Source organism: Lissotriton helveticus, chromosome 2_1, assembly GCF_964261635.1.
Source record: "Lissotriton helveticus chromosome 2_1, aLisHel1.1, whole genome shotgun sequence".
Lineage (NCBI taxonomy): Eukaryota > Metazoa > Chordata > Amphibia > Caudata > Salamandridae > Lissotriton > Lissotriton helveticus.
In genome coordinates this window covers 9211781-9490396 of record NC_136059.1, presented here as the reverse complement: position 1 = coordinate 9490396, position 278616 = coordinate 9211781, and the positions used below count along the sequence as shown (strand labels likewise).

At 48.2% G+C, this 278616-nt stretch overlaps 2 protein-coding genes across 2 annotated transcripts; both read left to right on the top strand.

The window, feature by feature from the left end:
• Nucleotides 1–35859: 35859 nt before the first annotated feature.
• LOC144817667 (uncharacterized) lies at nucleotides 35860–212202 on the top strand. The gene is made up of 9 exons (XM_078674397.1): nucleotides 35860–36009; nucleotides 46320–46560; nucleotides 50797–51158; nucleotides 119994–125458; nucleotides 182036–182255; nucleotides 185886–186157; nucleotides 205775–206011; nucleotides 211077–211183; nucleotides 211823–212202. Exons 1-9 carry the CDS (start codon nucleotides 35920–35922, stop codon nucleotides 212050–212052), a joined length of 7224 nt encoding a protein of 2407 aa, XP_078530523.1. The 5' UTR covers nucleotides 35860–35919; the 3' UTR covers nucleotides 212053–212202.
• A 27135-nt stretch (nucleotides 212203–239337) lies between these two features.
• LOC144819177 (endonuclease domain-containing 1 protein-like) lies at nucleotides 239338–271078 on the top strand. The gene is made up of 2 exons (XM_078677149.1): nucleotides 239338–239670; nucleotides 269908–271078. The coding sequence occupies exons 1-2, from the start codon at nucleotides 239359–239361 to the stop codon at nucleotides 270460–270462; spliced, it is 867 nt and encodes a 288-aa protein (XP_078533275.1). The 5' UTR covers nucleotides 239338–239358; the 3' UTR covers nucleotides 270463–271078.
• The last annotated feature ends 7538 nt before the right edge of the window (nucleotides 271079–278616 follow it).

Genomic DNA, 278616 nt, shown 5'->3' with positions numbered 1-278616 from the left:
CTTTGAGCCTCTCGGGGCTCTAAGAACAAATGGCGCCTTAGTAGGTGGAGTCACCCCCTCTGGGGACTCGAGAACAGCGGACTGCCCTGAAGCCCTCGTGGGCTTAGCAACACTGCGGAAGGAGGGGGGCGGGCACCGGCAATGTGCCCCAACGCCCCCCTTCTCTCTAGGACAGCCCTGGGCCCCCACTCACCGGTACTTGGCGCGGGGGCTTTCTGTCTCCGGGCGCCAGTAGCGCTCAGCAGGGCTCCCTCTCCTCATGGGAGCCCCGCCTTTCTCATGCGCCCGCTTCGCCAGGTCTTCACCCGATCCCCCATATCGGGACCGGGACTTAGGGTGGAGCCGCAAGGCTCCCGGGCAAAACAGTATCCGGGGCTCCCTCCTGGTCACGGGAGCCCCGCAATGCTCGCGCCACTTCCTGGATCCGTCTCGCTCCGCGGCGGGGGCAGGACTTTGGGATCTCCTTGGGCCGGCAGCCAATCCCAGCGCGGCCCGGGTAGAAGGTTACGAGGGGTCCCGGGCCAGCGGCGGCAACCTCGGTGATATCACAAGGGGTAGGCTCCCTCGAAATAAGTAAATAAGCAATAAAGCGAGGTGGGCACTCGCTGGGGGCCCAGAAACCTTCCAATAAATGGGGCAAATGCCGGGTGGGCACCGGCTGAGATCAACAGCACTCCCAAGCGCTAGGCAGAAGAAAAGCGCTCTCTAGCGCTAGGGGCCAAAGGAAAGCGCTCCCAGACGCTAGGGCAAACAGAAAGCAACAAAGTCCTTCAGGAGTCCAGGACCTCAGCAGTCCAGGGGTTGGGCAGGGCCCAGGGAGGCAAGCCTTCCCCTGGGCTCAAGCAGCAGCACGCCCCTTGTAGATTCGAGTTGGGAACAAGAAAATTTTGTAAGGAGACACAGCCCCTTTTTATACAGTGAATTCCTTTGTCTAAAGGTACAGGGTGGGGGTAAAACCAGGCGCAGCTGGTTTGGGAGCACTCTTGATGGGCTCAGCCCCTCTCTCTATTCATAGGATGGGTCAGGGACATCAGACTCACCACAGGGGGCGGAGCCAGCATTGTGTGGGGAAAGCCCAGCCCTATTCAGGTCCCAGGTGCACCACTCCCTCACATCACACATGCTAATCTCCCACTCACCACCGGGGCAGACCCATCCAGACTCCTGGGGCCAGGCTCACCAGCCAGCTCCAGCCAATCACACGCCAGCACACTCACTGCACAGACAGGCACACTTCTAGAAGTGGCACTTCCATATTAGACACATGAACACCGCACACATCATTGCGCAGTATTCAATCACACGAGTCCACACATACCAGACTCGAGCCTGCACACCCCACAGATCAGGAACTACCAGGGACACATACAATCCCCATGCATTCCTATGGGAGGGCAGGCCTATCTCACCACACACACTCAGAGTGCGCACGCACTTTCCACTGGGACACAGTGAAAGTGCGCAGAAACCAAGAATCACCATCCCCAGGACACATATAAAAAGCAAAAAGTTCAGGGGTGAACCTGCCAGAAGGGCCAAGTCCAACACTCTCTCATTCTCTCTTTCTCTGTCTCTCAATCTATCCTTCTCTGTCTCTCAATCTCTCAATCTCTCCTTCTCTCTCTCTCTCTCTCTCTCTGTCTCTCCTTCTCTCTCTCCTTCTCTCTCCCTCTCTCCCCTTCTCTCTCTTTACCTCTCTCTCTCTCCTTCTCTCTCTTTCCCTCTCTCTCTCTATCTCTCTTCTTCTCTCTCTCTCCTTCTCTCTCTCTCCTTCTCTGTGTCTCTCTCTCCTTCCCTCTCTCTATCTCTCTCCTTCTCTCTCTCTCTCCTTCTCTCTCTCTCCTTCTCTCTCTCTCCTTCTCTGTGTCTCTCTCTCCTTCCCTCTCTCTCTCTCTCTGTCTCTCTCTGTCTCTCTCTCTCTCTCTCTCTCTCTCCTTCTCTGTCTATCTCTCGCTCGGTCGCGGCTGGCATGAGTCATGGGTGGAGGTGTGAGGGAGATGCGTGGGAAGGGATGGTCATGAGGTGAGAGGGGGAGGTTTCATTATAGCCTTATAGCCTGCCGTAGAGGGCTATACCGGCTATTAAAGGCCCTCTCCAGCGTTAAAAGCCCGAGCCGAAAGCGAGGGAGAGGGACTTTAATAGCGGTATAGCCCAGCTAGGAAGGGCTATAAGGCTATTAGAACATTCTGCCACTAGACGGTAGAATGTTCTAACAAATAAAACAAAGCCTTTTGGGAGCGCGAGGGGATTGGAATCCCTCAGGCTCCCTGAAGCCTTTATTCACAGCCAGAGCTGTGAACAAAGAAACAGTGGAATGTTGGAGCTCCGGGCTTATACCAGCCATTATAAGCCCAGAGCACTCCATTGTTTTCAATGGAGCTCCCAACATTCCAATGTTCTAATTAAAATTAAAATACATTTTTTTAAAAGTTCACTTACCTTCGTCGGCCCTGTCCCGCGGCGTGCTTACTCCTCTCCTGGAAGAAGGAAGCCCCGCTCCCCTTCCCCAAGCCAATAACAACGATGCAATGGCAGCATTGTGATTGGTCGGGACGCCGAACAGCCAGGCACCTATGGGGAGGCCATTTTCTCCATGTATGCTGGAGAAAGGGCAGAGTGCGCATGACTAGTTTGGTCGGCTCCGGAGGGCTGACCAAACAGTCAGTGCCTTCAACAGTGGGCAGGCCACTCCTCCCCTGCTCTAGAAGAGGCACGCCCACCCGCCCGCACCCAACACAACAATTCTGCTTTCTCGCAGTACAAGAAGCAGAAACATAAAATGGTTTTTATAATACCATTTTATGTTTCTGCTTCTCGCACTGTGAGAAAGCAGTGGGGCGACGCTCCTCTGCCCACATGGAGGAGCCGCTCCAGCTCTCTCTCACCTCTCCTTCCCCTCTCCCTCCCTCTCTCCCTTTCTCTCACCCGCTCTCTCTCTCTCTCCATCTTTCTCTTTCTCTCTGTCTCTTTCTTTCTCTCTCTCTCTTTCTGTCTCTCTCTCTCTGTCTCCCCCTCCTCCCCGAGTGGTGAGAGCACCTCCCTCTCTCTCTCCCCACCAGTGGTCATTACGGCCGCAGTCCGCCCGCGTGCGGTGAATTCCTCGCCTCTGCGGAAGAATTAATCAGTGGGCAGAGTTGTGAGTCATGATGAGCTGGGCTTGTCACGAGCACAGCGGCGCCGCGGACCCCCCCCTGCACCATGGTGGAATTACCCCTGCAGCGAAAGGGTTAATTGAAATCATTGTTTACGTCCTCAGGGAAAATGTCAAAATGGTATTCTTTTCCTTCAAACCGCCTACTGAAAGGTTCCGCAGCAAAACACATAGAAAATTACCTGTCGATGAGACCCTCCCCTGTCCTTCCTCGTATTGTATTGTATTAAACACTTGTGAAGGGCACTGTCACCCAAAGGGTATCCTCGTCCATCCTTAGGGTTTGGAGATCTTTTCCTAATAATTACCTGTCTGTGAGACCCTCAATCACCCTTTGATGAGGCCCGCCATCTTCTTTCCACGTACATTCCTGTGGTATAGGGATCCTTTCCTGATAATTACCTGTCTGTGAGACCCTGCATTACATTTCTTCTACATTCCTGCTATTCTGCCTGTGATTCTATTCCTACAACCACATGCAGGAGACACCACACTTGGTCCCTGTAGGAAGGGGGAGTCTCTAGTTGGCGCAGTGCAGCACTGGCGACAAGCAGGGACTCTCTCTTCCCCGTCAGGGCTGAGGGCTACCTTCAAGACAACCTCTGCTTACCCTCTAGGTAGTGTGGCTTAAGCAGTCTTAGGCTAATCTCTGGGGCATGTAGGGTTAAACATTTGCAACATTACACCAGCACCACCAACCCACCACACAATGACACCAAACTGTATTTGTAAAAATATATGTTCTTTATATAATTTCAAGCAGGCTTGTAAATACAGTCTTGGTTACTTTAAAAGCAGGTTCCAGTTACTCTTTATAAATGTCACAGTTCTTTCTCAGCTTGTCTTTCTCATTCCTCACATACGATATTGGGTGAGGCTTTCCTGTTCAAGTTTAGCAAAAACAAAGGTGGAGTTGCCTGCTGGGGGCCTTGGTGCACCTCCGATGACTGACTGGGCCCGACCGGCCCGGACTCACGCGTCTAGCGGGAGCGGCGGCAGGTTGGGTCGAGTCCGCCTCTCTGTGCGAGCCGCACGGCTGTGCGCGACTGGCGGGGGAGAGGGCGGGGGCCCTGGGAGCGCTCTCCACGCGGCTCCGAGGACTTGGCTGATCAGAGGGCGGTGCGAGCGGGCAGGCCAGATGCTCGCACCGCGGGGGCAACAACAGTACCTTTGTCTTTCTTGAGCAGGATCGAGGCAATCCGAGCGCAGGTCAGCGCGGTGATCCGCGTCGCGGTGTCTTCCTCCCGGGGTTGGAGCGAGCGGCGGCTCGGTTCGAGCTCGGAGGTTGGCGTTGCGGCGCGGGCCGGGCCACAGGGACAGAGAGCCTCGGTGTTTTCACAGAGGGGCACCCGCAGGGGGGCGGCAATCCACAGAGCACACCACCAACAATCCAGGTGGCGTTCCTGTACCCCACGCAGCAGCTGTTTCTCGGACAGCGGCGGCGCGTTCAGGGGCACAAGTCGCGGAGGGGTGCAAGCAGGCACCGGGCACAACCTTTCTTTACGTTGCGAGCTGCGGCTCGGGGTCAGTCACGGTGCTCAGATCAGCTGGGCTAATCTTTGCGATGCTTCTGGGCCTGGCAGGCAGCAGTCACGGTGTTCAGAACGGGGGCACACCCAGAGCGCTGCTGAAGAGCGTGATGGTCACAGCGCGCTCCGCTTTTCCTGGATAGGCGTGCAGAGGGAAAGCAGCGGTCCACAGTGGTTCCTCTGTCAGGGGGTAGCGCTCACTGTTCCTGGAGCGCTGGTCAGGGGGCAAGTTCACAGCAAGCCCTTGGAGATCTTTTCAGCAGAGTTTGGCACAAAGTAAAAATAAAAAGTCTTTTGTAGTCTTTTCTCTTCCTCTCCTTTGGCAGCAAGGCACCAGACACAGGCCAGAGTCAGCACTCCTCCTTGTAGTCCTTCCAGGTCCTTCTCTTCGGGCAGAGTTTCTCTTGTAGCACAAACAGGATCTAATTTACAAGGAGCAGGGCTCCTTCTTTTATACCCAGTTTCTTTTGTTCTAGCAAGCCAGGGGGGCCTCTGCATAACTGCTCCAGTCTCTGAGCACTTGTTGTGGGTACTTATGACTTCTGTATTCAGTGTGAGGGCAGGCACATCAGCCGCTCCCCAGGGGGGCGGAGCCGGCTTTGTGGGGGCAGGAGTGGCCTGAGCACTTTGTTGACAAGCTTCGGTCCTTCCTGGGCCAGGTGCAGGCTGAGTCATCAGTCGCTCCCCAGGAGGGCGGAGCCAGCATTGTGGAGGCAGGGGCACAGCCTGATGCATCATTCAGGGGAAACTCCCACCACCCACTAAGGGGTCATCCTGCTAATCACTACCTGTCAACTCCCAGCCCTGTCACTCACACACACCAGACAGTCAGGTCCACATCCAAGCAGAGGCGGGCTGAAATGGTTAGGCCAGCAAATGCTAACTTTCTAAAAGTAGCATTTGCAAACACAGGATATTAAAATAAACTTTACTAAAAGAAGTATCTTATTATTCTGAGTTCAGGCATACTAAACATTAATTTCTACCATGTTCCCTGAGCCTGCTGGGATTATAGAGTGTAATAATTCCAGCAGCCCAACTGGCCTAAAGGGAACTGGTAGCCTTTCAATAGTGAAAAACGAATTTGGCAGTAATTCACTATTAGGACATGCCACACACATCAGGGCATGTCCTACCTTATACTTACAATGCACCCTGCCCTCAGGCCTACCATAGGGGTGACTAATATGAAGTTAAGGGAAGGTTTTAGGGGCTGGCAAGTGGGTGCACTTGCCCAGCCAGTGTGACAGTACCAGACTGCACGTAGGTTCTGCAATGGCAGACCCTAGACACATTTTAAGGCTGCTTCTGTGGGTGGCGCAACCAGCGCTGCAGGCCCACTAGCAGTGTTGGCATTCACAAGCCCTGGCACTCCTGGTGCACTTTACTAGGGACTAACAGTAAATCCAATGAACCAATCATGGACATCAATCACAGGTACACTTTACAGTAGGGAGCACTTGCACTGCGGCACGGGTTGGCCGTGGCGCAGTGCCCTGAGTAGCGGATACCAGCAAAACATTTGAGGCACAACAGCAAAAAGTGGAAGGGAAACTCACGCCAAGGTGCCAGGTCTAACACGTGTCCCCTCCAGCTGAAATGTGGGGAGAACTACCCTTCCCCAGGGAGTTCCTCATCACTAAGGCGGAAAAATCTGGACAGACCATCAGCGTTGGCGTGATCTGTGCCAGGGCGGTGTTCCACCGTGAAGTCCATACCCTGTAGGGAGATGGACCACCTCAACAGTTTTGGGTTCTCACCCCTCATTTGCATCAACCATCTGAGGGGCCTGTGGTCTGTCTGAACCCGGAAGTGAGACCCAAACAAGTAGGGTCTTAGCTTCTTCAGTGCCCAGACCACAGCAAATGCTTCTCGCTCTATTGCACTCCACCTACTTTCCCGTGGAAGTAACCTCCTACTGATGAAGGCTACGGGTTGGTCCCAGCCCTCCTCAGTCATCTGTGAGAGAACAGCCCCTACACCATGCTCTGAAGCGTCTGTTTGCACTATGAATTCCTTGGAGAAATCAGGAGCCAGGAGCATGGGCGCCGTGCACATGGCAGTCTTCAGGGTGTCAAAAGCCTTCTGACAGGTGTCAGTCCAAATCACATTCCTGGGCTGCTTCTTAGAAGTCAGCTCTGTAAAGGGGGTCACAATAGTGCCATAGCCCTTGACAAACCTCCTGTAATACCCAGTGAGCCCCAGGAAGGCTCTCACTGCAGTCTGGGTCTTGGGGGGTTCCCAAGCCAGGATGGTCTCAATTTTGGGTTGCAAGGGTGCCACCTTGCCACTTCCCACTTGGTGTCCCAAGTACACCACTGAACCCTGCCCAATCTGGCACTTGCTTGCCTTGATTGTGAGGCCTGCCTTGCGCAGCGCCATCAACACTTCCCAGAGGTGTCGCAGGTGTTCTGGCCAGGTGCCACTGAACACGGCGATGTCATCCAGGTAGGCGGCACTGAACTCATCCAGCCCGACCAACACCTGGTTGACCAACCTCTGAAAGGTGGCAGGGGCATTCTTCATCCCAAATGGCATAACCCGGAACTGGAAATGCCCATCTGGTGTGGAGAATGCGGACCTCTCCTTTGCCTCATCGGTCAAGGCGATCTGCCAGTACCCAGACGTTAAATCAAACGTGCTGAGGAACCGAGCAGCCCCTAGCCGATCAATGAGCTCATCAGCTCTGGGGATAGGGTGCACGTCAGTCTTGGTGACTGAATTGAGTCCTCTGTAGTCCACACAGAACCGGAGTTCAGGTGTGGCTCCCGGCGCAGCAGCCTTTGGGACCAAGACCACGGGGCTGGACCAAGGACTGCTGGAAGACTCAACCACCCTAAGAGCAAGCATCTTGGAGACCTCCTCCTTGATGCAGGCCCTGACCCTGTCAGTTACCCTGTAAGCCTTATGCTTCACAGGTAAGCTGTCTCCTGTGTCCACATCATGGACGCACCAATCTGTGACACTAGGAACCAGGGAGAACAGATCTGGAAACTGCCCCAGCAATTGGCGGCAGTCTTCCTGTTGCTCAGGGGTCAGGGTGGGTGAGAGGTTAACTCCATCCACTGACCCATCTTTCTCACAGGCCACTAAGAGGTCAGGAAGAGGCTCAGACTCCTCTTCCATTCCATCATCAGTGGCCAACAGCATGCCCACTTCGGACCTTTTCAAGTGGGGCTTGAGGCGGTTGACATGTAAGACCCTTAAAGGATTCCTGGGCGTCTTCATGTCCACCAAGTATGTCACTGAGCTCTTGTGCTCCACAACCTCAAATGGGCCTGTCCACTTATCCTGAAGTGCACAGGGTTCCACTGGGGCCAAGACATACACCTCTTGACCAGGCTGAAGCTCTACCAGAGTGGCATTCTGGTCGTACCACCGCTTCATCTCCTCCTGGCTAGCTTCCAGATTTGCCTCAGCAAGTTGTCTGAAGCGCCTGGTTTGGTTTCTGAAGGCCAGCATGTAGCTATATACATTCTGGGGAGGTTTCCTGGGAGATTGCTCCCAGCCTTCCTTTACCAAACTCAGTGGTCCTCTCACGGGGTGACCATACAGCAGCTCAAAGGGGCTGAACCCTAGAGACTTCTGTGGCACCTCGCGGTATGCAAAGAGCAGGCATGGTAAGAGGACGTCCCACTTACGCCTTATTGGACCTTCCAGGCCCATGATCATGCCCTTCAGGGTTCGGTTGAATCTTTCAACCAACCCATTTCCTTGGGGATGGTAAGGTGTGGTGAACTTGTAGGTTACACCACACTCTTGCCACAGGGACTTCATATACTTGGATATAAAGTTGGTCCCCCTGTCGCTCACCACCTCTAGAGGGAATCCCACTCTGGAGAAAATTCCCATCAGTGCACGCCCCACCACGGGGGCCGTCACTGTCCTCAGAGGGATGGCTTCAGGGTACCGGGTGGCATGATCCACCAAGACCAGGATGAACCTGTTGCCCATGGCTGTCTTGGGGTCCAGAGGCCCAACAATGTCAATACCCACTCGTTGGAATGGCGTACTGACCACAGGGAAGGGTTGGAGGGGAGCCTTGTTCTTCCCTCCGCTCTTCCCACTTGCCTGGCAAGTTGGACAGGTCCTACAATGAGCATCTGAGCTCTTGTGCATTTGGGGCCAGTAAAAGTGGGTGACAAGCCTGTCATAGGTCTTGTCCATCCCCAAATGTCCTGCTAAAGGCACATCATGAGCCAGTCCCAGTAGGAAGGCTCTGAACTTCTGGGGTACCACCAGCACACGGGCTGACCCAGGTTCAGCAGCCTTAGGCTCTGAGTACAGGAGGTCATTCCCCCAGTACACATAATGTGTTTTGGCCTGAACACCATTGGCCTGGTCTGCAGCCTGCTGCCGCATACCCACGAGAGAAGGGCATTCTTTCTGCTCCCTGCAGAATTCCTCCCTGGAGGGGCCTCCTTCTTGCTGCCAATGGGTCAGCTCAGGCAGGTCCCCCAGTTCGGCAATCTGTTCCCCAGTAGGCTCCAGGGCATCCCCCTCAAGGTCTGCTTCCTCCTGGACCGTGGGAACTTCAGGGGCCGGTTTCCCGCGCACCCTGCGCCTTCTCCCTAAGGCCGGTTCCTGGGCCTCTCCTTCAGGCCCCAGGACCTCTTGATCACCCCTACTGGCTGCCATTGACCGGGTGGTCACGCACGCCCAGTCAGGTAGACCCACCATCTTCAGGTGAGTCGTTTTCTCCACCTTTTCCCAAGGGGAGTCCTCCAAGTCATTCCCTAGCAAACAGTCAACAGGCATGGCTTTCCTCACACAGACCTGCAGAGTACCAGAGACCCCCCCCCACTCGAAGGGAACTTGAGCCATCGGACACTGACTCTCTGAATTGTCAGCGTTGACAACCCTACAGTAGGCATGGGGTACAACCTGCTCTTGAGACACCAGGTGATGCCTCACTGCAGTCACACTGGCTCCTGTGTCTCTAAGAGCCTCAGTTTTCTTACCATTGATGGTAACCACCTGCCCATATTTTTTAGTGTTAGAGGGCAGGTAGCTTGTAGGGACCATCTCACTGTCTCCTAGTGAGACTAGGGTCATCTGAACAGGATCTCCACCCCCCGGGACCATCACTTCTTCTCCTAAGTGAACACTGGTCACTTGTCGGGGCGGAGCACCAGTGGGTGCTGGTTTTCCAAACAGGCGACACTTGGGGTCACTGGCTATGTGCCCCGGGTCACCACATTTGTAACAATTGAAGGGCCCCTTTGGAACAGGTCTACCTGTCGGGGCCCCATTCTGCTTTGGGGGTGGGGGAGGCTGAGAACCTTTCTGTTGGTCCCCTTGGGGATTACTTTGGGGGCCTTTTTGGAACCCTTTCTGTTTTCCCTTGTCCCCCCCACTCTTCTGCTGGGGACCCTGCCCACCCTTGGCGGAGTCTCCCACTGGACCCTTGTGGACCCTGGTGCTGAGCCAGCGGTCTGCCTCCTCAGCAAGCTTCCTCGGGTTGGACAACTTGCTATCAATCAGGTGCTGGCGTAACTCAGGAAAACATTGTTCAGACAAGTGCTCCCATGCAATTAAATCAAAGAGACCCTGAAAATCATTCACTTTGTTACCCTTCACCCAACCATCCAGTGCTCTGCAAAAAAAAGTCACAAACTCCACATACGTATTCCCAGGCCGCTTATTACACCCCCTAAACTTCTGCCTATACATTTCAGGGGTAAGCCCATACCTGGTCATTAAAGCTTCTTTCATATGGGGATAGGATCTCTGGTCTTCAGTGGGCAAATCTAGCAGGGTGTCCCGCCCTTCGCTAAGGAACCTTCCCCATAACCCCGCTCCCCAATCCCTCTCAGGGACCCGGTGGGAAAGCATGGCTACCTCATTTGCCCTAAACCACTGTCCTATGTCATCCCCCTTAAAGAACTCTTTAACTACATCTTTGGGGATGTGCACTCTTGACTCTACCTGCACCGGCATTGCGCTGCCACCAGAGGGAGGATGATCCAAGGTTTTCTCTTTTAGACTCATCTCCCTCATCTTCACATCATACTCCAACTGGAGTTTTCGCTCTTCCAGAGCCATCCTTTTGCTTTCAAGCTCCATTTGGCCCTTTAAATTCAATTCTGCCAGCTTTATCTCATGATCCCTGGTTGCCTGTCTGTCTGCCAGCTCCTCTGGCGACAGGCCTCTGCCAAAGCTAATGACGCTGTCTGGTTTTTCCAGACCCACAGGATCCACAGGTGCACCCTGATCCTCAGGTGCCTTCCTAGATTCAATCCAGGCTCTCATGGCCTTGTAGAACTCGGGTTTGTTCTTGCATCCTGCGTGTGGAACCTTGAGTTTCCTGCAAAAATAACTCAACTGCTTCTTTGTGTAGTCATCCAGCTTTGATGCATCCCATTCTAGCTCCTGCGCACCAGAGGCTATGGACTCTCCTCCATCAATGCTGTTTGTGCCTGTCATGCTTTCAACACTAGGGATCTTCTTCTTTTAGCAAAATTAAAAATCAAAAAGTCTGTGGCTAAGTTACTGGACTGTAATCACTATGCAATGGTCAGTAGCTAAGGTAAAACACTGCAAATGTAAATTCGTGAATCCTCACCGCTGCGTCCAATGTAGGAAGGGGGAGTCTCTAGTTGGCGCAGTGCAGCACTGGCGACAAGCAGGGACTCTCTCTTCCCCGTCAGGGCTGAGGGCTACCTTCAAGACAACCTCTGCTTACCCTCTAGGTAGTGTGGCTTAAGCAGTCTTAGGCTAATCTCTGGGGCATGTAGGGTTAAACATTTGCAACATTACACCAGCACCACCAACCCACCACACAATGACACCAAACTGTATTTGTAAAAATATATGTTCTTTATATAATTTCAAGCAGGCTTGTAAATACAGTCTTGGTTACTTTAAAAGCAGGTTCCAGTTACTCTTTATAAATGTCACAGTTCTTTCTCAGCTTGTCTTTCTCATTCCTCACATACGATATTGGGTGAGGCTTTCCTGTTCAAGTTTAGCAAAAACAAAGGTGGAGTTGCCTGCTGGGGGCCTTGGTGCACCTCCGATGACTGACTGGGCCCGACCGGCCCGGACTCACGCGTCTAGCGGGAGCGGCGGCAGGTTGGGTCGAGTCCGCCTCTCTGTGCGAGCCGCACGGCTGTGCGCGACTGGCGGGGGAGAGGGCGGGGGCCCTGGGAGCGCTCTCCACGCGGCTCCGAGGACTTGGCTGATCAGAGGGCGGTGCGAGCGGGCAGGCCAGATGCTCGCACCGCGGGGGCAACAACAGTACCTTTGTCTTTCTTGAGCAGGATCGAGGCAATCCGAGCGCAGGTCAGCGCGGTGATCCGCGTCGCGGTGTCTTCCTCCCGGGGTTGGAGCGAGCGGCGGCTCGGCTCGAGCTCGGAGGTTGGCGTTGCGGCGCGGGCCGGGCCACAGGGACAGAGAGCCTCGGTGTTTTCACAGAGGGGCACCCGCAGGGGGGCGGCAATCCACAGAGCACACCACCAACAATCCAGGTGGCGTTCCTGTACCCCACGCAGCAGCTGTTTCTCGGACAGCGGCGGCGCGTTCAGGGGCACAAGTCACGGAGGGGTGCAAGCAGGCACCGGGCACAACCTTTCTTTACGTTGCGAGCTGCGGCTCGGGGTCAGTCACGGTGCTCAGATCAGCTGGGCTAATCTTTGCGATGCTTCTGGGCCTGGCAGGCAGCAGTCACGGTGTTCAGAACGGGGGCACACCCAGAGCGCTGCTGAAGAGCGCGATGGTCACAGCGCGCTCCGCTTTTCCTGGATAGGCGTGCAGAGGGAAAGCAGCGGTCCACAGTGGTTCCTCTGTCAGGGGGTAGCGCTCACTGTTCCTGGAGCGCTGGTCAGGGGGCAAGTTCACAGCAAGCCCTTGGAGATCTTTTCAGCAGAGTTTGGCACAAAGTAAAAATAAAAAGTCTTTTGTAGTCTTTTCTCTTCCTCTCCTTTGGCAGCAAGGCACCAGACACAGGCCAGAGTCAGCACTCCTCCTTGTAGTCCTTCCAGGTCCTTCTCTTCGGGCAGAGTTTCTCTTGTAGCACAAACAGGATCTAATTTACAAGGAGCAGGGCTCCTTCTTTTATACCCAGTTTCTTTTGTTCTAGCAAGCCAGGGGGGCCTCTGCATAACTGCTCCAGTCTCTGAGCACTTGTTGTGGGTACTTATGACTTCTGTATTCAGTGTGAGGGCAGGCACATCAGCCGCTCCCCAGGGGGGCGGAGCCGGCTTTGTGGGGGCAGGAGTGGCCTGAGCACTTTGTTGACAAGCTTCGGTCCTTCCTGGGCCAGGTGCAGGCTGAGTCATCAGTCGCTCCCCAGGAGGGCGGAGCCAGCATTGTGGAGGCAGGGGCACAGCCTGATGCATCATTCAGGGGAAACTCCCACCACCCACTAAGGGGTCATCCTGCTAATCACTACCTGTCAACTCCCAGCCCTGTCACTCACACACACCAGACAGTCAGGTCCACATCCAAGCAGAGGCGGGCTGAAATGGTTAGGCCAGCAAATGCTAACTTTCTAAAAGTAGCATTTGCAAACACAGGATATTAAAATAAACTTTACTAAAAGAAGTATCTTATTATTCTGAGTTCAGGCATACTAAACATTAATTTCTACCATGTTCCCTGAGCCTGCTGGGATTATAGAGTGTAATAATTCCAGCAGCCCAACTGGCCTAAAGGGAACTGGTAGCCTTTCAATAGTGAAAAACGAATTTGGCAGTAATTCACTATTAGGACATGCCACACACATCAGGGCATGTCCTACCTTATACTTACAATGCACCCTGCCCTCAGGCCTACCATAGGGGTGACTAATATGAAGTTAAGGGAAGGTTTTAGGGGCTGGCAAGTGGGTGCACTTGCCCAGCCAGTGTGACAGTACCAGACTGCACGTAGGTTCTGCAATGGCAGACCCTAGACACATTTTAAGGCTGCTTCTGTGGGTGGCGCAACCAGCGCTGCAGGCCCACTAGCAGTGTTGGCATTCACAAGCCCTGGCACTCCTGGTGCACTTTACTAGGGACTAACAGTAAATCCAATGAACCAATCATGGACATCAATCACAGGTACACTTTACAGTAGGGAGCACTTGCACTGCGGCACGGGTTGGCCGTGGCGCAGTGCCCTGAGTAGCGGATACCAGCAAAACATTTGAGGCACAACAGCAAAAAGTGGAAGGGAAACTCACGCCAAGGTGCCAGGTCTAACAGTCCCTGCTCCACAGAGAGGAATGAAAGCTATAAAGAATTGTGCCACGCAAGCCAACACATGGTATTCAATGGGCAGGCTCCAAGCCCTGATTGTTAGGTCGAGCCTGCGTGGCTGCGCACATGCTTAGTCTCGCTCACGAGATTTAATGTTTTTGAGAAGCTTACACTAGCGGGCTTTAAGCCCCGCCCTTCTTTCCCATTGGCCGGCGTCACTGTTTATGCTAAACAGTGGCCAGCCATTGGGAAAGAGCTTGTGGTGACGTACACTTTTCTCTATTTCTGCCGTTCCACTTGGACGGACTGGCCTGCCTTCCTTCTGGCGTAAAAGCTTTCTTATCTTTATGAGGTCAAACAGATGGCCCCATGAAGATAATAAACTTTTTACGCCAGAAGGAAAGCAGCCCTAGGCCGTTCAAGTGGGACAGCAGAAAAAGAGAAAATGACTACGTCATGGCGTGTGCTTGTTTTTTAGGTCTCGTTCCTAGCGATGCACTGAGCAGCAGTGCTCGCGCAGCGAGAGTTCTTTTGTCTCGGGTACAGAAATGGAGGTGCTCAGCCTCCCCCAGGCTTTGTTTTGGGTGGTGCGCCGCCTCCCCCAGGCTTTGTTTCGGGGGGGGCGCCGCCTCCTCCAGGCTTTTTTTCAGGGGTGCTCTGCCTCCCCCAGGCTTTGTTTCGGGGGGTGCTCGGCCTCCCCAGGCTTCGTTTTGGGGGTGCTTGGCCTCCCCCAGGCTTTGTTTCGGAGGGTGTGCCGCCTTCCCTAGGCTTTGTTTCGGGAGGTGCTCTGCATCCCCCAGACTTTGTTTCGGGGGTGCGCCGCCTCCCCCAGGCTTTGTTTCGGGGGTGCTCGGCACCCCCAGGCTTTGTTTGTGGGGGTGCTCAGCCTCCCCCAGGGTTTGTTTGTGAGGGTGCTCGGCCTCCCTCAGGCTTTGTTTCGGGGGGTGCTCGGCCTCCCCCAGGCTTTGTTTTTCGAGGTGCGCCGCCTCCTCCAGGCTCTGTTTCGCGGGGGCACCGCCTCCTCCAGGCTTTTTTTCGGGGGTGCTCAGCCTCCCCCAGGCTTTGTTGTGGGGAGCTTGGCCTCCCCCAGGCTTTGTTTCGGGGGTGCTCGGCCTCCCCCAGGCTTTGTTTTTGGGGGTGTGCCGCCTCCCCCAGGCTTTGTTTCGCGGGGGGCACCGCCTACTCCGGCCTTTTTTTCGGGGGTGCTCAGCCTCCCCCAGGCTTTGTTTTGGGTGCTTGGCCTCCCCCAGGCTTTGTTTCGGGGGGTGCTCTGCCTCCCCCAGGCTTTGTTTTGGGGGTGCTCGGCCTCCCCCAGGCTTTGTTTCGGGGGGCGCCGCCTCCTCCAGGCTTTTTTTCAGGAGTGCACTGCCTCCCCCAGGCTTTGTTTCAGGGGGGTGCTCGGCCTCCCCAGGCTTTGTTTTGGGGGTGCTTGGCCTCCCCCAGGCTTTGTTTTGGGGGGTGCTCAGCCTCCCCCAGGCTTTGTTTTGGGGGTGCTTGGCCTCCCCCTTTCTTTGTTTCGGGGGGTACGCCGCCTCTCCTAGGCTTTGTTTCGGGGGTGCTCGGCCTCCCCCAGGCTTTGTTTCAGGGGGTGCTCCGCCTCCCCCAGGATTTGTTTCGGGGGGGGGTGCGCTGCCTCCCCCAGGCTTTGTTTCGGAGGTGCGTCGCCTCCCCAGGCTTTGTTTCGGGGGAAGCGCCGACGTCCACATGCTTTATTTTGGGGGGTGCGCCGCCTCTCCCAGGCTTTGTTTCGGGGGGTGCTCTACCTCCCCCAGGCTTTGTTTCGGTAGGTGCTCGGCCTCCCCCAGGCTTGGTTTCGGGGGTGCGCCGGCTCCCCCAGGCTTTGCTTCGGGGGTGCACTGCCTCCCCCAGGCTTTGTTTTGGGGGTGCGCCGCCTCCCGAGGCTTTGTTTGCTTGCACACAGTGTATGCTCATGCACAGTGTATGCTTGTGCACAGTGTTTTCTCGTGCACAGTGTATGCTCGTTGTTTGCTCATGCACAGTGTTTGCTCGTGCACAGTGTTTGCTCGTGCACAGTGTATGCTCGTGCACAGTGTATGCTCGTTGTTTGCTCATGCACAGTGTTTGCTCGTGCACAGTGTATGCTCGTGCACAGTATATGCTCGTACACAGTGTATGCTCCTGCACAGTGTATGTTCGTGCACAGTGTATGCTTGTGCACAGTGTATGCTCGTTGTTTGCTCGTGCACAGTGTTTGCTCGTGCACAGTGTATACTCGTGCACAGTATATGCTCGTAAACAGTGTATGCTCGTGCACAGTGTTTGCTCATGCACAGTGTATGCTCATGCACAGTGTTTGCTTGTGCACAGTGTATGCTTGCACTATATTACAGAGCCTCGTGGTAACTCCTTGTGTCATGATTGACCGGGCACCGTGGGATGGCTTGGCAACGACTGGTGCCTCACGGGAAGAAATCACCAAACTGTATCTTTGTGCCCAGCAAGCGTGTGAGTTGTAGGTGTCACTGTGGCATGCATGTGCTGCACCTTGGGGTGCCTCGGAAGTGGTTATCCTTTACCGCAGCTTGTTCATGTGGCATGGGGCAGTCGTGCCCAGGGAGTGTTCACTCCTCAAAGGCTTTAATATAGTGACGCCCTGCAGACACATCCCACGGTGGGCCCGGCGCCCGGTCAATCATGACACAAGGAGTTACCCTAAGGCACTTTAATATAGTGACAGTCCTGCAGACACATCCCACGGTGGGCCCGGGGCCCGGTCAATCATGACACAAGGAGTTACCCTAAGGTGCTTTAATATAGTGACGCCCTGCAGACACATCCCACGGTGGGCCCCCGGCTCCGTCAATGACACAAGGAGTTACCTCAAGGCGCTTTAATATAGTGACGGTCCTGCAGACACATCCCACGGTGGGCCCAGGGCTCGGTCAATGACACAAGGAGTTACCTCAAGGCGCTTTAATATAGTGACGCCCTGCAGACACATCCCACGGTGAGCCCGGGGCTCGGTCAATGACACAAGGAGTTACCTCGAGGCGCTTTAATATAGTGACGCCCTGCAGACACATCCCACGGTGGGCCCGGGGCCCGGTCAATCATGACACAAGGAGTTACCCCGAGGCACTTTAATATAGTGATGCCCTGCAGACAAACCCCACTGTGGGCCTGGGACCTGGTCAATCATGACACAAATAGTTACCTTGAGGCACTTTTGTTAGAAGGGGCGATCCCAGAGGCCAGGTTATGTCTACCCAACTACTCCGGGACCCACCTCTCCCTCCAATAATGTCGAGCCTAAACGAGAGATCCCCACCGGGGAGGACTTCAAGTATTGAATCGTACACCCGAAGACCACACCACACTTACTAATGGACACCACACTGTAGATTTTCAGTATCAGGTTCTTTATGAACAGATAAAAGAATCAGCACTGTTATGTACAAGCGATCGAGGGATCGTAAAGTCTCAAGGCTCTTGGGAAGGGGTAGCGGGACAGTCTTAATCTTTAGGCCAGTACAATGCGTACCCTGCGCACAGCTCTCAATCCTCGAGCCGGGGGATACGGATGATGCTAGTTGCACTGGATGTCCTACTCACATGAGGTCGACTCAGTTCGTGATGGTGCGTCGATGGTCCAGCCGGACCAGGGTACTCCTCGAGTCGCGACGAGGTCAGCAGGGCTCTGGTGTTTCAATTCCGTAGTTCCAAGGAGGAGCCGCGTCAGCGTCAGCAGGGCTCGAAGAGTTCCAAAGTTCAGTTTTCCCCAAGGGTCAGCCGCGATCAGTTCAGCAGGGCTTTCTTGTCCAGGATACAACTGCCCGCTAGTTCTGGGGCGGTCCTTGATATAGTCCAGGGGCACCTTGATGTCCGGACCCTCGCAGGCGGAGGTCTTAGGCCTTGGGGGCTGGCCATTGGTGAGGTCTGGCGGTTGGCCCCTTGATCTCTTTGAGAATGAGTCCGGGAATTCCCAGACGCCCAGCAGGGTCTGGAGCCAGCACTCGGGGAGGCCAGAGGTGCGATCGAAACTGGCCCGAGGGGAAGGCCAGAGGTGTGACAGAACCCAGTCTCTCAGGAGAGGCCGGAGGGGCAATCGAAACTCCCTGTCTTAACTCGCTAGGAGAGCCCTCACCCTAATAACGGGGGCTGGCGCGTCTGGAGCCTAAGTTTCGCTGGGGCTGGGGTCAGGCTAGGCCCAGGGAGCAGGGATCTCGGGAAGGGAAAATGGCTGCCGGTGGGCTATGGGGCCTTGCGGGTTCGGGGCGCGCGGGGCTGGGAAGGAGGACGGGGACAGGCCGGGGCTGGTCGTTGGTGTTGGGGCGGACATGGACAGGACGACCAGGGGCTTCTGGGTGCAGGGCTGCTCTAACAGGTTGCTGAGGAACGGGGGGAAACCACGCCACGAGGCCAAGTCCAACACGCTTCCCCCCCAGCTGAAAGGCAGAGAGAACTACCCATCCCCTTGGGGGTTCACTTCACTGAGGCGGAAGAATCGGGACAGGCCGTCTGCGTTGGCGTGGTCAACACCAGGCCGGTGCTCTACAGTGAAATCCATCCCTTGGAGGGAGATGGACCATTGCAACAGTTTGGGGTTCTCCCCTCTCATTTGCATTAGCCACCGGAGAGGTCGGTGGTCGGTTTGGACCCGGAAGTGAGTACCGAACAGGTAGGGCCTCAGCTTCTTCAGGGCCCAAACCACTGAGAAGGCCTCCCGCTCGATGGTGCTCCACCTTTGTTCTCAAGGGAGTAACCTCCGGCTAATGAAGGCCACTGGCTGATCCAGGCCTTTCTCGTTCATCTGGGACAGGACGGCTCCGATGCCATGTTCGGACGCGTCTGTTTGGACCACGAACTCTCGGGAGTAGTCCGGGGCCTGTAGCACAGGGGCAGTACACATGGTGTCCTTCAACGCTTCGAACGCCTCTTGGCAGGCAGGGGTCCAGCTGACTTTCTTGGGCTGGTTTTTGGAGGTTAACTCCGTGAGGGGAACTACGATGCTGCCATACCCATTTATGAATCTCCTGTAATATCCCGTGAGCCCTAGGAATGCTCGCACCTCCGTCTGGGTGGTGGGAGCCTCCCAGGCCACGATTGATTCGATCTTGGGCTGGAGGGGTGCCACGAGGCCGCTGCCGACCAGGTGCCCCAGGTAGACCACGGACCCTTGACCGATTTGACATTTGCTGGCTTTTATGGTGAGACCCGCCCTCTGCAGAGCTACCAAGACCTCCCGGAGGTGGAGGAGATGCTCGGTCCAGTGGGAGCTGAATACCGCTATATCATCCAGATAGACGGCACTGAACTCCTCCAACCCGCCTAGTACCTGGTTAACCAGACTCTGGAAGGTGGCGGGGGCGTTTTTCATTCCGAAGGGCATCACCCGGAAATGGTAGTGACCATCCGGGGTGGAGAAAGCGGATCTCTCTCTGGCTCCTTCGGTAAGGGTGATCTGGCAGTATCCGCTGGTCAAGTCGAAGGTGCTGAGATAGCGAGCAGACCCCAGGCGGTCAATGAGCTCGTCTGCTCGGGGAATGGGGTGGGCGTTGGTTCTGGCAACTGCGTTGAGCCCACGGTAGTCCATGCAGAACTTCAGCTCGGGAACAGCGCCGGGGGCGGCTGCCTTCGGAACCATGACCACGGGGCTGGCCCATGGGCTGTCGGAGGCTTTGACCACCCCCAGGGCTAGCATTTTAGAGACTTCGGCCTTGATGCATGCCCGAACTTTATCAGGGACACGGTAGGCTCTGTGCCGTACCGGAGGACTGTCCCCGGTGTCCACATCGTGGACGCACCAGCTGGTGATGCCGGGGACGGGAGAGAAAAGGTCAGAGAACTGTCCCAGTAACTGGCGACAGTCCTCACGCTTCTCGGGGGTGAGGGAGGAGGAGAGTCTCACTCCCTCTACGGAGCCATCTTTTTCTTTTACACACAGGAGATCGGGCAGAGGCTCTGTGTCCTCCTCCGCTCCGTCGTCGGTGGCGAGGAGTAGGCTCAACTCGGACCGCACGATGTGGGGTTTCAGGCGGTTCACATGCAAGGGGCTCCTTGGGGACTGCACATCGATGAGGTAGGTAACCTGGCTTTTTCGTTCGACCACCTTGAAGGACCCTGTCCACTTGTCCTGCAGGGCACAAGGTTCCACAGGGGCGATCACCCAGACCTGTTGTCCGGGCTGTAACTCGACCAGAGTGGCATTCCGGTCATACCACCTTTTCATTTCTTCTTGGCTGGCTTCGAGTTTTGCCTCGGCCAGTTCTCGGAATGTCCGAGTCTGGTTTCGGAGGGCCAGGATGTATCGAAACACATCTAGTGGGGGGTTCAGAGACGCCGTCTCCCATCCTTCCTTGACCAGGCTGAGGGGTCCCCAGACGGGGTGCCCGTATAGCAGCTCGAAGGGGCTAAACCCCAGGGACTTCTGGGGAACTTCTCAGTACGCGAACAGGAGGCAGGGGAGGAGGACGTCCCACTTGCACCTCAGGGACTCCTTGAGACCCATGATCATTCCCTTGAGGGTGCGGTTGAACTGCTCAACCAGGCCGTTGCCTTGGGGATGGTACGGGGTGGTGAACTTGTATGTCACCCCACACTGTTGCCAGAGGGACTTCATGTACTTCGAGATGAAGTTCGTTCCCTTGGTCGCTCACTACTTCTCGCGGGAATCCCACCCGGGAGAAGATCCCCATGAGGGCCCGCCCCACTACGGGGGCCGTCACCGTTCGGAGGGGAATGGCCTCGGGATATCGGGTGGCATGGTCCACCAGGACAAGGATGAACCGGTGGCCTAAGGAGGTTCGGGGGTCAAGGGGCCCCACAATATCGATTCCCACCCGTTCAAAGGGGGTACTGACCAAGGGGAATGGTTGGAGGGGAGCCTTGTGCCTCCCTCCGCTCTTTCCGCTGGCCTGACACGTGGGGCAGGATCAGCAGTGGGCCTCCACATCGGAGCGCATGTGGGGCCAGTAGAAATGAGTGACCAGACGGTGGTACATTTTGTCTTGACCCAGGTGTCCCGCCAAGGGCACATCATGGGCCAGGTTCAGGAGGAAGCCCCGGAAACATAGGGGTACTCCCAGCACCCGGGCTGACCCTAGTTCCGCGGACTTTTGTTCACTATATAGTAGGCCATTTTCCCAATAGACGTGGTGGGAGCCGGACTGGTCACCGGCAGCCTGGGCGGCGGCCTGCTGCCGCGGGCCCACTCGGGATGGACAGGAGGTATGTTCCAGGCAGAACTCTTTTCGGGAGGGTCCCCCCTCCTGGCGCCACTGGGCTAACTCGGGGAGATCGTCCGGGTTTGGGGCTGGTTGCCAGCCGGTTCCAGGGGACCCGGGTCGGGGTCACTGCTTTCGCCGGGAAAAAGGTCGAGGCCTTCTGTCTGCCCGCTGCCCTCCGGCTCGACGGAGATGGGGTGAGGGTTCTCGGGTTCCACCCCTTCGGGGGCGGACACTCGGGCTGCCATGGATCGGGTGGTCACGCAGGCCCATTCGGGTAGGCCTACCATCTCGAGGTGAGTCCTTCGCTCCACTTGCTTCCACGGGGAGCTCTCTTGGTCGTTACCTAGTAGACAGTCCACGGGCATGTCGGTGCGGACTGCTACTCGTAATTCCCCAGAGACGCCCTCCCACTCGAATGGGACCTGAGTTATCCAGCAGGTGCGGACGGAGTTGTCAGCGGAGATCACCCTGCAGGAGGCGTGGGGTACGATTTGGTCCTCTGTCACTAGGTGCCCCCTTACAGCGGTGATACTGGCCCCTGTGTCTCGGAGAGCCCCTATGCGGTGCCCGTTGTCGGTCACCTGCTGTCGGTATTTTTCAGTGTTGTCTGGTAGGAGAGCTCCGGGAACCATTTCTCTATCTCCCAGGGAGACTAAGGTCATAGCTGCTGGTGCCCACCCCTCTGGGTCCTCTATCTCTTCCTCTTCTAAGGCTACGTTGGTGAGGTGGCGCGCAGGGGGACTCACCGCAGTAGATTTCTTGGGCATGGGGCAGTTGGGGTCGCTGGCATAATGCCCTGTCTGTTTACACCAATAGCAGGCGGTGCTTATTCTGGGTCCTTGTCTAGCTGGAGGGAACCCGGCCCTTGCGGCAGGCGGGGAGGCCCCAGGCTGGGTTCCAGGGGGGCTGCGGGGAGGCCCTGTCTGGGGACCCCTCTCTCTACCCTGACCCCCTGTGCCCCTCTGTCGTGGAGATCCTTGCACGTTTCGCCATAGTCTCCTACGGGACCTCGTGGGACTCTTGTGCTCACCCATCTTTCAGCCTCGACAGCTAGCTTCCGGGGGTCTGCCGACTTGCTGTCCAGAAGGTGCTGCCTTAGTTCTACAAAGCAGTTGGTGGATAGGTGTTCATAGGCTATGAGGTCAATGAGTCCTTCAAAGGTGGTCACCTTGCTGCCCTTGATCCACCCTTCCAAGGCCCGGCTGTAGAAATTCACGCATTCTACCCACGTGGTGCCGGGGATCTTCTTGCAGTCTCTAAACCGTTGCCGGTACATCTCCGGGGTTAGCCCATATCGAGCCAGTAGGGCGTCCTTCATATGGGGGTAGGAGGTCATGACAGAGAAGGGCAGGTCCAGCATAGTGTCTCTCCCCTCGCTGAGGAAGCGGCCCCATAATCCGGCCCCCCAATCCTTCTCAGGTACTCGGTGGGCGGTCATGGCGACCTCGAACGCCTTGAACCATTGCTGGATGTCGTCGTTCTTATAATATTCCTTCACCACATCCTTGGGGATGTGGACTTTTGGTTCTACCGGGGGACCAGTGTCTTGGTTCCCCAGGGGTCGGGTTTCTTCGCTTCTGGCTTTGAGTTCCAGTTCTTTTAAGCTGCGCTCATGTTCGAGCTGGAGTTTCTTTCCTTCATGCTCCCTCTGGAGCTTCTTTTCTTCCAGTTCTCCTTCCTCTACGGCTAGTTTCTTCTCAGCTAGCTTGATTTCTCCTTCGATTTTAAGGCATGCCAGTTCTAGCTCGTTGTTTCGGTTGCGTTCTCGGTCTGTCATTTCCTCTATCGATAGGCCTCTCTCCATGCCAGTATTCCGCGTTAGGGAGTCGGGTCCCTCTTCTTCTTGGCTGTCGGTTTCGATCGGGGTCTCTACGTGTACGCCGTTTCCTTCTGTTGCGGGGAGGTGGGCCCCGGCATCTACCCAGACTGTCAGGGCTTTCTGGTAATCGTCTTTGGTGCTTAACCAAGTGGTAGCAATGTGGAAGTCTTTGCAGAATTGTTTTAGTTCTCGGTGGGTATATTCTTCCTGGAGGTCCTTTTGGAATGTGGTCTTTTCGCTAGTTCCGATGAGACTCATGGTTGTTCTTGTTCAGGTGGTGTGTCAGTCGTTTTACTGTACGATTCCCAGGCGTAGGCTCTTATCCCGTCGCTTGCCACCAATGTTGGAAGGGGCGATCTCAGAGGCCAGGTTATGTCTACCCGACTACTCCGGGACCCACCTCTCCCTCCAATAAAGTCGAGCCTAAACGAGAGATCCCCACCGGGGAGGACTTCAAGTATTGAATCGTACACCCGAAGACCACACCACACTTACGAACGGACACCACACTGTAGATTTTCAGTATCAGGTTCTTTATGAACAGATAAAAGAATCAGCACTCTTATGTACAAGCGATCGAGGGATCGTAAAGTCTCAAGGCTCTTGGGAAGGGGTAGCGGGACAGTCTTAATCTTTAGGCAAGTACGATGCGTACCCTGCGCACAGCTCTCAATCCTCGAGCCGGGGGATACGAATGATGGTAGTCGCACTGGATGTCCTACTCACTTGAGGTCGACTCAGTTCGTGATGGTGCGTCGATGGTCCAGCCGGACCAGGGTACTCCTCGAGCCGCGACGAAGTTAGCAGGGCTCGATCCGGATGATAGTTTGTGAGGAGCCGCGACCACGTCAGCAGGGCTCAAGAGGGTTGATGCAGGTCTTTGAGTTCAGGCTTGAGCCGCGACAAGGTCAGCAGGGCTCTGGTGTTTCAATTCCGTAGTTCCAAGGAGGAGCCGCGACAGCGTCAGCAGGGCTCGAAGAGTTCCAAAGTTCAGTATTCCCCAAGGGTCAGCCGCGATCAGATCAGCAGGGCTTTCTTGTACAGGATACAACTGCCCGCTACTTCTGGTGCGGTCCTTGATTTAGTCCAGGGGCCCTTTGATGTCCGGACCCTCGCAGGCGGAGGTCTTAGGCCTTGGGGGCTGGCCGTTGGTGAGGTCCGGTGGTTGGCCCCTTGATCTCTCTGAGAATGCATCCGGGAATTCCCAGACGCTCAGCAGGGTCTGGAGCCAGCACTCGGGGAGGCCAGAGGTGTGATCGAAACTGGCCCCCAGGGGAAGGCCAGAGGTGTGACAGAACCCAGTCTCTCAGGGGAGGCCGGAGGGGCAATCGAAACTCCCTGTCTTAACTCGCTAGGAGAGCCCTCACCCTCCCAACCGGGGCTGGCGCGTCTGGAGCCTAAGTTTCGCTGGGGCTGGGGTCAGGCTAGGCCCAGGGAGCAGGGATCTCGGGAAGGGAAAATGGCTGCCGGTGGGCCTATGGGGCCTTGCGGGTTCGGGCGTGCGGGGCTGGGAAGAAGGACGGGGACAGGCCGGGGCTGGTCGTTGGGGTTGGGGCGGACATGGACAGGACGACCAGGGGCTTCTGGGTGCAGGGCTGCTCTAACAGGTTGCTGAGGAACGAGGGGGGGAAACAAGCCACGAGGCCAGGTCCAACACGCGTCCCACCCCAGCTGAAAGGCGGAGAGAACTACCCATCTCCTTGGGGGTTCTCTTCACTGAGGCGGAAGAATCGGGACAGGCCGTCTGCGTTGGCGTGGTCAACACCAGGCCGGTGCTCTACAGTGAAATCCATCCCTTGGAGGGAGATGGACCATCGCAACAGTTTGGGGTTCTCCCCCCTCATTTGCATTAGCCACCGGAGAGGTCGGTGGTCTGTTTGGACCCGGAAGTGAGTACCGAACAGGTAGGGCCTCAGCTTCTTCAGGGCCCAAACCACCGCAAAGGCCTCCCGCTCGATGGTGCTCCACTATTGTTCTCGAGGGAGTAACCTCCGGCTAATGAAGGCCACTGGCTGATCCAGGCCTTTCTCGTTCATCTGGGACAGGACGACTCCGATGCCATGTTTGGACGCGTCCGTTTGGACCACGAACTCTCGGGAGTAGTCCGGCCCCTGTAGCACAGGGGCAGTACACATGGCGTCCTTCAACGCATCGAACGCCTCTTGGCAGGCAGGGGTCCAGCTGACTTTCTTGGGCTGGTTTTTGGAGGTTAACTCTGAGGGGAACTACGATGCTGCCATACCCTTTTATGAATCTCCTGTAATATCCTGTGAGCCCTAGGAATGCTAGCTCCACCGTCTGGGTGGTGGGAGCCTCCCAGGCTACGATTGCATCGATCTTGGGCTGGAGGGGTGCCAAGGGGCCGCTGCCGACCTGGTGCCCCAGGTAGACCACGGACCCTTGACCGATTTGACATTTGCTGCCTTTTATGGTGAGACCCGCCCTCTGCAGAGCTACCAAGACCTCCCGGAGGTGGAGGAGATGCTCGGTCCAGTGGGAGCTGAATACCGCTATATCATCCAGATAGACGGCACTGAACTCCTCCAACCCGGCCAGTACCTGGTTAACCAGCCTCTGGAAGGTGGCGGGGGCGTTTTTCATTCCGAAGGGCATCACCCGGAAATGGTAGTGACCATCTGGGGTGGAGAAAGCGGATCTCTCTCTGGCTCCTTTGGTAAGGGCGATCTGCCAGTATCCGCTGGTCAAGTCGAAGGTGCTGAGATAGCGAGCAGACCCCAGGCGGTCAATGAGCTCGTCTGCTGGGGAATGGGGTGGGCGTTGGTTCTGGTGACTGCGTTGAGCCCACGGTAGTCCACCGAGAACTTCAGCTCGGGGACAGCGCCAGGGGCGGCTGCCTTCGGAACCAGGACCACGGGGCTGGCCCATGGGCTGTCGGAGGCTTCGGACACCCCCAGGGCTAGCATTTTAGAGACTTCGGCCTTGATGCAGGCCCGAACTTGATCAGGGACACGGTAGGCTCTGTGCCGTACCGGAGGGCTGTCCCCGGTGTCCACATCGTGGACGCATCAGCTGGTGACGCCGGGGACGAGAGAGAAAAGGTCAGAGAACTGTCCCAGTAACTGGCGACAGTCCTCGCGCTGCTCGGGGGTGAGGGAGGAGGAGAGTCTCACTCCCTCTACGGAGCCATCTTTTTCTTTTACACACAGGAGATCGGGGAGAGGCTTTGTGTCCTCCTCCGCTCCGTCGTCGGTGGCGAGGAGTAGACTCAACTCGGACCACACGATGTGGGGTTTCAGGCGGTTCACATGCAAGGGGTTCCTTGGGGACTGCACATCGATGAGGTAGGTAACCTGGCTTTTTCGTTCGACCACCTTGAAGGGCCCTGTCCACTTGTGCTGCAGGGCACAAGGTTCCACAGGGGCCATCACCCAGACCTGTTGTCCAGGCTCAAACTCGACCAGAGTGGCATTCTGGTCATACCACCTTTTCATTTCTTCTTGGCTGGCTTCGAGTTTTGACTCGGCCAGTTCTCGGAACTTCCGAGTCTGGTTTCGGAGGGCCAGGATGTATCGAAACACATCTGGTGGGGGGTTCAGAGACGCCGTCTCCCATCCTTCCTTGACCAGGCTGAGGGGTCCCCGGACGGGGTGCCCGTATAGCAGCTCGAAGGGGCTAAACCCCAGGGACTTCTGGAGAACTTCGCGGTACGCGAACAGGAGGCAGGGGAGGAGGACGACCCACTTGCGCCTCAGGGACTCCTCGAGACCCATGATCATTCCCTTGAGGGTGCGGTTGAACTGCTCAACCAGGCCGTTGCCTTGGGGATGGTACGGGGTGGTGAACTTGTATGTCACCCCACACTGTTGCCAGAGGGACTTCATGTACTTCGAGATGAAGTTCGTTCCCTTGGTCGCTCACTACTTCTCGCGGGAATCCCACCCGGGAGAAGATCCCCATGAGGGCCCGCCCCACTACGGGGGCCGTCACCGTTCGGAGGGGAATGGCCTCAGGATATCGGGTGGCATGGTCCACCAGGACAAGGATGAACCATTGGCCTAAGGAGGTTTGGGGGTCAAGGGGCCCCACAATATCAATTCCCACCCGTTCAAAGGGGGTACTGTCCACGGGGAAGGGTTGGAGGGGAGCCTTGCGCCTCCCTCCGCTCTTTCCGCTGGCCTGACACGTGGGGCAGGATCGGCAGTGGGCCTCCACATCGGAGCGCATGTGGGGCCAGTAGAAATGAGTGACCAGACGGTGGTACGTTTTGTCTTGACCCAGGTGTCCCGCCAAGGGCACATCATGGGCCAGGTTCAGGAGGAAGCCCCGGAAACGTAGGGGTACCACCAGCACCTGGGCTGACCCTCGTTCCGCGGACTTTTGTTCACTATATAGTAGGCCATTTTCCCAAAAGACGTGGTGGGAGCCGGACTGGTCACCAGCGGCCTGGGCGGCGGCCTGCTGCCGCGGGCCCACTCGGGAGGGACAGGAGGTCTGTTCCAGGCAGAACTCTTCTCGGGAGGGTCCCCCCTCCTGGCACCACTGGGCTAACTCGGGGAAATCGTCCGGGTTTGGGGCTGGTTGCCAGCCGGGTCCAGGGGACCCGGGTCGGGGTCACTACTTTCGCCGGGAAAAAGGTCGAGGCCTTCTGTCTGCCCGCTGCCCTCTGGCTCAGCGGAGACGGGGCGAGGGTTTTCGGGTTTCACCCCTTCGGGGGCGGACACTCGGGCTGCCATGGATCGGGTGGTCACGCAGGCCCATTCGGGTAGTTCCACAATCTTGAGGTGAGTCCTTCGTTCCACTTGCTTCCAGGGGGAGCTCTCTAGGTCGTTACCTAGTAGACAGTCCACGGGCATGTCGGTGCGGACTGCTACTCGTAATTCCCCAGAGACGCCCTCCCACTCGAATGGGACCTGAGCTATCCGGCAGGTGCGGACGGAGTTGTCAGCGGAGATCACCCTGGAGGCGTGGGGAACGATTTGGTCCTCTGTCACTAGGTGCCCCCTTACAGCAGTGATACTGGCCCCTGTGTCTCGGAGAGCCCCTATGCGGTGCCCGTTGACGGTCACCTGCTGTCGGTATTTTTCAGTGTTGTCTGGTAGGAGAGCTACGAAAACGATTTCTCTATCTCCCAGGGAGACTAAGGTCATAGCTGCTGGTTCCCACCCCTCCGGGTCCTCTATCTCTTCCTCTTCTAAAACTACGTTGGCGAGGTGGCGCGCAGGGGGACTCTCCGCAGTGGGTTTCTTGGGCATGGGGCAGTTGGGGTCGCTGGCATAATGCCCTGTCTGTTGACACCGGTAGCAGGCGGTGCTTATTCTGGGTCCTTGTCTAGCTGGAGGGAACGCGGCCCTCGCGGCAGGCGGGGAGGCCCCAGGCTGGGTTATAAGGGGGGCTGTGGGGAGGCCCTGTCTGGGGACCCCTCTCTCTACCCTGACCCCCTGTGCCCCTCTGTCATGGAGATCCTTGCTCGTTTCGGCCATAGTCTCCCACGGGACCTCGTTGGACTCTTGTGCTCACCCATCGATCAGCCTCGACAGCTAGCTTCCGGGGGTCTGCCGACTTGCTGTCCAGAAGGTGCTGCCTTAGTTCTACAAAGCAGTTGGTGGATAGGTGTTCATAGGCGATGAGATCAATGAGTCCTACAAAGGTGGTCACCTTGCTGCCCTTGATCCACCCTTCCAAGGCCCGGCTGTAGAAATTCACGCATTCTACCCACGTGGTGCCTGGGATCTTCTTGCAGTCTCTAAACCATTGCCGGTACATCTCCGAGGTGAGCCTATATCGAGCCAGTAGTGCGTCCTTCATATGGGGGTAGGAGATCATGACGGAGGAGGGCAGGTCCAGCATAGTGTCTCTCCCCTCGCTGAGGAAGCGGCCCCATAATCCGGCCCCCCAATCCTTCTCAGGTACTCGGTGGGCGGTCATGGCGACCTCGAACGCCTTGAACCATTGCTGGATGTCGTCGTTCTTATAATATTCCTTCACCACATCCTTGGGGATGTGGACTTTTGGTTCTACCGGGGGACCAGTGTCTCGGTTCCCCAGGGGTCAGGTTTCTTCGCTTCTGGCTTTGAGTTCCAGTTCTTTTAAGCTGCGCTCATGTTCGAGCTGGAGTTTCTTTCCTTCATGCTCCCTCTGGAGCTTCTTTTCTTCCAGTTCTCCTTGCTCTACGGCTAGTTTCTTCTCAGCTAGCTTGATTTCTCCTTCGATTTTAAGATGTGCCAGTTCTAGCTCGTGGTTTTGGTTGCGTTCTCGGTCTGTCATTTCCTCTATCGATAGGCCTCTCTCCGTGCCAGTATTCCACGTTAGGGAGTCTGGTCCCTCTTCTTCTTGGCTGTCGGTTTCGATCGGGGTCTCTCCCTGTACGCCGTTTCCTTCTGTTGCAGGGAGGTGGGCCCCGGCCTCTACCCAGGCCGTCAGGGCTTTCTGGTAATCGTCTTTGGTGCTTAACCCAGTGGTAGCGTTGTGGAAGTCTTTGCAGAATTGTTTTATTTCTCGGTGGGTATATTCTTCCAGGAGGTCCTTTTGAAATGTGGTCTTTTCGCTTGTTCCGATGAGACTCATGGTTGTTCTTGTTCAGGTGGTGTGTCAGTCGCTTTACTGTACGATTCCCAGGCGTAGGCTCTTATCCCGTCGCTTGCCACCAATGTTAGAAGGGGCGATCCCAGAGGCCAGGTTATGTCTACCCGACTACTCCGGGACCCACCTCTCCCTCCAATAATGTCGAGCCTAAACGAGAGATCCCCACCGGGGAGGACTTCAAGTATTGAATCGTACACCCGAAGACCACACCACACTTACGAACGGACACCACCCTGTAGATTTTCAGTATCACGTTCTTTATGAACAGATAAAAGAATCAGCACTCTTATGTACAAGCGATCGAGGGATCGTAAAGTCTCAAGGCTCTTGCAAAGGGGTAGCGGGACAGTCTTAATCTTTAGGCCAGTACGATGCGTACCCTGCGCACCGCTCTCAATCCTCGAGCCGGGGGACACGGATGATGGTAGTCGCACTGGATGTCCTACTCACTTGAGGTCGACTCAGTTCGTGATGGTGCGTCGATGGTCCAGCCGGACCAGGGTACTCCTCGCGCCGCGACGAAGTCAGCAGGGCTCGATCCGGAGGATAGTTCGTGAGGAGCCGCGACCACGTCAGCAGGGCTCAAGAGGGTTGATGCAGGTCTTTGAGTTCAGGCTTGAGCCGCGACGAGGTCAGCAGGGCTCAGGTGTTTCAATTCCGTAGTTCCAAGTAGGAGCAGCGACAGCATCAGCAGGGCTTGAAGAGTTCCAAAGTTCAGTTTTCCCCAAGTGTCAGCCGCGATCAGTTCAGCAGGGCTTTCTTGTCCAGAATACAACTGCCCGCTAGTTCTGGGGCGGTCCTTGATATAGTCCAGGGGCCCTTTGATGTCCGGACCTTAGCAGGCGGAGGTCTTAGGCCTTGGGGGCTGGCCATTGGTGAGGTCCGGCGGTTGGCCCCTTGATCTCTTTGAGAATGCATCCGGGAATTCCCAGACGCCCAGCAGGGTCTGGAGCTAGCACTCGGGGAGGCCATAGGTGCGATCGAAACTGGCCCCGAGGGGAAGGCCAGAGGTGTGACAGAACCCAGTCTCTCAGGGGAGGCCGGAGTGGCAATCGAAACTCCCTGTCTTAACTCGCTAGGAGAGTCCTCATCCTCCCAACGGGGGCTGGCGCGTCTGGAGCCTAAGTTTCGCTGGGGCTGGGGTCAGGCTAGGCCCAGGGAGCAGGGATCTCGGGAAGGGAAAATGGCTGCCGGTGGGCCTATCGGACCTTGCGGGTTTGGGGCGTGCGGGGCTGGGAAGGAGGATGGGGACAGGCCAGGGCTGGTCGTTGGTGTTGGGGCGGACATGGACAGGACAACCTGGGGCTTCTGGGTGCAGGGCTGCTCTAACAGGGTGCTGTGGAACGGGGGGAAACCACGCCACAAGGCCAGGTCCAACAACTTTAATATAGTGACGCCCTGCAGACACATCCCACGGTGGGTCCGGGGCCCGGTCAATCATGGCACAAGGAGTTACCCTAAGGCACTTTAATATAGTGACAGTCCTGCAGACACATCCCACGGTGGGCCTGGGGCTCGGTCAATCATGACACAAGGAGTTACCCTAAGGCACTTTAATATAGTGACGCCCTGCAGACACATCCCACGGTGGGCCCGGGGCCCTGTCGATGACACAAGGAGTTACCCTAAGGTGCTTTAATATAGTGACGCCCTGCAGACACATCCCACTGTGGGCCCGGGGCTCGGTCAATGACACAAATAGTTACCTTGAGGCACTTTAATATAGTGATGCCCTGCAGACACATCCCACGGTGGGCCCGGGGCCCGGTCGATGACACAAGGAGTTACCTCGAGGTGCTTTAATATAGTGACGCCCTGCAGACACATCCCACGGTGGGCCCGGGGCTCCATCAATGACACAAGGGGTTACCTCAAGGCGCTTTAATATAGTGACGCCCTGCAGACACATCCCACGGTGGGCCCGGGGCCCGGTCAATGACACAAGGAGTTACCCTAAGGTGCTTTAATATAGTGACGCCCTGCAGACACATCCCACTGTGGGCCCAGGGCTCGGTCAATCATGGCACAAGGAGTTACCTCGAGGTACTTTAATATAGTGACGCCCTGCAGACACATCCCACGGTGGGCCCAGGGCTCGGTCAATCATGGCACAAGGAGTTACCCTAAGGCGCTTTAATATAGTGACGCCCTGCAGACACATCCCACTGTGGGCCCGGGGCTCGGTCAATGACACAAGGAGTTAACTAGAGGCGCTTTATTATAGTGACGCCCTGCAGACACATCCCACTGTGGGCCCGGGGCTCGGTCAATCATGACACAAGGAGTTACCTCGAGGCACTTTAATATAGTGACGCCCTGCAGACACATCCCACAGTGGGCCCGGGGCCCGGTCAATCATGACACAAGGAGTTACCTCGAGGCGCTTTAATATAGTGACGCCCTGCAGACACATCCCACGGTGGGCCCGGGGCTCGGTCAATCATGACACAAGGAGTTACCTCAAGGCGCTTTAATATAGTGACGCCCTGCAGACACATCCCACAGTGGGCCCGGGGCCCGGTCAATCATGACACAAGGAGTTACCTCGAGGCGCTTTAATATAGTGACGCCCTGCAGACACATCCCACGGTGGGCCCGGGGCTCGGTCAATCATGACACAAGGAGTTACCTCAAGGCGCTTTAATATAGTGACGCCCTGCAGACACATCCCACGGTGGGCCCGGGGCCCGGTCGATGACACAAGGAGTTACCTCGAGGTACTTTAATATAGTGACGCCCTGCAGACACATCCCACGGTGGGCCCGGGGCCCGGTCGATGACACAAGGAGTTACCTCGAGGCGCTTTAATATAGTGACGCCCTGCAGACACATCCCACTGTGGGCCTGGGGCCCGGTCAATGACACAAGGAGTTACCTCGAGGCGCTTTAATATAGTGACGCCCTGCAGACACATCCCACGGTGGGCCCGGGGCCCGGTCAATCATGACACAAGGAGTTACCTCGAGGTACTTTAATATAGTGACGCCCTGCAGACACATCCCACGGTGGGCCCGGGGCCCGGTCGATGACACAAGGAGTTACCCTAAGGTGCTTTAATATAGTGACGCCCTGCAGACACATCCCACGGTGGGCCCGGGGCCCGGTCGATGACACAAGGAGTTACCTCGAGGCGCTTTAATATAGTGACGCCCTGCAGACACATCCCACGGTGGGCCCGGGGCCCGGTCAATGACACAAGGAGTTACCTCGAGGCGCTTTAATATAGTGACGCCCTGCAGACACATCCCACGGTGGGCCCGGGGCCCGGTCGATGACACAAGGAGTTACCTCGAGGCGCTTTAATATAGTGACGCCCTGCAGACACATCCCACGGTGGGCCCGGGGCCCGGTCAATGACACAAGGAGTTACCTCGAGGTGCTTTAATATAGTGTTGGTCCTGCAGACACATCCCACGGTGGGCCCGGGGCTCCATCAATGACACAAGGGGTTACCTCAAGGCGCTTTAATATAGTGACGGCCCTGCACACACATCCCACGGTGGGCCCGGTCAATAATGACACAAGGAGTTACCTCGAGGCGCTTTAATATAGTGACGCCCTGCAGACACATCCCACGGTGGGCCCGGGGCTCGGTCAATCATGACACAAGGAGTTACCCCGAGGCGCTTTAATATAGTGACGCCCTGCAGACACATCCCACTGTGGGCCTGGGGCCCGGTCAATGACACAAGGAGTTACCTCGAGGCGCTTTAATATAGTGACGCCCTGCAGACACATCCCACGGTGGGCCCGGGGCCCGGTCGATGACACAAGGAGTTACCCTAAGGTGCTTTAATATAGTGTTGGTCCTGCAGACACATCCCACGGTGGGCCCGGGGCTCCATCAATGACACAAGGGGTTACCTCAAGGCGCTTTAATATAGTGACGGCCCTGCACACACATCCCACGGTGGGCCCGGTCAATAATGACACAAGGAGTTACCTCGAGGCGCTTTAATATAGTGACGGCCCTGCACACACATCCCACGGTGGGCCCGGTCAATAATGACACAAGGAGTTACCTCAAGGCGCTTTAATATAGTGACGGTCCTGCAGACACATCCCACTGTGGGCCCGGGGCTCGGTCAATCATGACACAAGGAGTTACCTTGACGCGCTTTAATATAGTGACGCCCTGCAGACACATCCCACGGTGGGCCCGAGGCCTGGTCAATGACACAAGGAGTTACCCCGAGGCGCTTTAATATAGTGACGCCCTGCAGACACATCCCACGGTGGGCCCGAGGCCTGGTCAATGACACAAGGAGTTACCTCGAGGCACTTTAATATAGTGACAGTCCTGCAGACACATCCCACGGTGAGCCTGGGGCCCGGTCAATGACACAAGGAGTTACCTTGAGGCGCTTTAATATAGTGACGCCCTGCAGACACATCCCACGGTGGGCCCGGGGCTCGGTCAATCATGACACAAGGAGTTACCTTGAAGCGCTTTAATATAGTGGCGTCTGGTGCTAACAGGATAGAGGTGCACAGTAAGAGCTCTGTGGGTGTCAGTCTTGGCTCAGTGGTGTGTGGTGCTGACAGGATAGAGGTGCATCGTGAGAACTCTGTGGGGGTCACAGTCTTGGCTCAGCTACGTGTGGTGCTGACAGGATCGAGGTGCATCGTGAGTGCGCTGTGGGTGTCACAGTCTTGGCTCATTGGCGTGTGGTGCTGATAGGATAGAGGTGCATCGGGAGAGCTCAGTGGGTGTCACAGTGTCTTGATTATAGCAAAAGTAAAGAAATAGAAACAAACATCTAGTTCTTTACTTTTGCTATAATTGAGGCTCCCACGCTTTACTTTTAATGTTAAAAGTAAAGCTCTGGTGCCGCGATTAGCTTTGCGCAAAAGTGAAAGAAAATAAGGGATACGCACGCAGCAGAGGCAGAGCGTGGCGCGCACGCTTGTGCACGTCACCGCAGCAGGTGGTCTCTTTGAAAGCACTTCCAAAAGCAGCTTACTAAATGTTTCTCCAGAGCAGCGCATGTGCTGGCTCAGGTGAGACCTAAAAACTATAAATGGCACCAGAGACACTATATAAAATCAAAATCTAATTGGAGTGGAAAAGCCTGGTAATGTCTGTAACATACAGAGAGACGATGGAGAGAGTAACCTTAATAGTAGCGTTCAGGAAGACTTGCCAGCAGCTCATTGCTGATAAATGCCTCCCAGAGTTTCTGAAGACTGCCCTGTCCATCCCCTCCCAGGCAATACACTTCCACTGTCCGGGGAGGCTGTCCTCATCCCCATCCTGCTAAACCAGAGGCAGTCAAACGGATCACACTTTGCTTTTGCAGTCACTACTTTGAGTCTAAGGTTAAGGCTGTAGAGACGTCCAGTCCAGCATTTGCAAAATCCCCTTTGATACTGGGGTGATTTACCACAGTCTTCCAGTCCCTGAGATGATCGGTTGTCTTGGATGAAGTGGGGGTCTAGCAGCAGAGGCACGGTTAGCCTGATCCCAGTGAATATCAAAAGTACCTCATCTAGCACCATCTCAGGAGCCAATTATGTTCTTTCTTTCTATAGTTTTAAATCCCCAGACTGTAAGTTACCACAAACAAACTTATTGTCCTGTACTCTCTGGACTTCATTTCACAAACCACAACCTCTCTTCTTCGAAACCCACACCCTGCCACAAGCACCTCACCACCTCCAGCTCATCTCTCAATGCCACCCAGCAGCTCCCTGAAATCACATTCCCTTTTACTGATCACACCTCATCCATTTAAGGTACCACAAAGAAACTGCAGAAAATGGTTTCCTTGAGAGCACAAGACCAATCCCAGTTCTAACCATAACCAATACCCACAGAATTCAGCACTAACCCTCAGCTCCGGAGCATCATGGTGCCTGGGGTAAAGCGCTTCAATGCCTCATCAGGAGTAGTAAGCGCTACATAAACGCCATTACAATACAGTGCAATGATGCAGGTTTCTGCTTCCGCTCATGGTGTTGTGTTGTGTTTTTTCAGTATTTGGACTCTTGAATAGGTATATCTCTGGTGCTGGGGCTGCTGGACATGTGTTTGATGCTGGGAGTGTTTACTGTATTCTTCTGTTGCCTTTGCTGCCATGTGAGGTTGTCTTACAGGTGTTTGGGTGATTTGTACTGTTGTTCCAATCACTGTCTTAGTTATTGGTGCTTTTGTGCAAGATATCTTGGTGCTGTTCAGCTCTCCTCCTGGACTGCGGCTCTTGCGTGCAAGCTGTTGCATGATTTCTTTTATTTTTCTCCTGTAATGGTCTCTTTGTAACTTTCACATCTGGGGGCACCTGCTTTAGTCCCTCCCATTCCTATCTATCATAGTTTTCATACAAGTGCATTTGTTGCTGCCCGGATTGTTATAGAGCGTTGTGCAGGTTGTGTTCTCAATTATTGTCTCTTCCTGATCTGCCCTTCTTCTTCCTTTGTGTCATGTGCACATGTCTTGATACCACAGGGATACCTGGCCTGTAGCAGCCACAGCATCCTCGGAGCACCAGAGGTGTGAAGCTGGGCGCCCACCATGGGGAATTACATCGTGACCGTGGTCAACGAGACCCCTTACCAGTTCAGCTACGGGCGCTCGTATCTGGGCAGCGAGTGGGACATCCGGGTGAGTATCAGCCTGCAGGTCACTGGCACGCTGGGCATGCAGTTCAGGAATCGATACAAGTGGAAGAAGAACCGTGTTAGGCTTGGAATGGGAGAGTGTGCAGTTGTGAGGCTTTCAACATGAGGGCCACTGGAGGGTGTGCTTCCAGGCATAGGGAGAAGGGAGACATGGAATACAAGAAGCTAACAATTTTTGAAGCACATGCAGATTATAACATCAGATCAGTACAATAATATAAAGGAACATGAATATAGTATGTTGGGCTTTGTCCATTCTTTTTATTTTACTGGGTCTGCCGCTCCCTTATGCCAACGCGTTTCGTCCTCTATGGGTATGAACTCTATGACTTCCTCAGGGCTGGAAGTAATTCAAATATCGAGGTTGTAATACATGTTAAACTCAACAATAATTGTCTTTACATAGGACAAGCCCAAAACACAAGCCCTGTGCAACAAGGGGCTGATTCAAAACACATTTGTTCCCAGAGAAAGTGTGGGACAATCATTATTAACAACCGTTTTAAACACAATTATACAATGTGTCTATACAGTTTGCATTAAACGATCATTCCTTCTAAATATCACAATCTATAGTTGAAGTCAACTCAAACATCCAGATCCATATTAACACTTTTGTGAAATATGAATCTTCACACTCAATAAAAATGACCGCTGAGCAATTTTAAATCCATGTACTCTTGTATATAACATGCTCTCCTCAGACACTAATACCCTGATAACATAAAGGGGCAGATTTACAAGCCACGTACGGCACATTTGCGCCACCATTGCGTCACTTTTGTGATGCAGCGGCGGCGCAAAGCCAGCGCCATGCAGCGGGGTATGTACAACGTGACGCATCTAGGGAGATGCATCACCTTGTAAAGCCCTGCGCCACATGTGGGCGTTCCGGCGCGGAGGGGCGTTCCGGCGCAGGAAGGTCTCCAAAAAGTGGCTGAGTGAAATCTACAAGATTTCACTCAGTCACTGTTAGGGCCATGCTGCGTCAAAACGCTGCGCCTGCTTGAAGCAGGCGTAAGGATTGACGCAGCATTTTAGGGATAGGGCACCCCAGAGCCTTACTGGTTGTGATGCGGCTCCAGCAATGCGCTGCATTTCCGCCGGGGGATGCGACACGCATCTGCCCATCCGTGCGCCACGGTGTGCTGCAAATGTGGTGCATCAGTGGTGGCGCACGGGTGGGCAGATGCATCGCAACTCTTCTGGCGCATCCCTGCTGATTAGCAGAGATGCCCCAGAAGTAGTAAATCTGCCCCAAAGTACCTTGATAGATTGATTCAGGTCAATATGTGTGAAAATGAAATAATCGCAAACTAATATCAGATATAGGCGCATGAGAAGTGAGGCACAAGTTGTTTATTACGTCTTTCAAAAATCCCAAACTGCAGTATTTCCAATGGGACAAAGCTTACCTCACTATTCGAGACTTCTTCCTCAAATGATGTCACCTCTCAGACATGAGACCCCACACATTTGACTCCTTTTAAAACTATCTCAAATAACGACCCTGTAAGGAACGCAAAGTATTCATAGAATGATTCTAGTATCCAATGCCAGTTGAAATAATAGAGTCCTTATATGTATGTATGTCCAATCTCAGTAATCGATCATTGTTCACTGTTTGCTCAATCTCTGATTGAATATTTGGGGAATCTCTTGAAATAATTCAGGACTATAGTTTGGTGTAAACCTACATGAGCGCCTTTGACCCTCTTCACCCAATGGAGTTATTGGAATACAAGAAGGCCAAGGTATGTATCTCAGTGGGTTCTGACTCGCCTGCTTACATGGGGAGCATGCTTCACCTTCCGGGGCGTGTGGTGGCAAGAGAGGGGTCATTATTTTGGATCCTATGTGAGAAGTGTTCCCATGTCGTGTGTTATGAGTTGGTATCCAAGCTATGTGCAGATGTGTAGCAGCGGTTCCATTGTGTAGAAGATGCTTTTCATGACCTTGTTGTCATGGTATGAAAGATAGTTCTAAGTCCATGTTTACCCCTAGGTTTCCATCTTCTTTTGATGTCGCTGGAGAGGCCTCATGCTCTGTGGGACATATGGCGGTGGACTGATATTTTTGACAGTGTTCCCCAGCCATGATCTGTTTTTGTGGTGTTGAGCTTTAAGTCTCTACCCATCATCTAAGTATTTTTGGTGCAGAGGTAGCCATTAGGTGTATCAGTTTGGGGAGTGGTGCCATCTTGGTTTGGGAGGAAGTGGATTGCCTTGTATTCAGATGCCACAATCTTGGACCAGGTTGAAGGCCAATCTATGCATAAGGTTACAGGGGATGTATGACATTACAATGCATGCTTTTACCACGCATGCCTTTACAACGCAGTTTTTACAACGCATGCCTTTACAACGCATAGCGCTTAGGGGTGCTGGATAGTGAATAGTTTAATTTACTATCCCAACTCCAGTTGCCGTGGATAGTAGGGAAGGTGTTGGATAGTAAATTAAATCTATTCCCTATCCTAGAGAGCCCCCCAGCGCTATGTGTTGTAATGACATGCGTTGTAATAGTTGCGTCGTAAAGGCACTGCGTGGTAAAAGTTGCGTTGTAAAGGATGTTTCCCAGATACAAGTGGGTCTGGAAGCAGCATCTTCATGCAGATGCTCAAACCTCTGACTTCTACTAGGGACCTCTACACCCCAGCCTTTCATTGGGTTTGGAGGCAGCACAAGGGATCGGCCTGGGCGACGATGACCCTCGCGATCGATGATATTGGGGTGAGTACCTTGATCAGCTCTGACACCCGTTTGTAATGACAGGTTTGTCGCATGTAGGAGACCACTTCCCAGGGTGGACCTCCCCAGTGTCTTCTTTGCTCTGCCTTTTTAATATAAACATTTTCGAATACTTCTCGTGCCGCATTCCACACATCTGGAAGGTTTTCCTGTGGTGGGCAGTCTGTGGGATGTGTCAATGTTTTCCTTGGAAGGAAAAGCTTGTGATATTTCGGACATTGTTATGGCTTCTCCCATATGTTGATAGAGGATGCTGTTGTTTCAGTGTCTTCTCAGGTTCATTGCATGTGTGTGTCCTCAGTCTTTCCTGGGCTGCCAAGTGTTAAACTTCATTCATTTTCCCTGAATACTTTGTAAAATTGACAACATAGAGACTCAACCTCATGTGAGCATTTTCCTTCTCACCTCACTCTGCTGTAATCAACACTGAGACAAAAGGTCTCTTGTGGTGGATTTTCGAACCCTGCAGTGGTCAAAAATGTAAACCCTTTTTGAAAGTAAGTTGTCCTTATCAGTGTGAACAGGCAAACACCAGAAACAGATTTCCCTGCATTCCCACAGACTACAATGCCACTGAGGGAACCGCAATGTACGCCAAGAGCGGCATAATGTGGGTTTTGGTTGCCTAGAGCAGCTAAACGATGGCTTTCTAATTACCTACAGTCTGATTATGAGTTTGGTGACCCAATGGACCGCCAAACCCACGGTGGCTGTGCGGGAACTGCCACAGCAGTGATCTGACCACCGTATTACGATTGCGTCAGTCGGACCACCATAGAACTGCCGCAACCACCAGGGATCCGCGATCCCTGGCGCGGCAGTCAGAGGCTCACAATATGCTTCCAGTACCCCTGCGGCACCGCCAAGCATATCACTAGATTTTTCACTGCCACATTTTTCATGGTAGTGAGCGAGCCATAAAAAGTGTTGAAGTACTGGGTTTTTCAGAACCGGCACTGAACCGGTAACCCAGCGGTGCCAGGGGTACACCCTAAGACTTCGAGTTCTTCCTGTTTCAGACCACAGAAACACAGAGTCTTCAAGTGAAGTCAAAGCTCGAATTTATTGGCTGCAGCTAGTAACAGTGTATCCTAGAAGTACAACACGGTGTATATTCTCAGGAGACTGCTCAATCTTACAAAGCCAGCCTTCTCTTTTTATACAAAATATTATGCTTCAGGCAAACATTCCTTATTTTACAGTTGACCATTCACATATTTTCACTACAAAGAAAAGGCAGAGTCATGATGACAAGCTTATTTTCAGTTTGTCCAGCCCACAGTAAATCACCCGGCAAGGCCCAACATTTTCATCAGATATCGACCGACCCTCAATAAAAACGGGCACCTCCATCTCGTAAAGCAAGTCATAAAGTAAGGAACAGAGACAGGTGTATGTAAGATTAGGCGAAGTTTGTGTGTGATGAAAGGTTTATGGCTAGTTGTGCCTTGATACTATCTCGATCGGCCACTGGGAGAGGAACTGACCAAACAGGTTTGGCCTTGGGTAGTGGAGTCAGCTTGCACAGGTCGTGCAGGAGTCAGCAAAGGTGTACGTGTCCTTCAGACTCGTTTTTGGCCTTAGTCACCGGCCTATGTGAGGGCAATCACAAAATGGCTGTCGTTCACAAAATGGAAACCGAGGGTCCAGGACGGAATCTCTGGTTTCAGGGTGAAATCGTCACTCGAATATGACGAAAATGCTTGTGCATAGTATACTAGCCATTCTCGGTCTGTTGATATCAAAATCGTCATGATACGACGATGTTTGTAACACAGGTCCAGACTTTTCAGTACCACAGTGTGACGGTGAAGAAACTAAGAGGGGAGCTTGGATTCATGCAGTGGGGCACATGGTGTGCCCCCCTGTGCACATGCACCCCCATTTCAGCATGGCATGGACTTTGCAGTCCGTGCCATACTGGATCTCGCAGTGGCGGTCCCATGGCGGTGCCTTTCAAAAGCTCTCCTATGAGCCTTTGAAAGGCAGCACCGTATGCCAGCCGACACAGGATCACACACAAAAAATTAAAACTTGTAATCCGGTCGGTTGTGGAGATTGGAGATGTGGGAGAGGAGCAGTGGTGTGCCGCCCCACTCCCTCACCACCAAAATCATTATCAGGGCGCTAGTCTCTTGAGAGACGGTGTCCACCAACCACATCAACTAAAGTAAACCACCTAAGCGGTTTCATGGATTCAAGCCTTCACGAAAGAGACTTGAGATGCATTTTACAAGAAGAGAAAGCTGGAATGTATCTTCCCTTACATGGGTATTCCTCATCTGTTGCAAGCATCAGTAGCTGAAGGGGTATCTGGTGTAAGCGAGAAGCTTTCACACACCTTTCACAGTACAGAAACAACACGCATCACCCCCACAGACTTCATCTGCACGATTCTTGACTGAGGAGACACAGCAGCCTTCATTCTCCTACATCTCCCTGCAGCATTTGACGGGGTCGCTCACCCCAGCGTCATCAGTCACTGGCACAAGATGGGCATCCGAGGGCCCACTTTCCACTGGATCTGCTCTTTCTTAATAGAGAGAACACAAGCTGCCAGCCTGGCACCTTACTCCTTGGAAGCCCGCAGACTCATCTCCTGAATACCACAAGGCTTGTCCTTCAGCCCCACTCTCTTCAACATGTCTATAATCCCTCTGGCCAATGTCACCCACGTACATGACATAACCATCCTCTCCTAGGCCAAATACAGGTAACTCATACTTTTTCCTTTCAGACAAGATCTCCAAAGCAAGAAACAAGTTCACAGCCCGTATGACCGAAGTCACTAACTGGATGAAAGCCACCTGTCTCAAGCGCAACACTGACAGGACAAAAGCAGTGATCTTCTGCAAGGAAACCTCTCCATGGGATTTCAACGGGCAGCTGACTGACTCGGCCCACACGCATGCCAGGAACTGTGAAATCATCAACAGCAAATTGGACATTATCACACAAGTCAAGGACTTCACTGCATCCTGCGTCCATACCCTGAAGCTGTTGAGAACAATCTTCAAATGGCTTCCAAGCAGCACAAGAAAAGCCACCTTGTACGCCCTAGTCACCAGCAACATGGACTGTGGGAACACCCCTACACCGTGATCTTTAAGCAACTCATGAGAAGTCTACAAACTACCCAGAACTCATCAGCCAGACTCATCCTCAACCTCCCAGACAGACCTCATGACGTACCACAGCCCAGGGAGATCCACTGGCTCCCAATCCTCAAACGTGCGCCATTCGAACTCCAAAAGCACAGGTTCAAGGCACTGCACAACTGAGACCTGCTATCCAGGACTCCCACTTGCACACGCACATACAACCAGGGCAAGAGGATGGACATTCTCCTGCATCATTCGATAAAGCATGGAACAGCCTCCCAGTACAACAGAGCCTCCCCCTCTCTTCTTGAATTCTGCAAATCGCTGAAGACCTGGCTTTACAGAGGGATGAATGAATGCGCTCCGTGTTTATGAAGCCAAATTGGTACTACAGCAGAGTACACGCCTAACAGAGTAACTCACAGTCTGAATTTGTAGTGCAACGGAGTAGAGAGCTGGTACGAGTGACTTAGGCTCCCACATGTCATTTTATAGAACGACACCAGTGTCCAATATTGGTGGTTGATGACCCTGCCCTGACAAAATTGCCTTAAAGGAATATTGGCAATGAAACATGTCGCCTGAGTAATGAAGTGGTCTTCGTAAATGCAGCCGATTTTAAATTCTGAATAAGTGCACAAGTGAAGAATAAAGTTGGGATTGTGTTACTTACTTCAGTTTTATTTTTACGGGGTCTCATCATTGTGGTAGTCGTGAGGATTATAATGGGATTATAATTTTTTGTATTTTTTTTAAAACATCTTTATTTCAAGGCAAGATGTTTACCAATGATGATAAAAGTGAGCATAGCTGGTGAGTACCAATCAGCAAGCTCGACTGGTGGTGCGCACGTGAGGTGCCATCTTGTCCTTTTACCTTTTTTTATAAAGATAACACATACATTGATTTAACCGGTGTTAGATACACCTTCAAAACCACACCCCTATATTCACAGTGTGGATGTGGGCAGTGACTGTCATTTGCAAAAACTTTTGTTTCATGAAATTTAGGCAGTAAAGTGGAAGGACACTACCTTTGATAAAAGTGAGGAGTGGCAGGGAAAGAGGGTGATGGAACCCCCGCCTCAAACTCAAGAAGAGGAGCCGTGGATGAACAGGTCTTTGTGTTACATTCTTACATTCAGAGGAGGGCGACCTGTTCATTATTCTTTCCTCTATAGCTCCCTATTGATAGTTTACAGTTCACCAACCTGCCCTAGGCAGGGCTAGGCACACACACCTGCTCAGCACCAGGATTCCCTCACGAGTGATAAACCAACGTACCATAGGCAGAGCTACGTACACACACCTGCTCAGCACCAGGATACCCTCGCGGGTGATTAACCAACCTACGGTAGGCAGAGCTAGGCACACACACCTGCTCAGCGCCAGGATACCCTCGCGGGTGATGAACTAACCTACCATAGGCAGGGCTACGCACACCTGCTGAACGCCAGCTACCCTCGCGGGTGATGAACTAACCTACCATAGCCAGGGCTACGCACACCTGCTGAGCGCCAGCTACCCTCGCGGGTGATGAACTAACCTACCATAGCCAGGGCTACGCACACCTGCTGAGCGCCAGCTACCGTCGCGGGTGATGAACTAACCTACCATAGCCAGGGCTATGCACACCTGCTGAGCATCAGCTACCCTCGCAGGAGATGAACTAACCTACCAGAGGCAGGGCTACGTGCACACCTGCTGAGCGCCAGCTACCCTCGCGGGTGATAAACCAACCTACCATAGGCAGGGCAACGCACACTCACCTGCTGAGCGCCAGCTACCCACGCGGGTGATGAAACAACCTACCATAGGCAGAGCTACGTGCACACCTGCTGAGCGCCAGCTACCCTCGCGGGTGATGAACCAACCTACCATAGGCAGGGCTACGTGCACACCTGCTGAGCGCCAGCTACCCTCGCGGGTGATGAGTCTACCTACCATAGACAGGGCTACGCACACTCACCTGCTGAGCGCCCACGCGGGTGATGAAACAACCTACCATTGGCAGAGCTACGTGCACACCTGCTGAGCGTCAGCAACCCTCGCGGGTGATGAGTCTACCTACCATAGGCAGGGCTAGGTACACCCCTGCTCAGCACCAGCTACCCTCGCGGGTGATGAGTCAACCTACCATAGGCAGGGCTACGCACACACACCTGCTCAGCGCCAGCTACCCTCACGGGTGATGAGTCAACCTACCATAGGCAGGGTTTAGCACACCCACCTGCTCAGCGCCAAGATTCCCTCACAAGTGAAGAACCAACATACCCTAGTCAGGGCTACGTGCACACCTGCTCAGCGCCAGGATACCCTCGCGGTTGATGAACCAACCTACCATAGGCAGGGCTACGTGAACACCTGCTCAGCGCCAGCTACCCTCGCGGGTGATGAACTAACCTACCATAGGCAGGGCTACGTGTACACCTGCTGAGCGCCAGCTACCCTCGCGGGTGATAAACCAACCTACCATAGACAGGGCTACGCACACTCACCTGCTGAGCGCCCACGCGGGTGATGAAACAACCTACCATAGGCAGAGCTACGTGCACACCTGCTGAGCGCCAGCTACCCTCGCGGGTGATGAACCAACCTACCATAGGCAGGGCTACGCACACACCTGCTGAGCGTCAGCAACCCTCGCGGGTGATGAGTCTACCTACCATAGGCAGGGCTAGGCACACCCCTGCTCAGCACCAGCTACCCTCGCGGGTGAAGAGTCAACCTACCATAGGCAGGGCTACGCACACACACCTGCTCAGCGCCAGCTACCCTCACGGGTGATGAGTCAACCTACCATAGGCAGGGTTTAGCACACCCACCTGCTCAGCGCCAAGATTCCCTCACAAGTGAAGAACCAACATACCCTAGTCAGGGCTACGTGCACACCTGCTCAGCGCCAGGATACCCTCGCAGGTGATGAACCAACCTACCATAGGCAGGGCTACGTGAACACCTGCTCAGCGCCAGCTACCCTCGCGGGTGATGAACCAACCTGCCATAGGCAGGGCTACGCACACACACCTGCTTAGCGCCAGCTACCCTCGCAGGTGATGAACCAACCTACCATAGGCAGGGCTACGCACACACACCTGCTGAGTGCCAGCTACCCTCGCGGGTGATGAACCAACCTACCATAGGCAGGGCTAGGCACACACACCTGCTTAGCACCAGCTACCCTCGCGGGTGATGAGTCAACCTACCATAGGCAGGGCTACGCACACACCTGCTGAGCTCCAGCTACCCTCGCGGGTGATGAGTCAACCTACCATAGGCAGGGCTACGCCTACACCTGCTCAGCAGCAGCTACCCTCGCGGGTGATGAACCAACCTACCATAGGCAGGGCTACGTACACACCTGCTGAGCTCCAGCTACCCTCGCGGGTGATGAACCAACCTACCATAGGCAGCGCTATGCGCTATGCACACCCCTGCTCAGCAGCAGCTACCCTCGCGGGTGATGAACCAAGCTACTATAGGCAGGGCTTAGCACACCCACCTGCTCAGCACCAGCTACCCTCGCGGGTGATAAACCAACCTACCATAGGCAGGGCTACGTACACACCTGCTCAGGGCCAGCTACCCTCGCGGGTGATGAACCAAGCTACTGTAGGAAGGGCTAAGCACACCCACCTGCTCAGCACCAGCTACCCTCGCGGGTGATAAACCAACCTACCATAGGCAGGGCTACGTACACACCTGCTCAGCACTAGCTACCCTCGCGGGTGATGAACCAACGTGCCATAGGCAGGGCTACGCACACATACCTGCTCAGCTCTCTTGCTGTCAGTATTTTGAACACCTAAGATGAGGAACACAGATGGTTACATTACACATAGATTGTACTTCACTTTGATTTGACTGTATTCCTAACTTTCTTTGAATGCCCTTGTTCTATCTATTAGTATCTGTTCCAATGGTGATACTAGGGTCATGACCTTTACAGTTTATACTCATGGTCTATACAGGCACCTACTTTGTATTTACAAATCAGGGAGATCAGCCCAGTTTCACTTAACATGCCCTCACACTCCCCAGGTTTGCAAGTCCCTCTCTTGTCTGGAGACATGCGTGACCCCTCTTTTATGACACGCGTGTTCCAGCTGACTCCTTGATGTCTCCTCTTGTCATGATCTAGTGTGAAGCTACGGAAGAGGCTGCATGAGCTCCTCGTTCCATTTTAAGCCATGATTTTTTAAGACACAGAGACAAAGCAGGGTTGGGTAGAAGTTAAAGTAATACTTACTGTGGCAATGACTTCAGTGAAGGGGAGGTGGTATTGTGGCAGAAATGATTCATGGTATGGATAGTGACTGCAGTGACAAGTGCTGAAGTAACAGATAAAAACTTTACTTCATGATTGAAGAGATGTGCTAACGATGTTGTCTACCAGTGATGAACATCAACATTCAGTACATGACCCTCCCATTTCTCTCCTAGGATCAAGCTGTCCTTGCACCCGGTCAGACCATCGTGTCCCAGCAGCGAGAGATTATAAGTCTCATGTATGTAAAATTTGGATGCCATGATGGAAGTACTTGTCGCGCGAAAGCAGATCTATGGCGCCAATACACCGGCATTGACAATCCAACATTCTATATCCGCGTGATCAACTCGGATCGGTCGCAGATACAACTGGTGTGTAATCGTGGAGGAGAGGCGCCCGTCTGCCCCAACTATGGTAAGTTTATACACAGTGTCTGTAGTAGAACAGAGCCACATGTCAGAGATGTAAAGCTTAACGCAATTGCCAGAATCCTCATGTCACAAATATGTAGACAGGATTGAAGGATTTTCCTTCAACATGAAATGCTTTTGGAAAACAAGAGGCATTTAGCAAAACAGGAACAGTTTTGTTTAATTAAACATTAAATAGAATTCACTCCCCAGCACACGTCTATTATGAGAACGGTCTCCCAATTTAGCAAAAACAAACAGTTAGCAGTGTATCACACAGTAAGACACCAATATAAGCATTGCTTTCTTCTTTTTGGTATTTTATTCACGTAGGTTTCCACAACAGCTTCCAACAGCCAACACGTGTTTCATTGCACAAAGGGATGTTTGCGCATTATAAGGAACAAGGTTATCAGCATAGTTACTATTCCATAAAATACAAAAGGGAGAAAGCATGTTAAAATGTTAAATGGAAACAGGCTAGAATACACCTATATCTCACCCTCCCTTGCTAGTAGGTTATTTTATATCTACAGAAGGTCTCTTGGGTTTACAAGGGCGGCCCCATACCTCTTAGTAGAAATGGATCACATCAATTTCTGCACCAGCTCTCTGCATGCGAATGTTCTCCAAGTGTGTGAGCATGCCTGCGTAGTGCATTATTAAACGCGCCAAAATCATAGGTGGCCACAGCTGCATATATGTTATGTCTAGAACATGCGCTGATCAGTCCGAACAACAACTACTGTGTTGAAATAACCTTGAAGGCCTCGGCACTCACTGTTCAGACAAAGCTTACCAAGCAAGGCTGCTACTATAGGAAAACATATTATTCTCGTGTGAAGCAAAACACTCTGCTAGACTGTAAACATTTATAATAATGTGTGCCATGTGCAAAGGCAGCAGAAAGGAAATATGGTGTTTAAACTTCTAATAAGCTCATGCCAACTTAACACAGAGTAAATGCAAGGCTCAGCCCCATGACAGTGTGCTGGGGAGTGAATTCTATTTCCTGCTAGCTTAGGCTTCTGTTTATGGAGGTTGGTGGTTCTCCACACCCTGCAGCACCGTGAAAGTAAATTGAGAGATTGAGATTGACTGTGTGATTCTTTCTAGTGGCACCATATACCTATACTTAATACCACTTTTCGGAGTGCTGAATAATTAAACATTGAAGTTGGGAGATCAGTTACAGGCATAGTGTCTAAGCACTGTCTCAATTTACAATTCATCTGAAAAGTTATTATATACACTTCATTATATGCCATAAAGAGTTTTAGATGATCCTCATCTGGTAAGACATTTGTGGCACAATAATGGCAGTGGGTAAGGTGTCCAGATGTCCAGCATGGGGAGTGCATGATCACTGCATGTGCTGTGTCAGCTGTGTCCTGATTGGCTATGTGTTCCTAACTTATGTGGTATCTGAATTTATGTTGTTTTAGGAGCACACGTACCCCTCCAGGCATGGGTGCTTTATTGGGGGCCAATCCCCCTGAACCATTATGGTGTTGCTATGTCTATCTGTGGATTGATCTGGCATTTTGTATTTGTGGGTTTGTCGGTTGGCTATGTACCACCCCACCTGTGACCTGTTAATCTATAACCTCAGGGCTAGGTCTCAGTGCTTGCCTGACTATGCATTTGCAAGTCTGGGTTTATGATGAGTGGCGAATTTGTTAATAAGGACACAATTTCATTCACATAAATGAATGTATTGTTTCTCATATCAGCGTCAACTGTTTCTACATAAACATTCCCCCTCTGGTTGATTTACTTTATTGGGGCCCTATTGGTTTTATGCTTGCTTTCAGCATCCACTACTTTCCTAGAAACCTCAATCTTTCTTAATATGAGGATTGTGTTTTACAGCAGAAAATCCTCAATTGTTTGGATTCACACAAAAACAAGAACACGATGAAAAATAGCAACAATGACATGCACAGACCAGAGATCCTCTGGGAAAGCCTGGAGAACCAATTCAAAAACCAAGCCCCCTTAGGGGCACCTTCCTCCTCATATATGTCTTGTTGTATATGGTGCAGTGCTTGGATGGCAAGAATCAGTGTTCCATTGTCCATATCGTTCCCTAGTATAAACGTGCAGCAGGAGGCACCAATGTTGGCACCCATCCCTCCCTCCATTGTGGTCTAACACATATCGGTTCTGCATCACCATGAGGCAGATTGCTCTCAGTTCTTCCTTGGTTGATATAAGGCCAAGCTGAGAGCTGCTGATCATTTTAAACATCTCTCACTTGCTTATCTGTAACAGGTTGGTGTTTGCCTTAGTCTGTACTATAAAGAAGGGTAAAGCCAATCCTGCTGATACCTGTGTGTCTATGGACAGTCTGAATTTTTCTGGAAGGTCCATGTACTGAGCCCAGCCAAAATAGTCCATAGTTCTTTTTTCACAAGCTTGATGCAGCAAAGTTGTCTTCTTCCTTAGTGGGTGCAGGTACAAGTCCAATAGTTCTTCTAAAGGAAATACTAGGGTGTGTATGGTGACCACGATGGGACTGATTCATAAGTTGGATAAAGGGTACTCCATCACAAAGGAGTACCCTTTCCATCAACTTGAAGGACTACTCACCTCATTTAGAGTCAGGCGGACATTCAGTGCATAGACAGCAGAAACACTCCATCTACGCTGCCTATGCACACCTCCAATGGCCCAACTGAGCAAGGGATGTTGGAGGTTTGGCCATTTGTCCGCCTGCTGTATTTAGATTGGGAGGACTCATGGCCAGTTTTCACTGCCCATCACCACCTTCAAAAATGTGAGGTTAAGGGGCAGTGAAAGGTTTTAAATGATCCTCCGACCATGGGATAATGCTTCCATGCAAGGAGGTCATTCTTTTTATTTTCAGAAAGAAATCCTGCTTTGGGATTTTTTTTTTTACAATAAAAAACATTATTAGGTTGATATATGGCTCCATCATGGTGACAGAGCCATGTGTCAGACTTACAATGCATTTCCAGGAACCGCCATGACGACAGCTCCTGGCAATGCCAGAGATGTCCTCAGAGGCAGCTGAGTATGGGCAGAGTACACTGCATGTGGCAGGAGTAAAGTGCTCCACCATAGCTCTGCCAAAGTACTCCACCAAAGTACTCTGCCAGTACTGCGTCATGGCTAGGGTAATAGCTTTGTATAACAATAATTCAATCGGCCCCTAAGAGCTGATTGCTCTCACAGTTTGTGCCATACAGACCGTATCCAGTCCTAAGCACATCTCTATAAAACGTTATTGTGCGTTAACCCATTTGGTTCAATGGCAGTAAAGAAAGGTGAAACGCCCAGGCCCTCACTATGCCATTTTGGCATGGGCCAGCGCAACAAGGAACCTCACTGCGCTGCCCTACGCAAAAGGGAAGGGGCAGGAATGCTCTGTATTTATGTGCATTCCTAGCGCCAACGCAGACACCCTTGCAACATGGTGCAAGGGTGCCTGTGCTGTAGGCTGGACTGATTTTGTGCAGGAAGTGGCACGCTCCGGCACAAAAGCAATCCTACGAGGCATTTTCCTCATTATATGTGAGCTGCAGAATGCAGCACACATGGAAAGAGTAAAAAAGAGGAGAAATAAGGATATTTCTCCCTATGACGCCTCATGCCAGGAGGTGCAGCATTTTGACGCGTTCCCAGGTTCACAGGCTCTCGTAACTCTGGGAAAGAGTCAGAATCCAAGGGTGCTACGTGGGAAACCCCACCGCAACGCCCAAGGAACACCTCTTAGCGCTGAGTTTGGCAACGCATCAATTTGCGCTGTGTCGTGTTACTCATGATTTATGAAGCCACGCAAGGCCTCTCTGCGTGGCTTCAAATCGAAACGAGAGCCCAGCGTCACACATGTACCAGTTTATGTGATGCAGAAGTGATACAGGCCTCTCATAAATAAGCCCCTCAGAATACAATGATTTCTTGAATAAATATCAAAAAATGTATAGATGTTGTTCCTCAGGGAAGCATAAATTAGGCAATGTTTACACAGCAGTCTACATGCATTCACTTTATAAGGCATGAACCTTTTATTCCTTAAGACGTGTAAGTGCAGTAGCCAGCATTGTGGTCCCCCTGCTAGCTTTACAGGAAAACTCACAATTCATGCAGTGATTGCAGCATCATTAAGTGGTAATACATGTCTCTGTTAGTAAATGCTACAGGATGGCCATTTTGTTTACCTGCTGACTGCAATAAGACTCTTGGCTTATCTGTTTTTATCTCACACCATTTTAAGTGAAACAGGAAGAAGACCGGGTGACAAAGGTACGCGAGGAGGCAGAGAGGCAGCATCGAGAAGAAGAGGAGAGAAGGCAGCGAGAAGAGCAACAGCAGAGAGAAGAAGAACAAAGGCGAAGAGCGGAGGCAGAGCGAAAGCAGCAGGAAGAAGAGAAGCGACAACATGAACGTCTGGAAAGGGAGAAAAGGATTGCTGAAGAGATGGAGAAAGAAAGCAAATCCCTGGAGGAAAAGTTGACAAAAACATCAGAAAAATTAAAACAAATGAGCCACCAGCGAGGACGAACCAATGCACAAGAGCGATCCCACATCATGCAGTACGCCGTGGAAGATGATGCTAGCGACATTGAAACGCATGAGGTACAGTGCACCCCACACATCATCCCAAACCTATCATTCTTTGTTTGAATATGTTCATTGTTTTTGGGTTTTTCTGCTCTACAGTTGTTGGCGAGAAGTCTGTGACTTTAAATGGTCCTTCAAATTTTGGGCTTTTTTCTGCCGATGGTTCTGTGTTCCGGGAGGGATGAGTAGGAGCACAGGATCGATGGGGCCCTTCTCCTTCCGCTTGGATACCTGAGCAGAAAGGAACTGCACAGTTCATGTTAACCCATACAGATACTTATTCATTTCTGCTTTAATAACTTCAGAAGAACTTTCTATATCAGTTTTAGGTCTAGTTGCTGGTTCTGATACATTTATTGATCGTCCAGTGACAAGTTGATTGGGCGTTAGGTGGTGGTTAGAACTTGAAGTATTTCTGAGTGAAAATAGGCAATATAGCCAGGAAACTGCTGTTAAACTGCTGTTAAAGCGGCGATAATGGGCTTGGTAATATGCTCTTGTGAATTGCCATAGAAGCCCAGGTTAACACCAGAACCTGGGCTTCTATGGGAATTCACAAGGGCATATTATCAAGCCCATTATCGCCGCTTTAGCAGCAGTTTTCTGCTCATAAAAGCGGCGATAATGTATCGCCCTTTCTTGATAATATGGCCCCTAGTTGTATTCCCCTCATTTTTGTTTTTTGTTTATGTTCACACCTGACCAACCCGTCATACCAAATGTATTGTCTACTCCTCACCCACCATTCTCTTTCTATGATCTGTGGCTAGTTGTGAAACAGTAGTTGTGCAAATATGCAGACACAATATTCAGAAAAAAAAAACATATATGCACTAGTGGAACTCCTAACCAGTCATGAGGAGGTGGAAACTTCTCAAAAACATGAATCCTGGAGCATGGCCAAGATGGCGACCGGGATGGACGTAGGGGTGTGAGGCTCCCGGCCTAGTCCCCAGGCCTGACCACTCATTAGCCCTTAATCCCCCAGAGCAACCCCCAGAACAAGAGCGATTGTTGCCCAGAGCTCCAGGGGTCATCCCTCGCTATCACCTGTGGCCGGCAAAGACTGAAAAGCAGCCCGAGCAGGATCCCCTCCTCCGCGGGACGAGACCCGCCATTTACTGCACGGAAGGGGCGGCCGTCACCGGAGAGCGATCATGGTTCCCTAACTGCGGGGGCTGTAGGACGCCAGAGGGCGGAAATACAGGAGAAGACAACGGGCAGTGGCAACGGACCCGGCCGCCAAGAACTCGCCCAGCACCAGGGAGGGTGATCGCGAGCGGCCGGCGTCACCGCCGGGCTAGCGCGAAAATCGAGCCCCCGGCTTTGGGGCCTGGTGCCGGGGCTCGTGCGCAGAAGGCGGCTCTCGTCCCCAGCAACACAACAGAGGCCCGGTGTGTGAGGCGGCTGGAGAGGCAGTAGGAAGCACGGCAGAGACTGGTGGCCCTGTGAGTGCGCACTGGAAAGGAGCTGGGGGCCGCTCCTGGCCGCATGATATGCGCGACTCGAGCCCCCGGCTTGTGGGCCTGACGTCGGGGCCCGAGGGCACGGGGCGGTGCACATCCCTCACTGTACAATGAGGGCAGGGTACACTCAGCATCTGGGACAGCAGGGATAGGAGAGCTGGTGCCCGATGCCCCTGGGGACAGCGGCTGAAGCCCGGTGAGCGCGCCCACGGACGGGGCGGGAGGACTCAGCCGGCAGTGAGGAGCGGGGATGCCGAGCCCCAGGTTTGGAGGGATTGCGCCGGGGCTCGGGAGCGAGAGGTGGCAGACACCCACAGCAACGCAGAGGGGACCGGGAGTCGACAACATCTGAGGTAACATCCCATGGTGAGGTGCAGAGCGGAGCGGACAGCGCCCGGTGCCCTGGGAGTGACCGGCTGAGGAAGCCCGTGTATAGGGCGGGAGGCCACGCTCAGCAACACGCTACAAGCCTTGGGCCAGGGCACCTTTGAGAGAGGTGTGGGGGGCGGCCTGCACCCATACTTGAATAAAGGCCAGAGAGCCGGGGCCCAACCACAGGTGCCACTGGGGCGCACCGCACGGGCTCTGCCTCCTCTAGAGCGGGGGCCGACCTGAGACTCTCTGCGGACGGTGAACACAGGTATCATGGCGACGGGGCAGCGCAGAGCGGGGCGCACAATAACAGACATGTTGGGGAAGGGCGCCCTGAAAGGGGAAAAGAGCCCTACAACCCCGGTGGTTCCAAAGAGTGCCACGGGACCTGAAGACGAGGGTGCCACCATCACTAAATCCTTCCTGGAGACTCTTTTGAATACATTGCGAGAGGACTTCCAGACATTGAAACAGGACATGGCCGGGGAGTTCAGGAAGCTGCGCAGAGATGTAGAGTGCCAGGGAGAGCGGGTGACCGCAGTTGAGGAGACCGACAAGTCTAGAAGTGAGGAGGTGGAGAAGCTGCAACAAGAAGTGGTGCGCCTCAAGGAACAGCAGGTCGACTTGCAAGGGCACGCGGAGGACCTTGAAAATCGATCCCGGAGAAATAACATAAGGGTCCGAGTCGTACCACTTAAAGCGGAGGGGACAGATGTTACTCTCTTCTTGCAGGGCCTCTTTAGGGACATTCCGGGGGAAGGAGAAAATTTCGACATACGCATCGACAGGGCGCACAGAGTAGGCCTGGCGCGACGAGCACCAGCTCCCCCCCCCGGACATCCTGGCGTTCCTTCCAGACTTTCCCTTAAAGGAGCGTATACTACAGGAGGCCCGTAAGAAGCAACCCCTCTGCTACCAAGACCACCCGGTGGCACTGTTTCAGGACCTTTCGGCCATCACTCTCCAGAAGAGGAAAGCTTTTAAACCAGCCACTACATTTTTGCGGGAAAAAGGCATTCCCTACTCGTGGGGCCATCCCTTTCGGATAATCTTCAAATGGAATGGAGCCCTGCAACAGCTCCGATCCCTGCAAGACACGTTCGCACTACTGGAAATAAACCTAGACGAAGATTCCAAGAGGGACGATCCCTCGGAGTGACCTTTGCTCAAGTCTTCGCCACGAACCTCTGACGACGGCTGGCAGCGAGTAGGGCGTCGGCGCTGGCCCAAGGGGTCTCTTAAACCGGACCCACAACTGATGGCGCAGGAACAGGCAGCGGCCCTCTAGGAGGTATCCAGAGACACAGCGGCATCGGAATAGCCGCACGGAACACGTACAGTGCCCTGGTGCAACAGCTCTTGCATAAATGTGTACAGGGGTCTATCTGCTTCAGGATCAGCAGGTCAGGAGGAACGGGGGGGCGACGGGGTTGCCGTTGCCACACACTCCTCCACGTGAAGACTCTGTGGGCCTGAACTGTGCTCGGATAGGCCCGGGACTATGATGAAGTTGGGTTTCCAGTTGGGGTTGGGGATGAGGGAGGCTGGGGGGCAGGGGGCGTAAGGGGGACCACAGTTGGGGTGAAGGGTTGGGTCTCCAGTGGGAGGGAGAGAGGGGGAGGGGGGCAGGTGGGGATTCAGGGGTGGGGGTTTGGGGCTGGCGTTGAGGGGGGAGGGCGCAGGTGGGTTCTACTTGACAGGGGAATGGGAGGGACCCTGAGAGGGGGCTCTTGCTCAGAATACAGAGAGACAAAACTTACACACACCCATGGCTGAGACGACGCTCCGGGTTATTACCTTGAACGTCAAGGGACTAAATAACCCCATCAAAAGAAGAGCGGTGCTATCTTACCTTGAGAACTCGGGGCAGCCATATGCTTGCTTCAGTAGACACATTTACTCCCCAAGGACTGGCACCCTATGAGATCCAGGGCCTTCCCACAACAACTCTACTCATCCACCAATGAGAAGAAGGCAGGGGTGGCTTTGTTATTCGCTCGACATTTCAATGGCAGGGTGGGAGATAAGGTCGCAGAAACCAAGGGTAGACTCCTAGCCTACAACGTCCTCATAGGGGATCTGTCGCTCGTCATAGGGTCAGTATATGCTCCCAATGCCAAACAGGAAGCCTTTATTAAAGGGGCAATTGCAGACATGGTGGTGACTAACCAACGATATACACTGGTGGGGGGGGACATCAACCTGGTGATGAGCACTGAGAAATACAGGTCAGGACAGCGTTTCGGTGACTCAGGGGCAATCTCCGCAGAGGGGGGGCAGTGGCTAGCCAGCAGAGGGTTTGTAGATCTTTGGATGGGGTCCCACCCTACCGCCCCGGGATACACCATTTTTATTCACATGTACACCGCACATACGCCAGAATCGATCACTTCTTCGGCTCCGCATACTTAGCCCCCTTGGTCCGCGATATCGAGGTCATCCCTACGGCCCTGTCGGACCACGACGCTGTTATGGTAAGTTTGTCGGTCCCACTCGTGCGGACGCACAGAGGCAAGTGGCGCCTTCGAGAGAACCTGCTCCAGAGCAAAGGGGTGGCACAACAGCTTTCCAAAAGCATTGCGGACTACCTAAGCATACATGACACGGGAGAGGTAGCTATGTCGGCCGTGTGGGGGGCATTGAAGGCGGTGGTACGAGGGGAGCTCATTGCGATTGCTGCGGCGGACAACCGGGAACGTACGGAGCGTCGCCAGGAGTTATCGGAGCAGGTGACGGAACCCGAAAGGGTTCACAGCCAGACGGGGGCCCCTAGGATCTGGCGCGAGCTAAAGGCGGCCAGGGCACAGCTGGCAAGCTTGGACCTCGACCGAGCAGAGTATGCGGCGTTGCGCCTCCGCCACACGTACTATGTGGGGGGGACAAAACTGGACGTCTGTTGGCCAGTAAGCTTAGAGCCAAAACCCTCCGCTCCACAATCCCTGTTATTCACGGTGGGGGGGTAGAGAGGCCAGAGAAGGCGATCAGATAGCAGAAGCATTCAGGGAGTTCTATGCCTCCCTATACACAGCTGACACGTCCCTGGACGCTGAGGCAGGGAACGCCTATCTCGAGGCCGCAGCTATTACGGTCCTCAATGAGACTAACGCCAGGTCTCTGGAGACCCGGATCCGCGTGAAAGAGGTAGTATCTGCGGTAGCATGCCTTAAACCGCTAAAAGCCCCTGGCCCGGATGGCTACTCCACGGGGTTTTATAAAACGTTCTGCCCCCTCATAGCCCCAATACTGACCAAACTTTTCAATTCCTTTCAGGGTCCAGGCTCCATACCACAAGACATGCTAGAGGCCGCCATAATCGTCCTGCCGAAACTGGGCAAAGACACAACCCAGTGCGCGGCCAACCGACCAATTTCACTGCTTAATCTGGACCTAAACTTTTCACCGGGATTCTGGCCGCTAGGCTCGGCCCATGCCTTCCAGTTATCATAGAGCCCGACCAGGCAGGTTTTATACCTAATCGTCAATGTGCTGATAATACCAAGCGCCTGAAACAGGTCATTGACAAAGCCCACTTCAATGACTCTGACGTGGCCCTCCTCTCGGTAGACGCGGAAAAAGCGTTCGACAGGGTAGATTGGAAACAACTAGGTAGAACGCTAGCGAGATTTGAAGTAGGAGAGAGATTCCGCTCTTGGGTGGCCAGCTGCTACGCATCACCGCAGGCAACCATCCGGGTCAACGGAATCAGTTCTCGGCCTTTCGACATCAGGCGGGGTACCCGGCAGGGGTGCCCACTGTCGCTTCTCCTGTTCGCCATGTACATAGATCCGTTCGCACAACGGGTTCGCGACAACCCGTCCATCACAGGCATCAACTTCGTAGGTCAGAGACAAACTATCAGCTTATACGCCGACGACATCCTGGTGGCCGTGGACAAACCCGAGTTATCGGTCCCTGCCTTCCTACACGAAATGGAGGCCTTCGAGAAAGTCTTGGGATTTAAAATGAACGTCGGGAAGTCGGTGATATTACCTCTAGGACGCAACATCCGCCAGGCAAACAGAGGCCAGCTGCACATCGGTGGACTATCCACCAGTACATCAGTACCTTACCTTGGGATTGTCCTGACACCCAACATGGCCCAAACGGTCGAACACAATTACACTAAGCTCCTCGCCACCATTCAGGGGGACATTCAGCGTTGGCGCCAGCAGCCGCTCTCCTGGCTCGGGCGCATGGCGGCGGTGAAAATGTCCCTGCTGCCCAAGGTGCTATACCTTTTTCAAACTATCCCGGTCACTCCCCCAATAGGGATGATTAAGAAATTACAGGACATCATACAACAATTTATTTGGGCGGGAAAATGCCCCCGGCTCCGACGGGACTTAACCGTGAGAACACCTGCGGAAGGTGGCCTAGGCGTCCCGGATCTACTGCTGTACTTTCGGGCAGCGCAGCTCCGATACCTCTTGGAATGGTCACGCCCTACTTCAGAGAAACACTGGTTGTTCCAAGATAGAGCGATGGCTGGCATGCACTTGTGGAAAGTCCCGTTCCTGGCTCGGCCGGACAGACCAGCGTACATCAAACGGTCTCCTGTCACCCGGACACTCCTTCAGGTGTGGGACGCGGTGGCGGTCGCCAAAAATCTCACTTCTTTTCCGTCGCCAATGACACCCCTGCTGGATAACCCGGCCTTCCTGCCAGGGATGGCCCCCGGCTCGTTCTCCCAATGGCAACGGTCGGACTGTAGGTCCGCCGGAAATCTGTTTGGCACGGAAGGTTTCATGCCGCTGGACACCATAAGGGATATGTATGGGATCGAGAAACCACAACGATCTCAATACTTTCAGCTCCGACACTGGCTCACGAGTACAGCCGTCGCCCCGCAGGTGGGCCGCCGCCTCACGGCGTACGAAAACTGGCTTGTTACGAAAACCAACGATGCTCGGGCTATATCAGAGCTATACAAACTATTGCCCCCCCCTCCCACCACACGTTCCGCAGGCCAACGACGCTGGGAACGCGAGAAAGGGCGCACCCTCACGGACAAGGAGTGGCAAGATATCTACTATAGGGTCCACCACACAACTAGCAACGTGGCCAGTCGGAAGCGGCAGTGAAAGTGGCATATTACTGGTGCCTGACTCCGGCGAGGCTTCACCAGGGTAACCCGCGCCGCAATCCCAACTGTTGGAGGGTTTGTGGCCAACCTGGGACGATGATACACCAACTATGGGAATGTGTTGAAGTGCAGGAATACTGGGAGGCGGTGCTTCGGGACGTGGACCAACACTTTGACACAGAATTCCCCCGCTTCCCAGCCTATGCGGTCCTAGGCCTACCAAACACCCTCACGTTCCCACTCAAATCACTCAGGGGGAGGCAGATGGGGTTGGCAGTTAGCACAGCAACACATCACATCCTCTCACTATGGGGTACCGCATAAAAAGCCCACACACACAGGGTGGCTCCATAGATTATAGTACATTATGGGTATGGAAAGGATACAGGCCTCCCTCCAACAAACATCTGACTCCTTCAGGGAGACTTGGCAGCCACTAGTCTCACTGCTCACTCAAGAATTTAACGATCTGACATGCCCGAAATATCTCAAGGTCCTCCGCCTGGTGGATGAATTCCACAAGAACCCAGAGACCAGGAGTTGAAGGTCCAATAGGGACGATACCACAGGGATACTCGGATAGGCAATAGAACACACCGAAGGGGGGGAAGGGGGAGGGGGGGACAGTTGGGGTGGAGGGAGGGGTCAGGGAAGAGGGTAGGGGGGGGTTCGGGCACGGAAATGTTACTTGCATGGTTTGGATTCATATCGTCCCGGCTGGCCTGCATGGACACAATACACCCATCCGGAGATGAAGGGTTTGGAGTAAGGGCTGGTTGGGGGGTACGAGTATTATCGAGATATTGGATTTGTATGTCTGATAATGTGTGCCATGTTTCTGAAACCAATAAAACAAAGTTGATCAAAACATGAATCCTAGTACACTGCTTAGGGACGAAAGGAAGAACCCAAAAATAATAGTGTCTGCAGTATGCAAAACCTCAAAACATCAATTAACTCCAAAAGCAAAAGAAGAAGCAAAGCATTATACTATCATTGCTCCCAACAGATATCTTAATATTCTCCATCACAGTAACACATTTGAGGGAAAAAAGTATAGTGGTTGAACTGCAAAATATTTGCAACCACTCTTAAATTCTGCACCTGTAGTCTAATAGACATTTTTTAACTTATTATTACACTACACACAACATGCAACCATCATCTTCATCAATATTCATACTTTGTAAAGTAGCCTGCCACCTGTAATAGCCATACTCCTAAAAGTTACATAACAGAAGTTTTCTCCACTACCAGATGTAACATGGTTGCATACGCTGTCCACAGCACAATGTAATGTAGTACGGCCCAGGGGCAGTATCATGCATAGATAATGATGAACACACGGACACAGATAGATAGTGGAAGTGGGTACGGGCACGTGCGCTCGACTCCTTTTTATTACCAGCGTCACATATCCAGTGACGTCTGTGCTGGATGTGTGTGGGGTGAGTATAAAGCCGCCCTCAGGGAATGGTTGCTGCTAGCATCAACTACAACAGTAATCATTGGATCACACACAGAGATTCAATAATAAAAGAATCAATAATTTGTGCTGCTGTAAAGTAGGGACAGTAGATGTGAAATAATACAGAAAAAACTCTATTGTAAAAGAACCACAACTTGTGGTATACTGAGACACAATCAATAGAACTGAAATAATACACAAAAATATTATATCATAAACGCTCCATCAGTTTTAATGCACTCACATAGCCACATCAAAAGCATTCAGCATGTGCACGGCCAGCAATGATGTGTGCTGCGGGCGGGCTGTACTCGGAGCAACATCTGTTCCCATCAACACTGCTTCATCTGCAATAGCGACTCGATCTGAATTGTGAACACTGCTGTCTGCAGTGTAAGCCAGACAGACCAGTCACCAAAGGCCCACAGCCACGTGGCATAGACTTGAGCTCCACAGTTTGCAGAACACAAAGCAACAAAAAAGCATGTGCGGACCCAGCCATGATGCGTATGAGTGGTGCAGACAGAGCGCACTGCAGCAATGTCTTTTCCTACAGGACTGCGTCATCTACAATACCGACTCAATTTCAAATGTGAACACTGCTGTCTGCAGTGTAGGCCAGATAGAGCATTCAGAAAGGGCCCACAGCCACGTGGCATTGACTTGAGCTGCCCAATTTCTCATTCGCAAAGCAAAAAAAAGCATGTGTGTATCCTGTAATGATACGTATGCATGGTGCAGATAGAGCGCACTGGAGCAATGTCTTTTCCTACAGGACTGCGTCATCCACAATACCGACTCAAATTGAACTGTGAACACTGCTGTCTACAGTGTTAATTAAAGGCAGTACTCACACAGACATCCATGAATACGTTTTCTCACTTCCTCTTCACAAAATACAACAACATAAATTACAGAAAACTCTGTGTTAGAAGGGGCGATCCCAGAGGCCCAGGTTATGCTCACCCGGCGACCCCTTGACCCACCTCTCCCACAAGTAATGCCGAGTCTTAACGTGAGGTCCTCACCGGGGAGGACTTCGAGTCTATGATCTTACACACTGAGTTCACACCACACTTATGAACGGACACCACACCGTGGAGTTCAATAAACAAGTTCTTTATGAACAGTAAAAAGGATTCAGCACTCGTATTTACAAGCGATCGAGGGATCGTGAAGTCTCAGTTATTCAGGAAGAGGGAAGAGGGACAGTCTCAGTCTTTAGGCCAATACGAGGCGTACCCTGCGCACAGCTCTCAATCCTTGAGCCGGGGGATACGGAAGATGATGACTGTACTGGCTGCTTCACTCACTTCAGGATGAACCGGGTCATGTTGGTAGCGTCGATGGTCCAGCCGGACCAGAGTACTCCTCGAGCCGTGACGAGGTCAGTAGGGCTTGATCCGGAGGTTAGTTCTTGAGGAGCCGCGACCACGTCAGCAGGGCTCAGGAGGTTTCTACGCAGGTACTTAGAGCTCACGATCGAACCGCGACAGCGTCAGCAGGGATCCGATGTTATAGTTCCGTCTTTACGAGGAGGGAGCCGTGACAGCGTCAGCAGGGCTCTGGTGTTCCAGTTCCGATTTCACGAGGATGAGCCGCGACCACGTCAGCAGGGCTCGAAGAGTTCGAAGCTTCAGTTTTGCCCAAGGGTAAGTCGCGATCAGATCAGCAGGGCTCTCTTGTCCAGGATACAACTGCCCGCTAGTTCTTGGGCGGGCCTTGATATAGTCCAGTGGCCCTTTGATGTCCGGACCCTCGCAGGCGGAGGTCTCATGTCTGGGGGGGCTGGTCCTTGGAGAGGTCCGTCGGTTGGCCCTTTGATCCCTTTGAAGATGTGTCCGGGAATTCCCAGACACCCAGCAGGGTCTGGAGCCAGCTCTCGGGGAGGCCAGAGGTGCGATCGAAACCGGCCCACAGGGGAAGGCCAGAGGTGTGAGAGAAACCAGTGTCTCAGGGGAGGCCGGAGGTGCAATCGAAACTCCCTGTCTTATCTCACTCGGGGAGTCCTTTACCCCCCAGCCGGAACTGGCCCGCCTGGAACCTAGGTTTTGTTGGGGCCGGGGTGATGCGGGTTCGGGGTGCCCAGGACCGGGAGGGAGGATGGGAAATGCAGGGCTGGTCGTTGGCTGGGGGGGTCATGTAGGGAGTTTGGGTGTACATGGGCAGGACGACCAGGGGTTTCTGGGTGCAGGGCTTCGCTAACCGGGTGCTGAGGAACGGGGGAACCACGCCACGAGGCCAGGTCCAACACTCTGCAATAAATAAATCAAAACAATTCAAATTCCGACTTCTGCTGTCCACAATGTAGACTATTCAGTGTTCCTTTCCACTTGCAAGATACATTTGGTCATTGTAGTAAACCTATAAGTCATCTAAAAAAAATTTCAAGCAAGTATACTAAAAGGATATTGTGTATATTTCAATAGATGTTCTAGTTACTTGACTACTGGATTCTGTAGATAAACAATCACCACTGGATCTAAATTGTGAGCCCTGCTGACCGCAGTGTAGGCCAGAGGCACTATTCATTAACGTCTCACAGCCACGTACCGTTGAATTTAAAATCAGGGAGTTTGTTGCACCAGATCGGAGGGGGTCAAGGTCTGGCACACTTTTTTAACACGATCTCCTCCGGCCTTCTCACACTCTTTCAAACAGTTTTTGGTATAATACCAGACTTCATTTATTCGATCATCTATGGAATTACAGGAACAGTGCGCATTATTCTCGCTCTCTTTACGGCCATCCTACTACTATTTTTGCTTATAAAGAATGGCTGTCCACCCTGTGCTAACAACAATTTCCGACAGAATACGCCTCTATGCGAAGCTACATCAATAATGTCAAAAAATGGAATAACTTTTTTGGCTGCCTGCCTCTATCTATTATCGGAACCAGCTACAACAGGACACTTATTTACATATTTGCAATTTGCGTACAACCATCTTTTTATTGCAAAACGTGCCCATTCGACTGGCGAATGGATCTATGCCTTGCCAACATCCCAACACTCGCTCTCGATATCCAGCAGGTAATGGAGTATCTTGAAAACCATGAACTTGATTGTTCAGGCAGTGGAGAAATGGCAGATGCAACGCAAAAAGGTATCGTGGCGGAATGGGATTTCTGCGCAGCCGCGAAAGATCACCTTTCACAACATCGCAGATTGCCTGACAATTCAAATTGCCGCTCCAACATTCGAGGAACATTACTGTCCCTTCGAGGCTATGAATTCAATTGCTTCGCTTTTCTCACACGATGGCAACAATGACCTCTTGGAACATTATGCATCTCAAGCTGCTGAAGAACTTCCGGACTGCAATCTCCAAGACTTGTAAGAAATTCACGCTATTCTTGGATTGATTTTTTCCAACTTTTTTTACTTTTTCCTTTACATTTTTTAATACTCTTAAATTGAATTATTTTCATATAATAACTTTCTAAGTATGCTCACACATTTGAACTCTTTTCATTATTGCCCCTTACGTCTCCACTCTAACCAGGGATCGGTGATGTATGGCCTAGGAAAATATGCTATTTAATTTGCTAAATTAGCCTAAACCCGACATCCATTTTGAAACCATGTCTATTCTCTGTGCATGCATCTCTCTCTGCCTGCCTGTTATCCACAAAGCCCTTTCACATAAATTTACTCTCTCTGCCTGTGCTCACAAGCTGGCGATCAAGATCAAAAAACACAACATTGTTTAGGAACTGGTTGGCACAGTGTGGTAATCATATCCTACCTTTATTTTCATTATACAATTAAGTCATTCATATCTAATAGCTATTGTTCATGCCACATGGAACTGTAACATGTAATGTGGAATTCACTGATGCAGGAGCTTCAGTTTCAATACAGCAGAAGCGGTTGAAGTTTGCATCAGCTTGATACCTTAGCTCTCTGCACAAGAATTTTGTTAAAGAGCTGAAGACAATAATGTATGGCTTGACTAGAAAGGTACCGAATGTGCTTCTCAGAAGCGCAATGTTTGTATGCCTCCTCAAAGTTCCAATGTGGGTAGAACTATTACCAATTCTGACACGCACCAGATAGAATCTACTGTACAACAGATTCCTGACTGTTCTACTGTTGATAATTTTTTGTTACAAAAAAACAGTACCAGGGTACCTAAAAAGTGTGATTACATTTTGCAAAATCATTTTTTTCCTAGTTTTCTTAAAGGATACATTTGTGATCGTATCCTACCTTTATTTTCCTTATAGAATTTAGAGTAATTCAACTCTAATAGGTATTGTTGATGTCCCATGGAACTGCAAGATGTAATGTGGAATTCACTGATACAGGAGCTTACGTTTGAATGTAGCAAAACAGCTTAGAGTTTGCCGCAGCTGGATGCCTTAGCTATTGCACCAGTGGGTCTATTCATGGCACTTAAATAAAGACACTTTTTATATAACTTTCAAACTCCATCGCTTTATTACACACAGCCACTCTCTTACACACACCTGATTTCACCATTTGTCTTCTGTGACAACGCAACATTCTGCATTATATTCTTCATGATTATTTCTTTATTCCTGCTTGCTAAAACACTGCATTTGAGTCTTCAGACCGGTAGGGGTGAGTAGTTCGATTCCCACTCCCTGTATAGTATAAACGCATACTAACACTACTTACACAGGTATGCTACAGCGGCCAGTATCCTACAGCGCCCACAGCACATCACTTTACAGCAACCAGCTCATGACTTACACTCACAGTTTCATCCCAGGGTCTTCAGAGTGGTAACAGTGAGTAGGTTGCTTCCCACTCCCGCTATAGTCTAAACGCACACTAACACCACCTGCAGAGCGATGCCACAGTGGTCAGCATGCTACAACGCACAGAGCACATCAGTTTACAGCACTCAGCTCACTGTTTAGGTTCATGCTTCCATCCCCGAGTGTACCAGCACCTCACCTCAGCACCATCTCACTGTGAGCAAAAGAACACTTTCACACCGTTACGGGTAAATACTTCACTTCGGCCAGTATGCTACAGCGTCCAGAGCACATCAGTTTACAGCACTCAGCTCACAGTTTAGGCGCATGCTTTCATCCCCGAGTTTACCAGCACCTCACCTCACCACCATCTCACTCTGGGCAAAACACTACTTTCACACCGGTAAGGTTAAATTCTTCGCTTCACACTACTCCCTCTATAGCACACTCTAACCACCCTATAGAGCTCACAGTGCTCCTACCCTCCTCTTTCCTACTTTGTTCACCCTTTTTCCCCCTACTCACTTCAACGGAATCACAAAATGGCAGCCAACACTTCCTAGTTGCAACCACTCGCACCGCTCGCTGTCAATAAGCAGCAAGCTTGTGCTCGTAACGCCTCAGCCAATCAGATGACAGAATTCTCAAATATCGATATATGTAAATTTCGATATTTCGCCAAAACTACTGAATGAATTTACACCAAATAAGCAAAAGCGTGCTTTCTAGACCAAGACCATTCTCCCTGCCAAATTTGGGGTAATTTCGTTCACCCGTTCGACCTGTCTAAAGTTTCCTCTGGAAAGTAAAATGGAGAAAACACGTTTAGGACCCCCCTTTTATCTAGACCCCCCTTGACCAATCACCCCCAAACTTTTAACAAAGGAGCTGATATGAACAAAGAATTAGTTTTGCAAATTTCATGAAGATTCATCATACGACGCCAAAGTCATAAGCAAAACAAAAAATGCCTTCCTATTGAAACTTGGTCCTAAGTATAACCACCTACTGGCGACCGCCAGTAGGTAACATATACATATATATCAAACATCAAAGTTTGCCCAGAATGAAGACTCCCTCACGGAGACAAACCTCTCTGCCAGTGAGGTCAGCAATCACCTCTGTACAGTGCTGCAGTCAGAGATACTTCGTGGCTTAACGCGTTTCGAATTTAAACATTCTTGTTCACAAGCCTCGCATAAACACAGGACAAGAGCTTTCTGTAGGAAAACCTGCAATTTATTATACATTACATTATATAGTCCTGCCCCAGTGGGCCGATACTCATGCCCCAATAGGTGCTTGCATTCTGGTATTTGCAGTCCTATCAGTTGTAAAATCCCAAGTGGGTGCTGCTAGTTAGTGAAACTCCATGTACATAACAATCCACAGTGGGTTTGACATCAACTTAGGATACAGGGTTTTGCCATACTAAAACACTCACTTCCAAGTGCCTCCATCCCACAGTCAGCGCCTATTTCATGGTGCCATGGGTCCGCCTTTTCGCGGCGGTTCTTCTTCGCGACTCGGGCACAGCCGCAGACTGTGGGACGAAGGCACTTGGAAGTGAGTGTTTTAGTATGTGCAGGCTTGTGAAAAAGAATGTTTAAATTCAAAACGCGTTAAGCCACGAAGTATCTCTGACTGCAGCACTGTACAGAGGTGATTGCTGACCTCTGCTACTTGTCTGGTTGTGTATGTTCACCAATTGTTACATGTACCAGCCTTTTTGTCTGAGCCTCACGTTACTTTTATATTGAATACATTTTGTATGGTTTTTTTTAACCATTGTTAGGATAAAACACTTATTGTCCATGGTTCAGGTGGTTAGGGCTGCCCCTGTGGTGGTTAATTACTAGTACATAATAGGGCAGGGGGATTAAACCTACCTCTAAGTCAGAGGTGCAGAAATATGCTACTTTAACTAGTAGTCGCGTTTGCAGAGTGGTGGAGAAAGGGTGCTGGGCGTCCATCCAACGCTCAGGAATTCCGCTGCGTAGGACTTACAGTAGGTAGCATGAGGAATTCTTGGCCTCCAAACTCCCTCAGGACTTAATTAGATTTAATCCCCCATCGAGTAGTCTGGCACGAGGCACGTTTGCAGAGTGGTAGAGAATGGGGGCCATGGACTCCGAAGACATCTTTGCAAAACCACTGTGTGGGACTTACTGGAGGTGACAAGAGGGGTAGATGGCCCCCAAGGACATCCTTGGGGGCCAACTTCCCAAACTATTACCTCCAGTCAGTCCCACACAGCAGCATTGGTAAGTACTCATACCAGGCCACGCCCACTTTGCCCACCACTCTACAAACGCGCTCCCTGGCACGCTCTTGGATGGTGATTGAAGTCCCTTTCACTGCTGGGGGTCCTTTAGGGGTCAACTAGCCTACCTTTTACCTGAAGTAAGCCCCACACAGTGGGATTGGTGGGAGGTAGACAAAGGCCATGCCCCCTTTCTCCACCACTCTGCAAACACGCCCGCTGGCGCATTGTAAGTAGGGGGATTAAGTCCCCTTGAATCCTGAGGGTCCCTGGGGTCAAACTAGCCCACCAGGTACCTCCAGTAAACACCACAGAGCTATGTTGCAGAGAGATGTAAAAAGGGGCGTGGCCTGGGCCACCTCTCTGCCTAGCAGACCTGTAGCGCTTACTGGAGGTACCTGGTGGGCTAGCTGGCCCCCAGGGGCCCTCAGGATTCAAGGGGAATTAATTCCCCAACTTAAAACGCACCACGGGGCGTGTTTGCACACATGTCACCTCAGGCCCCGCCCCTTCCCTTCACCACTGTGTAAACACGCCCTGTGGCACGTTTTATGTTGGGGGATTAAGTCCCCTTGAATCCTGAGGGTCCCTGGGGTCCAACTCACCCACCAGATACCTCCAGTAAGTGCCACAGAGCTGCATTGTAGAGAGGTATAAAAAGAGGTTTTGCCTGGGCCACCTCTCTGCAAGGCAGCGCAGTGGCGCTTACTGGAGGTACCTGGTGGACTAGTTGGCCCCCAGGGACCCTCAGGATTGAAGAGGAATTAATTCCCCAACTTAAAACGCGCTGCAGGGCGTGTTTGCACACATGTCACCTCTGGCCACGACCCCTCCCTTTACCACTTTGCAAACGGCCGCCTGTGGCGCATTTTAAATTGGGGTATTAAGTCCCCTTGAATCCTGAGTGTCCCTGGGGTCCAACTAGCCCACCGGGTACCTCCAGTATGCGCCAGGGTGCTGTGTTGCAGTGAGGTGTAAAAAGGGGCGTGGCCTCTGAACACATGTCTGCAGCGCAGCTCCCTGGCGCATACTGGAGGTATCTGGTGGGCTAGTTGGCCCCCAGGGACCCTCAATATTCAAGGGGAATTAATTCCCCAACTTACAAAGCACCAGCACCTTTTTTAAGAAGGAGGGCTGTGTGGCCCCCCTCCTCGTTCCTTTTTTTGGGCCCCGGGGACCCCATCCCCCAGGGCCTTGCCATAAATTATTTTTTAATTATTATTATAATTTAATACTAGGAGGGGGGCTGTGTGGTCCCCCTTCTGAGGCCTCTAATATTAGCCCCAGGGACCCCATCCCTAATGCAGATTGGCCACGTGTCCCTCCTCCTAGGCCACTTCTGGCCCTGGAGAACCCATCCCCGGGGGCCTGGCCTCTTCATTGGGGACCGTGGGGGAAGCCCCAATACCCCCACGGTCCCTGCCGACTCCCCGCTTCCTGCAGGAGCCGGCATTGCTTTTCCACATGGGTAGCTGCTGACATCAAGCTCCCCATGTGGAAAAGCAATGTGGTTTCATTTTTTAAACCGAGAGCAGGTTTCCTGCTCTCGCTTTCAAAATCCAAACCACAGTTTGCTATGACAGAGTGGGAGCTGCACAGCTCCTTCCCTACCATAGCAAACAGTAGTGTCCCAAGGGTGGGCACCCTGGGACACTGCAGGAGCTGGCCCTGGGGGGTGGTGGTCCCCAGGACCATCAAGGGCTCCAGGAGCCCCGGGGAGGTGGTGGTCCCCGGGGGTCCGTAACGGACCCCCGGATTGGAATATTAGTGCCCCGGGGAGGTGGCGGTCCCCAGGGCATGTGGGGTGGCTTGAGCTCCGCACACAGGTGTAGCTTTTTACAAAAGAAAGCCCCGGGGGTTTGCGGTCCCCGGGGCAGTGGGGGGCCATGTGCCCCCTGCAAATAAAACCCTGGGGTGGCAGTACCGGGGGCTTGGAGGCCCCCACACCCATTAAAAAAGAAGCCCCGGGGGTGGGTTACCCCGGTGCTGCAGGGGGGCTGTGTGCCCCCGCAACACTTTAATCAGAGAGAGAGAAAGAAATAAAGAGTAAGGGAGAGAGGAAGGCAGAGAAAGTGAGAGAGAGAAAGAGTGAGTGAGATACAAGGAAGACAGAAAGAAACAGTGTGAGAGGGAGAAAGAGTGAGAGAGGAAGAGAGAAAGAGAAAGAGTGAGAGAGAGGACGAGAGAAAGTGTGAGAGAGAGAAAGAATGAGAGAGAGAGAAAAGAGGCAAAGAAAGAGAGAAAGTGTGAGAAAGAGAAAGGAAGAGATGGAGAGGGAGTGTTGACGCTAGAGAAAATCTTTGCAGCTCACCTTTGTGCCACCAGTGTGTCTCCAACCACGTGCTGGGAGATCGTGCACCCTCAAGTTTAGTGATCTAAAATATAGTCTAGAATTAGTAATTGTAGAGTACATAACACTGCACTCGCGTAATTCTCCATTTCACCAATGCACAATCAGGCTGCTGCACCCTATCCACTCCTATTGCTCGGAGATGTCTGTGCGGTCTTGTGCTCACAGACTGCTGCACACTATCTCCTCCCACCGCCCAGAGGTGACTGCCCGCTGCTACGGAAAGAAGTCTATCTGCTCACCTTGCGCCACCGGCGTGTGTGTAAGAAGGTCCACCACGTTCCGAAGCAACTTTCTGAGGCATTGTCAGGATGGCCACACATCATCGCAGATTCTACACACACTCAGCTGTGGTGGTTTTTTTGGGGGGGGCGTTGATTTGTGAATTACTGCCTGTTAGATAAAAAGCAAGATAAGTTTGTGCATCATGGGTCCATCAAAGGAGAGAGAAAGAGAGAGAGAGAGAAATAAAGAATGAGAGGAAGACGGAGAGAAAAAGAAAGAAAGAGTGAGTGAGAGGAAGACAAAGAGAAAGAGAGAAAGAGTCAGAGGAAGAGAGAGAGAGAATAAGAAAGAAAGAGTGAGAGGAAGAGAAAGAGAAAGAGAGATACAGTGTGAGAGGAAGAGAGAGAGAAAGAGTGTTAAGGAAAGGAAGAGATGAAGAGGGACACTGAGTACCCACACTGTGCACAAAACCCTCACAGCTCACCTTTACGCCACCACTGTGTCTCCAACCACTTTCTGGGACCAGGTCTCACATTTGGTAGTGAGTCTTGATATCGTCATGGCAGAGGACATACTAGGGCACCTATCATCAACGCAGGTTGTACACCTGCTCAGTGCTTGCGGTGCTACTTACTCAGCGACAAATGAGGTCACGCACGTGGCGGTAGGCCCTCGCAGTTGGGCTCAGGCGTACACTGCGGTGCAGCAGAGCACACAAAATATGAGGTGTCCGGACCACCGGGATGGGCCATCACTGTGGCGGTGTAACTGTGCCGGCCACAGTGCATGCATTGCAAGCAACTCTAAAAAGGTGTAGAGCACGTGTGCCCGGTCTTTTATATTAGCAGGGTCACGTGTCCTGTGATGCCTGTGCTGGATGGGTGTGGTGTGGGTGTATACCAGCCATGAGGGAGTGGCTGTGGCATCAGTGTTGCCAGATTGGGCTAGATCACACACAATTGTGCTATATTTTTTCCAGTTGTGCGGTAAAACTATGGTTTGTGCTAGTTGCCAGATTATAAATATATATACAGCGCTCCAGCAAAGTAGTATGTTAAAGCGCTTTACTAGACAAAGATTTACTTGGCAGTCTGCTGCAACATCAATTCCAATGCATTCATCACCTGCTTGACGCTGTCCCTGCCCCTTCTTCCTTAAAGTAGCAATTTTGGGCTACTTCGGGCTACTTTTTGGCTAGCTTTGGGCGAGAGAATGCTTATAAAATCTGGCAACACTCTGTGGCATAGTAACAGCTAGACCTGTGACCAGCTGATCACTACAATGAAAATCTGGGCCATGTAGCATTGCTGTCCTTTTCCGTAAGCGGAGTGGACTGACCTGGCTTATGTCAGTCCAGCGTCAGGCTGTGGAGAATGACTGTGGTGCTATGGGCGTGGCTCCGTCGTGAGTTCTAAGAGGAATTAACTGATGCAGGCAGTGTTGCCATATTGGGCTAGATCACACACAATTGTGCTATATTTTTCCCAGTTGTGCGGTAAAACTATGGTTTGTTCTAGTTGCCAGATTATAAATATAAATACAGAGCTCCAGCAAAGTAGTATGTTAAAACGCTTTATTACAAAAATATTTACTTGACAGCCTGCTGCAACATCAATCCCAATGCATTCACCGCCCGCTTGACGCTATCCCTGACCCTCCTTCCTTAAAGTAGCAATATTGGGCTACTTTGAGCTACTTTTTGGTTGGCTTTGGTCTATAGAAAGCTTAACAAATCTGACAACACTGGATGCGGGTGTCCGTGTTGGAGTGCTGCCGTCACCTTGGTTGCAAAAGCCAAAGTGTTACTCTGTGAGCCAAGTCCCACAACATGGCCAACATGGAAGGTACGGGGAATCACTGACCCCACATTCATCCATATTTCCACACATGAAAGATGGTGGACGTGACACATCTGTGTGGATATGAAATGTCATTGCACATTCAGTGGAGTGTTGCAGCTGTAGCAATACAGAGCCATGGAAAGTTGAAGTTTCCGTTTTTGGCACATGCAGGGCAGCCAATTAGAGACAAGCTTGTTGTCGGAGTTAGGCTGCCCCAACCTATGTACTTATACAATCACTTCGAAAAATCCTCACGCACTTATAAATTCACTATACACTCTCCTTGCAATACTAACGATGCAGTCTCTACGTGCATACTTGTACAATGACAGAGACAAAGTTACATAACTAAAGTTTTCCACCACTGTCAAAGGTAAGATGGCTGCATACGCTGTCCAGAGCACTATGTAATGTGGTAGGGCCCAGGGGCAGCAGGTTGCATACATAATGAACACACGGACACAGATAGATTGTGGAACTGGGTACGGGCACGTGCGCTCGACTTCTTTTATTACCAGGGTCACAGGTCCAGTGACGTCTGTGCTGGATGCGTGTTAGTTGATTGTAAGCCAACCCTCCAGGAATTGTTGCTGCTGGCAACAAGTACAACAGTAATCATTGGATCACACACAGAGATTCAATCATAAAGGGTCAATGATTTGTGCAGCACTAATGTATGGGCACCAGATATGAAATAATACAGAAAAGATTCTATTGTAAAGGATTCGTGACTTGTGGTACACTGAGGTAGGACAGCAGATGTGAAATTATACACAAAATATTGTATCATCAAGGGTTGTAGTGACCACTCCACAGACGTATTTGTAATTTCAATGATAATTTATTGGTAACTTCATCCAGCTACAAAGAAAGGTGCAAATACGCTCTCTGCCACATCACATTTGGCATTGTAACGTTCTCCATCTCTCGGGTGCAGTAGTCAGCACAGACATCGAGGAATGTTTTTAGTCACTTCCTCTTGACAAAGTTCGAGGACATAGAGTACAATTCTCTCTGTAATAAATAAAACATGTCTCAATTTAAATTGGGAGCTCTTCTGTCCGCAGTGTAGGTGTATGGAACAAAAGATGAAACATTTATAAAGTACACTGTCGAAATATGTCGGTTTCAGGGACATTCGTAGGATCCAATTTCTTGATGTGAAAGCATCTTCAAGCTGAAGCTATACAATTTTTTGCTAAGTGTTTTCTCCTGTGAAATTTCCTCCCACATTTCTTTCAATTCTGTCTTCTCAGACTTGGTCATATATGACATGACATAGCGAGCAACAGCAATTGAGTTATCTGCAACATATCGTATGTCCAAATCTTCAAAATCACCAGATTGTAATCATTCATGTAATTCGATTCTTCTGTTCTTTTTATATTATAAATAGGCTGTCCGGAGTTCGGGTAAAACTGACTCTCCCCGACAGTACACCTCCGGATGAAAATCAGGTGACCCAGTTTAAACCGAGTGTCACTGATTTTCATAGCTGACGTGGGGGGAGAAGAGCTGTTGTGGTCTGCCGTCTGTTTTACAGAGGCCGCACCCGAGTACTTCACAGGTCTTTAAAAGACCATTCACTTAATGAGGCTTTGTTGTTCTGTCACCCCTTCTCAGAGTCCCTGAGGGGACTGAGCACAGAAACAGTCTTCATTGCTTGCGGTTTTGTCACATGCCTGGCAGCCGGCTCTGCACCAGGGAGCTTGGAAGCAGACACCTATTTGGGCTTCAGTGTTTTGATTTAGTACAAAGCATGTACATGGATGGTTACTAGTGTCCTCTATAAACTGCAGGTGGAATATTAGGATACAGATGGGATGGCACCACCTTCTGTTTTGTAGTATACCCTGGTGTCTTTTCTGTGAATGTGGTCAGTTGTTTTATTTTGTTTCTGGCGGGAGGGAGGGTTAAAGCCATAGGAAGAATCACAATGTGATGTATATGTTGAGTCTGTACTTTACCCACACCCTCTTTCCGTTTTTGCAAGAAGAATCAACTATTTTTGATAAAAAGAGTAAATGGTGGAAAATGCACACAAAAAAATGAAACCCATGAAACTTCACCTACTTGAAAAGAGCTGTATTTAATACACAGGCCCATAAAAAGAAAATAACTCCTCTTTGAAATGACAAGACTGTCTGCGATACACATACTAAACTAAAATGACCGTGACATTTCATTAAGAAATAAGACAGCATACTTTCTCCCTCTGCCGCCATTTTCTTTTGCCCACAGGTGCCTCTTCATGTAAAAAACACAGAGCCAAAAACGTCCGCGTAACTGTCAATAACACACTCAGTCAAATCCAAAAACTACAGTATATTCATCAACAACTTCCTTATGAAAATTGTTGTTTTGCTAAAAAACAAATAACAATTGTTTTGTTAAAACCAAACAAAAAAAGACAATATTTTGAGTGCCCAAGACCAGTTCGGATCGTGTACCTTCAAATAGCTGACCGCCTACTCTCTCTTTGATTGCATCTTTTCTTTGAGCCTTGTGTCTACATAACAAGTACAGGGGTACTACTTTTCCATCTTTCTTTACTACTTGAGCTAATTCACTTGTAACCATTCAAAGTATGTTGTTAGTTCAGGAAGGCATTCTCTCACGGCTCCAAAACCACAGGTCGATCTAGTTTAAAATTCAGTAATGGTGACTTGTTTGAATAAGTGTCTGGCATTTCCATAATTTCATTATTACGTACAGCATGCTAATTATTTGAAGTGTGCTTATTACTAAGGAGAAATCGCACACTAATAAAGATGAAATAGTCTTTCTCTGGCCTTATTGCAGAGCACCCGGCCATCCTTCACGCTGAGAGTGGTGCTGATGTCCAGCAGGCGGGGGCTGGGGTAGATGAGGGGAGCAGGAGTTTGATTTATAATAGTGCTTCTTTCTGCTCGCACTTTGCTGGTACTCTTCGGTTGTATTTAACTGATCATGTTGATAGGCACCTACGGCTGAAATAGCAAACCAGTTATCATTCTTTTACAAAACATGTTTTTGTAATCAATGCAATGGCAAGATTTCAACTTCACAAACTCAAACACTTAAAGCATAGACTCTTCCATAAAACTGAAAATAACAGTAGGAGAGGATGTAGTCTAATGGTTAGGGCGGTGGACCTCAAATCTGGCGAACGGGGTTCGAGTCTCGGAAATGACGCTCAACATCCTGTGATTCTGGGCAAATCATGTAATCTACCCATCCCTAACAAAAATGAATGTGCCCTTGTGTAACTCAACAGGTGCTCATGTGAAGCGCTTCAATACCTTTAGGTCGAGTTAGCACTATATAAATCTGAGGGGGAAAAAATAGCAGTGAAAACCAGCCTAGCTTTACTCAGAGCCGTGCCATCATGCTACGTGATTTGTGAGGAGTGCCCAAAACCATGAACATGTGACCCAGCTCTCACTTTCTTCAAATGACAACATATTGATTCTAAATGAACTATGAGAACTGCCTGCCTTGCTAACAATGCCCAACACCCCCAGAAATCTCTCATTTCCAAAAAGTTCTCTCTGTACCCCGCAGTTCAAGAGGTGTGCCTTGCACAGAGCCTCCCTTTTCAGGCAAATTTCTGAAAGTGCTGACTTAACCTTCGACTTGTAAAAATGTATTTGGACCTCATATACACTGTATATAGATAGTTTATATACCATGCATCAATGAAGAAAGCAAGCAATAATAAAAGCAAAGCGTTCCACAAACACCGGTAAAACACCGTTTCAGTTCTTTTTTATGGTGCAAAAATGAGTAACCACTGGAAAGCACTGTTTTTTTGATATATTGAAATCACTGAAAGACACTGAAAAAACACCACCAGAATTTACCAAAAATAGAAACTGAAAACAGGAAATCCTAATTATTAGTATTTTTGGGCGATTTTTGAGTGATAGTATGCCTCACTGCTGACATAAAACTGTTCACTTTTCCTTGCAATGACTTATGGTACACTGAGTTAGTAGTACCTTTGGCTCTGAGTGTGTACGTACCCTGCAATGATGCGTGGTCAGGGGTGGCCGCACTCGGAGCAATGTCTTTTGTCTATTGAATTCTGCCTCAATAAGGCTACGTGGCAATGACTTATGATGTACTGCGTTAGTAGTACCTTTGACGCTCAGCGTGTACGTACCCTGCGATGATGCGTGATCCGAGGGGGCCGCACTCGAAGCAATGTCTTTTGTCTATTGAATTCTGCCTCAATAAGGCCATGTGGAGATGACTTATGGTGCACTGAATTAGTAGTACCTTTGGAGCTCAGCGTGTACGTACCCTGCGATGATGCATGGTCCGTGGGGATCGCACTCGGAGCAATATCTTTTGTCTATTGAATTTTGCCTTAATAAGGCCACGTGACGATGACTTATGGTGCAGTGAGTTATCGGCATCTGAAGCACTCAGCAAGTGCGCAGCCTGCGATGATGCGTGGTCTGAGAGGGCGGCATTGGGAGCAATGTGTCTTGCGTACTAGACTGCGTCATCTGCAATTGCTACTCCATCTGAATTGTGAGGCCTGCTGTCTGCAGTGTAGATGGAAGGCAGTAGTCTGTACAGATATAAGTCTGCAGTGCTGCTGGGTTCGTAGGGGGCCTGTGTCGAGGAGGCCCACGGTCATGGCAGCAGCCACTTGACAGGGTGAGGCCCGCCTCTCTGGCAGACTCGTTGGCCTTCACAGTCACAAGTGAACCACGCCCAGAGCCCCGGCTTATTTATTCATACTCCTACGCTGGAGTGGCATACATTGGACCAGCCCACTGCGCTTCCGCTTCCAGGGGAGAACAACACAGCTACCTGTCCGAGATCTTTTCCACTGCCTGAGGTAACATGGTTGTGTCTATTGTCCATAACACTACAAGAACCAGCAGTATATGTCCACATGGAGAGGTCTGTGCTCTGCATAGTGAGGTCTGTCCAGCACATCACCGCTACACTTGGTATTGTGTGCATTATAATTGGTGGGTGACTTGCGTCCTTCACACATACTTGGTTGCCATATCTGCCAACATTCAAGTATTGTGTGGCTGAGAGACCATGCCATTTTTGGAAGGTCCACTGTCCTGTTCTGCGCTGCCTTAGTGGTAGTAGGGAGGGGGGTGGTCGGGGGGAGACGTCCTGAGGCTGGTGGCAGTGGGTGTTGTGGTCTTCATGGGTGTCTGAGCTGCATGATCAGTAACTCTATGACATGTGTTGATCTTCAGATGTGATTCTGGGTTGGGCTCCCTTTCACACTGTAGGTAGTCGTCCTGGTTTACACCAGTAAAAGGCAAATGTTACATTCCTACTGCTAACGAGGCTTATTGCCTGTTTTTGGATCGCACACCAGATTTGGCTGCTCATTGCAAATATCGGGAAGTGGTGTTTTTGTGGTATTTTTGCACGGGAACGTCTACTCTGCATATTTTTACTGTTAGTTGTTGCTCTCATTTGTGGCAAGTTTTTTTGGGTGGAAGCTATTTCTGGAAAACTGGGGATATCGGATGTTTTCACTAGGTTGAGAATAGAATGATAATTTAAAATCACTGAAAAAACCATATGTTTCATGAACATTATATTTAGATATTAGCACTTAAAAAACATTGAAATTCACTGAAAAAAACATAGGTTTCAGGGACATTATAGTTACAAATTAGCATTTAAAAAACCATTGAAATTCACTGAAAAAACCATACGTTTCATGAACATTATAATTAGTAATTAGCATTTAAAAAACTATTGAAATTCACTGAAAAAACCATAGGTTTCATTGAAGTTATATTTACAAATTAGCATTTAAAAAACTTTTGCAATTCACTGAAAAAACCATAGGGTTTATTGATGTTATAGTTAGCTGGACATTTCCATCATGCAAAACCATTGAAATTCCGTCGTTATAGTTAGTTGAACTAACTATTGTAGTGTAGTTCCTATATTCCCAATAGGCTCTGCGCACTGGAATAGTGTATCCTGTAGTTTAGACGTAGGACTGAGGTCGACTAGGTCTCTACGAATATACTAGACTTAATTGTGTGTGTGCCAGCTAGCTCAGAGGTCACTAGAAACTTTCTCGAATGAACAAGAAGGGATTAGTTTCTGACAACCGCTTAAAACATGACAACTTTGTTTCCCAAGAATAAGAAATACATCTCTAGAGTAGCGGAAACAATAGATAGTTATTTCACTCGGTCAATTGTGCATGCTTCGTTTCACCAGAGGTGCAGAGAAATAGAGAGACGGCGTTTTCTTTTTTTTTTTTTCTTTTTTTTTTAAAACCTTTATTAGCGTCAAAAGGATATACAAGTCTAGGCCTACAACCAAATCGGCCGGCCTCAATACGTAAAGCAATCAGAAGTTCCAAGGCAAACATTACAGAGTCAATCAGCAAGAAGCAGAGGCAATACAATCGTAAAAAGGGGGAATATACCTAGGAACCAGAGGGCCAAGACACAGGAGCAAATAAGGTTAATTTTATAATATGGGGATAAGGCGTACGACAGGCTCACTTTCAATATAGAGACGTCCGAAGTCCCAGAACCAGCCTCAGCGACAATAAGGGGGTATGGGGCCGCAATACAGGAGAGGCAACACAATTCACACAGGAAGATCGGGATAATGTAGACATAATCGACACTTGAACATTATCATCGTTACATGCCCACCACCCAAACCACAGCTAAGCCAGAACAGAGGGATCGGAGAAACCTTACATCAAAACTAACCCGCCATAGTGACCTCTAGGAAAAAGGAGGGAGGGGGACGGGGGCGAGGAAAAGAGGGGGAAGAGGGGGGAAAGAGGGGGAGGGGAGGAGGACAAGACGGAACAATGAAAAAAAGAAATGAAATACAAAAACGAAAGAAAGAAGACACGCCGACACAGGCGTCCCGTGGCGGGAGTACAGGAGAAAACAGGAGTATCAGCACCAGTGAGGGTACAGCAATCGAGAAGAAAAGCAACCGAACCATAAAAGGAGGGTTAACGACGCCACACACCCCACCCCGAACACACCACGGGAGGCAGGGACAGACGCGACATTACTATAAAGAGATACAAAAGGGCCATAGAACCATAAAACAAACAACAGATAGAACCCAACCCACCCATCCCACCCTGCACCCCTGTAGAAGGCTATGGCCTACCCTTCAGACAGCGTGCCTGTCGCCCTAAACCAGAACCCGAAATATAGCAAGAAAGAAAGAGAGAAGAACGAGACAAAAAGAAACAAAAACAAAAATAAAGAAAACAGGAGGGAGGAGCATAAGAACAGAAATCAATATGGTCGGCCGCCGCCCTCCGCCCAACCAGACAATCGCAGCAAAAACAGACCAGGACGACACCCCATCAAGCGCCATAAAACTTACAGAGGAGGGGACCACCCACCGCTCTATGGGTACAAACAACTGCGCCTCTAAGTCGTATACCCATAATTAACCAGGAGTCGTGCATATCACCCCCATCCCTTCCGAACCACAAATCCCACCCACCACATGACAGTGTAAAATGAGATACTCAATACAAGACCAGCACACAGTCGAAAAAAATGTTGACTACCACGTAGACATGGGGGGTAAATCGATCCGCAAGTGAGCAAAAGTCCGAGCAGAGAGTTTAAATGCATCAGCAATCGCAGCACGGGTGATGAAGAACAGGAGTTCAGTTTCGCCGCTTGGGAAGGCGAGGGGGTCTCTGTAGTAGACAAAGGCGAAGCCATCGGAGCAGGTGCAAGCGGCAGTCCACCAATATTTCCAGGCATCCGAGCCGAACAGGGCCGCGGCACAATGTCCAAGTCCCCGGGGTCAGAACCTCGAAAAACAGGGAGCTCCAAAGTCACCGGCACACAAAATGATCTTCGATCAGCGGCAGCAACACTTGCAGCAATCGAGGGGGGCGAGGCAATGGAGTCACTGAAACAAGAGGGTGGCAAGAAGAAATGGCTGCTCAAAATGGCGGCAGATCGTGGCGGACTCACAGGGACATCGGGGGCCAGGGATGCGCGCAGGGATCTCAGAGCTTCCAGGATATCTCTGACCGTAAGCTCATGCTCACCAGACCGGACCCCCGCGCAATTAGGCAACCCACGCCCGCCGCCACAAGGCGCTTCATGTTTCAGAGGGTCGGCCGCCATTTCGCGAAGTCAGCCCAGTCGCCGCCCTCCGCGACCCCCAAAAAACAGTTCAAAAATGTAGGACTGCACAGAGCTCCGGGGGGTTCCCAGCAATGGCAGCCTTGGTGCCGAAAGGATGTCCGCCCAATGCGGGTCTCCGCCTACACCAGCACCGGCGCCCCCAACAAGCAGAGTCCGGGCGCAGAGGTCCAGGGCCGCCGGTCAAAGCAGCGGCGGGGGGAGGACCCCTTCACAGAATCAGTCCCCGGTGCATCTCACCCACATCAGCCGCGCGGTCACCAGGGCAGGCCCGGATCAGGATCGCCGGGATTTTCGCACAACGGCTCTCATCATTGGTTCACTCTCTCGACCGGGGCCGACAGTCGTCGGACCCCACAGGCTAGGTCCCGGTCTAGGTTCCACGGAGGCCTCGGTCTTGCGGAGGGCACAACTTCGGAGCCGCTGCACGTCGAAACCTCCGGGCCAAATGGTGAGTACAAGCGAGGTGTTCCGTTTCCGATTCTCCGATAATGTGTCGTCTCCGGACAGGATATTATACAGGATACATGATCAGGCCGGAGGGCTGCGGGAGCCGAGCTAAAAGGCGACCATTACGCTCGCGAGCTTGGCTCCTCTGGCGTTTTCAATTAAAGGTGTTCTTTGAACAGTCTTTTTTCTCAAGCATAAGAAATGAACTGCTGCAATCGTAATACTTGTGGTAAAGTACAAAGCGTACAGTACAAAGAGTATTATAAAATAATATTGTAAAAGCATGGTATGGTTTCTAAGCCATAAAATGCATACAATGCATCAAATACATGCAGTGATAAATAATGACTAAAAGTACTCAACTGGTGCTTCTAAAATACGCCTACCCCAGTGTACCTATCCTAGGTCCAGTACAAGGGAAAAAGTAAGTAAGGTGTAGCCTTGTTTTAGTATTCCTTTTGCCAAGAATCTATTCCAAGAATTCTCTTAGGGTCTAATCAGTTCCCTACCTTGGTTTTAGAATGTAGGAGGTCTGGTATCTCTCTCCCAGGACTCGATTTCCCAGCAAACCGCAAGGGTAGCCTGGAAACACTGGAGCTGAATTTCTCAGCAGGAGAAAGTACAGAGTCTCTCAGTGCGTCAGCTGGAGGGTCAGCTTCCTTCGGCACTTGCTGCAGCAGGGCGCGTCGAGCAAGTAGATAGTCGAACTGCTCCAAACCCCTGTGTGTTTGTTTGGACAAGTGTGGGCATATTTATACCTTGAAGGTGCCGAGTTTGATGTAAGATTGGACATAATAACGTCATCAGAGACTTCATTCTCTGAAAACTCCATGAGTTCTTGGATAAATTAATATTCAAGCAGGGGGAAGTCCCTGACTGCTGAAGGCGGATTTTTCCAAGATTTTCGGAACTAGTGAAAGTAGCCAAGCCGTATTAGGACTACTTGAGCTATGTCTTAATATGGTTATGATTTCTATGCCTATATAAGGATATGATATTTTATACCTATATAAGGGAATGAATCTGGAAAATTACACTAGGGTCCTAAAAAGCTATATAACACTATAACTCGTGCCCCCGCAATGCACTGCTGATGTCGTCACATATTACATCATTCATGACATGGTCAGTGAAATCACTGATGATATTACTGATGACATCTCAATATATATATATATATATATATATATATATATATATATTACCTACTGGCGGTCGCCAGTAGGTATATATAGTTAGGATTTTTTCTCTATGGGTTTTTTAAAAATTCTATGTCAAATAACTTTGGCGTTTGTGGACGGAATTGGCTGAAATTTTCAGGAAAATGGCACATTTTGTTTCTGAGCAGCCCTTGAAAATTTGGGGGGGGTTCGTCCAGTGGGGGCCGAGAAAAAAGGGGGGTCCCAAAACGTGTTTTTAACATTGAGTTTTCCATAGGGCGGTTGGCCTCACTTTTAGCCCGAACGGCTGAATGGATTTGCACGAAACTTGGCAAAATTGTAGGGACTGGTAGCCCGATGTGCCTTTTGTAGGTCTCAATATATGTGCTCCAGTGGATTTTGAGAAATTAACGTTTAAAAAAAGATATATATCTGTAACAGCGGACCGGTTAGCGCTCTGGTTCGCGGACTTTTCGCGCAACGGAGCTTTGTGAAGCGAAGCTGATTGGTTCTCCGGCGTCTGTCAACATTCCAAACAGTCCGTAGCGGCCGCCATCTTGTCTCTCGGTAGGATCGAGAGACAAGAGGAGGTCAAAACAAAGGGGGAAATAACTATAAGGGGGCATAGTAGATCCTCGCTGACCCCCTAGGTTTGATGTGGAGGTTTTAAAAGGGCCCCGCGGGGCAAAAAAAAATAATAAAAATAATAATTGAACGGCTGAATGGATTTGCACGAAACTTGGCAAAATATTAGGGACTGGTAGCCCGATGTGCCTTTGCTAGGTCTCAATATATGTGCTCCAGTGGATTTTGAGAAATTAACGTTCAAAAAAAGATATATATCTGTAACAGCGCTCCGCTTCGCGTAACGGAGGTTTGCGAAGCTGATTGGTCATTCTGTCACTGGGCTATAGTTGGGCTACATCTGGCTGATATTTGGGCTACATTTGTTTTTTTGTGTGTCTGGCGGCCATCTTTGGGCTACATTGGGCTACATTGGGCTTCATTGGGCTACATTCGGCTAATTAGCAAATAGCTCATCGCAAACTAGGAATGGTAAAGAATCGCTATTTATTCCTTAAAGTTCGCTATTTAGGAAATGCAAATAACTTTGATGATACATATGGCGGTTCATCTCTAACAAGATAAGAAGCATAGGGATAGATTTATGATGACTGGCGCATCACCAGGGATGTGTTAGTCATTCTGTGCCGCTGTTCCGTCACCTATGGTGTGCTGCATTTACAATGCGGCGCATCATGGGGCAAAAACAGCACAGATGCGTGATGTATCTGTGCCGTAAAGGTGGCGCATTGCTGGAGTTGTATCGCAAGTGTGATGAAGGTCCAGCAAGGGTCGGGGGTGCCCCTGTCGCAGGGTTTCTGTTCTCACACAGAACTGTGGACAGAGGATTGGAACCTCGGCGAATTAGGGTGTCCCAAAACTCACGTTAGTAATCAAAAACTATTTAGCAAGCTAGGTACAGTGTCACATTGGATATAACAAACTCTCAATGTTTAGACAATCCAGAATATGAACTTATAGTACCTCAGGATACGTGGAACTCATGAACAGTCGGTCGTTATATATTTCTTAGAAACCAGAACATGGAGTTAAGAAGAACACATGTGTATTTGAAATGTTTATTTACTAATGCCGTCTTCTCAGGCGTAGTACCTTAGATAATAAAAGTACACATATTATCAGTAGCAAAATTACCAGCATAGTTACTAGTACATAAAAAGTGAATGGTGATAGTATGTTAACATGCTGTAAATGAATAAGAGTTAGCAACACTTATAAGCAGCCGCGGGCCGTGGAGGGAGTTACGGTGAGGCAGGGAGGCGGGGAGGGGGAGAAGCAGGGTGGAGAATACAAGTACACATATTATCAGTAGCAAAATTACCAGCATAGTTACTAGTACATAAAAAGCGAATGGTGACAGTATGTTAACATGCTGTAAATGAATAAGAGTTAGCAACACTTATAAGCAGCCGCGGGCCGTGGAGGGAGTTACGGTGGGGCAGGGAGGCGGGGAGGGGGAGGGGCAAGGTAGAGAGGGCTCCACCCTGCTTCTCCCCCTCCCCGCCTCCCTGCCTCACCGTAACTCCCTCCACGGCCCGCGGCTGCTTATATCTCACCCTCCCTAATACACATATTATATTATTTGCTAAGAAGGTCTCTTTGTGTTGGTTTAGGGCGTGCCCATACTTTAGTGTCTTAGATTTGAAGGAATCACATCAGCATACACCAGCTCTCTCTTCATGTGAACCGCATCAACTGTTGTGTATGTGTGTTCGGCAAAGCAATATAAAACCCGCCTCATGCCCAGAATTGGCAGAAGTTGCACTTATGTTATGAGTATGAAGTCGTGGAGATCAGACCTCATAACAATTCTGTATCGTGTTGTTCTTGAAACTTTAGCACTCGCTGTACAGATATAGTTTAACAAGTAAAGCAGATAGTAGACCAATAACATATTATTCTCATGTAAACCACGATGAACTACTAGGTGGAAAGCTAAAGCAACAACTAAGTGTCGTGTGCAGAAGTTGCAAAAAAGGAAAAATGGCGTTTAAACCGGTAATGAGCCCATGCTAACTTAACACGGTGTAAAGATATCCAGGACCTAGATGACACCTCCTCATGATCCGGAAACGAACTGAATAAGATAATAGAAGTGCCATCTCATGAGAGCAGATTGCAAGTTTATATGTGGACGGTCCGCAAGGTAAAGCATTAAAAACTAGGAAAATTCAATGCTAAAGAAAAATAAAACAGCCAAGTACTTTATCGAGTCTTAAGCCAATAGGCAAGGTAAATAATAAAAACTTGACAAATAAGTCAATGAATTGTCAATGAAATGCTAGTACTCAGCATATGAAACATGAAAAAGGTCTATGACATAACTGTGTATGCAAAATAAGCTGCAATAGCCTCCAATAGGAAGTCACCGTCTTCATCCGAAAACAATTCAGCCATCCAATTTAAAAGCGGAAAAGAACATACGTGCTCTCCCAGCACCGGATCCTCTATCACCATCAGAGGACAGCTCGGTGGGTTTTCAAGAAAGCTGTGTTCCAAGAAAGACTGTGCTGCCGCCAGTAAATTCCAGGGACCAAGTAGTCCATGCATCAATGCCACAGCCATAATCCTTTCGCCAGGACAAATCAACTCGTGAGTAATGATAGGAGTCATCAGCTGATTAAAGTCGACGTCAGGAGAAACCGGTCCGCAGAGACACAAATCAATGGCCCAATCGAAATCACAGGTCAGGCAGTGAAATACAGGCTGGACACAGGTGAAGTAGGAGAACCGAAAAGATAATCCATATGCCGTGCTTAATATCGCCAACGGCATTGTGCCATAATATTCTAGCATGCGATTGCGGAACAGTGTCAGCAGCTGCAGGGTCGGAGGTTGCATAGGAGGGACATCCATATTTAAAAATGTAAAAAAGCACAAGAGCGTCCGCTGGTAATGCAAGTAAAAATGCAATCCACGAACCAGAGTGGAGAAAATGGAATGAAAGGGAGCAGGGATGACTCCAAAGATTTTCTCAAATGAAGTCACGAGACCACTGGTAACAACTTTAAAAAAGTGTGCCAGGGATTTTGTGGAGGATGCGTTAAAGATAGTCGGAAACATGTTGCTGAAATTGAAAGGCAAACCTGTGTACGGGTGTTCGCTATGTGAAGTACGAAAGTTTCACGGGCCGAACTCAAGGCCACCTCTCTCTGAGACAAAAGAGCTCTTATTCTTGTCATGCCGTTGAAACGTGTCCCAAGGTTGGTATTTGTGGCCAGATTGAAAACTCCCTATGTTCATGTGTGGGAGGAAATAGAACATTTCTGCAGCAAATAACCCGTTCACTTACTGTTACGATAAAAGGAATACTTTTAATTAACTCAGAACAATCTTCATTATTGAGCATCAAATAACTACCATTTTCCAACAACTTGAACGTGGGGATGATAGCAGGAACTGGCGTGCCTTGCAACACGCAAGCCATATTTGGTCGGTGTTTGTTGCATGAATCGTGTAACTGTATGTGCCTACACATTAGTGAATGATCTGGCGTCTCAGTGCATTCCTCTCCATTCAGATAAACTTCTTGATCAGCTTTGAAACATCTGTATGTGTATGGAAGCGACCAGACCTCATGAACAAAAGCACTACCTAAAGGTTCATAAAGACCTATTGGTATATATTTCATACAATTTGAAAACTTATATAAAGCAAAAGGCAGCGTTATTAAACCGTGGATAAGGCATGTTGCCAAAAAACCCGCAATCCTCTGCTGATGATGTCACTGAGCATGTCATGAATGATGTAATATGTGACATCATCAGTAGTGGATTATGGGTAATAGTATCTCTAGTTTACTCCCCTATAGCTGTCTTTCTTTTAACATAAGTGTGTGTTTCCTTCCCTTATACTTACTGTTTTTGGTTCGCTTCCAGTTCGCGTACCAGCGAGCGAACTAGGAAGCGAACTAAGAGAAATAGAGGTTGGCACAGTTCCAAATATTGTACCAATTTTTTAATAACGGGGAGGTAGTTCTGAAAAGAACTTTTTTTTTTATTTTTCTGAACATTTTTTTACTGTTTTTGAATTTTTCGGAACAGTTTTATATTTTTTGGGGTTTTTCTTGGAGGGGGCAATGAAAACGATTCATTGTAAAGGGCTCAACAGGAGCAACAAAACAAAAAAAAGAAGTATTTATTATTTTGGGCGTTTCGGACAAACTTGCATATGATAGTCAATAGCTCTGTTGATCAGAGTGATGCTTCTTTCTCCGTAGGAAATGAATCCATCGCAAAATACGCAGGTGTGTTTTACTTCACCAAATCTCATTTGTATATTTGGCACCATCTCCCTGCCCTCTGGTCCCGTTACTTCCGGTACAACAGATCTTCTGGCCATAATAGGGAGATTATCTAGGTCGTTCCGAAACTGTGCAGCACTGTAGTTGTTAGGATGCCACCTAGTCATATGGCGATGCATTGTGTAGTTTCCGAAACTGTATTTTTTGTCGGTCCCTCTGGACAGTCTATCTTGACATATAAGGCAAGTTACGTATCTTGCATTTACTTTTTTCTGACCTTTGGGAATTTTAAAAAATTGCCAAATGAAGTTTTCTTTCCGGTGAGACGTCTTGGGCTGCTCAGGCAAAAACTGCCTCTCTTCGTGCTCGTCCTCCTGTTCCTCTTCTTCTTCTTCTTGTTGAATTACAACTTGAGCAGGTGGTCCACTCTTCCTTGGATGTGGTGGAGGTGGTGGGGAAGCACCAGCTGAAGCTACTAAAGAAGCCATTGCTCAGTGATCACAAAGGGTCTTTCTCTCACAATGATGAAAGTCAGAGTGAGGAAAGAAGGAGGGATTTTCATCATTTGGGAAAAACAAGAGTTCTCAACCAATCAAAAGTGTTCATTTTAGATTATATGACCTAGTCTTACATCATTAGGAAACCAAAAGTGAAATGAACCAATGAAAAGTGTTATTACCAAGTCACATGACTTGCTGTGTTTACGTTAAGCGCTTTGCAGGGCCTCCCTGTTTGCTTCCAGAAACCTGCGCTTTGGCACTCGCTTCGCGTACCAGTTCGCTAACGTAGCACGTCATATGACGTATCAAGCGACAACGTGGAACGTCATGCGGACGGGAGGCGTCACGATGTTGTTTTCTAACGCGGCACTTGCGGTAAAGAAACGTTTACCGGCTCGCGGTCTATTTCGCGGCATCAAGGTCAGCTAACGGGAAGCTTCCTGATTCGCGAAGCGGGAACGAAGAAAAAAAAATATTTTAAAAAAAAAATATTCATAAACATATAAAATATATTTTTGGATTTAAAGAAGAATACATTTTACAGCTACAGATATTAGCTGTTAAAAAACCAATGAAATTCACAGAAAAAACCATAGGTTATAGACCATATATAGTTAGGAATTAGCATTTACAAAACCTTGAAAATTCACTGAAAAAACCATAGGTTATAGACCATATATAGTTAGGAAATAGCATTTAGAAAACCTTATTTTACTCACACAAAACCATTGAAATTCCATATATAGTTAGTTGCACTAACTATATATCGCGCACCTGCAATCCACTGCTGATGATGTCACATATTACATCATTCATGACATGGTCAGTGACATCACTGATGACATCACTGATGACATCTCAAATGACATCACTGATGACAACATCCAGTGACTGTATGCTTCTGTAAAGTTAAAATATGTCTTACATATTGAAGAATGAGTGGATGTATAAGTGTCTGGATGAAGGATTTAGTAGGTGCATGACTGACTGTATAAGTGAGTGATTAAATGTGTCTCACTGAGTGCATGGGTTAGTGACTAAACTGTTTTAAATTGTGCATCATTGTGTCTGTTGTTTTGTAATCTGATGCATGTGTTGATCATTAGCTATATGACTAACTATATGGGTTATTGATTAGTTGCCCAAGTATTTGTATGGGAGACTGAGTGTGTGTGTGGGTGTCTGGGAGGTGTATGACTCTGTGCATAGATGTGTGAGCAGTTGATTCACTAGATGTATGGGTTCAAAAGTGCATGTGGAAACATCTGTATGGGCGGTTGACTGTGTGCATGAGTGTATTGGTGAGTGAATGGATATCTCAGTGCTACATGTCAAAGTAAGTACATATGTAAAACACAGTACATGTGATAGTTGACATATATAAATAACTGTGCATAAGAGCCAGTGAATGTGTGAGTGGCTGTATGGATTATTGTGAACTTGTATCAGGGATTGTATAACAGAGTAAATATGTGTTATTATATGTTCCAATAAGTAAGGTGTGTATAACTATATAGTTGAGGAAATCGAGGTGTGATTGATTCTTTGCAAGACTGACTAGGTGTGTGAGTAACTCCATGGATGAGTGACAGTCTGTGAGTGTCTGTTTACACTGAGTGTATCTAAGGTTATATTAGAGTCTGAAGAGGTTCATTGTATCATCACATGAATGATGTCATCAGTGATGTGATCAGTAATGTCAAATGAGATGTCATCAGTGATGTCATCAATGATGTCATTTGAGATGTCATCAGTGATGTCATCAGTGATGTCACTGACCATGTCATGAATGATGTAATATGTGACATCATCAGCAGTGGATTGCGGGTGCGCGATATATAGTTAGTGCAACTAACTATATATGGAATTTCAATGGTTTTGTGTGAGTAAAATAAGGTTTTTTAAATGCTAATTCCTAACTATATATGGTCTATAACCCATGGTTTTTTCAGTGAATATATATATATTCACTGAAAAAACCATGGGTTATAGACCATATATAGTTAGGAATTAGCATTTAAAAAACCTTATTTTACTCACACAAAACCATTGAAATTCCATATATAGTTAGTTGCACTAACTATATATCGCGCACCCGCAATCCACTGCTGATGATGTCACATATTACATCATTCATGACATGGTCAGTGACATCACTGATGACATCACTGATGACATCTCAAATGACATCACTGATGACATCTCATTTGACATCATTCTTGTGCTAATACGATAAACCTCTTCAGACTCTAATATAACCTTAGATACACTCAGTGTATACAGACACTTACACACTGTCACTCATCCATGGAGTTACTCACACACCTAGTCAGTCATGCAAAGAAACAATCTTACCTCCATTTCCTCAAGTATACAGTTATACACACCTTACTTATTCAAACATATACTAACACATATTTACTCTCTTATACAATCCCTGATACAAGTTCACAATGATCCACACAGCCACTCACACATTCAGTGGCTGTCATGCACAGTTATTTATATATGCCAACTCTCACATGTACTGTGTTTTACATATGTACTTACTATGACATGTAGCATTGAGATATCCATTCACTCATCAATACACTCATGCACACAGTCAACCACCTATGTAGCTGTTTCCACATGCACTCTTGAACTCATACACCTAGTGAATCAACTGCTCACACATCTATGCACAGAGTCACACACCTCCCAGCCACCCCCACACAAACTCAATCTCCCATACAAATACTTGGGCAATCAATCAATAACACATATAGCCTCTCGTATAGCTAATGATCAACACATGCGTCAGTTTACATCACAACAGACATACTGATGCACACATTCAGACAGTTTAGTCACTAACCCATGCATTTAGTACGACACATTTATTCACTCACTCATACAGTCAGTCACGCACCTACTAAATCCTTCATCCAGACACTTATACATCCACTCATTCTTCAATATATCAAACATATTTAAACTTTACAGAAACACACAGTCACTGGATGTTGTCATCAGTGATGTCATCAGTGATGTCATTTGAGATGTCATCAGTGATGTCATCAGTGATGTCACTGACCATGTCATGAATGATGTAATATGTGACATCATCAGCAGTGGATTGCGGGTGCGCGATATATAGTTAGTGCAACTAACTATATATGGAATTTCAATGGTTTTGTGTGAGTAAAATAAGGTTTTTTAAATGCTAATTCCTAACTATATATGGTCTATAACCCATGGTTTTTTCAGTGAATTTTCAAGGTTTTGTAAATGCTAATTCCTAACTATATATGGTCTCTAACCTATGGTTTTTTCAGTGAATTTCAATGGTTTTTTAATAGCAAATATCATAAGCTGTCGAATGTCAAGTACGTGGTAAGTAAAAACATTTTCGTGTTTATGCACACTGATCTGCTTTGAATGCTGCCCCCCCTCATTTCTATTACGAGTACTCTCTCTTTGCAGATAGTGAAGGGTAGTTAACGCAGGCCTTTGCCCCCGTTGTAATCCGTTGTGCCTGCTTCCCTCTCCATTTGATTGATTGTTATCCAAGCATTTACTGTTTTAGAATTGGTTCTCTTTGGTTCATTCTCTATTTACAAACAAGCACAGAGTCGCAATACTCTGTTTAGTCTTTGCAGATAGTGAAAAATCGTGTAAAAAAACAAAAGGGATCGAGCAAAATCAGTAGGCCACTAATGGGATCTCTTTTTGACCTCGCTAAAATAGAAACATTAGGAACAACCCCTCATGAGAAATACGAAACTAGTGAGATGAACTGAACTCCACACCATGATGGCTGCAAGACAGCTCGGCTCCGCCACCCACCCCGCCCAAAATACCGATAAACTCTATGCAAATATTACAAATATATACAACACACCAGCAAAGTAACAGGGTAAAACATTTTATTAAATAACTATTTACATAACTATTTTATACTTTTTGTTGCCCGATCCGGCTAGCTCAATCGATCGAGCATGAAACTCATGCACTCTGATAGTTCAAAGTTTTGAGGAGTGCTTGTTAGACTGTCTGAAGCTTATTTGCACCTGCTACAGCTTCACTATTCTCAATGTAAGTGGGGGCTGTTTGAGGACGTGACTGCATTTGAAAACAATGTGATGCGGTGCCTCCCTGAACCGCTTGACGTTGGCCCCCGAGGGACGGTGTGATGGCGCAGACTCGGAGGTGGCTTCTGGTGGGGAGCGGCTGCCATGATTGCTCATGGAATGGCCACGACGGAGCTACGAGATGGTGGTGCTCTCATGCTGACGCCAGCTTCAGTCTGAAACATCCAGAAACGCTGTAGACTACCAATTCGATCAGTTCCGGTAGCGCCCCAACGTGACCCGGTAGAGAAGAACTTGCCCTCCCCTCTTTGACTGATGGTTCTTGTTGCCTGTCCCTTCTGTTGTCATTTAACAGAACTATTTAGCCTGCTGAAAGGGGTTGTGTTCCGACCGCTGGTTGGTGGAGACATTTTGACTATATTCTGGACCTGCGTTGTCGCGTAATGCGTCATATGACGCGCCGCGTTAGCGCATCCGGAAGTGCTCCGGTGCGCGAAGCGCAGCTTCCCGGAAGCGATCCGGGGCGCGGCGCGCAGCGCGTAACGTAAGCATAACAGGTCATGTGACTTGTTAATAAAACTTTTCATTGGTTCATTTTACTTTTCTTATTCTAATGATGAAAGGCTTGGTCATATGACCTAAAAATTACACTTTTTATTACTTTCGAACATTATTTTTTTTCTTAAACATATATGTTATAATGTTCCAGGCTAATGTACTTTCCCGGAAAATTTACAACTGTCCTGCAAGTAAAATATATTCCTTTTTCGTGAAAAAGGGCGTTTCTTCGTCCCATGACGGAGCCGTTGAGCAAAAGAGGCTCGGCCTGCTGTCTTAGTCGCCGATACGCCTGAATATCAGATTCTTATCGATCACTTTATGTTGCAGGAGTAGAAAACACAACAGCCCTTGACCATTTATCTTTACTGCGTTCCTGCGTATTATACCTTTTACCCTTCATGTAATTGGACTGCTTTATTTCACTTGCCTTTTACTGATTCGAAAACAGTGACTATTATTAAAAACTTTACCAATGTAAATACTACTACCATGTTTTCTTTTAAAAACCTTTATTTTGAAAATGTCAGTATACAAATACGGGCCTATAACCACGGGGGCCGGCCACGGAGCAAACTGTAATCGTATATGATGAGGAGACATTTACACTGTAGAGGAACGTAACGGGCGGGCCATTAGGTTGCAAGAACTAAGGTGTCTAACAGTTGCGGAATCGGTGGACGTACATTTTATAATTAAAATACGACAGGGCCACTTACAATAAAATTATCTAGATATACATTTGCGGGCAACTACCATGGGTGACGTTAATTCGAACTTTCAATAGTACAGTAATCAATAACACATCAGAACTTAATATCAATAGGGATGTCGAAATATTCAATCAATTCTCGTCCCCGCCCGCCATGTGCTTCAAAACTGCATACGTATCTCGTGATATCAAGGTTGTGCAACCAGTACACAACAAGGAGTTACGAGTCCCATTTATTCCGGCGCCATTTTGGGCGAGGACGGGCAGGTCCAGGATATAGTCAAAATGTCTCCACCAACCATCGACTATGATGATGTTCATAACATAGACTTGCTGTGGACCCTTCATCTTTTCAACACACACCAGTGCGGCAACTTGCTAGACACCACCTCGGTGCCATCCGGATCTTGGACTTGCTGTGGACCCTTCATCTTTTCAACACACACCAGTGCGGCAACTTGCTAGACACCACCTCGGTGCCATCCGGATCTCGGCGCCCCACTGCAGATGAAGTGCCTCCACATGGAGGGAGAGACTCGTTTGCGCCGCCTCCCCCCCGCTTCTCAGAACTCTCAACTATGACACCACCTCGGTGCCATCCGGATCTTGGCGCCTTGTGCTGGTTCCGGCCTATTCACACATCGGTCCGCTACTGACGCCACCTCACAGGCCAAAGGGGCACCCCACGCCGACTTTCGGTGCAGCATTGTAGGATGGCCACACCAGTGCGGCAACTTGCTGGACACCACCTCGGTGCCATCCGGATCTTGGCGCGTTGTGCTGCCTTCGGCCTATTCGCACATCGGTCCGCTACTGACGCCGCCTCATCTTGGTGGCGACGCACAGCATCACATTGCTTTCCAATGCAGTCAGATCCTCAAACAGCCCCTCACTGACTGACGCGAACTCACAGGCCAACGGGGCAACCCACGCCGACTTTCGGCGCAGCATTGTAGGATGGCCACACCAGTGCGGCATCTTGCTGGACACCACCTCGGTGCCATCCGGATCTTGGCGCGTTGTGCTGCCTTCGGCCTATTCGCACATCGGTCCGCTACTGACGCCGCCTCATCTTGGGGGCGACGGACAGCATCACATTGCTTTCCAATGCAGTCAGATCCTCAAACCGCCCCCACTGACTGACGCGAACTCACAGGCCAATGGGGCGCCCCACGTCGACTTTCGGCGCAGCATTGTAGGATGGCCACACCAGTGCGGCAACTTGCTGGACACCACCTCGGTGCCATCCGGATCTTGGCGCGTGGTGCTGCCTTCGGCCTATTCGCACATCGGTCCGCTACTGACGCCGCCTCACGTGCCAACGGATTTTCTACGCTTTTTATAGCCCTATGCCGCATAACAGGTCATGTGACTTGTTTATAAAACTTTTCATTGGTTCATTTTACTTTTGGTTTCCTAATGATGGAAGGCTTGATCAAATGACCTAAAAATAACACTTTTCATTGGCTTAAAACATTTTTTTTTCCCAAACGATGAAAGCCCCACCTTGTTTCTGGATGTTTCAGACTGAAGCTGGCGTCAGCATGAAAGCACCACCATCTCGTGGCTCCGTCGTGGTCATTCCGCGAGCAATCATGGCAGCCGCTCCCCACCGGAAGCCTGCAGGAGTCGGTGGCCCCCATGACTTTTGTAGAATCTTCAAGGCTGAGGGGACGCATTCGAGAATGGGGTCCAAGACCTAGCAGACAAGCGTCCGAGTTCCAAGGTGTCCCAGGGCCATTTCAGTGGACCAGGCCCAAAAAGGAAAGAGCCTGCCGCCATTTTGAGAGTCCTGTGGCAGCCGCCTATCGCTGCACCGCAAGACTGGGCGCAACTCAGCTGAATGGCGGATTTTGGCACAGTGTACCAAAAGCGGGCGGAATGGCAACTGAAACGGTAAAGGGGCTCCCCACTACAGCAGACGAGCCTCCACCTGGGGAGGCCCATTCACGCCGCCTCACCCCCCCCCCCCGGGGCGCCCCAAGCCGTTATTCGGAGAAGCATTGTAGGATACCAAAACCAGTGCAGCAACTTACTGGACATCACCTGGGTGCCATCCACATCTCAGCGCGTTCTGCTGCCTTGGGACTATTCGCACAACAGACCGCACCCCCCGGGATGCCCCACGGAATGGCAACTGAAACGGTAAAGGGGCGCCCCACTACAGCAGACGAGCCTCCACCTGGGGAGGCCCGTTCACGCCGCCTCACCCCCCCCCCCCCCGGGGCGCCCCAAGCCGTTATTCGGAGCAGCATTGTAGGATACCAAAACCAGTGCAGCAACTTACTGGACATCACCTGGGTGCCATCCACATCTCAGCGCGTTCTGCTGCCTTGGGACTATTCGCACAACAGACCGCTACTGACGAGGCCTCCCCCCGCACTCCCCGGGACGCCCCTTACTGGACATCACCTGGGTGCCGTCCAGAACTCAGCACGTTGTGCTGCCTTGGGACTATTCGCACAAAACACAACTACTGACCATTGTTGCTTCTTTTTTTTAATCAATGTTTAAATGTATTTACTGTTTTTGTTGCGTTGTATATATTTATAAGTTATTAAAGTTTTATAATCCTACTACTTTGTTGGAGTGCTATATATTTTTAATGTGACACATAATTATAAAAACTTTGATGTACAAAGAGGCATCCCTGGAATCTCCCGCTTCAGGCTCGGTCCCCTCCCCAATCACAATACAGGATGGTTTTCAGATAGTAGGAACGCGTGTGGTGTGACGGATCTCATCGGGTGGGGGCCTTGATCTACTGTAACTCCTTTGAAGAGGGGTGATTCTTTACAGCTGGGGCCATAAACTACATCTGCATGGCTAGGTGATAGCCTGGGACCGGCCTGGACAATCGGACACAGAGGAAGAGGAGTGTCAGAGGGTGCGGTAGTGAATAGGGCGAAAGGGAGGTGTCGGGCGGGCACAGGGTGTGATTCTCAAGGAAGAGCAGCGCAGATGCCCATGCATAAGACAGAGAGCGGGGGTGACCAGTGCCTGGGGGAGATGCTTGCGAGGGTGGGGAGCCATGCTAAGGATCGACAGCGTGCAGAGAGTGGGTCTGGTCAACGCATCTAAAATGGCTGCCGTGCACGACAAAAGTGTGGCATTTGAAAAAAGGCAAGATGGCGCAGACAATGTTTATCAACACTTGCGGGGCCCTTTTAAATCCTCCACATCAAACCTAGGGGGTCAGGGAGGATCTACTATGCCCCCTTATGGTCATTTCCCCCTTCGCTTTGGCCTCCTCTTGTCTCTCGATCCTACCGAGAGACAAGATGGCGGCCGCTACGGACTGTTTGGAATGCAATGTTTATCAACACTTCCTGATTTCCTTCGAATCGAACGTTAACAGACGTTATCTCTCCCACACTACCGGTCCCCCTGGGCTTAAACGCCGAGATGGTAGGGACTGCATCCCGTGGAGATAGGCCGAGACGTCACTCAGCAAAAAAAAAAAAAAGGTCTATAAACATACAATAAGTTAAAAGTCTATCATTCTTTTTTCCTTGTAGTACGCTCCCCTGACCGCTTCCCGGTTCGCGAACCGGGCGCTCCCCACGAAAAAAACCTTTTTTTTTTCCTTTTTTTTTGCCCCGCGGGGCCCTTTTAAATCCTCCACATCAAACCTAGGGGGTCAGGGAGGATCTACTATGCCCCCTTATGGTCATTTCCCCCTTCGCTTTGGCCTCCTCTTGTCTCTCGATCCTACCGAGAGACAAGATGGCGGCCGCTACGGACTGTTTGGAATGTTTACAGACACCGGTGAGCCAATCAGCTTCGCTTCGCAAAGCTCCGTAACGCGAAAAGTACGCGAACCGGATCGCTGCCCGGGACGCTGTCACAGATATATATCTTTTTTTGAACGTTAATTTCTCAAAATCCACTGGAGCACATATATTGAGACCTAGCAAAGGCACATTGGGCTAACAGTCCCTACAATTTTGCCAAGTTTCATGGAAATCCATTCAGCCGTTCGGGCTAAAAGTGAGGCCAACCGCCCTATGGAAATTAACATTGGAAAAACGCGTTTTGGGACCCCCCTTTTTTCTCGGCCCCCCCTTGACGAACCCCCCACAAATTTTCAGGGGCTGCTCAGAAACAAAATGTTCCATTTTCCTGAAAATTTCAGCCAATTCCGTCCACAAACGCCAAAGTTATTAGACATAGAATTTTCAAAAATCCCATAGAGAAAAAATCCTAACTATATATACCTACTGGCGACCGCCAGTAGGTAATATATATATATATATATATATATATATATTCACTGAAAAAACCATAGGTTTGACACCAGTTATAGTTAGCTGAAAATTTTACTGACTTAAAACCATTGAAATTCCCACGTTATAGTTAGTTGGACTCACTATAACTCGCGCGCCCGCAATGCACTGCTGATGATGTCACATATTAAATCATTCATGACATGGTTAGTGACATCACTGATGACATCACTGATGACATCTCAAATGACATCACTGATGACATCACTGATGACATCATCCATGTGATAATACAATACACCTCTTCACACTCTAATCTAACCCATGATACACCTAGTGTTAAATACAAACTACCATTCCTGAAACCACTTACCACATACGCACTCACTGATTTCTAGGTCTACACACACATCCACTCATTCACCCATACAATCTTTCATACATACAGTCACTCATCAATACAAGACCAACATATGCACTCATACACCTATACAGAGACTCACACACTGCCACTCATCCATGGAGTTACTCATACACCTAGTCAGTCATGTAAAGAATCAATCACACTCCCATTTCCACAACTATACAGTTAAACACACAAAACCTTACTTATTTAAACATAGACTAACATATACTTACTGTCTTTTACAATCACTGATACAAGTACATATTGATAGATACAGTCACTTATGCAATCACAGGCTGTTATATATAGTCATTTATATATGCAGCTTACACAACAACAAACATAATGATGTACACATTCAGACAGTTTAATCACTAACCCATGCATTCACTAAGACACATTTAATCACTCACTCATACAGTTAGTCACGCACCTACTAAATCCTTCATCCAGACACTCATACATACACTCACTCTTCAATATGTATTTTAACTTTACACAAACACACAGACACTGGATGATGTCATCAGTGATGTCAATTGAGATGTCATCAGTGATGTCATCAGTGATGTCATTTGTGATGTCATCAGTGATGTCACTAACCATGTCATGAATAATGTAATATGTGACATCATCAGCAGTGCATTGCGGGCGCGCGAGTTATAGTGAGTCCAACTAACTATAAAGTGGGAATTTCAATGGTTTTATGTCAGTAAAATTTCCAGCTAACTATAACTGGTGTCAAACCTATGGTTTTTCAGTGAATTTAATAGGTTTTTTAAATGCTAATTCCTAACTATAACTGGTGTCAAACCTATGGTATTTTCAGTGAATTTTCATAGGTTTTTTAATAGCAAATTTCTATAGCTAAGAAATTTTATATTTTTTATAATGAATCCTATATTGTATATTTATGTAATACTATTTTTTGTATGTATATTGTTCATGTTTATTTATTTATTTTTTTTTGCCCTGCAGCGCTCCCGGTGCGCGTACAGGTGACCGTCCCGTTAGCGCTATTTCCGCGAACGAAAACATCATCGTGATGTATCGCGTAGCTGCGTGATGCATCTTATGACGCACGGCGTAAGCGCATCCGGAAGCGCCCGAGCGCATACGATCGCGCTACGTAAGCCCCCCCGGGCGCGCACCCGGGCACGCCCCGAGACGCGTAGCGTAAGCGCGTCGGGTCATGTGACCTGAAAATAACACTTTTCATTGGTTCAGAGCAGTTTGTCTTTCCAAATGATGAAAGCCCCCACCTTTTTTCCTCATTCTCACTTTGTATTTTGACTGAGGAAGAAAAAAATATAAAACAACAAAAATAATTAAAAAAACAGTTCTTTTTAGAACTATCTCCAATTTATAAAAAAAAGGCTATATTTTTTAAAAACTCTGTCATTCTTTTTTCTCCATGGTACGCGTACCGGTACGCGCACCGGGGCGCGCACCCAAAAAAATAGAAAAAAAAATAATGAAGGAGTGAGCATGAGGGAAGGGGACAGAGAGAGTGATGTTAAGAGAAAGAGAGCTAGAGGGAGCAACACAGAGAGACTGTGTAATAGATAGTAAGACAGAGAGAAGGTGTAATAGGGTGTTAGTGAGAAAAGGAAAATGAATAAGAGGAGCGAAAGAAGGGAAGATAGAGGAAGAAGACTAAAGCAGAGGTACTGGGAGAATGTGAGTGGGTGTTGAAAGTAAAGGGAAGGACAGTAAAGGATGGGGAATGAGGGGTAGTGACGGAACCGGAGTAAAGGAACAGCGGTGAGGGAGGGTGAGAAAAGAGCAGTGAGTGTAAGTAAAGAGGGGTCAAAGAGGGTGGATAAAAGTGAATAAGGGTAAGACATGGGGATTACAGAGAAAAAGGACAGAGAGAGTAAAGGAAGGAGTGACTGAAAGGGACTGAGTGAAGCAGCAAAGAAAGGTAAGTGAGGGAGTGTGGGTGAGTTATAGAGAGTGAGCATGATGAAAGAGTAGTGACAGAGTGATGGGACAGAGACAGTGAGGGTAAGAGAGACAGAGTGAGGGAACGGGAGTGAGGAACTGTGAGGACAGACGGACTGAGAGAAGGAGTGAGAAAGGAAACGGGAGTGAGGTAGGGTGAGAGAATAGTAGTGAGGTTAAAGCAAAGGGTGATGACAAACTACATTTTTTTAGTCAGACTTACCATATAATTAATGTAAACTTAATTACATGTTTTTACTACACTTTGTATCTGTGAAAGAGAGAAGAAAAAATAAGTTATAATTAGTAAAATATATATTTTAAAATAGAAGAGACAGGTCAAGAGATTAAAAATCATAAAAGTGTACTAAGAACTAAAGTAAGAGTGAAGGACACAGAAAGGGAAATAAAGTAATGTAGAAGGACAAAAAGAGGGAAAAAGAAATAGAAGGAGAGCAAATTACTAAGAGTAAGGCAGATACATACAGTGACAGAGAGGAAGAGAAGAAGAAAGAAATGAACTGAAGGTAAGAAAGATACTAAAAGAATGTATGTTAGCAAAACTAAATCAGGAAAGAGAAGTAAGTAAAAGGGGAATGACTGAGAGGGAAAGGAGTCTCATTGAGGATGCATTTACAAGAATGAGGAATGGAAGATGACTGAGAGTGAGTGAAGGGGAGTCACAGAGTGAAGGGATGAAGGGAGCGAGGATAATATAGAAGGATTGAGGGAAAAGGAGTGAGGAAGTTAGTAGACAGAGGGACTAAGGGAAGGACTGAGTGAAGTGGAGTACAATGAGTGAGGAAAGGAAAATGAGTAAGGGAGCAAAAGAAGGAAAGAGAGGGGATGAGGACTAAAGCAGTGGTACTGAGAGAATGTGATTCGGTGATGAAAGTAAAGAGAAGGACACTGAAAGATAGGAAATGAGGGGTAGTAATGAAACCGGAGTAAAAGAAATGGGATAAAGAACGATGAGAGAGGAGCAGTGAAGTTGTTGTAAGAGAAATGATAGAAGGTAGATAAACACAAGTGAGCATAACACAAGGAGAGTGAGGGACTGAGGACATAGAGGTAGTGAACGAGAAACAGAGAGAAGAGGACAAAAGAAAGGAGCAAAGAAAGATAAGTGAGGGACAGTGGGTGAGTTATAGTGACAGAGTGCGACAAAAGAGGTGAGTGAGTAAAGAGGAATTACTAAAAGAGCAAAAGAGGAAAAGACGGAAAAGGGAAGTAAAGCAGAAAGCTGAAAAGTGGTGGAAGGGAGAGAGGGGATGCAGACAGTTGAAATGGGAATGAGGGGTTGTGAAAGAAGTGGAGTAAAGGAACGAGGGTGAAACAGAGTGAGAGAAAGGCAGTGTGAGTGAGTAAAGAGAGCTGAAAGAGGGTGGAAAAAAGAAAGTGAGTGTGAGACAATGGGAATACAATTTAAATTACACAATACAAACTATAGAATAACTTGTACAACATGTTAGATAGTTTATTTTTGCTGTTGTCAGAATATATATATATATTTTTTAAAAACCTTTATTATCACTGCACATAAATACAAGCATGGGCCTACAACCATCCCGGCCGGCCGCTAGTCAATTCGTAAGGTCAGCAGAGCAATATAAAAAGAAACAGCGGTCCATAAGCCGGGGTCAGGTAAGAATCCAGGATACGACTCGTATTTAAGCGCACAGCGTGAGAAGCAGGCATTAAGAAGGTTAATTTTACAATGAAGAAAAATAAAACAGAAGAAATGTCAGAAGAAGTGCCAGACGGTCACACATGATCCCACAATAGCAACATAAAACAGAAAACCGCAATGAGTGCGAATACACTTGAGGACACGGGGGCAAGGCATATGAGTCAGGATAAATGTAAACAACACATACACGTCATGTCGAATCAGCACCCCAGCCCTTAAAAACAAAACAGATTGTAGGAAACATGAAGACGACGACACCTAGAAAAAGAAAAGGCAAAGGGCCATAGAGACAAAGGAAGAACAAATAAACACCCCTCTTCCCCCTATCCCCCACCCTGCACCCCTGCAGAAGGCTACGGCCTACCCCCCCCCCCAGCAGCGTGCCTATCGCCCTAAAGAAGAGACCCAAAATATAGAAGAAAAAAGGAAGAAAAAGGAAGGAAAAGTTATGAAGAAGGGCCATCGATCAGACCACCCGCCCCCCCCCTCACCTATCGCGCACAACATACATCAGAAGCAGAGTCAGAATAGCCGCAGTAAGCAAGAATCATAAATTCAATTGGTAACATCCCCGTGGAGTGTCCTTCCAAAACACCGTCCGCCAACAATGTGTTCCATCATATCCTAAACGATATCAACCCTGGCCTTCTCTATCAATGGTACCCACATACGGCCATTCATCAATCGGCAGACAGTACAGTGTGGTGGGTCCAACCGAACCGGGCAGTCCGGGAAGCGCCAATACTCCATGGGACTGGAGCCCCCAAATCCCAGCCAAGTACGCATGGCGGGACTCCGTCTGTGGCAGTACCGATACCGGAAACATCCCCTAGGCAGAACACAGTCTCATCAGCCAGGAGGAGAAGGTCACACAATCCGACAATTGTTGAAACGCCGCCGGGGCAACCCAAACTATGGATCGATGTTGTTTCTTCCACCGCCGTATGGATAAAGGCCCCGACGAGTCACTCCCAAACACAACAGAGCAATCGAAAGCGGATTCACAGACCAGGTCTATCGGCGTCTCCACAAACGTAGGCGCAGCTGGAACGTTCATCACTGTCGCAAAGGCGGGCACATCGGCGCTTCCTTGTGATTCATCCCTACCCATGTGGAGCGGTGGGACAACAATGGCGGCCATCCTCCTACCCAGATCCCGGGCGTCCCGGATCAGGGTCTCATGCAGAGTTGTTAACGCAGCCAAAACATCTCTGGACGTGGGCTCTCTCTCGTGTCGCCAGACCCCAGGACTCTCTCACATAGCGGCTTCTCTGCCCGGGAGAGGTGTGCGTACGAGGGCGCTCTCCGCCATCTTAGCTGTTCCGGCCTCGTCCTTCTCCACCTCACCTCGGGACCGGGTCTCACATCAGGGAGGAACAGGATTCACAACGGGAATCTCACAAGCCAAGGCAGGTTTCTCAGCGGAGAGGCACCGAAAGGCTAAAAACTCCGCCGCACCCGGGAGCTGCACGCTGACTCCGGGCAAAGTCGGTAATGGGCCCGGATACAACACCGGAATGGGGGGCTAAGAATCATGCACCTCCCTCGACCCAGCTGCATCACACTCCCCGCATGGTTCTCCGCCAGTTGGGCTGGGTCGGCATTGTCGCCATCGGCAATCAGGCTTCAGTTCCCTCCGGCCGAGTCCTCACCATCACCAGAGGCCGCTGTTGTTGCATTCGCGGCCGGCCACTTTCCGCACTCGAGACCCCGGTCCCAGCTCCGCGAAGGCCTCAAAACAGTCGGGGACACTCCAACACGTCTGCAGCAAGCAGAAGCCTCAGGAGCAAGCGGTAAGGGAGAGTGATCCTTCGCCTACATGTAGATGCCGTTGCAGCTCAGGATAAGTGCCAAGATGTATGTGCGGGGTGAGGAGGCTCACGGAGCCGAGCGGTTACGCAGCCATCTCGATCACCATCTTGGCTCCTCGTTGTCAGAATATATTGAATTTCACTAAAAACTGTGAGTTCAAACTACTCATCATATGACAGCGGGAAAAAAAAAACCACAATCTAAAAGATCGTGTTTAAAAAAAAAAAAACATATAAACTTAAAAATCACATATGTACACTAATCTTTGATTCACTTACTTTTCCTTTGAGCCAAATAGTACATCATGAAGGTCTTTTTCGTTGGAAAATACTCTGCTGTTCTCTAAAACTTCCATTTTATCGACTTTCTATAAGAAAAGCTCCAAGAACATCTGAAATATTTTTCAAAGTTTTCATTTCCTCCTTGTGTTCAGTCATGACTCTTTGCTCATTCCTTCACTTTTCCTTAAGGCCAAATAGTGTCAGATGTATCAGCATGTTTTCAAATTACTCAAAACAAACTCTGAAATTACCTTTTTCCCGACGTTCTGAAAGAAAAGCTCATACAACATTTTCACAATGTTTATATATTCATATTTCCATCTCTGGCTCACTCATATTCAACATTTCCTATAATACTGATATCACTTACTATGAGATCCACTTACAGTACCTATATGACAACTAGAATTTTTATATTATCTTGATCACTTTTACTCATAATATAATTTTAAACAGCAAACTAACTTTTATTAACTGCTCCCGTCTTCATAGACCAATTACCTTTACTTAAATTTTGGTTATAAAAACACTAGGTATGAATTTTTTAAGTCAAAAGGGAAACGTTGTTTGAAAGTCAAATGAGTATCATTACAGAGCTTCCACCCTTTTTCACATTTTAAATAACATGTGTAATTCCCTGATGTTGTCGAAGGACGTCATAATAAATAATAGCTACAGTTGCAAAGGTTCTTCCTGAAATTGATAACTGAGAAGCCACGAAATTTTTAATAGAAGTTGTCAATTTAGTTCCATCAGGTCTACATCGTTGGAACATTAAAATGACATACTGACCATAAGTTTATATAAATAATGTGGACAGCATTGCACTCTGGTTTGTACTCTGGTTTGTTAGGCGCCTTGATGCCTTCGGGTTTTAGTTGCGCGTTATAAGTTGCTTTTCATTTCATTTCATTACATTGGGTACACACCATATTGTGATCAGCTGCTTTAACTAGATTATTAAAAGACACTGATTTGCAGTCTGGTAAAGTCAAATATATAAATCTTTCAGTGTCTATTCTAGTACTACTTGATAAACTACAATTGTCGCAGTCATGCTGCCATTGATAAGAAAGGCCAAAAAGATTTTCTACATCTACACCTTCATCTTCCAATACATCAAACATATACATTAAAAATTCCTGACAATCCTGCTGAATATTCTGTGAAAATTGATTTTGACCAGACCATATGTCTAAAAGATTTCGAATTTCTGAAACACTTTCTATTTTTGTTCTATCACTGCTACATTTCTCAAACACAGAATTCAATAAACAGCACAATCTTTGTTACCGATTTTCAACAATCTGTTCTTGTAAACTTTGAAGAAAAAAACAACATTAACCACTACATTAGCATAGCAGTTGACACCAGAACTGTTTTCAAACTGAAATCCAACAACATCTTCAACAGAATCCTTTTTCTTTCTGCTTACAATTACAGTTTCATCTACTTTTTGTCTTTTTGCTGCTACCTCACTGCAATTATTCTCATTTCTTCTTTTTCAGCCTACCACACGTTTTTCGAACAGAGGATATTGAGGCAAACGTGGAGCATACTCTCTTCTTAACCTATTGTATTCTTTAACACAATCTAGATCTGCACAAATCTTTGTTTCATCACACTCAATCAAGTACAATCCTGATAAAGTTCTGACTCGTGATAATGCCACAAATGCCATACCCTCTTTAAACACAGAACTTCCAATGTTCACCAATGCACTATCTACACTTAAACCTTGAGATTTATGAATTGTCACCGCATATGCCAAACAGACAGAAACTGTTTTCGGCGAACATATAAGTCTTTTACAAGCAAAAATCTAGCAGAACAAGGACTGATTTGTTGTACTTCCTCAATGCCATCAAATTAAATTTTTAAAAATTCAATTCCATTTCTATTTCTGTAATTCAGAAATTCTAAAACATGACCCATTACTCCATTTACCAGACCTCTTTCAACATTTAAATTCCTTCTCAAAATGATACGACAATTTAAACACACATTCAGAGTCTTTTCAAAACCAGCAGTTTTAGATATACTCTTCTCTAATGAATCCAATTTTGATTTCAAATTTTCTGACAAAATAATTGTTGCTCCCATATGCTCTATTTTATCTACAGCTTCCAGTTTCACAATCTCTTCATTTTCTAACTTTAACATTTTGTTGTTGAAGATGGAACCTTCTTGCAGAGTTGGCATCAAACATATACCAGATGTGTTCTCAGTAATTTTCTTAAAAATATTCTCTGGAAGGATGTTTTCATTTGGATACAAATTTGAAATTAATCGTGCATGTAAACCTTCTTTCCCATGCTCACTTACTTTTCCGATTCTTACATCTTGTAGAATATTTTTATAATCTTCATCCTTTGCCTGTCGCATATTTTGAAGCAGTTCTGCATATTTGAAATTTAACCATATATTAACGTTTCCAATGCTTCCTAGGCACTTCCTGGTATTTTCATGCGTGAGCATTTTAAACACTGGTTGTCCTTTCACTGGAGTCAACTGCAGTAGATCTCCAAAAACAATAAAGTGTTTCCCTCCAAATAACACTTCATACTCAGTTCTAAGAATTTCTTGCATTCTCAAATGCACAAAAGCAAGTATTAGATTTGAGACCATGCTTACTTCATCAATGATAAGAAGTTTCATTTTCTTCAGGACTCTGGAAACTTCAGAACACGCATTTCCAGATAGCTTATGGTATTGCAATTTATTGTCATGCTCAACTGGTAGCATCAGTAAACGATGTAAAGTAATCCCTTTAATGTTATGTGCTGCCAGCCCAGTTGGAGCGTTAGCAACACAAGACAGCGGTGATTCAGTCCTTTTCTGCAGATAAGTTGCAATTGCTTTAATCAGGAAACTTTTTCCAGTTCCCGCTTCTCCACTCACGTACAGTCGGACAGGCTTAAATGATGTACATGAGCACTCTTTTTTCTCATGACTGAATCCATGTTCAATCTGTTCTGTGACTTCGTCATATATCTGTTTCTGCTCAACGTTTAGTTGTTTCACCAAATCTTCTAAGTTAACTTCATCCTCTTGAGATTGTTCCATAGCTCTTTCCACCTCATCCATGGCAGTGGCAGCTTCATTTTGGATAATTGGTCCTCCTAGTGGATCCTGACTCAACGAAGTAGAACTCTGACTGTCTTGAGAACTGTCTCTAGCAATCTCTACAGCAATTGTGGCTTCTTGCTCTATTTCTTCGTTCAACATTTGCAGCTAATTTGGAAAAACAGGACATTCTATGGTATCCTTGGTTGCATTAAAAGAATCTTCGTAACAGAGAAAATCTCCAAGTAGTTCCTCTTCTGTACGCCATGGCTTAAAGAGTTGCAAAAGAGCTAAATAGTAAAATTCCCTTTTGTCTGGAGATTCGCAACTCAATTTTCGATGATTAATCAAATGGCCTTTTCTCTGCTTAACTAGACATCCTTCACACCCAATGACAGCATATATTCCATTATTGATATCTTCTGTGATGTTCCTCTTATAACTATAGTTTTGCAGAACTTCATACAACCAACTGTTCTCAAGATGACTACTTCTATTTGGATAGTATGTATCCAACATGTTTGTCTTCAAAATATCTGTACTGTTTGGTTCTTTCTCCGCCAAATACTCAATTTCTTGTACAGATTTCAAAACTCAGTTTCGTGTTGCAGCAAGACCTAGACTCGCCCAAATGATAGTTCTAGATTTGGCATATAGACTTGCTGATGATAACCGATCAGAACATTCATATGCTCCAATTTCTCGATGCGACAACATCTTCAGACTGAAACTGTATAATTTTTTACTTATACTCTTTTCATGTGAAATGTCCTCCCACATTTCCTTCAGTTCTGTCTTTTCTTTTTCTGTGATGTAAGACGTCACATATCGAGCCACAGCAATAGAGTTGTCAGCAACGAACTGAATATCCATGTTAGCATTCCACATGGACAAAATCACTGGGTTGTAGTCCTTGATGTACTTGGACTCTTCGTTTCTTTTTAAATTGTATATATTTTTTGGTGATTTCCTCGTCACAGTATGTCCCAGAGAAGACATCACATTATTTACTCTTCCTTTAGAAATCACTGGTCGTGGAAACCCGAAACGACATTTTGTGTAGAACTTGTCCTTGTTTCTGAATTTTTGACGACAGTACTTTCCACAACGATGGGATTGAAAGCGTAAAACTTGTGGCCTTAAACTGTTTTCTTCGGTAGTTTTCGGAACAGCACATGTTGAATACTCTTCAATGAAACTCATCACTGTGTCATCCGAATCTGTTCCAAATTTGGGTGCATCTTTAATCCATAACAACATATGTATGTGAGGAGCACCTCTCGCTTGATACTCCTTTCTCCAAAAGAAATCCAAAACCTCTGCAATGGGAGGATTTTTTTTGTTGGTAATAAAAGACATCATAGCTTCAAATCTATGATTGAAATATCTGCATACATTCAGTGGATCCAAAGAACACAGTTCTCCAGGTGTTTTGAATTCTATATTTTGTATGTTAGCATTTGCCTCTTGTAGAAATTGAAGTAAGTCGTCCCATGCATACTCAGCACAGCTAAGAGTGAGGAACCATGTAGGAGTTCCTAAGTTTCTTAGCATACATTTCAATTCCCCATGACGACGGAACCAATACTCGTTTGTACCACGCTGACATGCCATGAGATTGATTAGCTGAGATTCCAAAATACTGTCTTGCAGATTGACTTTCTCCATAAAGTCCCTCGCCGAAACATTTTGCAGATGTGGTCCACTTTTCAGTATATGGTTCACTGCATAAGAAAGCCCAGACAAGTCACTTTCATACAGTGGATGAAACAAATACGGAATGCATTGGCAAAACTTTGGATCTTCAGCATATAATCTTAAAGTCCGGTATTCAGATGCAGGAATTTGAACTGGTCGATCGTCATATCGTCCACCTCGACCTGTTGGAAATAAATGTATATATATTTCTTCACTTCTAGACACATCAACTTTTTCAATTTGGCCGGCTGAACAATCACTGTCTTCTTCTGCAGATATTTCCTCTGCTGCAACACATACATGTTTGTAGTACTCATTGTTTTTGACCAAATACAACGTTGCCTTTTTGACTTTCCTAACATCCACTAAATCTTGCCAGATTTTCTTACTCTTTGTCGGAACCCCATTAACTAGAATAATCAGAGGTTCCTCTTCCACTTTTTCTACACCAATTGTATCAATATTTTTCTTGAAATCTAGAGGCAAATAAACAACTCTTCCCTTTAATCCTCTCTGTAAATCTGAAGGAGGCTATTTCCCTATCTTAGGCTCCATGCGAACAATAGCCTGAAAAGGATGCACACATTGAATCAGAATAGACTCATAGGTATTTAAATCCATCAATTCAGAAGGAATGTCTACCAACTCCAGATTATTATGAACAGCTCTAGCAGGCATTCTGTTTTCATTTAATTTAATATAACAATATTTACAAATACATTGATCGGAACCCAAATCAAAACAATTTTCTACCAACAAATAAGTTGCAAAATCCTTCCACTCATTATTATTTACCTTTTCGCTTTTTACATATAAATCAACTAATCTAGTCTGATGCTTATAATGAGTTCGTCGACAACACACACAACTAAAATTTGGCCTTTCACTTGATTTCACCTTAAACTTGGAAATTTCCTTGTCAAACTTTTCTGTACTTGAAATCTGTACATTGTCTTCCACATTACCTTCTATTACTGTGTCAATTTCTACACTGTCCTCTTTTTCACCAAAATAACAAAACTCAATTTCTTCACAAATGTTCTTCACATCTAATTCAGATCCATGTAAAAGAGCACTGTTTAACTGTTTAAGCTTAAGTGCTGGACTTTTTGCCTAATACAACCTTCTCACTAATTTCCTCATTTTGTTATGATGCACTGCTAACATCCTAAAATGATGAAAAATACTCTGACATACTTTTCTAGAAAGACATGCCAGTGAATGCCCATGCAAACCTGTGTTTTCTCTCACTCTGCAAGGATCTAAGTCTTGCAACATCTTCATTTTCTGTTTTAGACTTTTCTTACTATATGTACGTAAGAAATTACGAAGCAAATCAATCGAATCCTGACGCACACTACAAACACTAATACATTTCCAAGTGTACACTGGACCCTCAGTACGTCTCCCTAAAACTTCATCAGCTAACACCTCTCCTGCATCTCTAGACACAAGTTTCTCTTTTTCAATCGGACAACCGTATTTCACCTCATACGCTCGACCACTGGTGTCAACTGCATGCACCAAAACATTCTCCTGGAAGTAACTCTCCTCATTAAAACATGGCTCACAACTTGAACTATGCATCGATTCTCCAGAAAAAACTTCACAAAAATTAATCCGATTAATTATTCATTTGCATCTACTGTTCGATTTGAAAACATCAATTGCCTTGTTAAGTATCCTAATTCTATTGATTACTAAAATAAATAATTTTTTCTTAACTTCAAAAGCGTGATCAACAATCTTCTCTACACTTTTATTTTTCTTGTAAAAAGCAGCTCTCTGTTTACCTTTCTTAATATTTCTTAACAAATTTAAAACTACCCTATTGCGAAACATTCGTCTATGAATGTCCCTAAATTGGTTTTGCCTTCTATTCCTACACATACTGTTCTCTCCTGCTCCAGTAGTAACATTTTTGGGGGGCCTCTCCTTCCTTTTCAAATTTGCTCTCTCCTTCTGTATATTCACATTCACATTTTTTTTAATCTACATATGTTCCGAAAAAAAGACTTAGTTGTCTTACCAGGAGCTTTTTTTGTGTTTTTTGAAGTATTTGTTGTAGAGGAGTGCTTTAATTCCGTTGCTGTGTTTGATTTTTTCAGCTTGGCATCTTTCCTTCTCCTCTGCCTTGAGGGCATATTTCCTTACTATTGAAATCTTGATTTCAATCTGTGGTAAAGAAAAAAATAACACTTTATAGACCACTATTACCAAACAACAAAGCAATGACAATAAGCAAACGATATAAACACTAGTTTACAACATATCTAAGTTTATACCACAGCAACTATGTAACTAGGAGTAAGACAGAGAAAAAGAGCTAGAGGGAGTAACACAAAGAGACAGAGAGAGTCAGACAAAGAAACAGGTAGAGGGAGTAAAACATAGAGAAGGAGTAAGAGAGAGAGAGTGTATAATATGTTGTAAGACAGAAAAAGGATGTAATAGGGAGAGGGAGTAAGTCAAAGAAAGGGAGAAAGGGAGTAAGTCAGAAAAAGGGTGTAACAGGGTGGAAGACACAGAGAGGGTGTAAGAGGATGTAAGACAGAGAGAGGGTGTTAGAAGGGGAGAGGATGTAAAAGAGACTAAAACAGAGAGAGGCTGTAAAAGGGAGAGAGAGAGAGAGTAAGTTTGAGAGAGGGTGTAAGAGGAAGTAAATCAGAGAGAGGATGTAACAAGGAGTAAGTCAGACAGAGGGTGTAACAGGAAGAGAGGAAGAGAATAAAAAAAGTCAGAAAGAGGGAGAGAGGGTGTAAAACAGACAAAAGGTGTAATAGGGAGTAAGTTAGGGAGAGAATGTTACAAAGAGAAAGGTTGTAAGAATGGAGTAAATCAGGAAGAGGATGTAAGACAGAGTATGACTTACAAATTACTGTAAAAAAGAGACAGAGGGAATAAATTAGAGACAGGGTGTAAGAGAAAGTAAGTCAAAGAGAGAGTGTAAGAGAGTATAACACAGAGTCAGGATGTAAAAAGGAATACGTCAGAGAGAGGGTGTTAGAAGGGGACAGGTGGAAAAATAGAATAAGTCAGGAAGAGAATATAATAGAGACTAATACATTCTTGATAATGCTTGGTAAAGAAATGTTGGTGCATAAAGGAATTGTAGTTTGTAAATGAGTGAGGTTTCAGTAGTGTAATGAAATGCATATACATATGACCTGTGCTCTGTTCTGTAAATGTTATTTAAAAAAAGATTTCGGGGACATGAATTGGTTTTACATTATTGACAAGGATTAGATAGTATCTGCATGATTAAAAAAATATATTTTCACAATCATGTCACCTGTGTTTCCTCAGATTAGTAAGCAGATTGTGCACATAGGGTGAGGCCTATCCAGGGGTGCAGAGGAGGTGAGGCCTGTGTCCAATAGTGCAGTGGAGAGGACTCACCTCCTCTGACCCTTGGGCAAGCTTCACCTCCTCCGTGCCTCCTGGACAGGCCTCAATGTATCGGGCATAATTGATGGTAACAGGGTGCAGATGAGGTGAGGCCTGAACAGGAGTGCAGATGAGGTGAGGCCTGTCCTGGGGAGCAGAGGTGGTGAGGCCTGTGTCCAAGAGGGCAGTGGACAGGACTTCATGACGCTTCTCCCCCACTGCACTCTTAGACACAGGCCTCACCTCCTCTACGCCCCTGGACAGGCCTCTCTCCCACTACACTCTTGAACACAGGCCTCACCTCCTCTGCACCCCTGGACAAGCCTCACCTCATCTGCAACCCCGAACAGGCCTCACCTCCTCTGCACCCCTGGACAGGCCTCACCTCATCTACACCCCTGGTCAGGCCTCACCTCATCTGCACCCTGTTACCATCAATTATACCCAATACATTGAGGCCTGTCCAGGGGGCACGGAGGAGGTGAGGCTTGTCCAAGGGTCAGAGAAGGTGAGTCCTGTCCATTGCACTCTAGGACACAGGCCTCACCTCCTCTGCATCCCTGGACATGCCTCACCTCATCTGCACAATCTACTTCCTAATCTGTGGAAACACAGGTGACATGATTGTGAAAGGTTCAAATATATTTATTTAATCTTGCAGACACTATTTATTCCTTCTCAAAAATATAAAAGCTATTCATTTGCCCCAAAATCGTTTTTCCAATAACATTTAAGAAACAGAGCGCTCGTCCTATGTACAAGCATTCCTTTTCACTACTGAAACCTCACTATTTTACAAAATACAATTCCTCTATCTAGCAAATGTTGATACCAAACATTATCATTAAACATAACAAAAACCAACAAGAAAAAAGCACAATCTGCTTCCTAATCTAGGGTAACACAAGTGACATGATTGTGAAATGTGCAAATATATTTATTTAATCATGCAGACACTATTTATTCCTTCTCAAAAATGGAAAAGCCATTCATTTGCCCCAAAATCGTTTTTTAAATAACATTTAAGAAACAGTGCACAGGTCCTATATACAAGCATTCAATTTCACTACTGAAACATCACTATTTTACAAAATACAATTCCTCTATCTTGCAAATGTTGATACCAAGCATTATCAAAAAACATGACACAAACCAACAAGTAAGAATCTCGATCTGCTTCCTAAACTGAGGTAACACAGGTGACATCATTGTGAAAAGTTCAAATATATTTCTTTAATCATGCAGACACTATTTATTCCTTCTCAAAAAATATAAAAGCCATTCATTTTCCCCAAAATCGTTTTTCACATCACATTTAAGAAACACAGCACAGGTCCTATGTACAAGCATTCCATGTCACTACTGAAACTTCACAATTTTACAAAATACAATTTCTCTATGCAGCAAAATCTTTTTACCAAGCATTATCAAAAAAATTACACAAAGCAACATTAAAAAGCCACAATGTGCTTCCAAATCTTCTCCATAGAGCATACAAGTCTCTATCTATATTAAATGAATCATTACTCACCTTTAAAAATGCTTTGGGAGATTGAGAACAGTGTCAGACACACACACCAATATTTCTTTAGCAGAGCAAAAGGTATGCACTCCAGACACTGCAACCATGAATGGCACAGAAAACCTCTAATTCTACACACATATCCCTCATGTTAACCAATTAAAACTCTTCCCTCACTATTTCAAAACCAACACCCTTCCCCCCTCAGCCCTTTCTGCCTGTTACCATAGCAACTCCCTCCTCACTGAGCTCTCAGGGTTAAAAGTTTATTCTACAATGTTGCAAATGAACTCAGCAAGGATGTTTGACCTCTCAATACACCAGCTTATCCGATGCAATGTTTCTTTAAATGACTTTTTCTTAACCATTCAAATTACTTCTTTCACAGAACAGAACCATGCACCCTAACTTTCAACTATCATCGCTGGTGATTCAAGAGCACTGAAACTCCACAGTTTTTTTTTGCAAACTCCTACTGTTCCAACTGCCATTTCATTTCCACACTTCATCAGACTGCACCAGAACCTCCTCTCACCATGTATTCTGTCTGGATTATTGGACATAGCTACATCCACTGGGATCAAAGGTACGCAGCTATCAGAAATTTTCACAACCTTGATTTACCAAATGTGGACATCAAGTGGATTGGCCAGAGAGGATTGAGATGTCACCAATTGATACCATTGGTGAAAACCTTTTTGCATCTGCCACACCCTCACCTTATAATTCTGCACTGTGGTGGAAATGACCTAGGCACTTTGACTGGGGTAGGTCTGGAAATGCTTTTAAAGGACACCTTTGAGCAATTGATGGCACTTTTTCCACAAACTGCCTTGGTATATTCCAATATATGCCAAAGACAGAAATGGAACTGGTCCAACCAATTTTGTCCACAATTTGAGAAAGCACGGAAACATGTGAATAAATCTGTTTCTGCTTACATGAGAGACTATGGAATGGGTTCAATACACAACAATAACTTGCGTTACAACATGCAAGATATCTACAGAGGAGATGGTGTGCACTTCTCAGATGAGGGGAATAGAATATTCCTCCTGAATTTAAAACTGTGCATTGGAACCTACTTGTAGGTGCCTAAATCAGCCACAGAACCCAAAAGCTCTTTTCAGGGCTACCCTACCTCTGATCATTCTAAATGATTATTTTACTCTAACTTTTTTCACAAATTTTCACCAAAGTACGCTCCCCGGTACGCTCCCCGGTGCGCGTACCGGGCGCTCCCCCCGTGAAATGTAAAAAAAAAAAAAAAAAATTGGGGGCCTATATGGGCCTCCTAAGCCCCCCTCAGAAAACCTAGGGGGTCAGGGGGTCTCTACCGTGCCCCCTTTAACCCATTCCCAACGTTGTTTGTCCTCCATATTGTGTCTCAATGGTACCGAAACACAAGATGGAGGACTCCCGTTGCGCTGCCGGTACGCATACCGGGGCGCGCACCAGTAAGCGCTCCCCAAAAAATTTGGAAGTTAATTTACATAAAAACCACTGGAGAGACTTTCACCAAATATAGAATAAGCCCTACTACATACCAGTCCCTACCATTTCCCCAAATTTGGTGGAATTCCATTGAGCCATTTGGGCTGTAGCCCTGTCTAAATATCCTGAGGTAAATTACATGACAAAAACACATATGAAAGTGTTAGAATTTACAACCAATTAAAATGTTACTTTCGTTTTGTATTTTTGTGTGGTGACATTTGATTGGTTATGAACATGAATATATATGAAAAATTAGAGGGAAACACGGCCATTTTGACTACTACTACCTGAGGTACATTTAGAAAGGATTTTCTCTCAGAACTTCAACTGCTTTCTGAAAGGTAAGTTGTTAATTTGTAAGGGGAACTATGTTGTGCACTTTAAGTTAATTTGTAAAAACGTTTTCTGATAGTTATTTACTGTCCCTCTGTTATAGTTATAGATTGAGATAGGCTTCTCTGTTATAGTTATGGATTAAGTTAGGCTTCTCTGGTATAATTATGAATTTACTTAGGCTTCATTACATGCACTTTTTTATATTTCTACTTCCTGCCTGATACCATACACTGCCCAAAGATAACTTCACTGTTAAAAACTCAGAAGTACCTCTCTGAACTTAAACCCAACAGTGCCCTAACTCTACTGATATAGTTATTTTTTATGCAATTTACAGCAAGAAAATGGAAGGTAAACAAGAGAGCATCAATATTTCTTTTGAAATTACGGATGAGGATATTCTTGAACAAAATTACCTTGACTTGGATTTCGTGGATGAGTCTCTGGACCATGAATTAATTGACTGTTTAGAAAGAATTGAATCATGCGATCAAAATTTTCAGGAGATTCCAGATGATCAGATGTTGGAAGTTTTATTAAATTATGAAAATTCAGAACAATAAATTTATATTTAATAATTAAAAATTGTTTGCGACATTATTCATTTTTATATGTGATTCATGAAGTAGTACAAAAATGATTATAATATAAAGTGAGACTTACAGTATACTGTGCAACTTTTTTGTGTTACATAGTAAGTTTGCTCATAGTTACTTCCTTTCTCCCACTATATTATCTCCAATGTGTATTTGACATCTCTTTTTCATCTCCTGCCTCCTTTCGCTCACTGTCTGTCTCTAATGCACCATATCACCACCAATTTTGTGTAGATTCAGAAGAGAGTAAAATGTAATACTTGAAAACATCATAAGGGAGCAGGGTAGACTACCCATGATCCCCTAGGCCTTCTCAGGGAGTGCTTAAAGGATCTGTTTCTGCTTTCCTGACAGACTATGGTATGGATTTCATATACCACAATAACTTCTGTAACAACATGCAAGATATCTACAGAGGAGACGGAGTACATTGAATGTAAGACTCTGCATTGGATCCTACATGTTGGTACTTAAATCACCCACACAACACAACAACTCTATTCAGAGCTACCCTACCTCTAAGCACTTTAAATTATTATTTTACTGTTTCATTGGGTTTTCCCCATGGTACGCTCCCCGGTACGCTCCCCGGTGCGCGTCCCGGGCGCTCCCCCCGCGAAAATAAAAAAATAATAATAATGTTTTGCCCCGCGGGGCCCTTTTATGGCTCCCACATCAAACCAGGGGGCCTGCCCCCTTTTGGTCATTTCCCCCTTTGTTTTTGCCACCTCTTGTGTCTCGATCCTACCGAGACACAAGATGGCGGCCGCTCCGGACTGTTTGGAATGTTGACAGACACCCGAGAGCCAATCAGCTTTCCGCTCGCAAACTCGCGTAGCGCGCTGGTGTGCGCCCCGGTGCGCGTACCGGGGCGCGGATATAGATATATATATTTTTTTGAACCTAAATTACTCAAAATTAACTGGAGCACATATCTTGAGGCATAGCAAAGGCACATCGGGCTACCAGTCCCTACAATTTTGCCAAGTTTGGTAGAAATCCATTCGGCCGTTCGGGCTAAAAGTGAGTCCAACCGCCCTATGGAAATTAACATGGGGAAAACACGTTTTGGGACCCCCTTTTATCTCGGCCCCCGCTTGACGATTGCCCCCCAAACTCTCAGGGAAGGAGCGGAGCGGAGCTGGTCATTTTCTTGGAGAAATTCAGCCAATTCCGTCCATCAACGCCAAAGTTATTCCCAATAGAATGTTGCTGATTTCCTATGGAAACTAGGTCCTAACTATAACTATGTCAGGATTGGACCCAGGGCAGGCAGTTCTTCGCAGATTCTCTCCATCATCAAGCACTCACCCCCTTCCCTCAACTGGACAATGCTAGTGGCGAATTATCGTTTCGCCTTGGAACACTCACTTCCCTGTTGCCAGAATTGGGGAACCAGTTAGCGTTCTAGTGTTTGCTTAAGAACGCGGTCCCTTTGACTTGGAGCGCGAGCGTTCGAACAACGGCGCACTTCAACGGTATTATCCCTGAGAGGCGAACGTATTCTTTCGCGCTCTCTCAAAGTTATTCTTCATAGCTATAGAGTATTTGTTCAGTCAGGTTAGGAGTTTCCATAGGTCCTTTCTCCTTCCTGAGGAAATTCAGAGAGCCCGGCGGCTTTTCCGGCTGCACCAGTTTCTCCCGTGATTTTTCCTCGAGCCTCTCGGACTCTAACGAGGCTTCTCCTTTCCCTCAGCCTAGTTCGCTACTCCCCGTCCCTTTGTTCACACTCATAGATTTTCGAGTCTTCACTTTGGGTCTTCTGGAGCGGCTTCTTCATCTTCAGTCAGCTGTTCCTCGAGCGCTGAGTATTCCTGTGACCCGTTTCTCTGTGAGCCTTCATAAGCGGCTAGCAGCCTCAAGTCGGTGAGCTCGAACCAGTTTATTAATTTCAGAACTGTATTCCTGTTGCTGATTCACAGTATTCTTTGAGCGTATTGAAAGACTTGCCTTAAGTTGACAGCGATAAATTTTCATTGCCTTCTTGGAACTTTTGGTGAAACATATATATATAACAGGAGCTGCTAACTCAATTCAAGGATTGTTACTTCATGTAGATAAAAATATATATATATATTCTTGTGTACCATCAACTTCTCCTGTGCACTGGGCAGTTCTACTACCTTCAACTTCTCCTGTTCAACTGGTCAGTTCATCTATCATCATCTACACAGTTGAGTAATAAAGACCTATAAGAGAGCAGCTAAAGCTCACACTCACACAGGTAATTGAGGTCAGGTTTCCTTGGAGAGAGTTTTTAGGAACTAGAGTATAGAGAAGTCAGAACTTAGTAATGTTGTCCTTATGTTTTACAGAATAACCTTACACCATTCCTTGAGCGGGAGAAGATATATGTGTGAGCAGTCTCTCTGTTTGTTATCCACTTCCCCTTTCCCCGTTATCACTGTTGCAAGAGAAATCCGGCACAGTGGTGAAGGGGAATTGGGAGTTTAGCATCTCCTTGGGTCAGACACTCCAGCGGAGCCGGAATCTTCAGGTACCTTCTGACAAACTACCTACTGGCGACCGCCAGTAGGTAATATATATATTCACTGATAAAAACCTAAGGTTGTTATAGTTTGCTGGACATTTCACTCATACAAAACCATTGAAATTGCTCCTATATAGTTAGTTGTACTAACTATATTTCGCGCACCCGCAATCCACTGCTGATGATGTCACATATTACATCATTCACGACATGGTCAGTGACATCACTGATGACATCTCAAATGACATCACTGATGACATGATCATCCACCACACCAAATACATGCAATTCCATATGGTGAACTGGTCAGAGTTAGACACAACTGTAGCGTGGACACGGACTTTGAGGAACACAAAAGAGGCACTATAACTAGATTCCAAAAGAGGGGTTACGATGGGATCACTTTGAGGAAAGCAGAATCTAGAATAGACCGATTGAAAAGAGAGGACACATTGAGGGACCACAAAAAGACAACAAAGGAAGCAGATATAAACCGGTTAATTACTGGATATAACAATTGGTCAGGGGTACTGAGGCAAAGCATGGAGAAACATTGGCACCTATTACGAGCAGAGAAATATCTTAAAAAACACATCACAGAGAAACCAAATATTACTTACAGAAGGGGTCTGACACTGAGGAATATCTTGAGCCCTAGCTACCCCACATTACCTAACAAAGACAATTGGTTGACTACACAGTATAGGTTTCTATGGTTGTAACCAATGCGTGGCTTGTAAATGGGCTACTCCTAAGAAAACTCACTTTCATGGTCCCAATGGGAGAAGATATGAGATTAGGACCAACATTAATTGCCTGACGAAGTTTGTTGTCTACGCTATAGAATGTAAATGTAAAAAGAGATATATAGTCAGCACCATTAGATCATTAAGAGAGAGGATTGGTGAACACGTACGGGCAGTAAAACAGGGCAAAATGAGATATCCACTGGCAACATATATGTCCATATGCCCGCTACAGACAACCAATAAACGCTTTGAGCTTTATGGTATTGACCATACACCTAGACACCCCAGAGGGGCAACAGGGAACTAACGTTGCGCAAGAAAGAAGCATTATGGATATTGAAACTTCGTAGAACAGAATGCGGTCTTAACATCGACCAGGAGTTACATTACTTTTTAGGTAAATGATAAAGACTCTACACTCAGGACAGGTTTGTGTGTCTGTAAATAACATGTACAACTAACAGACTATGTAATGAAATAAGAACGACATGGGTCATGACCAAGCATGTTGTACATGTTAAGCAAAATATATGTACATTTTGTTAGAGAATATGCAACAAAGCGACTGTATTTCCCTTCCTTTAATTGGAAAAATTGTTTTTTATGGTGAAAAGTAAGGGCTGGATAACGAGTTTATGGTTTTTTAATATGTTCTGTTCTGATCTTAATTGATGGGGAGAAATTTTGTCTTATCAGAAATCGACATGCACTATCTTTGAAGTACAGCACAGAAATTGCTGCTACTTGTGCATCCCCGCTACGTTTGGGGATATACATACTTCTTATAGACTCTCCTAAATTGAATAGCCTGCACACGGATAATTTTAAGTGTGAAGACTCATTACGTTTATGAAACTGATAAGCCACTATATTTTGATTAGAATTCGTCACAACTTACTGGTAAGAACACTTTATAAATGTTAGTTCTATTGAGTTGCATACCGGCTCAATTTAACTTCTAACACTTTATATTTATGAATTCCCAAATTTTGGGACACAAAAATATAATCTGCATGATCAGAAACGTTATAAACTGCACGATTTGAACGTTTTCCTAGACTACTATCTTTATATATACGCACTACAAAATGGCGGCCGTTATGAGGCAGTGTACGATAGTCCATTGTTAGTTTTTATTACATGAGAACCGGAAGTGGCGTTAACGCGGAAGCGGCGCCGAGGCGGGTAGATTTAAGCTGTATCTGCATTGACACATGGGAGCTTCCTATCGTACTCGGTAGATGCCAGGACGTAGTATGGGATGCCGTACTATGAAAATTTAAAGGTAAGGAGATGTCAAAAGCTGTTAAGTGGTTAGGACAACTTGTTTGCGGGTAATGAAGCAATCGCTGGCATTAAATTGGGGAATCATGCAAAGGGTTCTTAAAAAACAGCAAGCCAGCTAACTTGCCTCGTGAATATTAATAGATTTCAGTGGCAAATGGGAGTATTTTTGGTGACATCACACTTGGATTTAGAAGGGTTAGGGGGCACTCAGACTTTCGATCATTGTTTTAAGGTATAGATATTGGGAAATGGACATTATAATTGAATAGCTTATGTAGATAGTGAGAGTGAATAAACTGAATATATAGAAAGTATAGCTAATTTGACCCCATATGGCTTTCAGAACACTACGTGAATCTCAAAGGATATTTGGATCTAGACATATTTGGAATTACGCTACATATTTTGGAACCCCAATGTGGGTTGGAAATATCACCACATTTAAAGTAGGTGTTATTTATTTTTTTATTTGAAGATGGACTGAAATTGTTGATTAGAGAAACAGGTCATTGAAGTGAATTGGCTTGGAGTTAACTTATACTTGTGTATGTCTCAATTTAATTGCAGATCTCAACACTTTGAAAGATATAGGTATTTATTTGAAAAATACGCCTGGGTTATGGTACCTGCTTTTATTGTGACTTATGTTTATCCACTTGGGATTGGTCTTTTGAGGTTTAGGGACTTTGAATATACACTTCATCGTCAAGCACTTTTACTTGCAGGTTATAATAAGACTTTTTGATACAGCACGGCTCACTTTCTTTGCTACTCTTGGGCAATAAGGTGACACTTATAGCTTAAAACAATTGGTGCACCTCCCTTCATTCTCTCCATCGCTTTCGGGATACTGCACACCTCTTTCTTTAGAGGCTCATGCACACAAATGTTAAGGAATTGTAAAGTATAATGATGACACCTTGTGTTAAGGATCGAGATTACTAAACATCTAGAAAAAGTGATTAATGTACAATGAATATTGTAAGCAATTCGTTTTGAGAAATTGAATACAGAGGAATTCTGTATGTTTATGTTTATACAGCCTTGATGAAGTTGCGGGATAACGCCCCAATTGCGACGAAACGCGTGTTCGCTGGGCTGTGGCTGAAACCAAAAGAATAAAAGCCTGAAAAGAAAGGACCAAAAGAAATTGTTTATATTTTGTTTAGAAAAATTATTGTGTCTTTACTTTAACGGGGAAACCATTTCAACACATAACGTGTGCTTGGGAGTGAAGCTTACTTCTAAGGATGACATGGTGATGTGAGATTGAAAAAAAAAACTACATTTGTGAAGCGCACGCAAACCAACTGGGTTCTCTTGAGACTGTTCTTCCAATCACCCCCATTTGGAGGGATGTTGGGAAACTTCTGGGGCACTGTCTGTACTCCTTCAGACAGGTTTCCATGCCAACAATCTCCATGAGCAAGAACACTTGACATACTTCAGCATAAGTATGGTAGTACACTGTAGCGCAACCCTCAGCCCTCAAGCTTTGGGACAAACACGAATACTCGACGGAACCAGAGGGTGGCACCAAGTGATGATTAAAGTGCTCCTTCTTTCATGGTGCAGGTAGGGGGGGTTTGCTCTCTGATGGAACTCTAAAGTTGTAGAGGCAAAGGAAGTAACCGATCCTTTTTACCTTTATTTCAGGAGGAGGACACTGAGAAGAAATTTAACCAACTCCTACTTGATATCAAGATGAAAGAAGAGGAAGGTCCCGCACCACAGGACATTGGCGAGCGGATGAAAGCACTACAGCAGCAGCTCATTGCGCAGTACTTCTTGGAAAATGACATACCCATCTGGTGTCATGCGAGCTTTTATAAGGCCTTTGATTATGACAACTTGTCACTGACTGAACACCTGAATCTCCTTCAGGCAACAGTTCAAGTAACACTGAAGGGTGCTGGACTAGAAATGATTAACGTTCTGCAGTATAAGCAGGAACTAGATGATAAGTCCAGCTGCCTTATACGCATCCTGGACATACTCTACAAAACAAACAAAACTTTAGCTGCAAAACTATCAAGAGTAGTGTTTGCCAAGCTTTCCAGCACCAGTCAAGACCTACTTGGACACATATTATTCAGTGGAACCTGGACCCCAATCCAGTCAGTTCTATTCGCTCTGAAGGTGGAGGAGAGCAGCGCTTCACAAGAGAAGGTGGAGGCCATCCTCCAATGTGTGCAGACATACCAGATTGAAATAAACACGACCATTGCATCTTTGAAGGACCAGGATCCTGTGCTGCTTCTGCAGCAACACATAAAGAATGAGAAAGACAAAGACCTAAAAACCATGCTAGCGGAAATGAGGAAAAACAACTATCCTGAAAAGGTTCTTTCTATCCTCGAACAAGTGCTTAGCGAAGTTGGCAATCGACTTCCAGCATATAAAACCCTAGATCTGGATGAAAATATGAAGAAAGAAGGTATAGCCATGACCAGATCTATGGACTTTGAAAATCCTGATATTGAGACACTGGTGAAAATTTTGATTGGTTTGAGTGTGGCTGTTCAGGACACCACAACAATTGTAAATCAATCGGGAGAGAAGATTGAGGGCTATTTTCCACGCATGACTCAGCTCGCATCTCTGTTGACTCTTCTCATTTCTAAAGCCCCTGCATGCAATGGTTGTCTTTTGGAGATCTTTACTGGAGAGGGTAAATCTACCATTGTGGCCATGCTCGCCCTTATTCATGCCATCAGAGGGAAGAAGGTTGATGTTATCACAAGTTCACCAGTGCTTGCCCGTCGTGATCAAGAGGAATGGATCAAACTCTACAAGATGTTCGATGTGTCTTGTAGCGTTGTACCACCACCAGGGTTAGATGAATGTACCGACTCAAGAGAAATTGACAAGGCAATTAAAAAGGCGTATGCAGCTGATATTGTGTACGGCACTGTCGGGAACTTTGCTGCTGACATTCTAAAACAAGAGTTTGAAAAACGCAAAACCAGAGGAGATCGGACCTTTGACATATCGATTGTGGATGAAGTGGACTATATGACCTTAGACAGTGGCGTCCAAGTCACATACCTTTCACATGCAGCAACAGGAATGCGGCACTTAGAACAACTGTTGGCAGCCATCTGGGCGAAGATGTGCACTTGCCAACGCATCCAGGAGGCCAAAACTGGTGACATTCTTTGGGCAACAGGAACACAATACTTTCACAAAGTTGCTGCAGCAGCAGTCATGGGGCCAAACGCATCAGAGCATTTCTCCTCCCTTGACATTCTATTGCCGGGAATGCAGCTGGGGTTCTTCACTGAAGAAGATGTGGAGCATATAGAAACTGTCCTGAATAACTCTGAAAGGTCAGTTACAGATGAGCCACAAGACTCTGCAATTAAGAAACTCATGGATAAACTTGGGCCGGCTCAGCAGCGAGATCTCTTGTCTATATTTCAGAAAGTCTTTGAAGATGCAGTTGTTTTTGAATACTATGAGGTAAAGGATGGTAAAGCATCTGCATTTGAGATCAGTTCCACATTGGATAACTCCTCATCAGACAAAATATCCACATCTGATCATGACAAGGTTCAAATTCTTCTCCTGAAAAATGGCTGTGCCTGTGAGTTGATGAGCCAAAAGGCTTTGGTGGAAGGAGCGGTCAGTGAACTGGAATCCAGAGTCAGGTACTCAGATACCTACCAGCCATCAGATAAAAAAGAGAGTAGTGATGAAAACTTTGTTCTACTTCCAGCTTACCTGAAGGAATATACACAAAACCGGACAAAGATCTTGGTGCAAAATGCATTGAAGGCCCTCGTAATGGAGAAGGATCGAGAGTACATGATAGAATCAGCCACAGACACAGGACATGTGAAGTCCACCACACCCATCCATGAATACCACTCCATCATCCCAGTGGACTTCAAAGCCACCGGTGTGCTTGAGAAGAACAAGCGCTGGGGTGACGGCTTACAGCAGTTCCTGGAGATGAAGCACCAGCTGGCGATATCTCCACTGTCAAACGTCACCAACTTCATGTCAAATTTCCATTTCCTTCAACGATATACTAAAGGCACAGGCATGTTCGGGGTCTCGGGAACCCTAGGGGAGGAGGCAGAGGTTGAGTTTCTTAAAAAACACTACAAGGTGTCTTGCTATATTATGCCTACTCACCGCCATACCAAGAAAACAGAACTACCCATTCTCCAGGTCGAAGGAGGGCGCAATCCATGGATCAAAAGTATTTGTGAGCATGTGAAGGAGCGCATAAGTCCAAATCAGTGGGGCAAAGGTCAAGCGACTTTAGTTGTCTGCGAAGATGTGAAAACATCTGAAAGGCTGCAAAAAGACTTAGTAGAATTTAAGGTTTGCAATCCAGATAAAATAACCTTGTACACCAGAAGTGATAAGCACAATATTGAAAAGAGAAACTTTGATTCAGGAGATGTTATCATTGCTACAAACCTCGGAGGAAGAGGCACGGATGTTAAAATCACTAAAGATGTGAATAAAAGTGGAGGACTCTTTGTTATCCTTACCCATTTCCCCACAAACATGAGAGTCGAAAAACAAATATTTGGTCGAACCTCTCGTAAAGGAAACCCAGGGATGGTCCAGATGATATTAAACCATGATGACCTGTCACCATCGTATCAGGGCCAACCCATCGAGGTGATGAGACAGCTCAGAGCAGATTATGAAAAGAAGCGAATTGCAGACATGGAAAACGATGAGCTCTTGGAAGTACAGATGCGAGAGGAACTCTTTGAGAACTTTTGTGGAAATTTAAATCTTTTCCAAGGTCATTATAATAAGGAGGAAAAACAAGATATCTATATGACTTCCGATTTGCTGATACGTGATGACACCATTGACTACTCAAAAACAAAGCTAGACTACCGCCCAGCTCTGAATGCGTTAAAGGAGAGCTGGGCCCTTTGGCTCACACTACATGACAAGGATATTGAAGACCATAAAGACATCAATGAGCTAAAGAAAGACCTTGGCCAAGTGATTCAGAAGAGATCAGACAGCCTCCTGCGAGGAGAATCAGATAACTTCTACGACTTCATCAAACAGGCTATGGATCGCATGTACCTCCACACTCAGAACAAAGGATCGGATTATGGGGCGCTATCATTCTGGCAGAAAGCAGAGAAGACTGATCGGGTGTACCGTGCTGTCTCCCTCTACAATCAGGCCTACATTACAATTAATCTGGGAAAGGAAGGATACATGCAGAAGGCAATAGATCTTTTAAAAGAATCCAAGCAGATGATCAATGTCTATGTATCTGAGGTGTCAAACACTATAGTTGCCTGCCAGATGTCCTGCATAGCCAAGTTTGAACCTCACAACAGAGACGATCCCAACTTCACAAAACAAATGCAGACGCGCAAGAGTCTATTCAAGTCCTGGATCGATTACATTGATAAGTCTGTAGCAAAGCTAACTGAGCTTCAAAAGAGCAAAAGTAATGCTATAACCAAGGACCAGGCTGTCTTCTCTTTGTCAACGGATCGTGGCCTCATCACCACTGGTGAGATGACTGTGCTGTATGACTACGGCCTGTCCTTTGTGTTTGAAGTGGAGAAGAAGCCAGAATTCTGCATTGATGCTCTGGTCTGTTTTATCCTTGGAGCCTTGCAGGTCCTCGCTGGGATTCTTGTCTGCGTTCTCACAGTAGGAACAGCTAGTCAGTTCGGAATGGGTCTGATTTCTGAGGGTGTGTCGGATATGATATCAGGGATCGAAGGGATGATAAAAGGGGCATTTGACTGGGCAGAATGGGCAATATCCAAGGCCATTAGTATTGGGCTCTCACTCATAACTGCAGGATTCAGCACCATCAAAAAAGTAGCTGAAACTGTCATCAAAGTGGCAAAAAGCCTGATAACTGGAGCCAAATCCTTTGCATCTGTCGCCGATGATATAATTCGTACAGGGAAAACTCTAATTTCTACGATTGCTACTTCAGCAAAATCCACAGCCTCTGTTGTGACCAAAGAGTCTCTAGCAAGGTCCATCAAGACCCTCGCCTCAAATTCTGCCTTGAAAAAGAATTTTGTGCACGCAGCAAAGTATGCTGGTCAAGAGATCGCCAAACAAGGGGCACTAAAAGGCCTGGAATACGGCATGGACAAAGGGCTTGAAGCCGTCTTCAAAGCTATCTTTGAGAAAGCATTCAAAGACATGATATCAAAATCAGTCAAGGGAGATCAATCCTTGAACGAAATGATGGTCAAGTTTGTAATAGTCAATGGGGTTCCAGAAAAAGCTCTTCAGACAGAAACCCCAACCAGCTTTCAGGTGAGAGCAGCCCACAGAGAGATCATGAAGAATGTAATGGCAGAGGTTTGCAAATCTGCAGTCGCCAATGTTAACGATGACTACGACACCATGAGTAAGGTGTTTACTTACCTCCAGACCATGGAGAATGGTATCCTCGAAATTCTGGAGAAAGCCAAGGTGAAAGGAGCCATCCAGAAAGGCTTTAAGCTCAGTGTTGAGATTGGTAAAAGCACTGTTGAGTTTGTGCAGATGATAAACTCTTCCCCGACTCAAGCTATGGTTCAAACAAGAATCATCCCTTTTATGGTTAAGAAGTGTGGTGAGCTTTCATCTGTAGCTGAACATAAGGAAGATGGACGCCACAATTTCCCTGATGTACAGACAGTGAAAACTGAATTATTAGATACGGTAGTCCAGTTATTAAACAATGAATTTCTTAGTATATTCACAAACCGATTAACAACTTTGATAAACAATTCAATCCGCCGAGAAATGAATCAACATGTTGGTAAAACCATCGACAATATCCTGGGGAGAAACAAGACTGAACGGTTCTTCATTGAACAAAAGCACAAAAGAAAGATGAAGAAGACGCCAGACGATGGAGAAAAGCTTAAACTAACAGAGATGGAGCAGAAGGAGGTAAAGGACTATGTGAAGAAAATGGAAGATACAAGCTGCCCAGCGACCGAGCTGGATCTGAAGGTCCTCACCAAGAGTGACCTTCTGGAAGGGAAAGGTATCAAGGTCATCATGGTGGACGAGAACCAGAAGAAGATCTCCACGGAGGTCTACCCCGGCAAAGACACCACAGCCGGCGTCATCACCCTGCAGCTGCAGAAAATAAAGGACAGGGATGAAAGGTAAGGCACCAAACATCTGTAATGTATTCATTCATATTTCTGGGTTGGGATTATTTTTTCACATTTGATACAAAAAGGTCTCAAAATGAGACTGTGGCAAAGGTCATATTTCATGAAGAGATGGCCCATAGACATCTCCAGGGATCCTGTTTTTTGAGACGCCTCAGGGGTCTCCCAGAATGCAACTGACTCCCTCCTGGAGGTGGATGCAGACATACCCACCAACCTCCACATTGCAGCACATCCTGTGGACTTCTCCATATGTATATGTTATGTGTATTTGTAAAGCACGCCATCACCCACGAGGTATCCTGACCCTGCACAGGTGTGTGTGCGTTGCCCTGCCCATGATAGTTTAGTTAATTGAAAAGCCAATCCTTTGCATTATCATGCCCCATCGTCCTGGAAGATGGGGTCTAAGTCTCTCTCATTAGGGAGATAGAGTACAGATCTTTACTTAATGAAAATTGTATGGGAGTGGATTTTGGAAGCTAAATTGTAAGGCTTAAACAATTAGTTATTTATTATTTAGTAGCAATGCCATCACTCTTTTGCTCAAAGGTGACAGCTGAGAAATCAAAATCAACCATTTCCATCCATACACTCACTATTACACCGGCAACTTAAATTAATTCCTTTTATTTTACAGTGCGCCATAAAATAAAAAGACTTAAGCAGAAATAAATCTTGCCCACAATACTACTTTCAGCTATCCCCCCATTATTAGCCAATCAGGAGGCGTTTGCTGAGGTGAGTCGGGTCTGGTTGCGGGTTGAAGTTGCTGTATATGGCGGTGATTTTGTTGTTGATGGATAGATAGAGCTTGTTTCTGAGGTCCTGCGAGGGGGTGATCGCGATGGAGTTGGCTGCTGGAGATGTAAACCCCAATGGTGAAGATTTCTAACCTTCACCATTGGGGTTGGTTCTGTTGGTGCTGGTATCAATAGGGCCTTATTTCCAAAGGTAAATTTACAGCTTTGCATGAGTTTATGTTTCTTTTGGAATTCACAAACTCTGACAATAGTAATTTTACAATTGTGGAGGGTCTGCAGTCGGGGTGGAGAACTCTGCACATAAAAAGGGAGGGATGTTGCATCTTTTTATGTGTGGAGTTCTCCTCCCCAACTGTGGAGTCTCCGCAGTTGTCAACTTGCTATTCAAGCAGAGTTTGTGAATTACAAAACAAATGTAAGTTTATACAAAAGTGTAAGTTTACCTTTGTGAGTGATGCCCTCAGGGGGTTCTTGAACATGCGCCGTTCCTGCCCATGTTTGCGAGTTGTGCGGTGATGTGTGTGCAGGATGAGAGCCTGCGTGCGAGTCAGGCTGCATCATTAGGCAGCACTCAGAGGGGGTGCAAGTTGTAGTTTTCTCAGTAAACTCTAACTTTTTAAACATTAGTGTTTAAAATCTTTCAACACCTGACTATAATGTAATTTTATCCTTTGGCTTTGTTGGTGAATAGTGTAAATATGTTCTACCACTTCATGACTATATTTGAAGCAGGCAGCTTAAAGCTGCTGAGAAGATGGGCAGTCTCAGTAAACAGAGGCAGAAAAGGGATGCTCTACTCAGGCCTACAGCCTGCTCTTCAGAAAAGGCTTTAAATTAAACCAATAACAAAACATAATTGCCCCTAAAGGAACCATTTGATTCAGTTTCGTAATTCAAACTAATTGTCACCTTAGTGAACATGAATTAACTTTATGCAGGAATCCATCAACTAAAACAAATAGCTGACTGTATCAAAAACAAGTTTTTATTCTTGTATTTGCCTTTTTACCATATTATCTTCATACTAGGCAACACACACATAACTGAAAGTTACAATTATTTACATTAGTGTGAAATCACCTTTTGCCTCAATTGCGGGTTTCGGAATTACCACAATCTGAAAAAAATTACAATCATACGTGTATTGGTATGTACTTCAATTACAACATATTAGCACATTGGTGATGCAATGTCGACGTTTCGGTCCCCCGTTGATCTACAAGATCCATAGGACCATCATCAGGACGATGTAGTTGCACATGTATATATCTCCCAAATGATTCTCAGATGCAATATAATTAATTCGTCAATAGGCTGTGACTGAATTGAAGTGAAGGCTTCTGATTATTAGAATTGACAACTGGATGCGTCTATACGATCGCTCCGAGGGCTCAGCTAACATGAGACCGAGTCCAATTAAACCAGTCTTTTTCTAACAAAGTAGGGTTCATAGGTGCCTCACTTCTATCTTGAACAAAACACGCTGATGCTCTGATTGTTCTAGAACTCTGCAGTTGATCACTATGGAGTTAACCACAGACTGGTGCTGATGCTGGAAGTAGGTGTTTGACTCTGCCTGACAGAACGTTTTAATGAAATGGATGAGAAAGATATCTGAGACCCCGTAAACGATCTGTGTCATTTTTTGCTTTTAGAACATTAACCGTAATTTCTATGACAATCGATCCCCATCACTTTGTTATTTCTAAAGGTAATGCTCTCAGTTTTACAGCTCTACGTGTTCACTAGAACCCTGTGGGCTGCTGATGGAAGTGCATGTTTTACTCACATGGCTGAGGAAGAGAATGTGAATATACAGAAAACATGCATTTATTGTAGCTGATGGATCTCCTTCTATGATCTCTGAGAAAACCATGAGAGAAAACAGTGTTCTCTCAAACATGTTTCTTGAAATTCCAGCAGGGGATTAGCAGTTTTTGCAGGGTAACATCACTTTAGAAGGCACCAGAATTCTTAAGACTAGTAAGGTACCACCAACAAAATATTTTATTGTGACCAAATTCTGTTATCACCCTTTATATATACTCCTTTCTGTGACTCTAAAGCAACAGGCTTTCACTACTTGAGCTTCAGTGGGGGCCTCCATGACCATAGTCCTGTAATGGTTGCCACTACATGTTGTCCTTGTGGGATCCCTCTGTACCCCGCGTGTCCTTTGGGGCAAGGATGTACTCATCCTGCCCCTTATGTATATCTTTAGTCAATTTTCAGAACACAGGAAGTGCCTGAGTCCTGTAATTTGTGCACAAAATACTGTTCAGGTTGTGGCCATCCAATCAGGATCGACTACTCCCCTTTAAAGTGGCCAATCAGAGCATATCTGGAAGCCAACCCCGTCATGACTACCACAAGCACCTGTTTAATTGTAAATTTCTCAAATGGCTGAATAGACTCATACCAAATCACAAAAAGCATGCTTTGTCTGTCTGTAAATTTCTAGCTTTTTCCCAAATTTGATGTTATGCATCCTAGCCATTTGCTTGTTTATAGCTTCCCAATATGTTGTGTAGAAATTAACATGGGAAATAAATGTTTTGGGACCCCTCTATCTTGGTCCCAACCTAATCTGCCTGAGTGCAGGCAGGACCTGTGAGATCAACTGCACCCTGTGTGTGCAAGAAGGCAGAGGGTGGCGTGGGGTTGAATGCTCGTAAGGGGTGGGATGCACCATCCACAGACAAAGACCATGCACAGCGTGGGGTTGCTTATCTGCGAGGCGTTAGATGATGGATCTGGCCACAGGGCATGGCCTGTGGCCAATCCAACGCCAGACGTGGGGGGGTTGGCTCTACGTATGGTGATAAATTATTACTTTAGGTTAAATTTAAAAAAAAAGAAATTCTGTGAAAAATGTAGAGGTTAAAGTAATGAATCAACAAGAAGAGAGGTAGGGTAGAATGAACACTCTTACTCCCCACTTAATTAGAAAAATACCAACAAAAGAGTGCTACTTAATGGAAAACAGAATGGTAGCTGAGCACAGGGAGTCACACGCACCCATTAGGTGTGTTTAGAAAGCCCTCACTCACCGACCTAGTCGGTGACATGCTTCATCATCGGGCCCCACTGGGTGTGACCGAATGTCACCCCAGTGTGCTTCAACGCCAGATTTACTGCGGAGCGGGTAATGTGAAGATGTGAGGGCTATGTGAGGATTTACGTGAGTGGTGTGAGGTGGTGACTTAAAAATGGCTTGGATGTATCAAAAATTCATTTAATGGTTGATCACCAAGGGCATATTAAAAAATGTGTTGGAAAACAAAGTCAACTAAATTTCATGGCCTGTTTCCAATAACATTACGTGAGCGGTCAACATGTTTCAGCCAATGTTGGTATGATTAACCTGGCATTCGTCAGGACCTATGGTGGCTAAACCCCGGCAGTATGGGCACGCTAAGGCCCACCCTACCAAGGGACGTGAAAGTAAAAAAAGGGATCTGTCGAAGTGTACTGGGAAGGTGGCGTCACCGGTAAAAAACGGGAGGCACAACCCTTCTAGTCTCAAAATGGGAGACTCAAAAATTAGATGCACTTGCAAGGAGAGAAAATTACACCCCATAGACTGCGGGAGGGGGGTGACGGCGTATTTGGCACATCGCCCACGACGCCAGGCACCCGTTAGTAAACCTGACCGACTCTCGTGACCGCGTCTCGACGATCAGAGGTTAAAGTAATGTTACAGTGAGGTGAAAATTTCACCAATTATATATTATCGCAAGTGATTATTACTCTGGTCCCTAAAGTAATTGCAGCTCGCGCCCTCTCCACGCAACACTAAGTAACCCACATATTACTTCACTGACATATTCTCCGGCCTCTTTGATAGCATTAATTATAACAACTGAACTGACAACGTCAGGAGCCACCTTTGCAGAGTAGTGTAAAAAGGGACATGGCCTCAGACCAACTCTCCACAATCCAGCTCTGCTGCGCTTACTGGAGGTACCTGGTGGACTAGTTGGCCCCCAGGGACCCTCAGTATTTAAGGGGATTAATTCCCCAACTTACAATGTGCTAGGGGGGCATTTGCAGACTGGTGGCGTGACCTGGTATGAGAAGTAAGCAATCCTGCTGTGTGGGACTTACTGGAGGTAATAGGAGGGGTAGTTGGCCCCATGGTAGATGTTGGGGGCTAACTACCCCTCCTGTTACCTCCAGTAAATTTCACACAGTGGGATTGCTAAGAGGTGTTCGGAGGCCACACTCACCTTTCACCACCATTCTGCAAACACGACTGCTATGTTATAGTTAGAAATTAACATTTAAAAAACCTTAGACATTCACTGAAAAAGCAAAGGTTTCAGGGACGTTTTAGTTAGAAATTAACATTTAAAAAACCTTACAAATTCACTGAAAAAAATATAGGTTTCAGGGACGTTATAGTTAGTTGGACAATTTACTCGTATAAAACCTGAGAAATTCAGGAGTTATAGTTAGTTGAACTAACTATAACTCGCGCCCCCGCAATGCACTGCTGATGACATCACATATTGCATCATTCATGACATGGTCAGTGACATCACTGATGACATCACTGATGACATCTCAAATGACATCACTGATGACATCATCCACGTGATAATCTGATGCACCTTTTCATACCCTAATATAACCTTTGATATACCCACTCTCAAATACTGAGTACCAATTTTTGAAACCAAAGACCAATACCAGTTACTACAAACCCACTCACTGATTACTAGGTCTACACACACATCCAGTCATTCACCCATACAGCCACTCATACATGCAATCACTCATCAATACAACACTATAATTTTCGCTCATACATCTATACAGACACTCACACATCACCAATCATCCATAGTTACTCACACACCTAGTCAATCATGCAAAGAATCATTTCACACTCCCATTTACTTACCTATACACTTATACACACCACCTCACTTATTCATACAGGGCACAATTCACAGAACTAACTTAAGACAAAATCCTAAACTTACTACTTTTGGTATTCACAGAAGTCAAAGTCAAAAGAACTTTATTCGAATGTTCATAGTAACATCCATAAAAGTACATTCCGGTAAATTTACAATTAACACATAAAATTCATATATTACTAAGATTCATTTAAAGTGAAAAGATCACAGATAGAATATACTGTAAAAATTTATAAATATATATGATTAAATTGGTATAAAAATAATTCTCTCAGCACAACGCAATTACCCCTCCATACTTGCCCTAAATTTGATTGAAAGTTTTAAAAAGCTACATACAAATAAAATGCAATCTCGGCTTAGTAGTTGAAGGTAATAAAGAGCTGGGCGGATTTGTGCAAAATTCAATTGTTTGAGGATTGGTTTTAAATATAATTTCCTTGGTACAAGGTAAAATGGGCAGATAAATAAAAAGTATGCCAGATCTTGCGGAGACTTTTCATCGCAGCCGCAAGGTGGCAACACTTGGCCTCGATGGGCCCCCCTCGGTATGGCCAGTGAAAGATGGAATAGATCAAAGCGGAACCTCGAAAGCAAAAAGCGATCGTAGCCTGACAACGGCCATGATAGGTACGGTTCCATTTGTAGACAGGTTTTTAATAACACATGTTTCCGGACGCTGTCTTTTTTTAGTTCGGCCTCCTCCCGGGCTAAAGACCTAGAAGCTATGAAGGTCTTCTTCACAAAAATAACATCAGATTTAGTTATAAGCTCTGGGGTTGCAAAAAGGTCGGGACGTCCTAGTTCAGATAGACATTTGCGGATATATCTGAGCCAGGGAACTTTGAGGCCATTTTCCCATGTTAGTGCTTCTTTCAGGATTCGTTGAGTGAGGGGTATTTCCGTATTTGTCCAACAGTTCAGGAAACAAAGTATGGGATTTACGGCTATTCTGTCGCTCCAATAGGGCATGCCTAGTTCTTCATGAACAGAAAAGTTACCTGTGCCCCTTGGTACCCTCAAAACCCTTTTTAGAAAGCTATTTTCTGCAACCTCTAGCCCTCTTGGGGAGGTAAACCCCCATAGCTCACTTCCATAACATGCAATAGATAAGCTTTTTGCTTGGTAAAGTTGGAGCAGTGCAGCCACCGGGCTATTGTCCATTTTTCTTGCAAAGTCATGTATTATCGCATTGGCCCTAATTGCCTCGCCCGTTTTCCTCTGTACTGCGGGGCCCCAATTCAGCTGATGGTCAAAGAGGACACCCAGATAAGAGAATGTCTTAGCCACGGGGATTTTGTCCCCGTTAACATAGAAAGAGTTTGACTTTTTATTCCCCAAGCCTACCTTCATGACATAGGATTTTGAGTTATTAATGCTCAAATCCCTTGACTTCATAAAGTCATGGAACGCTTTTAACAGTGTTTGTAGGCCTGTTGCAGTCCTGGATATCAGGACTGCGTCGTCCGCATAAAGCAGTACCGGCAATCCTTTCCGCCCGACATATGGGTAGTCAACTCCCGTGCCCAAGAGACACTCCTCTAGATCGTTAATGTACAGGTTAAAAAGGAATGGGGCTAAGATACACCCTTGGCGAACACCCCGGTGTATTCCAAAATCTTTTGTTACTTTTAGGTCTTGTGTATATCTGACATTTGCTCTTGCGTCGGAGTGCATGTCAGCTAAGAGGTTAATAAAATTTTGTTCTAGACCCATTTTGGCCAGGACATCCCATAGTCTACCTCGGTCCACGCAGTCGAAGGCCGATGAAAGATCCATGAATGCCATGTGAATTGTACCTTCCCTGGCCATGGTATATTTCCCCATAATCATGTACAGGTTCAGGCACTGGGTAATTGTTGAATGACGAGGCCTGAATCCGTATTGAATTGGGGAAATTACGTTATTTTCGTCTCCCCAAGCTGTTAATCTGTTTAAAATTACACCCCCTACTACTTTGGCCACAGAGTTAATTAAAGATATAGGCCTGTAGCAAAGTGGGCTATTACGGTCTCCTTTTTTAAATATGGGAACTATAGTAGAAGTTCCCCACGATTTGGGGCAGCCAGAGACTGCCGCAGCATTAATTACTGCGGTAAGTACTGGGGCCCATAGTGTTGGACATGACCTGGGGGGAGGCCGACAGGCCCGGGGGACTTATTGCAGGTTAGGCCTTGAATGCCTTTTTCTACCTCATTTATTGAAAAATGCAAGAAGTTCTCCATAGGAGTAATAGAGTTATACACTGCCTGTGGCTCATCACTTTTAAAAATAGTGCTAAAATGAGTGACCCATTCTTCCTCTGGAATATTTGTGCCAGGGGCCATGTTACTTGGGTCATCAAACAAAGGTTTATTGATGATTTCCCAAAACCTTGCGCTATTGCCCAGGGTATTGGGATCTAAAAGGGACTCCCAGGTGCTTACCTTTACCTCTTTTTTCCGTAGTGCGAAAACTTTTTTATATTGTACTCTCATAGCCTTAATACAGGTCGGGTCTCTAGGCCTAGCTTTTAGGGCCATCTTAAGATCTCTATTAGCTTTGGTGCAAGAGTGATCGAACCATGTTGGGTTCTTTCCAGCATGCCCATTTGCTGGTACCATCAGCAAAGACCCTACTTTATTTGCAATAGGCAAAGTTAACAAGGTCCATAGATAATAGAATATGGTCTATATATGAACCGTTTGTACTGCCTTTATATGTGGGAACTTGAAAGAGTGTATGCTCCGCCGTCACGGACATAGCTGTAGTTAAATAGTTTTTGTCCATCAAGTTGTTAAGCTGAGTTCCGCGCCTAGAGTGGTCAAAGTGGAAACCATTTAAACTGTTACACCCTAGTTGACCCATGGGCGTCTCTCCTGGGTTCCCACAGGGATGGGTATTAAAGTCACCAGCAACCAACAGTTTACTAGACAAGGATCTCTTATTATCTGTCAAAAAGTCACTGAGCTGCAGCAGGTTGCATTCTCCAGACTGGTTTACTGCATTGTAAAAATTGATCAATGTTAAGGTGTGTTTACCCCTTTTCAAATCAAGAACTTGAATGTTCCTATTGCCTGTATGGCGGATGTTTTTATGGTAGGTGAGAGCCAAACTTATATAGATTACCAAACCCCCTCTTGATCTTCCACTACTAGAGGGTTCAGCTGAGATAAAAAAGCTTTGGTATCCCTCGATATGAGCAATATTGTTATTTACCAGCCATGTTTCCTGCAGGCATATCACTGCGTGTTGTTTAACGAAGGACAGCCAGGTAGGGTCGCAAACGTTATCGGCCAGACCTGCCGTGTTCCAAGAAACCAGACTTGCGCTGCAAGAGGAACTAGTGTCTGCTTCAGTCTCTATGACCCTGTTAGGAGAGGTAGTGGCTTTCAGATGGGTAGACTCTGTTCGTTTGGCTACGTGTTCTGAAATGATGTTATAATTATATTCTGTATTGGCTGGTTCACGGCAAAAAACCTCTAGATGGTCTGCGGGTATTTGTGATCTAGTTTGTGGAAGTAGGCTCACTGATAAAGTTCTTGTGTCTGAGCCCATCTTCTCTGGTAACGATAAACTCTTTGTGGCATTAAATTCATTTGGGCCCTTTATGCCATCACTTTTATCAGATGTTATCTCATGTTTGGCATTATCTTTATATGCGGAGGGGATTCGTGGTTCGAATAGTCAATCAACCGCCTTCAAGTCGCACTGCTCATAGAAGGCATTAAATCTATTTGAAATAGGAACATTATACTGATTATTCATGTATGTGGGATAGGAATATTCCTGTTGAGGGGCCTGTTGTATACCTTCCCTCCTCTCTGGGTACATTTCAAAGTGGTTCAGGTTTCTGTGATCCCTGGAAGTGACCCGACCTGGATATAATAGATCTTCTATATTGTGATGGTTATAATTGCCTGTAGTGTCCCAGTTTTGATGTTGATTAATGTGAGTATAAGACCCTCTCTGGTCCCCCGGGGGATATGGAAACCTATTGTTTGACCTGTGGCCATTTGAAGGATAGAAATATCTAAGGTCCATTGTGCGGATCAGACTGTTTATAGAGCTATCCCTCCATCTGGTGATGTAACTTGCCACACGGGTACCTTTAAATGTTACAATGATACAATCACCTTCGGTGGATTTAAATCTGTGTCCCACCCAATCTACCCTCCTGACATGGGCTATACGACCGTCAAGGTGTGGGAGAAGCGGTCTGTATGTAGTTAGCCAGTGGCTCACCTTGTTTTTTAATTTCCCGTGTGTTTCTGTTTTCCCCTCACCCAATTTTGGAATGAATGAATGAATGAATGAATGAATGAAAAATATTTATAGAGCGCACGATGGCCAAACGGCTTCCTGGCGCTGGGAGCTCTGAAGAACCGAACAGACAGGGCCAGGAGGTTTAGCAGGGGTAGGCCAGGGCAAACAGAAAAGTTTTCAGCGCTTTACGGAAATGAGAAAAAATAGGGATCGAGCGCATAGAAAGAGGAAGGGAATTCCAGAACCGGGGGGCAAGAACAGAGAAACGGGTTCCACCAGTGCGAGATTTGTGAAAGCGGGGAACAGTGAGGAGGGCAGCAGATGATGAACGGAGAGTGCGGGCAGGGGTGTGACGGGAAATCAAAGAATTGATGAAAGCCGGTGCAGAGTGATCAAGGGCCCGGTAAACAAGGCACCCTAGTTTAAACAGAGATCTCTGCAAAATGGGCAACCAGTGAAGGGATTTGAGGACGGGAGTGATGTGATGGGTTTTGGGCAAATGAAAGATGAGACGGGCGGCCTGGTTCTGGATAGCTTGTAAGCGGCGGGTTTCATAGGCAGGGATGCCAGCGAACAAGCTATTGCCATAATCAAGGCGGGAAGTGATAAGGGCGGAAATAATAATTTTAAGGGAGTCGAGAGAAAAAAAACGAGAGATTTTCCGAATCATTCGGAGGGAAAGAAAACAGGAGGACACCACGGCACTGACCTGGCCATGCATGGACAGGTCCTGTCTGACCTTGATGCCCAGAGTTTTAACAGAGGGAACGGGAGTGGGAGGGGGGCCAAGGATGGGAGGCCAGAAAGCAGGGGACCAGGGGCTGGATGAGCCGCCAATCAGGACAAGCTCAGTCTTATCTGGGTTGAGCTTGAGGTGATTGGCGCTCATCCACCCAGAGATAAAGACCATGGTGGAGTGAAAAAAGGATAGAGAGTGAGAAGTAGAGGAAAGATCAAAGACGAGCTGGAGGTCGTCAGCGTAGTTATACACAGAGACCCCCAGCTCAAGAAGAGAAGAGATAAGAGGGTGAATATAGAGGTTAAAGAGAAGGGGAGAGAGAGAGGAACCTTGGGGGACCCCACAGGGCACCGGGAGGGGAGAAGCAGAGAAGCCGGGAAGGTGAACGGCTTGAGAACGCCCTGTCAGGAAAGAGGTGATCCAGGAGAAGGCAGAACCTCGTATGCCCGCTGCGCTGACACGGTCCAGAAGAATGTTATGGTCGACCGTGTCAAACGCAGCGGACAGGTCGAGGAGGATCAGAGCTTGAGGGGAGTTGACGTCGGCCTTGGCTTTAAGCTCGTCGAGGACGGCCAACACCACGGTTTCGGTCGAATGACCCGAGCGGAAGCCAGCTTGGTGAGAAGCCAGAAGCTGGCTTTGCTCAACATAAACAGAGAGACAGGAAGTAACATAAGACTCAAGAATTTTAGCCAGATAAGGGAGAAGAGAGATAGGTCTGAAGTTAGAGGGAAGAGAAGAGTCGAGACCAGGTTTTTTAAGGATGGGGGAAACAATAGCAGATTTGAATGAAGAAGGGACCAAGCCAGTGGAAAGAGAGGCATTAAGGAAAGAGAGAGGGGTATCAGGACAGGAAGAGAAGAGGGTTTTAAGAATACGGGCAGGGGCACAATCAGTGGGGGAACCAGACTTGATTTTGGTGAGCAAAGCTAGGAAAGAGTCCAAAGGGAGGGGGGGAAAAGAGGAGAAGGAGGATTTAGGCGCAGGGGGAGCAGAGTGAGGAGGAGTAAAAGGAGTGACCAAGATGTTAGATTTGATTTTTACAATCTTCTCGATAAAGAAGTTGTTAAGAGAAGAGCAGAGGGCCTGGGAGGGAGTGAAGGGAGGGCAAGCACGATCAGAGGTGGCCAAGTTGTTTACCAAAGAAAAAATTTCTTTAGCTTTGTTGGCCGAGAGCGCCACTTGTTCAGAAAAGTACTTGGTCTTAGTGGCCAGGATGGCCTGCTTGTACTCTTTAAGAAGGGTTTTGTATTTAGCCTTATGGTCAGGGCAGTAGCTGCGGCGCCAAAGGCGCTCTGAGCGTCTAAGCTCCAGTTTAAGAGTCTTGAGCTCCGGGCTAAACCAACGGTGAGCCTCATGAGGGCGGATGGATTTGACTAGCTTGAGGGGGGCTACTAAATCACATGCAGAAGAGAGCCAATTACCAACTGCAGCAGCCTGTGAGTCAAGGGGAATACCAGTGAGATCAGGGGAAGAAGAAGCAAGGGAGTGAGAAAGGGAAGCCAAGTCAGCACGATTCCAGCTACGGGAGAAAACATTCTTGGGGCGAAGGGGCTTGTGAGGGGAGCCAGTAGTGATAGAGAAAGAGATGAGGGAATGGTCAGACCAGGTACATGGGAGGACACAGGGGGGGGAGACTATGTCCTGAGATGACCAGACTTGGTCCAGGATGTGTCCAAATTTGTGGGTGGGAACCTGGACGTGGGACTTAAGGTTGAGACAGAGGAGAGTGGCCGTGAAGTCCTTAGATGCTGAATCCTCCCTGGGATCGCCAGGCCAGTAGTTAAAGTCCCCAAGCAAAAGGACAGAGGAGTTACTAACCACCAGCGTGGCGAGAAGTTCCTGCAGGGAAGCCACGAACAGGGGCATGTTCAGGGGAGGACGGTAAACAAGGACGACGGTGAGAGGTGCCAGCAGATTGGAAGAGCGAGCAACCAGGAAGTCCACTCCAGCAATGGGTGCTTGGGGGAGAAGCTGAAATTGAATAGTGGATCGGACAATCATGGCAACACCCCCCCCAACCTTGTCCGTGGGGCGGTCAGCCCGAAGGACATAGTAGGAGTGGGGAAGGATGGCAAGAATGTCGGGGAGAGAAGCCTCCGAAAACCATGTTTCCGTTAGGAATAGAAAATCAGGGGAGTCTGTAGTAAGAAGATTAAACAGGTCGAGTTGGTGTTGAGCAGGCGTGTACGACAACAAGGAAGCAGGGGGTGTGGCCCCTGGTCCCGGCCCGTCGCGGACGGGCGCAGACGGGCTTAACTTAGGCGCTACTTCGGCGCGCCTTCGTCGCGCCCGCTGCGCTCGTCCGCTGCGCGGCCGGGATAATGGTGCCATAAGTAGGAGACCGGAAGTAGCAGGGCGTGGCAGGGGGTGGAGGGACAGAGGAGCTGCCCCGCCAACCAGAGAGCAGCCCAAGATGAAGCACACCTTGCAGTAAAGGTAGGAAGAGGTGTGGTAGGGACCACTTTGTTCCTTGTAGAAGATCTGGTAGCAATGGGAGTTTTTTTGGCTTTCATCATGATATGATATAGACTCCTTGGGTATTAAGAAGAAAATCTGTAGCAAGGCGTTACAATTACCTCAGCTCTGTGTCATAGATATCAGGAAATGAAGGATGTGACACTGATCAAATGGCAAGGAAGTCAAATATAGGTGTTTTTAAGAGCCTGTTACCATATGCAGATACTCACGAGACAGGATCAAGGGGAGGTGGCCCGTCCCGTCCTCCTTGGGCCTCTGAGGGCCCGCCCTTTGCCGGGGCTTAGCCCGGCGGTGCCCGCGCGCGTCCCGCGCGCGTCCCGCGACGCGGGGGAAGCGCCGCTGTTAAATGCGCCTCCGGGCGCCAAAGATCGCGTGTCGGTGGGCGTGGCAGTTACGCCAAGGATTATGGGGACTGTGGTCCTCCCGCTCCGCGGCCGCTGGTAGAGTGGTTTGCGGCGGCGGAGAGGTCCAGCTGTGGCAGTAACAAAGTCCTCGGGCAGCAAGTGTCCACCCTCTCAGCCCAGAAAGCAGTAGTCGCCTCCAGGCAACCAACGGATGTGGCATATGAATCCCCGCTCTGCCGGGAAAGCGCCGTTGTTAAATGCGCCTCCGGGCACCAAAGATCGCTTGTCGGTGGGCGTGGCAGTCACGCCAAGGATTATGGGGACTGTGGTCCTCCCGCTCTGCGGTCGCTGGTAGAGTGATTTACGGCGGCGGGGAGGTCCAGCTGCGGCAGTAACAAAGTCCTCGGGCAGCAAGTGTCCACCCTCTCAGCCCAGAAAGCAGTAGTCGCCTCCAGGCAACCAACGGATGTGGCATATGAATCCCCGCTCTGCCGGGGAAGCGCCGCTGTTAAATGCACCTCCGGGCGCCAAAGATCGCGTGTCGGTGGGCGTGGCAGTCACGCCAAGGATTATGGGGACTGTGGTCCTCCCGCTCCGCGGCCGCTGGTAGAGTGGTTTGCGGCAGCGGGGAGGTCCAGCTGCGGCAGTAACAAAGTCCTCGGGCAGCAAGTGTCCACCCTCTCAGCCCAGAAAGCAGTAGTCGCCTCCAGGCAACCAACGGATGTGGCATATGAAAAGTTAGGATTTTGTCTTAAGTCTGTCTTAAGTCTGTCTTAAATCTGTCTTAAGTCTGTCCTAAGTTGGTCTTAAGTTTGTCTTAAGTTTGTCTTAAGTCTGACTTAAGTTGGTCTTAAGTTTGTCTTAAGTTTGTCTTAAGTCTGACTTAAGTTTGTCTTAAGTTTGTCTTAAGTTTGTCTTAAGTCTGACTTAAGTTGGTCTTAAGTTTGTCTTAAGTTTGTCTTAAGTCTGACTTAAGTTTGTCTTAAGTTTGTCTTAAGTTTGTCTTACGTTTGTCTTAAATCTGTCTTAAGTCTGTCTTAAATCTGTCTTAAGTCTGTCTTCATTCTGTCTTAAGTTTGTCCTACTACATTTGGTATTTACAGAAGGCATTTAGTAGTAGGAAAGTTAGAATTTTGTCTTAAGTTTGACTTAAGTTTGACTTAAGTTTGACTTAAGACAGACTTAGGACAGACTTAAGACAGACTTAAGACTGACTTAGGACAGACTTAGGACAGACTTAGGACAGACTTAGGACAGACTTAAAACAGACTTATGACAGACTTACGACAGACTTACAGACTTAAGACGAAATCCTAACTTTACTACTACTAAATGCCTTCTTTGAATATCAAAAGGAGTACGTTTAGAATTTTGTCTTAAGTTAGTTCTGTGAATCGGGCGCAGAGATACTAACACATATTTACTGTCTTATACAATCACTGATACAAGCACAATCAATCAATCAATCAATCAGGGGTTTATAAGGCACGCTACTCACCCGTGAGGGTTCTTAAGGCGCTAAGAGGGGGTGGGGAGTGGCTCCGTATCAGTCAAAGAGCCAGGTCTTGAGGTCCTTCCTAAACATGTGCAGGGTCGGGGAGCATGTGATGTTCACAGGTAGCTCATTACAGGTCTTGGCTCTCCCGCCTGTTCTGGTTCTGTAGATGCGGGGGACCTCTGCCAGGGCGAGGCCAGCGGAGTGGATGTTTTCTCTTGGGTATGTGATAGGATACTCTCTGGTTGAGGTATTCGGATCCGATATTGTTGAGGGATTTGTAGGCGTGGGTGAGGAGTTTGAAGGTGACCCTCTTTTTGACTGGGAGCCAGTGGAGGTCTCGTAGGTGTTGGGCCATGTGTTTGTGACGCAGTGTCCCAAGGACGAACCTGGCTGTGGCGTTCTGGATGGTTTGCAGTTTGTGTAGAAGGGTTCTGTTGATTCCGGCGTATAGGGCGTTGCCGTAGTCCAGTCTGCTGGTTATGAATGCGTGGGTGAAGGTCCTTCTACAGTCGGTGGGGATCCATTTGAAGGTCTTACGGAGGATGCTCAGGTAGTTGAAACTAGTAGACGTGATGGCATTGATCTGGCGGTTCATGGAGAGGGAGGAGTCGAAGATGATGCTGAGGTTTTGTGCGTGTTCTGTAGGGGGTGGGTGGATTCCTGAGGGTGGAGGGCCACCAGGTGTTGTACCAGGCGGAGGTGCAGGGTCCGAAGATGAGGACCTCAGTCTTCTCTGAATTGAACTTCAGGCAGCTGTCTTTCATCCAGCCTGCCACGTTCTTCATTTCTTCATGGAAGCAGAGTCTGGTGTCTTCAGGATTCTTTATGAGTGACAGGATGAGCTGGGTGTTGTCGGCGAAGGATACAATGCTGAGCCCATGCTGTCTGATGATGGCGGTGAGGGGGGCCATGTAGATGTTGAAGAGCGTGGGGCTGAGCGATGATCCTTAGGATACTCCGCAGTTGATACTAGTGGGTTCGGAGAGGAAGGGAGGGAGTCTGATCTTCCAGGTTCTGCCAAAGAGAAAGGATTAGATCCAATCGAGGGCGGCTCCTTGTATCCCTGCGTCGTGAAGTCTGCGGAGAGGTCTAGAAGGATGAGGGCTGCAATGTGAGTATTCTTCATGGTCGCGGTGATGTGTTCGACGGTGGCGGGATCCCTGGTCATCATGGTTGGCCTGTCAGCAGCGGTGGGGAGAGGGGTGGTGTCTGGCATCTGTTCGCTGAAGTTGTCGTATAGGACCTTGATCTTCAGATGGAAGTAGGAGCTGAGCTTGTCGCAGAGTTCCTGGGAAGGTGTGACTTCCGTGGCTTTGCTGGGGGGTTTTGAAAACTATGTAGGACGTTGAACAGTTCCTTGGCGTTGGTCACCTTGGTCTGGACTTTGTCTCTTATGAAGGTCCGTTTGGTGTCTCTTATGTGCTGGTGGTTTTCCTTGAGGGCACTCCTGTGGTTGCTCCATGCTTCAGTGGTTTTCTGGTTTCACCAGGTTTTCTTTAGGCGTCTGCAGGAGCGTCTGGCTTCTTGTCGTTCTGTGGTGAACCAGGCAGCCTTCAGAGAGCATTGTTTGGTGTAGAGGCGGAGGGGTGCGAGCTTGTCAACGTAGCAGGAGATCCAGAATTGAAATTCTATGGCTGCAGCATTGGTGTTGGTCGTGGCGCTGTGGGGGTTTTGGAGGAGGGTGGTGTTGAGGTGTTCCTCTGTGACCTTGTTCCAGTTCCGTTGTGGCGGGCACGGGGCGGGCGTGGTTGCGGTGGTGGTGTTGAAGGTGAAATGGATGCAGTGGTGGTCCGTGCAGAGGGGCTGGGTGGTGTGGCTGAAGTGGATGTTTGTCCCTCCCGCGAAGATGGAGGTCAAGGGTGTGTCCAGCTCTGTGGGTGGTGTGTTGACCAGCTGCTTCAGTCCGAGTTTAGCGAGGTTGTCGAGGAGAGTGATGGAGTCGGGGTCGTTGCAGTTGTCGAGGTGGAAGTTCAGTGAGTAGAATGTAGTCCGTGGAGGTAATGGCGTGGGGTGGGGTGCGGCAAGCTCGGCGATGGTGGTTGTGGACTGGGTGTGAGGTTTTGGTGGTCTGTAGATGAGGGTGCCGCATAGCGTGGTCCTGGGGCTGGTCTGGCTCTGGAAGTGGAGGTGTTCTGTGTTGGAGTGGGGGTCACTCGTGCTGGATGTGGAGAGTTGGAGGCGGGTCTAGTGTGCAATGGCGAGTCCTCCTCCTGGAGGGTGTGGGCGGTCCTTTCTCTGGATCTTGTAGCCATCAGGGATGGCAGTGGCGATGTCGGGGCTGGATATGGTGTTGGTCCAGGTTTCCGTGAAGAAGGCAACATCAGGTGAGAGGGTGTCCATCAGGTTCCAGATCTCTACGGCGTGTCGGTACAGGGAGCACACTTTGAGGAGGATGCATGTCAGGGTTTCGGTGGTGCGTGCATCAGGTGGGTCTTCGGCAGTTGTGGGGGCTCTGTTGATGGTGAATGATCTGTGGCAAGGTCTGCGCGAGAACTGTCCATGGGTGGTGTTCGGCGAGGATATTTTGCAGTCGGTGTGTCTTCCGGTATTGAGTGCATGGAGGGTGGTGGAGTCATAGCGGTGGGGCCTGGGTGAACCAGGGTTCCTGGCGCTGGTCGCGATCGCAGACAGGTGTAGACGGGCTTGCCTTACGCGCGCCTTTGGCATGCCAGCGGTGCGACCGTGCAGCGGTCGCCATTAATTAGGGGAGGGGGCAGGACCCGAGGTAGGGAGGCGGGAGCAGAGGCTGTGATGGGGTAGAGGGGCCACAGGGGCAGGAGCGGTATGTACCGGGCAAAGGAAAAACAATCAAGAAGGAGGAAAAACAATCATGAAACAAGCACAATACATTATAACACAGTAAAAGTTATGAGTCCGGCGGTAATGCGGAAATGCAGAAGCAGTTGAATCACCTAGAGACTGGCAGGCTGCAGGCACAAACCCTGCGCAGCGGAGGACTCTAGGCAGCAGCGGTGAGGTGGAGCTGCTGGGGAGAGTGCTGGCTTGGACCAAAGGTCTAGGTTTCACACATTCATCCATGCAGCCACTATCACAATCACTCACTCTCAAATAAAGTGATTTATATTTTCCAACACTCACATATACTGCCTTTCACATATGTATTTACTCACACATGTACCACTGAGACATCCATTCACTCACACATATACCCATACACACACTCACCCACCCATACAGCTCTTCACAGATACACTCTTGAACCCATACACCCAGTGAATCACCTACTTACACATCTATGCAGTCACACACACTCCACCCACACAGACACACAGGCACCCATACGGATACTCAGACAACAATTCAATAACCCATATAGACACTCATGTAGCTACTCACCAACCCATGCAGCATCTTACACACCAACTGAGAGAGTAATACACACATTCACATAGTTTACTCACTAACCCATGCATTCAGTAAGACACATTTAATCACTCACTTATACAGTCAGTCATGCACCTACTAAATCATCCATTCAGACACTCATACACCCACTCATTCTTCAATACACCTTGGCATTTATATATGTAAAATGTATTTAAACTTTACAGAAACACAGTCACTGGATGATGTCATCAGTGATTTCATCAGTGATGTCATTTGAGATGTCATGAGTGATGTCATTGACCATGTCATGAATGAAGTAATATGTGACGTCATCAGCAGTGCATTGCGGGAGCACAATTATAGTTAGCTCAACTAACTATAACGGCCGAATTTCTCTGGTTTTATACGAGTGGAATGTTCAACTAACTATAACGCCCCTGAAACCTATGGTTTTTTTCAGTGAATATATATATATATATATATAAAGTTGTATTTGAGAGGGGAGCCTCCGTCCCTACAGGGCAGCTTCCGCGGAACAGTGGGGACGGAGCAACCCACCAATGTGCCATCACACAAAAAAGAAATGCTGAAGCAGAACTCAAAATGAAAAGCTGCAAATAGTGTCCTGTGCACACGTGTATATAAAACAGTTCTCGAGTGAGAACCACAAGTTCTTTGTAAATGTTCAGGAAATGATTTCCAGAGTCCATCAGCGTAGAGTGTATGTGTTTTAATCGTTCAGTGTTGATCAGTACAAACAAGCGCAAAATGCCGACACATGTTTCGTCACACCGCGAAAGGGTAGTCACTCCTCAGGGCTGGGAAGGACACAACATATGCATGTGTTAGATACGCTGAACTTTAAATGTGACTGTGTTTGTGATTAGAAACACCTAGAACTAGGTGGAGACCCTATGTTTGTGAAAAAGCATATAAAAGTGACTCTAGGTCGACACAGATAAAGACCCGATTAGTGTTGTGACCAGAATGTGCTAAATGTAACATACAATAAAACAAATCATAATAACAGGTGGAAAAGGGTGAGGTTGTTTCGTTGTTGTTTCTAAGAGAAGAACAATATACATCGTTTAAAATGACTGCAACGTGGCGCGATTGTGGTTAAATTGAAATAAACGACATGTTGTATTGCACAATAATGAAAAACCACTGGGTTACATGAGGAATGGACCGATCCGTGTAAGCACCTAAAGGAAAAAGGAGCCTAGGCGCATGGTAATGAGGTTGAGAGCGGAGAGTTTGTTTATAAATATGGAGGTTCTCAGTGTTGTTATGTTATTGGTTTTTATTATGCGCACAGCTGCTCCAGCGAAGGAGCGTCCTTCAGTGAATAAACCCGATTTCCTGAGGTATCTAAAAGACATAGTGTAGTCGGCCGATGCATCTAAAAGAAGACAAAAGGTACTATAGAGTACAGTCAAAACTTCGCGGGAAACCACTTGTATCGTGTGGCGTGCAACCACAATTTAACATTCTATCCAAATGCAGCAAAAATATACTGTACTGAGAAACAGCCTAGATTGAAAAGAGACTGTAGAACGTGCAGTAGGTTCAATCCCGTATTGACGTAAAACCTGCAATATATACAATTAATGTTCACATAACGAAATGTGTACTAAAGTTGAACAAGAAGGAGCGAAAACAGAGAAACTGTTAGCAAAATGGAACAGTGTTTCACAAATCATAAACACAAATGGTACTTGGAATGCCGACGAGGCACATGGAAAAGGAAATGTATGTGTCAATAGAGTTTTTAAAGAAAAAGTGGCGCCGGATTACCTGTATGCGTGTATGAGGGCATCTAATGAAAATGGTGGCGCTGGAAAACTGCAGGGAAAAGGAGACTAAGTGAACGGGCCAGTAAACCCCGGTTGAAAGCATTTACAACGGTGAAGTAAGTTGAGAAATAGGTGGTGTCCTAATAAGCTTACCGCCAGCGAGGTATGTGCCAGGGTATGGCGACGGCAGGGAAATAAGTCGGCGAATCGTTGGTTCGGTACGTCCTGGGACGGGTGTGTCCTGAGAGGCGTACTGTAGGGGGGAGAGAAAAGGGAAGGCGCGCGGCCCTTTAGGGATGGAGGTGCGAGGCGGATAGTTGGGGTGTCGGGCAGGTCAAAAGGGGTAGGCCTCTTACCTGGCGGAGGAGTATATCGTGCAAGGGAGTCTCCATGCGTTGAGTATTCGTCATCCGGGTAGTGGATGGCGCAGCGATGCTCTGTCAGTGTCAGAAGAAGGGAGGGGTTCGCTAGGATTGGTGCAGCCAGAAAGGGCGGGGCTGGCAGAATTGGTTCCATGGAAGACTGGACCGTAACCAGGAGTTCACGGCGAGGACTGAGTGGGCGGTAGCGTAGGTTCTATGATGTAAGTCCGTCGGGTATGAGAAGCAGTGTTTGGTGCTACAAGGGCTAGAGTATGTGCCAGGGTCGCCATACCCTGGCACATACCTCGCTGGTACTCACACAATATACACTGTGCCAACTGGCACAGGCAATATTTACAAGGGACTATTTACACATGATAGGGCCACGTGGGCCACTGTCAGAATTAGCACTTGGTAAAGAAATAGTAAAAAGTAAGAATACATATGAATTTAGAACACAGCCAGTAATCCCTGGCGGACACTATACTCAGCGTCAACCTGTAATATAAATCAGAACAGGCACAGTAACACATAAGGCGAGAACTCTATTCTGCGCCAACCTCTTAAAAAATAGGATAAACCAGAATCTGCTAAACATCAGGAAATACACAAGAGAACATAACCTGCAGTAGGGAATAAATCAACCCTAGACCACAGTAGAAGTAAAACAGTAGGTAAAACCTATCAAGTATAAAAGCACATAACCTGTAGTGGGGAATAAATCAAACCTAGACCACAGTAGGTAATTAAAACATAAGGTAAAACCTAAGAATCACAAAAGCACATCTATGAGCAAGGTGCATAAATCATACTAAAAACATTACATTTACTAGTACACATTAAAAATGACATTAGGGCCCTGCGCCCTACAAAATCTAAAGGTCCCCTGGGCCAACTGGCCATCTATAAGGGGCTCAAATGCCCTCTGTCCATAAAGTCAGGGCTGCTGTCTAAACAGCGACAGTCACGGGGCGCACTTGGCGCAAACCTAAACGTGGCAGATGCCCACTACTTGCTGGGCAGCTGGGGAGATCAATGAAGGCCTAAACGTTGCAGCCGGCACTAAGTGCTGCACAGCTGTGCAGGCAAGGGTAGGGAAAAAGGAGTGTGTCTCACTCCTGGATAAAAGTACATGTCCCCCTCAAGAAGAAAAAACCTAAACGGTGCAGCTGCCCACTAATTGCTGGGCAGCTGGGAATCAGCAAAATGCGGCATGGGCTCTCAGTAGCCCTGAAAATACCTTGTGCCACACGATTGAGCTACACAGGGCTCAGTAAATCCATAATGGGCCCCTGGGAGCACTCTGGCTCCTAAAATTGTGAGGCCCTATAAAGGGAGCAAAGACTGGCCCCCAAATACTGTGATGCGCTCTGGCGCTTTAGTCAAAGTATGTCCCTCAAAGTAAACATGTTCTAAGCCCCTCATAGGGACCCTAAAGAAACCGGGGCCCAAGAGCATGGAAGCCACACGGGGCTTTGTTTATGAAATGATGCCCCCATGCAGCCACACGGGACTCTGCGAGGGAAATGGTGCAGAACGTTGGAGCGGCCCGCTGCCAAGTGGGGCCGCTCAGGAAGGAAACTGGGACACCCCCCCCCCCCTCCTTACCAAGCTGGTGTGTCTCTGCCGGCGTTGTCGTTCCCTCTCTCTGGGGACAGCGCAGGACTCTGCATCCGGGGCTCCCCTTCGCTCACGGGAGCCCCGCCAGACACATAACGCCTCGCCAGGGGCGGGGCGCAACAGGCACCTCTTCACCCGGTCCCCCGTCTCGGGACCGGGACTTGGACAATGGAGCACATGAGGCCCGGCCCGGCTTCTCCCCGGACGGGGAAAAGCGGAAGAAGAATCCGCCAGGCCCCTCCCACGCCTTCTACTTCTGGTTCGCACTAGGCAGGGGCCTGGGAGGAAGTTCTTTTGCGGCTCGGTGGAGGCTACAGAATGCAGCTCGGGCTGCGGCGGTACAATACGGGGTGGGCACCCGTTTTTAGGCTAAAATCAAGAAGCGGCCATAATCGGGGTGGCCACCCGAGTTAGAAATAATTAAATAAGCGGGGTGGCACCGGTGTTATTATAATCAGGGGGGAATCCCTATGCTGGGGGATCCCTTCTGAGCCACGGTGCGCAGCCCAGCGACAAAAGGATACGGCAAAAGCGCTCCATGGCGCTAGAGGTAGCCAGGAGTCCTGGAATGAAAAGGAAAGCACTCTCAGGCTCAGGATGGCTGTATAAAGTCTTGGGAGGGCTTAAAGGTAAAGCAAACAGGGTTCCCAGGGCAAGAGAAGGGAGCAGACAGCTTCCTGCAAAGTAGATCCCCCAGTCATCCTGGGCAGGGTAGAAAGGGCCCCCAGAAAGAAGTCCTCTAGGCATCCAGGGGCTGGGCAGAGCCCAGGGAGGCAAGCCTTCCCCTGAGCTCCAGCAGCAGCACGCCCCTGGTAGTTTCAAGTCCGCAAACTGTAGTGTAGTTCCTATTATCCCAATAGGCTCTGCGCATTGGAATAATATCTTCAATAGTATAGACGTAGGACAGAGGTTAACTAGGTCTTCTACTGACGATATTAGACTTAAAGTTTTGTGTTTGCCAGCTAGCTCAGAGTTCACTAGAAACTTTCTCGAATAGACAAGGAGGAGTTTAACCTCCCTGGTATAGACAAGAAGGGATTTAGTTTCTGACAACCACAGAACATGACAACTTTGCTCTCCCCTAATCAAGTGTGTATCTCTAGAGTCGTGTGAAAACAAAAGACAACTTATTTTACTCAGTCAGTTCAGTGCATTCTTAGTTTCACCAGATTGTAGAGAAAAGGAAGAGACGGGCGTGTTCAATAAAAAGATGTTATTTATTGATCAGTCTCTTTTCTCATACAAGAGAAATGAATCGCTATTATTGCAATACTTATTGTTAAGTAAAGTGCATACAGTAATAACAGAATTATAAAATAATACTGTAAAAGCATTGATATGGTTTCTTAGCCATATGATACTTAAAATGGATAAAATAGATACATACATATATACATTGACTAATCGTACTCAACTGGTGCTTCTAACTACGCCTACCCCAATGTACCTGACCTAAGCCTAATATGTGGGCGGGAGTAGATAAGTAGCAGTTTAAGTTAAGTTTGTTTTGCCAAGGGTCTGCTTCAAGAATTCTCTACAAAGGGTTATTCAGTTCAGTACCTGGGATTTAGAAGGCTGGAGGGCTGGTATCTTTATCTCAGGGCTTGATATCCCAGCTGCCTGCGAGGGCGGCTTGGAAGCGCCGGAGCTGGATTTCTCGGCAGGAGAAAAGGCAGCGTCTCTCTCTCAGCGCGTCAGAAAGGAGGGGCAGCGTCTGTGGGCTTCGCTGTCAGCTGGGCTCCTCGGCAAGTCTCGCTGCTCCAATCTTGTCACCACCTCGTGTGTTTGCTTAAGGCAATGTCAGTATTATTTGTACCTGAAAGGTGCCGAGATTGACGTAAGGATGGACATAAATACGTCAATAAGGATGTCATACGAACTGGTCGTTCGCACATTCTTTACTGAAGTTCTCGGCTAAATCAAAACAATGGCTGTGGGGATTTCCCAGGTCGTGGTAGGTTTGATTTGTTTTGAGAACACCGTATGCCTATTAGGGGGCTGGAGAAATAGTGCTTGCCTAATGAGATGGCATGCGCTATGACCTAATCAGATAACGGGCTTCTGTGCCGTTGTATGGCTAATCAGATAACGGGTTTCTGTGCAGTTGAATGGCTACTAGTTAATTATTCACCAGACAAGGGTCAGAAATAGGGGGATCGATACAGTACCCATAGTAAATACATCACACCCACTCCACGTAATCTATGTCCATATTTACAAATCTAGGCATAGTAAACAAAACTAGTAGTGCATGTGTATACCGAACCACCCCAAAATACAATTAAATGCATTCTGAAAATTGGAAATGCGGAATACACGAAAAGATGAGTATAGTTACTATATGCACTTCAAGCAGTATAATAATGCTAAATCTAATACGCATATTTCGTAATCAGTATGAACGAAATGCGGAAATTACACATGAAATGGCTCTTAATACAGAAGAAAAGGTCGAGACCATCTCATCACAAAAATCATAATACTTGCTAACATGCTAGAGGGTAGCTAAAGTCTCTAGAGTAGCTAAAAATAGAAATTTTGTTCTCTAGGAATAGTTTTACTTTAAGCAGAAGATAAGTGTCCCAAAAAAATCATAAATATTTTTGGAAATGGAAGGGGAAAAAAAAATGTCTCGCTCTCCGTAAAAACTGGTGAGAAAATTTCTTATTGCTTTATTTTCAAAGTTGAAGGCCAAATACAGGGTGTATGGAACGCCGTGTGCTAGTTTGTTCAAAGTCATTCTTTCTGCTCTGGTGAAAACATCATATTGTTGAGACTTTCGAAAAAACTGTCAACTGCTTCTTGCGAAAGTTCCACTAACTCGGAAAAATTTTGTAACATGCATTCATGAGCATGATTGCCTTCATTGATGTTTCGATCAGCATAGCTGACAGAAGGTCGTACCTGATCGATGCTGCTTTCATCTTGTACTTCACTACTCTTCAATCGTAGTGGTGAAGTCTCCACGAATGCCGTCATCAGGATTGGTAGCCGCTGGAGACAGCACAATGCATGAGTCGTTACCGGACCCAACAAAGTCTCTGCGTCCATTGGCACATCCGATTGTAGTGTCAGACAGATGTCCAACACGCATTCTTCGCCGCATAGCAAGCACCTTAATACAGGCATAACACAACTTTGCCACATCGGTCTAAATGAAAGAAACCAAGTCATGTTTAAATCTCGTAGCCGTGCTAGTCCAAGGACTTTAGTTATGCGGTCCCGGTAGCCAATAGCTCGGATTGTTTCTTCCATTGTCACTGGTGTCTTGTCTGTGACGTGGTTTGCCATAGCGAAGTAACAGGATCAAAAATAGGATGCCTGCCACTAGTCCCAAAAGGAGAGGAAGTCCGCCAAAGATGGAATGGACAAAATCAGGAAAAATACCCAGGATGGCTTTGAATGGGGTTAAAGCTCCCGAAAACACTGTCTTAAATACACTCGCGATTCCACTTGTATCAGAAATATTTAAGATTTCGCTCAGTATTTCTGCGAAATGTATGGGGGAATTGGTTGATAACAGTGAATGAATCTCAGCAGTTGTCCTTGCAACTTGGAGATCATATGTTTCTTTTGATGACGTTAACATGGTTGGCGTCTGTAGGAGCACTGTCTTCATTCTGCTTAAAGTATCAATTCGAATAGAAGAAATTTTCAAACTGGGCCATAACCTTGCCTCCCTGTCTCGGGCATCGTTTGGGAACAATACTCGTTCACAGCACATGACCTTCGTAGTCACGGTTATGAGATAAGGTTTTCCGGGCAGCAGACTGCAACATCTGCGATCTACAATTAGAATGTAACTCCCGTTCGAGAGTCTCCTAAAGAATGGTTCTATTTGTGTTGCAGGTGTGCCTAGCTGGTGACATGAAAGGTTATTTGAAGTCCCTTCACATGCTCCATGCAAACTAATACCCTGACACAGAAGTGTACCGCTTAGTGACCTTTCACAATTATTGCCATTAAGGAACACTATTTGTCCTTTATTACTAACACATGCGTGTGTATAGGGCAAGTTCCATGTTGACTTAATGTATCCTTTACCCAACCTTTCATACTGGCCTGCCTGTATATATTTTTGGCAGTATTGAAACTGGAAAGTTGTTATCGGAATATTTATTAGCCCATGTATTATCCATTCAATGACATGTCGTTCTGACATTGTCAATGGTAATCTCTCAAGTTTTTCAATGCTCAGAATTGTATAGTCAGCACCCTTCTGTGCCAAACTGATTTGTTTATCAGTAAGGTTAAAGATATTAAATAGTGACGTTGTGTTGATTAAACGCCAAGGTACATAGCCTGAACGTAGATTTTGTAACGTCCAGCCAAGTTGTACAATAGAACGCAATTGGAACTGACCGTGTTGTAACATCAGTAAGTCTTGCGATATTATATCGATTGCTGAAGACACAATACTGTCCAGTGAATATATTCTGGAGGACAGAGTCATTTATTTATTTTATTTATTTATTTATTTATTTATTTATTTATTTTTTTTTTTTTTTTTTTTCAAAGGCAGAGGCAGAACAAAATACACAGATTGGATAAGATACAGTAGTAACAGAAATAAGACCGTGATAAGGCAATAGACTACAATGACAAAATTCAAAACAGAACATAGCAAAATACTATCACTTTGAACATGTGAGCATGTTTAGGTTAAATCCAGTTATCAATAGGAAGCCATAACTTCCTGGCAAATAACTTTTTTCTACGTCCTTTCAGTCTATAAACTGCATTGTCCATTCGGTAAGTATCTAACAATTTACCTAGCCATTGTTCAAATGAAGGTGGGTCAGCATCTAACCATCTTGAAGTTATACAAAAGCGATAAATGGACATTCCAATGAAAAGAAAATACTCTTGATCAGCAGATAAGCTCTCGGGTGGAAAGTATACACCAAAAATAATGACAGAAGGGCATAGTTTGATGTTAACGTTTAACAAATTAGTCAAAAAATGTTCTATCTTATTTTTATATACAGTAAGTTTAGAACAGCTAAAGAACATATGGCATGAATCAGCTGCTAAAATGCCACACCGACTACAATTGATGCCTTTCGTAGCTTTCCATTTAGCAAGTTTAGCAGGTGTGTAATACAAATCCAAAGAGGCCATATAATGCTGGCTTTTGAGAGAGCTGTTAATTAATACAGTGTTACTAATCTCAAATGCTCTTGCCAGATCAAGCCCGGCTATAGACAGTTTCCTCTCCCACTTCAGGACTTGTTGATCCAAGTCATCGGGTAGCCTATTTATCATCAGCTGGTAGATGGTGCCAATACGGGCATCCTTCCTGCCACTCTCCAAAACTTCGTTAGGCTCCATTAAATCACTGTGAAGCAGATTTTTCCTATCCAAAAAACTCCGAATTTGTAGGTACTTAAAAAAATCATGCCTAGAAAGACCAAATATGTTTTGGAGTTCAGAGAAGGACATTAAGGTCCCGGCTGAATACAATTGCCCAATTAATTGAATCGGTCCCAGACGAAATCCAGAAGTAGGAGTGCTTTGTAAAATCCCTGATATTGAAATGTTACAGCGTATAGGTGTGTAGAAATTATATTTTGGAATAATCCGCAAAGCTTTATTCATCTGTTTCCAAGCCGAGAAAGCAGAGAGGAAGATCTTGAATTTTGTTTTTTTATAATAACTGGGCTCCGTAAATATCAGTAATAGTTGACACACATGTTCACCCATAAGCATTTCAAAGATAGAAGGTGCCTTACTGATTTCATTGACATGGTCATGAAATAGTAAAACTTTAATAGTTTTAAGGGTAATGGCCCAATAATATAACCTAAAGTTCGGGAATCCTAGCCCAGCACGCCCTTGCGAAAGTGTACACCACTTAATAGATCTTCTTGACCGACGATACCCCCATAGAAATCTAGACAACATCCTATCTACTTTATTAAAAAAAGACATGGAAAAAAATAAAGGAATAGTACGGAAAAAATAAAGGAACTTTGGAAGGATTAGCATTTTAATGACGTTGGTCCGTCCAAACAGAGATAAATGTAGGTTGTTTATCCTTTCCAAAGTCCTATTAGTGGATACAAGTAAGGGGTCCAAATTTAGACCAACGATGTCATCTATTTTGGAAGATAAAGTTACACCAAGATATGTAGCAGTAGAATTAATTGGCAAATCCAGGGGCATACCTGATTTAGAGTGTATAATTTGGGTTTTGGAAACATTCAATTTATAGCCAGAAAATTTACCAAATTCGCTAGCAACTTCAATTATTTTAGGTAGAGCTATAGAGGAGTCAGAAGTTACGACAGCTACGTCGTCGGCGTATGCTAGAACTTTATGGTCTACTTCGTAGAGTCGAACGGGAGGAATACCAGGTTCTATAATTAATCTGTTCAAATAAGGCTCTAAATAGAGTGCAAATAAAAGTGGAGAACAGGGGCACCCTTGTCTAGTCCCCCTAGTAATAGAAAATGGTCTAGAAATGTCGGTGCCAAGTCTTATTACTCCTTTTGCATTAAAATAGAGTGATTGTATAGCTTTAATAAATTGTAATGGGAATCCCTTCCATTCTAGCACCGACCAAAGGAACCCCCAGTCTACTCTATCGAACGCTTTTTCAGCATCGAGTAAAATCACTCCGACTGGGGATTCCTTTGCTTGGGCCCAATCCAGCAATGCAATTACACGTTTGACATGGTCTGTGGTATCCCTATGTTTGATAAACCCGTGTTGAGTATGAGAGACCAGACCGGCCATGACATCGTTCAATCTATTGGCAAGGATTTTGGAATATATCTTACTATCTGCCGTGATAAGGGAGATGGGACGATATGATCCTAATTCCTTTGCATCCTTGTTTTTTTTTACAAAGACAACGATAATAGCAGTCGACCAAGAATCAGGAGGATAATCTTGAAATGCCACATTAAATATTTTTAATAGTTCTGCCTTCAACAAATGTCTAAACGTTCGATAGAATTCGAGAGGGATCTGATCGGACCCCATAGCTTTGCCGGCAGCTAAACTCAAAATAGCCTCTTCGGTCTCTTCCCAGCTTATTGGCCGAGCGAAGAGATCAGTGTCATCTGTACATAGTGACAGTTGATTAGAGTTTAGGAGATAGTGTACAGGATTAAGAGTCTTATCGACTTCGTTATTTTCATCGTTATACAACGCCTTATAGAAATCATGAAATGCGTCTAATATTCCTGCCTTGTTTTCTTTGAGAACCCCATTAATGTCTTTAATACATTGTATTTCACTGAAAGAGGATTTTTGGCGTAAGCGCTGCGCTAAGATTTTCCCCGTGCGTTCGCTGAGTTCATAACGTTCTGATTTATATTGTTTAAATTTTACAGCTACTTCTTCCGCCAAATGTGTTCGGAGTCCGGAGCGCGCAATAGTTAGTTGAATTTGTGCATCCTCTATACTAGTATTGTTTTTACAGGCATTAGATAATTCAAGCTCCGCCAGTCTAACCTTGTTTAACCTATCTTTGAAATCTTTTTGATTTTTTTGCCTTCTATAATTTGCGAAACTAATAGTCTCCCCCCGTACGACGGATTTAAAAGAATCCCAGACTACCTGAGGAGAGGCAGAATCATTGTTTATAGAAAAATATTCCTTGATGATTGTGACCATAAACTGGAGATACTCTTCATCTAATAATAAACTCCTCTGAAATGACCAGGATCTGTTGGGACTTTGACAATCAGTAGGAAATTGAATCTCGGCGATGATAGGATTATGATCTGAAATGACCTGTGGTAATATTTCAATACGAATTTGCTCCATAAAGACAGAAGATACAAAAAAATAATCTAGACGGACAAATTTTCGATGGGGGATAGAAAAAAAAGTGTAACCAGGATCATTATGAAAAAGCTTATTCCAAACATCAATAAGCCCGTGACATAAGACCAGATCTCTAAGTGCTTTATAGGCTTGAATCTTACGGCCCATATATCTTTCTCCTAGTTTAATATTCCAATCAGCTGGTATATGAATATTAAAGTCCCCACACATTATTATCGGTTGTGTCCAAGTGGATAACTCTGTATTGATAAGATTGAATAATTCAGCATCATCCAAGTTGGGGCCATACAGACAGCATAAAGTGAATCTACAACTCCCAATTTTTAATTCAGCAAGCCCCCATCTCCCCCATTTATCAGAGGATGTTTTGACACACTTCCCTACTCCCTTTCGCATACAGATAGCAACGCCTCTCTTGATACCCATTTGTTTAGATGTAACCAAAACTTCTAACCCCAAATTATTCAAGAGAAGACGTTTATCCCATGATATATGAGTTTCCTGAACACATAACAAGTCAATATTCAGAGTTAAAAGCATAGTACGAAACATAGCAATCTTCTTTAAGTCATTAAGGCCATTAATATTGATAGTGCATATTTTCAGCCGTTTATACATTTCAAAAGCAATATAGGATAACAATTATTGGCCATCATCACAAAAATTGGCACCTCCAAATTATACTTTATCCACATTATAGCCATCCCTGCCTTAAATACGTCAGCCTTAGTAACCGTCACTGTATTGACCACCTCTGCCTTACACCCCCACCACCCCCCGTTACCCAAACCCACCCCCACCCCAACCCCTGAAGCCCCTCCCCCCACCCTCCCCACTATAGGAGGCACAGGAACTGTTAGCTCCTGAAACATATGGGTGCCGTGTCCCTAGCTCCTAGTATCTTTACCAAAACAGAAAACAAGAAAAAAAAGGAGCAGAATAAGAGAGGGGAAAAATCCAGAATTCAAACAAAGTTCAGACAAAAATCCAGACAGAAAAAGAAAAAAGAGAAAAAAGGGAGTATGAGGAAATTTAAGGTCAGAGAGAAATATAGAGAATCCTGCAAGAAAACAATAATTATTATTACTCAATGTAATTCCTGAACTTAAATTCAGACAATTTCTTATACATGTTTAAGTTAGTCATAGTCGTTCAAAGTGAGTCTAAATACTCCTTTGCTTTGATTATAGAGATGAAAAATGTTGTTTGGCCTTTATATATAGTTTTAAGTTTTGCAGGGCCTTGAAGAAATACTGCAACTTCCTTCTTCTGGAATTCAGGGATTAGTTGCTTCAGATGCCAGCGTTGAGCCACCGTAGCTTGACAATAGTCTGGTCGAACGAAAAACTGAACGCCAAGACCATCCGCTTTCTTGTCTGGCCTTGCATTAACAAAGATGGCTTCACGGGCAAGAAAGTTATTAAATGAAACCAGGATAGCCCTGGGGTAGCTTTCCTGGCCTTGTCGCGGGGTCCTTGTAGTAAAAGGAAATCTATGAGCTCGTTGGATCTCCCGAGCCCAGTCCCAATCAGTAATTTCTGGGAAAGCATCACTTAGTAGATTAATAATAAACCGCCTCGGGTCCCCTCCTTCCTTGTTTTCAGGTATTCCCAAAAAACGCAAGTTACATCTGCGGGCCTGGTTTTCCAAACTAGCTAGCTTATCAGATAAATCATTTTTTTGCATTTTAAAGTCCCCCACTTCTTGCCTTTGAGCCATACATTCCTCTTCCAGAACGGATATCCTGGCCTCTGCATCAGTGACCCTATCCGCAGTCTCTGAACATAGTTTAATAGCGCGGCGAACTACATTTTTAACTTTAGCACATGTCATTTGAGTGCGTTGATTCTCCGCCTTGCTTTCTGCCCTATGAGTCATCATGGTGTCAAATATCGTTTTCAATGTGATCTCTGCAGAATCATCTGCCGGCAGAGTTGGGTCAGATAAGCCATTAGAATTAAATCGAGGAATTTCATCAACAGCAGCAGAAGCAGTAGCTACTAAATTAGGAAATGGAAAATCCGCATTGTTTGTTAACCTAGGGGTAGTCTCTTTGCTCCCTACACGTAAGGATCTTTTCTTCTTCACCCTTTTTTTAATAATAGTAGCTGCGTTTGCATTATCAGGGCTGAAGCTACTCTCTCCAGGAGAAGATAAAGTCTCACAGCTAATGTCTGCCCATTCTTTGTTTACACCTGTCGCCTCATCAGATGAAAGATCCGAGAGAGAATAAAAGTTTTCGGGAAGTTCCTGGCTGATTTGTTGCGTGGTAATCTCTTTTTCAGAGCGCAGATCGCTAGGTAAGTCATTTAGCACCAATGATAATGATGGAAGCGAGCAAGACCGATTAGAAATAGGTCCAGCATGGACTGCAGTTCCCATAATGCCCCGCCTCAGAGAATCAACCGGTAACGGTATCGGAATCAAAGGCATTATCGAGTTTGAAGAAGTATCAGTATTATGCTGAATACCACCGCTAATAGGTGGTTGAATTGAGGACCGTGTAGCAATTAAATCAATACTTTGATTTTCCATGTCGTTATCCAGAGTTTTCTTTTTAGCTGCGTGCTTCTCAAACAAGACAGGCAATGTTTGTGATACATTAAGTTTAATAGCAGCCCCCTTGTTGGAATTCTTACCCGGTCTAGTAACAGTTTTACCAGTTTTGCCAGGAGTCAGAGGGGCTGCCTCTGCCATCACGACCTCCACGTCCTTCGACTTAGACCCAATATCGTCTTTCTTGCTGCTGCGTGTTGCAATAGAGGAAGGAAGCGGCGTCCTCTTCTTCTTTCGTGAGCCCCCTCTGCCAGGAAAAACACTCCTCTGTGCCCAGCAGAGGCAGAGTGTAGCGCGCCACAGCGGAGACCGCCGTCGAAGCTCAGAGAAATTGAGTATCATTCGTAAACACTGCCCACCACAAGGATAGTTTGTAGCAAATGATAGTTTGTAGCAGTTTGTAGCAGTTTGTAACAATTTTGTCCGAGCTGAATACAGCTATCTTCCACAAAATTTCGTCGGTTTAGATTACACTGGTTCCGAGACTTCGAAGGAAATCAGCGCTAGCCACCAGGAAAAACCAACCGACGTCTCTTGACAGCTGTAAGGCTCCAAATCAACTCCGAAATAAACGGAAATGGGAAACACCTATCGGCCTCCGAATCTCCACGCAGCTCACGGCTCACGGCTCCACAGCTGCCTCCGAATAGCCCAGCCCAGGGCGGCCTCCGCCTCCGCCAGCCCCCGCCAGCCTCCGTCAGCAGCGGCAGCGGCTCCAATCAGCCGGCTACGGTCACACCACTCGGCAGCCAAACGGTAAGAGTGCACCCGCTTTTTGCAAAATCGCCAGGAGTTGCATAGAATCTCGAAGTCGACTCTAATAGAACATAGGCAGAAGATTTAACTGGTTATCCACCTCTCTTCACGTTAAGACGCCAGGAGCAGGGGAGCTAGCTGCCTACACAGCCTTCCCCACGGCAGCCATCTTGCCTCTATTTTATTATCAGTGCAGTATTTATTTATTTTTAGCATTTATTAAGCGCGAACAATTGCCCGCAGGCGTCTCGGCGCTATACTATTGATACTCTCCTGAATAATCTTATAGATTTTTTTTTCAGAGGTTAAATAACCAAGTCTTCAGTTTCTTCCTAAAGGACATGAGATTTGGGCTGGATCTTATGGTTTGCGGGAGTGTATTCCACAGCCTTGGGGCGGCAACTAGGAAACGTCTGTCTCCCCAGTTGACCAGCCTAGTCCGTGGCACTACCAAGTCATTCTGTCCTGCTGATCGTAGCGTTCGAGTGGGAATGTATGGGACAAGATGGTTGCACAAAAATTGAGGCGCTTGATGGTGTAGTGACTTGTAGACGATGCATAACGTCTTGAATTTAATTCTATTCCTAACAGGGAGCCAGTGGAGACTCCTTAAGGACTCAGCTATTGGCTTGAATTTAGGGATGTTGAGGAGAAGTCTAGCTGCTGCATTTTGGATTGTCTGCATTTTCTTGATAATCCTGACTTGGGCATTAGCGAACAAGCCATTGCAGTAATCCAATGCTGATAGAACCATAGCGCTGACCAATGTCTTTCCTACATTTTTGGGAAGAAAAGGAAGAATCTTCCTGACCAGTCGTAATTTATAGAAGGCAGTGGAAGCCGTCTGATTGGCGTGAGCCATGAAATTTAGATTGTCATCAAAGATGACACCCAAATTTCTAACTTTCGTGACTGGTTTGGGTGCAGCTCCAAAGGAAGGTGGCCACCAAGTTGGGGACCAGCTAGGGCTGAGATGGCCAAAGGTGACCACCTCGGTTTTATCGGAATTAAGTTTCAAACAGTTCGCTGACATCCATTTTCCAATGGCCAGCATACCTGTTTTGAAACTTTCCGCCACTGTTTCCCCATCATTTCTGACAGCCAGTATCAGCTGTGTATCATCCGCATATGAGGTAAGGTTCATCCCATGCGCTTTGATGGTTTTTGCGAGGTCTGACACATATATATTAAATAGTGTCGGACTAAGGGATGAACCTTGAGGTACCCCACATGGCAGTGATAACTCAGCAGATTCAAATTGGCCCAGTATAACTGCCTGAGATCTCTCCGCCAGAAAAGATGCCAGTAGATCTTTTGCTAGGCCTTGCACGCCCATCTTTTCGACACGGTTGACTAAGATCTTATGGTCAACCGTGTCGAAAGCAGCCGATAAATCTAGAAGCACCAATAGTGCTGTGCCACCTTGGTCTCTAATTAATCGGATATCGTCTGCCGCTTTAATAAGCGCTGTTTCCGTTCCATGAAACTTGCGGAATCCGAATTGTGTTTCGTCGAGTAGATGATTTTGCTCGATGAATTCCGCAAGTTGAGTATTCATGGCTTTTTCGACTATCTTAGCAAAGAAGGGTAAGTTCGCGATGGGCCTATAATTTTTAAGTTCTGCTTTATCTAAGCCGGGTTTTTTCAGGAGGGGTTTAAGTAAGGTCTTTTTTAACTGATTAGGGAAGATGCCTGTGCGGAACATTAGATTGGTTATTTGGGTAATAACTGGAATGACAGTGTCTATTAGTGAACGGAGGGTATTTAAAGGACAGGGATCCAGAGCTGATCCAGATTTGATAGTTTTAATTATATCCTGGATTTGATCTTCAGTGACCTCTGTAAAGCAAGAAAAATTATTGCTTGGAGATGGTATATTTATTTTTTCAGTGCATTGGTTATCACCCAGATTGAATGCTGAAAATATGTCGTTCACCTTGGTGACAAAGAAGGATGCCAATCATTAACCCATTGTCCACAACAGAAAGTGATTTTTCCAAATTAATACGGTCAATTTCCCGTATTTTTTCTGCTGTCTCAATTTGAGTTACTTTCCAGGCTTCATTGTAAGCCGCATATATAGAGGCCGCTATGAAACGTTTTTGACGCTGTTTGCGTGGTCCCATAATGAAATCACGCAAGTCAGCACCCTCTTGAAGTAAAGTTAGGTGTTGCTTAATTTCTGCCAGTGTGAATGTTTGTAGCCATTGAAGGCAGAGCTTGCCCACACTGTAAGTAGTTACTATCCCTGGATGTTGTCTTTGGGAATATCTAGGGTCTGGCCTGGTCAATTTGAACCCCTGTATTTTGTTCAGGAATCTGTCTTGACAGTTATTTGTGTCTGTGGGCCAGATTAACCATTGTTTCCATTCAGGATGTGTTCTGTTTTGGTTTAAAATATGGTTCACGTCTATCTCAACATCTATAGAGCTATTACTGTTCGTTGTTGGCTTTGGAATAGACGGTTTGTTTAAGTCTTTGATTTTGGCTAAGCCAAGACAGGTAGTTTGTTGAATAGTGTCATTCAAGAATATAATTTGATCATACAGGCTCTGAACAATGATTCTATACCTTGTACTTGCCAATCTTTTGTACCCCAAACAGTTTTTGTTTCAATGTTATTGTTCCAGAAATCAAAACCAAATGTATTCATTTGCTCAAAAAATGAATCTGAATATATCAATTTCGTGTTTGTAAGCATGGTCTTCATACCTGTCTTATTCGACAATTTGAAATAAAATGTTTCTGCATTACTTGTGTTAAACCCTGAAAAATATGCATATTTATCATAAAATGTTTTAGAACTACCCTTTGGAGGAGTAGCACAATGTTCCCATTGGTTATAATTTAAAACATTTCTAGGTTGTGCAGATTTATGGAGATAATGGTTACCATAGTGGTTGTAGCAGAACATTTGATCATAATTAGACGAACCCTGCAAATAATCATGTTCTGTAAATTTAGCAGACATTACTAGGTCAGACATCATATCATTTATACTTTCAAAGTCCCAATCATCAGCAAATGTGCTTGGTTTTACAAAGTCACTTAACGAGATCTTAAATTGATGTGGATACTTCAGGATTTCAACCGGGCCATAGATTTCATAATCAGTATTGTCCCATGCTACACCGCCTGGTATAGGATTGGCTGTGAAGTTCACTGAAGAAAGTTCTCTTTTCTTGACATGTGAAGATGTGTGTGGTTTAAGGACCAAGTTGATTTTCTGGCTTGCTGTGTCCAGTTTAGCATATTTTCCCTCAATGAAATGTCCCAAGCATAGTACCATGATGAGCCAAAGTATGAGGATAAATGCACCTAATGTCACCCAAATTTCAATCCATGGAGAAGTCAGATAGGTTCCCTTTAGCTGATGAAAAAGTTCCTTTGCTTTGTCTTTAAAAGTTTTTGTTGATGTCTGTACTTCTGTTTCACTTGGATCTTCAGAATAATCATCGAAGTTGATAAAGTAGCCGGATGCCGTTCTGTCAATTGTTCCAATTGCTTCTGGATTACTTTTTGTTTTTCGATTTTGCTCTATTTCATTAGAAAAGTCTGTAGTTACATCATCGTAGGTTGTTGTTCCTTGATGAAAAGTTTTTATTTGGGCTTTAAGAGGTTCAAGTTCCATTGCTTTGTTGCATAGTCCTTTTTGTTTCACTGTAGATTTTCCAAATGTGATCAGTCTTTCAGTTTGAACCTCTGTGGATGTAGCAAACTTTGGTGTTCTGCTACTTCTTGGGAGTCCACTTGGCCTAATATTTGTTATCGGCCACATGATTGTGGTTTAACCAGGTCGATGGATATGACTCGGTTCTCCTTTTTACCAGCAAGGGGCGGTAGTACTACTGATCTTGTCCCGTTGATAGACAAGACAGGAACTGCTTTTCTGTAAGAAGGCCCAAATTCCTTCTTTACCGCGATCTTCTCTCTGACCAGATCCCCGACTTTTGGAATCCAGACAGGCCTTGCTGGGACAGGTGGTTTTTCTTCAGTGGTTGCTGGCTGCTGTTTCAACTTTATGTTGCTCAGGTCTTTTCTCGTTTCATTTAATTCCTGTAAAATAGCCAAGCGATCTTTGATATCAAAGCATTTTCCTTTAACCACTGAAGTCTGACTATCTAAGTCCTGGATTAACATTCTAGTCCCAAACAATAGTTCGTACGGACTGAGTCCTTTCAGAGAATTTCTTGGCAGGTTATTTAGACTACGTTGGACACTTATTAAATGTTTGACCCACCCAGCTCCTGAACCTAATACCTTTGCTGTTATAGATTGCTTTATGTCACGGTTTTTTCTTTCTACGATTCCTCGGGATGAAATGGACAAGAGTACCGCAATGCAATGCCCATGCTGGTCATGGCCTCCTTATAAGCCCGGGAGCTAAAAGCAGGACCCTGGTCAGAATGTAGCATGCCAATTGCGTATGTGCCGATAAAGACTCGCAAATCTTTTATAACAGTTCTGGCGTCAGCCGATCGCTGGGGCCACATCCATATGAATCTCGTGCATGAATCCACTGCGACCAAGATATATGTATAGTTACCATCCCTTTGTAAGGGACCACAGTGGTCCAGGTAAACACAGGCTAATGGTTTATCTGAGATTAGAAGGGGCGTTTGTGCTGGTCGTTTCACTGTTGATACTTTCATTCTTTGACATATTTCACATTCTAGAACATAGTTCCTTGTTTGTCGTCGCATTTGTGGCCACCAGTATCTCTGTTTTAATAATGATACTGTGGCTGAAACGCCAGCATGTACAGAAGCAAGCCCTTCGTGTGCCGCTATGATGAGTCCTAACCTATGTTCCATGTTTGGAATTGCCCTATCCCCCACTCCAGGGATTCGAGCAAACGGAACATTATTTGCATCAGTTATGTATGAGTACTTTACTGGAAAGCCTTTCGGGAGTGTTTCTATCGCATCTTTTACTGTAGCACTGACAGCCTGTAATATTTCGCTGTCTATTTTTGTTTTTGACCGAGTGATGGCAGCTACGGAAGCCGTTTGCACAGCTGCCTTCGCGGCCTCATCAGCCAATGAATTCCCTTCAACGTGAACGCCATCACGTTGATGACTCAGTGTATGTATCACGTGAGTCTTTTGTAGTTCCTTTTGCAAAAGAACTACTTGTTCCCAAAGCATTTTATGCTTGATTGTGCCACCTTTTGCATCTTTAAAACCATTCTGAACCCAGATCTGCAAGTATTCATTGTAAGATTGGACGCAGTAATATGAATCGCACACTATGAGTGTGGGGAATTCTCGATCGGTATTTTCAAGCGCCATCTTAAATGCTAGTAGTTCTGCTCTTTGAGCTGTACAGTCTCCTAGAGATTGCGTTTTAGTGACCACTGGTTTAAATTTTCCTTCGTGCCAGCGACCTTTAACAATCGCGCACGCAGCACTTTAAGCTTGCTTACCCCCCCACTGCGGGTTGTGCTGATCCGTCTGTATATATTATACAGCCGTAATGTTCTAGAGGCAGAATTTCGGTCGGCGGAGGACATTCAAATTCATATTGGAGAAACTCTTGTGTTTTTAAGTTGGGATCAAATTCGTATGCCACGTCTGTTGCAGCAAGAGAATTAGCCCATTGTATCCATCTCGGATGGAGTGCTTTAGCATTCGGAATGCTTGCCTTTGTTACCGCCTCCAGGTGTCACGATGATTATTCGTTTACCTTGTGCTAGGGCTCGTTCTTTTGCTACAGCAGTCTGTACCGCGGTTAGAATTTTTTCCGTTGGGCTAAATTTCATTTCAGCATTTGTGTACAAGTGTGATTTGTATGCAATTGGTACCTTCTCTCCCTCATTAGAGGTTAGGTATGTGAATCCGCATCTTCCTGGGATGACTCGAATCACAAGGTTACGTGTGTTGTCACGTGTTTGTAATTTTGTTTTAACTAACATATCTGTTTGTAAAGATCTCAAAATTTCTGTGTGTTTTTGAGTCCAATTGATTCTTTTAAAATCTGGTTTTATAAGATCATAGAGAGGTTTTACTCTCTCTGCATAATTTATAATGTAAGTTCTTCCGAAATTCAGGAAACCTAGAATTGATTGTAAGTTTTTTAGTGTTCTAGGTGCTTGGATTACAGCACATTTCTCTAGGAAATTGTCAGCCAGGCTTTTGCCTTCACTTGATAGTTCATATCCTAAAAACAGGACAGTTAGATGGGCAATTCTTGACTATTTAAAGTTGAATTTGTAACCCTCTGCTGCGAACCCAAGTATTATGGTGTTCACTCTCTTCAAGTGAGTATCCAAGTCATCATCTGTTAGATAGATGTCATCGACATAAGATAATGCCTCATCATCATATATTGGTAGTAACTCTGTTACTCTTGCTGAGAATAATCCTGGGCTGTTTTTAAACCCCTGGGGCAAACGACAGAAATTGTTTTGCGCGCCATTTATTGAGAACGCGGTCAAATATCTGCTCTCTGGTGCTATATTTTGACAGAAGAATCCATTAGAGATGTCTAATGTTGTTTTGTATTTTTTGCGCACTATGTTATTCATTAGTGCAGCACTATGCGAGTTTTGTACTGCAAAGGTTTTGCAACATGAGTTAAGGTGTCTGTTGTCCAAAACAAGACGATATGAATTGTCTGGTTTGGAGACAGGAAACAAAGGATTATTCATTTGTGAGGTGCAAGTTTCAATCACCCCCTGGTATTCAAGTTGATCTAGGATCTCTTTTACCCGTTTTCTAGCTTCTTGCTTAATTGGGTACTGCCTCTGAGCAGTAGGTTGTGATTTTAACTGGATTTTGTGAGGAGGAGAGTCCTCATCCCATCCCACATGGTTTTTATATAATGCAGGAGCTTGGGCTACTGCCCACTTTCTTGCAAGTGTATATTTTCTATGAATTGGAATATGATTTGAGAAGGCAGGCATAATTATTTCTTCGCCATGAGGGCACTCCCTGACAACCTCTGGTGGCCAGTCTCTTTCAGCTAGAAGGATATCATAGCCCTTGGAGAGATTATCCCAAAAGAGACCCCTTATTTTCCTAGTCTTATCCCCCTCTATACGCAATGTTATTTCATATATTTTATGAGGTTTGCTAACTCTGGTATCTGCAGTTTCCACCTGAATGTATTCATTCGTGTCCACTGTCTCCAGATGATTCATAAGGATCTTGCGAGCTATGCTCACTTCTGCTGCGCTGTCTAGCATTGTCTGAGCCCATTCTCCGTTTTTCAGCTGTGTCCTCAGTATTCTCGGCATGGTTGATTACTTTAATACTGGCTACCTTCTTTTTTGGAAACTGTAATTTTTTATTTTGATGAGCAGGTTCCTTGTCTTTGGACTTGACGTGCTCTTCCCTGTGTTCTGATCGTCCTCTTCTTTCCGATTTCTGCAAGGAAGTCTGAAAAGATTGAGAGGGACGTGTATCAATATCTTGATATCTATCAGGTTTTTTTAGATTATCCCTATTTCTAAGGTTGTATTTTTTCTCAGAGGGCTCCCTTTGGGGAGACTTGTGTCCTTGGTCCGGAGATCTTCCTCTCCGCCGAGGAGACCTTCCTCTGGACTGGAATCTTTTTTCTTTAGGAGTGGATTGTTTATTTCCATCCCAGCTCTTTTTTTGACTGTTTAGATTATTTTTAATAAATACCTTTTCAGGTTTTTGTATGAGTTGGGGTTTCACTGGTTTCCCACCCAAACTATCTCTTCCTAGTTCTTCATAGGATTTTTCTATGATTCTGGCAATTTCAAATGGTTGGTCTGCTATATCTGTCTCTTTCAACCTCTGGCGTATCACCACATTTGCTGCTTCTCCCTTTATATTGGCTAATAATATTGCCGAGACCTGCTTGAAGTCTTTTAGTAATTTCATACCAAGAGTTAAAGCAGGTTCTGGACCGTATTCATCTTGAATTTGTTTTAGCACATCTGATATTACTGACATCGATGGAACACCATGTGTTTTTGTGTAAATGGAAGCAAAGACTGTACCCCAAGTGTCACAGTCCTCCACATTTGGTGCGATTCCCATTGGAAGACAGATAGTCAGAATCCTATGTTTCTCAACCGGGGTGGTATCTGGAAATACCGCCTCTATTTGAGTGATTTTTTGTGCTAACCAGAATGGAATTTGTTCCCGTTTTGCGGGTACTTTACCTAGACAGGACTGTATGTTCTGTGGTGTAATTTTATTTGTGTTCCCCTGGTGAGGGATCAGCTGTGGAATTTTAATTGCTGGTTGGACTGTTGAAGTCCGCATTACATATTGGACTAATTGTCTATGTATTTTAATTAATTGTTTTAGCTGTGCTAAAAGATCTGGTGCAGGCATTTCTTCAATGTCTGGATGTGGTGTGTATCCGGCTAGGACCGGCCACGTTGCTCCTGGTCTACCTAGTGGACCGAGCCTGGTGATGTGATTATTATGTTTTAGGGCACCATTAAACCAGAGCAGGTGCTCTTGGTATTTGAGTGGTATTTCCACCTCCTCGAAAGCAGTGTACTCATTAGGAGGTTCCTCTATTTTGTAATAGTGGAAGTCCTTTGTTACAGCGTTTGCTGCTGGAAAGTTTATCCATGAATAGAATACCTCTGTCTGCCGATATTCGTGTGCCTCAATTACGAATATGACTGTACCACCTCTCGGTGTCAGTCCATTTTCTATAAGTTTTAAAGTTATAGATTTTCTTATGTTGACCGGGATGAGTATTGCATCCGGGTCTTGCTGTAGGAGACTATTGTCAGCCGCTAGGAGTTGAGCTGCTATTCTAGCTGTCTCCCTTTTTTCTTCATTTTCTGACATTCTACTGTCAAGAAGATTTTGTTTATTTGCAGATCAGGTTTCTATGGAAACAAATATTAGATGCACAATATTTTGGAACAGTGTATCCTTCAACGTTGAATAAACCAAGAACCATACATAGGAGTCTCCTCCTACTAAGTTTGGCGGATTTAACCTTTCACCCACTCCAGACGTCGTTGGAGTATTATTGGGAAAAGGGGTCTGTGTGAAAAAGCACGACTGAGTTACTCTAATGTCTTACGTTAGATTTATCGCCTATCCAAACCGTTGGGCGCCATGTAGTGTAGTTCCTATTATCCCAATAGGCTCTGCGCATTGGAGTAATATCTTCAATAGTATAGACGTAGGACAGAGGTTAACTAGGTCTTCTACTGACGATATTAGACTTAAAGTTTTGTGTTTGCCAGCTAGCTCAGAGTTCACTAGAAACTTTCTCGAATAGACAAGGAGGAGTTTAACCTCCCTGGTATAGACAAGAAGGGATTTAGTTTCTGACAACCATAGAACATGACAACTTTGCTCTCCCCTAATCAAGAGTGTATCTCTAGAGTCGTGTGAAAACAAAAGACAACTTATTTTACTCAGTCAGTTCAGTGCATTCTTAGTTTCACCAGATTGTAGAGAAAAGGAAGAGACGGGCGTGTTCAATAAAAAGATGTTATTTATTGATCAGTCTCTTTTCTCATACAAGAGAAATGAATCGCTATTATTGCAATACTTATTGTTAAGTAAAGTGCATACAGTAATAACAGAATTATAAAATAATACTGTAAAAGCATTGATATGGTTTCTTAGCCATATGATACTTAAAATGGATAAAATAGATACATACATATATACATTGACTAATCGTACTCAACTGGTGCTTCTAACTACGCCTACCCCAATGTACCTGACCTAAGCCTAATACGTGGGCGGGATTTGATAAGTAGCAGTTTAAGTTAAGTTTGTTTTGCCAAGGGTCTGCTTCAAGAATTCTCTACAAAGGGTTATTCAGTTCAGTACCTGGGATTTAGAAGGCTGGAGGGCTGGTATCTCTATCTCAGGGCTTGATATCCCAGCTGCCTGCGAGGGCGGCTTGGAAGCGCCGGAGCTGGATTTCTCGGCAGGAGAAAAGGCAGCGTCTCTCTCTCAGCGCGTCAGAAAGGAGGGGCAGCGTCTGTGGGCTTCGCTGTCAGCTGGGCTCCTCGGCAAGTCTCGCTGCTCCAATCTTGTCACCACCTCGTGTGTTTGCTTAAGGCAATGTCAGTATTATTTATACCTGAAAGGTGCCGAGATTGACGTAAGGATGGACATAAATACGTCAATAAGGATGTCATACGAACTGGTCGTTCGCACATTCTTTACTGAAGTTCTCGGCTAAATCAAAACAATGGCTGTGGGGATTTCCCAGGTCGTGGTAGGTTTGATTTGTTTTGAGAACACCGTATGCCTATTAGGGGGCTGGAGAAATAGTGCTTGCCTAATGAGATGGCATGCGCTATGACCTAATCAGATAACGGGCTTCTGTGCCGTTGTATGGCTAATCAGATAACGGGTTTCTGTGCAGTTGAATGGCTGCTAGTTAATTATTAACCAGACAAGGGTCAGAAATAGGGGGATCGATACAGTACCCATAGTAAATACATCACAAAACAAGAACATTTACTTGGGGTCACAGCCCCTCTTTTATACACAGAAATCCTTTGATGTAGCAGTGTAGGCAAAGGGAGAACCAGATGCAACTTGTTCTTGAGCACTTTATTTTCCTCAGTCACCCTTTCCATTCACTAGGCAGCAAGGGTCATTAGACGCACCACAGGGGGCGGAGCCAGCATTGTGTGGGGAAAGCCCAGCCCTATTCAGGCCCCAGGTGTACTCCTCCCTCACATCACTCATGCTAATCTCAACACTCACCTCCGGGGCAGACCCATCATGACTCATGGAGCCAGGCTCACCAGCCAGCTCCAGCCAATTACAAGCCAGACACAAATTACACAAACCTGCCAACTTATAGAAGTGGCACTTCCACACTAGCTATAATAAATCCGCACATATCATCGCGCAGCATTTAATCTCACGAATTCACACATACCAAACTTGACCTTGCACTCCCCACGCATCAGGAACTATCATGGACACACATATTCCCCATGCATTCCTATGGGAGGGCAGACCAACTCAGCACACACACTCAGAGTGCGCACGCACTTTACACTGGCCCACAGTGCTAAATTGCGCAGAGGCCTAAAATCACTATCACCATGCCAGAGACTAAAGGCAAAAAGTTTAGGGGTGAACCTGCCAAAAAGGCCCAAGTCCAACAAAAGGCAGCTTGCACTCTGTATTCTTGGCAATTGGTCCTCATTGACGTCAGTCCTTTTGGGAGCTTCGGCTGAAGGGGCGGTGGGCCGCTGTAACGATGGTGTACATCCGGCTTGATTGCTGACCTGTTGGATAAGAGCTGGCTGTGGGTTGAAGGTTAGCTTGGAAAAAGCACATATTGTTATACAATTTTTGGGAAATGCCTCCTTTTTAGGGGTGTATTCTGTAACTTCACTATGTGCTAAACTTTGTATTGGGGTCCTGGAAGCAGGTGGCAGTACTTTAGGGAATGGTGAGGTTCGGTCACCTGAGGGTTATTTTGAGGGTACTTTGGGACCCCCTCACTATGGCAGGGGATAGTACTTCACTTTGCAGGCTGCTTCCTTTATATCTATGTGTGTGTATGTTGTTTTATTGGTGTGGGGGTATCCTTTTGACCTTCATGTGCGTCGTGCACTTCGAAGGAAAGTGGATGTGTAGTGATTTTTAGGGGGCTTTGTGGGTAATGGCTACTTTTGGGTTTCTTCACGCTTGTTCCGTTGGGCATTTACGTATGCCTTTGGTTGATGCCGCTTCAAACATAGCATACTGGAGATAGTCTGAGAGTTGTTTGTGACCCCTCTGTGGCTCTGCAGGGGAGTGACTGGGATGGTGCTCATTTTCTATGCTTACAACAAGAGTCTGGGGTGCGGTTAGGACTCGTTGTGATCAGCCCGATGCAGGAAATTCTAAATGGTTTTGATGGATATTCACTATGTTCTGGGTGCCATTTGGTAGCTTGCTTCAGAGTTTTGAGGACAACCTTGTCCTATGTGTGTGGGAAACCAGGATCCCAGCCCTGAAACGTCTGTCTCAATTTGGAACTGTAAGGAGGCCTCCATTTGGTGGAAACCCTGGGGCTGTTGAGGCCTACATAGCTCGTCAAAGGCTGGATTTAGACGTCTGGACCTGGGTGCCAGATTTTATGCACCAGTCGGGGGCCACCCTACCCCCTCATTGGACTGTCTCCCCATCGGGGGCGTGGCCAGCCACTGCCCCAGAGAATCAACAGGGGAGAGAGGACCAGGCCCCTTCGGGCATGGATATCTAGCCGGTATAGTATACTGCAGCCCTAAATTTGTTCACAAATGCAGGTAAGGAAATGTAACTTGAAAGGCTATGAACGAGATACTTCATGTTCGGGGGTGGTTTTGGACTTACTGCGTGTTAGCATTCTGCAATTGTGCAAGGGTATTGCCTCCCCAGACAGTCACCCATCCCTGCCGTGTCTGTGGCCCCGGTATTTGCTAGGCTGGGGTCCTAGTCTGCTGCGTCTGTTGCCATGTACTCGGCCAACCACCCAGTCCCAGCTGAGCTGAGTGGCTGTAGCCTAATTTCCCTGAGCCTGATTGTCCAATGCATTTGTATTGTCCTGGGTTTGGTTTTGGGGGTGGGTATTCTGTGGGAACTGTCCCATGATTATTCCTCTCAGCTTGTGATACTTTTTTAGATGACAATAGTCGTGCCACTTGCATGTTTGTGGCCACCATGGCCCTCTTGAGGGTGATATCACCCTGTTCTTGATCTTTCCAAGGGGCCACTGCTTGGTCGGTATGGATAGTGACCTGCCCACTTTCGGCCCCAGGATTTTTACTGTCTCACAGGCGTGGGTACCTTCTTGGGGTCTTGGTCCATTAGTCAGGCATGCCAAATTCCTTAACCCCTTCCATGCTTGTGAGGGAACCATTCTGTCATGAGTCACGGTTGGGCTGTGCTGATTAGGGAATGGTTCCGTCATGACCAGACCCGCGTTTGGAATGTCCATCACAGGGCTGGAATTTCTGCCAGACGCAAGCGGTTAAAGAGATCACCCACCTGGGTACCGCATTTGGAAACAGGTAGGGGACCTTCTGCACTGGGAATGCCCCACATGGCACAGGGCCACCTTGTCTGCACTATTTCTTCACTTGTGGAGGTGCCAGGGTGGTAACAGGGGCTGAACTGGGTAACCCCGGTGTGTGCTTGGTCTGGTTGCAATCCCCATTGTCCGTATGTGCCTTGGGCCAACTCCCCACCTAGACTCGGGGCATTCAGTAGGCATGTGAATGTCTTTGTCTTGAGCCTCCTGCTCCTTGAGCACTTTACATGCAATCCTTTTGGCCAGCTTCTATCAAGAGGTGGTGTGCACGGCCTGCCCACTGCAGAGCTAATTTGAATAGCTCATGAGGCTTCCCCTCTATTCTAAGACTATCCCCTTGAAGGGAGCTCGATGGACTTGGATCACCCTGGCTGAAGTCCACGTGGCATGGGAGCGGTATGCTGGCTTGTGCTCTAGGAGGGAGTTTCCAGGGGAAGAGCAGGCTATATTCCTGTTCTTGGTGAACTGGATGGACATTCCTAGCTTGGACAGTACTCATTCTAGTATATTGGTTGGGGAGGAAGGGTAACACTATAGTTGTTATCTTACTCTATGCTCCCCTATCTCCAGCTCGAGGATTTCTTTGAGGGAGACAGCGGCCATCAAACATAGAGATTCCTTGTATTGTACAGGTGTTTTTGTATATGGGGGCTGCTCCTTCCCAAAAGCATGGCCTTGCCACCCCTGTATCTACCAGAAAGTGGTATGGGGTTTGGCTTTTTAATATCGTAAACATGGGGCCTTCCTCAGGGCAGTCCGGATTGGACTGTGGGGTTGAGCACATCTTTGGGTACCTTGGTGGTCTCTGGCATAGGTTCCCAGTTTTTAGGTCTCGCCTGAGCCAGCGCATGCGCTGATCTGCGAGACATTTAGTAAGTGGCTTTTGAAAGTGCCACCACAGGCTTTTGGTGGCCTCAAGCTTGTGTACACGCTTGCAGCAGCCATCTGCTTCTTGCGGCTGCTCGTTGTCATTGCTTGCATCGCTCGCCGCGCTTGATCACGATCAGTTTCACTTTCTCAGCCGTGTCACTTTCACGGCCGCGCAGCCAATGCTTATTTTCCATGCTGGAAATTTTCTGCTCAGAGTCTTGCTATTTTCAAGTTTCTGCTGTTTAGACACTAAGCATGTGTCTTTAAGTTATTTGTAAGCATGGTCGAATTTTGCGAATTCGCAATTCGTGAATTTGCGGATTTGCGAATTCGCGATCCGCAAAATTCGCAAATTTGTGCGAATTTGCGGATTTTTATATTTTTGCGTGTTCGCGGGGCGCTTTGCGTGTTTGCGGGGCGTTTTGGCATGTTCGCGGGGTGCTTTGCGTGTTCGCGGGGTTTTTTTTGGGCAAGACCGTGATGCGCCCTCTGGTTCATCACTGCCACCCTCTCGTTTTTTATGCCCTACTGCCCTCTGTACCATTCGTTTTTGTGCCTTTCTGCCCTCTGCCCCATGTCGTGTTTGTGCCCTTTTGCCCTCTGCCCCACTCGTTTTTGTGGTCTTCTGCCCTCTGCCCAACTCGTTTTTGTGGTCTTCTGCCCTCTGCCCCACTCGTTTCTGCCCTCTGTCCCACTCATTTTTGTGCTCTTCTGCCCTCTGCCCAACTCGTTTTTGTGGTCTTCTGCCCTCTGCCCCACTCGTTTCTGCCCTCTGTCCCACTCGTTTTTGTGCTCTTCTGCCCTCTGCCCCACTCGTTTCTGCCCTCTGTCCCACTCGTTTTTGTGCTCTTCTGCCCTCTGCCCAACTCGTTTTTGTGGTCTTCTGCCCTCTGCCCCACTCGTTTCTGCCCTCTGCCCAACTCGTTTTTGTGGTCTTCTGCCCTCTGCCCCACTCGGGAGGGGGGTCTTCTGTGCGAGTTCAAGTGCCTCTTGTGTGTATAAATGGTCAGAGACCGATCAGAGCAGCAGATGAAGAGAAAGAAGCTCCTGGTCACAGGAACAGCACGGGGATTGCGCTCGTGAAAGTTAAGGATGCAAAGGCCTCTATCCAGCATCAAAGCTGATTTCCGATGGTAGATTTGGGAAGGAAGCACACCTGCCCAGCCTCCTCAACGCTCACGATTGTTTTTGGGCTGATGAATGCGTCACTGAATTGAGCTTCAACTAGTTCCAGCGACTATGTGTGTGTTACTATGCAATCGCGCCCAAGGGCGCAGGGGTGCCTTGAGTGAGCTGTCCATCATAGTGGGTAAATGGCGGGAAGACTGTGCACACCGCGAGTGTATGGGCGGGGCTTCCATGCGAGTTCACATGCCTCTTGTGTGTATAAAAGGTCAGAGAAAGATCAGAGCAGCAGATGAAGAGAAAGAAGCTCCTGCTCACAGGAACAGCACGGGGATTGCGCTCGTGAAAGTTAAGGATGCAAAGGCCTCTATCCAGCATCACAGCTGATTTCCGATGGTAGATTTGGGAAGGAAGCACACCTGTCCAGCCTCCTCAACGCTCACGATTGTTTTTGGGCTGATGAATGCGTCACTGAATTGAGCTTCAGCTAGTTCCAGCGACCATGTGTGTGTTACTATGCAATCATGCCGAAGGGCGCAGGGGTCCCTTGAGTGAGCTGTCCATCATAGTGGGTAAATGGCGGGAAGACTGTGCACACCACAAGTGTGTGGGCGGGGCCAAATGGGCGGGGCTTCCATGCGAGTTCACATGCATCTTGTGTGTATAAAAGGTCAAATAAAGATCAGAGCAGCAGATGAAGAGAAAGAAGCTCCTGGTCACAGGAACAGCACGGGGATTGCCCTCGTGAAAGTCAAGGATGCAAAGGCCTCTATCCAGCATCACAGCTGATTTTCGACGGTAGATTTGGGAAGGAAGCACACCTGCCCAGCCTCCTCAACGCTCACGATTGTTTTTGGGCTGATGAATGCGTCACTGAATTGAGCTTCAACTAGTTCCAGCGACCATGTGTGTGTTACTATGCAATCGCACCGATGTGCGCAGGGGTCCCTTGAGTGAGCTGTCCATCATCATGTAACTATTTTAGGATGGCGCCGGCAAGCTGCCAGCGCCATCCTAAAATAGTTACTAAATTAGCTTCATCAGGAAGCACTAATAGATAAAATAAAACAGGTGCTCGAGCACCTGCTTTATTTTATCTATTAGTGCTTCCTGTTGAAGCTAACTTAGTAACTATTTTTGGATGGCGCTGGCAGCTTGCCGGCGCCATCCTAAAATAGTTACAACAACTTCAAGTTTGAAGGCTTGAACTTTTGCCCCCCGGATCCGCCGCTCGCGGATTTGCGGATTTTCGGTAAATTTGCGGGAGTTCGCGGATTGCAAATTTACCGAAAATCCGCAAAATCCGCGAGCGGAACGGATTTTGTGCTCAGGCTTAGTTATTTGAAACAAGTTTCTTCATAGTTTCACACTACAGTGAAAAAGTGCCACATCTCTATTTTTGCGCCTCTGACAGTGGGGCAATGTACTGTTTTTTACACTACGTGTTTTTCTTCCAGTTATTTGAAACCGATCTTTCTTGTTCTGTACGATGTTGAAAACGCACAGCCCATCTACCATTCTGCGCTTCCTGGCAATGGGTCAATGTGCTATTTATACAGTACTTGTGTGTTCGTTCAGTCATTTGAAACCAACTATCATAGTAATTTTGGACTACGCTTGAAACGCACAACAGTGCTGCTTCCAGACACAACAAGTCTAGGAACAAATTGTGCCCCAATCTTCTTTCCGCTCCTAACAGGGCTGGGGCTCAAATGGGCACTAAGCTTACAAGGGAAAGAAATAAGAAAAGGAATACAGTTTTTTTTTTCTTTACTTGAAAAAGGATTTAAATATATTTTAAACAATATCCAGGCTTTCACGTCAGGATTAACTCCAAAGAATGTTTCCCATATCAACGGAGGAAACAGCCAAAAAGCCATCAGATATTATTAGGACTCCCAGAAATACAAGCCTTTGTTAATCACAACCAGTAAATATCTTGGCTCTGCACTTCTGACGTGGCACCAGATGCAGCTCACGTCTGCAAAAGGTTTCTAAGCAAATGGACGGAGGGGTCATGCAACACCCACCCCCCACTCCACTTCAAAAGCAAACCCAAGGAATTCTCTGGTCGAGCAAAGGAAGTCCCATAACACTTGTGCTTATCTCGAGAAAGCACATTCCTCAAACGCTTTCAAAAAACAGACAGAAGGAAGAGTGAGGCCCCAGCAACAACACAGGTCATTCATTAGCTATTACCAGGGCTCTCATACATATTAAAACATGCCATACAAGGGGGAAAAATGCAACAGTATGCATTCTCTATAGCCGTCCAACCATTCAATTTCAATGCACAGCATTTAATGGTTATAAAGCAACAGTTCACAACTACCCTATCGAGGTACCTCAAACACACACTAACACGGGAACAATGCTAAATTTACCATTTCTCATTGGTAAAAAAAACAAGCATTGGCATAGCCAATAGGTCTCGCTTTTGGGACCTTATAAGTATTTAGTTATGCAGCACAATATTCCTGGTGCAACAACATCAACTGTTGCATGGATAAAAACTTATAAGGTACAAGGTTTAGCGATGCAACAGCTGATGTTGTTGCACCAAGGATAGTGTGCTGCAAAACTAAATACTTATAAGGTCCCAAAAGTGAGACCTATTGGCTATGCCAATGCTTGGTCTGTTGGGGTCTTGGGACTCCCCTTGCACTCTCACCCTAGCTGTCAGATCCTGAAGAATTAGAGCCTTCTTCCTTGACGTCGCTAGTCCTGTAGTCGTGCAGGTTGTGAGTTGAGGACAACCTTAAGTTGGCCTATAATTTTAACAGAGCCATTCTTCCAGCCCTCTCTTGACCTACTTATCTGCTCTAATAAGTTGTTGAATATCACACAGGAACTGCAAGGTTTTTGATTAAGTCCATTTAATGTGAGGGGCACAGCAACAATTAGTAACTGCTATGCAGGCAGGAACAGTACAACTGACCTGGTGCCTTGCAGCCACTTGGGTTCTATATGGAACACATGGTATAACGAAAGATGCAATTCAATTAAAGAGATAGAAATGGTATTAAGAAACAATAAAAGATATAACACATTTCCCTTCTTTGTAAAACAACGATAATGTGTACAATTACAAAAATAATAAAGAAACAAAGTCATCAAATTTTCTGGGGAAACTTCTAGGTCGCGCAGAAACTTTAACTCTAGATGCTACAGTTTCTTGAGTTACAGGATGTACATCTGGAACAGTGAAATCGTGAAAATTCGGACACTTGGCAACACGGTTGATATTCCACAACTTTCCATCCTGAGTGATAACACTTTTACTAAAAACTTTAACTACTTTCATAGGTTTACCAAACTTGTTAGTACATTTAGTGAGAAAACCAGGTCTCCTAATTCTCACCCAATCACCAACTGAAAGATTTGGAGTTTTGACATTCCATTTGTTATCATACCATACCTTCATTTTCTATTGTTTAGTCATTCCACTTTTTGTGAAGCATCCCTTACCAAATCACTTGAAAAAGATGTATTCACACATTTTTCCTTGAACCACCAAGGACAAATTGTGGAGGCAGGATCTCGCCCCTTGAGCAGACGAAAAGGACTAACTTCAGTGGTTAAGTGTGGTGTGATTCGATAAATCCAAAGTTTTTCTCTTAAAAGGTTTCTCCAATTGCCATCAGATTTGATAACATCAGATACAAAACCCTTCAAAACCCTATTGAACCTTTCTACTAAACCATTTTCATGAGGTTCGTACACAGAAACAGTATGATGTTTAATGTTTTGACGTTTAAGAAATTCCTCCACTTCTGAGGTAAGTTGTACTCTGTTATCAGTGACCAATGTTGAGGGACAACCTTCTCTAGAAAACACTTCTTTAAAGAATTCTATAACCATATTAGTTGAAGCAAAAGATACAAATTTGACCTCAGGCCATTTAGAATGGTAGTCCACAAGAACAAATGCATAACAAGAATCATAGGGAAGACACATGAAAGGACCAGAAATATCAAATGCTATTTTTTTCCACGGCTCCGTGGGCCAGGTTGCACTTTTCAATGGGGGAACATTAACTTTCAACATTTTTTCACTCCCCATACAGACATCGCATTTTCTTACTTTGCGATCCACCATACGATCTAAACCTGGCCACCAAAAATAATTCCTTATCAAACATTTCATAGCAGACATGCCTGGGTGCATTTTATGTGCCAGTTCAAGAACAACCTTCTGTAAACTAAAAGGTGGTACACATTTTTCAGCCTTGAAAATTAAATCATTTTCTAATTCTAACTCATTATATACATTGTACATTTGCATAACATTTTCTGTCAAATCTCTCTTATCAGGCCAACCCTCTAAAATATACTTCTTAATAGTCTGCAAAGAAAGATCTTGCATTTCAGCAAGTCTCCAAGACTCCTCAGAAATATCTTCAAAAGAACCTAATAAGACATTTTGCAAATAAGTGACAACATCAGAATCATGTGAAGCGTCATTGCAAGAAGTTTGAAAAGAAAGACAAGACATAAAATCCGCAACAATGTTCTTTTTACCTGGAACAAACTCCGGCGTGAAACAATACTCCTGTAACCTGGAGGTCAACCTGGCAATACGAGCAGTTGAATTCCAACCACCTCCTGCAGAAAGAATGTTAACTAAAGGCTTATGATCCGTTCTTAAAACAAATTTACTGCCCCAAATGTAGTTCCTGAAATGTTCAATCGCCCAAACGCAAGCTAAAAGCTCTTTTTCTATTACAGCATATCTGCGTTAAGACTCATTTAGGGTGCGAGATGCAAAACAAACATTCCATTCTTCTTTCCCACATTTTTTTGACAAAACTGAGCCAATACCATACATGCTGGCATCCACTGTAATAATACATGTCTTATTCAAACAAAAAGGTCTAAGTGTGGGAGCATGCAGTATATCTAATTTAATCTGCTCAAACGCAGACTGCTGTTCTTTTTGCCATTCAAAAGGGGTATTGTGTCTGAGTAATTTCCTAAGAGGCTCCATTTTAGATGCAAAATTGTAAACAAACTTACTATAGTACTCACACATGCCTGCAAATGAGAGTAACTGATCTTTTTTGCTTGGAGAAGGAGCATTGCTAATACCATCCACATTAGACTTCTTTGGTACCACACCGTCACCTGATAACATATGACCCCAAATATTCGACTGAGTCCTGAAATAATTTATATTTACCTGACTTTAAGGTCAATCCATTCTCTCTTAATTTTTCACAAACACAGCGCAAGTGTAAAAAGTGCTCTTCCTTAGTACTTGAATAGATCAAAATATCATCTTGAAAGCATTTGACGAAATTGTCCACGTCCCTGAAAATGTTAAACATAACTCTCTGAAAAACAGATGCCGCCGAGGCTAGACCAAACTTCATTCTAGTTTACTGATACAAGCCTTGAGGAGTGATAAAAGCTGTGAGACACTTAGAGTCAACAGTAAGGGGGATCTGATGATAGGCCGATATTAGGTCAAGCGTGGAAAAGACCTTGGCTCCCTCCAACTTGGAAACAACTTCCTTTATATGGGGAAGGGGATGACGATCCACAATAATAGCTGAACTAAGTGCCCTGAGATCAACATACATTCTTAAACTTTAATCCGGTTTTCTCACCAAAACAATGGGAGAAACCCATTCTGCAGAATATATGGGTTCAATAATCCTTTCAGATAGCAACCCATCCAAAGTTTTCTTAAGTTCCTCTCTAACATTAGTTGGTACTCCCCTTAACTTTTGTTTGACAGGAACCACGCCAGATTTGAGTTTAATTTTATGTCAGTAGTTGTGAATCATGCCCAACTTGTCTGAAAAAACATCCTTTAACTCAGATATGAACAGATTACTTCTCTCCTCAGTGATAACTGAAGAAATATTGTTGAAAACCACAGTTTCATCCAACATCACAGGATCATGGGCACGAGGGTTAAGTATAATTTCAAATTTCCACTGATCCTTCCAACCAAGGACAATCACACCCTTAACTGCTACATACAATTTAACTTCCACACATCTAATTTTGAACGTTAGATCTACTTTGAAAAATCCCAACATATCAATTTTTGATCCATCGAAACTAACAGGACATTTGTCAGTTGGTGACAAATTTGAAAAATTTAATAGGGATCCTAAACGCTCGTCAAAATACTCTTTAGACATAATTGTCCAAGGAGACCCTGAGTCAGCCATTAGTTCCAGTTTAACTCCAAGAACAACCACCTCATATAAAGGTTTTTGTGTGCAACGACCTTCAGAAGTATCATTAACATTAGAAATACCTTCGGTAAGATAAACAACAAAACCTTTTTTTTCCTCATTACACACAACTGCACCTCCACAAGCACACTTGCATACTCTGGGAATTTCCTTTGTTACAGCAGCTATTTTTGCACGAGAATTTTGAACAAATGTTCTTACGTCCCTACAAACAGTGGAAAAATGTCCCAACCTCCCACACTTCCTGCATTCTTTATTAATTGCAGGACATCCAGCATATGAAGCCAAATGTGATCTACTACCACATTTATAACATATAATAGATTTATCAGACTTCCTAAAATGTCCAGAATTAGAAGGTGTATGTAAATTATCATTGACTTGTCCATCTGTATGTTTAACCAGACAGACCTCATCACTGGATTCAGGTTTATGCTCATTGTGTTTCTTGACAGTAAGCATCCATTTCTCAGATTGCTCTAAGGATTTAGCTATGTCAATGGCCTCAGATAACTTGGGATCTCAAAGTTCCCAAAGACGTTCCTGCGTTTTCTTGTTTTTTACATGCACAATAATTTGATCTCTCAACATTTCATCACACATATTTTCAAAGTTACAATAAATTAACAAAGATCTTAAAGCAGTAATAAAGTCATCAAAAGACATGTTGTGCCCGCGTATAAAACTTATAGCGGTTAAGAGCAATGTCAGTGACAGGTTTAAATCTCTTTTTTAACCTAAGTAATGCCTCTTTATAAACATTACTACCTTCACCTTCACCTTCACCTTCCGCAGGTGGAATTGGCGGTAAAGCCCTGAAAACCACCTTTCCCTCTGACCCTAAGCAATGTAACAAAATGCCTCTCTTTCTCTCAGCACCCATGCGTTCACCGTCAATTGCCTTCATATAGTTAATGAACTCCTCCTTCCATCGTCTGCTTTGTGTTTCAAAAAATTTCTGGTGGGTTAAATTGCATAGTGAATATATATATGCAGTCAACAAAACAAATAGTATACTTTGCCCAAAATAGAATAAAAGCAAACTTAATAAAAATTATATAATGTATATCCACCTCAGTTTCACTTTAAGAATATATATTCCAGTCAAAAATAAAGTAAACACAGCAGGGTACTGTTTACCACAACTGAGGTTTGAAGATGTCACTTATTTCCCAAACAATAATAGAATCTTGAAAAAACGAGTGAAATCCACCACAATAACAAAGCAAATAGTACTGATCGGTGAATAGTTTGTTATGGTAACTTGTAGCAAAGACAAAAAAAATGTCTGCCGCATAGTTGCGTGATGATGTAGGAACATGTGCGTCATCCAAATCTCGCGAGACTAGTGGGTCAGAATGTCACTCTCGCAAAGCTTCAAGTCTGCATTGTCTCCGAGAGTCACCGGTTCCAAGCCTCCCCTCACAATGCATGAGGCTGGCGGCTTCTCTGACTTCTTCATGAACACTCCAGAGTTCGCTCCATGCTCAGTGTCAGGCTCGCCCTTCCTTAAAGAAAACGGTAGGTGATGCGCGCGTGTGACTATTTGAAAGTAAATATTCCTCAAAATACAGGAAAACCTTTCAAATACAGTCATTCAAAATTGCTCCAATTCCTTAACGGCTGATTTCCAGGAAACACAAAATCGTACCTCGATAATCCTGTTAAAGCTGGCAGAAGCAATGTGCGCGTCGTGAACCTTTCTATAAGCTGATGAAAAGATAAAATTTAGCCATCCACGCTTAATTTAAAGTCTTCCTCATAGAATATACTTCAAACAAATCCTTGTCGCTGAATACGATGGCAGACAGTATCCTTGTATTCCGTAAAAGCAGAAATAAATATGAACATTCCACTCCTGTGCCGCTATAATGTTGTTAGGATGTCGCAAATCTTGTTTTCCCTCGTCGCCAAATTTTGTTGAATATCACACAGGAACTGCAAGGTATTTGATTAAGTCCATTTAATGTGAGCGGCACAGCAACAATTAGCAACTGCTATGCAGGCAGGAACAGTACAACTGACCTGGTGCCTAGCAGCCACTTGCGTTCTATATGGAACACATAGTATAACGAAAGATGCAATTCAATTAAAGAGATAGGAATGGTATTAAGAAACAATAAAAGATGTAACATAAGTTTATATTTTTCCAGTGGGTCAAGTTGGACAGACAAAGTCAAGAATCGTGTGAAAGGAAAAGAAGCTTTATACAGGGGAAAATTCAGCCTGGTAACTGCTGATGGGTCTGTGATTCCAAACCAGTCTGAAGTGAGGAACTCCCTATACCGCGCTCTGACCCTAGCCAAAGGGATCCAGGCTGACCAGGATATCACAAAGGCAGCTGAAGATTTGAAACAGAAGGTGCACAAGGAGGTAATGTAACTTCAGAGTATTGATTCATCTTCACGGGAACATGATTGGGTTGTGGTCTTGGAGTTTTAAAAGTTTAATAATTTGCTTCAATGTCAGTGTCTTATTAACTATTCCTTTAGTGGACTTTGTGGTCTTACCATTCTCCCAAACGCTTATCGCCAATGTTATACGATGAGCATGAGTAACAGTTCTGCATGTTCTGCTACGGTCAAGTACCTGGCACGTCTGATGCCAGAATATGAGTGAGCCTAGGGGAAGTTAAAGTTCCCTCCCACCCCTATGAGCACCACATTCTTCTTTCAGATGTATTTATGTAAGGCGATCTTTTATTGGGGAGTCTGAGTGCCTAAGCAGATGGACAGTGGCCCTGTGCGAAGTGTCACAAGATGTTTCGACTTTGGTGACAACCAGACGTCCTATTGAATCAATCCTCTCTATCTCCACAAATTGTAATCAATTAATTTAGGTAGTTTCACAGTTTCATTTACTTGTTCAAACTTTGTCGATATTATCTACTAGAGGTACACAAGGAAGCAGATACTTTTGCCCACAAGGTGAAGACTGGAGACTGCAAATTCATGCGCTACATTTCACGCAGAAGTGTGAGCTCCCATTTTCTTCTAGGCGCTCTTTCCATGTCATCATTACTTCCCCTAATGAATGAGTGAAATGTAGACAGGATTTAGATGTCCCCCATCATCTTCTATATGCACCCATTAGATCTTCTGATGCCAGGGATGAGAAACCTTTCTGCAAGAGGAGTTTGGCGGCCTAGCCCCCCTCTCCTGTCACCTCCTTTGTTGATCCAGCCCTCCTGTCATCTTCAATTGACTCAGCCCCCCCTCATGTTACCTCTTCCATTTACCCAGCCTCCCCCTCCCGTCATGTTTTCTGTTGACCCAGCCCCCCTCCCGTGACCTCTTTTATTGACCCAGCCCCCGTCATCTCCTGTTGACCCAGACACCCCTCGTCACATCTTTTATTGACCTTGAACCATCCCATCACCTATTCTGTTATCCCAGCCCCCTCCTGTCACGTCTTCTGTCGAACCAGCCCCCCTCCTGTTACATCTTCTATTGACCCAGCCCCCCTCCTGTCACACCTTCTGTTGACCCAGCCCCCCTCCTGTCACCTCTTCTGTTGACCCCGCCCCCTCCTGTCACCTCTTCTGTTGACCCAGCCCCCCTCCTATCACCTCTTCTGTTATCCCAGCCCCCCTCCTGTCACCTCTTCTGTTGACCCAGCCCCTCTCCTGTCACCTCTTCTGTTGACCCAGCCTCCTCATGTCACGTCTTCTGCTGACCCAGCCCCCTCCTGTCACACCTTCTGTTGACCCAGCCCCTCCTGTCACCTCTTCTGTCGACCCAGCCCCCCTCCTGTCACGTCTTCTGTCGACCCAGACCCCCCTTATGTCAGGTGTTCTGTTGACCCAGTCCCCCCTCATGTCTTGGGTTGACCCAGCCCCCCTCCTGTCACGTCTTCTGTTGACCCAGCCCCCCTCACATCTTCTGTTGACCCAGCCCCCCCTTATGTCTTCTGTTCACCCAGCCCCCCTCACGTCTTCTGTCGACCCAGCCCCCTCACATCTTCTGTTGACCCAGCCCCCCTCCTGTCACGTCTTCTGTCGACCCAGCCCCCCTCCTGTCACGTCTTCTGTCGACCCAGAACCCCCTTATGTCAGGTGTTCTGTTGACCCAGTCCCCCCTTATGTCTTGTGTTGACCCAGCCACCCTCCTGTCACGTCTTCTGTTGACCCAGCCCCCCTTATGTCTTGTGTTGACCCAGTCCTCCTCCTGTCACGTCTTCTGTTGACCCAACAGCCCACACGTCTTCTGTTGACCCAGCCCCCCTTATGTCTTCTGTTGACCCAGCCCCCTCACGTCTTCTGTCGACCCAGCCCCCCTTATGTCTTCTGTTGACCCAGCCCCCCTCATGTCTTCTGTCGACCCAGCCCCCCTCACGTCTTCTGTTGACCCAGCCCCCCTCCTGTCACGTCTTCTGTCGACCCATACCCACCTTATGTCAGGTGTTCTGTTGACCCAGTCCCCCCTTATGTCTTATGTTGACCCAGCCCCCCTCCTGTCACGTCTTCTGTTGACCCAGCCCCCCTCACATCTTCTGTTGACCCAGCCCCCCTCCTGTCACGTCTTCTGTCGACCCAGACCCCTCTTATGTCAGGTGTTCTGTTGACCCTATCCCCCCTTATGTCTTGTCTTGTGTTGACCCAGCCCTCCTCCTGTCACGTCTTCTGTTGAACCAACCCCCCACACGTCTTCTGTCGACCCAGCCCCCCCTTCTGTCTTCTGTTGACCCAGCCCCGCTCACGTCTTCTGTCGACCCAGCCCCCCCTTATGTCTTCTGTTGATCCAGCCCCGCTCACATCTTCTGTTGACCCAGCCCCCCTCTTGTCACCTCTTCTGTTGACCCAGCCCCCCTCCTGTCATGTCTTTTGTTGACCCAGCCCCCCCTTATGTCTTCTGTTGACCCAGCCCCCCTCCTGTCACGTCTTCTGTCGACCCAGCCCCCCCTTATGTTTTGTGTTGACCCAGCACCCCTCCTGTCACGTCTTCTGTCGATCCAGCCCCCGCTTCTGTCTTGTGTTGGCCCAGCCCCCCTCACTTTTCTGTTGACCCAGCCCCCCCTTATGTCTTCTGTTGACCCAGCCCCCCTCCTGTCACGTCTTCTGTCGACCCAGCCCCCCCTTATGTTTTGTGTTGACCCAGCACCCCTCACGTCTTCTGTTGACCCAGCCCCCTCCTGTCACGTCTTCTGTCGATCCAGCCCCCCTTCTGTCTAGTGTTGACCCAGCACCCCTCACTTCTTCTGTTGACCCAGCCCCCCTCTTGTCACGTCTTCTGTTGACCCAGCCCCCTCACGTCTTCTTTTGACCCAGCCCCCCTCCTGTCACGTCTTCTGTTGACCCAGCCCCCCTCCTATCACGTCTTCTGTTGACCCAGCCCCCCCACATGTCTTCTGTTGACCCAGCCCCCCACATGTCTTCTGTTGACCCAGCCCAGAGCTTCTATTGCTCCTGTCCTCTTCTCTTGTTGAGCCTGTTTTGTTTTGCTTTGTACTTCTTCTTCAGGGGTTAGTTCGGTCACTCTGGAGAGCTCTTCCTCCCAGTCTCTCCATATCTAGACCTGCTGGACGTGGACATCGTCCTTGTTCCATTAGTCAGCGATCCCTGAGTGGCTCCAGGGTCCAGACTCCTTGGATTGGGTAACTTGTGCCTAATTCTTCAGATGTGCCTGATTTGGGATGAAGTGGTAGAAGGATTACATTCCAAGGTAGTTTCTTCACACATTTGTCGGGCTGTAAAGCAGAGGTAGATACCTGGACTATGAGGCTGTTGCTGTGCTGGGCGTACAGAACAAGCCTCTGAAGCGAAGGGCGTGCTGCGGCTGTGCTGTCTTTCCTTTTGCTGCACTGATGAGGGGGCTCTCTACCTTGACGCCCCCAGGAAGGTCAGGATAGGAGATCGAAGCTATACATCTGCCCTCACCTGCAGCCCACCTCCAACAGGTATTTTGGTTCCATTGCTGCATGCTGGTGATTGTTCTAAGGATCTAGGGAGGTCCAGGTGTACAGGCCACTTGACTCCTGTCTTCTCCTTCTTCCAACTCGTGGCAGGTGTCTGAGAACCTGGATCGGTATGGACGCCTGGTGAAGCAGCAGCTGTACTTTGAGAAGCTCTACACCACCGCTGGGAGGTACACTATCCAGGCAGCAGACACCCCTGCTTGGGGCATGGTGGAAGACATCGAACAAGGCACTTCCGGTGGTAACAGAAAGAATAGCTCTATACCCCCAGACAAGTACAAGAGCTGCCTGAGCAGGATGACCTCAGACGAGCAGGACATTGTGTTGATGCACATGCTGGGCACCGCTGATGAGTATTCAAGGTGGGTGATGAAAGAATGATTGATCAGACAGATCCTTCATAGAATATTGAGAACACGCGTGTGACTCGTCGCATGTGTTGGATGTTAGTGGGCAGTGGAAATAACCCGTCTGCATGTCTGGGTCTGAAAGTGAGGTAACAGGTACCTCCTCTAAAATCACCATCTGAAAGTCATTTAAAATGTCAATTTAGGCATTGAAAATATTGATTATTTTTAAGTAAATAATATAGTTTTGTATGACTGTGCTCTTTATGCATATTAAAATGTTTTTTTGCCCAGTTTGCATATGGTCTGGAAGGGTAGAGGAATCCTCAGTGTTGCGTGAGGCAAAGAGCTAGTGCCAGTAAGTTGAGGGCTCAATCAATCAATCAATCAGTGAACTTGTAAAGCGCACTACTTACCCGTGAGGGTCTCAAGGCGCTGAGTGGGGGGGGATCTGGGGGGTGCTGCTACTGTTTAAAGAGCCAGGTTTTGAGGAGCCTTCTGAAGGTGAGTAGGTCTTGGGTCTGTCGTAGATGGGTGGGGAGGGTGTTCCAGGTCTTGGCGGGGAGAAAAGAAAAAGATATGCCGCCGGAGGTTGTTCATAGGATTCGCGGTAAGGTGGTAAGGGCGATGTTGGCGGAGCGGAGCTGACAGGCGGGGGTGTAGAAGTTGAGTCGGTTGTTCAGGTAGGCTGGTGCGGTGTTGTGGAGAGCTTTGTGTGCATGGGTGAGGAGTTTGAATGTGATCCTCTTGTTGAGGGGGAACCAGTGCAGGTCTCTGAGGTGGGAGGTGATGTGGCTGCGGAAGGGGACGTTGAGGATCGGTCGGGCTGAGGCGTTCTGGAGGATTTGTAGTCGTCGCCGGTGATTGGCTAGGATTCCTGCGTAGAGTGCGTTGCCGTAGTCCAGCCTGCTGCTGACGAGGGCTTGGGTCACTGTCTTTCTTGTTTCGATTGGAATCCACTTGTATATCCTGCGGAGCATGCGGAGGGTGTTGTAGCAGGAGGAGGAGATGGCGTTAACCTGTTTCGACATGGAGAGGGAGGAGTCAAGGATGAACCCTAGGTTGCATGCGTGATCTGTGGGAGTTGGAGCTGCTCCTAGTGTGGTCGGCCACCATGAGTTGTCCCACGCAGAGGGGGTGGGGCCTAGGATGAGGACCTCCGTCTTGTCCGAGTTCAGTTTCAGGCGGCTGCGTCTAGGAGCTATGGGAGCTTGCAGCCCAGCTGTCCAGGACCTGCCTGCGGTGCCCAGACCCCATCCGTACCATCACATCCCGGAAACATCTGTTTCTCTTTTCACTGGAAAAGAGTAACATGGAGCTTCTCGCTGCCAGCTGTTTAAGTGGTGATGCAAAATCTCCTTCCCTGACTCTGTGGTCACACAGAGACCTCTAAGAGTGCCTTCCTTCCAGCCCAGCCCCACCGGCCTCAATGGAGTCAGAGCGAGTGTAGTCTTGGCAGCTCCTGATCTGCGGCTCCTTCTTTCCCTCTTCAACTAGGTCATGTAACAAAGTAATTCACTGTCCAACACCGAGGAGCAGACACAACTGAACAGGCTTCCAGGCACCTTGGCCATTTCCAGAGCAGGCCATCTACTGGTCACTTAGACAGCAGACCACACACCTCCCTGCTTAGCAAAGAAAAAACATTTCCAGTCTATCACACCTAATACAATAAGAGAAAGAGATGAACCAATATACATTAATGAACTGTGAATACAAACTACACATAAAACCCTAAAGCAATCACAGACAGAAATTAGCAAGCAGAAGATGTAATAAAGGTAAAACATCCCTGCCTCCTGCAATCATGCAGATATTCCAGTAACTACCCCTCCCTTTCAATCCTTCGTAGTGAATCATCCACGCTACAGATTCCTGTCTTAACATTTTGTCTACTCTCTTCCCCTCATCAAATTCACTAGTTGCCACCACCCCCCTGTTTAAATTCCAAATCACAGAGGGCTGTTTTCATCACAAGTAAAACAACATATTCACTCTACTAGGCTTGGAGAATTTACTTCCCTAGTTGCTACACCCAGGGCTTCTAGACCTGACTAGCTCACTGACAGCTACAACAGTCTTTTTGCTTGCACATCCATAGTACCCTTTCCTCCTTTCCTCATCAGTCCTTACTTGCAAACCCAAACTTGTCTCAATCTCATTCACACATGCAGGGGATACCAATGCATTGGTTCTCTAACCTCCAAGTTCTGAATACTTTCAATGGTAGTTTACTAGTCGTGATGTAAGGCTATACAGTTCAAACTCTTACATTCATCTTACTTACAATCCTCCCCACCATAATTGGAAATCTGAATGGTCTCTTAACACCCTATTCAGACTTTCTTCTATTCCGTTTGCTGTGGGATGGTAGAGGGCACATTTATGTGTAAATAATTTGTTTTTTAAGAACTTCTCTATCGCACATGACGCAAGCTGTACACCATGTTGAGTCAATAAGATGCTCCGTATCCCCTCTCTAACCAAAATGTGTTGTCTAAACACCACTGCTGATGCATGTCTCTTGCCATCTAGAAAACGTGTCAATGAACACCGGCACATGAAACTGTCTGAAGCTAATTGGTAGAGGATCTAAAATATCTATGCTACATCTTCCGAAGGATGTCCTGGCAATCTTTTTATCACTATGGGTTGCAGTCGAAGCTTAAATGTCTTACCACTTAGCAAACACTCCATACAGTTCATAACTGCTCTCTCAGTTTGAACATCTAAGCCTGTCCGCCAATACCTCTTCCTTGGTCTTTGACACGCCATGAAGATCCTGATATCATAACCGTGTTCTCCTGATCCTTTCTGAAGGAATCTGTATCACTATCCATTCCACACAAAAGAGAGGTAGGAATGGATGCTGTGTCTTAATAATCTAGTGCAAGTGTCACGTGCTCAGTGCAAAAAAACTGCCCTCACTCACAAATTGTGACATGCTTCATCATCGGGCTTGCTAACTAACACCCCGCATAGCCCAACGCCTGGGGTGGAGCAAAGGGGAGGGGGAGACAAAAAAAACATTGAAATAATACCGGGATCAAAAAATAATAAATGTGCAGTTAGTAATTTTTTTTAAACTAACTCGGTATATCCGTGGTTATGCTTTATTTTTGGATTACCCGTCCAGGGTTAAAAACGATTAGGATGGTGGTGAAAGATGATTATTAGTACCCGTTCACCCCTCCGTACTGCTGGTGTGTCAACATGTTTCAACCAATTTACATTAGCCTTCAATTTTAGGTCTGCACAGTTTTCATCGGGACCTCTAGATCCCCTTCAGACCCCTCCTGTCCTACCTTAACTTTGTAGGATTCAATCAAGGGTGTTTCCCAGTTCCATTAATGGGATATGTAACACACACTTCCGTTGTATCTTTGGGTGTAAGAATTACCACAGTAAACACAACTGTCAACCAACCTGCCTTTTAAAAATCTTTGGGTATACACATTCCTTAGTGTCTATTCACATTATACACTGGCACTACACAATCCCTCATATATTACACCCCCATGCAGGGTCACTTGGACTCAAATGATTGTATGTTCCTAACTACTCCTTTTGATGAAATCGAACAAAAGTCACAATATGTTTTTTCGCAAATCATTGAATATAGAAAACATTATTGCACAGGTTTGTAACCACCTCTTTGTGTTTAAAACACGCATTATTATTACTGTTCCGAGACCTTATTCTCATAAGGCCCCATTAAGTGATCTTTTTCGTGTGAGCCACTTCCAGAGTTTCATCAGTAAGTGTGCTCGAAGTGGCGTCGGAGTAGGAGCAGCTCTCTGTAGCCACACACTGTGTAGCAATAATAAAATGTTAGTTTCAAGTAGTATTTCCTGGTATTACTGTTTCATGCGTCTGCGTCTTTATAAAGGGCATGTTAACATAGTTTGCGAACCACGTTCACTAGCCGCGTTCACATGCCTTCACCAGGCATTACTGCCTGGATACAGAACTCATGAAAGATGCTGCAGTGGGACAAGCAGTGCTTTGTCATCTATTTCAGTAGAAATAGAAACCATTCCCCGTCGTCGGGATGGGAGTCTCTGGTATATAAATAAAGTAATGTCCTATTAGACATATAGAGAAACAAGGCCCAAGGGCCTCACATTAGTAACATATCCATGTCCTTTTGTAGAAAGGACTAAACTCTAGAGAAGAGCCAATCAGCTATCACCTCCCTCTAGAACCCTCCTAGAAGGAGCTCCTGTCCCTCAGATTTTCGGTAGCACCGTGCTAAGGGAGTCTCCTCATCATTTAAGCCCGTCTCATTGCTGCGAAACCTGCAAACCCACTTCTGTTCCCTCAGGAGTAACCGTTTCTTGATGTCTTGTTTGCTGTTGTAAATGTTCAGTTTATCCAACACCGTCCACAACATGTCATCCGCCGAATGATGTTTTTCCATATAGTGTGTGGTGAGCTTGGCTTAGGGTTTCTGGCATCGTATGATACGTCTATGCTCCATGATGCGTATTTTAACTTTTCGGGTTGTCACACCGAAATAGAAAAGACAACGCTGAGTTTTTCGGTTGCTCATTAACAAAAGTCACATGCGGGGCAAGGGTTTTTGATGGATGGTTGAATTCGAGTTGCTGCCTTGCACAAGTGCGCGCGAGCCTCGAGCGGCAGCAGGGGGAGGGGGGAGAGAGGAGGGGGCCTGCGTGATTCCCTTGCGGGAGCGAGTAGCAAGACGCATTAATTGATAACAGATGGCGCCAGCTGCTCGCTCCCGCGAGGGAATCGCCAAACGTGCATGCGTTGCCATTGAAGGCAATGGAACGCGTGCATGTTTTGGGATTAAAAGCCGAAGCGATTCTTAAAGGTCTTTTGCCTATGCAGCGCATGCGGGCTACGTAGGTGAGACCTAAAAATGGGAGCTCTGTCCGTGTAATGGTCAAAGGGAAGTGTAGAAAAGGATTTCGACCATCGAGCCAGTATAGAAAATCTCTTACTAACAGTTCGTCTCCCCTCCAAATCAGTAAAACATCATTAATGAACCTCCTCCATCTGGGGTATGGATGTACTCCTTTCAAATGCCCCAACGTACAGTCCTGCCAGGCTTGGGGTAAATGTACTGCCCATGGAAGTACCATGGGTCTGTAGATAGATGGTCCCCTCAAACTCAAAGCAGTTTGTGGTGAGGGCAATCTCTGCTAGGTTCAGAATGAAGGATCTGGGTGTATTAATTGCCCATTTTCTGTATATCTGAGATTTCCCACAGCCCTCAGAGTTTCTCCCTGTGGGATTTTGACATAGAATGATTCGATATCCAACCCCACCAAAAACTCCATGGAAGGATCAAATTCCATAACTTTTATTAGGTTCAGTATATCTCTTGTATCTTGTACATTGGCTTCCATTTATTGTACCAGCTGTTTGAAATAGAAATCACAGACTTGTGGCAATGGCTCGAGAATGGAGCCTATCCCCGAGAGGAATCTGTATCACACCTCTAAAGACTAACTTATCTCTTTCTAATAGTTCATCTATAATACTCCTACATTTTCTGCAGCTCTCTCTGCATGCTACTTTGCGTTTCCAACTTACTCTAATAAACCTGACTTCTTCTTGGAAAACATCACCTTTGCTTACTCCTTTTCTCCACCTTTGATCAGTGATAATCCCTCCTGATGTGTCACACCTTAAAATCCACCAATTTATCTTCATCGTCGTCATCTTCACTTTCAGCCTCTGTGGATACCAACCTTGGAAAGCAATCAGCAATGTGGGTTTTTCACCTGGAATATACTTCACATCAAATTAAATTCCTGTTAAGAAATAACCAATTGGCTATTCTTCAGGAAACTGTATCAGTCCACTTTGAAAACTTCCTTCGGTGGCTTGCGATTGACTTCAGTTTTGTAAAGACTCCCCACTAGAACTTTCTCAAGTTCCTCAACACTGAATGAGTTGCCAGGAGTACTCGCTCTCATGAATATTCAGCTCCAGATCTTAAACATGATGGTCCTCTGAGACTAAGCATCATTTTGTAACAGTATTGCTCCCAACTGCTGGACATTAGCATCAGTAATCAATAAGGATTTAACTAAATGCCATATGTTGGGAGCAGATGCTAAGTCAGCCTTTCTCTCACCAACTTCCTGCAGTGGTGTCATGTTAATATCAGCTGCCCTGTTGTGGGTGTCATGTTGATAATGCTGGACATTGCAGAGCTATAATTAATTGTGGCCTGGAGAAGTGTGCTGTGAGGGAACCACAACGTGTTCCTCCGGTGTAGTGGTCACTTAAACAAATGGTTGTAAGTTCATATTAGCCTTTCCCAAGGTGATCAGTGATCTCGGCTAGTGTTGTCAGGTGAAAATGGGGTCTGGGCACTTGTTAGAAAGCAGGTGTAGGACGCTGGATCTCCATATACTATACCAAAAAGAGGTGTAGTGTGCAGAGAGTCCAGTGGATCCCCCGGGGCTTTACAGAGGCTAAAGTAGATAATACTAATGCTCTCTTTGGTGGTCGTATGTGCAAGCAGTTACGCTTATCAGAGGGGAGTGTTAAGCATTTGTTGCACACACAGTGTCAATAAATGAGTCACACACTCAATGAATAAATCAAATTTATGAAAAAATACTTGGTTATATTTATTTTGTTGAACCTCTGAACTTCTTCTTAGGCAAATATATTTTGAAATAGAAATACTTTTCAATGTAAAAAGTGGACACAGTGCAATTTTAAGACTTTGCCATGTTAACCTATGGGAGGAAGAAAACATTTGACATACAGTTAGGTAACATTGACTTACAAAACCAGTCTTCAGGACTTGACGTCATTATTGGACAAGGTTCAGTTCAGCACCAATGGTGTACCACCAGTGGCACAGGGGCGGCCAGGTGCAGGGTGCAAACATGGTGCTGGGGCCCAATGCAAATCAATGGGGATTAGGGAAATCGGACAGATGCTGCTTTGAGGTAATTAACAGCGGCTTGGAAAGCCAGTCTCCGGGGGTTGCAGAAAGCACTAGACAGGGTCCAGCACAGCACCAAAGCTCCATCACCAGGGCACAGGGGCGGCCGAGTGCAGGGTGCAAACACAGTGTTGGGTGCCCGATGTGAAGCAATGGAGAAAGGCAATATCGGAAATGGGCTGCAGGCTCAGGCCAGGGAGCCGGTCAACAGAAACCAACAGCTGGAGAGGTAAGTTATGAGCTCTGGGACGTAGAGACACCTTTGGTCTTCTGCACCAAGGCCCAGAGTGGACAGGTGTAGCGGTATCTTTTGGAGCCAGAAATGGCTTACAGTTGCAGGTCGCGTTTGAGGCCATCTCCGTGCAGAGGCTGCAGGCTACGTCGAGGAGTCCAGGAGGGGTCAACTCATGCTAGACTCAGGCTCTGGAGCGATGTAGAACCTCAAGGGGACTGATGGGTCACTTAGATTCTGGCTGGAGACATCCGGTGCAGAGCTGGGTTTTGTGATTCTTCAGGTTATAGAGTTCTTGCTTGAAGTTTGTTGCGTGTGAGCAGATCTGCTGTTCTCAGGAGATCTTTATCTTTGTCGAAGGCAGGCAGTCCTACCAGGTCTTTGGAGGTCACTGGGCTGCAGAACGAGTCGTCTTTTAGTGCATGATCATCGAGGGCTGCAGTAAGTCAGTAGTTCTTTGGAGTCTTCTCTGCTGGTGCGACTCTGTGGTGTCCCGCTCATCTTAGGTCATCATAAACTGAAGTTCAAGGTCTGTAAATGCCACCTAATTCTAGAATTAGGGTTGCTATAAGGGAGAGACAGGTTGTGACCAATGGGCCCCTTACCCGGGGTTTCTACGCCCTCTACTAGGCTCAGCTCCAGTGGAAAGGGGGCATAGTCCTAGCCCTGATTGGATAAGTCTCATAATCTTCAAGAGGGTGGGCACTGAAGAGTGTACTTCACCTAGCCTCCAGTACCTGAGAGGTGAAGTTGGCAAAGGGGGACCCGCCCTACTGTGGCAGAGTTTTTCCACCTGCGAAAGGGGGATGAGGACAGGAAGGGGGCCTAATCCTATCAGGAGAGGCTGGTGTCGTGTTTCAAAGGCTGCCAGGCCTTTGGTGCTCCCTTTCATGGATGGCTCTTCCTCATCAGGGGAAGGTGTGAACACATCCACCCAGGAAAGGCTATGTTCTCGATCTCCTATCGCGAATGTGCTCACAACATGAGGTCACAACACCGTCTGGTGTTAGCCGGCTGGCTTAGGCCAGTTGGTAACCACATTAGGAGTTGGTAGGTTTCAGGGACCCCTGTAAGAGGTCTTCTGTGTGTAATTCTGAATAAATCTGACAATAGAATCAGTGTAGGTTTATTATTAGTACCAAAGATCCCACACTTCAGTGAAGCCATAACGACAAGTGTCCATGTACTTACTATGGCTTCCCTGGTCGCTTACAATGCCCAAGAATTGATATGGGAAATGCAGCTATGCCCTCACAGGAGATATAGTGCACCCTGCCTTAGGCCTGCAAGAGGGGTATCTAATCTAAATCTCATGCAGTGTCTGTGGGCGTGGCACACAGGGATGTTTGCCATGTCGACTCTTCAGTTTTGTGTGCACCAAGACACGCAGACTGCTGTAGCAGCATGCATGTGCTTGGTGAAGCATCCCTTAGTGTGGCACAATTTGTCCTGAAGGCCTTAGGAAATTGCTTTGACCACAAGGCCCTTGGTACAAGGGGTACCTTCTTTTGCTAGGGACTCATATGGAAGCTAAAGTGATGTAAATTGTGGAAACAATAGGTACAGTTTTAAGGGTAAGATCACATGTACTGGTACAGTCAAAGTTGAATCAAAGACCAGGCAACAAAATGGGAGTAAGGGGTACAGAAGGTGAGTAAGCAAGAGTTCCTTCTCACTTGCCTTACTCAGTGCCATTTCAGCGGATGTGACTGCCCCATGATGAGCTAGAAAGTAGTAGGATGAGAAGAGAATCCCTAGAGGGGGTTTTCCCAGGGTTCTACACTTTTGGGTCAATTCCGATTCGGGAAAAACCACTCTGAATAGCCGTTCGGAGCGTTTTTCACGTATGAATCGTACCCTGCAACGTCCCACGTACGTACGTCGAAGTACGATTCGTACCAGGAGCCGGACTCCGTACAAATTGTACAGAGACCGTACGACTCGAATCCCTGTCCGAGTCTCCGTCGGTACCCGCTGTACGCGAGATCGGTACGGCTCGCGGCTGCTTTATATGACCCAGCAAGTACATACGTGTCGGGTACGCACCGTACGACCCTTTTTTTACGAGAGCTGGAAACAGCCGTAAAAGCAGAGTTCGCCCCGAAACAGGTACGGAACGCCCCCCCCCGGATACGGTGCGTACCCCCCAAGATTGCAAGGGTACGGTGCGTACCCCTGCGATCACGGGGTGTACAGACCGTACCCCACAATCTTGGGGTGTACGCACCGTACCCCATGTTCGCTGGGTGTACGGTACGCTCCGGATGAAAATCGTACGGACGTTTTTTTTCCAGGATCGGAATCGGCCCCTCTATGTTGGTTGTGTCTAAGATGAGAGTGCCTCTCGCTGTGGTTCACACCTACTGTGTGTGAGTACGAAGGAGCGATATGGAAACACTGAATACCACATGCAATCCCGAGCATGTTGTTTACACTGAAGTGACTGATACGATGAGCCATGATCGATTAATGCACTCACAATTATTCCCTGCACCTATGCAACAGTTAGAGCAGCACAACTATGTACATAATCACTGTGGAGTGAACTGCCACAGAATGCTTTAAGCCTGATATCACGCAGTCGATGCATTCGGAGCAGACTAAGGCGTAGTAGCGAATGACAAATGGTGTAGGTCTTGAAGTATGCCCAGGTCAAAGGGTCAGTGAGGACAGACTGCCAGTAGCAGCTGGTGGCTGCATTGCTTCCTGGGAGCCAGTGCTGAGTAGAATGGTCATTTCTGTTTCTTTCTTTCCAATAAATCAGTCTGAATTTATAAAGCGCAGCTAATCCCCCAATAGGGTATCCACGCCCTTGCAGACCCCAGAGGCTTAATCGAACAGACAGGTCTTGAGGGCCGTTCAGAATTCCGGAAGTGAGGTGATGGTCTAGACGTGTGTGTGGAGGCTTTTCCAGGCTTTTGTGGTATTGTGGGAGAAGGAGCGTCCTCCACTCCTACTTTGGTAGATACGGGGAGTCTGGGCAAGTGAAAGGGAGGCGGAGCGTAGTCTTCAAGACGATTGGTGGAAATTCAGCGGTGGTTAATATAGGCGAGTCCTTGGTTGTGCGGAGCCTTGTGTGCATGGATCAGCAGCTTGAATTTGCATGTCCTCTGTACAGGGAGCTATCCGAGTTGCCTGAGGCAGGGTGTGCTTTGGATGCGTCCACTCACAACTAAACTTACCTTCTCATTTGTTCAACAGTCATTTTAATTGCACCCTGGAGCAGACCTTTAAACCATCCTGTTCAATTTGGAACACCTGCAGTGAAAAGGACAAATTTCCACCAAAAACAGTATTAAACTAATTTCTCAAATCATTAGATTCCTTAAAATATTCTTTTCACGACTCCATAGGCTGTGTCCCCAACAAACCACTGCCTCTGCACGAGCGCGACGGTACTAACCAGCCATCTTCCGGTGTATGGCTTGGACGGCTACGTGGTGCTTCAGAGAACGCAATCCGCATAGAATTTGAACCTCACTTTTATCCACAAAGGCCCATTTCTCCACTTTGATTGCTTCCATCGGATAGCAAAGGGTCCAACATGTACTGCCAAGGTAAAAGCAGATTATTTCATGCCTTTCCCTTTCAAGGGCCTCACATGGCAGTTTCCTTAATGTTAAGAAATCCTTCTAGCTGCCGCTGAGGGATATTTCCAATGAGTCCTGACCCTTTTCTATGGAGCAATACTTCATGGGTGTTTGCACCCAGTATTGATTGATTTGTACCAGAAAATCCACACCTGTATCAGTGTCGGCTCTGGGAGTTTCATTTAATCTGCAATTAATATTGTTCTCAGTAGTGGCAGAAAGTGCTCTCCAGGCTGTATTTTTAATGAATATTTAGAACTGATGTTCTGTATAAAGAAACATTACTTAGATAGAATTGAATACTGATGTGTTCAAGTTAATGAAATAACATTTTAAATGTGTAAAGAATTTTTATTTGAAAAAATGTGGTCAATACAATGAGCTGCATTATGTGTAGGTTGGTGAGCCAATTGTCTCAATCCAAACATTATTGGACAATATACAAGGTCTTTAGTTCCTATTAAATATATAGAATTAGATTAGATAATAAAATTACATTAAAAAAATTGGCGGTAATGAGAGATAAAAAAGCTATAAGTTGATTAAATTCAGGAACAAATTATTTTGCTTGTCCAGATAGTTGACAGTCAAGAAGGCAAGTCATTCATTTTATGGCAACATTGATACATTCACAGCTAATATTTCTGCTCCTTTTATTCTCTCATGACCATTAATATGGGGAGAGGATGTGGCGGAAGCACCAGAGATGCTGACTTTGGAACTGAGGGACCAGGTTTGAGTCTCAGCATCGGCTCCACATCTTGTGATTCTGGGTAAATCATCAGGGGCCTGATTACAATCTTGATGGACGGGATACGCTGTCATAAACATGACGGATATCCTGTCTGCTGCATTACGTATCCTGGCGGACGGGATATCTGCTGCTTTTGTGACAAGTAACCCTGTCCGCCAACCAGGCCCTTAATCTCCCAGTGCCTACCAAAAAAGAATTTGTCATTGTGTAATGTAACTGGTGCTCATGTAAAGCGCTCCGACACCTTTGGGGAAAGTTCGCAGAATATAAAAACTGCAATAAAAATAAGAGTGATTCCTTGAATTTGTTTTTTATGTAAAAATCCTTTTATACTTATTCTATCCTCATGGTAATTCATCTATCTTTCAAGAATTGCTTCATGTTAGAAATGGGAGTCTCTTGTTGGCAATGGCTTGCACCTATGTCCAAGTAAGGACCCTTTTTCCTAGTCAGAGTAAGGGAGTTACCCTCCTAAAACAACCCATGCTCACCCCCTTGGTAGCTTGGCACAAGCAGTCAGGCTTATCTCAGAGGAAGTGTGCAAAGCATTTGCACATAACCAACAGTAATACAGTGAAAACACTACAAAAGGACACAACAGCAGTTTAGAAAAATATCCAATATTTGTATATATTCAACCCAAGACCAAAACGGTAGAAAGATCCAACATACAGTACTTGAAAATATACACTTTACAAGAGTAACTTTAAAAATGCAGCTCCTAAAAGTCGGTAGCTCCATCCGGGGCTACCGCAATACTGACAACGATAGAATCCAACAGTACCTGCTGACCGAATCACAGAGGGTCAGCAATAGAATCGACAGACTCATAAACAGTACCTTTTTCATTGCGGCCGATCCGACCGGATGTAGCAATCGTTGCGGTTACGATGCGAAGCGTAGCAGTGCGCTGTGTGGTGTCCTCAGGTTGCAGTGCAGGCCGCGGCCTAGTGACGGTCGTCAAGCAGCATCGAATGTCTGACAAAATATCGACACAGAAATATCTAAGTCAAAAATATCGAAGTCCTATCTACATAAAGGTAAGTGCAAAAATATCGGAAAAAAAATCGGAAATAAAATATTGATGTTAAAAATATATATATCTTTTTTTATAATACTGTGAAAATAAGTAAATAATTCATATAATTGAAAAATTATAGATATAAATATTAACACATATTTAAAAAATAATAACTAATACATATAATAATAAAAATAATTAAACATCTACATATAAATTAATATATATACTTACTCCACTTATTGCTACATTAGGGAAAGCGTTGGATAGTGTAAGGGTAAAAATTACTATTCCAACTCCAGAGACTGCAACAGTAGGGAAATGATTGGATAGCGTTGGGTAAAAATTACTATTCCCAATCCAGAGAGTGCAACAGTAGGGAAAGTGCTGGATAGCTTAGGGGTAAGAATTACTATTCCTACTCCAGTGAGTGCAACAGTAGGGATAGTGTTGGGTAGCGCAGGGGTAAAAATTACTATTCCAACTCCAGAGAGAGCAACAGTCGGGAAAGCGCTGGATAGTGCAGGGGTAAAATTTACATACTTATCAATTAAATGTTTTTATTAAAAAATAACATTATTATTAATCAATTTACAAAAACATTATTAATAAATTCCAATAAATTAAAATTAATATTTATTTAAATAACATTGAATTACATCCAACACTATTCCCCTTTTAACACACAACACATTACACATACAAAAACACAATTAATTTAACTTTCAATCAATACATTATTAACAATTAATAATAAATTATTTATAATTAATATAATTATAAATTAACAAATTAATAAATATTAATGACCAATTAATAATTAATCACCAATTAATTATTACGTAACAATAAATGAATACACAATATCCATAACTAAAAATTATTAATGCATTGCTTATAATTAATATAATGAACTAATTAATATAAATGAATTACCAATTAATAATTAACTATTAATTAATAATAAATACCAAAAAATAAAAAAATATCATTATATAATTAAATTTAATTACTACCCACCCTATTCCCCTATAAACACTCAACCCACTACACATAAAAAAATCACACAATTAATTTAATTATTAATTATTCACTTAATAAAAATTAATCACCAAATAATTATTATTTAACAAATTAATTAACAATAACAGTAAATTAAACATAATACATTAATTATAATCAATATAATTAACTAATTAATAACAATTAATTACCAATTAATAAATAATCAATACCAATTAATACAAACATATTAATTACCTATTTATAATTAAATTACTTCTGTCTTTTCCGAGTTGAGCTTTAGACAGCTGCTGCTCATCCAAGCTACGCCGATATTGATTCCTTCCTGGAAGCTGAGTCTGATGGTTTCAGGGTCCTTTGTGAGGGAGAGGATGAGCTGGGTGTCACCGGCGTAGGATACAATCCTCAGCCCATGCTGTCTGACGATGGTGGCGAGGTGGGCCATGTAGATGTCGAAGAGCATGGGGCAGAGTGATGATCCTTGGGGTACTCAGCAGTTGATCTCGGTGGGTTCAGACAGGAAAGGCGAGAGTCTGATCCTTTGGGTTCTGCCGACAAGAAAGGAGCAGAGCCAGTCGAGGGCCGTTCCCTGTATGCCGGCGTAGTGGAGTCTGGCTGCGAGAGTGCAGTGGGAGAAGGTGTCGAAGGCTGCAGAGAGGTCTAGCAGGATGAGGGCCGCGGTGTGGCCTTGGTCAAGGAGCGTGCAGATGTCATCTGTAGCGGTGAGGAAGGCGGTCTTGGTGCTGTGGTTACTGCGGAATCCGGACTGGGAAGAGTCGAGGATGGTATTCTCTTCGATGAAGTTAGTTAGCTGGACATTGAGGATCTTCTCGGTGACTTTGGCTGTGATTGGAAGGAGAGAGATGGGCCGGTAGTTTTTCAGGTCCGTTCGGTCTGCAGAGGGTTTCTTGAGGAGGTGCTTGACCTCTGCGCGTTTCCAGTCATCAGTGAAAGTGCCAGATTCAAAGGTGGCATTGATGGTGTGTCGTAGCTCGGGCGCTATGGCAGCAGCTGTTCTGTGGATGATGTGTCGTGGGTAGGGGTCTGTGGGGCTCCTGAGTGAGTGCTCTTCATGGTTGTTGTGGTATCTTCAGTGGTAACCGGGGTCCAAGTGGTGATGGCGGGCTGGCTGTCATCGCTGGAGGGAAGGTTGGTTTCTGAAGTCTGATCGGTGAAGTTGTCATAGAGGGCCTTGATTTTCAGGTGAAAGTAGGAGCCATGCTTGTTGCAGAGGTCTTGGGCGGGTGTGACGTCCGTGGTTTCGCTGTGGGGTTTGGTGAATTGCTGGATGATACTGAAGAGTTCCTTGGGGGTTTCTGGAGTTGGTGAGGATTTTGTTCCAGATGAAGGTTCTCTTGGTGAATCTTATGAGTTGTTGGAATTCCGTCATGGCATTCTTGTAGGTGGTCTGGTCTTCTGTGGTTTTGCTGTTTCTCTATTGTTATTCGAGACGTCTGCAGGAGTGTCTGGCTTCTTGGAGGTCGGTAGTGAACCAGGTGGCCTTCAAGGGGCGTTGTCTGTCGGGGCTGTGGAGGGGTGCAAGCTTGTCTGCTCAGTTGGTGATCCAGCAATGTAGTTCCTTGGCAGAGTCGAGGCGGGGGTGGTTGTGGATGAGGGTGGAGTTGAGGTGCTCTTCTGTGACCTTGCTCCAGTTCCTTTGTGGTGGGCGGGGAGTGGGTTTGTGAGCATTGGCGGTGTTGAAAGAGAAGTGTACGCAGGGGTAGTCCGTCCAGAGGGCCTGCGAATTGTGGTTGAAGTAAATGTTGGTCCTTTCTGCGAAGATGGGATCGAGGATGTATCCTGCTTTTTGTGGGCGGGGGTTGTGACGAGCTGTTTCAGTCCATTGTTGGCAAGGTTCTCCAGGAGGGCGGTAGAGGCAGGGTCGCTGAGATTGTCGAGGTGGAAGTTCTGCTCCCCGATGAGTATGTAGTCCATGGAAGCAAAAGCGTGGGATGCGATGAGGTCAGCAGTGGTGGTGGTGAACAAAGCACGAGGCCCAGGGGAGTCTGTAGGCGAGGGTGCCGTGAAGCGTAATTCTGGGGCTGGTATAAATCTGGAAGTTAAGGTGTTCGTGTTAGAGGGGGAGTCACTCATACTGGAGGTGGAGAGTTGGAGGGAGCTCTTGTGAACGATGGTGAGTCCTCCTGCTAGGCGGTTGTAGCGGTCCTTCCTCTGGATCTTGTATCCATCATGAATGTCAGTGGCGATGTCGAGGCGGAGGAGGGATTGGTCCAGGTTTCCGTGAAGAAGGCGATGACTGGCGACAGGGTGTCCAGAAGTTCTCAGATCTTTACTGAATGTCTGTGAAGAGAGGGCACGTTGAGGAGTATGCACTTCAGGGCTTCGTTGGTGCTGGCATCCGACGTGGGTGTGATGTCGTGGGGTGCTGAGGATGGTGAAGAATTGTTGGCAGTGTCAGCAGGAGAACTGGCCGTTGGTGGTGTTCGGCTTAGACAGCTGGCAGTTGTTGTTCCCTCCAGGGTTGAATGTGAGGAGGGCAGCTGGGTCGTAGCGGTGGGTAATTGGATATCCAGGGTCCCTAGCGCTGGTCGCGGTTGGGTCACAGGCGGGCGCAGACGGCCTTGGCTTTGGCGTGCCTTCGGTGCGCCAGCAGCACTCGCAACGTGCAGCCACCATTAAAGAGGGGAGGCAAACGCAGCTGGGAGGCTGGAGCGGGAATCGGACTGGGGGAGGGGCCACAGAGGCAACAGCAGTGGGAAAGGGAACGGAGGGCACAACCACTGCACAAGTATGGAAGAAACAGTACAAACAGGCAATAATACAACAGAATAAGAGAAGAAAATTTATAGGCAAAAAAACAAAAGACAGACAACAGACAGAAAAACGGGCACAGTCACAGGATAGGCAGCAGCGGACCAGCAGAAGAGCAAGGTTCTCCCACTGGACCACCAGGGATGAGGCGCTGGCAGGAGCAGGCGAGTGGGGGAGGGCCTCGAACACCTACCTGAACCAGCAGAGCACAGTGCCCTCAGCGGTGGCACCTAACAGTGGAGTTGCGGTAGAGGAGGTCTCGAGCACCTACCAGCTAAGGTGAATGGGGTTCTGCATCAGCGGCACAACAGCAGACCTGCTGGGTGGGGGGGCACTGACCTGCCTTTGTCGTGGGGGACTACAGGAGCAGTGCAGAGAAGTAGCTTTCAGCCTTGCACTGCCTATCCTTCTGTTGAAAGGGCTGCGATAGAGAATATCTAACCAGTTATGAGAAGGTGTGCTGTGTAAACTATGTTAAACTCAATATATATTTTCTGCTTGTGCTAAAATGTACCATGCATTTTAAACTTAGCCATAGGGTGGTAAGAAGCTAGGAACTTGCTAACCCTGTTAGAAATGTTCATATTGCTTTGGCTGTCCGTCTCAGACATTACTACATTTATTTTCTCATTCTGCGTGGTTAGTGTTCATATTTAATGCACTGGACTTGGTTTTTTTTAATAAACATTTAGAGGTTCAGCCCTTTTCATAGTACCATTTTAGGTGTTATTCATTTATTAAAGAGGGCTTGGAGTTCCCTGTGTCCCTGAACTCACCTAATGGGATTAATAACCAGAAAGCTCCGCTGCATAGCATTGATCAGTGGGATGTGTCTGAGTCACAGTCCAACTGGATTACTCATTCGTGTTGGTGCATTGAACTGAGTCCTTGCACCAGGGGGTTAGAGATTCCAAACCCCGACAACTCCCTAGAAGGCACCCCAGATCTTAACACTCTCAGTGGGGCACCCCAGATCTTAACACTATCAGTGGGGTAGCCCAGATCTTAACACTATCAGTGGGGCACCCCAGATCTTAAAACTATCAGTGGGGCACCCAGATCTTAACACTATCAGTGGGCACCCCACATCTTAACACTATCAGTGGGCCACCCAGATCTTAACACTATCAGTGGGGCACCCCATATCTTAATACTATCAGTGGGGCACCCCAGATCTTAACATTATCAGTGGGGCAACCCAGATCTTAACACTATCAGTGGGGCACCCAGATCTTAAAACTATCAGTGGGGCACCCCAGATCTTAACACTATCAGTGGGGTACCCAGATTTTAACACTATCAGTGGGGCACCCCAGATCTTAACACTATCAGTGGGACACCCAGATCTTAACACTATCAGTGGGGCACCCCAGATCTTAACACTATCAGTGGGCCACCCAGATCTTAACACTATCAGTGGGCACCCCATGTCTTAATACTATCAGTGGGTCACCCAGATCTTAACACTATCAGTGGGGCACCCAGATCTTAACACTATCAGCGGGGCACCCAAGATCTTAACACTATCAGTGGGGCACCCAGATCTTAATACTATCAGTGGGGCACCCCAGATCTTTAAAGTTTCAGTGGGGCACCCCAGATCTTAACACTATCAGTGGGGCACCCCAGATCTTATCACTATCAGTGGGGGACCCCAAATCCTAACACTATCAGAGGGCACCCCAGATCTTATCACTATCAGTGGGGGTCCCCAGATCTTAACACTATCAGTGAGGCACCCCAGATCTTAACACTATCAGTGGGGCACCCCAGATCTTAACACTCTCAGTGGGGCACCCCAGATCTTAAGACTATCAGTGGGGCACCCCAGATATTAACACTGTCCGTGGGGCACCCAAATCTTAACACTGTCCGTGGGGCACCCAGATCTTAACACTATCAGTGGGGTACCCCAGATCTTAACACTATCAGTGGGGCACCCCAGATCTTAAAACTATCAGTGGGGTACCAAGATCTTAACACTATCAGTGAGGCACCCCAGATCTTAACACTATCAGTGGGGGACACAGATCCTAACACTATCAGTGGGGCCACCCAGATCTTAACACTATCAGTGGGCACCCCATGTCTTAATACTATCAGTGGGGCACCCAGATCTTAAAACTATCAGTGGGGCACCCAGATCTTAACACTATCAGTGGGACAACCCAGATCTTATCACTATCAGTGGGGCACCCAGATCTTAACACTATCAGTGGGGCACCCAGATCGTAACACTATCAGTGGGGCGCCCAGATCTTAACACTATCATTGGGGCACCCAGATCTTAACACTATCAGTGGGGCACCCCACATCTTAACACTATCACCGGGTCACCCAGATCTTAACACTATCAGTGGGGCGCCCAGTTCTTAACACTTTCAGTGGGGCACCCCAGATCTTAACACTATCAGTGGGGCGCCCCAGATCTTAACACTATCACGGGTCACCCAGATCTTAACACTATCAGTGGGGCACCCCAGATCTTAACACTATTAGTGGGCACCCAGATCTTAACACTTCAGTGGAGCACCCCAGATTTTAACACTATCTGTGGGACACCCAGATCTTAACACTATCAGTGGGGCACCCCAGATCTTAACACTATCAGTGGGGTACCCCAGATCTAAACACTATCAGGGGGATACCCAGATCTTAACACTATCAGTGGGTCACCCAGATCCTAACACTATCAGTGAGGCACCCCAGATCTTAACACTATCAGTGGGGCACCCAAGATCTTAACACTATCAGTGGGGCACCCCAGATCCTGATACTATCAGTGGGGCACCCAGATCTTAACACTATCAGTGGGGCACGCCAGATCCTGATACTATCAGTGGGGCACCCAAATCATAACACTATCAGTGGGGCACCCAGATCTTAACTCTATCAGTGGGGCACCCAGATCTTAATATTATCAGTAGGGAACCCCAGATTTTAACACTATCAGTTGGGCACCCCAGATCATAACACTATCAGTGGGGCACCCAGAACTTAACTCTATCAGTGGGGCACCCAGATCTTAACACTACCAATGGGGCACCCCAAATCTCACCACTATCAGTGGGGCACCCTGCTTTGTTCTTCTGAAGACTCTTGTGCAGTGGCACGGCTAACACTAGTGCAGCTGGTGCAGTGGCACCAAGGCCTAGGGCTGTGAGAGGCCTACGGCATCCCTAATATGACTGTACTTTACTACTTGACTGTATGGGGCTGGAGCCATTTTTCTTGTTTGCATTTCTCTACAGCTCCAATAATGCTTCTGCACTTGAAATAAACAAAATATTTCTATGCCAAATACAGAGTCTCGACGTCCACCGTCCGAGGGGACAATGACCAGCTCCTGGTGGAAGCCCAGTGCATTCCTCCAAAGGCTTCAATCCTGCAGGCAGCAGAGCGTTCACCCAGCAGCCAGAACCCCCTGATAGTGCGTGCCCAGCAGGACACCACTGGAAGCACACTGCTAGCAGTCAACGTGCTGTACGACCACTGCTGGGCCTCGCTGGCCAATGACTACAGCAGACCCGCTGCTAGGACCAGGTGAGTGATCAGCAGACCAGCTGCTAGGACCAGGTGAGCGATCAGCAGACCCACTGCTAGGACCAGGTGAGTGATCCGCAGAACCACTGCTAGGACTAGGTGAGCGATCAGCAGACCCGCTGCTGAGACCAGGTGAGCAATCAGCAGACCCGCTGCTAGGACCACAGGAGTGAGCAGCAGACCCACTGCTAGGACCAGGTGAGTGATCAGCAGACCAGCTGCTACGACCTGTTGAGCGATCAGCAGACTTGCTGCTAGGACCAGGTCACTGATCAGCAGACCCACTGATAGGAACAGGGGAGTGATCAGCAGAGCCGCTGCTAGGACCACAGGAGTGAGCAGCAGACCCACTGCTAGGACCAGGTGAGTGATCAGCAGACCAGCTGCTACGACCTGTTGAGCGATCAGCAGACTTGCTGCTAGGACCAGGAGAGTGATCAGTAGACCCGCTGCTAGGACCAGGTGAGTGATCTGCAGAACCACTGCTAGGGCTAGGTGAGTGATCAGCAGAACCGCTGCTAGGACCAGGTGAGTGATCAGCAGAACCACTGCTAGGACTAGGTGAGTGATCAGCAGAACCGCTGCTAGGACCAGGTGAGCGATCAGCAGACCAGCTGCTACGACCTTTGAGCGATCAGCAGACTTGCTGCTAGGACCAGGAGAGTGATCAGTAGACCCGCTGCTAGGACCAGGTGAGTGATCAGCAGAACCACTGCTAGGACTAGGTGAGTGATCAGCAGAACCGCTGCTAGGACCAGGTGAGTGATCAGCAGAACCGCTGCTAGGACCAGGTGAGCGATCAGCAGACCAGCTGCTACGACCTTTGAGCGATCAGCAGACTTGCTGCTAGGACCAGGAGAGTGATCAGTAGACCCGCTGCTAGGACCACAGAAGTGAGCAGCAGACCCGCTGCTAGGACCAGGTGAGTGATCAGCAGAACCACTGTTAGGACCAGGTGAGTGATATCTTCCACCTTTGAACAAACAGGGAGCACCGAGGCTTGCAATGGCTCACTCAATGAGGACATGGTTATGTGTGCTGAACTGTAAGGAAGGACGTCTGTGTATGTTTGGATTCTTAACAAAGAAGCCAACTATTGGGAGCAGTGCGAGAAGGAGGAGACGTCTGATATAAGGAACAGTGCGAGTAGGAGGAGACGTCTGATATTAGGAACAGGCTCAGGGGAGGAGACGTCTGATATTAGGAACAGGCTCAGGGGAGGAGACGTCTGATATTAAGAACAGGTTTAGAGGAGGAGACGTCTGATATTAGGAACAGTGCAAGGAGGAGGAGACGTCTGATACTAGGAACAGGCTCAGGGGAGGAGACGTCTGATACTAGGAACAGGCTCAGGGGAGGAGACGTCTGATATTAGGAACAGTGCAAGGAGGAGGAGACGTCTGATATTAAGAACAGTGCTAGGAGGAGGAGACGTCTGATACTAGGAACAGTGCAAGGAGGAGGAGACGTCTGATACTAGGAACAGTGCAAGGAGGAGGAGACGTCTGATACTAGGAACAGGCTCAGGGGAGGAGACGTCTGATATTAGGAACAGTGCAAGGAGGAGGAGACGTCTGATATTAGGAACAGGCTCAGGGGAGGAGACGTCTGATATTAAGAACAGGTTTAGAGGAGGAGACGTCTGATACTAGGAACAGTGCGAGGAGGAGGAGATGTCTGAAATTAGGAACAGGCTCAGGGGAGGAGACGTCTGATATTAGGAACAGTGCAAGGAGGAGGAGACGTCTGATATTAAGAACAGGTTTAGAGGAGGAGACGTCTGATATTAGGAACAGTGCGAGTAGGAGGAGACGTCTGATATTAGGAACAGTGCGAGGAGGAGGAGACGTCTGATATTAAGAACAGGTTTAGAGGAGGAGACGTCCGATATAAGGAACAGTGCGAGGAGGAGGAGACGTCTGATATTAGGAACAGGTTTAGAGGAGGAGACGTCTGATATTAGGAACAGGTTTAGAGGAGGAGACGTCTGATATTAGGAACAGGCTCAGGGGAGGAGACGTCTGATATTAAGAACAGGTTTAGAGGAGGAGACGTCTGATATTAGGAACAGGTTTAGAGGAGGAGACGTCTGATATTAGGAACAGTGCGAGGAGGAGGAGACGTCTGATATTAGGAACAGTGCGAGTAGGAGGAGACGTCTGATATTAGGAACAGGCTCAGGGGAGGAGACGTCTGATATTAAGAACAGGCTCAGGGGAGGAGACGTCTGATATTAAGAACAGGTTTAGAGGAGGAGACGTCTGATATTAAGAACAGGTTTAGAGGAGGAGACGTCTGATATTAGGAACAGTGCGAGGAGGAGGAGACGTCTGATATTAGGAACAGGCTCAGGGGAGGAGACGTCTGATATTAAGAACAGGTTTAGAGGAGGAGACGTCTGATATTAGGAACAGTGCGAGGAGGAGGAGACGTCTGATATTAGGAACAGGCTCAGGGGAGGAGACGTCTGATATTAAGAACAGGTTTAGAGGAGGAGACGTCTGTTATTAGGAACAGTGCAAGGAGGAGGAGACGTCTGAAATTAGGAACAGGCTCAGGGGAGGAGACGTCTGATATTAGGAACAGGCTCAGGGGAGGAGACGTCTGATAGGAACAGTGCGAGGAGGAGGAGACGTCTGATATTAGGAACAGTGAGAGGAGAAGGAGACGTCTGATATTAGGAACAGTGAGAGGAGAAGGAGACGTCTGATATTAGGGACAGGATCAGGTAAAGACACATCTAATATTGGTAACAGTGCTAGGAGGAGATGTCTCACATATGAAGCAGGCACAGGGGAGGAGATGTATAATATTAGAGACAAGCTCAGGGGAGGAGACGTCTGATATTAGGAGCAACACTAGGAGTAGTAGACGTCTAATATTACGAACAGTGATAGGAGTAGAAGACATCTAATATCTGTGTCCCTGTCATGCTGTAAAGATGCACATGAATGAATGTGGAATTTATATTGCGCGACATTGCCCGGAGGCGTCAGGGTGCATAGGATTGAAAACAGCTGAGTGAAATGTGTACAAAGATGAAGGGTTACAGGTAGGCTTCTGCGAAGAGCCACGTTTTTAGACCTTTACGGAACAAGTCTAGGGATGCCAGGCCCTTAAGTTCTGCAGGAAGCAAGTTCAAGAGTTATGGGCCAGGGAAGAAAAAGCCTTCCCTCCCCATCTGGCCCTAATGGTTCGAGGGACAGACAGAAGGTTTTAATTGGCAGAACGCAGGGCCCTGCCCGGGGTGTAGAGGGACTCAAGAGACCTAATGTCTTCTGCACCAGATCCGTGAAGAGCACGGAAAGTAAGAACAAGAACCTTGAAGTTTATCCTTGTCTGCACAGAAAGCCAGTGAAGGATCTTTCTAATCAGGGATCCTGAGGACCGTCTGGGAGCATCAACAACAAACCTTGCTGCTGCATTCTAGACAACTTGTAAGCGATGGACCAGTCTTTTGCTAATGCCCAGATATAGGGTGTTACAATAGTCCAGACGAGGGTAGATGAGAGCCACCGAGACTTGTTTACGTGCTTCCGGGGAGAGATAGTGTGTTAGTTTTCTCAGAATCCTTAGGACACCACAGCAAGTAGAGACAGTCCTGTTAACTTGCTTATCAAAGGAGAGTATGGAGTCGAGGTTAACACCTAGATTACAAGCAACAGGAGAGGGCTTGGGGCATGTTCCAAGGGCAATAGGCCACCAGTCGGCCGACCAGACATCTTGTTTACCTCCAAAGATGAGGACCTCAGTCTTTTCCCCATTTAATTTGAGGAAATTAGAGGTCATCCAACCTGCCACTGCTTCCATACAATTCCTGAAATTAGAGGCCGTGTTCTCCACAGATTGCGAGAGGGAGACCATGATCTGGGTGTCGTTATCGTACGACAGAACTTCCAATCCAAAGGATCTTACAAGCCTAGCAAGTGGGGCCACATATATGTTAAAAAGGGTAGGGCTCAAAGATGAGCCCTGAGGGACCCCACATTGCAAGGGCTTGGTGGAGGAGAGGAAGTCGCCCAGTTTGACCCTTTGTTCACGCTGACTAAGAAAGGAAGTTAGAAGGCTCAGAGCGGGCCCATCCACTCCCATCTCACTAAGACGGGTGGCCAGAATGGTGGGAGACAGGGTGTCAAAGGCGGATGTAAGGTCGATCAGGATCAGAAGAGTCGTCTGACCACTGTCGACCTTAGCACGGATGTTATTGACTACCACTGTAAGCGCTGATTCTGTGCCGTGTGCCTTCCGAAAGCCATGCTGAGAGGGATCTAGCAGGTTGGAATTATCAAGGAAGGCATTGAGACGGTGATTGAGATGGGCCTCGAGCATCTTAGCAGGAGCAGGAAGAAGGGAAATAGGGCGGACGTTCTTTAGTATCCCGGGGTCCATGGTGGCCTTCTTCAGGAGGGGCTTGACAATGACAATGGCCATTTTCCAGGGTGCGGGGAAAGCACCATTGGAGATTGCCAGATTCATTACTTCAAGAAGCGGGGGAAGCAAGACCTCTCTGCAATTCTTCAGAGTTTTTAGAGAGCAGGGGTCCAGGGGGGATCCAGATGTAAGTCTGTCAAGGAGCTTATTGAGCACTTCGAGGGTAAGGGGAGGAAAATTGGATAGATTTCCGCAAGGAACAGAAGTCGGAGGTACGATTAAGGGCTTCTAAGGTGGTATGGATGTCCACAATTTTGGTATGAAAAAATGTGGAGATCTGATCGCAGAGCTCTTGAGATGAATAATTACCCAAAACTGCATTCCATTCCATCAATGTTTGATCCTCTGCCATTATGGATTAGAGCTAGGAATGTGTGACCCAGCCGGTCTCCCAATCTCTCGAGCTTGCATTTCTAGTCCAAGGCATCCGACTCCTGCTAGTTGTAAAGCACAAACACTCAGCAATCCTGTCAAATGCACCCCACACTCACCTCTCTTTACACATAGTGTCTTTTGTGCAAGAACGTGGCAAACTTCCACTGATGAAAGTCCAATGCAGCAACAAGATTGAAAGAAGGAAGCCTGACCTCTGAACTTTGAGTGCTGCCTCACACTGTGTCCTTGTGATTTACAGAGAGATGATCACAAGGGAGATCTTGAGTGGAGACTGGGAGAAGGTGCTGAAGCTGTCCATGATCGCTGCTCATCCACTGGCGTCGGAGAACCTCAGGCAGGAGGCAGGTATGTGATGGAGAGATTCACTGACAGGTAGCATCAGTGGTGGACGCTAAAGATGGATCCTCAGGCAGGAGGCAGGTATGTGATGGAGAGATTCACACACAGATAGCATCAGTGATGGGCGCTAAAGATGGAACCTCAGGCAGGAGGCAGGTATGTGATGGAGAGACTCACACAGGTAGCATCAGTGATGGACGCTAAAGATGGAACCTCAGGCAGGAGGCGGGAGTGCATTGAAGGACTTCCATGCAGAGTGAAGCATTAGCATGCATGTGTGGGTGGGTGCCAGTGATGTCCCCAGGGTGGGTCTCTGGATGCAGATACCACAACCCATGAGACATCAAGCATTAGCTCCACTGTTTCAGCCCATTGATGAGTTTGTTTCTCCAGATGTTGAAGCACGTGATGTCTGAAGCTCCGACACTGATGCATTTGTTCATTTGTGTGGTAGAACCCCTGGATGGCCATGACATCATACGTGAATCCTTAACTATCCTGCATCTACTCATGTGTTCGAAGGTCTCAAGTGCTAAAGCCCATGACATGAAGCAATAGCGTTGATTCCCCCTGGGTGGGTCCCCGAGATGCCAATGTTGACACCAAGGGACATCAAGTAATAGCTTCTGTGTTTCTCATTCACAGCCCTGCAGTTTCCAAGTGTAAAGATCTCATCTGCAAGAGCCTTGTCGGATGAAGGCACCAAAGCCTATTACCAGATGGGCTTTTACCAGCTACTGAACATCTACTGGGCGCTGAATGTCCTTCAGGATACGCAGCGGCAGGCACTCGAATCCTGGGTCGCACAAGAGTCGTACTTGCTGAAGGGCACGCCTGAATACCAGCAGATCTTGGAGGGTCTCCGCCAGGAGTAGGTCTGTGTCCCCTGAGACCCCATCCCAGGAGAGAACTACTCAGTGATCGGGCAAAGATCTAGAACAGTTTCCTCTGCACGGTATCCACGGAGGTAGAGGTGGCCTTTACTGGTCTTCTTGTTTCGACCTGTGTATTCTTCAGCGTCAACAAGGTGATAGAGCAGAGATAGTGTAGCTGATGTGAACCTCAGAAGTCCAAGATTTGCTGTAAGATGTGTGGGAGCCAGGGAAGCAGGAAGTGGGGGAGAGTGAGGCGATATGAATGATCATTCACACACACTGTTGGAAAGTGGATCATTAGTAGGGTAAATGTATATCTGCCGCTGGCAATAAGGCCACTAACACAGAATCTGGCTCAGAATAGGTCTTAGAAAATTATTCCCATGCTCAACCCTTGGTAGCTTGGCTGCGAGCCGGCAGGCTTAACTTCAAAGACAGGTATGTAAAGCATTTAAAAACACCAATTCAGTAAATAATCAAGACACAACACACAATAAAATTGGGAAACATCCTTTACCACGCGGATTTTACTCCGCGTGACTTTTAGAACGCGTCCGTTACAACGCAAGTCGTAACCACGAATTGCGCTGGAGGGCGCTACAGGATTAAGAATAGTAAATTTACTATTCCAACACCTTCCCGAGTGTCCACGGTGACTGGTGTTAGAATAGTAAATTATACTATTCTAAATCCGTGCCCCCAACGCAAGTCGTTGTAACGACTTGCGTTGTAAGGGACGCGTTGTAAGGGAACGCGTTGTGACGGTACGCGTCGTACCGTCATACATCCAATAAAATTCCAACACAAATTTATAGAAATAGGAAATCCTTTTATCCTAAAATGACACCAAAACTAAAAGAATCCATTATAGGGAACCAGAGAAATTAATTTTGAAAGATTTGCCACTATATAGCACATAGAAACCTATAACACCTAGTGGGACATTTGGTCACGCTATACCGGTACAAAGTCAAAGTTCCAGGATGACTGTGATGGAGCCCTGCGTGGCAACCCCTAGTGGTAGGTCTCGATTAAAATGTTTACCTTTTGACTTAGAAACATTTCTGGAGCTTTTCTTCCCAGGGTCCCTCGAGGCTTTCAGCCAGTCTGGATTTGGGGAGTGTTCCATAGCTTGCCTTGCGACGAGCTCCTGGTCAAACTTACGGAATTCAGACCTCTGGAGCTTTCCAGCAGGATGAACCAGAGATCCAGGCCGGCACACGGTTAAAGGTGGGCGGCTTAGCTCTCGCGGTTAGTCCTGGTCACCTCTTCTACATTGAGACTTAGAAACTTTTACAGAGCTTTTCCTTCAGGGGTTCCTCGATGCTCTTCACCAGGCCAGCTTTGGTGTGGGTTCACTGGCTTGGGTTTCAGCTTACTCCTGGTCAAACCTTGGAAATCAGACCACCGTAGCTTTTTAGCGGGACAAACCTGAATGACTGGCCGGCTCATGGTTGGGGTCGCCGGCTTGGCTGGCCACTTTGAGTCGGTCCACTTATGGAGCTCTATTCCAAATTTGCTCCAAACTTCTCCAAACTTCTGGAACTTCTTCCTGAAGTTACCCAAAGGGTTTCAAAATGTCCAAAACTTACTCCAAGGGTCTGGAAGCTGCAAAATGGTCCTTATAAGTTTGGGACTTCAGTTCCCACAATCTGCTTGGACAAAACCCTTACAAATCCACTGGTAGTACTCCCAGCTCAGGATTCTTGGTGCGGATGTACCAGGTGAGCTCTGTTAACCCGTAGCTTGCAGGGAATCCACTCTTTAGTCCTTTTGAAGCAAGGTAGTCCACAGGGCTGTAGTTCCAGATTGTGCAGCAGGCGCAGTCTTCAGAGTGCAGGGCCTGGTTGGTGCAAATCAAACTTCTCAGCATGGCCCTTTCTTCTTCCTTGAGTGTCAAGCAGCAGATCTGAGACGCTCTGCCCCACTCAGACACTTATTCCAAGTTCTATGGGACAACCAGTGGGGGCACTCTTGTCCAATGAGGTACAGGGCAACACCCCAGGGTTCGACCACATCCTCCAAAGTGTGATACTGTTTTCTCCCAGATAGCACCATGTCTCAGGTCACCTTCAGGATGGTCCATCTCCATACTGTCCCACGTTAACTCTGCTCATTCCTTTCGTAATCCAACCATTTGGTTGGGTTCAAAGGGTAGGACGGTAACTGGACCTGACTTACACTGTCTCTCCCCTCCTCTCTTTGAAGAGGATCTTTTACGACCCCTCCCCCTTCCTGTAGAATTCCTACATAGCAAAACCCAGTGTGGCTCGTTGACCCCTTGAGATACTAAGCACCTCATCAAAGCAGCCTGGCTAATCCACTTAACTCTGACCAATCAGGACACACCGCTGGAAGGCTGCATTTTGGCTAACAGTCAAGAAAGTCTTATGTCTTCTCGCCTGTACATTTCAGGAGAAAATCAACAGTAGCATAATGTTGGATTTATCAATAACATTCTAGGAAGTCCTTGATCTGTATTTTATGATTCAGCTAGCAGGAATTATTAGCTAGTAACTTCTTGCCATGTCAACCTGTGCGGCTGGGGATCTGCAATGGGGAAAATGAACGGGGCAATTTCTCCAACACCAGGGCTTATGAAACCTGTTTTATAAGCACCCTGCCTACACCTACAAGACCCCCACCGCTGGAACAGCTGGGGGAGACTTTAGGGGTTCTGATTATGCCAAGATACTGTAGATCCTCAAATCACAGCGCTCCTAGCACAAAAGTCAATTTTGGGATGCACTGTACTGCAATGTGGACAGTGAAATGTGCAAATTCACTAACCCCAGGGCATATAACAACCATTTTATAAGGAATCCTCATATAAATATCAGACCACCCACCCCTGGGACACCTAGGGGAGACCCAGAGGTAACTAATATGCAAACACATCGTAGTTCATTAATTCTTAAGTGCCCCAATACCTAAGTTGAGTTTGGGCACACTTATTTGGCCTCTCAGATTCAATGGGTGGGACACTGGATGGCTGGCCAGCAGACTGAGGACACAGCTACGACGTTATCGCCTGGACTCTGTTTACCATCTATTCCATTCCCGTGCCCAAACTAGACCTCCTGCACCTTTATTACAGATGCTATAGGAGGCGCCTCGTGCTCACACGGTCCCACATTCCTTCTGCACCAGCGATGGCGTCCTGCGCACTCCGAGGGTTAACGTCTTCACTTCCGCTGCAAAACTCACTGTATGGCATGCCTGAGGAGGGCATACATTGTGTGACCTATATTATGAACACACCCTTATTCCTTATGAGACATTCCTGGCCCATTTCTATGATATAATTTCATGTTGGCCGCACTGCGGGGCAAATGGGGTGGTTTATCCCACAAGCCCCAATTCATCTCAGCGTTCAGTACCTCCATGTGATAGGATCTGGAGAGTGTCTGGTACGTTGGTTTGCGTCATTATGTGTCCAGACCGCAGTCCCCCTGACAGCTCTTAGACAGCGGTGGGAGGCTGACCTCACCCATTCTTGCACAGATCAACAGTTAGAGGCTCTGCATGTTCCATGAAACACTCATTTAGATTCCAATTCCCCAGTCCTTTTGTTTTTAACCGAAACATGGTATAGATCTAACTCCCTGCAGATCGATCCGAGAATAGAGCAGGTGGCGGGGTGGCCCTGATTGCTCGCAAGGGATTTCATTTTCAGACACTTGCATCGCCCACACTACCAGCAGCTGACTGCCTCGTAGTACGCTCCACCTCTTTCAAGATCCCAATCACCTGCGTATTAACGTATAGGCCACCTCAGCCATTCCCTGGCTTTCTCTCTGCCTTCCAGAACTTACTGGCCACCTTAGTAGTCAATAGTGCCTCTGTCCTCGTTCTGGGAGACTTTAACTTTTGGCCTACTGACCCCGCTGAGGATACCACCTCCAAAGACTTTACTCAGTTGCTTCTCAGCCTTAACTTCACTCAGCTCGTTCAAGGTCCCACCCACATCCGGGGCCATATCCTTGATCAGATTTGGACACTAAACATCCCGACTTCCACTCCTACTATTTCGCCCTGTCCTTGGTCGGATCATTCCCTGCTCGCCTTTTCCTTGGATTTGAGCCATAAAACATCTCCTCCCCTCCCCAATAACATTTGGGCAAGGAACTGGCATAAAGTCGACATTCCATCTCTCTGTAACTCATTAGCTGCCACCTGCCCAGACCTATCGGGTTCGGTTCCACACTCCCAGGCTACCATCCTAGATCACTGGCTCACCAAAGCCTGCGACCCAGTGGCCCCCCTTAAACGGGTTACCATCAACCGCACCCACAATGCCAACAAGTGGTTTAGCCCTGGTCTTAAAGCCAAGAAACTAGAGTTACGGCAGGCTGAATGAGCTTGGAGAAGAGCATACTGCCCCACCCGAAGACAACATTTTATCACCTTACTCAGCGAATATAAACAAGCCATTCTGACAGCTAAGACCGAATATTTCTCTGGGCACATCCTAGCTGCAGAAAGCCAGCCTCGTGAGATTTTCTCCACTGTCCACGAGCTGGCATCATCGGACAGAACTCTACCCAAGATTCCCCCCTCCCAGTCCCTATGCGACTCGCTTAACGAGTTCTTTATTGAAAAAATAGCCCTCATCAAAGCCAACATCCCCCCCCGCCCACTCTCACTCACCCCCAACCACCAGGCAATAATCTGTCCCTCACTTTTATTCCCCCACTCACTAGAGAATCCTTGCCCCCTTTACTCAGGCGTGTCAAGTCGGGCTCCCCAGTTGACACCTGCCCGGCACGCATTCTCCGTCAGATTTTTACTGAATGTCCATCCCCTGCCCTTACCCTCCTGAATAATTGTTTTACCTACGGCTTCATCCCGGCCCCTTTTAAGACTGCTATAATTCTACCTATACTAAAAAAAACGGGGGCTGACCCTTCCTCCCCGGCAAACTACCGCCCTATATCTCTTCTCCCTTATCTGGGAAAGGTAGCTGAGTCCCATGTCACCCAGGCGCTCAGCTCCTTCATAGAGAACAGTAACTACCTTGCACCCTGCCAGGCGGGCTTCCGCCCCCGCCACTCTACTGAGAAGGTGGTCATTTCAGTCATTGACCAACTCAGGGAGGAACTTGATACCAACACCCCTCAGGCCCTGGTCCTCCTGGATCTGTCCGCCGCTTTTGACACGGTGGACCACTCCATCATCTTGTCCCGTGCCAAGGCGGTGGGCATGGGGGAACAGGTTCTGACCTGGATAGGCTCCTTCCTGGATGACCGTACTCAGGCGGTCCACCTTGCTGAATGTGGTGTCCCTCAGGGCTCTTCTCTCTCTCCCCTTTCATTTAATCTTTACATTTTTCCTCTTATATTTGCACTCCAAAAAATGGAGGTCACAGTTTATAATTATGCTGATGACCTCCAACTTATTTTTAATTTTTCTTCCCCTTCACCAGGCATCACTAGCTTCCAGTCTGTCATGCTGTTTATCCGGGATTGGATGAATGCAAACCACCTCAAACTCAACCCGGATAAAACAGAGCTGATTCTGACTGGAGGCAGTGGCAACCCCTGGTCGCCATTTTTCTGGCCCCCCTCTCTTGGCCCTCCTCCCATCCCCTCTCATTCAGTTAAGACCCTCGGTATCACTCTCAATCATCATTTGACACTTCACACCCACATCAGTTCTGTTGTTTCTTCTTGTTTCTTTACCCTACGTATTATTAGGAAAGTATCCCGGTTTTTCTCTCCCTCTGCACTTAAACTGATTGTAATGGCCATGGTCTTATCCAAGATCGATTATGGAAACATTATCTATAATGGTGCCCCCGCCTATGCACTTCAACGCCTTCAGCTGGCGCAGAACCAGGCAGCCCGTCTGGTGCATGGCCTATCTAAATATCATCACTCCTCACCCCTCCTCACGGCCCTTCACTGGCTCCCCATCAAACAACGAGCCCTTTTCAAACTCGGCTGCCTCACTTTTCAAGCCCGGGCGGGCACTGCCGCTGCTTTCATTAATTCTGCCATCACCAACTATAGCCCTTCTAGAGACCTACGTTCCTCCACTAAATCCTTATTAGTTATCCCCCACTTTAAGAAAAAACGATCGGGAGGCCAGAAATTTTGGGTCCTTGCGCCCACCTTCTGGAACACTCTTCCGCCCCCGTCAGATCCTCCCCCTCCTACATTGAGTTTCGTAAAGCCCTTAAGACTTTTTTGTTTCAGCAAGCTTTTAGCCTATAGCCCCCGGCGCCCTCCCCAGCTCAGGAATCCTCCAGTGCCAAGAAACTGCCTAGTGAAAGTGCGCTTTATAAATTGCTAAAAATTCAAATTCAAATTCAATTCAAATTCGTTCCAAGGCAATACAAATTCACATCATTCATAGGGCATACCTACATAAGTAAAGGCAGAGCCCTGTTTGCGCACATTGCTATGTTAGCATAGGCTTACTAGAAGTTTAAACGCCATTTTACCTTTTTGCCGCTTTTTGCACATGAAACAACATGTAACTGTTGTTGTTAGTTAGCCTGCTTGAATTGAGAAGGGCTTATTTTCAACATCCCTAGACTTACATCCCCACCTTAGTCGACACAGCGAGTACAGAAGCCTCCAAGGTTATCATAACAATGTAGCTGTTATTCGGCCTGATCGGGAGTCGGTCCACGCTATAGACACACTATGCACGCAGCTGCAGCTAACTGAAATTCTGGCTTCTTGATATGGCACTGCATGCCTGATTTTAGACACTTGGAGAAAATCCATTTCCAGAGAGAGAGAGAGCTTATGCAGATCCTGATGTGATTCGTCTCTACTGATCTTATAGGTATGGGGTCCCTCATTCAAGCCTAAGAGATTTTCTATTATTATTATAATAAAATTAGCTTCTAGCAAGGGAGGGTGATACACGGGGCTCTGTAGGTCCTGTTTCCACTATCATTATAACATGATTTCTCCTTTTGTGTTTTATGGAATTGTAACAATGCTGATGGTTTTATTTTTAATCATATGCCTGCTTATGTTAGCAAAAATACTGCATCTTAGAGCACGTCGTTAAAAATAAAGATTTTAAACTTTTCCATGTCTCTATTTCCTCACGTTGTGGATTGGTATGATAAAAACAAACAAAAGAGTGTTCTTGATTCCCACCATTCCTGAGAGTACCCTAAGTCGCATGTTCTGGGTTGTCTAATCATTGGTAACTTTGCAATAGGACGAAGAGCTAATGTGTATATTTCTTTGAGTGTGTATGCCTCAATAAAACGTTTTAATAAAAAGATTATTAACATCACTGCACATGGGGGGCAGTGCCATCGTAAACACTTTGCAAATGTTAACAGGTCACCAATCAGTTATTTAAAGAGAGCACCTAGTTCTGTTTAGAAGACTCCCAAACATGATGCATCTCATGTTAAGGTCTGGGACCTTAACGAAAGGTTTTAGGCAATTTTGACGGGAATAAAAAAAGCTGTTCCGGGGGAAGAGGGAGTAACACAGAGGGTGGAGGTGGGTTTTTAATCGGAAATGCAACATACAAGGGTGAGAGAGAGTGGTGGGTTTGAGGGACCAACATGGAACGTGCACACCGCAGGACTGGGAAAGGAGGCAGCACACAAGGGAGAGAGCAAGTACTACCCCTTTACTACCGACCTCAAATCGTTTTATGGCATTGACGGATATGGAGGCCTGCGATTGACTGTGTAATATGGAGGAAGTTCACAATGTAGTGGGGGCAGGGCTCCGGGAAAGCTTGGTAGCTAAAGTCCCCCCCACTAAGGATATGAATACCTTCACGGCCATCACATGGAACATTGCAGGCTGGGGCAGAAATTGTTGAATCAGGATTGGCTAAAATATATTCGGACCTTCAACTTAATATGTTTGCAGGAGACCTGGGCAGGGGCCCTGTCAGCATAGATGGATATAGGTCATACCAGACCCCTGCAATTGCCTCAACTGCTGGGAGGGCCAAGGGTGGCATTGTGACTTTTTTAAAGAATACTTTGAGATTTGAAGTGTTATCTTCTAACAATGAGTGTCAATGCTTTAATATGTTACACCGTAAAGGTCCTGACGGCAACACTATTTCATTGATGAATTTTTATGATAATTCATTTGGAAGCAAAATGTTTAAAGTTGTTGCAACAGTGTAGAAAAATATGAATAGGATAATAGGTTTAAAGAAGAAAGAACCAATGGGGCTTTGAATAGGGGGTTATCATGTAAACCCTTGTCCTGCTGCATTAACCCTAATCTGTGGCCTCGTAGATGAAGCTGAGGGAACAAACATTCACTTTACCCATAACCCCTATGGGAACGCCCTAAATAAACTTATTTTTATAAAAGACCTGGAGGTCATGAACCCAGGATCGGAATCTACAGGTCGCCCGCTAGAAACTTTCTGTTCCTCCTCAAATCAATAGATTTTACACTCGCCTCAGCTAGACTGGGTGAAAACCTTAACAATAGGAAAGTTGAATTCTTGGGTTTTGGTGGCCATGTAGCTATAACCTGGCACGTGAATTGGCGGGTAATTTGCGGCGTTACCATTTCACATTTAAAACCCACTATAGCACGAAAGAATGGGATAACACGTAAGTGGGGGTGCATTGATGAGACTGTTCTCATTCCCCAGCTAGTCTCAAAAACAATGAACCAAACAGAGATAAGTCTTGACCCAAAGCAGGACCCAGGGTCCACCTTTGACGCCTTCGAAACTATCTTGCGAGAGGTGCAAAGGAATCTCTTTAAGAGTGGTGGGACACGTAAACCTAAGGGAGCGAATTGGTTCGATCGTGATTGTACTAAAGCACTTTCACACGATCACCCAAGAGTGTACCAAAAGATCGCCTACTTGTGGAACAGGCCGGCCTAAGTTATTCGGTGGTAAGGAAGAACAGGCTAAAGAGAATGAAAGAAGAAGCCTGGGAAAAATTACTGGCTGCATCAATCACAAATAATGTAAGGGATTTTGGGTTAATGATCAATGCCCCATTTTAAAATCAAACTCCCAGCCTAATTTGGACACGCATGTCGACGAGGACTCTTGGGTGGCGCACTTTAGTAACATTTTTAACACCTCACTAGTGAGTCCTGGGCTTACGGACGTAGTGCTTGTCCCATCCTCTCGTACTACCCTTACCTTTGATAACAGGGAGATATGTATAGCACTGGAACAAAGTACCAATAATAAGACACCTGGGGGCATATTACCAACGATTAGTGATATTTATCGCTAACTAGGCTTAGCAGCGAATATTTTATCGCTAAGCATCGCCAGAAATTATCGCTGAGATAACGTGCTATTAACAACGTTTATCTCCAAAGCGATACATTTTCCAGCGATAGCGTGAATATCGCTGAGAATACAGCAATATTCACACATTAGCGACAAAATGCTCTTAGCCATGTTATCCACCTCCCATTGGATAACATGGCTAAGAACTGGTCAGAGCAGGCGTTAGTTTTTGGCGATAGCAGGAATATTTCCATTGCTACGCCTGCCTTGCTAGTAGGTGATAGCGACGTTAGCGACTGCTTTCAGTCTCTAACAGGTTGGGTACGCCCACTTTGCATGTCATTAGCGATAAATATCGCTGACATGCAAAGCGGTCCCCAAACCACTCGCTATCGCCTAAAGCTGTCTCTAACTGCTGTTAGCGACAGCTTGCTAATAGAGCGATAGAATTATCGCGGCTCAGCGGCTAAAGCGGCGATAATTGCCTATCGCCCTGCTTGGTAATATGCCCCCTGGTTTTGATGGCACTGCAATAGATTTGTTTATAGATTGGCCTGAAGCCATCTGCTTACTAATACTTTTAATGATATAGCAAGAGAGGTACCTCCCGCCTCCTGGCTTAAAGTCAATTTAGTGCCATTTTTAGGTCTCGACTGTCGATGCGCATGCGCATCGAGCTTGCGAGCCTATTGCGGCTTAAACAACCTTTAACTAAGAAGCAAGGAATCGTGGCGATTCCTTGCAGTGCCCGTGACTTTTAAGCTCAATGCGCATGTGCATTGAGCTTAAAAGCGGGTGCACATCAGTTCCCTCAGCCGCAATTGCCGTCTGTTCGCTCAGCCGCATTCCTCCGACACCTTTTGAAGTGAAGCTTAGCTTCACTTCAAAGGCCCGGCTTCTTCACACCCACATGCCGCTCTCCCCGCTCTCCCCGCTCCGCCCGCTCCCCTGCCCGCCGTGTGCATTTCTCCTCCACCCCCTCCCCACAGCAATGCCCTCCGTCTTGTTTTTTTTACCCGCGACTCTACTTTAGCTTAAAAACATGTTCCGATAGGAAGTGCATCACATTGGTAATTTACAAAGATTTGCTCTGTTTTCCTGTGGATAAACCATGCACTAGTCGAACACACGATTTGATCAATGTATTGCTGTTTAGAGTACATTCCTTTTGCAGGTCTTTTTGTCATCATCGTGAAAACCGTGACAAATGTCAAGTCTGCATACATGCGCGAAGGCAGGCCTTTTTTATAAGCGCTCGTCTCAGTGCTTGGTTGCCGGGCTGTCTGACATTGCCAGCCTCCCAATTACAGTCATTTCGACAGGCTGTAATCAATAACATTTGAAATGACCGTGTGAGTCGCCTGTCTTTTTTTTCCACATGCTGGAAGCTGCTGCGACAGCGCTCAGAAATGGCTTTAATTCACAGCCAATATTGTCTTTTTTTCCACACAGTGTCTCCGCAAACAACCACAGCGATAGCTCGCATGAAATGGGAAAATGGTTGGAAGGGGTTAACAATTCAGTAAATACAGCTGATAAGTTCCCGATGCTTCTACACAGCGCGCACACCACCTTTCCCTGAAGCCTTTTCTCAAATTCACCCGTTTATCAAGCCACAGTAAAAGCATGGTGTGGATCTTTGCGAAACTCTCTTTACAGATTCCGCCGTGTCGCATTTCTCCTCCCCCCTCCCCTTATCTGCCTTTCCCTCCGTCTTGTTTTTTTTTTTACCCGCTCCGCCCCCTCCCCTGCCCGCCGTGTCGCCTAATCTAACTAAATCCTTGGCCGATCACAGCAGTGTATGCTAAACCGTGCACTAAATTAATAAATCTTGCATTAGTATTCTGATAACAGTAAGAATGTTCAAATGTGTTTTTCATGATTGGGCGATGAATTTAGACTAAAATGATACATGTAGGGCGTTAGAGGAATGAGTTAAATTCATGTGCGGCCCATTCTTCAAGCAACTTCCATTGCTAAAAACAGTTCAAACCTCGAAGTTGGTTCAAAACCAGATTCATTCTTTATGAACGAAGTGCCTCCTCCTTGCTTTGTGGCAAATAGTCTTGCTCAAGTGAATCGATGTGTGACCAAATGTAGAAAAAAAAATGCCCTAAAACGAATCGAGCTTCGAATCTACTTTAGCTAAATAACATGTTCCGATAGGAAGTGCATCACATTGGTAATTTACAAAGATTTGCTCTGTTTTCCTGTGGATAAACCATGCACTAGTCGAACACACGATTTGATCAATGTATTGCTGTTTAGAGTACACCCTCAACCCCTCACCCTCACTCACCCTCACTCACCCTCACTCACCCTCACCCTCACTCACCCTCACCCTCACTCACCCTCACCCTCACTCACCCTCACTCACCCTCACCCTCACTCACCCTCACCCACACTCACCCTCACCCTCACTCACCCTCAACCCCTCACCCTCACCCACCCTCACCCACCCCCACCCACCCTCACTCACCCTCAACCCCTCACCCTCACTCACCCTCAACCCCTCACCCTCACTCACCCTCAACCCCTCACCCTCACTCACCCTCACTCACCCTAAACCCCTCACCCTCACTCATCCTCACTCACCCTCACTCACCCTCACTCACCCTCACTCACCCTCACTCACCCTCACTCACCCTCACCCTCACTCACCCTCACTCACCCTCACCCTCACTCACCCTCACCCTCACTCACCCTCACCCTCACTCACCCTCACCCACACTCACCCTCACCCTCACTCACCCTCAACCCCTCACCCTCACCCACCCTCAACCCTTCACCCTCAACCCCTCACTCACCCTCACTCTCACTCACCCTCAACCCCTCACCCTCACCCACCCTCACCCACCCCCACCCACCCTCACCCTCACTCACCCTCACCCTCACTCACCCTCAACCCCTCACACTCACTCACCCTCACCCTCACTCACCCTCAACCCCTCACCCTCACCCACCCTCACCCACCCTCACCCACCCCCACCCACCCTCACCCTCACTCACCCTCAACCCCTCACCCTCACCCTCACTCACCCTCAACCCCTCACCCTCACTCACCCTCAACCCCTCACCCTCACTCACCCTCACTCACCCTCACTCACCCTCACTCACCCTAAACCCCTCACCCTCACTCACCCTCACTCACCCTCACTCACCCTCACTCACCCTCACTCACCCTCACCCTCACTCACCCTCACTCACCCTCACCCTCACTCACCCTCACCCTCACTCACCCTCACTCACCCTCACCCTCACTCACCCTCACCCACACTCACCCTCACCCTCACTCACCCTCAACCCCTCACCCTCACCCACCCTCAACCCTTCACCCTCAACCCCTCACTCACCCTCACTCTCACTCACCCTCACTCACCCTCAACCCCTCAGCCTCACCCTCACCCTCACCCTCACTCACCCTCAACCCCTCACCCTCACTCACCCTCACCCTCACTCACCCTCAACCCCTCACACTCACTCACCCTCACCCTCACTCACCCTCAACCCCTCACCCTCACTCACCCTCAACCCCTCACCCTCACTCATCCTCACCCTCACTCACCCTCAACCCCTCACACTCACTCACCCTCACCCTCACTCACCCTCAACCCCTCACCCTCACTCACCCTCAACACCTCACCCTCACTCACCCTCAACCCCTCACCCTCAACCCCTCACCCTCACCCTCACTCACCCTCAACCCCTCACCCTCAACCCCTCACCCTCAACCCCTCACCCTCACTCACCCTCACTCACCCTCACAACACATATTGTGTTACAATAGGTGTCACATTTGCGAAAGATAAAACTATCTAGAGATGTAGCATAACCACCAGAGCTGCCATATAAGTCACGTAAATACAAAACATGTTGCATTCCAAATGCTATAGGTGTCACTCATCCATTTGCAAAACGAAAAATGTCAAACTCTTCTATTGCGAGACCTATTGCATTTTCAATGCTTGTTTTAAAAAGGAGACAAGCAAGAACCTAGGAATTACAGCCCTATTTCCCTTCTAGATAGCACTGCAAAACTGATGGGCAGAGTGCTTTTAAATAGATTGGAGACATGGGCATCGACCAATAATATCCTGATCCCTGCACAATATGGGTTTCAAAAAGGGAGAGGCCCTCAAGATCAATGCCTGAATTTGAGTCTGCTAATAGCAAAGTATACCCACGCTAAGCAAGACAATTTATACCTCGCCTTCATGGACCTTGGCGCGGCCTTTGATTGTGTATCTCACGCACAGCTCTGGAGAATTATGGGGGATATCCGGGTAGACCAAGCAGAGATCACCTACATTAGACAACTGCATTCAAGAGCTGAAGCATGTGTTAGGTACGGGCCACAAGGAGAATGCACCAGGTGGTTTCCAGTAACAAGAGGAGTTCGCCAAGGGTGCGTTCTCACCCCTTTTTTATTCTCGTTGTATACTAATGGGGTGGACTCCGAACTATAAGATCCAACTATAGACGTGCCTAGAGAAATTGCACATCCCAACTTGTTTTATATGCAAATGATGCAGTTTTAATTGCGAGAATTGGCAAGATCCCTCCAGAAACTGTTAAACACTTATGTGGATTTTATGAAAGGCTTGGAACTTCAGACAAATTGATCTAAGTAATTTGTTTTAATTCGTGGCTCCAAAGCTGAATAAACCACCATCCTTTTTTATCTCAAATCGCAAAGTGACACAGACGGAGACTTTTGCATATTTAGGCGTCACTTTTGATTATAAGGAAAACCAGAGAAGGCTTGGGTCTATATACTAACTGGCCTAGACCACTCTAAAGTAAAACTCCAAAACAGATGGCCAGGTAGAATGTTTGTAAGAAATTAATCAAGCGCCGCTTATCCATAAATCTAAGCGGACACACTTTTCATTTAGTATTTTTTACTTAGTCCTTCATTTTCACAAAAACATTCATATATGTCCGAACATCGACACCATTTCAGTAGCAAAATTCACATGTAGTGCAATATTCACAACACAAATCTTACAAACACCATAAATGAGACATATTTACAATTACACCATATATACAAAAACACAGACAGAAGATGCCTATCTTCACTCAATGTTTAAGGCACCAGTCCTGATATAGAACAAACAAACAAGGGGCCGTTCAATTTTTTAGCTGGCCTGCTTGCTTGACTGTGCTAGAACCTTCTAAGTACAAGGGTCAAAAACTCAGGTCGACTTTATCTGAATTTGCAGTCCTGATATGCCCTTCCTGAATCTCGTTCCAACACAGAGTCAACGCGTTTCGAACCCATGTGTTTATTAAGGGGTTCTCCTCAGGACCTGGACTGGAAACTGTCCTGTACTGTGAGATATAAAAATAAATGCAAAATTGGTGTGAGAACAGCTGATCCCTTTTTCTTGACTGACTATTCCCTTCCACCTCTACTTTGAGTACCTGAAATATAGCCTTGGCGGAGCGGCTGTCTGATCTCTTTCAGGGGCACTGTAGTTCTGTATTTCTGTAGGTATACAAAGAGTATATCAGAAATTGCCACGGTCGCTACAATGTTACCTAATGAGAAGCTCGGTCAACAACAAACCACTATGCGTAATTAAATATCCTACCTTGCGGTAGCAGTGTCCTCAGATGACTGTGATTTTTTGATGATATTGCCCGGTGCTGTTAATGACAAGTGGGCATTAGTTAGATTTCCTATATACGGTGTACACCTGATTCGCGACTGTGCTGCAACACGGCTGACTCATACCTTGCAGAAGGGGCTAGCGTGATGAAATCATGATTGTCAATAGGATGTTGAATCGTAGTTCTGCCTGCCGGTGCGGTAAACATGACAAGAAGCACACATTGAGGCGTTGAGTCCACCAGCCTTCTCTGTTCGTGAACTGAGTTTAACAAGTTTAGAGCCTCTCACTTACGTCTGCCCGATGTATGGCACTCGATGTAACTCTCCGCTCTCGGCTTCCGCGTTCAACGTCAGCACACGAGGCGGGGCGTGTCCGTATTGTAAAGAGGCCGGTCCATCGGCGTTACTTCCGAAGGCACTTGGTCTTTGTAGAGCAAATGTTGCAATCATCCGATTGTTTTGCTGTATTTCACGATGCCCCAGCTTTTGGCTGGAGAGTTTGTAAGCAAGATGACTTGGCCGTGGGCTCAACCCTTATCTTAAATTGCTCAGTTCAGACAATTCATTTAGACCATTGTTTGTTGTATTAAATTTCAGAATCAAGAAGTGCAGAACCTGTTCGGCACGTGACACTACTGAAGAGGGTACACTATTCAGTGATGGCAAAACATTTTGGAGACACAATGTGTTTACAAACTGCAAATCTAAATATGTGATTTACGCCATTACATGCCTGTGCCAGTTAATTTACATTGGCAAAACAACACAGGAAGCGCAACATCATGCAAGGGCCCCAGGCAGACAGAATACAGGGGCCCAGGCAGACATCATGCAGGGTCCCCAGGCGGACATAATGCAGGGGCCCCAGGCAGACATAATGCAGGGGCCCCAGGCAGACATAATGCAGGGGCCCAGGCAGACATAATGCAGGGGCCCAGGCAGACATAATGCAGGGGCCCCAAGCAGACATAATGCACGGGCCCAGGCAGACATCATGCAGGGTCCCCAGGCGGACATAATGCAGGGGCCCCAGGCAGACATAATGCAGGGGCCCCAGGCAGACATAATGCAGGGGCCCAGGCAGACATAATGCAGGGCCCCAGGCAGATATAATGCAGGGGCCCCAAGCAGACATAATGCAGGGGCCCAGGCAGACATAATGCAGGTACCCAGGCAGACATCATGCAGGGCCCCAGGCAGACATAATGCAGGGGCCCCAGGCAGACAGAATGCAGGGGCCCAGACAGACATAATGCAGGGGCCCCAGGCAGACAGAATGCAGGGGCCCCAGGCAGACATCATGCAGGGGCCCAGGCAGACATAATGCAGGGGCCCCAGGCAGACATAATGCAGGGGCCCCAGGCAGACATAATGCAGGGGCCCCAGGCAGACAGAATGCAGGGGCCCCAAGCAGACATAATGCAGGGGCCCCAGGCAGACATCATGCAGGGGCCCAGGCAGACATAATGCAGGGGCCCCAGGCAGACATAATGCAGGGCCCCAGGCAGACATAATACTGGGGCCCCAGGCAGACATAATGCAGGGGCCCCAGGCAGACAGAATGCAGGGGCCCAGGCAGACATAATGCAGGGGCCCCAGGCAGACATAATGCAGGGGCCCCAGGCAGACATAATGCAGGGGCCCCAGGCAGACAGAATGCAGGGGCCCCAAGCAGACATAATGCAGGGGCCCCAGGCAGACAGAATGCAGGGGCCCCAAGCAGACATAATGCAGGGGCCCCAGGCAGACAGAATGCAGGGGCCCCAAGCAGACATAATGCAGGGGCCCCAGGCAGACAGAATGCAGGGGCCCCAAGCAGACATAATGCAGGGGCCCCAGGCAGACAGAATGCAGGGGCCCCAAGCAGACATAATGCAGGGGCCCCAGGCAGACAGAATGCAGGGGCCCCAGGCGGACATAATGCAGGGGCCCCAGGCAGACATAATGCAGGGGCCCCAGGCAGACATAATGCAGGGGCCCAGGCAGACATAATGCAGGGCCCCAGGCAGATATAATGCAGGGGCCCCAAGCAGACATAATGCAGGGGCCCAGGCAGACATCATGCAGGGCCCCAGGCAGACATAATGCAGGGGCCCCAGGCAGACATAATGCAGGGGCCCCAGGCAGACATAATGCAGGGGCCCCAGGCAGACAGAATGCAGGGGCCCAGACAGACATAATGCAGGGGCCCCAGGCAGACAGAATGCAGGGGCCCCAGGCAGACATCATGCAGGGGCCCAGGCAGACATAATGCAGGGGCCCCAGGCAGACATAATGCAGGGGCCCCAGGCAGACATAATGCAGGGGCCCCAGGCAGACAGAATGCAGGGGCCCCAAGCAGACATAATGCAGGGGCCCCAGGCAGACATCATGCAGGGGCCCAGGCAGACATAATGCAGGGGCCCCAGGCAGACATAATGCAGGGCCCCAGGCAGACATAATACTGGGGCCCCAGGCAGACATAATGCAGGGGCCCCAGGCAGACAGAATGCAGGGGCCCAGGCAGACATAATGCAGGGGCCCCAGGCAGACATAATGCAGGGGCCCCAGGCAGACATAATGCAGGGGCCCCAGGCAGACAGAATGCAGGGGCCCCAAGCAGACATAATGCAGGGGCCCCAGGCAGACAGAATGCAGGGGCCCCAAGCAGACATAATGCAGGGGCCCCAGGCAGACAGAATACAGGGGCCCCAGGCAGACATCATACAGGGGCCCCAGGCAGACATCATGCAGGGTCCCCAGGCAGACATAATGCAGGGGCCACCGGCAGACATAATGCAGGGGGCCCCAGGCAGATATAATGCAGGGGCCCCAGGCAGATATAATGCAGGGGCCCTAAGCAGACATAATGCAGGGGCCCCAGGCAGATATAATGCAGGGGCCCCAAGCAGACATAATGCAGGGGCCCCAGGCAGACAGAATGCAGGGGCCCCAAGCAGACATAATGCAGGGACCCAGGCAGACATAATATAGGGGCCCCAGGCAGACATCATGCAGGGTCCCCAGGCAGATATAATGCAGGGGCCCCAGGCAGATATAATGCAGGGGCCCCAGGCAGACATAATACAGGGGCCCCAGGCAGACATAATACAGGGGCCCCAGGCAGACATAATGCAGGGTCCCCAGGCAGACATAATGCAGGGCCACCGGCAGACATAATGCAGGGGGCCCCAGGCAGACATAATGCAGGGTCCCCAGGCAGACATAATGCAGGGCCACCGGCAGACATAATGCAGGGGGCCCCAGGCAGATATAATGCAGGGACTCCAGGCAGATATAATGCAGGGGCCCCAAGCAGACATAATACAGGGGCCCCAGGCAGATATAAATGCAGGGACCCAGGCAGATATAATGCAGGGGCCCCAAGCAGACATCATGCAGGGTCCCCAGGCAGACATAATATAGGGGCCCCAGGCAGACATAATACAGGGGCCACCGGCAGACATAATGCAGGGACCCAGGCAGACATAATGCAGGGGCCACCGGCAGACATAATGCAGGGACCCAGGCAGACATAATACAGGGGCCACCGGCAGACATAATGCAGGGACCCAGGCCGATATAATGCAGGGGCCCAGGCAGACATAATGCAGGGGCCCCAGGCAGACAGAATGCAGGGGCCCCAGGCAGACATCATGCAGGGGCCCAGGCAGACATAATGCAGGGGCCCCAGGCAGACATAATGCAGGGGCCCCAGGCAGACATAATGCAGGGCCACCGGCAGACATAATGCAGGGGGCCCCAGGCAGATATAATGCAGGGACTCCAGGCAGATATAATGCAGGGGCCCCAAGCAGACATAATACAGGGGCCCCAGGCAGATATAAATGCAGGGACCCAGGCAGATATAATGCAGGGGCCCCAAGCAGACATCATGCAGGGTCCCCAGGCAGACATAATATAGGGGCCCCAGGCAGACATAATACAGGGGCCACCGGCAGACATAATGCAGGGACCCAGGCAGACAGAATGCAGGGGCCCCAGGCAGACATAATGCAGGGACCCAGGCAGACATAATGCAGGGACCCAGGCAGACATAATGCAGGGGCCCCAGGCAGACATAATGCAGGGGCCCAGGCAGATATAATGCAGGGGCCCCAGACAGACATCATGCAGGGTCCCCAGGCAGACATCATGCAGGGGCCCCAGGCAGACAGAATGCAGGGGCCCCAGGCCGATATAATGCAGGGGCCCCAGGCAGGAATCATGCAGGGTCCCCAGGCAGACATCATGCAGGGTCCCCAGGCAGACATCATGCAGGGGCCCCAGGCAGACAGAATGCAGGGGCCCCAGGCCGATATAATGCAGGGGCCCCAGGCAGGAATCATGCAGGGTCCCCAGGCAGACATCATGCAGGGGCCCCAGGCAGACATCATGCAGGGGCCCCAGGCAGATATAATGCAGGGGCCCAGGCAGACATCATGCAGGGGCCCCAGGCAGATATAATGCAGGGGCCCAGGCAGACATAATACAGGAGCCCCAGGCAGACATCATGCAGGGGCCCCAGGCAGACAGAATGCAGGGGCCCCAGGCCGATATAATGCAGGGGCCCCAGGCAGGAATCATGCAGGGTCCCCAGGCAGACATCATGCAGGGTCCCCAGGCAGACATCATGCAGGGGCCCCAGGCAGACAGAATGCAGGGGCCCCAGGCCGATATAATGCAGGGGCCCCAGGCAGGAATCATGCAGGGTCCCCAGGCAGACATCATGCAGGGGCCCCAGGCAGACATCATGCAGGGGCCCCAGGCAGATATAATGCAGGGGCCCAGGCAGACATCATGCAGGGGCCCCAGGCCGATATAATGCAGGGGCCCCAGGCAGACATCATGCAGGGGCCCCAGGCAGACATAATACAGGAGCCCCAGGCAGACATCATGCAGGGGCCCCAGGCAGATATAATGCAGGGGCCCCAGGCAGATATAATGCAGGGGCCCAGGCAGACATCATGCAGGGGCCCCAGGCAGATATAATGCAGGGGCCCAGGCAGACATAATACAGGAGCCCAGGCAGACATCATGCAGGGGCCACCGGCAGATATAATGCAGGGGCCCCAGGCAGACATCATGCAGGGGCCCCAGGCAGATATAATGCAGGGGCCCCAGGCAGACATCATGCAGGGGCCCCAGGCAGATATAATGCAGGGGCCCCAGGCAGACATCATGCAGGGGCCCCAGGCAGATATAATGCAGGGCCCCAGGCAGACACCTAAAATAAACAAGTGTCTTTTCATACACCTCACTCTGGTTGACACTCCCCCGGCCCCCTTAACACTGCTGCGGGTGAGCCGTACAATGTCTCCTAATGGCACAGTTTATACATATACTACTGAATGATAGGGTTCATAAAACATTACTCTTTTGGATTAAACTGCTTTGAACACACTTTGAACAACTTCTTCCTTCAAAGAAACGAGCAAAGACCGCAGAGCTGAGCTAGTCATTCATTCAATCAATCAATCAATCATGGCATTTGTAAAGCGCACTACATACCCGCGAGGGTCTCAAGGCGCTAGAGGAGGCTGGAGCTGCTATTGTTTACAGAGCCAGTCATTAAAGACCCCCTCATTATTAAACATAGCATTTGTATTATACTACTACGAGTTTTTACACACTTGTCAGAGAGGGCCAAGGTTTGCATGAGTCTAAATGAACAAATAATCAATTGAAGAAAAATAGAGGTGGACACAGACACCAGGGCATGTCCTACCTTTCACATACAATGCACGCTGCCCATGGGGGTACCGTGGGCCTGCCTTAGGGGTGACCAACATGTAGAAAAGGGAAGGTTTATGGACTGGCAAGTGTGTGCATGGCAGTCCCGGGCTGCACACAGGCTCAGCAGTGCCAGGCGAAGAGTTACACTTTACGGGCTGTGTGCGTGGGTGGCACAATCCAGTGCTGCAGCCCACCAGCAACATTTGATTGACAGACCCTGGCACACGCAGTGCACTTTACTAGGGACTGACACATAAATCAAATAGGCCAATCATGGAAACACCAATCCATAACACATTTTACTACAGGAGCACTTGATGGAGCAAGGTGGACAAAATGAATGTTGTGTACCCCTTGTGAAGTCACACTTCAATAACGTGTAATTTGAACTAATGGAGTGATGCATGGACTAAACAACCTATCACACACACACCAACATGTGGGAGACTAATTCTTGCTACTGTTGCAATCATAATTGTCTAACTGTGTAATTTTGTCATGTTCAATCTTAATATGCTGCTTTAAAATAATGGAATGAAGCGTAAATGTGCTTTTGTCCATGTACATGTGGCTGAAACAAGGGCCAGGGGTAAGTATATTATGCATATATGTAGCTTCCGAAGTTGCAAATTGAAGAACTCGACTAGGCCGGACTGTAACAGCCTTAGCCTTGGTTTCTGTGACAAACTTCTCCTTTGGCAATTTTGAGTAGAGGTCAACCAACATCAATGCATAGTGTAGTTGATAAGGCAAGCAATCAAACAGGGAAACAAAATCTATGCCAACCGTCTCCAAACTCTAGAAGGACACACAGCCGGCTGCAAAGGAGGCTTCTTCACTACTGTGACTTTTTCAGCACTAGCACAGAAAACACATTCCCCACAACAAAATCGACCTCTCTGTCCGTGGATGTAAATGTCAATTGATACTTGTATAGCGCACTACTCACCCGCAAGGGTCTCAAGGCACTTGTATTCATACCGCTGTGGAACCCATCCTGGCTTTCCCTGTGAGGCGTCCACTCCTGGACACCCCCAAGGTGGAGGCAAGGCATCCTTAGCGTTGTGGGGGCCGTTGTGGAGATTAAGCAAGCTAGTGCCCAGAGTTGCAGAGTGGGACCCATGATTGGAATAGGCACCGAGGCGAGAATTATCAGGTCCGTGGAATTTATGAGCCCAAGACCCGCCGAGGCGGGGAATTGAACCCTGGTCCCGGGCTAGACCTCTGCATCAGGGTCTGCCGCTCTAACCATTGAGCCACACTTCTCCACATGGATGGCCACCACAAAGTCTATCTAATCCTGCGTTTTGTGAAAGACTTTCCCAAATGTCCAGGGCCATCAAGATCATCTTACGCCTGACACCCTCCGGTGGTACTAACTTGTCACCCCTCATTAGAATACCATCTTCAATGGTGAGCTCGCTATGAATTTTCCAATAAGGTTGTCACAGATTCCCTAGGGATTTCTCTGCGGGCCAACCTGTACTCAAATAATTTATAACCAGTTTTGTCACTTCATTTCGACTCATTTCTGCTCTCCGTTCCTCCTCAGACAGTGCACAGAGCTCTTCCAGATCCATTGCAGCAATCAAGCAATGTTATTCCAACTCTTCCTCCCCCTTGTTCGTACTGTCATCAGTTGAAGCAAATCCAGTTACAAAATGTGCTCAAACGTTTTTAGCATCTTAAATGATATTTCAAACTGATATTGTAATAATTGTGTTGTCAATCTCGCAATTCTATGGGTTTGTTTGTTGATTTTCTCACCAGTTAAGATTTGAACAAGTGGTTTTTGATTGGTGCAAATCAAAAACTTTGTTCCCCAAAGGTATGCTTTGAATTTTTATATACCACCCACTAGCATGCAAGCAGTTCTTTTTCAATCGTTGAGTAATGAGTTTCTGACTCCCTTAGGCTACTTAACACATAGCAAATGGTATCCTCTACTCCACCATCACCTTGGGTTAGTGCTGCACCTGGTCCTTGACTGCATGCGTCAACATCACCATCTTTAGAGCACTTCAGGATACTGGCCCCATGTTTCTGAGACGCCTACTCAACTGGTAGGTTCCAAAAAGGCATTTGCGCTCCGAAGAGCTAAACTGCTAGCAATCCCGAGAGTCTTGAAGGCCAGATGGGGTGGTAGTAGCTTCAGGGCAGCTGCCCCCAAACTCTGGAGTGCACACCCTTTCTCCATCAGAACACTGCCTACTTTATTTGTTTTTAGGAAGGCCGTGAAGACCTGGCGATTTGAGAAATTGTGTTTTTACGTCCTACAGATAATGGCTTAATCCACTGTTCAGCGGCAAGACACCTCCGGGTATTTGCGCGCTTAATAAATATATTAACATATCAGTAATACATCACTCGTGCTCTGGATTAAATGGTCCCACATCCTAGAACTGGCCAACTGTTTTTTAATCCATTCAAATCTCTCCTGCACATGGAGTTCCATTTGAAAGATATATTCTACTACACCTGAACTAGAAAAACCTCATGTTCCCACTTTGTTGCTGCAAAAATCAACAGGTCGTCCTGAAAAGCGACCATCCTTTTTACCTTCCTGCACATAAACAATCCTCCCCTCAACGCAGACACGCTGGCACTGTGGTGCAAGGGGGCCTGTGTTGGCGCTTGGCAGCTAATTCTGTGTCAGCAGAGGGGAGAGCAAAGGGATCTGTCATATAGTGTCAGACATGACGCATCCCTGTGCTTCGGAATTAACGCCGCGCGGAGCAGCCAATGGCACGCAGCACGCGCTGAGTTCATTCTTTGTAAATGAGGAACAAAAATTTCCTACAGTATAATACTCTTTGTTTCATGGGCTGCATTGCGGGAACATTTTGTAAATTGACCAAATAGACAGCATAATACACTCTACTCAGAACCCCCTTTTTAATATTCCCAGCCAGAGAAGTCAATAAATCGTTTTTTTCTACCAGCCAGGGAACTTTTAATTTGCATTCACATATTTAGGTCCCTACACTTTTTCCTAATCACTTCCACTGTCTTCACACTACACATCGTCACAATATCAAGTGCTCCCGCGTAGCTCGTAGGTCGTAGCACGCCCCGCCCCGTAGAGGGACGGGAAGACCCCATGATGAAGCATGACAATAAGGGATTCTTAGTGTGTGAGGGGTATTATAAAAACACATAGTGCTCTCCTTTGCCATCCGCAAAGAGAGCCGTTCTCACAAACTTTAGATAGATAATCACCACAGAACTGAAAAATTTAAGTTATTCACATGAGCACATTGATAGAATCTTACTGTTTATATATACAATTTAGGAGGGAGATTCTGTCACCATTTCCTCTACACTTCCTCGACTGTTGTTTTGGATCATTTTGTAAATCTGCCTTGAAATCTTTAACTACACCTGAGACAACATGAGTCTGAGGGGGCGGGGCCTCCTGCGCTCTCTCACCTGTGGGAAGTGGACAGGTGGGTCGCAGGAGATAAGGCTCAGGTGTGTGAATGTCTGAGGGTGTGCAGGTGGCTGCAGTGAGACAGAGCTGGGCAGGGAGCCCAAAGCAGCCGTAGAAGATGGTTGTATCAGCCTGAAAGGGCATCAGGGGCGCGAGGGCTCAAGCATCACAAGCCCAACCGGGCATCCCACAGCGCGACATCAAATACAAGCAGCAGGTCCTCCTGGTCACCCGCTGGAGGGTGCCCTGTGTCTCCAGGTGTGAGAGGGGTGTGTGCTGAGGGGCAGATAGCAGAGTTTCACCCTCTAACAAAACTGCATTGTCAGCTGGAGGACGAAGAGACAGCCTGAAAGACACCAGGCGAGAGGGCAGGAGAGCAAACTCAACCCCTGCAGGACACTGAGAGGGGAGGGGAGGACCCCTGAGGACACTGAGAGGTGAGGGACCCTGGACACTGAGAGGGGAGGGGAGGACCCCTGCAGGACACTGAGAGGGGAGGACCCCTGCAGGACACTGAGAGGGGAGGGCCCCTGGACACTGAGAGGGGAGGGCCCCAGGACACTGAGAGGGGAGGACCCCTGAGGACACTGAGAGGGGAGGACCCCTGAGGACACTGAGAGGGGAGGGCCCCTGGACACTGAGAGGGGAGGGCCCCTGCAGGACACTGAGAGGGGAGGACCCCTGAGGACACTGAGAGGTGAGGGACCCTGGACACTGAGAGGGGAGGGCCCCTGGACACTGAGAGGGGAGGGCCCCTGGACACTGAGAGGGGAGGGCCCCTGGACACTGAGAGGGGAGGGCCCCTGGACACTGAGAGGTGAGGGACCCTGGACACTGAGAGGGGAGGGCCCCTGGACACTGAGAGGGGAGGGCCCCTGGACACTGAGAGGTGAGGGACCCTGGACACTGAGAGGGGAGGGCCCCTGGACACTGAGAGGTGAGGGACCCTGGACACTGAGAGGGGAGGGCCCCTGGACACTGAGAGGGGAGGGCCCCTGGACACTGAGAGGGGAGGGCCCCTGGACACTGAGAGGGGAGGGCCCCTGGACACTGAGAGGTGAGGGACCCTGGACACTGAGAGGGGAGGGCCCCTGGACACTGAGAGGGGAGGGACCCTCCACCCTTCTAGAAAACTTTGAGAAAACGGCGCCATGTTTCAAATACACTGGAAAGATCATGTTTGTAGCATCGACTTACAGTGTCTGATACTTTCTTGAGACAATATACTAGATCCTGACCCTCTTTCTGAACCCGAGCGGGATGGAATTATCTCCGGTGCTGGGATTACACATCCCCTCCACACAGACTTTGGCCCTGAAGAGGGGGAGACCAGTGTGTCTTTGATGAAACACGTGTCGGCTGGCTGTTCTTTGTGCTGTAACACATTAAAAGAACCAAGAAACCTGCAGTGAACATTGTTCTTACGTGTTTGGATGAAACATACACTGTTTAGCTTTGATTTTTATGTGTGCACAGGGCCGTCGCAATTTGTTGTATGTGGTCGGTCCTTCCACCACAAACTAAGGGGTTAGTAGGGTCGCCTCTTTCCTGTTAGCACCATAACTTATAGGGCCAGATGTAGGTAAATGGCATTTACCAATTCATAAATACCAAATTTTACCGATTCGATATTTACAAATCGTTGAATGCTATGTAGGTATTTTTACCGATTAATTTACCGAATCTGTAGAATTCGGTAATTACCGATTCGGTAATTGCCATTGATTCCTATGGGCCTTGAGGCCAATAGGAATCAATGGCAATTACTGAATCGGTAAATACTGATTCGGTAAAATTACCGAATTCTACAGGGGAACAGGGTGTCAAAAGGACAGGGTGTCACTTTGACACCCTGTTGCACCCCTGATTCAGGCTTGTGTCCTGAGGGCATGTATGTGTGTCACTGGCACAGGTGTACATGCACAGATGTGCACAGATGTGCATGTACACAGGAATTCGTTATTTACCATGCAATAGTATTACATGGTAAATAACGAATTCTTAGGGGCCTGCGGCACTGTTTCCAGTACCACCTACATATAGATTTACCGATTCAGTAACTTTACCGAATCGGTATTTTACAGAATCGGTAAATTTACCAAATCTGTAAATTTACCGATTCTGTAAAATATAGGCCCCCTGCATCTCAATCACCAAATACCGGTCGGTAACGGCCCAAATCGGCCGTTACCGACCGGTATTTGGTGACCTACATCTGGCCCATAGGCCTTTGTCCAACTGACCTCCATTAATTTGCAGAGCGCCTGTAGTTCCTAACCACCAAAACCCTAGTTCTTAGCATCAACAAGGCTGCTGCCCACCACTGGACCAGCTACATCCAACCATTGTGTCCTGGCTCGTTCACGTGGATGTTTGTCACTCATGATAAAAGGAGTACCAGTGGGTCAGCTGCACCCAAACATTGTGTCTTGGCTTGGTCACGTGGATGTTAATCACTCCTGATAAAAGGAGTACCAGTGGATCAGCTGCACCCAAACAGTGTGTCCTGGCTCGTTCACGTTGATGTTAGTCTCTCCTGATAAAAGGAGTACCATGCCGGGTGTACGTCAATGACCTTGGAGAGTGAGCCACTCTCCAGGGCCAGTCATTTAGAGCAGCTGTGAGGGGACTCATGACACAAGTCTCCGGCACGTGACACCAGGCCAGTCACAGCGAGCAGTGGGAAGGCATGCAACAGTGACCCTTCAGCTAACAAAGGCCCTGATCAGGGACAGAGGACAGGGCGGACGAGCAGAGCTCCACGGTGACCATGTGACGGTCATGGAAGGAGAACGCTGCTGTGAAAGATGTAGAGTAGTTTGCGCAAGGACTGCCGTGGGGTCAAGACAATAACAAGGGCCACAGATCACGTGCAAACCTGTCCTCATTTTTCATTGCTTTCTCCTTCCATTCTCTCATTTTTTTGAGTGCTTCCTCCTGCTCTTGCCTCCTTTTGTGCTTTCTCCTTCATTCCCTCTGGTATTCTGAGTGCCTTCTCCTGCTTTTCCCTCGTTTTTAGCTCCTTCTCCTTGTTTTTTCCTGTATAGCGCCTTGAGAACCTCACGGGTGATTTGCTGTGCTTTATAAATCCTGATTGAAACCTGAAATGCTCTGAGGGTAGAGAGAGCCGCTTGCCAGCTTTCCACCAACAGTCAAAGGCCCCTGTTTGCACTCAGTATCTTCTGAAGGCCACCTGACGTCACTGTTGGCCTGGCAGAGGCTCGCAGGTGGGAAACGTTGCTGCATGAACACCTGGGGTGGAAAATCCGATATCTTTCACTCACTGAGGTCTGCACCAAACAGCTGTGAGGTTGACTCTAACCAGGGACCACGAAGCATGAGGACGCCCTCGTTCCTGCCGGCCGCGCTTCTCCTGGCAGCTCTCGGTGCCTGGTGTGCTACAGCTGAGGTGGTTGAAAGCTTCCTTGAGATACCGGAATGTATCAGATCCTTTCACCAGAAGCTGGAACCGATAGGCCTCAGCTCCAACCGCACTGCATGCATTTGCCAACGCCTTGATGGGGTCTACTTTTACGCCACGCTCTATGATGTCCGCAGACGGATTCCCCTCTATTCAGCTTACATCTTGGAGGTGTCCAACACTTCCCGACCAGACATGTCCTCCAGCAGCTGGTACCTGGAGCCAATGGTAGGTCTCCTCTGTTCTTTAATCCACCAATTGTAGGTCTCCTCAATTCCGTAATCCACCAATGGTAGGTCTACTCTGTTCCTTATTCCACCAATGGTGGGTCTCCTCTGTTCTTTAATTCACCAATGGTAGGTCTCCTATGTTCCTTAATCCACCAATGGTAGGTCTCCTCTTTTCCTTAATCCACCAATGGTAGGTCTCCTCTGTTCCTTAATCCACCAATGGTAGGACTCCTCTGTTCCTTAATCCACCAACAGTAGGTCTCCTCTGTTCCTTAATCCACCAATGGTAGGTCTCCTCTGTTCCTTAATCCACCAATGGTAGGACTCCTCTGTTCCTTAATCCACCAACAGTAGGTCTCCTCTGTTCCTTAATCCACCAATGGTAGGTCTACTCAGTTCCTTAATCCACCAACGGTAGGTCTACTCTGTTCCTTAATCCACCAACGGTAGGACTCCTCTGTTCCTTAATCCACCAATGGTAGGTCTCCTCTGTTCCTTAATCCACAAATGGTAGGTCTCCTCTGTACCTTAATCCACCAATGGTGGTCCTACTCAGTTCCTTAATCCACCAATGTTAGGTCTCTTCAGTTCCTTAATCCACCAATGGTAGGTTTTCTCTGTTCCTTAATCCACCAATGGTAGTCCTACTCAGTTCCTTACTCCACCAATGGTAGGTCTCCTCAGTTCCTTAATCCACCAATGGTAGGTTTTCTCTGTTCCTTAATCCACCAATGGTAGGTCTACTCAGTTCCTTAATCCACCAACGGTAGGTCGCCTCTGTTCCTTAATCCACCAATGGTAAGTCTTCTCTGAACCTTAATCCACCAATGGTAGGTCTACTCAGTTCCTTAATCCACCAACGGTAGGTCTCCTCTGTTCCTTAATCCACCAATGGTAGGTCTACTCAATTCCTTAATCCACCAACGGTAGGTCCCCTCAGTTCCTAAATCCACCAATGGTAGGTCTCCTCTGTTCCTTAATCCACCAATGGTAGGTCACCTCTGTTCCTTAATCCACCAATGGTAGGTCTCCTCTGAACCTTAAACCACCAATGGTAGATCTACTCAGTTCCTTAATCCACCAACGGTAGGTCTCCTCTGTTCCTTAATCCACCAATGGTAGGTCTCCTCTGTACATTAATCCACCAATGGTAGGTCTCCTCTGTTCCTTAATCCACCAGTGGTAGGTCTCCTCTGTTCCTTAATCCACCAATGGTAGGTCTCCTCTGTCCATTAATCCACCAAAAGTAGGTCTCCTCTGTCCCTTAATCTAGAAATGGTAGGTCTCCTCTGTTCCTTAATCCACCAATGGTCAGTCTCCTCTGTTCCTTAATCCACCAATGGTAGTTCTCTTCTGATCCTTAATCCACCAATGGTAGGTCTCCTCTGAACCTTAATCCACCAATGGTAGGTCTACTCAGTTCCTTAATCCACTAACGGTAGGTCTCCTCTGTTCCTTAATCCACAAATGGTAGGTCTCCTCTGTTCCTTAATCCACAAATGGTAGGTCTCCTCTGTACCTTAATCCACCAATGGTAGGTCTCCTTAGTTCTTTAATCCACCAATGGTAGGTGTCCTCTGTTCCTTCATCCACCAATGGTAGGTCTCCTGAGTTACTTAATCCACCAATGGTAGTTCTCCTCTGTTCCTTAATCCACCAACGGTAGGACTCCTCTGTTCCCTAATCCATCAACGGTAGTCCTCCTCTGTTCCTTAATCCACCAATGGTAGGTCTACTCTGAACCTTAATCCACCAATGGTAGGTCTCCTCTGTTCCTTAATCCACCAATGGTAGGTCTCCTCTGTTCCTTAATCCACAAATGGTAGGTCTCCTCTGTACCTTAATCCACCAATGGTAGGTCTCCTTAGTTCTTTAATCCACCAATGGTAGGTGTCCTCTGTTCCTTCATCCACCAATGGTAGGTCTCCTGAGTTACTTAATCCACCAATAGTAGGTCTCCTCTTTTAATCTGACTTTTTAGCTTGTCTCAATGAGACTACCCCTCATGTTGAGATTTTAACATTTTTCGCACAGATAACAGTAGAAGTTAAGACTGTTCTGTCAGTAGAGAATAATAAATCCCATAGAGTCAAACAAGGTTGGTTCGACACTAAGGGCCAGATGTAGGTCGCCCAATACCGGTCGGTAACGGCCGAATTTTGGCCGTTACCGACCGGTATTGGGCTTTTTAGATGTAGGTGGCATTGTTTTAGGATTCGGTTTTTTACTGAATCGGTAATTTAAGGATTCGGTAAAATATGAATCCAGGATGTAGGGAGCACTCAAGTTGGTGCATTCTTCAGTTAAGGATTCGTTATTTACCACCAACTACAAGTTGGTGGTAAATAATGAAAACCTTTGAAAAACCATTTTTTATGCTTTTCCAACAGTGCCATGTGGCACACATACATGCCCTTAGGCATGTATGTGTGCCACATGTGCACTCATACACAATTGAGGGGTGCAACAGGGTGTCAAAGTGACACCCTGCCACACTTCAATGTTTTCCCCCTTTTACCGAATCGGTATTTACCGAATCGGTAAATATAAACTTATTAGAGGCCCTCAAGAAATCAAAGCGGCCAGAGGGGAATATAAAGATACCTCAAAGAGAGCAAAGACGTGTTAAGAGAAGTACTTCAGTAAGCTCTACACAAAGCAACATTGGTAAGAGACAACACTGCCTTTTGGAAGGCGGAGAATGCCCCGTTTTTGCCCCCCCCCCCAGATTTACCATCCTTAGAGCTAGCTCTCTGTGAGTACCAAGGGGTGGATCACTTTTCGAGTCTCTATAATGACAACGGCAATGCTGATGAGATTTTAACGGCTAATCCCTCACATCTGCAGGAGTTGTTTCCATCTATTCACCATCCTAGAGATGTATTTTTCTTTTTAGGAGAGATTAATGGTGCCATCATTGCAAGCCTGGGTGGAAAAGCTCCCGGCCCAGACGGCGCACCGGTAGACCTTTATAAATCAAACATGCCCTTATGGGGACCATTGTTAACCCAAGTAATAGCAGCAGGTTGTTCGTCTGGCCTTATAACATCATGGTCAGAATCAACTTTGGCTCCAATTTTTAAAAAAGGAGATCGCCATAACCCCGCATGTTGTCGACCCTTATACCTGTTAGACTCTTTGGTCAAGGTCGTGGGGCGTATCATATCGAACAGACCACAAGATTGGGCTGGAGATGAAGGCATTATAACAGAACTGCAATATGACATCAGACAGGGTCTAGGCACAGTTGACCAGTGTTTAAATCTGAAAATTCTCCTGCGAAGGTATACATTGGCTAAACAGGGCAGGCTATATGTGGCCTTTGTAGACCTCACTGCAGCCTTTGATTGTGTTGTTGAAGAGAAACTTTTGAAAATGTTACAAGATATGGGAGTGGAAACCCCTCTAATACTGTTTCTCAAGCAGCTACATAAGGATGCTAAGGCTAGGGTAAGATTTGGGATCGCGGGGGAGTGTCCCGCCAGTTTTAAAATTAGAAAGGGGGGTTAGGCAAGGTTGTGTGCTGGCTCCCTTTCTTTTTACACTGTATATAAATTAACTTGGTCAGGTGCTGGCAAATCAACTCCATGACCTTCCACAGATGGATAAAGGTTTGATTCCGGTGCTACTGTATGCGGATGACGCAGTCTTGATGTCACGATCACAACTGGGGCAACAAAGGGCTGTCGCTTGTTTATCAACATTCATGCACAATCTGGGGCTTAGGATAAACATCACCAAAACATATATAATGAAATGCGGGCACAATAGGTCAAAATGCAGGAATGTCTTTATTGACAACAACAAGATAGAATCCACAAAAAGATTTACTTATCTCAGCATTCTCTTTGACCATAGGGGAAGTTGGTCCCCGGCTTTACAAGCAAGAAAACTACTATTTATGAAAGCTACAGCGGCCCTGGTCAGTTTCACAAGAAAACTTGGGAGAAGGCCGGTGGTAGAGTTATTACATATTTACAAAGCAAAATGCGTATCCAAAGCCATGTACGGTGTGGGTGTTTGGGGGATTTGAAGACCCTTAGCCCATACAACTGGTCGAGAATTCCTTTTTTCAGATATCTATTGGCAGTCCCAAGTAGTAATCAATCTATATATGCCACGCTGAACTCGGGATTCCGTATATATCTGACTTTTTGAAAATACAACCAATTTTACTGTTGCAGGAGTATGGGCCAATCTCAAAACCGGTCTTAACCGGGATATTTTACTGGATAGTTTAAGATTACATCAGGCAACTGGCATCCCATGGCTAAAATATATTAAAAACTTTACGAAAGACCTCGGCTACCCGGAATACTTTGAAGACCCTAGCACTTTGACTAATGTCTCTAGAATCAACCCAAATAAAAAAAATATGCACACCGCTTCTTGAGACTAATAGATTCTTTATGGAAATATCAAAGACCACAGTGCAGGTGAATCAACTGATCTTAATTACTTACAGTATTCAACCCCATTTTAAAACTATGTAAGGCGGGTACGACAGGGCGGTCTTAACCCGCTTTAGATTGGGGATCTTCCACAGGTTAATCAGCTTTCCAACTATAAACGATTGATCGAAGACCATGTGCCTGTGCCCATGTGACGAAAAGTCTCCGTAAACAAATATGCACGTCTTTCTATTTTGTCATTTCTAAACCAAACCAAGAAAGCGATGGATTTTACCAATGTTACGGGGGCTTGGTTATAGACAATGTCGGCCAGCGTTCCTAATGTTACAACTTCTAGAGAACATACATTTCTCAAGGTCTATAGCTTGCGCCTTGGAATGTGTAATCAAATACAGGAAATCCATTGGCATATGACTTTTAAAGGCTCATTTTAAATTTATACCATTGTATTAATAAATTACACTGTCTGTATATTTTTAATGAATTTTAATACAGATCATCTTAACAATCGTGTTTTTTATGTGTGCTTTTATCGAATAAAGCTTATTTGAATTTTATTGAATTGAATGTGTATGGTGAAGTGAAGGGAGGCTAAAACTGTCTAAGAGATGCCAAACTGGTATTTAATATGATGGTTCTCTTGGCAGGATTAAGAAACCATAAACAGGTTGGGACTATTGTAGGGGCGTGATGTACCTAAGTAGCCTAAATCTGTGAGTGTGGTCAGGTCAACATGTTTTGTACCAGAACGCCCAAAAGGGATCCATGTTGCTTCTTTGGGACCTAAGAAAAGGGTCTAACTCTACCCCACACAAAAGACTTGATGTACAATGTAGGGATTCCCCTAGATATAAATATCTGGCTCGAAGATTATATTTGATCGTCCAACCCTTTGGAACAATCAATGATGCCCCATAAGTCAGAAGCAAAGGTCAGCGCGCAGCTGCTAGGGGTTTATGGACGGAGAGCACGAGAGACCTACCCTCCTCGGCTCACCTGGATCGAGGATCCGCGTCCACCGTTATGTCCGCTTCGCTTCCTGATAGGAACAGACCCCCCCACTGATTGTGGTTCTAGCAACTTCAGAGCGGAGGGACTGGATCTTGATTGGCTCCTAGTCCCCCCTCTCTTGTGCTTTGGGTGTGACCATAACAGACATAGGTGCCACCAGTCACTGGTAAACACAGGTGCCTCCGCTGTTCATTGTTATGGTGACATGAGACCCTCGCGGGTGACTAGCACGCTACTTAAACCCCTGATTGATTGATTGATTAACAAAGCAGTCTTCCATAGCAGTCAAGACATACTTCAATGCGTTATTGCACTCATGGCTATAAACCATGCTCGGTGTGTTTAATTAGCCATTGTAAGCCAGCACTATTTGTTAGAGAAGCAAAACTGCGTGGGAAGGATTCTTGCGATACTTGTATCTGACTCGAGAGGGACACCTAATAACACCTGAGGTACCGCAGCTGAGGCAAGGACTTTTGGGACGTCAGGTAACATCTTGGGGTACTGCAGCTTTGAGACTGAAGAGGGACTAACTAATAGCTTGCAAAACATTGTAAAAGACTTTCCAAGCAGCTGCTTCAGACTTGGGAGGCAGTCGGCTGCACCTTGCAGTACTGCAGCTTTGCAGAAGTCTTTGCCAGTGTTTCTTTTACTCTCGGCCCTCCATCAGAGGGCATGTGTTTCTTTGCTCTTTCCCTCTGTTTTCCTTATCTCTCCTGTGCTCTCTTCATTCCCTCCAATGCTTCCCGCCCTGCTCCCGTCTCTCTCCATATTCTGCTGTTTAAAAAAAATGTTTTTAACAAAGGCTAGGCAGCTGCAAAGTGCTGCAAGGATCCCTGTGTTTACAGTTGTATTGACTATTCTAACACTACAGCCTGCCAGGCTAGAGCAGTAAAATGGCCGCTGCATCACAGTGCATGCCTATCTGCAGCCATTTTGGAATTCAAATTTTTTTACATACAAAACCCATTTTAAGATTGCCAGTCATGAGGGCCATATTATCAAGAACGGTGATAACATTATCGCCGCTTTTATCGGCAGGAAACTGCTGCTAAAGCGGCGCTAATGGACTTGATAATATGCCCTTGAGAATTCCCATAGAAGCCCAGGTTCTGGTGGGAAGGACATCAAACCTGGTCTTTCCTGACGATAAAGCAGTGATAATGTTATCACCGTTCTTAATAATATGGCCCTTGAGTGCGTAATCAGCTACAAAAAAACACTGGCAACCCGAACAGCCCTGACAAGCCGAGCCCTGTTGGATTTACCAACGCTTGTTTGAATATCTATTAGCATCGGTGTCAATCTTTTTCTGTTTATTTGAATAACTGTTGCAACATCACACAAGACTAACAACACCCCCACTTGCCCCCCCACCAATCCCCCCTCCTCCACCCACCCCTCTCCACTCCCCCCTGTCCCCCCACTGCTGCTTTCTGGTGTGTTTGACTTCGGCCTCTTGGGGCAGGAAGATAAAACATATCCACAATGTACTGTTTAAAGATCACTGAGAGGAAGTGGCCGAGACACGTCCTAATGATATTCATTTACAAATACAGAAGGGAGCACTAGTAATGAAACTTCTCTTCTGGTGTGAACAGCCACTTCCTGTATCTAGAGCTTCTCAGGCGCGTCTCTCGTGTGGGAAAGATGTGGCCCTGTTCCCTCTCAGTGTCACATCAGACAGCCGTGTCCTGGCTGCTCTGTTCCCTCACAGTGTCACATCAGGCAGCCCTGTCCTGGCTGCTCTGTTCCCTCACAGTGTCACATCAGACAGCCGTGTCCTGGCTGCTCTGTTCCCTCACAGTGTCACATCAGACAGCCCTGTCCTGGCTGCTCTGTTCCCTCACAGTGTCACATCAGACAGCCGTGTCCTGACTGCTCTGTTCCCTCACAGTGTCACATCAGACAGCCGTGTCCTGGCTGCTCTGTTCCCTTAAAGTGTCACATCAGGCAGCCGTGTCCTGGCTGCTCTGTTCCCTCACAGTGTCACATCAGACAGCCGTGTCCTGGCTGCTCTGTTCCCTCACAGTGTCACATCAGGCAGCCGTGTCCTGGCTGCTCTGTTCCCTCACAGTGTCACATCAGACAGCCCTGTCCTGGCTGCTCTGTTCCCTCACAGTGTCACATCAGACAGCCGTGTCCTGACTGCTCTGTTCCCTCACAGTGTCACATCAGACAGCCGTGTCCTGGCTGCTCTGTTCCCTCACAGTGTCACATCAGACAGCCGTGTCCTGGCTGCTCTGTTCCCTCACAGTGTCACATCAGACAGCCCTGTCCTGGCTGCTCTGTTCCCTCACAGTGTCACATCAGACAGCCGTGTCCTGACTGCTCTGTTCCCTCACAGTGTCACATCAGACAGCCGTGTCCTGGCTGCTCTGTTCCCTTAAAGTGTTACATCAGACAGCCGTGTCCTGGCTGCTCTGTTCCCTCACAGTGTCACATCAGACAGCCGTGTTCTGGCTGCTCTGTTCCCTCACAGTGTCACATCAGACAGCCGTGTCCTGACTGCTCTGTTCCCTCACAGTGTCACATCAGGCAGCCGTGTCCTGGCTGCTCTGTTCCCTTGAAGTGTCACATCAGACAGCCGTGTCCTGGCTGCTCTGTTCCCTTAAAGTGTCACATCAGACAGCCGTGTCCTGGCTGCGCTGTTCCCTCACAGTGTCACATCAGACAGCCGTGTCCTGGCTGCTCTGTTCCCTTAAAGTGTTACATCAGACAGCCGTGTCCTGGCTGCTCTTTGCCTCACAGTGTCACATCAGACAGCCCTGTCCTGGCTGCTCTGTTCCCTTAAAGTGTCACATCAGACAGCCGTGTCCTGGCTGCTCTGTTCCCTCACAGTGTCACATCAGACAGCCCTGTCCTGACTGCTCTGTTCCTTCACAGTGTCACATTAGACAGCCGTGTCCTGGCTGCTCTGTTCCCTTAAAGTGTCACATCAGACAGCCGTGTCCTGGCTGCTCTGTTCCCTCACAGTGTCACATCAGACAGCCGTGTCCTGACTGCTCTGTTCCCTCACAGTGTCACATCAGACAGCCGTGTCCTGACTGCTCTGTTCCCTCACAGTGTCACATCAGGCAGCCGTGTCCTGACTGCTCTGTTCCCTCACAGAGTCACATCAGACAGCCGTGTCCTGGCTGCTCTGTTCCCTCACAGTGTCACATCAGGCAGCCGTGTCCTGGCTGCTCTGTTCCCTCACAGTGTCACATCAGACAGCCGTGTCCTGACTGCTCTGTTCCCTCACAGTGTCACATCAGACAGCCGTGTCCTGACTGCTCTGTTCCCTCACAGTGTCACATCAGGCAGCCGTGTCCTGGCTGCTCTGTTCCCTCACAGTGTCACATCAGACAGCCGTGTCCTGACTGCTCTGTTCCCTCACAGTGTCACATCAGGCAGCCGTGTCCTGGCTGCTCTGTTCCCTCACAGTGTCACATCAGACAGCCGTGTCCTGGCTGCTCTGTTCCCTCACAGTGTCACATCAGACAGCCGTGTCCTGACTGCTCTGTTCCCTCACAGTGTCACATCAGGCAGCCGTGTCCTGACTGATCTGTTCCCTCACAGTGTCACATCAGGCAGCCGTGTCCTGACTGATATGTTCCCTCACAGTGTCACATCAGGCAGCCGTGTCCTGACTGCTCTGTTCCCTTAAAGTGTCACATCAGACAGCCGTGTCCTGACTGCTCTGTTCCCTCACAGTGTCACATCAGACAGCCGTGTCCTGGCTGCTCTGTTCCGTCACAGTGTCACATCAGGCAGCCGTGTCCTGACTGCTCTGTTCCCTTAAAGTGTCACATCAGACAGCCGTGTCCTGACTGCTCTGTTCCCTTAAAGTGTCACATCAGGTAGCCGTGTCCTGGCTGCTCTGTTCCCTCACAGTGTCACATCAGGTAGCCGTGTCCTGGCTGCTCTGTTCCCTCACAGTGTTACATCAGGCAGCCATGTCCTGGCTGCTCTGTTCCCTCACAGTGTCACATCAGACAGCCCTGTCCTGGCTGCTCTTTGCCTCACAGTGTCACATTAGACAGCCGTGTCCTGGCTGCTCTGTTCCCTCACAGTGTCACATCAGACAGCCGTGTCCTGACTGCTCTGTTCCCTCACAGTGTCACATCAGACAGCCGTGTCCTGACTGCTCTGTTCCCTCACAGTGTCACATCAGACAGCCGTGTCCTGGCTGCTCTGTTCCCTCACAGTGTCACATCAGGCAGCCGTGTCCTGGCTACTCTGTTCCCTTAAAGTGTCACATCAGGCAGCCGTGTCCTGGCTGCTCTGTTCCCTCACAGTGTCACATCAGACAGCCGTGTCCTGGCTGCTCTGTTCCCTTAAAGTGTCACATCAGACAGCCGTGTCCTGACTGCTCTTTGCCTCACAGTGTCACATCAGACAGCCCTGTCCTGGCTGCTCTTTGCCTCACAGTGTCACATCAGACAGCCGTGTCCTGGCTGCTCTGTTCCCTCACAGTGTCACATCAGACAGCCGTGTCCTGACTGCTCTGTTCCCTCACAGTGTCACATCAGACAGCCGTGTCCTGACTGCTCTGTTCCCTCACAGTGTCACATCAGACAGCCGTGTCCTGGCTGCTCTGTTCCCTTAAAGTGTCACATCAGACAGCCGTGTCCTCGCTGCTCTGTTCCCTTAAAGTGTCACATCAGACAGCCGTGTCCTCGCTGCTCTGTTCCCTTAAAGTGTCACATCAGACAGCCGTGTCCTCGCTGCTCTGTTCCCTTAAAGTGTCACATCAGACAGCCGTGTCCTGGCTGCTCTTTGCCTCACAGTGTCACATCAGACAGCCCTGTCCTGACTGCTCTGTTCCTTCACAGTGTCACATTAGACAGCCGTGTCCTGACTGCGCTGTTCCCTCACAGTGTCACATCAGACAGCCGTGTCCTGGCTGCTCTGTTCCCTTAAAGTGTTACATCAGACAGCCGTGTCCTGGCTGCTCTTTGCCTCACAGTGTCACATCAGACAGCCCTGTCCTGGCTGCTCTGTTCCCTTAAAGTGTCACATCAGACAGCTGTGTCCTGGCTGCTCTGTTCCCTCACAGTGTCACATTAGACAGCCGTGTCCTGACTGCTCTGTTCCCTCACAGTGTCACATCAGACAGCCGTGTCCTGGCTGCTCTGTTCCCTTAAAGTGTCACATCAGACAGCCGTGTCCTCGCTGCTCTGTTCCCTTAAAGTGTCACATCAGACAGCCGTGTCCTGGCTGCTCTTTGCCTCACAGTGTCACATCAGACAGCCCTGTCCTGACTGCTCTGTTCCTTCACAGTGTCACATCAGACAGCCGTGTCCTGGCTGCTCTGTTCCCTTAAAGTGTTACATCAGACAGCCGTGTCCTGGCTGCTCTGTTCCCTCACAGTGTCACATCAGACAGCCGTGTCCTGGCTGCTCTGTTCCCTCACAGTGTCACATCAGACAGCCCTGTCCTGGCTGCTCTGTTCCCTTAAAGTGTCACATCAGACAGCCGTGTCCTCGCTGCTCTGTTCCCTCACAGTGTCACATCAGACAGCCGTGTCCTGGCTTCTCTGTTCCCTCACAGTGTCACATCAGACACCCGTGTCCTGACTGCTCTGTTCCCTCACAGTGTCACATCAGACAGCCGTGTCCTGGCTGCTCTGTTCCCTTAAAGTGTTACATCAGACAGCCGTGTCCTGGCTGCTCTTTGCCTCACAGTGTCACATCAGACAGCCGTGTCCTGGCTGCTCTGTTCCCTCACAGTGTCACATCAGGCAGCCATGTCCTGGCTGCTCTGTTCCCTCACAGTGTCACATCAGACAGCCGTGTCCTGACTGCTCCGTTCCCTCTCAGTGTCACATCAGGCAGCCGTGTCCTGGCTGCTCTGTTCCTTCACAGTGTCACATCAGACAGCCGTGTCCTGGCTGCTCTGTTCCCTCACAGTGTCACATCAGGCAGCCATGTCCTGGCTGCTCTGTTCCCTCAGAGTGTCACATCAGACAGCCGTGTCCTGACTGCTCCGTTCCCTCTCAGTGTCACATCAGGCAGCCGTGTCCTGGCTGCTCTGTTCCCTCACAGTGTCACATCAGGCAGCCGTGTCCTGGCTGCTCTGTTCCCTCACAGTGTCACATCAGACAGCCGTGTCCTGGCTGCTCTGTTCCCTCACAGTGTCACATCAGGCAGCCGTGTCCTGACTGCTCTGTTCCCTCACAGTGTCACATCAGACAGCCGTGTCCTGGCTGCTCTGTTCCCTCACAGTGTCACATCAGACAGCCGTGTCCTGACTGCTCCGTTCCCTCTCAGTGTCACATCAGGCAGCCGTGTCCTGGCTGCTCTGTTCCCTCACAGTGTCACATCAGGCAGCCGTGTCCTGGCTGCTCTGTTCCCTCACAGTGTCACATCAGACAGCCGTGTCCTGGCTGCTCTGTTCCCTCACAGTGTCACATCAGGCAGCCGTGTCCTGACTGCTCTGTTCCCTCACAGTGTCACATCAGACAGCCGTGTCCTGGCTGCTCTGTTCCCTCACAGTGTCACATCAGACAGCCGTGTCCTGACTGCTCCGTTCCCTCTCAGTGTCACATCAGGCAGCCGTGTCCTGGCTGCTCTGTTCCTTCACAGTGTCACATCAGACAGCCGTGTCCTGGCTGCTCTGTTCCCTCACAGTGTCACATCAGGCAGCCGTGTCCTGGCTGCTCTGTTCCCTTAAAGTGTTACATCAGACAGCCGTGTCCTGGCTGCTCTTTGCCTCACAGTGTCACATCAGACAGCCCTGTCCTGGCTGCTCTGTTCCCTTAAAGTGTCACATCAGACAGCCGTGTCCTGGCTGCTCTGTTCCCTCACAGTGTCACATAAGACAGCCGTGTCCTGGCTGCTCTGTTCCCTCACAGTGTCACATCAGACACCCGTGTCCTGGCTGCTCTTTGCCTCACAGTGTCACATCAGACAGCCCTGTCCTGACTGCTCTGTTCCTTCACAGTGTCACATTAGACAGCCGTGTCCTGACTGCGCTGTTCCCTCACAGTGTCACATCAGACAGCAGTGTCCTGGCTGCTCTGTTCCCTTAAAGTGTTACATCAGACAGCCGTGTCCTGGCTGCTCTTTGCCTCACAGTGTCACATCAGACAGCCCTGTCCTGGCTGCTCTGTTCCCTTAAAGTGTCACATCAGACAGCTGTGTCCTGGCTGCTCTGTTCCCTCACAGTGTCACATTAGACAGCCGTGTCCTGACTGCTCTGTTCCCTCACAGTGTCACATCAGACAGCCGTGTCCTGGCTGCTCTGTTCCCTCACAGTGTCACATCAGGCAGCCGTGTCCTGGCTGCTCTGTTCCCTTAAAGTGTTACATCAGACAGCCGTGTCCTGGCTGCTCTTTGCCTCACAGTGTCACATCAGACAGCCCTGTCCTGGCTGCTCTGTTCCCTTAAAGTGTCACATCAGACAGCCGTGTCCTCGCTGCTCTGTTCCCTTAAAGTGTCACATCAGACAGCCGTGTCCTCGCTGCTCTGTTCCCTTAAAGTGTCACATCAGACAGCCGTGTCCTGGCTGCTCTTTGCCTCACAGTGTCACATCAGACAGCCCTGTCCTGACTGCTCTGTTCCTTCACAGTGTCACATTAGACAGCCGTGTCCTGACTGCGCTGTTCCCTCACAGTGTCACATCAGACAGCCGTGTCCTGGCTGCTCTGTTCCCTTAAAGTGTTACATCAGACAGCCGTGTCCTGGCTGCTCTTTGCCTCACAGTGTCACATCAGACAGCCCTGTCCTGGCTGCTCTGTTCCCTTAAAGTGTCACATCAGACAGCTGTGTCCTGGCTGCTCTGTTCCCTCACAGTGTCACATTAGACAGCCGTGTCCTGACTGCTCTGTTCCCTCACAGTGTCACATCAGACAGCCGTGTCCTGGCTGCTCTGTTCCCTTAAAGTGTCACATCAGACAGCCGTGTCCTCGCTGCTCTGTTCCCTTAAAGTGTCACATCAGACAGCCGTGTCCTGGCTGCTCTTTGCCTCACAGTGTCACATCAGACAGCCCTGTCCTGACTGCTCTGTTCCTTCACAGTGTCACATCAGACAGCCGTGTCCTGGCTGCTCTGTTCCCTTAAAGTGTTACATCAGACAGCCGTGTCCTGGCTGCTCTGTTCCCTCACAGTGTCACATCAGACAGCCGTGTCCTGGCTGCTCTGTTCCCTCACAGTGTCACATCAGACAGCCGTGTCCTGGCTGCTCTGTTCCCTCACAGTGTCACATCAGACAGCCCTGTCCTGGCTGCTCTGTTCCCTTAAAGTGTCACATCAGACAGCCGTGTCCTGGCTGCTCTGTTCCCTCACAGTGTCACATCAGACAGCCGTGTCCTGGCTGCTCTGTTCCCTCACAGTGTCACATCAGACACCCGTGTCCTGACTGCTCTGTTCCCTCACAGTGTCACATCAGACAGCCGTGTCCTGGCTGCTCTGTTCCCTTAAAGTGTTACATCAGACAGCCGTGTCCTGGCTGCTCTTTGCCTCACAGTGTCACATCAGGCAGCCGTGTCCTGGCTGCTCTGTTCCTTCACAGTGTCACATCAGACAGCCGTGTCCTGGCTGCTCTGTTCCCTCACAGTGTCACATCAGGCAGCCATGTCCTGGCTGCTCTGTTCCCTCAGAGTGTCACATCAGACAGCCGTGTCCTGACTGCTCCGTTCCCTCTCAGTGTCACATCAGGCAGCCGTGTCCTGGCTGCTCTGTTCCCTCACAGTGTCACATCAGGCAGCCGTGTCCTGGCTGCTCTGTTCCCTCACAGTGTCACATCAGACAGCCGTGTCCTGGCTGCTCTGTTCCCTCACAGTGTCACATCAGGCAGCCGTGTCCTGACTGCTCTGTTCCCTCACAGTGTCACATCAGACAGCCGTGTCCTGGCTGCTCTGTTCCCTCACAGTGTCACATCAGACAGCCGTGTCCTGACTGCTCCGTTCCCTCTCAGTGTCACATCAGGCAGCCGTATCCTGGCTGCTCTGTTCCCTCACAGTGTCACATCAGGCAGCCGTGTCCTGGCTGCTCTGTTCCCTCACAGTGTCACATCAGACAGCCGTGTCCTGGCTGCTCTGTTCCCTCACAGTGTCACATCAGGCAGCCGTGTCCTGACTGCTCTGTTCCCTCACAGTGTCACATCAGACAGCCGTGTCCTGGCTGCTCTGTTCCCTCACAGTGTCACATCAGACAGCCGTGTCCTGACTGCTCCGTTCCCTCTCAGTGTCACATCAGGCAGCCGTGTCCTGGCTGCTCTGTTCCTTCACAGTGTCACATCAGACAGCCGTGTCCTGGCTGCTCTGTTCCCTCACAGTGTCACATCAGGCAGCCGTGTCCTGGCTGCTCTGTTCCCTTAAAGTGTTACATCAGACAGCCGTGTCCTGGCTGCTCTTTGCCTCACAGTGTCACATCAGACAGCCCTGTCCTGGCTGCTCTGTTCCCTTAAAGTGTCACATCAGACAGCCGTGTCCTGGCTGCTCTGTTCCCTCACAGTGTCACATAAGACAGCCGTGTCCTGGCTGCTCTGTTCCCTCACAGTGTCACATCAGACACCCGTGTCCTGACTGCTCTGTTCCCTCACAGTGTCACATCAGACAGCCGTGTCCTGGCTGCTCTGTTCCCTTAAAGTGTTACATCAGACAGCCGTGTCCTGGCTGCTCTTTGCCTCACAGTGTCACAACAGACAGCCGTGTCCTGTCTGCTCTGTTCCCTCACAGTGTCACATCAGGCAGCCATGTCCTGGCTGCTCTGTTCCCTCAGAGTGTCACATCAGACAGCCGTGTCCTGACTGCTCCGTTCCCTCACAGTGTCACATCAGACAGCCGTGTCCTGGCTGCTCTGTTCCCTCACAGTGTCACATCAGACAGCCGTGTCCTGACTGCTCCGTTCCCTCTCAGTGTCACATCAGGCAGCCGTGTCCTGGCTGCTCTGTTCCTTCATAGTGTCACATCAGACAGCCGTGTCCTGGCTGCTCTGTTCCCTCACAGTGTCACATCAGACAGCCGTGTCCTGACTGCTCTGTTCCCTCACAGTGTCACATCAGACAGCCGTGTCCTGGCTGCTCTGTTCCCTCACAGTGTCACATCAGACAGCCCTGTCCTGGCTGCTCTGTTCCCTCACAGTGTCACATCAGGCAGCCGTGTCCTGGCTGCTCTGTTCCCTCACAGTGTCACATCAGACACCCGTGTCCTGGCTGCTCTGTTCCCTCACAGTGTCACATGCATCAGACAGCCGTGTCCTGGCTGCTCTGTTCCCTCACAGTGTCACATCAGGCAGCCGTGTCTTGGCTGCTCTGTTCCCTCACAGTGTCACATCAGACAGCCCTGTCCTGGCTGCTCTGTTCCCTCACAGTGTCACATGCATCAGACAGCCGTGTCCTGGCTGCTCTGTTCCCTCACAGTGTCACATCAGGCAGCCGTGTCCTGGCTGCTCTGTTCCCTCACAGTGTCACATCAGACAGCCCTGTCCTGGCTGCTCTGTTCCCTCACAGTGTCACATCAGACAGCCGTGTCCTGGCTGCTCTGTTCCCTCACAGTGTCACATCAGACAGCCGTGTCCTGGGTGCTCTGTTCCCTCACAGTGTCACATCAGACAGCCGTGTCCTGGCTGCTCTGTTCCCTCACAGTGTCACATCAGACAGCCGTGTCCTGGCTGCTCTGTTCCCTCACAGTGTCACATCAGACAGCCGTGTCCTGGCTGCTCTGTTCCCTCACAGTGTCACATCAGACAGCCGTGTCCTGGCTGCTCTGTTCCCTCACAGTGTCACATCAGGCAGCCGTCTCCTGGGTGCTCTGTTCCCTCACAGTGTCACATCAGACAGCCGTGTCCTGACTGCTCCGTTCCCTCTCAGTGTCACATCAGGCAGCCGTGTCCTGGCTGCTCTGTTCCTTCACAGTGTCACATCAGACAGCCATGTCCTGGCTGCTCTGTTCCCTCACAGTGTCACATCAGACAGCCGTGTCCTGGCTGCTCTGTTCCCTCACAGTGTCACATCAGACAGCCGTGTCCTGACTGCTCTGTTCCCTCACAGTGTCACATCAGACAGCCGTGTCCTGACTGCTCTGTTCCCTCACAGTGTCACATCAGACAGCCGTGTCCTGGCTGCTCTGTTCCTTCACAGTGTCACATCAGGCAGCCGTGTCCTGGCTGCTCTGTTCCCTCACAGTGTCACATCAGACAGCCGTGTCCTGGCTGCTCTGTTCCCTCACAGTGTCACATCAGGCAGCCGTCTCCTGGGTGCTCTGTTCCCTCACAGTGTCACATCAGACAGCCGTGTCCTGACTGCTCCGTTCCCTCTCAGTGTCACATCAGGCAGCCGTGTCCTGGCTGCTCTGTTCCTTCACAGTGTCACATCAGACAGCCATGTCCTGGCTGCTCTGTTCCCTCACAGTGTCACATCAGACAGCCGTGTCCTGGCTGCTCTGTTCCCTCACAGTGTCACATCAGACAGCCGTGTCCTGACTGCTCTGTTCCCTCACAGTGTCACATCAGACAGCCGTGTCCTGACTGCTCTGTTCCCTCACAGTGTCACATCAGACAGCCGTGTCCTGGCTGCTCTGTTCCTTCACAGTGTCACATCAGGCAGCCGTGTCCTGGCTGCTCTGTTCCCTCACAGTGTCACATCAGACAGCCGTGTCCTGGCTGCTCTGTTCCCTCACAGTGTCACATCAGGCAGCCGTCTCCTGGGTGCTCTGTTCCCTCACAGTGTCACATCAGACAGCCGTGTCCTGACTGCTCCGTTCCCTCTCAGTGTCACATCAGGCAGCCGTGTCCTGGCTGCTCTGTTCCTTCACAGTGTCACATCAGGCAGCCATGTCCTGGCTGCTCTGTTACCTCAGAGTGTCACATCAGACAGCCGTGTCCTGACTGCTCCGTTCCCTCTCAGTGTCACATCAGGCAGCCGTGTCCTGGCTGCTCTGTTCCCTCACAGTGTCACATCAGGCAGCCGTGTCCTGGCTGCTCTGTTCCCTCACAGTGTCACATCAGACAGCCGTGTCCTGGCTGCTCTGTTCCCTCACAGTGTCACATCAGGCAGCCGTGTCCTGACTGCTCTGTTCCCTCACAGTGTCACATCAGACAGCCGTGTCCTGGCTGCTCTGTTCCCTCACAGTGTCACATTAGACAGCCGTGTCCTGGCTGCTCTGTTCCCTCACAGTGTCATATCAGACAGCCGTGTCCTGACTGCTCTGTTCCCTCACAGTGTCACATCAGACAGCCGTGTCCTGACTGCTCTGTTCCCTCACAGTGTCACATCAGACAGCCGTGTCCTGGCTGCTCTGTTCCCTCACAGTGTCACATCAGGCAGCCGTGTCCTGGCTACTCTGTTCCCTTAAAGTGTCACATCAGGCAGCCGTGTCCTGGCTGCTCTGTTCCCTCACAGTGTCACATCAGACAGCCGTGTCCTGGCTGCTCTGTTCCCTTAAAGTGTCACATCAGACAGCCGTGTCCTGACTGCTCTTTGCCTCACAGTGTCACATCAGACAGCCCTGTCCTGGCTGCTCTTTGCCTCACAGTGTCACATCAGACAGCCGTGTCCTGGCTGCTCTGTTCCCTCACAGTGTCACATCAGACAGCCGTGTCCTGACTGCTCTGTTCCCTCACAGTGTCACATCAGACAGCCGTGTCCTGACTGCTCTGTTCCCTCACAGTGTCACATCAGACAGCCGTGTCCTGGCTGCTCTGTTCCCTTAAAGTGTCACATCAGACAGCCGTGTCCTCGCTGCTCTGTTCCCTTAAAGTGTCACATCAGACAGCCGTGTCCTCGCTGCTCTGTTCCCTTAAAGTGTCACATCAGACAGCCGTGTCCTCGCTGCTCTGTTCCCTTAAAGTGTCACATCAGACAGCCGTGTCCTGGCTGCTCTTTGCCTCACAGTGTCACATCAGACAGCCCTGTCCTGACTGCTCTGTTCCTTCACAGTGTCACATTAGACAGCCGTGTCCTGACTGCGCTGTTCCCTCACAGTGTCACATCAGACAGCTGTGTCCTGGCTGCTCTGTTCCCTTAAAGTGTTACATCAGACAGCCGTGTCCTGGCTGCTCTTTGCCTCACAGTGTCACATCAGACAGCCCTGTCCTGGCTGCTCTGTTCCCTTAAAGTGTCACATCAGACAGCTGTGTCCTGGCTGCTCTGTTCCCTCACAGTGTCACATTAGACAGACGTGTCCTGACTGCTCTGTTCCCTCACAGTGTCACATCAGACAGCCGTGTCCTGGCTGCTCTGTTCCCTTAAAGTGTCACATCAGACAGCCGTGTCCTCGCTGCTCTGTTCCCTTAAAGTGTCACATCAGACAGCCGTGTCCTGGCTGCTCTTTGCCTCACAGTGTCACATCAGACAGCCCTGTCCTGACTGCTCTGTTCCTTCACAGTGTCACATCAGACAGCCGTGTCCTGGCTGCTCTGTTCCCTTAAAGTGTTACATCAGACAGCCGTGTCCTGGCTGCTCTGTTCCCTCACAGTGTCACATCAGACAGCCGTGTCCTGGCTGCTCTGTTCCCTCACAGTGTCACATCAGACAGCCGTGTCCTGGCTGCTCTGTTCCCTCACAGTGTCACATCAGACAGCCCTGTCCTGGCTGCTCTGTTCCCTTAAAGTGTCACATCAGACAGCCGTGTCCTGGCTGCTCTGTTCCCTCACAGTGTCACATCAGACAGCCGTGTCCTGGCTGCTCTGTTCCCTCACAGTGTCACATCAGACACCCGTGTCCTGACTGGTCTGTTCCCTCACAGTGTCACATCAGACAGCCGTGTCCTGGCTGCTCTGTTCCCTTAAAGTGTTACATCAGACAGCCGTGTCCTGGCTGCTCTTTGCCTCACAGTGTCACATCAGACAGCCGTGTCCTGGCTGCTCTGTTCCCTCACAGTGTCACATCAGACAGCCGTGTCCTGGCTGCTCTGTTCCCTCACAGTGTCACATCAGACAGCCGTGTCCTGGCTGCTCTGTTCCCTCACAGTGTCACATCAGACAGCCCTGTCCTGGCTGCTCTGTTCCCTTAAAGTGTCACATCAGACAGCCGTGTCCTGGCTGCTCTGTTCCCTCACAGTGTCACATCAGACAGCCGTGTCCTGGCTGCTCTGTTCCCTCACAGTGTCACATCAGACACCCGTGTCCTGACTGCTCTGTTCCCTCACAGTGTCACATCAGACAGCCGTGTCCTGGCTGCTCTGTTCCCTTAAAGTGTTACATCAGACAGCCGTGTCCTGGCTGCTCTTTGCCTCACAGTGTCACATCAGACAGCCGTGTCCTGGCTGCTCTGTTCCCTCACAGTGTCACATCAGGCAGCCATGTCCTGGCTGCTCTGTTCCCTCACAGTGTCACATCAGACAGCCGTGTCCTGACTGCTCCGTTCCCTCTCAGTGTCACATCAGGCAGCCGTGTCCTGGCTGCTCTGTTCCTTCACAGTGTCACATCAGACAGCCGTGTCCTGGCTGCTCTGTTCCCTCACAGTGTCACATCAGACAGCCGTGTCCTGGCTGCTCTGTTCCCTCACAGTGTCACATCAGGCAGCCGTGTCCTGACTGCTCTGTTCCCTCACAGTGTCACATCAGACAGCCGTGTCCTGGCTGCTCTGTTCCCTCACAGTGTCACATCAGACAGCCGTGTCCTGACTGCTCCGTTCCCTCTCAGTGTCACATCAGGCAGCCGTGTCCTGGCTGCTCTGTTCCCTCACAGTGTCACATCAGGCAGCCGTGTCCTGGCTGCTCTGTTCCCTCACAGTGTCACATCAGACAGCCGTGTCCTGGCTGCTCTGTTCCCTCACAGTGTCACATCAGGCAGCCGTGTCCTGACTGCTCTGTTCCCTCACAGTGTCACATCAGACAGCCGTGTCCTGGCTGCTCTGTTCCCTCACAGTGTCACATCAGACAGCCGTGTCCTGACTGCTCCGTTCCCTCTCAGTGTCACATCAGGCAGCCGTGTCCTGGCTGCTCTGTTCCTTCACAGTGTCACATCAGACAGCCGTGTCCTGGCTGCTCTGTTCCCTCACAGTGTCACATCAGGCAGCCGTGTCCTGGCTGCTCTGTTCCCTTAAAGTGTTACATCAGACAGCCGTGTCCTGGCTGCTCTTTGCCTCACAGTGTCACATCAGACAGCCCTGTCCTGGCTGCTCTGTTCCCTTAAAGTGTCACATCAGACAGCCGTGTCCTGGCTGCTCTGTTCCCTCACAGTGTCACATAAGACAGCCGTGTCCTGGCTGCTCTGTTCCCTCACAGTGTCACATCAGACACCCGTGTCCTGACTGCTCTGTTCCCTCACAGTGTCACATCAGACAGCCGTGTCCTGGCTGCTCTGTTCCCTTAAAGTGTTACATCAGACAGCCGTGTCCTGGCTGCTCTTTGCCTCACAGTGTCACAACAGACAGCCGTGTCCTGTCTGCTCTGTTCCCTCACAGTGTCACATCAGGCAGCCATGTCCTGGCTGCTCTGTTCCCTCAGAGTGTCACATCAGACAGCCGTGTCCTGACTGCTCCGTTCCCTCACAGTGTCACATCAGACAGCCGTGTCCTGACTGCTCCGTTCCCTCTCAGTGTCACATCAGGCAGCCGTGTCCTGGCTGCTCTGTTCCTTCATAGTGTCACATCAGACAGCCGTGTCCTGGCTGCTCTGTTCCCTCACAGTGTCACATCAGACAGCCATGTCCTGACTGCTCTGTTCCCTCACAGTGTCACATCAGACAGCCGTGTCCTGGCTGCTCTGTTCCCTCACAGTGTCACATCAGACAGCCCTGTCCTGGCTGCTCTGTTCCCTCACAGTGTCACATCAGGCAGCCGTGTCCTGGCTGCTCTGTTCCCTCACAGTGTCACATCAGACAGCCGTGTCCTGACTGCTCTTTGCCTCACAGTGTCACATCAGGCAGCCGTGTCCTGGCTGCTCTGTTCCCTCACAGTGTCACATCAGGCAGCCGTGTCCTGGCTGCTCTGTTCCCTCACAGTGTCACATCAGACAGCCGTGTCCTGGCTGCTCTGTTCCCTCACAGTGTCACATCAGACAGCCGTGTCCTGGCTGCTCTGTTCCCTCACAGTGTCACATCAGACAGCCGTGTCCTGGCTGCTCTGTTCCCTCACAGTGTCACATCAGACAGCCCTGTCCTGGCTGCTCTGTTCCCTCACAGTGTCACATCAGACAGCCGTGTCCTGGCTGCTCTGTTCCCTCACAGTGTCACATCAGACACCCGTGTCCTGGCTGCTCTTTGCTCAGATGCTCTTCACGTTTTCCTGCATTACTCTTGCTAAGACATTCTTACGCCTGTCAGTCTGAGGGTGGTCTTCCCCTTAAGTTAAAAAATAGAAAAGAAATGCAGCAAGTCTACAAACGAGCATCTGAAAGCACGCGTTCGCGCTTTTAAACTTGATGCACTTCTTTTCTAACTAGAGGGCGGATGTGGGGCAGATTTACAAGCCCTTTTTTCGGCAGAAAAGAGGCGAAATAAACATCTCTCTATTTTCAAGGACACGCTATCGTTTGTTTCCTTGACGCATTAGCCGTTTTCTCTTCATTTTGCATGTCAGCGATTATTATCGCTAATGACATGCAAAATGGGCGTTCCTCACAATGTCTGCATGATTTAGGTGGCAGACAGACCTTCGCACTATCAACAATGTGGCCCCAGCGATGTAAAAAACGTGCTAACCGCGGTTATCACATGAATTGTACGCCTGCTTTTTCTTCTACTTAGCTATGCTGATAATGGGAGGTGGATCGCCATGTTACGACCACACTCCCCTATCAGCAAGCATCTCCATTATCATCGCTGGATTTCAGACGATGTTTCCTTTTCTCGCAGTCTATCGCTGGAATTACATCGCCAGTTTGCAAAGCGTTGATAATACGCTGCTGACACGGCGATGTAATTCAGCGTTAGACGGCGATAAACAGAATTACGCTAAGTGTGCTTAGCGATGTTTACTGCTCTTCCTCGATGATATGCCCCCAGAGCTTCAGATGATCCCGGATCCTGAAACACACGTTATGCTTTTAAACTCGCTGCAATGCCCATAGGGCTGAAAAGGGCTTCAATATTAACCCCTTCGGTAGCACAGCATGGAGGTGCAACCCTGGGTCACTGGAAGGGCTGGGGCAGGAGGTCAGTGGTTGGTTATTGGGCGCCTCTCCTTTGACACACAAACACTCCATTATTTCCACGCTCGTCTGGGAGCACGACCAGCGGCCTGGTCCCCACGGCACAGCAACTAACTCGTGCACAGCAAAGCGAGGCAGGCGGAGAACAAGGCTGAGCACTCATTTTCACTACCTCTGTTTCCACACAACTTGACACAAGTCTGCAGAGCATGATTGGTGCACAGCAGCTAACTCCTGCAGAGCAGCCATCACATGCACTGCACAGTAGAGTGGGGCAGGTGCAGCGAAGGGCCGGAGCACTACTTTCCACTACCTCTGTTTCCACACAAGCCTACAGAGCACTATTAGCAACCTGGTCCCATTAGCACAGCGGGTAAAACCAGCATAGCAGCTCACCACTGCACAGCGGCTCACCTCTACACAGCAGCTCACCTCTGCACAGCACCTCACCTCTGCAGAGCAGCTCACCTCTACACAGCGGCTCACCTCTGCACAGCAGCTCACCTCTACACAGCAGCTCACCTCTGCACAGCGGCTCACCTCTGCACAGCAGCTCACCTCTACACAGCAGCTCACCTCTGCACAGCGGCTCACCTCTGCACAGCGGCTCACCTCTGAACAGCACCTCACCTCTGCACAGCACCTCACCTCTGAACAGCACCTCACCTCTGCACAGCAGCTCACCTCTACAGAGCAGCTCACCTCTGCACGGCGGCTCACCTCTGCACAGCGGCTCACCTCTGCACAGCGGCTCACCTCTGCACAGCGGCTCACCTCTGCACAGCACCTCACCTCTGCACAGCAGCTCACCTCTGCACAGCACCTCACCTCTGCACAGCACCTCACCTCTGAACAGCACCTCACCTCTGCACAGCGGCTCACCTCTGCACAGCGGCTCACCTCTGAACAGCACCTCACCTCTGAACAGCACCTCACCTCTGCAGAGCAGCTCACCTCTACACAGCGGCTCACCTCTGCACAGCGGCTCACCTCTACACAGCGGCTCACCTCTGCACAGCAGCTCACCTCTGCACAGCAGCTCACCTCTACACAGCACCTCACCTCTGCACAGCACCTCACCTCTGAACAGCACCTCACCTCTGCACAGCACGTCACCTCTGAACAGCACCTCACCTCTGCACAGCAGCTCACCTCTACAGAGCAGCTCACCTCTGCACGGCGGCTCACCTCTGCACAGCGGCTCACCTCTGCACAGCGGCTCACCTCTGCACAGCGGCTCACCTCTGCACAGCGGCTCACCTCTGCACAGCAGCTCACCTCCACACAGTGGCTCACCTCTGCACAGCACCTCACCTCTGCACAGCAGCTCTCCTCTACACAGCGGCTCACCTCTGCACAGCGGCTCACCTCTGCACAGCACCTCACCTCTGCACAGCACCTCACCTCTGCACAGCACCTCACCTCTGCACAGCGGCTCACCTCTGCACAGCGGCTCACCTCTACACAGCAGCTCACCTCTGCACAGCACCTCACCTCTGCACAGCACCTCACCTCTGCACAGCAGCTCACCTCTACACAGCGGCTCACCTCTGCACAGCGGCTCACCTCTGCACAGCACCTCACCTCTGCACAGCACCTCACCTCTGCACAGCGGCTCACCTCTGCACAGCGGCTCACCTCTGCACAGTGGCTCACCTCTGCACAGTGGCTCACCTCTGCACAGCAGCTCACCTCTGCACAGCACCTCACCTCTGCACAGCGGCTCACCTCTGCACAGCGGCTCACCTCTGCACAGCACCTCACCTCTGCACAGCAGCTCACCTCTACACAGCAGCTCACCTCTACACAGCGGCTCACCTCTGCACAGCGGCTCACCTCTACACAGCAGCTCACCTCTGCACAGCACCTTACCTCTGCACAGCACCTCACCTCTGAACAGCACCTCACCTCTGCACAGCAGCTCACCTCTACAGAGCAGCTCACCTCTGCACGGCGGCTCACCTCTGCACAGCGGCTCACCTCTACACAGCGGCTCACCTCTGCACAGCGGCTCACCTCTACACAGCGGCTCACCTCTGCACAGCACCTCACCTCTGCACAGCAGCTCACCTCTACACAGCGGCTCACCTCTGCACAGCGGCTCACCTCTACAGAGCAGCTCACCTCCACACAGTGGCTCACCTCTGCACAGCACCTCAACTCTGCACAGCAGCTCACCTCTACACAGCGGCTCACCTCTGCACAGCGGCTCACCTCTACACAGCAGCTCACCTCTGCACAGCGGCTCACCTCTGCAGAGCAGCTCACCTCTGCACAGCGGCTCACCTCTGCACAGCACCTCACCTCTGCACAGCACCTCACCTCTGCACAGCAGCTCACCTCTACACAGCAGCTCACCTCTGCACAGTGGCTCACCTCTGCACAGCACCTCACCTCTGCACAGCACCTCACCTCTACACAGCAGCTCACCTCTACACAGCGGCTCACCTCTGCACAGCAGCTCACCTCTGCACAGCAGCTCACCTCTACACAGCAGCTCACCTCTGCACAGCACCTCACCTCTGCACAGCACCTCACCTCTGAACAGCACCTCAGCTCTGCACAGCAGCTCACCTCTACACAGCGGCTCACCACTGCACAGCGGCTGACCTCTGCATAGCAGCTCATCACTGCACAGCACCTCACCTCTGCACAGCACCTCCTCTCTGCACAGCACCTCACCTCTGCACAGCACCTCACCTCTGCACAGCGGCTCACCACTGCACAGCAGCTCACCTCTGCACAGCTCCTCACCTCTGCACAGCGGCTCACCTCTGCACAGCACCTCACCTCTGCACAGCACCTCACCTCTGCACAGCACCTCACCTCTGCACAGCACCTCACCTCTGCACAGCACCTCACCTCTGCACAGCGGCTCACCTCTACAGAGCAGCTCATCTCTGCAAAGCGGCTCACCTCTGCACAGCGGCGCACCTCTGCACAGCGGCTCACCTCTGCACAGCGGCTCACCTCTGCACAGCGGCTCACCTCTGCACAGTGGCTCACCTCTGCACAGCAGCTCACCTCTGCACAGCACCTCATCTCTGCACAGCACCTCACCTCTGCACAGCGGCTCACCTCTGCACAGCGGCTCACCTCTACACAGCGGCTCACCTCTGCACAGCACCTCACCTCTGCACAGCAGCTCACCTCTACACAGCGGCTCACCTCTGCACAGCACCTCACCTCTGCACAGCGGCTCACCTCTGCACAGCAGCTCACCTCTGCACAGCGGCTCACCTCTGCACAGCAGCTCACCTCTGCACAGCACCTCACCTCTGCACAGCACCTCACCTCTGCACAGCACCTCACCTCTGCACAGCGGCTCACCTCTGCACAGCACCTCACCTCTGCACAGCAGCTCACCTCTACACAGCAGCTCACCTCTGCACAGTGGCTCACCTCTGCACAGCACCTCACCTCTGCACAGCACCTCACCTCTGCACAGCACCTCACCTCTGCACAGCGGCTCACCTCTGCACAGTGGCTCACCTCTGCACAGCAGCTCACCTCTGCACAGCACCTCACCTCTGCACAGCGGCTCACCTCTGCACAGCACCTCACCTCTGAACAGCACCTCAGCTCTGCACAGCAGCTCACCTCTACACAGCGGCTCACCACTGCACAGCGGCTGACCTCTGCATAGCAGCTCATCACTGCACAGCACCTCACCTCTGCACAGCACCTCCTCTCTGCACAGCACCTCACCTCTGCACAGCACCTCACCTCTGCACAGCGGCTCACCACTGCACAGCAGCTCACCTCTGCACAGCTCCTCACCTCTGCACAGCGGCTCACCTCTGCACAGCGGCTCACCTCTGCACAGCACCTCACCTCTGCACAGCACCTCACCTCTGCACAGCACCTCACCTCTGCACAGCACCTCACCTCTGCACAGCGGCTCACCTCTACAGAGCAGCTCATCTCTGCAAAGCGGCTCACCTCTGCACAGCGGCGCACCTCTGCACAGCGGCTCACCTCTGCACAGCGGCTCACCTCTGCACAGCGGCTCACCTCTGCACAGTGGCTCACCTCTGCACAGCAGCTCACCTCTGCACAGCACCTCACCTCTGCACAGCACCTCACCTCTGCACAGCGGCTCACCTCTGCACAGCGGCTCACCTCTACACAGCGGCTCACCTCTGCACAGCACCTCACCTCTGCACAGCAGCTCACCTCTACACAGCGGCTCACCTCTGCACAGCACCTCACCTCTGCACAGCGGCTCACCTCTGCACAGCGGCTCACCTCTGCACAGCGGCTCACCTCTGCACAGCAGCTCACCTCTGCACAGCACCTCACCTCTGCACAGCACCTCACCTCTGCACAGCACCTCACCTCTGCACAGCGGCTCACCTCTGCACAGCACCTCACCTCTGCACAGCAGCTCACCTCTACACAGCAGCTCACCTCTGCACAGTGGCTCACCTCTGCACAGCACCTCACCTCTGCACAGCACCTCACCTCTGCACAGCGGCTCACCTCTGCACAGCGGCTCACCTCTGCACAGTGGCTCACCTCTGCACAGCAGCTCACCTCTGCACAGCACCTCACCTCTGCACAGCACCTCACCTCTGCACAGCGGCTCACCTCTGCACAGCGGCTCACCTCTGCACAGCACGTCACCTCTGCACAGCAGCTCACCTCTACACAGCAGCTCACCTCTGCACAGTGGCTCACCTCTGCACAGCACCTCACCTCTGCAGAGCGGCTCACCTCTGCACAGCGACTCACCTCTGCACAGCACCTCACCTCTGCAGAGCGGCTCACCTCTGCACAGCGACTCACCTCTGCACAGCGACTCACCTCTGCACAGCGGCTCACCTCTGCACAGCGGCTCGCCTCTGTACAGCGACTCACCTCTGCACAGCGGCTCACCTCTGCACAGCGGCTCACCTCTGCACAGCGGCTCGCCTCTGTACAGCGACTCACCTCTGCACAGCAGGTCACCTCTGCACAGCAGAGTCAGAGAGGTTTTCACCACCCGTTTTTTCACACTCATCCACCGAGCACAACTCCTGCCCTTCTCTCTTTAGCACAGCAGCTAAAACCTGCACAAAAGCTAGACCCTGCGCAGCAGCTAACCCTTTCACACTAGAGCAAGGCAAGTGTAACGCAAGACCGGAGCCCTAGTTTTCACTACCTCGGTTTCCCAAAAAGTCTGCAGAGCATGACCTCCGCAAAGCAGCTAACCTCCGCATAGCAGCTAACCTCCGCATAGCAGCTAACCTCCGCATAGCAGCTAACCTCCGCAAAGCAGCTAACCTCCGCATAGCAGCTAACCTCTGCACAGCAGGGTGAGGCAGGTGCAGCACAAGCCTAGGGCACTGGTTTCCACACAAACACTCCATCTATTTCCACTCCGGTGTGCAGTGCACTGCCGTCCCCCTCTCCCCCACCTGACAACATTAAGGCCCGATAGCAGCACAGTGAGCCTAGACTCGCGTCACTTGAGCATCACTAGCTCAGTCAGCCTCTGGGGCAGCTGGCCACAAGGCTGATTAGTGCTTTACGACGGTTGGCTCATAGTTCCACATAAACAAGACTTCAATGTTTCCACGGATATGCTCCTGCCCTTATGGCTGTGCACACGTCAGACAGGCTGGGGACACGGCAGCCGGTGCACAAATAGTTGTTAGAACCCCAGGGGACCTGGTGATAAGAGGGTCTGTGGTTAACAGTGACCATTGTTGCAAAGCACTGCTTCCTCAGACCCTTAGGATAAGAGTTAACCCCCACAGCACACAAGGAGACTTTGATGGAGACCCCCCGCTGGTACCTTAGTCCCTGGGGGTGGGTGGAGGAGGGATAAGGTGGGTTTATGGTGAGCGGCACCTGTAATGCCTGGCTACTGCAAGACCAACCAAAAGTTAACCCCTTCAGCACACAGTGATGCTGTGCAGAATAACCCCCTGCTGGTGCCTCGTTCGTTTACTAGATCACCAGGGGCCTGGCGAGAGGGTGGTTAGTGGCAGACATGGGTCGACTATGTTCTCATAAACACCCTCCCTCGATCCTTACACATAAGAGGCTTCTCAATCAGCTCCTCACAGCTGCATAAATAATACATGATAGGAAAATGAACCCTGGCAGCTGAGCCGGAACGCTGCTAGCCGGACAGCAGCCTGCTGGCTACTCAGAGACGGGTAGGACTTCGGAGACAAGAAGTCATCTCCGCTTAGCCACTCGAGCTGGAGCTAAATGCGTTCATTGCAGCTCTGCTGCGTCCTTCTGAAAACCACGCAGGGTATATTGTTTCTACAATCTGGGTGCTCTCTCTAGTAGTCAATGTACAATACATTCAAAATATCGTAGGCATATAAAAGGGGTAGACGCCGCTAAACTCAGCTACGCAGAGGCAGGCAGAGATTTTGTTGAAACGTAGAGTGGCAAATCCCTGCTGGCGGGCCAGAGTTTAGGGTTTGTCCCTGGGCACTTATTGTGCAACTCTCTCCACATGCTGGCCCATGTGTAAGGTTCAGAGAGGGACCTCCCCGAAGCGGCTCTCTCCCTCTCCGTGGACCCGCACAGCGCAGAGGGTTAATGTGCCTGCTACAAAAAACGTGTACCATGCAGATCACAGAACTGAGTGTGAGTAAACTAGGAGCAGCGCTATTAAAAAATGAAATGTTTGTCAGAAAGGTGCTATAGAGAGATGAGGTGCATTGTTGGGGAGTGGCGGGGAGGGAATTCATGGAGTTGGAGGAAATGTGGAGGGGGCGCCACTGCTGCACAGTGTGCGAGCAGTGCTAGGGCCAGCCTTAGCTGGGAGTGTTAGCCCCCCTGAAGTTTGGCCCTAGTTTCTTCCCTGTTCACAGCATCCGTCATGGGCTGCATTTAACATAAATTCCTTCAAAAGGCAAACTGTCAGCCCTGCACTTAGAAAAGAAATGCAGCAAGTTGTATATAGTGCTGACTCAACCCAAAGGTATTGGAGCGATTTACATGATTTATTTAATCATCTGTATTCATGGGGAGATGAATATTGAAAATGCTTCTGCTCTTGTGGTAGAGGTTGTGGCTTAATGCTCGAGCTGCAGACTTAGGAGATGGGTTTTGAGTCTCGGGTCTGATTAACATGCTGTGATTCTCTGCAAATCAATTAATATCTAGACCCAAACTTCAGGGAGGGCTTACACTCCCAGGCAAGGCTGGCCCTAGCACTGGTCGCACACTGTGCAACAGTGGCGCCCCTCCCCCATTTCCTCCACCTCCATGTTATATGCACCTTTATGCCACAAACAGCCGTTGACAGCGCTAATAGTCCTGGCTTCTTGTAGGTGTAATGTTACTTCTATTAAATATCTGGACGCAATGACAGAAGAAGCCAAATATCAGTCGGGTGGCACACTGTGCCAAGCACAGATTTTTACCTTAATTGCTAAGATCCCCCTTAATTGCATCGGTCTTCTTGAGGAGAAGAAATCTACGCATTCTTTTGCATTAGTCTGCTTAGACGTCATGATGTTGCATGTACATCTCATGTTTAATGCACCTACTCATGCCGACTGCCCTTTACTCAGACGCTCTACGCGTTCCACCACATTACTCTTGCTTAGACATCACGGCATTGCCTGCTGGACCCACCTTCACTCCACCTACCCGTACCCAGACTGCTCTTAACTCAGACGCTGTACCCGTTCTTCTGCATTAGTCTTCCTTGGATGTCATGACGTTGCACGCTGTCCTCACATTACCTCCACCTCCCCTTGCCCTGTCTCTTCTTCACTCATAGACCCACCATTGTCTCCAGCAATGCCCTTCCTTTGATGTCTCTCTCCTTCCATTGCAGCTCTCGGACCTCAATAGCACCAACATGGAGAAGCCGTCGAGCAGCGTCCTCCGAGACCACCTGGAAGTGATTCCTGAAAGCCAGGCTGTGAACGACGACTACAGGAACTCTGGGTACACGCGGGGTCACCTGAACCCCAGCCAGCATCACAGCAGCAAAGCCCAGGTGGCCACTTTCACCTACACCAACATGGCCCCCCAAGAGTCCAAGCTGAACAGTGGCACGTGGAACCAGTACGAGAACTACCTGAAGGTCAACGTCCTGCCTGCTTGCAGAGAGACACACGTGCTCATGGGGGTCGTACCATCCGGGTCGGAGCCGGGGCAGGGGGTTTGGATCAAGGAGCGTGTGAATGTGCCACGCTATTTTTGGAGTGCCTACTGCTGCGTCCACAAGGGTGGTGGGTGGGTAGCCGAGGCACGGCTGGGGCTGAATGCCAGCCCCTTTGTGGTCAAGACCCTGACAGTGTCTCAGCTGGAGGAAGTTCTGAGTTGGGAGTTTGGCCAGAGTGTCATGATATTCCCAAGCCACTGCTCCTCTGAGGTAGAGGTGTAGAGTCCGGAGCAGCCATAGATCTGACCTCCCCTTCTGCAATGAACCCACCATCTGTAACGTCTTTCAAATCTCCATGGCGGCATCTCCGCCTCAGTACTCTCTATGCTGAACCCGTCCTGCCACCTCCCGAGGGTTTAGGGTCTGATCCTGAGGCCTCTATAGCAGTGTTTGACAGAGTCACTTCAACCTTTCCTTAAAACTTCATATTTGCTGCCCCAATGTCCTTCCCATCCTCAACCAGTGAACAACCTCTTGGGGGTGTTTGCAACTTCATAGCAGCCACAGTTGTGTCTTTCTCAATACACAACACATCTTCCACATCCACCCCTCATGTCTGTGCCACCCTTGAGATCTCCAGACTGTGCACACCCATCTCTTCACCCTCAGCACCTGACCAGTGAGGTGCGGGTGCAGATACTTCAGCCCCCAGAGCTGGGCGCCGACCCCTACTCGCCCATGCCCAGGGCCTGCTTATATCCCTGCAGTCTCTGCACACCCCATCTCCATCCTCAGAGTCCAGTGACACCTGGACGGAGGTGCAGATCGCATTCCTCATAGTCGTCAGCCATCCACCTCTACCTCCTTGGATGGTTCTCGATGGACATTCACCCCTAAAGCCCCCAAACCGAGTTAGTGAAGGTTGGAAGTCATCGCACCCAGAGGTGAGTCCTTCTCTGCCTCTGCCCACCTTCCCAAGTCTTATCCACGTATAACACCCCTTCCATATCTATGTTCTGAGTACACAGACAGCTAACCCTCACCCTCCTCTTCATCAACCAGTAGCACCTGGGGTAGAGATGGAAATGCAGACTCCATAGATGTACCAGTCAGAGATTCCCATCCTCCCACCCACTCTTACTCTCCCTCTTCCGCGTCTGTACTCTGTGCATCCACCCTGAGGTTCCCCCTTACTCAATCAGGAGCCCCTTGAATCCAGGGGCACATCACTCATTGCTGTGTCCTGATCAGCCTCTATCCAACAGATATCAGACTCATCCACCTCCATCAGGGCCCCCTGAAGCCCCACCCACCGTACCACCTCCTCTACCAGGACAGTACTCTCGGTACGTCCTCCTCCACCCACCCTTCCCCAGCCTCTACCAGGACTATCCTCTGTACATACACCTCCATCAGGGCCCCGTGAAGCCCCACCCACCTAACTCGGCCTCTACTAGGACTGTACTCCCTGTACATCCACCTCCACTACAACCCTCTGAAGCTCCACCCACCCAACCTCAGCCTCTACCAGGACCCCTCGAAGTCACACCCAACCTGTGAGAAAATGAGTCATTCGTTGTGTGGCCGGCACAAGCAATGGGTCCACATTTGTCCTTCACTGGGAACCAAACACCCCATTAAAGCGCTTGACTCCCACCGGGTAGCGAGGCAGAGCAGCCCAAGGCCGACTGAAGGACGGTGGTGTGGGCTCGTGATCTCATTTCACAGATACACAATAACACTCCAAAAATGATTGTCCAGTCTGTGCTTTTTCTTTAAAAATGGAAAAGTGCATGTAACACACACACAACTCAATACTATGCAGCAATTTACAAATATACACAAGCTGATGGGAAAACTTTTTGATGACATTGCGTAAACATACTTACCCGTCCCTCTCAGGGGGTCTAGCACCACAACTCACATGTCTGAACATGATCTTGTCCCTGAATGCAAGGGTTGAGCGTAACTTGGAGTAAGAGTACCTAATACTGGCACCAAAGCGAGTGGCTGTCAACCTCATTATTTCAACAAGTATTTCACCATAGGGATAAATACAATAATTGCATATAACCATGACTGAGGGAATTTTAAAAATGGCAATAAAGCATGCAAACTTTAATCACGAGTGGCTGTCAGTCTCATTATTAAATTAAGCATTTGCAGAAATAAGGGATATGCATGGAGTGGTTGGTGAATTCAGCATAAACTTTGGTATGAGTAACTCAATTCAAATATTACATTTATATTCACAATATGTGCAATTATATCACTCAACCCTAAAGTGGGTTTGCATAAAATATATAAAATAAGCACTTCAGACATAGTCCCTAAAGGACACATCGCCTTTATAATTACCCAAACATGCAATTACCACAATTCGCCCTTAGAGTTTGTTAATACAATATGGAAACTCACATTGCACAATTTTAGGTCACCAAGATTGTAACCATAATCTTTGCCCCAATACAGTACAGCACACCCAGCCTGGGGGTGCCTAAAATACAAACAAATCCAAGGGGGGGATATAATGTTTGAGTTCCACCCAACTTAGAGTGGGACTCTGGCTCTTTTTGGGGGGGGGGCTGTGCTGCTCCCCTCACACTTTAGTGATAATTTGGTGAGGACCCCACTCTCCTTGGGTGAAGTAGTGTGGCTCACTGGTTAGAGGCGGCAGACCCGAGAGCAGAGGACGGCCCGGGACCAGGGTTCGATTCCCGGCACGGCAGGTTTCTGGACCAGGGTCAGCGGACTCGATAATTCTCTCGCCTCGGTGCCCACTCTGATCAGCGATCACACTCGGCAACTCTGGGCATTAGCTTGCCTCATCTTCACTAACGGCCCCACCAGACCGCCGGGGATGCCTGGTCTCACCCTGGAGATACCCATTAAGGGACCATCTCTCAGGGAAGCCAGGAAGGGTTTCGCAGCGGTCGAAGCGCCTTGGGACCCTACGGGTAAGTAGTGCGCTATATAAATGCCTATACACACACACACCACATGCCACAGATGAGTGGATTTAAGTTTTAAATGCGAGCAAAACTGACAAGCTTTGACCGGCATCGTGTGGCGCTCCTCTGCGCTTGCAGCGAATAGGTGAGCAGCCGCCCTCCTGCTGAGCCAGGGGCAGGGGTGGCTCAAGGCTCATGGCGGCCCTGGGCAGAGAGCGTAGGTAGGGGGCCCGGGAAGAGGGGGTCTGGGCGGGGCGGAGCCCCCCGGAGTTTAGAAACCAGGAGGAACGCAGGCACGGAGGCCAGTGAAGAGGGGGGGACCGTGGACAGGGTGTTTGGAAGTGGAATAGAGCCGGAAGCCGACAATTCCCTGCCAGGAGCCACCACGCAAATATGTATTCACCCTCAGCGAATTATTACATTAAGGATATATATTGATGTGGAGGCCCCTGGGGTTTGGTGGCACTGTGCAGGTGCACAGCTTGCACATGCCTAAGGCCGCCCCTGCCAGAGGAGCCGCTCTCCTGCTGAGCCAGGGGAGCCGCTCTCCTGCTGAGCCAGGGGAGCCGCTCTCCTGCTGAGCCAGGGGAGCCGCTCTCCTGCTGAGCCAGGGGAGCCGCTCTCCTACTGAGCCATGGGAGCCGTTATTCTGCTGAGCAAGGGGAGCAGCTCTCCTGCTGAGCCATGGAAGCCGCTCTCCTGCTGAGCCATGGTCTCCTGTTGAGCCATGGGAGCCGCTCTCCTGCTGAGCCATGGAAGCCGCTCTCCTGCTGAGCCATGGGAGCCGCTCTCCTGCTGAGCCATGGGAGCCGCACTCCTGTTGAGCCATGGGAGCCGTTCTGCTGAGCCATGGGAGATGCTCTCCTGTTGAGCCGGGGGAGCCGCTCTCCTGCTGAGTCAGGGGAGCCGCTCTCCTGCTGAGTCAGGGGAGCCGCTCTCCTGCTGAGCCATGGGAGATGCTCTCCTGCTGAGCCATGGGAGCCGCTCTCCTGCTGAGTCAGGGGAGCCGCTCTCCTGCTGAGCCATGGGAGATGCTCTCCTGCTGAGCCATGGGAGCCGCTCTCCTGCTGAGCCATGGGAGCCGCTCTCCTGCTGAGTCAGGGGAGCCGCTCTCCTGCTGAGCCATGGGAGATGCTCTCCTGCTGAGCCATGGGAGCCGTTATTCTGCTGAGCAAGGGGAGCCTCTCCGATTTTTCTAGTGGGCTCTGCTTTTGAAAGCAGTCCAGGGCCGTGCTACCCATCGTTTGGGGTGCTCAGGCACCCCACGAGCACCTTCCATGTTGGAAGACAGTCCGGGGAGCCTACTGCAGGCCCCCCATGTGGACGGAGCTCCTTGGAGCAACCCCAAAAAGCACTCACTCTTGCTGGCTAACCCGCTGGGCATGGGAGCGGGGAAGGCTCACAGCGCAGGAAGCTGTGGCAGCACTCCAATGAATTCCCTTGCTGTACCGGGGCCCAGGGATGGCGTCCCTGCTCCCCACCTTCTTGGGGGGGAGTGTGACTGCACTCCCTGTAGACCATATCTTCTCTGGACCCAGGGGTGGTGTCCCAGACCCCTTTCATGACATCACTGGGTGCCACAGCACTACTCCTCTTCTTCACGTGGCCCAGGGATGGGGTCCTAGGCCCCTTCCTCGTATCGTGGGGATTGCGATGGCACTCACCCATATTCTTCCTCCTCACGGGGAAAGCACAACAACACTTCCCTGCATTTTTCCTGCCATGGACGCAGTCTCTGGGCCCTGGCTCACCCCTAAAGTGAGCTGAAAACTGCAATGGAGCCCCACAAGCTTAATCGGCGGTGCTCCCAAAGGTCACCAAAACTTTAAACGGGGATATCTAGGACCCTTTTGGGCTGATTTAGACAGTCTTTGGCTCCTGGTGGCGAGCCCTAGCCACCCGGTGCAGTTTTTCCAGACCTCCTAGCCTCCAAAGGTGACAAACTCTGCAGAGAGCTGGTTTCACTGGCTCCCTGTGCCAGCTTTTTTCAGAAGCCCAGTATTTCCCCCAACTGGCCCTCGTGCGGGTGTATGGAGATAGGTGTCCCTGGTCCTGGGGGAGTGCCCTACGGGTCCTCGGCTCAATCAGCGACAGAGGCCTTAGTCCAGATGGCAGTCAGGGAGTTCTGTCTTCCAACTGTCCATTGGTTCAGCCTCAGCACATCCAAGAGAGAGCTCTCCCCTCTGCGCCAGATCTTTTAAGTAGGAGGCAGGAGGTTCCAGCAGGGATGCACCTCTGGCCTATCCCGAGGCGCCACATCACCTCTTCACCCATTTCAACCTCTCTGCACAGCCTTCTGAGATACGTCAAGATGGTGTCATCCAGGAGTCACTTGGCACATCTGCTCTGAGGGGCTCAGCTCCACCCCTCACTGACATCACTGCAGAGCCTGCCATAGCAAAACTTCAAAGAAGACCCCTCATGGTTTGGCTCCTGAGTCTGGACTCCCTCACTGTGTTCAGAGGGCTTAGGCCGACCATCTTCCTGGTACAGGATGACAGCTGGATGATTGATGCACAGCAGTCCCTCCAGCTCCTTCCTCTCCAGGTTCTGAACTAATCAAGGATAGTTGCTCTCCTTGTGGGGAGCGGTCTTAGTTCCTGCTGCTGGAGGGAAAAGAAATTAACCCAGCCCAGCCGGGTGACAGGAGGCCTGGACTCTGACCCTGAGCCAAGCCAGAGAAACATGTCGTTCCTGGATGACCCATAAGCTGTACAGTTATGACTTTGGACTTTACAGGATTATTCCTTCCAGACCGGTTACACTGTATATTGGTAGGACATATTATCATCAACTACATCACCTTCCCCCAATATGGACTGTTGTGGTAAATGTTTTAAGATGTTTCTGCTTTCAGACCCTAAAGAATGACGCAACACAGCATATTTCTTTTAATAGGTCAAATCTTCACCATTAATAGCAGCCATGCGCGCTTCAAAATTCCTGTCCACACTCCCGGTCTGCACCAGCATTGGTCGTACGTGGCAAAAAATAGGGTGGAGGAATTTTACTCTGATACATAGCACCAGCCACATAATCTATAAATAGCAGATAAAGAAATCATATGGGTCCTTGTGAGCCCGCTAACAATAGCAGTGAACAATGATGCACTTTGTATCATCAAAAGCCCTTGTTAGACGCCAGCTCTACGAATATTGTGTTTGAGGCAGTTATGGTAAATTCAGATTGGATCAATTCAACAGTTAAAGTAAAAGGTGTACCTGTCACCGCATTTACAATACCATTCCACGCAGCTGCATGCGGAAACGGCAATGGCCAGGCAATAGGAGGAAGACAAACCAGGCAATGTGCGTACAATCGACGGATATCTGAGCATGAGACTCCTGCCGTGGAGCACAACAATTGCAAAAAACACAGTTGATGGACAGAATGCAGAACAATGTCATACATTCACCCCAGTACAGAGATCTGGGCCTAAATCCATCGTTTTTTTGCACTCTACACCACCCTGGGTTAGACACTGGCTATATGCAAATCAGCTCTGACCCTGTGCCTCATGGGAACAGTCCAGTCCGAACTACCAAGCCATGTCTTTCCCAGACCGGAATCAAGCATCCAAGGACCGGTTTCTGGCTATCAGCCTTCATCAGCCTGGATAGCTTGACTCCAGTGGTGTGGAGAGCATGGGACTCACGTCTGAGCATACCCAGCACACTCGGGTGAAAATTGCAAAAAACACAGTTGATGGACAGAATGCAGAACAATGTCATACATTCACCCCAGTACAAGGATCTGGGCCTAAATCCATCGTTTTTTTGCTCACCATGCCATTCCAGTTTGAACCCAGCCATATGCAAATCAGTTTTGACTCTGTGCCCCATGGGAACAGACCAGCCCGAACTGCCAAGCCATGTCTTTCCTGGACCGGAATCAAGCATCCAAGGACCGGTTTCTGGCTTCCAGCCCTTATCAGCCAATATAGCTTGACTCCAGTGGCACGGAGAGCACAGGACCCACGTCTGGGCAAGCTCACTGTGCCACTGGATTCAAGCTAGCCTGGCTGAAGAAGGGTGACCTACTCTGAAACCGGTCCTAGGATGCTTGTATCCGGTCCAGGGAAGACCAGGCTCCGCAGTTCGGGCTGGACTGTTCCCATGAGGCACAGGGTCAAGACTGATTTGCATATGGCTGGGTCTAAACTGGGGTGGCATGGTGAGCACAAGTACAATGGATTTAACCAAAATCTCTTGACTGGGGGTGAATGTATGATTTATGCAGCATTCCATCCATCATTTGTTTGCGTAGCTCCCCGTTCAAGAGCACACATTCCCATCACACGCACACAATGAATGTCTATTCTACGGCTTACCCTCCATAAATTAAGATCCCAACAGTATGAGCATGCAGAGCTGAAGAGGTTTTGCTTTATAGTAGCATTTTATACCATTTGCCACTCAGGGTTACCTTTTTTTGAGAATTATTAGCATTATTGTGCACGTTTCATATTAGAGCTTAAAAAATTTACTTTTTAAAATCCTCAGGCAGTTTCTCTTTCCCTGTGGTGCGCGTTCCTCGCGCTACCGATCTGGTAGTGAGGTCTCCTGTGTAACACACGAGGCAGTGTCCCCTCTGGACTAGGAAAACAGGGTTTCCCTCAAGCAGGGCAGTGCCGGTACAGGGCCTCATTTATATAAATCAACGATCGGATGGTCTTTTCTTTACTGAAAAAGTAAATCCAGATTTGTTCCCTGTTTCACAACAGACAATTTTTGGAACCCCCTTTAACTTGCTGCTTCTAGGCAGCCAGGGCCTCAAACCCCCCATAAATCCTGTGAAGCAGCTTGGGGTGCCTTGGCCTCTCTACTCCAGCTCTTTTTGGCCCCTAACTTATGACCTGTATCTAAGCTTTGCAGAGCTGTAATCCATTGGCTTCCCTCTGGGGAGTTTGAAGTGGGAAACAGCCCCCTCGCCGCATAATGTCTGAATATGAGGTGCATGATCAGGACCCAGCAGCTTATGGTCCACAAGATGACGAAGATTTTTATTATGATAAAAATATGGAATCCCTCTTCGACAAAACCGTAGGCAAGAAACTTGATAAAGCTTTGTCATCTGCCCTCCTACCTATATCACATCGCATTGACTGGCTGGTAGGGAGCGAACCCTCCTCCTTCCAACCCTGCCTCTACACCCCTTCCACTATCAAAACCCCACGCCATTCCTGGCCTCATGTAAAGATTTACTCCAAAGTTACTGAAAGGGCAAAGGATCACGATTACAGTACTGATCCGTCGACCTAACCGCCACCGTCTCTCCCTCTACCCGCCCCCACTAATGTCACAGATACTGACTCTTCTTCCCAAGAGTCACACTTGCGAAAGCATTCCAAGAAACTCAAGTGTCCCTCTTCTCCAACGACTCAGTCCCGGTTCACCTTTGACCCGTGTGGCATAGTCCACCCTAGATCCCCAGATCGGTCCCCGGAGGAATATATGCAGCTTAATCTGCAGAACAGCTTCGATAA

What these genes read in the sequence shown, in the direction of transcription:
- LOC144819177 (XM_078677149.1), top strand. Translation starts at nt 239,359, where the DNA reads ATGAGGACGCCCTCGTTCCTGCCGGCCGCGCTTCTCCTGGCAGCTCTC. An exon ending in GCTGGTACCTGGAGCCAATG is followed by an intron (nt 239,671 to 269,907) that starts GTAGGTCTCCTC and finishes CTTCCATTGCAG; the next exon opens with CTCTCGGACCTCAATAGCAC.
- LOC144817667 (XM_078674397.1), top strand. Translation starts at nt 35,920, where the DNA reads ATGGGGAATTACATCGTGACCGTGGTCAACGAGACCCCTTACCAGTTC. An exon ending in ATAAAGGACAGGGATGAAAG is followed by an intron (nt 125,459 to 182,035) that starts GTAAGGCACCAA and finishes ATATTTTTCCAG; the next exon opens with TGGGTCAAGTTGGACAGACA. An exon ending in GAACCTCAGGCAGGAGGCAG is followed by an intron (nt 211,184 to 211,822) that starts GTATGTGATGGA and finishes TCTCATTCACAG; the next exon opens with CCCTGCAGTTTCCAAGTGTA.